A 288,358-nucleotide genomic window follows, 5' to 3' on the forward strand; every position below is an offset into this window, starting at 1 on the left:
CTATTCTTACCTCAGCTGTTCATCGCTCTTCCCTTCTCTTGCTCTTCAAGTCACTTACGAGTTACGATTCCTAATTCTTTTCTGTAACCATCACGTATCTGATTGTGACAATCACACTCTCCCCGGCCTTCATTCAGCTCGCATCCCCTCAACTCATTTTTCTCTCTCCCACTCCCACCATTTCCCTCCCACTCTCCTACCCTTTATTAACCCACTTCTCTTTGTGCCTTATTACTCCCGATCCCTCTCTTTCTCCCTCCCTCCTTCTCTCTCTCTCTGTGGGTGTGAGGGCGCTGTATGCATTAGGAGGGCTGTGATCATTTGAGAGGCTGATAATGGACTCTAGTTTAACTCACATAACAGTGCTCAACAGCAGAACACGGGATTTGAGCTATTTTCCTCCCTAGCAACCCTCCCTCTCTCCCTCTCTGTTTGTCACACACCAAATCGTGTAACCTAACTAAACGGATGTTTTAGAGTCAGTGTGCTGATTCACTGCACCTTTTATAGTCTCTGATTTTTTGCTTAATTTGGTTGTTACTATTCTGTAACTATTAATTCAGTATGTAAGTAAGTTTGGGAAAGTCAAGGCTTTAAATGTTATTTGTTACTGGACTTTTCATTGTAGTTTATAATAATTCCCTGAGTGACCTGTGAGAATATGTGTAGTGCTGGAGTAACCTTGTAGAGTCTGCACCTATAGGGTGCCATTTGGCTGTTTACTAAATATGTTTAATTAATGCAATTTAAGATGAGTTAATGCACACTCACACACTCATACCTCGACTTCTTTTACCTCACACCATTCTGTCACAGTGCATGGGGATTGGGTATGTAAAATATGATCCATAATTTTTTTCTTGATATGGGGGGACATGTTATTGATGTTAGAATGGACTGTTCACAAACCTTACCAGCTATATGTTATATAATATATTTATTCTTTCACTTTTTGTTGATTCCATTTTCCCCCCGCAAAACAATAGCCCTTACCTGCTTTCAGCATGTGACCTCACTGTAAATAATAAGAAATGAATATGTAGATTATTTGAAATGAATGAAACATTTAAGATAGGGTATGCAGTACCTACAGAGACCCTATCGTGACAGACTGTTTGCATCCCAAATGGTACCGTATTCCCTATATAGTGCACATGGGGTTCTGGTCAAAGGTAGTACACTACATAGGGAATATGGTGCCATTTGGGATGGACACACTATGTCAGTTCCAGTTTTCAGATCATCATCCCCTTCTTATTATTATCTTAACTTTTTGTTACCATTTTATTTGATTTAAAAAATGAAGTATTCAGCTAATAGATTATGCAATGATTTAAGTGCTCTTTTTGTTTTTGTAAACTGACATTGTTACTTAGCTGCTGTTTGTATTAAAAAAAATGAATATCTGAAAGTAGAAATTTAGAAATGGACTTCGTAAACAACAAATACACAAAAGATAACGTGAATAAAAGTCCAATTTACGTTTACAATGTTGCACTTCTAAAGTTTTGTAGTTGCTCAAGTGTTTTGTATAATTCGTTTTGACTGTAAAGATTTGACAGAAAACTGCTTATCCTCAAACATAAAAAAGTGGCCTGTTACATTTCTTAATTTATGTACAGAAAGTAAAATGTATTTTGACATATGTCAGAGATTTGCCATAAAAGTACAATGAGATTTGTTTATGAATTACAAATGATCTACAGTGGGGTCCGGAATTATTGGATCTTTTAATAAAGATGAGTTCCTTTAATAAAGTATGCTCATAAAGTATGCTTTAATAAAGTATGCTCCAATTTTGTTTTTAGCGATGAGGTATTTTCTGCATATGCATTGTTCTTTCGAATGCCAAACACACTGCTGGTGTGGGTGGCCAAAGATCTCTATTTTCGTGTCATATGACCATAGCACCGGTTCCAATCCAAGTGCCAATGCCGTTTAGCAAACTCCAGGCGGTGCTATGGTCAGATGACATGAAAACAGAGCTCTTTGGCCACACACACCAATGGTGGGTTTGGCCTTCGCAGAAAATACCTTGACCCTACTGTAAAATATAGTGATGGATCTTTGATGTTATCGGGCTATTTTGCTTCCACTGGTCCTGTGGCCCTTGTTAAGGTCAACGGCATCAGAACTTTACCAAGTACCAGGACATTTTAGCCAAAAATCTGGTTGCAAGTGGATCATCCAGCAAGACAATAACCCCAAGTACACATCAAAGTCCACGAAGAAATGATTAATTGGCCACAAAATTAACATTTTGCAATGGCCATCTCAGTCTCTGGACTTGAGAACCACATTGAAAACCTGTGGTTTGAATTGAAGAGGGCAGTCCATAAGCACAGACGAAGGATATCAAGGATCTGGAAAGATTCTGTATGGAGGAATTGTCTAAGGTCCCTCCCAATGTGTTCACCAATCTTATAAAATATTTTAGAAAAAGGCTCAGTGTCATTATCCTTGCAAGGGGAGGGTGCTGGAGTATTGAAAACAGGGGCTCCAATAATTTTGACCCCTTTCTTTTAGATATATTTTTTTTATTTGAGCATACACTATAGCTCAGTATTTGTACTATTTATTTTATACAGTCTTTTTTGTGCATCTTTATCAAGGGATTCAATCATTCCGGACCCCAGAATATATATTGTAAAATAGCTCTTGTTGTTTGTTTGAAGTATAGAGACTTAACCTTCTGAGTTCTGATTGGGAACTATATCTATAATTGTTAACTGTTTATATGATTATACAGTGCATTCGGAAAGTATTCAGACCCCTTGACTCTTTCCACATTTTGTTACATTACAGCCTTATTCTAAAATTGATTAAATGGCTTTTTTTCCTCATCAATCTCCACACATTACCCGATAATGACAAAGCGAAAACAGGTTTTTAGAAATTGTTGCAAATTAATTACAAATAAAAAACAGAAATACCTTATTGACATAAGTATTCAGACTATTTGTTATGAAACTCGAAATTGAGCTCAGTTACATCCTGTTTCCATTGGACATCCTTGAGATGTTTCTACAACTTAATTGGAGTCCACCTGTGGTAAATTCAATTGATTGGACATAATTTGGAAAGGCACACACAAGGTCCCACAGTTGACAGTGCATGTCAGAGCAAAAACCAAGCCATGAGGTCGAAGGAATTGTGCGTAGAGCTCCGAAACAGGATTGTGTCGAGGTACAGATCTGGGGAAGGGTACCAAAGAAATTCTGCAGCATTGAAGGTCCCCAAGAACACAGTAGCCTCCATTATTATTAAATGGAAGAAGTTTGTAACCACCAAGACTCTTCCTAGAGCTGGCCGCCCGGCCAAACTGAGCAATCAGGGGAGAAGGGCCTTGGTCAGGGATGGTCACTCTGACAGAGCACCGGAGTTCCTGGGAGAACCTTCCAGAAGGACAACCATCTCTGCAGCACTCCACCATTCAGCCTTTATGGTAGAATGGCCAGACGGAAGCCACTCCTCAGTAAAAGGCACATGACAGCCCGCTTGGAGTTTGCCAAAAGACACCTAAAGGACTCTCAGACCATGAGAAACAAGATTCTCTGGCCTGATGAAGCCAAGATTGAACTCATTGGCCTGATTGCCAGGAGTCACGTCTGGAGGAAACCTGGCACCATCCCTACGGTGAAGCATGGTGGTGGCAGCATCATGCTGTGAGGATATTTTTCAGCGGCTGGGACTGGGAGACTAGTCAGGATCGAGGGAAAGCTGAATGGAACAAAGTACAGAGAGATCCTTGAAATCGATTGAACATCTCCGGAGAGACCTGAAAATAGCTATAGAGGATTTGCAGAGAAGAATGGGAGAAACTCCCCAAATACAGGTGTGCCAAGCTTGTAGATTCATACCCAAGAAGACTCAAGGCTGTAATTGCTGCCAAAGGTGCTTCAACAAAGTACTGAGTAAAGGGTCTGAATACTTATATAAATGTGATATTTCCGTATAAAAAAAAAAGAAGAATAATTGCAACAAAAAAATTGACAACCTGTTTTTGCTTCGTCATTATTTGGTATTGTGTGTAGATTGATGAGGGGGGGGAAAAACAATTTAATCAATTTTAGAATAAGGCTGTAACGTAACAAAATGTGGAAAAGGTCAAGGGGTCTGAATACTTTCCGAATGCACTGTATTTTGACACAGGCAAATCTTAAAGTCAATGTTTATTGTGCAATGTTGATGCTGACCTTAAAATCAATGTTGATGAGTTAGTGTTGACTCTGTAGTTGTTTACTGGTGAGTGTTCATTACATGTTAATGTTATTGGTTAATGTTTATCCTGACATGTATGTAAATGTTGCCTGCTATTCATTTGCCTTGGTGTTAAAAAACATCCAACAACCCTCCCCTTTAATAAGTAGTCATGTCTTAAATGGGAGTAGTGACAACTCAAACCAGCCAACTACACCATGGTGCTTTCTTGGAACCTCGAGGAGCAAGTGCCTGACACTATTCTATTTGCGCCATATTTACAAAAAAAATGCAACAAGTTACATTTTGTGAAAAGTCTTTTTGCAGATGTTGGTTGAAGCCATATGTGTATATAAATGATCTCACTGAAAATATTTGTGGCTGTCTATTCATTGTGTAGTTAATTGGTGGACACTCTCGTTGTAACCCCTATAGCAAGCTGCTTTTTCCTACTCACTGTACTTTGCACCTTTTCACCAGACACCCAACCCCTTTTCCTCCCTAATCTACAGTACACTACATTCTTCTCCAGTTATTGGCACAATGTTATACACACATAATGTAGTTATAATGGTGCTAGATCCATTTAGATTCTACAGGCTCTTGTTGTGATTGGTTGTAAATCCATGGAGAATGTGTTTTCAGAACTAAACTTCAGCAGACCTGGGTTCAAATACTATTTGAAATCTTTCTATCTTTCAAATACTTTGAGCGTTTGCTTTAGCCTGCTGGAATGCAGACTACAGATGGGTTTTACACTTTTGGGACACTACAATTCTATTGGTTCCATTTTGCCAGGCAAGCTCAATCAAACACAGCTAAAGTATTTGAAATGATTTCAAATAGTATTTGAAACCAGGTCTGCACTGCAGTGACTTTCTCATGACTCTCTTCAGTCTTAGGTTCATCCTCAGATCAGGATGTGGACAGAAGATGTTTAAAACCCAAAGCCAAAGTAACACCCCAAATCTGACTATATGAAACTTTTTTGATACGCCCATATCAATCTCTGACCATCTTCAACCTTTATAAGACTACTTAATATATATTTTGGCAGTACGTACAACTAGCCTCACAACCGCAGACCACGTGTAACCACGCCAGCCCAGGACATCCACATGTGGCTTCTTCACCTGCGGGATCATCTGAGACCAGCCACCCAGACAGCTGATGAAACTGAGGAGTATTTATGTCTTTAATAAAGCCCTTTTGTGGGGAAAACTCATTCTGATTGGCTGGGCCTGGCTCCCAAGTGGATGGGCCTATGCCCTCCCAGGCCCAGCCATGGCTGTATCCTTGCCCAGTCATGTGGAATCCATAGATTTGGGCCTAATTAATTTATTTCAAATGACTGATTTCCTTATATGAACTGTAACTCAGACAGACAAACTGGCTCTAGAGGAATGTGGCCTGCTCATGCACGATAGACACGCATCACTACCAAGCACACATGCCGTCCATATGTTCTCCCCAGCGGGAGAGAAGAGGACAGGGCCAGAGGGCATGCGAGGACACAGCACAGGCGAGATGGGTTCACTAGCTGGGGCAGTGCATCTGGAGGACAACCCCACCACCCCTCCTTTTCTCTATACCTTCTTTTTCTTTCTTTCTTACTTAATTATTTTCTTTGCCTCTCTTCAAGTTAATTTCGGGGGAGTGTGTTAGGGCTGTTACAGGGAAAGTGTTTCAGTTTACACATTCCAGACCTGCATTGTGTGTTGAATGTATGGAATTATCACAATGGGTATCACGATCGTTGACGAACGATAAGGACCAAGGCGCAGCGTGATAAGCATTCATGTTTATTAACGAAATGAATAAACACAACGAACAAAGACAATAAACTAACGATACGTGACGTCCTAAGGTACACACAACAAACCTCGCACGGAACAAGATCCCACAACTAACATGTGCCAAAAGGCTGCCTAAGTATGGTCCCCAATCAGAGACAACGAGCAACAGCTGCCTCTGATTGGGAACCACACAGGCCAACATAGATCTACACATACTAGATCTAACCATAGACAATCAACATAGCACAACACGATACAGAAAATACACACCCTGACTCAACAAATACGAGTCCTAGAGTCAGGGTGTGACAGTACCCCCAAAGGTGCGGACTCCGACCGCGCCACATAAACATAACAGGGTAGGGGCCGGGTGGGCATTCCGCCTCGGAGGCGGATCCGGCTCCGGGCGTGACCACCACTTACTCTCCACCTCCCTGTTGCGCCCCTGGTCTGGTCTGGACCTCGGCGCGCTGCTTCCCCTCTCCTTCCTCCCACGACGTACCAAGCCCTGTCTGGACCCTGGTGTGGGAGATCCCGAACCTGGAGAGGGGCTGACGTCTGGGTCTGGACTGGAACCACTGACTGGAGCTGGACCCGACGACGGTGGATCGAACTGCTCTGGCTCCGGAGTGGAGCCGCTGACCGGAGCTGGATCAGGCACCGGTGGAGCGGATTGCTCTGGCTCCGGAGTGGAGCAGCTGACCGGTGCCGGACCAGGCACCGGTGGAACAGGCACGGGCCGTGCCGGACTGGACACATGCACCACTGGCTTGGTGCGGGGAGCAGGAACGGGCCGGACCGGGCTGACGACCCGCACCACTGGCTTGGTGCGAGGGACAGGAACAGGCCGGGCCGGGCTGGCGACGCGCACCACTGGCTTGGTGCGAAGGGCAGGATCAGGCCGGCCGGGCTGGCGACGCGCACCACTGGCTTGGTGCGAGGGGCAGGAACAGGCCGGGCCGGGCTGGCGACGTGCACCACTGGTTTGGTGCGAGGGACAGGAACAGGCCGGGCTGGCGACGCGCACCACTGGTTTGGTGCGAGGGGCAGGAACAGGCCGGGCCGGGCTGGCGACGCGCACCACAGGTTTGGTGCGAGGGGCAGGAACAGGCCGGGCCGAGCTGGCGATGCGCACCACTGGTTTGGTGCGAGGGGCAGGAACAGGCCGGGCCTGGCTGGCGACGCGCACCACAGGTTTGGTGCGAGGGGCAGGAACAGGCCGGACAGGGCTGGCGACGCGCACCACAGGCTTGATGCGAGGAACAGGAACGGGCCGAACCGTACTGGGAACACGCACCACTGGCTTAGTGCGGGGAGCAGGAACGGGCCGGACCGGACTGGCGACACGCACCACTTGATTGGTGCGAGGAGCGGGACTGGATTCCTTCATTAACCCCACTCCTTCTGCTGCCTAACCAGCTCCTCTCGCCGTGCCTCTACACTTTCCTTCTGCTCCCTCTGAACCAATGGCCCCCCTAATCTGGTGGCCTCCTCTGCTAACCGGCGGAACCGCTCTATCGCGGCCTCCTGCTGCCTCGTCGTCCACGCTCTCCCCCGTGATCATGGCCTCCATCCCTCTTGCCAGACTCTCGCTCATCTCCTCCCAAGTCCATCCTCTCTCCTCGGCACACTGCTTGGTCCAGGATTGGTGGGATCTTCTATCACGATCGTTGATAAACGAGAAGGACCAAGGCGCAGCGTGATAAGCATTCATGTTTATTAACGAAATGAATAAACACAATGAACAAAGACAATAAACTAACGATACGTGATGTCCTAAGGTACACACAACAAACCTCACACGGAACAAGATCCCACAACTAACAGGTGCCAAAAGGCTGCCTAAGTATTGTCCCCAATCAGAGACAACGAGCAACAGCTGCCTCTGATTGGGAACCACACAGGCCAACATAGATCTACACATACTAGATCTAACCATAGACAATCAACATAGCACAACATGACACAGAAAATACACACCCTGACTCAACAAATACGAGTCCTAGAGTCAGGGCGTGACAATAGGGAACCAACGGTAATGTTGTTATAAAATAATGCTGTATTTTAATTGATCAGTTCTTGCCAGGGGCGTTTCTAGGATTTGAAGACACTAGTGGCTTAGCCCAAAGGGAGTACACCAAAAAAAAGAAGGAATTTCAACAGCTAAATGCATGAATTTGTTGTACTTTGAGATGAACATTGAGAGATTAGAATATTGAGAGATTAGATATTTTTCAGGTAACTTGCGCCTTCCAACCTGCAACAGCAGACACTTCCAGTACTCAATTACAGTAGCTACTGTGGCTCTCTCTACACTGGAACACATACAGTGGGGAGAACAAGTATTTGATACACTGCCGATTTTGCAGGTTTTCCTACTTACAAAGCATGTAGAGGTCTGTAATTTTTATCATAGGTACACTTCAAATGTGAGAGACGGAATCTAAAACAAAAATCCAGAAAATCACATTGTATGATTTTTAAGTAATTAATTTGCATTTTATTGCATGACATAAGTATTTGATACATCAGAAAAGCAGAACTTAATATTTGGTACAGAAACCTTTGTTTGCAATTACAGAGATCATACGTTTCCTGTAGGTCTTGACCAGGTTTGCACACACTGCAGCAGGGATTTTGGCCCACTCCTCCATACAGATCCTTCAGGTTTCGGGGCTGTCGCTGGGCAATACGGACTTTCAGCTCCCTCCAAAGATTTTATTTTGGGTTCAGGTCTGGAGACTGGCTAGGCCACTCCAGGACCTTGAGATGCTTCTTACGGAGCCACTCCTTAGTTGCCCTGGCTGTTTGTTTCGGGTCGTTGTCATGCTGGAAGACCCAGCCACGACCCATCTTCAATGCTCTTACTGAGGGAAGGAGGTTGTTGGCCAAGATACATGGCCCCATCCATCCTCCCCTCAATACGGTGCAGTCGTCCTGTCCCCTTTGCAGAAAAGCATCCCCAAAGAATGATGTTTCCACCTCCATGCTTCACGGTTGGGATGGTGTTCTTGGGGTTGTACTCATCCTTCTCCACGGTGAGTGGAGTTTAGACCAAAAAGCTCTATTTCTGTCTCATCAGACCACATGACCTTCTCCCATTCCTCCTCTGGATCATCCAGATGGTCATTGGCAAACTTCAGACGGGCATGGACGTGCGCTGGCTTGAGCAGGGGGACCTTGCGTGTGCTGCAGGATTTTAATCCATGACGGCGTAGTGTGTTACTAATGGTTTTCTTTGAGACTGTGGTCCCAGCTCTCTTCAGGTCATTGACCAGGTCCTGCCGTGTAGTTCTGGGCTGATCCCTCACCTTCCTCATGATCATTGATGCCCCACGAGGTGAGATCTTGCATGGAGCCCCAGACCGAGGTTGATTGACCGTCATCTTGAACTTCTTCCATTTTCTAATAATTGCACCAACAGTTGTAGCCTTCTCACCAAGCTGCTTGCCTATTGTCCTGTAGCCCATCCCAGCCTTGTGCAGGTCTACAATTGTATCCCTGATGTCCTTACACAGCTCGCTGGTCTTGGCCATTGTGGAGAGGTTGGAGTCTGTTTGATTGAGTGTGTGGACAGGTGTATTTTATACAGGTAACGAGTTCAAACAGGTGCAGTTAATACAGGTATTGAGTGGAGAACAGGAGGGCTTCTTAAAGAAAAACTAACAGGTCTGTGAGAGCCGGAATTCTTACTGGTTGGTAGGTGATCAAATACTTATGTCATGCAATAAAATGCAAATTAATTACTTAAAAATCATACAATGTGATTTTCTGGATTTTTTTAGATTCCGTCTCTCACAGTTGAAGTGTACCTATGATAAAAATTACAGACCTCTACATGCTTTGTAAGTAGGAAAACCTGCAAAATCGGCAGTGTATCAAATACTTGTTTTCCCCACTGTACATCTACAGCCAGGGGTGCCACATAACCTGGTGGGGGGTCTTGGGGTCCTCTCACAGAATTTCTTGAGCATCTAAAGATTATTTCCTGCATTTTTACACAATCCAATATGTTGTCTCTATTTAGAACAAAAAGTAAGCAAAAATGCCCACAGTCATCAAGCTAGGTAAGAGATCAATATTGAATATATTTAAGGGATTAATAAGACTGAACTAGATCAAAGGTAATTCAATAATAAATATTATGTTGCACCTTTAACAAATAGTCTAACAAGTCTAACAACACAATAGTCTAACAACACAATATTTATTATTGAATTACCTTTGATCTAGTTCAGTCTGAAAGAATACACAGACTTTTGATTGTTTTTATTAAGACATCCTCTATATCAAATTTCAGCCAGACCGACCAGCCAGCCTGAGCCGCCTGCACGTCCGACCCCCACCAGTCTAGTCAATAACTCAACTCTCTCCCAATACAATTATCTTCCCAGTTCCCACCTTTCATTTTTTTTATTCCCAAGGGAAAGGTTTGGGAACAAAGAAAATAAAAACACATACACCTCAAATATACATTAACACACAGAAACAGCAAGTCCTCCATATAATTAATCTCATAGGCCTAATAGTATTGTATAGCTCTTTTTACTTGCACACAATATAGCTGGGTCTCCCCGTCCTGTCCTTAGAGGTCCACCACCCTGCAACCCCCAAACCCAACACACCCCACTCAGCTTTAGGATCTTAGTGAAACATTCATTATTAGTTTCAGGTGTGTTAGGCCAAGGCCAGAGTGACAACCCACAGGACGGCAGACCCCCAGGACCAGGACTGAGCAGCCCAGCAGCTAGGGATTGCCTAAATAGGTATCTCCCCTGACGTGGGCATGTTTTCAATACAGACACCTTTAGTCGTACTCTATTCCATGTAAGGCATCCAGACCTTATGAAAGTTTCCCAGTATACCCTTAATCTTGTAATAAATCAAATCTAGTGATACATGACTTTACATTGTGGGAGGATAACCAACCTTCCAATTAACGGCAATGCATTTCTTAGCCACTATAAATGCTAGGTTACACAGTTTCTTCTGATAACAGTCTCCAGTATCAACATTTCCAAGCAAACAAAAACAGGGAGAAGGGATAATCTGTAGACATGCTGAGATAAAAGTACATACTCTTTGCCAGAATTCAGCCAGCCTTCACAAGACCATAACATATGCAAATATGTCGCCTTTTGTGTTTTACACCTCCAGAAGAGGAATTACATTTCTGGCATGTACACTGTAATTCAATTTCACTGGCATATAGTACATTCTATGGATGGTCTTAAACTGCAGCAATTTATGTCTGAGATTATATGAAAATGACTGGGCATTCAAACATATCTGTATCCATTCATCATCATCAATAGCTTCTACCAGATCATCCTCACATTTTTGTTTTACATGTTTTGTGTCATCAGGAAAAGCCTATACAGTTGATACAGTTTGGAAATCAGTTTGGAAATCAACTTTGGAGGTTTGTCAGACTGCCTTAAAATAGCATCTGGCTTGTCCAGTGTTTGCTGCACAGAGAGAATAAAGTGTTGTATCTGGAAAAAATTCACCTCAGCTCTGTCACAGACTGGCCTTCCCTGGCTGCCTGACCCTGCTGAGACCCCTGTCACCGTCTGATGCTCCTAAGATTAGGCATGGCAAAGAATTATGTTGGTGAACATTATATTATCCTAGAAAATAATCAATGGTTCAACAATTGAAATGACCATTATTCCCAGATCCCAGACTGTAACTTTAAGCTTAAGCTGCTGTCCTGTAGCTACTGTAGGTCTACCCATCAATTCAATATGGAAAGTTGATTCATTCACTGATATTGTTAATATACTGCAAAATTCACCTGAGCTCCGTAGACTGGTCTTCCCTGACTGTCTGACCCTGCTGGGACTCCTATCACCATCTGATCCTGCTAAGAAATGATGAGCATAGTGTTTTGTACTGACTGTGCACTAGAGGGCTGCGGGTCCCACCAGGGATCATTGCGGCGCTTTCTGTATTTTTCATTCTGCGGTCGGGAGCGGGCGGTGAGACAGACGACTTTGGGATTCAAATATTTTTGTTATCCCACATTTTATTTGGAAACGGTCTTCTTTCTGATCTGTATGCGTTAGCCTACCTATTGTATTAAAAGCACATATTTTTTGCATTATTCACACACTCAGAATTCGCTGCTTCAACTTCAGTAGCCTACCTCTCCTAGTTGTAGGCTGCCTAAATGGGCGGAGAATCACATGGCAGTTAACTTAAATATGAAATTAACTTGAATATGATTAGACTGTAGTTTACTAGGGTCTGTAAATAAATATTGATAATGGAAAGAAGTGGAGGGCGCTCAACCAAGGTGAGTCGAAGTGCAATCAAAAAATTTAATCATCCTTGAAAAGGCACAACTACGCACGTAGGTTAGGCTACTATGGTGAGCGAGCGTTGCGGCTTTTCATTTTCAATAAGTATTGATTACCCATTTGTCTCTGCCTGCAAATCGTCCTCCTAAAAGGTAGGCTATATCCTATAGGCCTATGCAAAACCTAGCAAGTGTCGCTATCATCATTCTTGCTGCTTCAAGTTCAGTAGCCATACCTGCAAGATCAGGTGCACGTGTGGTCTCAATTAAATAGAGTAGGCTATAGCCTATGAATGGGCGGAGAAGCATGGTGCAGTTATCTTTCCAAGGAAATGTACTTCCTAAATAGGCCTAAGATTAGGCTATAGTTTACTACATTGCCTAGAAATAAATATTGATCACCTATATTTCTCCGAAAAGGTAGGCTATACAAATAGCTCAAGAGAAATCCCAAGTCTCTCCAACTCTGCTCTCTTCAAACTAGCATATTGGCTGACATAGCCCAATAATACAGATAGCCTTATATAAGGGCCATGTGAGAATCTCAGGTAATTTAACCTATTTCTTAAGTTATTTTTGCGCATTTGATATTGCCTATAGGACACAACATTGCTGGGATCCTGGTTGGTAGGTGAGCTGCGTCACATACACCTAAAATAACATTGCGGAACTGCGGTTTAGTTTGGGACCAGTTCTTGCGGTAGTGGGTGGGAGTCGGACAGAAACTGGCGGGGTGCGGTATGAAAAGCTGCAGGTGTGGGCAGGATAAGTATGAAGAAATCGGTCCCGCGCAGACCTCTACTGTGCACCATAACATACTGTAATGACCTGACTAGATCATAAAAGAACAACTGTCCAGACAGAGGATTGAGTTTACGAATGGACGGTTTATTAAACCAACTTTACACAGGCTACTGTTTGGCCGTAGCCCACGCCAAATAAATGAAAGATAACCCACAAGCCAATCGTGACCTTCTCTTGTGAAGCCCAGCCGTAAAGAGAGAGAACAAAGGCTAAACCTGGTCTTAACTTCCAATGCTCCATCCCCCTGCCCAACCCCCCTCCACGCCACTCCGCCAACCGCCAGGATGCCCGGCATCAGAACATTCCAGGCATTCCCGTGATTGGCAGATAGCAGGTTGATTGACATGTCGGACCCCGCGAACACTGGGTACTGGTAGGTACAACACAACCATCTACTAGCCTAACACATAACACACAGCTGTCTGTGCGGGTCGCTACAATACCGTGTCAGTGTAAAAATGTGGGAATTAGCTAGGGAAACTGACAGATCAATAACATTACATGCCATGCTGACTAATAAAAACTCACATTGCACTGAAAAAACTTCAGAATATCGGTCTTCAATCATTTGGCTGATGGTTTCATCTTTTGATTCAGGTCTAGTGTGATTGAGGCAAAAAGAACAGCTAACGTTTGTCAACTTTTGGCCAGCTCTCTCTCTAATGGTACATCAATTGGATAAAGCTAACTAAGTTCATTTACTTCTGTTGAAACTGGACAAAACAAAGGATACAAAACATTTCCATACAAACAACAGCTGTTAGATAGTAATAATAGCCACCTCATATCGCTATCTGAAAGATATCTAGCAAGAGGCTAGAGCTGACCTGGCTGTGGTAATAGCTAGCGTAGCTAATTAATTCACCTCAGTGGAGAGGGGATGAAACATTAGCTAATGTTACTGTACATGTCAGTTACAATACTAGCTCAGCACTGCGAATAAACACTAGTTTAGTTTTTTTCTGTTAAGTTAAACAGCAGTTACCTTGCCAGCTACATCAGTAAACTAAAGAGTAGCCAGTTTCTGCTCTGCCTTCATTTACAACTTGTTGAAAGCACGCAACACATACACACTGAACTATTCTCAACTCTCCTGTGCTGGTCCAGCCAACCTTTCAGAAGCGTTGCCTTCACACAGCCTGACAGCTCGCTCTGTGGTGTCCATGCAGTCCTAAATCAAGCTGACCGCTCTGCGGTGTCCGCATGGTCCTAAAGCACACCGTCGCCGCATTTTGTATCACGTTGCAATGATAAAACTGGGGGGGACAAAAATGCAATTTCAGAATGTGGGGGGGACATGACCCCCCATCCCCAGTGAAAGTTGTGCCTGTCTACAGCAGGGGTCTCCAAGCCTCTTCCTGGAGAGCTACCATCCTCTAGGTTTTCGCTCCAACCCCAGTTGTAACTAACCTGGTTCAGCTTATCAACCAGCTAATTATTAGAATCAGGTGTGCTAGATTAGGGCTGGAGTGAAAACCTACAGGACGGTAGCTCTCCAGGAACAGGGTTGGAGAGCCCTGATCTACAGCGTATTGCCAAAAACCTCCATACCACTCAACAACTTAAAAAATAGACTCTGACCTGTACAATGAGCCAAAATGATTAAAGAATCCAACAGTACCCAAACACCTCTCTCTCTCAAATACACGCACACACACACTGTGCAGTAATTCGAATCCATAGAGCAGCTTTAAGTGATACAGTCTACGGTGTGCTCAATACTGCTCTGCCTCTCTTCATCGTTTTCTCTGTGTCGTCTGTTGCTGTCTCTCTTGTCTGCCCTCTTCTGTTGCTGTCTCTCTTGTCTGCCCTCTTCTGTTGCTGTCTCTCTTGTCTGCCCTCTTCTGTTGCTGTCTCTCTTGTCTGCCCTCTTCTGTTGCTGTCTCTCTTGTCTGCCCTCTTCTGTTGCTGTCTCTCTTGTCTGCCCTCTTCTGTTGCTGTCTCTCTTGTCTGCCCTCTTCTGTTGCTGTCTCTCTTGTCTGCCCTCTTCTGTTGCTGTCTCTCTTGTCTGCCCTCTTCTGTTGCTGTCTCTTAGTCTTCTCTGTTGCTGTCTCTTGTCTACCCTCCTCTCTCATCATGTAAACAGTTGTTTAAATAGTAATTTCACAGGCCTTTTCACATCACCTGCAAATTCTTTGTAAACCATGTTTTACTTTTTCACTGTCTGTATTTCACCTGTATTTCACCTAATTTGTGCAAATAAATAAAACAAATGATCATTTATAGAGCAGTTTAAAGTGATACAGTCTACTGTGTGCTCATCTCACCTCTGTTCTCTCTCCATCTGCCCTCTTCTGTCACTTTCTCTGTGTCTTGTCTGTTGCTGTCTGTGTCTTGTCTGTTGCTGTCTGTGTCTTGTCTGTTGCTGTCTTAGGTTCTTGTTTGTTACTGTCTCCTTTGTCTATCCTCTTCTGTTATGGCCTGTTCTGTTCTTTTGGTGTCTCTCTCCATCATATCCTATTCTTCTGTTGCGGTCTCTGTGGCTTGTCTGGTGTGTCTTTTTAGTTTTGCAATCCAAAATGGTCAAGGGGATATGGGTGTAGCTTAACTTGTTTTGGGCCACCTAAATCAGCCTCTTCCCTATCATTTGCCCCTGGCTACTGCTGTTCTCATCTGTCCTCCTCCTTGGCTCATCTGCAAGGTAGCAAGGTAGAGGTACAACATGTCATTAGTTAGTTTTAAAGTTAGTTGCCCTGACACAACCAGGGCAACTCAACTGTAAAGAAGAATTCAAGTGTCCGCATAATAGAGCAACGCAACTCCAAACATGACAGATAAGAAGCTACATAGCCCCTAGGCTATATGAGTATAAAGAGGCATGAGCCAAAATAAATTACCTGTAGAATGGAATATGTTATAAGACCTTTATGATTCATTTAATTTAGTCAGTTCTACCAGCTAGTGTGATATTTTTAGATTACATAGCATTCGTCTGGAGGAAACCTGGCACCATCCATACCGTGAAACATGGTGATGGCAGCATCATGCTGTGGGGATGTTTTTCAGTGGCAGGGACTGGGAGACTAGTCAGGATCGAGGCAAATATGAACGGAGCAAAGCACAGAGAGATCCTTGATGAAAACCTGCTCCAGAGCACTCATGACCTCAGACTGGGGTGAAGGTTCACCTTCCAACAGGACAACGACCCTAATCACAGCCAATACAATGCAGGAGTGGCTTCGGGACATGTCTCTGAATGTCCTTGAGTGGCCCAGCCAGATGGAACGAGTCGGCTCTGGTCACCGTTTTCCGCAGCGGACTGCAGGAGGAGGTACAGATGGAGTTAGCCTGCCATGATGACAACCTGTCACTCGACCAGCTCATCAGCATGGCGATCTGGTTGGACAACCTCCTACGGTCCCGACGAAGACATGCGCAGAATCCGGAGCCCATGGCTACACCTGCTCCGTGACCAGAGCTGATGGAGGTGGGCTTTGCACGTTTGCCCGAGGCAGAGCATAGGAGGAATCTGGGTTGGTCGCAAGTGTGTCAGGTGAGGTGTCTTGCGGTGTCTGTCAACACCACTATGGTGGAAAGTCCGGACCACGCCACTCAAGTGGATTTACCGGAGGAATACCAGGATCTTTAAGACCCAGGCTACACGCCTGCCTCCTCATCGACGCTGGGACTGTGCCATTGACCTGCTGTCTGACGCAGTCCTCCCGAGAGGACACATCTATCCCCTCTCCTACGTGGAGACCGAGGCCATGGAGACCTACGTACAGGAGAGCCTCCAGCAGGGTTTTATCCGCCCCTCTACATCACCAGCCTCCTCAAGCTTCTTTTTTGTTAAGAAGAAAGATGGGGGACTGCGCCCCTGCATTGATTATCGAACACTGAACAAAGCCACCATTAAGTTCAGCTATCCTTTACCCCTCATCCCAACCATCATCAAACAAATGCACGGTGCGCAGTACTTCCGGGACGTCCGGGTTTACATCTCTTCCTGCTCCATCTGTGCCCAGTCTAAGACACTCAGACACCTCCCTTATGGAAAGTTCCTTCCCCTGCCGGTTCCACAACGACCCTGGTCTCACCTCTCGGTGGACTTTGTCACTGACCTTCCCTTCCCCCAGAAAAACAACACTGTTCTCGTCGTTGTGGACCGGTTTTCCAAAGCTTGTCGCGTCCTTCCTCTGCCTGGGCTTCTGTCGGCCATGCAAACCGCGGAGGCTCTTTTTACACACATCTTCTGGCACTACAGGATCCCAGAGGACATTGTGTCAGACCGTGGTCCTCAATTCACCTCACGCATATGGAAAGTGCTCATGGAACGCCTGGGGGTCACGGTCAGTCTCACCTCCGGGTACCGTCCTCAAGCTAATGGGCAGGTGGAGAGGGTCAATCAGGAAGTGGGCAGGTTCCTGAGGTGTTACTGTCAGGGCCGGCCGGGGGAGTGGGCAGATTCTCTACCTTGGGCTGAGTACGTGCAGAATTTCCTCCGCCACTCCTCCACCAACCTCACTCCTTTCCAGTGCGTGTTGGGGTATCAGCCCGCCCTGGCACCTTGGCATCCGAGCCAGACCGAGGCCCCTGCTCATTCCGTTCACCAGCTCCGGAGGTCTACGTCACCGGCCTTCTAGGCGTCACTGACCTGGTTCATTACCATCAACCCCAGACTGTCTTGTCTCATTACGCACACCTGGTTCCCATTCCCCCTGATAAGTATGTGTATATATGTGCCCTCTGTTCCCCATTGTCCTTGTCGATTATTGTCCCATGTCCGTTGGTCTCGTGAGTACTGTGTATTGTGCTCTTGTTATTACGGGTCTCGTCCCTTGTATTTTGTAGAGGTTACACCTCACTCTTTTGTTTGAGTTACATCCCTTTGTTATATATTTACGTGTTTGTTTTGGGCTTCGTCCCGGTCGTTTTCCATGACGTACCTTGTGTTGGGTGGAGTAATTAAAACTCCTAATACGTATTCCTGCGCCTGTCTTCTAATCATTATACAACGTGACAGGCTGCCAAAGATGCTTCCAGCAAGTGTTAACTCTGAGGTGTGAAGACATACACAATCAATACATCTTCATGTAAAAGATATATATACATTTGGAAATGTTTCTATAATTTTATTTTACTTTGAAAATGTGGAATAAGTTGTGTAGATCGGTAAGAAAAAATCCTATTTAATCCCTTTAAAAAAAACAGAAATACCTTATTTACATAAGTATTCAGACCCTTTGCTATGAGACTCGAAATTGCTCAGGTGCATCCTGTTTTCATTGATCATCCTTGAGATGTTTCTACAACTTGATTGGAGTCCACCTGTAGTAAATTCAATTGATTGGACATGATTTGGAAAGGTACACACCTGTCTATATAAGGTCCCACAGTTGACAGTGCATGTCAGGGCAAAAACCAAGCCATGAGGAAGAAGGAATTGTCCGTAGAGCTCCGAGACAGGATTGTGTCGAGGCATAGATCTGGGAAAGAGTACCAAAACATTTCTGCAGCATTGAAGGTCCCCAAGAAAACAGTGGCCTCCATCATTCTTAAATGGAAGAAGTTTGGAACCACCAAGACTCTTCCTAGAGCTGGCCGCCCGGCCAAACTGAGCAATCGGGGGAGAAGGGCCTTGGTCATAGAGGTGACCAAGAACCCGATGGTCACTCTGACAGAGCTCTAGAGTTCCTCTGTGGAGATGGGAGAACCTTCCAGAAGGACAGCCATCTCTGCAGCACTCCACCAATCAGGCCTTAATGGAGAGTGGCCAGGTGGAAGCCACTCCTCAGTAAAAGGCACATGACAGCCCGCTTGGAGTTTGCCAAAAGGCACCTAAAGACTCTCAGACCATGGTCCTCTGTAGCTCAATTGGTAGAGCATGGTGCTTGTAACGCCAGGGTAGTGGTTCGATCCCCGGTACCACCCATATGTAAAAATGTATGCGCACATGACTGTAAGTTGCTTTGGATGAAAGCGTCTGCTAAATGGCATATTATTATGAGAAACAAGATTATCTGGTCTGATGAAACCAAGATTGAACTCTTTGGCCTGAATGCCAAGCATCAAGTCTGGAGGAAACCTGGCACTATCCCTACGGTGAAGCATGGTGGTGGCAGCATCATGCTGTGTGAATGTTTTTCAGCGGCAGGGACTGGGAGACTACTCAGGATCGAGGGAAAAATTAACGGAGCAAAGTACAGAGAGATCCTTGATGAAAACCTGCTCAGGACCTCAGACTGGGGTGAAGGTTCACCTTCCAACAGGACAATGGCCCTAAGCACACAGACAAGACAACGCATTAGTGGCTTCGGGACAAGTCTCTGAATGTCCTTGAGTGGCCCAGCTACAGCCCAGACTTGAACCCGCTCATACATCTCTGGACAGACCTGAAAATAGCTCTGCAGCGATGTTCCCATCCAACCTGACAGAGCTTGAGAGGATCTGCAGAGAAGAATGGGAGAAACACAAATACATGTGTGCCATACCCAAGAAGACTCAAGGCTGCAATAGCTGCCAAAGGTGCTTCAACAAAGTACTGAGTAAAGGGTCTGAATACTTATGTAAATGTTATATTTTTTATTATATATATTTTTAAATAAATTTGCTAAAATTCTTAAACCTGTTTTTGCTTTGTCATTATGGGGTAGTATTTGTAGATTGATGAGGGGAAAAAATTATTTAATCAATTTCCGAAAAAGGCTGTTTACTTTCCGAATGCACTGTAGATGTCCTAGCCTACCTCTTTCAGGTAATACATTCAATGCAGTATTAGCCTTATATTTAGCTTCTGTAATTAATAATGGGTTATGCATAATACGCTTCTAACTTACAGCCTCTTGTCTCTTGTGCAATACACAAGCACCTGTGCCCAACTGGCCTCTCCTTTAAAAATGCTCCTTAGCTCTTGGAAAATGCAGGAAAAGCTAGACTAGAATATTTAGGACATTTGTATTTTTTTGCATTTCATATTCCAATAGACTACTCGAAGAGGGACGCAAATCTCATTTTTTGCTGAACGTTCAATACAACAGCCAAAGGAACTCACGGGTAGTTTGAAAGAAGAGAGAAGTAATTTACTAGCTCTTTGTTTTCCAGTCCAACAGAACTGACAGTCCATCCTTTAGACCATCCGAGGCATGGGCATCCTGTGCCAGTGTGATCTGAGCGCGAGCGTCCAGTTGTGGAGACTACAGCACATTGAGCCTGTGGACTGACAGGTCAGTAACTCATCAAATATGATACAATATTGTGTAAAACATTGCATATGCTGAGACATCAACATTTTGACTTTATGTCCCCTTTTCTCCATGTTTTAGACATGATGCATGACGTGCGGAACATCAGGCTCACCCCACTAGAAGCAGTGCATGATCAACGTCACCCTCAGCAAGGAGATCTGCTGGAAGTTATGTACTCTCTCACTCTGGGGGTAAGACATCATTTAAACATCACAGATATAAATTCCCACTGTGCCCATGATAAAATCCGAATTGTGTTGTACTACTAAATGAAACTGAGGAGCTGCACTCAGACCAGCCTTTTTTTATTGAACTTACGTTAACTACATTACATTAGTTGGCTGCTTTGAGCAAAACTTAAACGTAAAATAACCTATTCTAGGAGGCTATTGTTTGTGTATGATCTTTAATAAATTCCAGGTACGGGCAGGGATGATTGGGGCCTTCAGCAAGTAAGACAGGTGGTAAGAAATAATTTGAACATCTCCGATATAAATTCCCAATGTGCCCATGATAAAGTTAACTACATTACTTAGTTGGCTGCTTTAAGCAAAACCTGTATGTAATATAACCTATTCAGGTTCAAGGAGACACGCCATTCCACTGAACCTGCCCCGGAGATGGTTCCTTAGCCACTGAAGATCCTCCTCTGTCGGCTCTCGGGACAGAGGGTTGTAGTCTTCGGCCGGGTACAGGTCCTCCACTGACTGCACCTGGTTGGGCACGGCTGGCTTCCTACACTCACATTTCACATCCACACGGCCGACATTGTGAACCGCCAAAATAGGCGGTTCACAATGTAATTGATTAAGTGGCTCTTTCCTTGTAGAATGTTGACAGCTGTATAGAACACATTGTATTGCTAAGATTCTCAAACTTAACTTAATAGCTACGCTCACCAACACAGGATAAACTTTATCCCTCATGCTGGCCCTGACCAAACTGGTAAGTTGCCCCTCACTATATATATATATATATATATATAGCTGCACTTCTCCACATGGCCAGACTTCTAGTGGTCTTCTCCCCTTTTAATGCTCTTTTACTCATCCTTGAAAAATGCCATAAGGTCTAATATAGACACCAAAGTCGACATAATGTACAAACAATGATCTAGGCTAAGTAATACAAATTGATTTTTTGATCTACTGCTCTGCTAACTAGCTAGCTAAAGAGTAGTCAGTGGCTAGCTAAGACAGAAAAAGGGGACGGAAGAAGTTCAACACTTTATTCAATTCATTTCAATAAAACACATGGATTCATCATGGATTGGGCACAGGTCTCTGCCCGCGTTGGTGAATGGTAGCTGACAATGACAATGCTAGAGATGATGTGCAGGAGCTTCCTGCAGGAATTTGTAGTCTTGCTGAGATGTTTTCTGTTGCTAATTAGTATTTATATATTTTTTGAGTAAATTGAGGTGAATATATTGACAAAACTCACCTTGTCCGAGAGAGAATTACACGGTTAACAAAACGTCATGCCAAGGTAAGCCTACACCAAACACACACTTAAAGTGTTTGTTAAATTCACGATGTGAAAAATGAATGGCGGAAAAGCTATTGGAACCATTTCTGTGTTTTACTCCTAGGTTTTATGGGTATTATGACGCGTCCACAGTGGCGGCCTATTATATAAATATTTGTGCATCAAGGCATTTCCACCGCCATTTCCCGCATAATTATTTTACTGACACAAAAAGATGCCACCATGTCGAACAAACAAATTATCTCTCGGTATTTATAAAATTACACCGAAACATCCTGTTTCCATTCCAGCTGTCGTGATTTTTTTTTTTTTATACGGTATGACTTTACTCTGCATAAAAACTGTGGATGGAAAAGTAGTTTGTGAGACTCTTAAATGTGAAAAATGGGATTGGGGCCGAATACTTTTTCAAGGCACTGTATCATAAAAATGTAGCTTTATTTCAAACTATTTTGATGACTTATAATTACTTATTTGAAGAGCAGCATTGAAAGGACAGTATACAGGGTGCTTTTATTTCCATACAAGCTGTGCAATGTAAAGAGACATACTGTATCTCAGACCATTCATTTGACTAAACTGACCAAAGACAACATAAGGTTTCTTTAACACAACAGAGAAACCTTTCCTTCTAAGGTAGGATGCCTTTTACCATCGAATTACATACAGAATTTAATCTGCGCAATTTACTTTAAAACACTAATGGACTCAAGAGGTGAGCAAATAACAAGCAACATTGATCTATCCATCTCCAACAATGAAAGAAAAAGAAATGATCAAACAACAGATCATTTCAGTGTTTTAAAAGAGGAGTAAAAAGCCTTGGCATTAAAGTTACACTCTACTCATCCTTACTTCCCATCCTATCACCCCCCATCCTCCTCCCCTCCCCTTCCTTCACTCTCTATTTCTCTATCTCATTCTCTCTCTCTACCTCCCTCTCTCACTTCCCCACTCTCTTTCTCTCTCTATCTCCCACCCTCCCTCCCTCACTCTCTCTTTCTCTAATCGTCAGATTACCAGATGCTGCCCGTTTCACACTCAATTAATTCCGGTGAGATTGGTCAGTCAAGTGTACTGAGAGCCATTTAGCAGCGGGGAGGCGGATGACAATAAAACACCTTAATTGGTTGTTGTTCACAGAGACGGGGGCACCGCAGAGTGGTTCCAGACCTCTGATTGGTTGATGGGGGAGAGGTGGCCACCTGCGGTAGGGGAGAGTGTGTAGTGGGAGTGGGAGTAGAGGTTGGTCACACATGCAAGCACGGATGCACACAAGCATGGATGCACGTGCGCATGCACACACACACACACACACTCTCTCTCTCTCTCTCTCTCTCTCTCTCTCTCTCTCTCTCTCTCTCTCTCTCTCGCTCTCTCGCTCTCTCGCTCTCTCGCTCTCTCTCGCTCTCTCTCCCCACTGTGCACCACCACCACCACTTCAATGTGTTGTGTTGTTGAGGAGGGATGATTGGAGATGGAGGTGGTCACATTTACCATTCTCCCACATTTACCTGTGGGAGAAACAGACAGGTTTCTGTCTTACGCTAACCCTGCTACCAAACCATTAACTGGTGAGTGAGGGGGGAGACGGGTTGGGTGGGGCTGGGCCATTGTGTTAATGTTTAATGTACATCCAGCCAGTCACTCTGGTTACAGACCTTTTTCCTCCACATAGTGGAAGGAGGGAGTCCTGACTATGTTTTAGCTAAACTCTTCTATTAGTCTGTATTTGTGAAAGGCAGTGGCAAAAGCAGTCACAGCAGGAGACAGATCAGGGGAGCGTCATTGCTTGCTGCTCAGCCATTATCTCTTGTAAAGGTTAAATATGTTAGATGTTATTGACAGACAGACTGGACCCCCCGCTGTACTCCTCTCTCCCTACCTCCTCCTCTCTTCCATGTTATTTTTATACCCCCTCCTGCTCCTCCTATCCTCCTCCTGTGCCTCCTCTTCCCCTTGTGCCTCCTCTCTCTCCTCCTCTCTTCTCTTCTCTTCTCTTCTCTCCCTGTTCCTCCTACCCCCCTCCTGTGCCTCCTCTCCCCCCTGTGTCTCCTCTCCGTCCTCCTCTCTCCCCTGTGTCTCCTCTCCGTCCTCCTCTCCCCCCTGTGTCTCCTCTCCGTCCTCCTCTCTCCCCTGTGTCTCCTCTCCGTCCTCCTCTCCCCCCTGTGTCTCCTCTCCTTCCTCCTCTCCCCCCTGTGTCTCCTCTCCGTCCTCCTCTCTCCCCTGTGTCTCCTCTCCGTCCTCCTCTCTCCCCTGCTCCTCCTAATTGAGTGAAAGGGGTCATAACGAACCCTCTCTTCACATTTCCAGTCAGCTGACCAACCATCACCATGCAGGGCTCTGGTTAAAGCTACAATCTGGGATCTGGTCATCTGTGTAATGGTCAAGTGGCGATGCCGGGCTGCCGTCTTGTTGTATTTTGAATCCCAGAATTGAGCTTTAACGCACCCCAGTGTTGATTGTTGACGGAGATGGAGCTCCAGACCACCAGGTTTAGATCATAAGGACCCCCAACTAACTGTCTCTCCTCCCCAGGAGGAGGTGCCCCATGGGGCCTGGCAGCGGGCTACAGGGGGCTGGGGATGGAGTCTCACAGCGGGCTGGGAGCAACGGCTAATGTCCTTGTGTGGCCCCAGCACATGGCCAGGGAATTAGGCCAGGGCTGCTGGAGCTAGACTCTAATGGGGAGAGCATTGTGCACAGGCATGGCCACAGCCCGGACCCATCCTCAACCCACCACCAGCCTCCAGCTTCAGCTATGCTCTTAGGATGACCAGGATAATGTGGTTGATTTACATGCACATGTACACAGAAGATTGATAGATACAAATCAAATCAAATCAAATGTTATTTGCCACATGCGCCGAATACAACAGGTGTAGACCTTATAGTGAAATGCTTATTTACAAGCCCTTAACCAACAATGCAGAATATAAATATAAAGAAGAAAACAACTGGAAACACAATAATATATAATATTATATGACAGTGTATGGAGTCAGAATAACAATGCTGCAAGGGAGGAATAGTCTGCAACGTCAATCTTTTGTTTGAATTGTATACGATCTGTCATGATGTGGTTGTTTGAGTCAGGTTGTAAACATTTGGACTGCGGGCAGCATATGTCACCAACCCACTTTAAGGCGTCACTTGACTTGTGAATCAGCCAAAATATACTTAGTAAATCCTCTTGTGGAATCACATTCCAAACGGGAGCCAACCAATAAAAAATTGACAACAGAAAGAACGCTGTACTTGTTTTAGGAATGTCTGTTCCATTGTCACGGTAACCCGGCGCTGACAAAGGGAAGTTGATTTAAGGATGGGGTCGAGGAAACTCAATCAGTCAAGCAGACAGGATCCTTTTAAAGGAAATGACACACTTAAAAGACTTGAAAGACTGTATTGTTGCTCATCTGAGGATAAAGAGTACATAACTGGGTTACATTGTTGTATTGTTGTATATCAATCAAACCTGTACAAATGCAAGATATGTTGTAACTGGCTTTCCAGGTAACAATATGAGGGGTACAATGGGTGTTGTTATGGTGAAGCAGAATGTAGACTGGTCATTTAATTTATTTACAAGAGAACAGGAAAGACTGTGTTCAGTCGAAATTGAACTTTCAGCCCTCATGCAACAATTGGCATGAAAATGTAACATGGGGGATTACAGTACAGAATAATATATCAATATTACCCCATGACTATATTTGGCGTAGTCGGCATTATTAGCTATTATTATTAATCAGTAAATCCCCCCACATCACAAAAAATAAATAGGCATTTTACTTCTCCTCTCCTATGAGTGTGGGAATTTAAACCTAATGAAATGTGTGTTGGCAGTAAGAGTTGCAGTGGCTTCTTCCCTCCGAGCATCTGGTGCACCATTTACTGTTCAGTCGATATGCAACTTTTAACACTCATTTAAAAATTGCCATGATTTAAACAAAAAAGCCTCTACTGCTCTACTTCTTAAACAACCATGAAGTAAAATGTCTGTTGGCATTTGGCAGTAAGAGTTGCAGTCCCTCCCTCCCACCTGGCATTTGGTTACCTGGGGGTTTTATGTTTCTCTACACCAGAGGTACAGTGAGGGAAAAAAGTATTTGATCCCCTGCTGATTTTGTACGTTTGCCCACTGACAAAGACATGATCAGTCTATAATTTTAATGGTAGGTTTATTTGAACAGTGAGAGACAGAATAACAACAAAAAAATTCAGAAAAACGCATGTCAAAAATGTTAGAAATTGATTAGCATTTTAATGAGGGAAATAAGTATTTGACCCCTCTGCAAAACATGACTTAGTACTTGGTGGCAAAACCCTTGTTGGCAATCACAGAGGTTAGACTGTTCTTGTAGTTGGCCACCAGGTTTGCACACATCTTAGGAGGGATTTTGTCAAACTCCTCTTTGCAGATCTTCTCCAAGTCATTAAGGTTTCGAAGGCTGACGTTTGGCAACTCGAACCTTCAGCTCCCTCCACAGATTTTCTGTGGGATTAAGGTCAGGAAACTGGCTAGGCCACTCCAGGACCTTAATGTGCTTCTTCTTGAGCCACTCCTTTGTTGCCTTGGCCGTGTGTTTTGGGTCATTGTCATGCTGGAATACCCATCCACAACCCATTTTCAATGCCCTGGCTGAGGGAAGGAGGTTCTCACCCAAGATTTGATGGTACACGGCCCGTCCATCGTCCCTTTGATGTGGTGAAGTTGTCCTGTCCCCTTAGCAGAAAAACACGCCCAAAGCATAATGTTTCCACCTCCATGTTTGACGGTGGGGATGGTGTTCTTGGGGTCATAGGCAGCATTCCTCCTCCTCCAAACACGGCGAGTTGAGTTGATGCCAAAAAGCTCCATTTTGGTCTCATCTGACCACAACACTTTCACCCAGTTCTCCTCTGAATTATTCAGATGTTCATTGGCAAACTTCAGACGGGCCTGTATGTGTGCTTTCTTGAGCAGGGGGACCTTGCGGGCGTTACAGGATTTCAGTCCTTCACGGCGTAGTGTGATACCTATTGTTTTCTTGGTGACTATGGTCCCAGCTGCCTTGAGATCATTGACAAGATCCTCCCGTGTAGTTCTGGGCTGATTCCTCACCGTTCTCATGATCATTGCAACTCCACGAGGTGAGATCTTGCATGGAGCACCAGGCCGAGGGAGATTGACAGTTCTTTTGTGTTTCTTCCATTTGCGAATAATCGCACCAACTGTTGTCACTTTCTCACCAAGCTGCTTGGCGATGGTCTTGTAGCCCATTCCAGCCTTGTGTAGGTCTACAATCTTGTCCCTGACATCCTTGGAGAGGTCTTTGGTCTTGGCCATGGTGGAGAGTTTGGAATCTGATTGATTGATTGCTTCTGTGGACAGGTGTCTTTTATACAGGTAACAAGCTGAGATTAGGAGCACTCCCTTTAAGAGTGTGCTCCTAATCTCAGCTTGTTACCTGTATAAAAGACACCTGGGAGCCAGAAATCTTTCTGATTGAGAGGGGTCAAATACTTATTTCCCTCATTAAAATGCAAATCAATGTATAACATTTTTGACATGCGTTTTTCTGGATTTTGTTGTTGTTATTCTGTCTCTCAATGTTCAAATAAACCTACCATTAAAATTATAGACTGATCATGTCTTTGTCAGTGGGCAAACGTACAAAATCAGCAGAGGATCAAATACTTTTTCCCCTCACTGTATTTAAATCTTACCCTATGAGGTCCGGAGCCTGCTGGTTTTCTGTTCTACCAGAATATTAGTTGCACCCACCTGGTGTCCCAGGTCTAAATCAGTCACTGAATAGAGGGGAACAATGAAGAAACACAGTGGAACCGGCTTCGAGGTCCAGAGTTGAGTTTAAGGGCTCTACACTATTAAATATTCACCGCTCCTAAAACTTTGTGACAGCAATTAACCCTTAATTCAGAGCTCTGTTCATTTATTCATGATGGTCTGGGGATCTGGTGTAGGTCTGGCAGTGAGAGACAAACAGTACTGTTTCATAGCCAAGTTTCACACACAACGTCTAACAGTCCGACATTACAGTAGAGTAGCTCAGGGTACCTACCGTACATCCTTGCCCGTCCAAATAAAATATTTAAATATTGATCATTTATTTAACCAAGACACGTGCCGACAGAGGTGGTTCAAGGCATAGTGATAACACATTGGGAATTCAACAAACTTCTGGCTGTCTTTATGAGTGGGTGAATAAAGGTGAAATATCATCGATCAACATCTCAACCAAATATTACAAAAATGTCCACGTTGAAATGTTGTGGTGTGCCCAGTGGGTAGGGTTTCAAGCTCTGGTTGATTTAATGATACTTAGGTCTCGATTCAATCTGTATTGCTGAAGCGTTACAGATTGTGCAATTGAAATTTAAAGGTAATTTCAGATTGAGCCGACATACGCAGCGTTTACCGTGAATGCAGTCTCTGCTAATGCAGGAACATTGCCTTTAAATTTCAATCACTCTGAAATTCAGTGATACAGATTGAATTGAGCCCTTATATGATAATGAATTGTGTTTAGTTGTCAAAGCAACCACAAATAAGCATTTGAAGGAGATGTAACTTCTGCTTGGATAGTTCCATCTGTTCCACTGACTTAGTAGGCTTTAATTCCAATTTGTCTACAAATTAATCATTGACATGTTGGATTCACGTCCATCTCAACCAAAAATGTAAGTTAAAGAATAGTACTAAATCAAATCAAACATTATTTAAAGTGCATTTCATGTTTGATTTGATTTGATTCTTTAACCTCTTACACTCGTGGGAATTGGCCTATACACTCAGAAAAAAAGGTTCCAAAAGGGTTCTTGTGGAGGGATAGGGTTCTACCAAGAACCGTTTTAATCCTAAGAACCGTTTTTGGAAGAAAGAGTTATTTGGTGATTCTTTGAAAGGCTAGAAGGATTTTTTGGAAGGAAAGAAGGGTTCTACATAGAGCCATTTTCCCAGCATGCTCTATTGCAGGGTGATTTTCAGAATTGTTTGTTTTAATATCTGTGTTTTTGCATGTACATTGATTGGTTGATTTAATTTTATGCTACACAAAGATAAATAACATACATTATTCTAAAATAATCCAATCTGTTAGTAGTTATACAATTTATTGCATCTGTTACTGGGATGGTTGTTCCAGTTTAGATGATTGAGGTAGTCTCAGTGTTCAACTTTCCCTACAGTGGCAGTCATTCTGAATGCAGGTTGCTGGGGAAAAAAATGCCACTTGTTGGATATCCTAACTCTGGCTGGATTCCAATAGGAATTACACATCACTTTGCAAGCCAGCATAATGTGACTTGCAGGCCTGTAAACCAGGAGTTTCCTAACACCACTGTGTTAGGGTATTACATTTTAGTTATTTTGCAGACGCTCTTATCCAGAGCGACTTACAGTAGTGAGTGCATACATTTTCATTCATACTGGTCCCCCATGGGAATCGAACCCTCAACCTTGGCATTGCAAGTGTCATGCTCTACCAACTGAGCCCTCAAAGTAAGGCCTTATGACTTATGCAATTATTGTCATAAAGAATAACATTTTAAAGGCTGATAAGGCTGGTGGAACTGTTCATAGACGGTTCTATGAATGGTTCTCGGTAGAACCCTTCATAGAGTGTTCTAGCAATGACCTTCAATAGTGATGGGAAACCGAGGCTTTCTGAAGGCTTCGGCTCTTTGATCAAATTGTGCTGAAAAACGGTTCATTACTCTGAGCTTCAATATGTGTTCACAATGCACATAAGTGACATCTGCTGGTCAGCAATAAATAACAGCGTGTGATTATCAGATAAATGTTTTTTTTCTCTATTTTCATAACAAATCTGTGGCACAGCGGTAAGTCGTTGGCGTTAGTAATCTATAATCAATTGGAATACCAGGTTCACATCATGTTTGCCTTTAAGTTGAGTATTTCGGAATATATGGCATTATTTAGGATGCTTAAGACAAGCTGGTACTGTACTAAATAAAACAAATTATTTGAACAACAGTGCAGAAAGTGTGGTTTCACATAAAACAATCTTCAAAATAGTGTGTCTTCAACAGGATTCAACCTCATACCCTCACATCCCTGAATGTTCCATAGTTCCCTACTATACCTGCTAAGCTACCGGTCAGGTGAAACTATTTGTACAAAATCCTAACTATATTTGTAAGTACGGTGTCCAGTAGAGGTCGGTTTGTGAAAGCAGCTTGGAATCGAAGAAAGCACCTGAACCCCGGCAAAATCTGTGGGATCTCGCATTTTGCAACACAGGTTTTGAAAAAGCATGTGATCAAATGAAGCTTCGGACGTCATTGATGACGTACTTCTGATAAAGTGATACACGCATCGGAACACTGCTTTGAAGTTAGCTACTTAGCACGACAAAGCCTATTCCCTCTCGGGAGACTGAAAAGATTTGGCATGGGTCCTCAGATCCTCAAAAGGTTCTACAGCTGCACCATCGAGAGCATCCTGACTGGTTGCAGCACTGCCTGGTATGGCAACAGCTCGGCCTCCGACCGCAAGGCACTACAGAGGGTAGTGCGTACGACCCATTACAAGGTTCCTGCCATCCAGGACCTCTATACCAGGCGGTGTCAGAGGAAGGCCCTAAAAATTGTCAAAGACTCCAGCCACCCTAGTCATAGACTGTTCTCTCTGCTACCGCACGGCAAGCAGTACCGGAGCACCAAGTCTAGGTCCAAAAGACTTCTTAACAGCTTCTACCCCCAAGCCATAAGACTCATGAACAGTTAATCATGGCTACCCAGACTATTTGCATGTTTATTACAGAAGAAATATGGAAAGCATATGCGTAACCATGGTAGCAATTAAAAAGGAACAGTTTGGAGATTATGGGAAAATTATTATACTAAAGGTGAGGACACAACAGTTCACCTGACACAAGACTGAATCAAAACATTACACTGTTGATTTTAGTGCATTTTATATTGACTGTAATTTTGCCGCATTTGTTGATAATGAAATCTGAAAATACTCTGGATACATTCAGTAACATAATAAGAATATTATTGGAAAATTTGGGGGAGGTGGAACATAAGACAAAAAAAAGACAAGGGTTTGATTGAGAGGTCTAACTGGTGTTTCCAAGTGGCCAAACACCTCTCCAGAGTGTCCACAGTTCCTAAGTAATTTCAATCACTTGTATGACTCAAAGAAGAGTCTTCAACCAATAGGTGGTTGTTTGAGCTCTGCTAGCTGTGCCTTTGAGGAACTAGAGCATGCACACTTAGTTATTTTGTTTGGAACGCAGCCCTGCATCCCCGACTTTACACAATTACTGTTGTTGTTTACGCAATCCAAAAATGGTCCATTATAAATCACAATCTGGGGAAGGTGGCATAATTTGAAAGCTTGTTCTATTGTCAACATGACTAGCTAAATTATAAAATACGATCTTATAGTGTTAGGCTTTGACAATGCAATACAGAGAATCGGATCGTAATTTTGGTGCGCATAGAATGGAGTCATGAGTGCATTCAGATGCGTTGTCCGAGGCACATTTTCTTTACAATACAACAAACATAGGCTCATTCTGTTCAGGACAACCCAGGGTATAACGTCATGTCATCTTGTAACTGTACATGAAACATAGTGACCATAAACGTTGACAATGTATATTACATGAGTTACGAGTGTAACGGGGCTACCTTTTTTGATTGAGATGGAGACGTGAATCCAACATATCAATTATTATTTTGTAGACAAACTGGAATTAAAGCCAGACTAAGTCAGTGGCACAGATTGAACTATCCAAGTAGAAAATACATCTCCTTCAAATTATGATATTTGGTTGAGTTGGCAACCAAACACAATTCAATATCACTTTTTAAATACAACAAATAGCCAATTACTTTTTTCGACAAGTTAACAATTGATAAATTGCATTCACATCTCCAACTGAACCAAATATAAAAGTTAAAGAATGGGATTAAGCGAGTGGCTCAGATGGAACTATCCCAGCAGTAGATACATCTCCTTTAAAATGTTGATATTTGGTTGTGTTGTCAACCAAACACAATTCAACATCACTTTTGTAATACAGTAAATAGCCTAAAGTTATGGCTATTTTACATACTAATGTAACATTTAACCTAAATTATACAACGGGTGGGTCTAATCCTGAATGCTGGTTGGTTAAAAATGCATTCCTGCTGATGTCTATTTCACAAGTTACCACCGGCTATAAACTTGATCTCCACTATAAAAAGCATCTAGACATTAGATACAAGGGATAAGAACATTGCCAGCCAGTATGGCAATGGAACATTTAGAACAAACGACTTGGTCTCGTCCATAGATACAGAACAAAAAGACTGAACGACTGGGTCGCGTCTCTGGCAACCGAACCCTAGATTTGTGTCGGGACTATATCTTGTGGAAGGATGAAATAGTATGAATAAATTCATCAAAATAAAGTTTTTAATGAAAATATGTCAATCATTATTTGAATATGTTGGTAACCCGTTATATAAAAGTGATAATGCCTTCGAAGCCAGTGTTTGGAGGATATATTGGCACGGTTTCGGGCCTATCAACACCAGTGCCAATTTATCCTCCAAACAGCGGCTTCTTGGGCATTATCACTTAAATGAGTAACACATCCATGGCCACATTTTGAGGTTACTGTAACTATTAATTTATTCCTATGTAATCATATAGGTCGTCACAGGTCTGTGGAGATCTTCACAATTGCTGTAATAATCTGCACAGAATCTTAAATGGCATTAATCACTTGCACCATGTACTTTTAATGTAATCTTAACTGCAATCCAGGTCCTTTGGTTCTGATATTAGATGAAGCACAATGATAACCCCTTAATCTGTTGTATAAATAAACAAAATATCTGACATTCTATTCCCCTTTGAACTTTGCTGTGCTTTTAAATGGTTGAAAGCGCAGTGATAGGCATTTGGTTGACATCTAAACCAAAAATCTGACATTGTTTTTCCATTGGTATTTGGCAGTGCTTTTAGATGGTTAAAACCATAGTGATAACACATTGGAAATTGAATTAACTTTTGACTGTCTTTTTGAGTGGGAAATATAGGTTGTAATATCATTGTCTCAACCAAATATTACCCAATTATCCATGTTGAAATGGTGTGGTGTGCCAGGTGGTTATGATACAATGATATACAGTTGAAGTCGGAAGTTTACAAACACCTTAGTCAAATACATTTAAACTCAGTCTTTCACAATTCCTGACATTTAATCCTAGTAAAAATTCCCTGTCTTAGGTCAGTTAAGATCACCACTTCATTTTAAGAATGTGAAATGTCAGAATAATAGTGAGAGAATGATTTATTTCAGCTTTTATTTATTTCATCACATTCCCAGTGGTGTCAGAAGTTGACATACACTCAATTAGTATTTGGTAGCATTGCCTTTAAATTGTTTAACTTGGGTCAAACGTTTCGGGTAGCCTTCCACAAGCTTCCCACAATAAGTTGGGTGAATTTTGGCCCATTCCTCCTGACAGAGCTGGTGTAACTGAGTCAGGTTTGTAGGCCTCCTTGCTCGCACACGCTTTTTCAGTTCTGCCCACAAATGTTCTATAGGATTGAGGTCAGGGCTTTGTGATGGCCACTCCAATACCTTGACTTTGTTGTCCTTAAGCCATTTTGCCACAACTTTGGAAGTATGCTTGGGGTCATTGTCCACTTGGAAGACCCATTTGCAACCAAGCTTGAACTTCCTGACTGATGTCTTGAGATATTGCTTCAATATATCCACATACTTTTCCTTCCTCATGATGCCATCTATTTTGTGAAGTGCATCAGTCCCTCCTGCAGCAAAGCACCCCCACAGCATGATGCTGCCACCCCCGTGCTTCACGGTTAGGATGGTGTTCTTCGGCTTGCAAGCCACCACCTTTTTCCTCCAAACATAACGATGGTCATTATGGCCAAACAGTTCTATTTTTGTTTCATCAGACCAGAGGACATTTCTCCAAAAAGTACGATCTTTGTTTTTTATGGCGGTTTTGGAGCGGTGACTTCTTCCTTGCTGAGCGGCCTTTCAGGCTATGTCGATATAGGACTCGTTTTACTGTAGATTTAGATACTTTGTACCGGTTTCCTCCAGCATCTTCACAAGGTCATTTGTTGTTGTTCTGGGATTGATTTGCACTTTTCGCACCAAAGTACGTTCATCTCTAGGAGACAGAACGCGTCTCCTTCCTGAGCGGTATGACGGCTGCGTGGTCCCATGGTGTTTATACTTGCGTACTATTGTTTGTACAGATGAACGTGGTACCTTCAGGCATTTGGAAATTGCTCCCAAGGATGAACCAGACTTGTGGAGGTTTACAATTTTCTTTCTGAGGTCTTGGCTGATTTCTTTTGATTTTCCCATGATATCAAGCAAAGAGGCACTGAGTTTGAAGGTAGGCCTTGAAATACATCCACAGGTGCACCTCCAATTGACTCAAATTATGTCAATTAGCCTATCAGAAGCTTCTAAAGCCATGACATAATTTTCTGGAATTTTCCAAGCTGGTTAAAGGCACAGTCAACTTAGTGTATGTAAACTGAATTATAAGTGAAATAATCTGTCTGTAAACAATTGTTGGAAAAATTACTTGTGTCATACACAAAGTAGATGTCCTAACCGACTTGCCAAAACTATAGTTTGTTAATGAGAAATGTGTGGAGTGGTTGAAAAACAAGTTTTAATGACTCCAACCTAAGTGTATGTAAACCTCTGAATTCAACTGTATATTGTCTTTCAATTTTCTTTCTCCAGTCTCCGATTGGCTCATGAAGAATTTATCAAAGGAACATACATCTAAAACTCTTGATCATCATGGGGGGTAACCATGGAAATGGCCGACACAAACACACCCACAGCCAAGGATTTCCACTAGCTGGCACAGCCACAAAGTCAAAATTGGGTATATCATAAAAATGTATGAAATATTTATTTGGCTTTTTGGTCTTAATTTAAGGTTAGGGTTAGGGTTAGGCATAAGGTTAGAAGTGTGGTTAAGGTTAGATTTTAAGAAGATAAATTGTAGAAATAGGCGGGGTTTATGACTTTGATGTGCCAGCTAGTGACGACCATCGCCCAGGGCTTCATCTGGTAGAGAACACCAGAGCCCTGAGGCTGTAGCCTCGACAACAGAACCATTCAGATCTCTTTTTCTCTTGCTCGCATGCACGCACGCACGCACACACACAGACAGAGAGAGCTCAAAGAGACATGGAGGGTTTGTTTTAAAATCTCATGCACAGCTTAGTTGCCACTAGTTTTGGTGTTACAAAGCACTTTTGTCTTTCAAGTGTCTGTGTCTTTCTCGTGAGTGGCTTTTTACATTTCCCTGTCTTCCTCTTTATGGATCTGCCCGAAAACCACTAACAGCTTCAGGTCAGGTCACACAAAAACAAACAATCAATCAATCAGTACATACAGTATTTACCACTCAAATGACATACATGTAGACCTATATTCATAAAGTATTTAACATGTAGTTGTTGCAAGGTACTTTGTGTGCTTGTAAATGTTTTGTAAACAGTTAGTGTTTGAAAATAATCTGAAGAATGGAGTGGAGTGGAAAGTCACAAAAAAACGGAAAGACCAGCACCAGGGACGCATACCTACTCACACCTACAGCACAGTGGACAAAGATCCTGGCTGTGGCGGAGGGAAAAAAATAAGTTGCTGAATGCCTCGTGGAAAAACGTAGGAATTAATGCCACCAAAACCAACTAAATAATAGTTCACTGTTAAAATGAAGTGCTTTGTAACACCAACATTTGTGACAACTGAGCTGCCACCAACTTGAAAGAGACGAAACCTTAACTTTGCTGGAGTATTGAAACACTGAGATGAAACATTACATGGTGTGCTGTAACACCACTAAATCAAGTGTTGTGCAACACCTTGCCAGGGTCTGGGAGCACCAACAGAAAAGACTGAAAACACTATTTTGGTGTTTCGAGTCCTGTTTAGTGTAGAATTAGACACCTTCTCTTTTGGTGTTGTTTCCTCTCTATAAAAGCTTCTAAACACCATTCTGATGTTTTGAATGCCATTTAGTACAGAATTAGATCCCTTTCCTGGAGTGTCTCATTGTTTAACGTTGACTTTATGTATTTCATCATTTGTCACTTTATACCATTCGGCAGGCATTGTCAAGCAGTGGTCAAACCACTAGCACTTACTGGCAGTTGAACTGCAAGAACTGAGGATTCCACACTCACCTCTTCCTTTGGCAATCATGAACGTGGGAATGGGTGATGTCCTCGTTGAACGTCAATTTGTCTGACGGTTTTGATATCCATTCATCATCATCCATTACACGTCATGGCACAACAAGCTTAATACTACTATATAAATATAATTTTCTTTCTTCAAACATGCATACAACAATGTTTGAAATAATCATAAAGTCCCAAAAAAAAAAATGAATTACCAACAATCCTCTAAAAACAGAGTCATGTGGCAAGATAGGAAATGCATGGTGATTAAAATCACTACATTTTCTCTCTCAGTCTCTTTGGTTATCCTCATGAAAGATACTTACATTTTGAGCAACATATTAAGTTGGATTTGTTATTACATTATTTTGGTCAAATGAAATGAACTAATCATTGAAACAACTTGCATACATTTTTAAAAATATATTTGGTGGTATTTTGACACTTTATTGAGACAGTGATGAAATGACAGAGGCGATACAGATAGGTAGGAGAAACAGATTGAAAGGTTGGAGCAGGGAATTTAACCCCGGTCTTCGGTGGGGAGAGGGGTGACGTGTCCAAGCCGGGTGCGTTACCGCTAGACCACAGGCTCTGCATGACATACTTTCATTTTTATTAAGTAGGCATATATATATATATATATATATATATATATATATATATATATATATATATATATATATATATATATATATATATATATATATTTTTTTTTCCCATTTAAATTCACCCCAGAATAACCTTATCATCAATCAAAATTTACAGTGCCTTCAGAAAGTATTCACATCCCTTGACATTTTCCAAAAATTGTTGTGTTACAGCCTGCATTTTAAATGAATTAAATTATGTTTTTTTTTGTCACTGGCCTAAACACAATACCCCATAATGTCAAAGAGGAATTATGTTTTTCAAAATGTATTTAAAAGGAAAAGCTGAAATGTCTTGTGTCAATAAGTATTCAACCCCTTTGTTATGGCAAGCCTAAATAAATTCAGGAGTAAAAATGTATACTGAACAAAAATATAAACTCAACATGTAAAGTGTGTTTTGCATCATCATGATGATGTGGCAAGTTCAATTTGCTTTTTGAAAGTCCTATATCTTGAAAACATGATTGCTGACATGCAAAACATTTTGAGACTGTATCAACAGTGGACTAATTAAAAAAATACCAAATGATAATTTTTGAGTGGGTTATTCCTTTAGGACATTGAATGTAAACTCAGAAAAATATTGAATGTAAACTCAGAAAAATACCCATGTAGTGACCACAAAAGGCCACAGTATTGTATGTATTAGAAACGTAATATTTCCGATACTTTATGGATATAAATATTGTCATGTATACTATGGATAATATTCTATGTTGCTTTAAGCCCTGAATGAGCATGAATTACAGTTTTTCTCAATTGCGTACAAGCACTTTTTGGATCTGTGTTTAAACATGTTAGAACAGCAATGATGAAATGCTCAAATACATTTAGAGAACTTCTGATCATTTTCTTGCCTTGGTACCTGACTTACATATCTTAGGCCACCTTTGTGTACAATGGCGCCGGAGGGGATGGCTGCCGTGTTATGGGCTCTTAACCAACCGTGCTATTCTGTTTGTTTTTTCGCATTGTTTGTAACTTATTTTGTACATAATGTTGCTGCTACCGTCTCTTATGACCGATAAGAGCTTCTGGACATCAGAACAGCGATTACTCACCTTGAACTGGACGAATCATTTTTCTTTAATGAATCGGAAGACAGGGATTTGCTCCAGACAACCGACAGGGCCCTCATCCCTGTCATTTGCAGTAGAAAGAGACAAAGATATCACGGAAGGAGATCGGGGTGTCTGGTAAGGAGCTGGCGATGAGTGGCTAATCTGCCTTTGCCATCCGTATTGGCCAACGTACAATCGCTTGATAATAAAGTGGACGAACTACAAGCACGTTTAATCTACCAACGGGACATTAAAAACTGTAATATCTTATGTTTCAGCGAGTCGTGGCTGAACGATGACATGAATAACATACAGCTGGTGGGTTATACACTGTATCGGCAGGATAGAACAGCAGCCTCTGGTAAGACAAGGGGTTGCGGTCTATGTATATTTATAAACAACAGCTGGTGCACGATATCTAAGGAAGTCTCGAGGTTTTGCTCGCCTGATGTAGATAAGCTGTAGACCACACTATCTACCAAGAGAGTCTATCTATATTCTTCATAGCTGTCTATTTACCAGCACAAACCGCCGCTGGTACTAAGACCGCACTCAATGAGCTGTATACGGCCATAATCAAACAGGAAAACGCTCATCCAGAGGCGGCACTCCTAGTGGCCGGGAACTTAAATCAGTTTTACCTCATTTCTACCAGCATGTTAAATGTGCAACCAGAGGGAAAAAAACTCTAGACCACCTTTACTCCACACACAGAGACGCGTACAAAGCTCTCCCTCGCCCTCCATTTGGCAAATCTGACCATAATCCTCCTGATTCCTGCTTACTCGGTCAATAAAAAAGTGGTCAGATGAAGCAGATGTTAAGCTACAGGACTGTTTTGCTAGCACAGACTGGAATATGTTCTGGGATTCTTCCAATGGCATTGAGGAGTACACCACATAAGTCACTGGCTTCATCAATAAATGCATCGATGACGTTGTCCCCACAGTGACTGTACGTACATACCCCAACCAGAAGACATGGATTACAGGCAACATCCGCACTGAGCTAAAGGGTAGAGCTGCCGCTTTCAAGGAGCGGGACTCTATCCCAGTAGCTTATAAGAAATCCCGCTATGCCCTCCGACGAACCATCAAACAGGCAAAGCGTCAATACAGGATTAAGATCGAATCGTAGTACACCGGCTCCGACGCTCGTCGGATGTGGCAGGGCTTGCAAACAATTACAGACTACAAAGGGAAGCACAGCCGCGAGCTGCCCAGTGACACGAGCCTACCAGACGAGCAAAATTACTTCTATGCTTGCTTCGAGGCAAGTAACACTGAAACATGCAAGAGAGATCAGCTGTTCTGTATGATCACGCTCTCCGTAGCCGATGTGAGTAAGACCTTTAAACAGGTCAACATTCACAAGGCCGCAGGGCCAGACGGATTACCAGGACGTGTACTCCAAGCATGTGCTGACCAACTGGCAAGTGTCTTCACTGACATTTTCAACCTCTCCCTGTCTGAGTCTGTAATACCAACATGTTTCAAGCAGACCACCATAGTCCCTGTGCCCAAGAACACTAAGGTAACCTGCCTTAAATGACCACCGACCCGTAGCACTCACATCTGTAGCCATGAAGTTCTTTGAAAGGCTGGTCTTGGCTCACATCAACACCACTATCCCAGAAACCCTAGACCCACTCCAATTTGCATACCACCCCAACAGATCCACAGATGATGCAATATCTGCTGCGCTCCACACTGCCCTTTCACACCTGGACAAAAGGAACACCTATGTGAGAATGCTATTCATTGACTACAGCTCAGCGTTCAACACCATAGTGCCCTCAAAGCTCATCACTAAACTAAGGACCCTGGGACTAAACACCGCCGACTGCAACTGGATCCTGGACTTCCTGATGGGCCGCCCCCAGGTGGTAAGTGTAGGTAACAACACATCCGCCACGCTGATCCTCAACACGGGAAACCCTCAGGGGTGCGTGCTCAGTCCCCTCCTGTACTCCCTGTTCACTCATGACTGCATGGCCAGGCATGACTCCAACGCCATCATTAAGTTTGCCAATGGCAAAACAGTGGTAGGCCTGATCACCGACAACGATGAGACAGCCTATAGGGAGGAGGTCAGAGACCTGGCCGTGTAGTGCCAGGACAACAACCTCTCCCTCAACATGATCAAGACAAAGGAGATGATTGTGGACTACAGGAAAAAGAAGAGGACCGAGTATGCCCCCATTCTCATCGACGGGGCTGTAGTGGAGCAGGTTGAGAGCTTCAAGTTCCTTGGTGTCCACATCACCAACAAACTAACATGGTCCAAGCACACCAAAACAGTCGTGAAGAGGGCACGACAAAACCTATTCCCCCTAAGGAGACCAAAAAGATTTGGCATGGGTCCTCAGATCCTCAAAAGGTTCTACAACCCCCCCCCCCACCCCACCTCTTTTACGCTGCTGCTACTCTCTGTTTATTATCTATGCATAGTCACTTTAATAACTCTACCTACATGTACATATTACCTCAATTACCTCGACTAACCGGTGCCCCTGCACATTGACTCGGTACCGGCACCCTCTGTATATAGCCTCGCTGTTGTTATTTTACTGCTGCTCTTTATTTATTTTTATTTAAATAATTTTTTTGGTATTCTTTCTTAAAACTGCATTGTTGGTTAAGGGCTTGTAAGTTAGCATTTCACTGTAAGGTCTACACCTGTTGTATTCGGCGCATGTGACAAATAAAATTTGGTTTTATTTGATTTTACAAAACTTTAAATACAAATGGCATCAGTGTATACAAAATTCACTTTTAAGTGTTTTATTTACAGAATATTAAAACATTGTTTGCATCAGAAGAGAAATTGTGTTCACTGTTTTCTGGCAATCAGATCTAGGCAATGGGTACTGTCTAATTGTTATGATTTTTTACAATATTGCGGACATGCAGTTGGGTTGCTTCTAAGTAACTTCTGGTTATTTCTAAATCATCATCTTCGACATTGTGACCTTCCATTATAGAGCTTTGCTTTGGTGTAGTTGAGGCCTATACGTTCATGTCAGTTGTGCTCCTTCATTGTATTCACCTTTCCTTATTTCTATTGCGTTTTTGTGCACCAATGGAAAGTCTACAAAACTATGAGCAAACCAGCCTTTGTATTGAATACATGGAATTAAATTGTGATGATACCATTGTATGAATCCTGCACAAAATGTGCATGTTTTTTTATTGTATTTTGTATCAGGAATAATATTTAATTTGATGTGTATGAAATTGTTTGCTGAAATATGCATAAAAGGAGAGTAATTGTCCATAATTCTGCACCTTTGGATAGTAGTATTTCCAATGTTGATAATCATGATTTAGTGACTGCAAAGAAAATGTATTGATCTACTTGAACTCAAGAGATAAATATGGTTGTTAATCTTTTTGCAGGCAGTCGTGCTCTTTTGATGAATGTATTTGCAATTTTGACGGTATAGTTTTGATGAATGTATTTGTTTTGTGAAGGCAAATTCATTTTGAAAACACATGTACTGTTTTACAAAAGGCCACAGAGATCTGTCTTACATTTTTACATTTACATTTTAGTCATTTGGCAGATGCTCTTATCCAGAGCGACTTACAGTAAGTGCATTCATCCTAAGAGAGCTAGGTGGGACATATCTCAGCCATAGTAAGCATATTTTTCCTCAGTGAAGTAGCTATCAGCAAATTCAGTGCTAGTAGGTGGGGAAAAAGTAAAGTGTTAATTCAATAAATTACATTAATATATATTTTTTTTTTGGGGGGGGCGGGGGGGTTGGGGTTGAGGGGGGTGCTGTGGGATAAGACAGGTAGGGTTTCAGATGTTTTTGGAAGATGGGCAGGGACTCTGCTGCCCTTGCTTCAGGGGACCAGGAAAGACAAGAGCTTTGACTGTGCTTAGCGGGAGCTGCCCTCTAGTAGGGGTGGGAGGGCCAAGGGACCAGAGGTGGCAGAACAGAGTACTCGGGTTGGGGTGTAGGGTTTGACCATAGCCTGAAGGTAGGGAGGGGCACTGTTTCAAAAAAATGCTTTTACACAATTGAGAAAAACTGTAATGGAGCATGTATTAGTAGCCTGCTGATGTAAAGAAAAGCTAGATGAAGGAGAACAGAGCAGACAAAGATTTTGGTTAAATTATCAATTTTCAAGCCGTGAGCATCAGTGATGACTCCCATGGTATCTAGCAAAGTGTGCTGGGAGCGTCAGAGCACCTGTGGGGTTCTTAAAAGGTAAGTAAATAAGAATAACAACATAATGATAATATTGATAACAATTATAATTGGGGGAGAGAGGGTCAGTCAGTTAGTATGACACTGCAGAAGTTGGCTACAGTACCTACATAGACACACTATGCAAGGCACACACAAGCTGCGTCCCAAATGGCACCCTATTCCATATATAGTGCGCTACTTTTGACCAGAGCCCTATGGGTCCTGGTCAAAAGAAGTACACTACAAAGGGAATAGGGTTCGATTTGGGAAGCACAACCAGACTGGGGAGTTGGGGCTCTGGCACCAGCTGTGTCTTCAGTAAAGGTGTTTAAAGATGCTGTTCAAGTGCGGGTTGAAAAGCCCAGAGGAAGGTCTTTCGTCACTGTTAAGGGGATCCATCCTCATCCAGACAAGCCCAAACAGGCTTGGTGCTGCTACTGCAAAGGCCATGGGACAGGGAGCTGACAGCCTCACACACCCATATATCCCATGAGGGTGCTTGCAGTTGGCAGGGAAGGGGAGAGGCTGGAAGCTGGTTCGGCAGGTCCCTGTATACCATGCACAGTATGATGAAAAGAGATCACTGATCCATGGATAAAGTGTAAAGTGTACTGAACAAAAATATAAACGCAACATGTAAAGTGTTGGTCCCATTTTTCATGAGCTGAAATAAAAGATCCCAGAAATTTCCCAAACGCAAAAAAAAAGAGCACAAATGTTTTGCACTAATTGGTTTACATCCCTGTTAGTGAGCATGTCTCCTTTGCGAAGATAATCCTTCCACCTGACAGGTGTGGCATATCAAGAAGCTGATTAAACAGCATGATCATTACACAGGTGCACCTTGTGCTGGGGACAATAAAAGCCCACTCTAAAATGTGCAGTTTTGTCACAAAACACAATGCCACAGATGTCTCAAGTTTTGAGGGAGCGGGCAATTGGCATGCTGACTGAAGGAATGTTCAACAGAGCTGTTGCAAGATAATTGAATGTTCATTTCTCTACCATAAGCCGCCTCCAACGTCGTTTTAGAGAATTTGGCAGTACATCCAACAGACCTCACAACCGCAGACCACATGTAACCACGCCAGCCCAAGACCTCCACATCTGGCCTCTCAACCTGCGGCATTGTCTGAGGGGGAGGGGGGTGGGGCTGAGGAGTATTTCTGTCTTTAATAAATCCCTTTTGTGGGTAAAAACTCATTCTGATTGGCTGGGCCCACTCATGGCTGCACCTCTGCCCAGTCATGTGAAATCCATAGATTAGGGCCTATTGAATTTATTTTAATTGACTGATTTTCTTCTATGAACTGTAACTCAGTAAAATCTTTGAAATTGTTGCATGTTGCATTTATATTTTTGTTCAGTATAGTTTATGATGTGTGATATTCTTAGAATGGCTTTATTATTCATTCTTGATTGGTAATATATGTGCCACTTCAAATCAAATCAAATCCAATTTATTGGTCACATACCCATGGTTAGCAGATGTTATTGCGAGTGTAGCGAAATGCTTGTGCTTCTAGTTCCGACAGTGCAGCAATATCTAGCAAGTAACATCTAACAGTTCCACAACAAATACCTAATACACACAAATCTAAGTAAAGGAATGGAATAACAATTTATATATATATGGATGAGCAATGTCATTATCAGAGTGGCATAGGCTAAGATGCAATAGATCATATAGAATACAGTATATACATATGAGATGGGTAATGCAAGATATGTAAACATTATTAAAGTGGCATTATTAAAGTGACTAGTGTTCCATTTATTAAAGTGGCCTGTATGTGGCCCATTTATTAAAGTCTGTATGTAGGCAGCAGCCTCTCTGTGCTAGTGATGGCTGTTTAACAGTCTGATGGCCTTGAGATTGAAGCTGTTTTTCAGTCTCTCGGGCCCAGCTTTGATGCACCTGTACTGACCTCGCCTTCTGGATGATAGCGGGGTGAACAGGCAGTGGCTCGGGTGGTTGATGTGCTTAATTATCTTTTTGGCCTTCCTGTGACACTGGGTGCTGTAAGTGTCCTGGAGGGCAGGTAGTTTGCCCCCGGTGATGCGTTGTGCAGACCGCACCACACTCTGGAGAGCCCTGCGGTTGTGGGCGGTGCAGTTGCCGTACCAGGCAGTGATACAGCCTGACAGGATGCTCTCAATTGTGCATCTGTAAAAGTTTGTGAGGGTTTTAGGTGACAGGCCAAATTTCTTCAGCCTCCTGAGGTTGAAGAGACGCTGTTGTGCCTTCTTCACCACACTGTCTATGTGGGTGGACCATTTCAGTTTGTCACTTAACGATATACCAGCTATTACCAACTAAGATGCACATAACCCCCCCAGCCTATGAATCAATAGACAGTCAGGACTGTGTCATAAGATCTTATCAGATCCCTCCTGAACATGTGACAGGAGAGCTGATGGAGTGTCTGGTAATTGGTGCTGGCTATTAAAGGCTCCATGATGAGAAATGGAGGGGGGAAACGAAGAGGCCATTGTTGAGAGCAGAGAGGAGAAGAAAGGGAGTAATCACTGCTCTTTTTTAATATAACAAAAGAGCTCTCATAGCTCTCAATTAGCTACCATTTTGGCGGACTGGCCAGTACTGTAGGGGTGTGTCCCAAATGGTACCCTATTCCCTAAGTAGTGACCAGAACCCCATAGGGCTCTGGTCAAAAGTAGTGCACTATGTAGGAAATAAATGTATGGCATGTGGGATGTAGCCAAGGCCTAAGTATTTTCCTGATAGCTCAGAATGTGATTGTGTCTTTTCATATACAGTCAGATCCATAATTATTGGCACCCTTGAGCAAAAAGCAAAAAATACTGTATAAAATAAATTATACAAAATACTGAGCTATATTGTCTGATAAAAAAAATCAGGAAATTATATTATTTTATACTAATACAATTGCTCAGAGAAAGATATTTTGTTGAACAAGTAATTTTAAAAAAGCTCAGAAAGATAGGGATCAATATTATTGGCACCCCATTTTTCAATACTCTAGCACCCTCCCCTTGCGAGGATAATGACACTGAGCCTTAAAACATATTGTTTTTATGAGATTGGAGAACACTTTGGGAGAGATTTTAGACCATTCCTCCATACATAGTCTTTCCAGATCCTTGATATCCTTTGTCTGCTCTTATGGACTGCCCTCTTCAATTCAAACCACAGGTTTTCAATGGGGTTCAAGTCCGGTGACTGAGATGACTATTGCAAAATGTTGATTTTGTGGTCAATTAACTATTTCTTTGTTGATTTTGGTTAGTGCTTGGGGTTATTGTCTTGCAGGAAGATCCACTTGCGGCCAAGTGTCTACCTCCTGGCAGAGGCAACCAGGTTTTTGGCTAAAATGTCCTGGTACTTGGTAAAGTTCACCTTGTTGAACCTTAACATGGGCTCCAGGAACAGTGGAAGCAAAATAGCCCCATCACATCAAAGATCCACCACCATATTTGACCATAGGTATGAGGTACTTTTCTGCATACTGTATGCTTCTGTTTTTCAACGCCAAACCCACCAGTGGTGTTGAGGCCAAAGAGCTCTATTTTTATGTAATCTGACAATAGCACCGGTTCCAATCCAAGTGCCAATGCAATTTATCAAACTCCAGGCGGAGCTATGGTCAGATGGCATGAAAATAGAGCTCTTTGGCCACGCACACCACTTGTGGGTTTGGCATTGGAAAACGGATTTGACTACAAACCTTGTGTCTTATGACATTTCATGGTACGTCTTTGGATATTTCAGGGTACGTCTTTGGATATTTCAGGGTACGTCTTTGGATATTTCAGGGTACGTCTTTGGATATTTCAGGGTACGTCTTTGGATATTTCAGGGTATGTCTTTGGATATTTCAGGGTATGTCTTGAGACACTAATGTAAACAACGCTATGCCTTGGTCGGAAGACAATGTAGTGGCTTGACATGAACAAAACACATCAGTAAATTAAGTGAAATTCAAATGTTCTCTTTGCACTGTGTATTTAACTCACCATTTGAAAATAATAATTCCATGCCTAATTCTATTTAACATCAATAGTTATTAAGGCCTGTCTATAGACATCTTCCTTTTGATACCTCAAGACAGTTGGTAGAGCATGGCGCTTGCAACGTTAGAATTGTGGGTTCGATTCCCGGCGCCACTCATATGAACAAAATGATGCATGCATTACTGTAAGTCACTTTGGATATAAGCGTCTGCTTATTGACATATATTATTATTATGTTATGACTTTGTTTAGGAAGACATCTTCACAGTGATGGCTAGGTATGTATGGTTCGGTATCCTGTCCTGTACATATTAATAGTATTCTATTTCTTATAGAAAGGAAGTTATAATTTCCAGGTACAGTAGTATTCAGTCTTTAACCTCAGGCTCATCAGGCTACTCTCTATGCTTGTACTCGTAAGATATGCGGGTGGGTTCTGTCTAGGTCTTACCAGGACATGGAGACAAGTCCATGACGCACCGGCAAATCCTTACACAATCCTCTTTATTTCATTACTGACCCGCCTAATCACATTTGGTCCAATGATTCTCCCTATCAAATCTCACTTATCAGATAATTTATCTCTCTCTACAGTCAGATCTGTCTCCAAGGGGTCATTGTGTGAGCAAGAAAAAACATCAGAATAGATTTACCCTTTCTAGCCACAAATCACATGCCAAATATAGCACACACACAACAACAAAGTACATACAGTACCAATCCAAAGTTTGGACACACCTACTCATTCAAGTTTTTTTTTTTTTTTTTTTAACTATTTTCTACATTGTAGAATAATAGTGAAGACATCAAAACTATGAAATAACACATATGGAATCATGCAGTAACCAAAAAAGTGTTTAACATATCAACATATATTTTATATTTGAGATTCTTCAAATAGCCATCCTTTGCCTTGATGACAAGGAAAGAAATTCCACAAATTAACTTTTAAAACGGCACACCTGTTAATTGAAATGCATTCCAGGTGACTACCTCATGAAGCTGGTTGAGAGAATGCCAAGAGTGTGCAAAGCTATTATCAAGGCAAAGGGTGGCTATTTGAAGAATCTCAAATATAAAATATATTTTGATTTGTTTAACACTTTTTTGGTTACTACATGATTCCATATGTGTTATTTCATAGTTTTGATGTCTTCACTATTATTCTACAATGTAAAAAATAGTGAAAATAAAGAAAAACCCTTGAATGAGTAGGTGTGTCCAAACTTTTGACTGGTACTGTAGATGTGATATACGCAGACTCTAGAATGAATTAATGAGAGCAAATCAGTTCTAGTTTAGCTCTTTACAAGGATGAAATATAATAACTGATTTATAATACCTGTTATAAATATGCATTAACTATTAACCTATTTATTTGTTTTCCATTAAACCAAACATATAATTCAAACTGAAAAGCAGCACAACAGGATTGGAGATAGATACTGTAAATAGGTTTACGACATACCACATTCATACCTGTAATTTTCCCTCTTACTTTCGCTCACTTTTTTGTTGATCTGCTTTTGAAGGTGATCAGATTATTAAGTGGCACACTGGCACCATTAACTGACATGATCTGTCTGCCAAAAATATATTCTGAAAATCAACACCACTAAAGTTGAATGGCAGGAAATAGCCCAGAGGGGAAAAATTGAGACACAGTACATACTGACATAGAACAGCATAACTCAAAAACAGTCCCTCTCATTCTCCAACTGTTACTGTTGTTAATGAATTACCATGAAACCAATGACAACACTTCATGACTTCATCTTCTCCCTCTAAGAGTAAAAGCATAGCACTTTCTGTGATATGATCTACAGGCAGATGGAGTGCTCTGATTCTTGCAATGCTGAAGTAACAATAATAATAATAATAAATGATATACCATTTAGCAGACACTTTTATCCAAAGCGATTTATAGTCATGCGTGCATAAAACCACAGTGGCAATCAAACCCATTACGCTTCGCATTGTAAGCACTACGCTCTACCAACTGAGCCACATGAGACCACTGTAGGTAAGGGCCGGCACCAAAATGAATCAATTGGATGGGCATTTGATTTCTATAGGTTGGCCCGTTTATTTCACATCTTTTTGTCACACATTTTGTTAATGGGTGTTATAGTAAAGACCATAGGCAGCTCATGACCAGGTCTCTCTTGAAAAATTGATTTTATCTCAATGAGAAAAACCTGTATAAATAAAGGTTTAAAAAAATAAAAATAAAATGTTTGGGAAGCTTACAATTTATCCTACCATTTCTACCTATCTCCGTGCCAGTTATGATTATTTTTAAATGCACATTTTTGTTTTCGTTTCTCAAAATTATTGTCACGTGGTTAAAATGATACAAATCTAAAAGTTAAAATGTAACTAATGCAAGAGCACCAGCCTTTTCCATATGGACACATTGATACACCATTGGCGGCTAAAGACATTAGCGCAAGGAACTCAGAGATAGCCTATAGGCCAATGCAGCAGTATGCCTATAACTTCTATCATCAACTAAGTAAAATACCTAGGCCTAAAGCCGACAAATAAAAACAATATAAAATATCTTGATGAAATTTCAAGTTCTTTCAATCGCATGAATCTCTCTACTCTGCCTGTCTGTCTCCCTTTCTATCTGTCTTGACTTGAGCTACTGCACAGGTCGGCGTGCTCAGGCGCATGCACTCCCTCAACATTATCAGGACAGAGAAACCACACACATGCTCATTGCTCACATGGAGCACTCCAAACAAAAAAAGACAAGGAAAACATTTACAAAACTCCTAAATTAGGGTTATGAATAATGTTCCCTCTAAGCTGCGAGCGTGCCCGGGCGCTCAGCTCCCCCGGACTGCCACGCAGAAGAAATATCAGCCTGCACAGAGAAGCACAAGATTTAACTTCTTGTTTTCCCCTTTAGTTAACACTATCACCGTTTCCCTCTACTGTGGGAATTGCCAATATTAGCCACTTTCAATGCAACATACTGAAACAAAACGAACTATGCAAGACTTAGTATGCAAAACTAACTATGCAAGAGATTTTCTTGTAGGCTTCTATTGCATTGACAGACTCATTGACAGGCTCAGCCTGTACTCTACAAAACCAATCAGAGTTGTAGTATCCCTATATGCAAATAGACCATTGCCGTATGTGGATCTGTGCCATTCCTTTGAACTGAACTGTGTTTACAGCAGAGTGGTTGGGAGTAGATGTGCTTGTTTTGAGATCAAGGCGAGAGCTGCAAGTAGCCACGTGTGCACGTGTTCATATTCTTTGCTAGTAAGTGAGTTATTAGCCCAGTTATAGCAAATTTCTAGTCAGCAATGGGGGAGTGGTTGCTTCCTACAAGAGCACAAAACGTGTGCATTTCTAGCCATCTTTGAAAAGCGAGTCAGGTAAAGAGCTTTTTATCTGTCTTAAAGGGGCAGCGTTGTATATTGAAGCAGGCTTGAATAAGCGAAATAGCCAATAGGCAAAGGGTAGCATTATTTGTCTGATTCTCTGTAATAATGGTATGGGAATAATAATGAACTTTATTTTGTAAAGTGGTTTCTTGCATCAAACAACACATTTTCAGTCACCTTGTCTGAAGTACAATTGGATAAACAGGTTAATGTCAAGTCTTACGGAATGTAGGCCTACATTGAACACCACACATTGGCTGCTACTGTAGGCTGAATGATAGAACAGCTATTTCCATGTAAAAATGTTATGGGATGCATTTTCTCCATTGTTTTTGATGGTAGGCCACTCTGATAGGCCTACATTATGATCAAATAGCCACAGTAGCCTACACTGTTATAACTGTAACTTAAAGCAGGTACAGCCTCAGTGTTCACAGTAAACGTGTGCTAGAAGTTAAACAGAATTTTCACAACGTTCAAGTTTGCATTCAGCAGACCTGAAATTTGCTCAGTACCAAAAACAAAATGAGAGAACACTGGTTATGAAATAAACCAAAACATATTTCTCACAAGTGTAGCAGGTTGTGAACTCCGCAAACAACATTTCCACTCCGAGAACGGTAAATTACTGTAATACATGCATTAATAGAAATGTATGTAACCAAATGAATGGGATTAATGGTACATTTACTAGGCCTACTGGTTACATAATGGGGAATTTAGCAAAATAAACAATCAAAGGGCAAACAATTCACACAATGACACAATGAATGTGCAAGAATTGGCAGGAGACAGCTGAGCACATTCTGGAGAGCTGAGTGCATGGATTCAGGAGAGAGATGCCCATATCTTTGCCACACACCCCTCCCCTTCTTTTTGTCTCAACATTTTAAATTATACTCAAGACACATTATCTTCACACATTTTAGATGCGTTTCACTGACAGTCGCAACTCAATAATCAGCTAGGCATACTGCCATGCTCGCTGCCCAAATGACTGGCTTCCCAAATAGGCATAGGCATATGCACTTGTGATTTGAAACAATCCACAGCTATTTAAAAAATAAAATAAGTTAATGATCCTCTGTGGCTAAGTCAAGCTCTCTGGTAAAGTATTTGGAATAATTTTATTTAGAAAGGAGTAATTGTATAATTTTGAGAAAATATCCATTTACTTTAGGGGAAGCCAGCATCCGAACCGTGCACCGTGCACCCGTCAACATTCCTTTCTAATTCGCAAGTGGCTGAAAACAAAGATCTGTATATAATGACGAGATGCTCAACTGTTGTCACCTTCTCACCAAGCTGCTTGGCGATGGTCTTGTAGCCCATTCCAGCCTTGTGTAGGTCTACAATCTTGTCCCTGACATCCTTGGAGAGCTCTCTTTGGTCTTGGCCATGGTGGAGAGTTTGTAATCTGATTGATTGATTGCTTCTGTGGCCTTAACATTGCGAGTCATTGTCCCAAAGGCGGGAATGCAGGCGACAAGCTTACAGTGAGGGAAAAAAGTATTTGATCCCCTGCTGATTTTGTACGTTTTCCCACTGACAAAGACATGATCAGTCTATAATTTTAATGGTAGGTTTATTTGAACAGTGAGAGACAGAATAACAACAAAAAAATCCAGAAAAACGCATGTCAAAAATGTTATAAATTGATTTGCATTTTAAATCAAATCAAATCAAATCAAATTTTATTGGTCACATGCGCCGAATACAACAGGTGCAGACATTACAGTGAAATGCTTACTTACAGCCCTTAACCAACAGTGCATTTATTTTTAACAAAAAAGTAAAATAAAACAACAACAAAAAAAAGTGTTGAGGAAAAAGAGCAGAAGTAAAATAAAGTAACAGTAGGGAGGCTATATATACAGGGGGGTACCGTTGCAGAGTCAATGTGCGGGGGCACCGGCTAGTTGAGGTAGTTGAGGTAATATGTACATGTGGGTAGAGTTAAAGTGACTATGCATAAATAATTAACAGAGTAGCAGCAGCGTAAAAAGGATGGGGTGGGGGGCAGTGCAAATAGTCCGGGTAGCCATGATTAGCTGTTCAGGAGTCTTATGGCTTGGGGGTAGAAGCTGTTGAGAAGTCTTTTGGACCTAGACTTGGCACTCCGTACCGCTTGCCGTGCGGTAGCAGAGAGAACAGTCTATGACTAGGGTGGCTGGAGTCTTTGACAATTTTGAGGGCCTTCCTCTGACACCGCCTGGTATAGAGGTCCTGGATGGCAGGAAGCTTGGCCCCCAGTGATGTACTGGGCTGTACGCACTACCCTCTGTAGTGCCTTGCGGGTCGGAGGCCAAGCAGTTGCCATACCAGGCGGTGATGCAACCAGTCAGGATGCTCTCGATGGTGCAGCTGTAGAATTTTTTGAGGATCTGAGGACCCATGCCAAATCTTTTCCAGTCTCCTGAGGGGAATAGGCTTTGTCGTGCCCTCTTCACGACTGTCTTGGTGTGTTTGGACCATGATAGTTCGTTGGTGATGTGGACACCAAGGAACTTGAAGCTCTCAACCTGTTCCACTACAGCCCCGTCGATGAGAATGGGGCGTGCTCAGTCCTCTTTTTTTTTCCTGTAGTCCACAATCATCTCCTTTGTCTTGGTCATGTTGAGGGAGAGGTTGTTGTCCTGGCACCACACGGCCAGGTCTCTGACCTCCTCCCTATAGGCTGTCTCATCGTTGTCGCTGATCAGGCCTACCACTGTTGTGTCGTCGGCAAACTTAATGATGGTGTTGGAGTCGTGCCTGGCCATGCAGTCATGGGTGAACAGAGAGTACAGGAGGGGACTGAGCACGCACCCCTGAGGGGCCCCGTGTTGAGGATCAGTGTGGCAGATGTGTTGTTACCTACCCTTACCACCTGGGGGCGGCCCGTCAGGAAGTCCAGGATCCAGTTGCAGAGGGAGGTGTTTAGTCCCAGGATCCTTAGCTTAGTGATGAGCTTAGAGGGCACTATGGTGTTGAATGCTGAGCTGTAGTCAATGAATAGCATTCTCACGTAGGTGTTCCTCTTGTCCAGGTGGGAAAGGGCAGTGTGGAGTGCAATAGAGATTGCATCATCTGTGGATCTGTTGGGGCGGTATGCAAATTGGAGTGGGTCTAGGGTTTCTGGGATAATGCTGTTGATGTAAGCCATGACCAGCCTTTCAAAGCACTTCATGGCTACAGACGTCAGTGCTACGGGTCGGTAGTCATTTAGGCAGGTTATCTTAGAGTCCTTGGGCACGGGGACTATGGTGGTCTGCTTGAAACATGTTGGTATTACAGACTCAGTCAGGGACATGTTGAAAATGTCAGTGAAGACACTTGCCAGTTGGTCAGCACATGCTCGGAGTACACGTCCTGGTAATCCGTCTGGCCCTGCGGCCTTGTGAATGTTGACCTGCTTAAAAGTCTTACTCACATCGGCTACGGAGAGCGTGATCACATAGTCATCCGGAACAGCTGGTGCTGTTGAGGGAAATAAGTATTTGACCCCTCTGCAAAACATTACTTAGTACTTGGTGGCAAAACCCTTGTTGGCAATCACAGAGGTCAGACGTTTCTTGTAGTTGGCCACCAGGTTTGCACACATCTCAGGAGGGATTTTGTTCCACTCCTCTTTGCAGATCTTCTCCAAGTCATTAAGGTTTCGAGGCTGACGTTTGGCAACTCGAACTTTCAGCTCCCTCCACAGATTTTCTATGAGATTAAGGTCTGGAGACTGGCTAGGCCACTCCAGGACCTTAATGTGCTTCTTCTTGAGCCACTCCTTTGTTGCCTTGGCCATGTGTTTTGGGTCATTGTCATGCTGGAATACCCATCCACAACCCATTTTCAATGCCCTGGCTGAGGGAAGGAGGTTCTCAACCAAGATTTGACGGTACATGGCCCCGTCCATCGTCCCTTTGATGCGGTGAAGTTGTCCTGTCCCCTTAGCAGAAAAACACCCCCAAAGCGTAATGTTTCCACCTCCATATTTGACAGTGGGGATGGTGTTCCTGGGGTCATAGGCAGCATTCCTCCTCCTCCAAACACGGCGACTTGAGTTGATGCCAAAGAGCTCCATTTTGGTCTCATCTGACCACAACACTTTCACCCAGTTCTCCTCTGAATCATTCAGATGTTCATTGACAAACTTCAGACGGCCCTGTATATGTGCTTTCTTGAGCAGGGGGACCTTGCGGGCGCTGCAGGATTTCAGTCCTTCACGGCGTAGTGTGTTACCAATTGTTTTCTTGGTGACTATGGTCCCAGCTGCCTTGAGATCATTGACAATATCCTCCTGTGTAGTTCCGGGCTGATTCCTCACCGTTCTCATGATCATTGCAACTCCACAAGGTGAGATCTTGCATGGAGCCCCAGGCCGAGGGAGATTGACAGTTCTTTTGTGTTTCTTCCATTTGCGAATAATCGAACCAACTGTTGTCACCTTCTCACCAAGCTGCTTGGCGATGGTCTTGTAGCCCATTCCAGCCTTGTGTAGGTCTACAATCTTGTCCCTGACATCCTTGGAGAGCTCTCTTTGGTCTTGGCCATGGTGGAGAGTTTGGAATCTGATTGATTGATTGCTTCTGTGGACAGGTGTCTTTTATACAGGTAACAAGCTGAGATTAGGAACACTCCCTTTAAGAGTGTGCTCCTAATCTCAGCTCGTTACCTGTATAAAAGACACCTGGGAGCCAGAAATCTTTCTGATTGAGAGGGGGTCAAATACTTATTTCCCTCATTAAAATGCAAATCAATTTATAACATTTTTGACATGCGTTTTTCTGGATTTTTTTGTTGTTATTCTGTCTCTCACTGTTCAAATAAACCTACCATTAAAATTATAGACTGATCATTTCTTTGTCAGTGGGCAAACGTACAAAATCAGCAGAGGATCAAATACTTTTTTCCCTCACTGTTTTTCCCTCACCGCATATTATGTGGTCCTCTGTAGCTCAATTGGTAGAGCATGGCGCTTGTAACGCCAGGGTAGTGGGTTCGATCCCCGGGACCACCCATACATAAAAAGGTATGCACACATGACTGTAAGTCGCTTTGGATAAAAGCGTCTGCTAAATGGCATATTATTATATTATATTATAGACACGCATTGGGTTTACGGCTCGTGTACATTATTACCCGGTAAATTGCCGCGTGCTGCTCTGGCCGCCCAGAGTGGCTCGCTTTTGGGTGTGCTAGCAGCGTATTGCAGCACCTTCGATTGTGCGTCAATAATTCAGCATAGCAAGTTTGTATGAAGGTCTGGTTATTAAATGTATAAATAGTTTAATCCATTCCCCGTTTAATTAATTTATTCACAGGTAAATAGTAATACGCTCTAAACCGCTCTGGTGACAAACAAACTTTGTTGCCCTGTCTCCAATCATCCACATGGCTGGGAGAACCTATTCAAGTAAGTAAACACATTTTGGAAATGTAAAAAAAATATATATGTATTATTAGCTAGCTAGCTACAGTGCAGGCTAGCTCAAATTAGCTGCTAACATAGCTAGCTAGCCAACTTTACATACTGTATAGATAGCTAGCTAAGTTAAGTAAATATCACCAGCTACCTAACTTCATATTAGCTAGCTATCTTGAAGTATTTATCATTGTAAATTAAAAACACAAACTCCAAATCCATATGTAGGTTGCTAGCTAACAGCCATGGAAGAGGGTGAAAGGATAGCAGCTCCATCTGTCAAAGAATGGAGAGAGTAGGCTATTTTGGATAGTGCAGGTACTTTTTTGTAGTTCCAGTCCCTAGAAAGAAAAACTGAGGACAGAGATAATAGCAACATAATATTCAGTGCTGTCTAATATGAGTATAATGAAGCCTGTTTCTTGTGATGTTTTCTGTCCTCAGATCCAGAGAGCTGTGAAAGCCTGTCTGCAGATGAACAGGTCCCAATGAAGAGCAGGGGTTCTCAGTCCTGGTCCTGGGTCTCAAAGGGGTGCACATTTTTGGTTTTGCCTTAGCACTACACAGCTGATTCAAATGATCAACTCATCATCAAGCTTCAACTGGTATTTATGTATAAATTTTTGATGCTATCCTTGATATGATCCTGCTGTTGTCACATGCTACACATGCACGTGTTCACATGCATCAATCTGTCCAATGTTATCATGATTTGTTATAAGAGATATTATACTTTAGCCATCCACAATGACCTGGTGATGTTTGCTAGCTACAGTTTGCAACGGCAGGGTTGTGGGTTCGATTCCCACGGGGGGCCAGTATGAACATTTTTAAAGAAAATGTATGCACTCACTAACTGGTAAGTCGCTCTGGATAAGAGTGTCTGCTAAATGACTAAAATGTAATGTAAATGATGTAAAAGTCTAATAATTACATTATCTTCCATATTCCTACAGATACTTTGCAACTGGAGATTCTTTCAAAAACGATTGCCTACAGTTACCATGTAGGACACTGCACAGTTGGGTGCATTGTCGCGAGTGTGACCAGGGCCATCTGGGACTGCCTCATGGGGGAATTCAGGCGTGTGTGAAGGCTACCTGTGCCCTGCATAACTTAAAGAGGATGGACACAAGGACCAGGAGGGGACCTGCAGTTCTCCGCCATGTGCCAGAGGAGAGGTCTGCTGCTCTGCAGGATGTTGCACGGATGGAGGCCAACAACGCTGCATGGGAGGAAATCTGTGTGCGGGAGATCTTCTTTACCTCCTACTTCTTCGAAGAGGGGGCTATTCCCTGGCAACACCTTGTGCCATAGACTACACTATGCACAACCAAAGGCTATTTTAAGAGCCACCCGAGTGGCGCAGCGGTCTAAGACACTGCATCTCAGTGCTTGAGGCGTCACTACAGACCCCCTGGTTTGATTCCAGGCTGTATCACAACCGGCCGTGATTGGGAGTCCCATAGGGCGGCGCACAATTGGCCCAGCGTCGTCCGGGTTTGGCCGGTGTAGGCTGTCATTGTAAATAAGAATTTGTTCTTAACTGACTTGCCTAGTTAAATAAAGGGAAAATAAAATAAGAGAATTCTTCCATTTACTTAGCTATGTCAAATGCAGTTATTCAATTCCCAGTTTCTCTCCCTTTGATTTCTACTTTTCAGGTGAGGGTGCTGTTTAGGTAAGGGTGATGTCTGTACAAAAACAAAACAGGCTCTTTTATGAGTCACCCATATAGAAAAAATGTAGAACAATTAGACACCTTATAACCCACACCTACACACTCATGTATCAATCTGATTGATGGATTGTGTTATGCAGTAAGCAGGCTCAGGTGTATAACTGTGGCTCCTTCCACCTTCAAAGAATAGGCAAGAGGACCAACCATAGAGAATAGTAAGACACTTCATTATTTCTATTTATATAACCACCTCCTCTTTCTTCCTGTTTTTATAATGCACACCAGATGTGCATTGAAGTACAGACTGAACTTGTATTTATAATATAATATTACAATTATAATATTTATAATGCATGTATTATGTATTTATAACACTTGGATAATGAACTTCTTTCAATAAAGCGTTTCACATTCTCTACTGGTTGAAATTAAGTCTCTCATTTGATGAAATACTACACCTATCCTGTGTCCTCAGATCAGTGCAGATGAAGGAAATTAGATATTGAGATGAATCTGTTTGAGTAATTACATGATGCATAGGAAGTGTAGTGTACTGTTTTTTAAATTATGTTTCTGTATTTATGAATTACAAATCAGCCTTTAACTAGTTAAATCATGTTTCTAGTCTATTGCATAGTTACAATGTGTAACCATTGATGTCCCAGGACCAGGATTGGTAAACACTGTTGAAGTGTCTAATTGTAATACATACATGCAGACAAAGCATCATTCAAAGACTGAAGTTTGATACTCCTGGTATTGGATATGACTGAAAAAGAATGTCTCACAGACATTCATACCTGAACCGCACCTTTATTTGTACATGATCAGTGGATATATTCAATGTACAGGCTACAATGTGGGGTTCTCATTCTTGGTAATAACTACATACATATACGACTTGCATCCTTGGCACAATCCATAGCCTTCATTGATGCTATTCAGAAGGTTTTGATGTCGATACAACATTTTACATTTTAGTCATTTAGCAGACGCTATTATCCAGAGCGACTTACAGTTAGTGAGTGCATACATTTTTCATACAACCGGCTATGATACCTGAGATTCATAACTAGATTAATAACTAATATTTACACCAAACGTTTTAGGGTCCATACATAGCTAGCTACACATCCATAGGCATACAGGTATTTTTTTTCCCTCCACTACATAATAAACAATAAAATAGTTAGCTTCATTGCATGGCAAATATCAGCAAGACAAGCTTACAAAATTGTACATTCAATTTGCAGTAAATGCTTTAGCTAGCAAGATTCTTTAAATCCACTGTTTTACAAGACGTCAGCCTGGTTTGAGAGTTTTCTCAGGAGTCCCTAAAACATTAAACAACACGAATTACAACGTCATACGCCCATAAATCATGTCACAACGCCCATAAAGCTAACTAGCTAGCTGGCTGGCTAATTTTCCTAAATTAACTTTATGACCAAAACATATGCATAATCGTTTGTCTCTACATTAACTAACATATTCCTCTCAACTGTAAAAATGTTGCATTATTCATTATGACGTTATAATTACTTACATTTGCTTCCATCCTAGTATGTTTGTCAGCCATCTTTGCTGAGTCTCCAGCGTTGGGTCGCATAGCGTCAAAATCGTCATGGGAACCACTCGATATGATTGGTTATCGCCCAGCGGTCGCCGCTGGTGATTTGTGTAAAGTTGGGAAACGCTGAACTTTTTCACCGTCTCCCACGCCACGTTCGCGCCGCCCAATGGTCCCCCACCCACTCCGCGTTTCACCCCTTTCCTTCCATTGAAAATGAACGGGAAGCGGTGCTTCACCGCGCGGCACCGCATGCTAGTGTACACGAGGGACAGATGTTCGTGAGAGTTAGCCTCTTCCTCTCTGCTGAAACTAGCGAGCAAAACAGCACCCCTCTGTCTTACTATATGTAGCCAATGTATTTGATGCTGTCTGGTCAGAAAAAGTATGACATGCCATACTCCGTTTGTCCAGACAGTATCAGAAACATGGTCTACACATACAGAGGCAGAGGGGCGCTGTTTCGCTCGTTCGGATGCTTCATCTGAGATTTCTGTCGGCGTGCGTCTCGGTCAAATAAATGATCAATATTTCAATATTTTCTTTGGACGGGCAAGGAGGTACGGTAGGACGGGCCCATAACGTAGGCCCTGCCATAGTTCATGTTGCATTGCCATGTGACTTTTACTGTTCTCTCTTCCTCTCTTGTTCTGTCTGCTATGATGATATCTACAGTCAAATGGATTTATCATTTTTTTGTGTTTTCATCCTTTTGCCTGCCCTGCAGTGTCTATTGATTTTCATCTATGTCTTTGAATCAGTGAAAACTGGATAGACTGTAGACAGTACATCCCCATACTTAAACCAGGCCTGCCTAACTGTCACAGATTCAAATACGAGGATTCTAGACAATGAGCCTGAGAGACAAAGCATAACATTACATTTTTTAGACGCTCTTATCCAGAGCGACTTACAGTTAGTGAGTGCATACATTTTTCGTACTGGCCCCCCGTGGGAATCGAACCCACAACCCTGGTGTTGCAAGCGCCATGCTCTACCAACTGAGCTACAGTTCTCTTCTCTCAGTCACTGTCTGTGCCCCATTTGAGCAATAGATTGAGACATCTTCAAATGTGATTATGGAGGAGCTAAATATGATCTCAGACCAAGGTCTTGACGCAAATTGAGCCTCTTTTTCAGAATCTCCTGCTGCTAAACAGATTGTAGATCTCATTAATCCTGATAATAATGTTTTTTTTTATTCAGTTTTGCAGCATTTTACATTTAGTCATTTAGCAGACGCTCTTATCCAGAGTGACTTACAGTTAGTGAGTGCATACATTCTTTTTTTATACTGGCCCCCTGTGGGAATTGAACCCACAACCCTGGCGTTGCAAACGCCATGCTCTACCAACTGAGCTACATCCCTGCCGGCCATTCCCTCCCCTACCCTGGGCCAATTGTGTGCCGCCCCATGGGTCTCCCGGTGACAGCCTGCTACGACAGAGCCTGGATTCGAACCAGGATCTCTAGTGGCACAGCTAGCACTGCGATGCAGTGCCTCAGACCACTGCACCACTCGGGAGATTAACATTCATTTTAACATTATTAACGAACTAAGAACAATTTTGACATTTTGGTAATACGTACTCAGCATTGTTCTCAATTTGCTCTTGTTTGACAAAAAACTCCAGTGTCTACACACTATTTTAATAAGATTTTTATTTGTGTTGTGTTATGACTTTTCACATAAGATATTTTTCAGAGCTGATCTGAATGGGCAAAAGAACAATTTGTGAAAAAAATATCAGAATTGGGCTGCCTGTGTAAATGCAGCCTTATACATGGCAGACAAGGTATGAACTGTGGCTCATTGCTCATGTCTTGTCAAAAAGTATTATTGTGTATTTTAATGCAAATCAAAAGTAGGTCTTCTCATGCATGATCTAAAAATAACACCCAGCCCGTGGCAGCTAGACAAGCCTGTTCTCTACATTTTCTCTGGCAGTGCTTTTTGACCAATGTGAGCTTTCTTTCGTGTGATCATACATGTGAGTGTGCCAGCTCCCAATGTCTCTTTGTTGCTTCAAATAAAATAAAATCAAAACACATTTTATTTTTCACATGCGCCGAATACAACAGGTGAAATGCTTACTTACAAGCCCTTAACCAACAATGCAGTTTTAAGAAGAATATGTGTTATGTAAAAAATTGATAACTAGAAAATAAAAATAACAAATAATTAAAGAGCAGCAGTAAAATAACAGTAGCGAGGCTATATACAGAGGGTACAGAGTCAATGTGCGTGGGCACAGGTTAGTCAAGGTAATTTAGGTAAAATGTACACTACCAGTCAAAAGTTTGGACACACCTACTCATTCAAGGGGTTTCCTTTATTTTTACTATTTTTTATATTGTAGAATAATAGTGAAGACATCAAAACTATGAAATAACACATATGGAATCATGAGCTACAGTTCTCTTCTCTCAGTCACTGTCTGTCTGTCTGTCTGTGCCCCATTTGAGCAATAGATCAAATGGCTAATCAGACTATTTGAAGCTGTTAAGAAGCCTTTTGGACCTAGACTTGGCGCTCCGGTATCGCTTGCCGTGCGGTAGCAGAGAGAACAGTGTATGACTAGGGTGGCTGGAGTCCATTTTTAGGGCCTTCCTCTGACACCGCCTGGTATAGAGGTCCTGGATGGCAGGAAGCTTGGCCCCAGTGATGTACTGGGCTGTACGCATTACCCTCTGTATTGCCTTGCAGTCGGAGGCCGAGCAGTTGCCATACCAGGCAGTGATGCAACCAGTCAGGATGCTCTCGATGGTGCAACTGTATAACTTTTTGTGATTTACATCCATAAAACACCCAAAGGATAATGTGGCTATCATGTTTCAGGAGAAGACCCAGATGCAGACAGTGTTGAAGTAACAAAAGTTTATTACAAAAACAGGGGGCAGGCAAATGGCTGTGAGAAATGGATTTGTTCCAAGACACTTGAAAAGTGGGATGTATTTGGAGGGTCGCAACAGAAGACGAACAGCAGGGGGGCTAATGATCTTGGAGATGGTGAAAGGGCCGATAAACCGGGGGGAATGTTTGCGGGACTCCACCCGGAGGGGCAGATCTCAGCTGGACAGCCATACCTTCTGCCCGGGGTGCCGGGGTCTGGTGGCAGTCCTCTTGTCGTCGATACCTGGAGGTGGTCTTGAGAAGAGCCTACTGGGCTCTCCTCCAGGTACGACAACAGCAGCGGACAAACATCTGGGCCAAGGGTATGCCGAACTCTTCCTCTTGCTCCGGGAAGAGGGGGGGCTGATAACCCAGGGAACACTCAAAGGGCGAAAGACACGCGGCAGAACAGGGAAGGGTGTTGTGGGCGTATTCGACCCACACTAGTTGCTGGCTCCAGGTGGTGGGGTTGGCAGAGACCAGGCAGCGCAGAGTCGTCTCCAGGTCTTGGTTAGCTTGCTCCAACTGGCTGTTGGACTGAGGGTAGAAACCGGAGGACAGGCTGGCTGACGACCCAATGAGTGTGCAGAACGCCTTCCAGAACCGGGACGAGAACTGAGAACCCCGGTCGGAGACCATGTCCACTGTGAGTCCATGGATCCGGAAGACGTGCTGCACCATGAGCTGGCCGTCTCTTTGGCGGAGGGTAGCTTGGGGAGAGGAATGAAGTGGGCGGCTTTGGAAAACCGGTCCACAACTGTAAGGATGGCGGTGTTGCCATCAGACGGGGGAAGACCCGTGACAAAGTCCAGGGATATGTGAGACCAAAGATGGTGAGGAACAGGCAGAGGTTCAAGGAGACCAGCCGGAGCTTGCCGAGAAGTATTTTTCTGCGCATAGATCGTGCAGGTGGCGATGAACACGGAGACGTCAGGAACCATGGTAGGCCACCAAAAGCATTGTCGCACAAAGGCCAGGGTCCGACGGGGCAAGGGTGGCAGGCAAGCCCACTCCAGGACCGAGAATCGGACAGCGTCAGGAACAAACATCCGGTTATCTGGACAAACCCCCACCCCACCCCCCCGGGGTTCGGCTGGGAATGCTGCACCTCCCGGACCTGCTTCCCTATTCCCCAACTGAGTGTCGTCGCCAAGCATGAGGTGGGAAGGATGGTCTCGGATTCCGGGGGTGTAGCCGCGGGGCTATAGCGGCGTGACAGCACATCTGGCTTGACATTCTTGTATCCCGGTCGATATGAGAGGGATAAGTTGAACCGGTTGAAAAGCAGGGCCCACCTAGCTTGCCTGGAATTAAGAGATATTACAAGTTCTTGTGGTCTGTCCACACAATGAACAGATGTTCCACCCTCTCCAGCCAGTGCCTCCACTCCTCCAACACCATCTTCACCGCGAGAAGCTCACGATTCTCCACATCGTAATTCCTATCCGTGGTGTTGAGGCGATGGGAGAAAAAAGCGCAGGGATGTAACTTGAGGTCCAGGGCCGAATGCTGGAACAGGACCGTCGCAACTCCGACATCCGAAGCATCGGCCTCCACCACGAACTGGCGGGACGGGTCAGGAGGAACCAAGATGGGAGCAGTGGTAAAACGGTGTTTGAGGTCCCGGATCAACCGGTCAGCATGTGAATGGAACCTTGGGAGAGGTGAGTGCAGACAGGGGGGGAAGCCAGGGTATTGTAACCCTGGATAAAGTGGTCGATAAAAGTTGGTGAATCCCAGGAAACGTTGCAGCTGCATTCTGGATGTAGGCTGGGGCCAATCCACCACCACTCTCACCTTCCCGGGATCCATCTGTACACTCCCTGCAGCGATGATGTAGCCCAGGAAGGGGATGGTGGAGCGATGGAATTCACATTTCTCTGCTTTCACAAAAAGCTGGTTCACCAGGAGGCGTTGGTTGATCTGTCGGACATGGAGCACTAGTTCTTGGGCGAAGCGGGAGAAGAAGAAGATGTCATCGAGGTAGACGAAGATGAACTGGTTCAACATGTCGTGGAGAACATCATTAACCAGGGCCTGGAACACATTGATAAGGCCAAATGGCATGACCAGATACTCTTAGTGACCGCTGGTCATGTTGAACGCAGTCTTCCACTTGTCCCCCTCCCGTATCCGCACCAGGTGGTAGGAATTCGGTAGGTCCAGCTTGGAGAACATGTTGGCCCCCTGGGGCGGCTCGAAGGCTGAGGAGATGAGTGGTAGCGGATAGTGGTTCTTCACTGTGATGTCGTTGAGGCCCCGGTAGTTGATGCACAGGCGCAGGGTTTTGTCCTTCTTCTCTTTGTCCAAAGAAGAACCCTGCGCCGGCGGGGGAGGCAGAAGGACGGATGAACCCGGCAGCTAGGGAGTCCTCAATGTAGGTCTCCATAGCCTTGGTCTCCGGACCCGACAGCAAGAACAGTTGTCCCCGGGCGGAGTGGTGCCTGGGAGAAGGTCAATTCCGCAGTTGTAGGGTCGGTGCGGCAGAAGTGAAGTGGCCCGGGCCTTACTGAACACCTCCCGGAGGTGCTGGTACTCCGTGGGAATGGTGGAGAGGTCCGAGGCAACTTCCAAACCCCCAGGAAGATGTCCCAGGGCAGGCTGCGCTGACTTCAGGCAATGACCGTGGCAGAATGGGATCCAGCCCATGATGGCACCAGTAGACCAGTCAATAAAGGGGTTGAGAAACCCAATACCACAGGACCCTGAGGAGACTTAATTAGCAGGAATTGGATCATCTCATTGTGGTTCCCTGATACTCGTAGGTTGATGGGGGTGGTATTGTGGGTGACCCGGCCTATAGAGCGCCTGTCCAGCACTCTAACATCCATGGGAATGGAGAGGGGCTGAGGGGGGATGCCCAGCTCAGATGCCAGGGTAGCGTCCATAAAGCTCTCATCGGCCCCAGAGTCGATGAGTAACCCGGAGAGATTTCGACTGGTTCCCCCACAGCAAGATGGCATGAAAGGGGGTGCGAGTAAGGGGAGAGGAAAAGTTATCCGTATGGCCCACCAGAGTACTCGCTCCTACTGGTGAGCCTGGTCTTTTAGTGGACAGGTGGACACAAAATGACCAGTAGTCCCACAATAGAGGCAACTCTTCGTGTGAAGCCTGTATTGCCGTTAGGCTGGAGGCAGCCTAGCTCTGCCTTATTGCATCGGCTCGGGAAGAGTTGAATCGGCAGACTTCGGAGACTCTCGGGGGAACTCGGGTAGCCTCGGGTTCTCTCGGCAATGGAGCCGTCGGGGACATCCGGGATGCCTTGGAGGCGAGGTGGAGGGCACAATCAGCTACCAACGTGCGGAAATCCACTAAATAGTCTTCCACACTGCAGGATTCTTGCCGAAGCTGGAGTAACTTCCGGGCAGCCTCTCTCCCGGACAATGGAGCATCGAAAACCTTCCTTACCTCAGCGTGATGAGGTACACTATCTTAGAAAGGTCCAAGGGGAAAGAGGAGGGCTGCAGCTCGATGATGAACGAACACTGAGCGAGAAAATACCCGACAGGTTCCCGACTCTCCAGCGAAGCGTTCCGAGGGAGGTAAGCGGGGTTCTCGGGAAACCGGGGTGGCCGGGGAGGCCGCTCTGCTAACAGTCGGGTTACTGAGGGGCTGGATGTTACCGTCGTGGTAGGCTGCCTAACAGACAACCCGCGGAATTGCTCCATCAATGTGTTAAACGCTTGGTCATGGTGTTCGGCCAAGGTCTGGAACCCTTCCATGAGACCATGAAGCAACTCCTTGTGCCTTCCAATGGTGGCTCATTGGGAGGAGATGGCGTTGCGGAGCTGGTCCGAGTCTGCTGGGTCAGTCACGGCCAGTTCGTACTATCACATTTCAGGAGAAGACCCAGATGCAGACAGTGTCGAAGTAACAAATGTTTATTGCAAAAACAGGGGGCAGGCAAACGACAGGTCAAGGGCATGCGGAGGTCAATAATCCAGGGTGGTGTGACAAGGTACAGAAGGGTAGGCAGGCTCAGGGTCAGGGCAGGCAGAATGGTCAAAACCGGGAAAACTAGAAAACAGGAACTTGAAAAAGACAGGAACAAAGGGAAAAATGCTGGTAGGCTTGACGAAACATTTACATTTACATTTACATTTTAGTCATTTAGCAGACGCTCTTATCCAGAGCGACTTACAGGAGCAATTAGGGTTACGTCCCTTGCTCAAGGGCACATCGACAGATTTTTCACCTAGTCGAAACAAAACGAACTTGCAACAGACAAACAGAGAACACAGGTATAAATACACTGGGGATAATGAGGAAGATGGGCGACACCTGGAGGGGGGTGGAGACAATCACAAAGGCAGGTGAAACAGATCAGGGTGTGACAGTGGCAGTGACATGCGTCACCAATCTGATTCAATGTGCTAAAATGCATATAAAGTGAGAAGTTGTACTGAAGGGGGTGATCGAAACCTCCTCCTCTCAAAGTTCTTGACTGGCCCTTTAATAAAGTACCTGACAGGTCACAGACCAAAACTCCCAAAAGAGGGGACAACATGCAGCTCAAAGCCACAGTGATGTTTGTCTCCCATCACAATGGCAGTCCCCTCCTATCCCTCTCCCATCTAGAGAGAATTAAAAATAGGATTTCATTTAGCCTACAGTAACTCCTAAAGTGAATATTTTATTTTCATAGAAGACTGTGTAAAATATTACATTTACAGACTTTCTTTTCATAATAATAATAATCATCATTGTATTTGTATAGTTCTTTCAATACAAGTAACAAAGTGCTTCACATCATAAAATAATAAAATCAAATAGAAGTGCTAACAAAGAAACAAAGACAGGAGGAAAGAGAATGAATAAAGATAGCAAATTAAAATCATACATTGAAATCATACTGTATATTAAAAGCATCTTTATAAAAGTGTGTCTTCAGCAGGCATTTAAAAAGAGGCACTGAATCTGCAAACCTGATCTCCTCTGGCAGACCATTCCAAAGTCTTTGGGCCCTAATGGCACATTTTCGTCTTATATTTCCTATTGTTTTCAACCAAGACTTTGGAATAGTCAACAGTGCCCTGCCAGAGGATCTCAGGCTCGTAGGGAGAAATAAGATCCGAGATATAGGATGGGGCTAAACCAATCCTAGCCTTAAATGTGATTAATACAATGTTAAAATATATTATAGAAGTGACTGGTAGCCAGTGTGGAGAAGCTAAAATAGGTGTGATATGGTTACATTTTCTGGTGCCTTTTAAAAGCTGAAATGCAGTGTTTTAAACTAACTGTAGGCGATGGAGTGATTTCTGACTGAGACATGTATACAAAGCAGTGGAGGCTGCTGAGGGGAGGACGGCTCATAATAATGGCTGGAATGGAGTCAATGGAATGGTATCAACTACATGGAAACCACATCTTGAATGTGTTTGATACCATTCCATTGACTCCATTCCAGCCATTATTATGAGCCGTCCTCTCCTCAACAGCTTCCACTGATACAAAGGGTTACCGTAATCTAGGCCTGAGTAAATAAAAATAAGTATACATTTCTCCAGATCAGTGACTGAAATAAAATTATTGACTTTAGCTATATTTCTTAGATGATAAAAGCAGGATTGGACAACCTTCTTTACATGTAGCTCAAGGTTTAGGTCAGGGTCAAAGAAGACACCAAGGTTTCTGGCTGTAGGCTTTACATTGGTGGACAAATGACCAAGATTATTTACAATCTGGATTCTAGCCAGGTGGGGGCCAAATTAAACAACCTCTGATTTGTTATCATTGAGCTGGAGAAAATTGTCAGACATCCAACATTTGATGTCAACAAGACACTTGTGAAGGTAGCTACGCTAGCTTGGTCACTGGGTCTGATTAAAATCAAATCAAATTTAAAAAAATTGGCCACATGCGCCGAATACAACAGGTGTAGACATTACAGTGAAATGCTTACTTACAGCCCTTAACCAACAATGCATTTATTTTTTAATAAAAAAAGTAAAATAAAACAACAACAAAAAAGTGTTGAGAAAAAAAGAGCAGAAGTAAAATAAAATAACAGTAGGGAGGCTATATATACAGGGGGGTACCGGTGCAGAGTCAATGTGCGGGGGCACCGGCTAGTTGAGGTAGTTGAGGTAATATGTACATGTGGGTAGAGTTCAAGTGACTATGCATAAATAATTAACAGAGTAGCAGCAGCGTAAAAAGATGGGGTGGGGGGGCAGTGCAAATAGTTCGGGGTAGCCATGATTAGCTGTTCAGGAGTCTTATGGCTTGGGGGTAGAAGCTGTTGAGAAGTCTTTTGGACCTAGACTTGGCACTCCGGTACCGCTTGCCGTGTGGTAGCAGAGAGAACAGTCTATGACTAGGGTGGCTGGAGTCTTTGACAATTTTGAGGGCCTTCCTCTGACACCGCCTGGTATAGAGGTCCTGGATGGCAGGAAGCTTGGCCCCAGTGATGTACTGGGCTGTACGCACTACCCTCTGTAGTGCCTTGCAGTCAGAGGCCGAGCAGTTGCCATACCAGGCGGTGATGCAACCAGTCAGGATGCTCTCGATGGTGCAGCTGTAGAATTTGTTGAGGATCTGAGGACCCATGGCAAATCTTTTCAGTCTCCTGAGGGGCAATAGGCATTGTCGTGCCCGCTTCACGACTGTCTTGGTGTGTTTGAACCATGATAGTTTATTGGTGATGTGGACACCAAGGAACTTGAAGCTCTCAACCTGTTCCACTACAGCCCCGTCGATGAGAATGGGGGCATGCTCAGTCCTCTTTTTTTTTCCTGTAGTCCACAATCATCTCCTTTGTCTTGGTCACGTTGAAGGAGAGGTTGTTATCCTGGCACCACACGGCCAGGTCTCTGACCTCCTCCCTATAAGCTGTCTCATCGTTGTCGGTGTGTCGTCGGCAAACTTAATGATGGTGTTGGAATCGTGCCTGGCCATGCAGTCATGGGTGAACAGGGAGTACAGGAGGGGACTGAGCATGCACCCCTGAGGGGCCCCCGTGTAGAGGATCAGTGTGGCAGATGTGTTGTTACCTACCCTTACCACCTGGGGGCGGCCCGTCAGGAAGTCCAGGATCCAGTTGCAGAGGGAGGTGTTTAGTCCCAGGATCCTTAGCTTAGTGAAGAGCTTTGAGGGCACTATGGTGTTGAATGCTGAGCTGTAGTCAATGAATAGCATTCTCACGTAGGTGTTCCTCTTGTCCAGGTGTGAAAGGGCAGTGTGGAGTGCAATAGAGATTGCATCATCTGTGGATCTGTTGGGGCGGTATGCAAATTGGAGTGGGTCTAGGGTTTCTGGGATAATGCTGTTGATGTGAGCCATGACCAGCCTTTCAAAGCACTTCATGCCTACAGACGTCAGTGCTACGGGTCGGTAGTAATTTAGGCAGGTTTTCTTAGTGTCCTTGGGCACGGGGACTATGGTGGTCTGCTTGAAACATGTTGGTATTACAGACTCAGTCAGGGACATGTTGAAAATGTCAGTGAAGACACTTGCCAGTTGGTCAGTACATGCTCAGAGTACACGTCCTGGTAATCCGTCTGGCCCTAAGGCCTTGTGAATGTTGACCTGCTTACTCACATTGGCTACGGAGAGGGTGATCACATAGTCATCCGGAACAGCTGGTGCTCTCATGCATGCGTCAGAGTTGCTTGCCTCGAAGCGAGCATAGAAGTGGTTTAGCTCGTCTGGAAGTCTTGTGTCACTGGGCAGCTCGCGGCTGTGCTTCCCTTTGTAGTCTGTAATAGTTTTCAAGTCCTGCCACATCCGACGAGCATCAGAGCCGGTGTGGTACGATTCAATCTTAGTCCTGTACTGACTCTTTGCCTGTTTGATAGTTCATCGGAGGGCATAGCAGGATTTCTTATAAGCGTCCGGGTTAGAGTCCTGCTCCTTGAATGCGGCAGCTCTACCCTTTAGCTCAGTGCGGATGTTGCCTGTAATCCATGGCTTCTGGTTGGGGTATGTACGTACGGTCACTGTGGGGATGATGTCATCGATGCACTTATTGATGAAGCCAGTGACTGATGTGGTGTACTCCTCAATGCTATCTGAATAATCCTGGAACTTGTTCCAGTCTGTGCTAGCAAAACAGTCCTGTAGCTTAGCATCTGCGTCATCTGACCACTTTTTTATTAACCGAGTCACTGGTGCTTCCTGCTTTCGTTTTTGCTTATAAGCAGGAATCAGGAGGATAGAGTTATGGTCAGATTTGCCAAATGGAGGGCGAGGGAGAGCTTTGTATGCATCTCTGTGTGTGGAGTAAAGGTGGTCTAGAGTTTTTTTTCTTCTGGTTGCACATTTAACATGCTGGTAGAAATTAGGTAGAACTGATTTAAGTTTCCCTGCATTAAAGTCCCCGGCCACTAGGAGCGCTGCCTCTGGATGAGCGTTTTCCTGTTCACTTATGGCCTTATACAGCTCATTCAGTGCAATCTTAATGCCAGCATTGGTTTGTGGTGGTAAATAGACAGCTATGAAAAATATAGATGAAAACTCTCTTGGTAAATAGTGTGGTCTACAGCTTATCATAAGATACTCTACCTCAGGCGAGCAAAACCTCGAGACTTCCTTAGTATTTGATTTTGTGCACCAGCTGTTGTTTACAAATATACACAGACCGCCCCCCCCCCTTGTCTTACCGGAGTCAGCCGTTCTATCCTGCCGATGTAGCGTATAGCCCACTAGCTGTATGTTGTCGTTCAGCCACGACTCAGTGAAACATAATATATTACATTTACATTTTAGTCATTTAGCAGACGCTCTTATCCAGAGCGACTTACAGTTAGTGAATACATATATATTTTTTATACTGGCCCCCCGTGGGAATCGAACCCACAACCCTGGCGTTGCAAACGCCATGCTCTATCAACTGAGCTACATCCCTGCCGGCCATTCCCTCCCCTACCCTGGACGACGCTGGGCCAATTGTGCGCCGCCCATGAGTCTCCCGGTCGCAGCCGGCTGCGACAGAGCCTGGATTCGAACCAGGATCTAGTGGCACAGTTAGCACTGCGATGCAGTGCCTTAGACCACTGCGGCACTAGTTTTTAATGTCCCGTTGGTAGGATAACCGTAATCTTAGGTCATCTAATTTATTTTCAAATGATTGAACATTGGCTAATAGGATTGATGGAAGAGGCAGTTTACTCGCTCGCCGTCGGATCCTTACAAGGCACCCCGACCTACATCCACGATTTCTCCGTCTCTTTCTTATGCGAATGACAGGGATTTGGGCCTTGTTGGGTGTCTGTAGGATATCCTTCGTATCCGACTTGTTGAAGAAAAAATCTTCGTCCAATACGAGGTGAGTAATCGCTGTCCTGACATCCAGAAGCTCTTTTTGGTTATAAGAGACGATGGCAGAAACATTATGTACAGAATAAATTACAAATAACGCGGAAAAACACACATAATAGTACAATTGGTTAGAGGGCTGTAAATCGGCAGCCATCTTCTCCGGCGCCATTCTAAAGTTGATTAGTAAATAAAGCTGCGTGTCACCCGCATAGCAGTGAAACTGAACGTTATGATTGCGGATGATGTCACCCAGGGGAAGCATATATAGGGAAAATAGGATGGGGCCCATAATTGACCCCTGAGGGACACCATAGTGAATATGTGCTGGGGTCGATACTGAATCACCCACACTCTAAACAATGCTGGGTTAAAAGCAACCCAATTTGGTTAAATATTGGACAGTACACGTTGTGCTATTTTTACCTAGCCAGTTGGTTTACAAACAACCCATTGTTTTCTTTAAGTTGGGTTTTTGATGCTGGGTTATTGAGCTATGATCCACCGGGTCAGATCAGAAGACTGGAGGCTTGGCTTAGTAGGAAAGTGGCTTTCAGATAGTTAGGAACTCAACATTAGTAAGCATCATTAAGCTACAAAGTGTCAATGCTCAATCTTAACATGTGTTGACAATACAACAGAACAGTTGAACCGGAATGACATTTACTCTCACAGGTGGCCAAAAATAACTATCTGAAAGCCACCCCTCCTACTAAGCCATGCCTCCAGTCTTCTGATCTGACCCGGTGGATCATAGCTCAATAAGCCAACTAAGTGAACCAACTTGCTGGGTCAAAAATAACCGAATGTGTCTTCTGTCCACTATTTACACAGCTCTAAATATGACCTGAACCAGTCGAGGGCAACGCTGGAGATTCCCACCCAACTCTCCAGCCGGTCAACAAGGATGTTAAGATCAATAGTACCAAACGCGGGGAGCTGGCAGGCTTCTCTTTGCTAATTAAAGACCATGGCATGACTGGGAGATTCAGCCAACAGACATGAAAGCACCATTGTCTGTCTGAGGGAGAGAACCAGAGATGGAATGAACGTTCTCAGTCAGCCACCTCACCAAATAGGCCTCACGGCCGCAACAACATCCCTCTCACAAAAGAGCGGAGAAGTCCCAATGTTATTAGACAAAAAGGGAACGGAGGAGTGAAGGAGATGTCATGAAGAGAAGGAAAGGAAATATCTGGTCTCAATTGAAAGAAGAGAAGGGTAGAAGGGACTCTTGGGAGTCTGATGGCAGAAAGAGCAGGAGAGGGGGAGAGACAGAAGAGAGGAAAAAGAGGAGGATGGATAGTCATCTGTTTCCCATTTCCAGCCCAGATATCATATTCCAGTGTCTCCTTCTCTAGGGCCTTTCATCAAACAGAATTTCAAGATTTGTATTGATTAAATATTGTCCTTTACTTTAAGGGGTGAAATAATGAATAATGTAATTTAGGGCAACAACAACAACCTGTGAAAGAGTTGCAGTCGAGAGTGGGATGGTGTGACCACAGTACAGTATGACCATGGATAAAATGGGTGACTTTGCATCCTTACATTGAACTACATCAGTCATCTTTCCATTCTGCCTAAACTCTTTCAGCGAAATATTATTTCACCAATTGACAGGCCAGAAGTCAAGTTTCACATCATGCAATTGATCTTTCTCCACTCTCAAATCTTTCCTCTCTAGCTGTTTCTGCTGTCCAGCTCAATGTAAGACAACAACCCACATGTTGAATCCAAATCACTACAATGCACCTACTATAGTTCGGTTTAAAAAAGTCATTTTAAACAAACTACAACTTACAGATGGTCAGTTATTTTAGGACAGTCTTTGCTCAGAACCAGACACAGTGCAGATTTCCAGATTGCTTGTATATGGCCAGTCTGCTGTATGGGTGGTCAGAGAGAAGGAGAGTCAGTCATAATGTTTTACACTAAACAAAAATATAAAGACAACATGTGTTGGTCCCATGTTTCTTGACCTGAAATAAAATATCCCAGAAAAATGTCTTTACATCCCTGTTAGTGAGCATTTCTCCTTTGCCAAGATAATCCATCCACCTGACAGGTGTGGCATATCAAGAAGCTGATTAAACAGCATGATCCTTACACAGGTGCATCTTGTGCTGGGGACAATAAAAGGCTACTCTAAAATTGACAGTTTTGTCACACAACACAATGCCACAGATGTCTCAAGTTTTGAGGGAGCGTGCAATTGGCATGCTGACTGCAGGAATGTCCACCAGAGCAGTTGCCAGATAATTTAATGTTAATTTCTCTACCATAAGCTGACTCCAATGTCGTTTTAGAGAATTTGGCAGTACGTCCAACTGCCCACACAACCGCAGACCACGTGTAACCACGCCAGTCCAGGACCGGCTTCTACACCTGCGGGATCGTCTGCGACCAGCCACCCGGACAGCTGATGACACTGAGGGTTTGTACAACCGAAGAACTTCTGCACAAATTGTGTGTTCGTTGTCCTCACCAGGGTCTTGACCTGACTGCAGTTGGGCATTGTAACCGACTTCTGTGGCCAAATGCTCACATTCAATGGCTACTGGCACACTGGAGAAGTGTGCTCTGTTCGGATGAATCCCAGTTTCAACTGTCGTGTGGGTGAACGGTTTTCAACGTTGTGAACAGAGTGCCCCATGGTGGCGGTGAGGTTATGGTATGTGCAGGCAATGAACACAATTGCAAGTAAAATCCATAGATTAGGGCCTAATACATTTATTTCAATTGACTGATTTCGTTATATGAACTGTAACTCAGTAAAATCTTTCACATTTATATTTTTGTTCAGTGTAATAATATGAAGAGATTGGCGTGTTGACAGTTTCAGAATGACATGATGTGTGTGTGTCTGTGTGTATGTACAGTCGTGGTCAAAAGTTTTGAGAATGACACAAGTATTGGTCTTCACAAAGTTTGCTGCTTCAGTGTTTTTAGATATTTTTGTCAGATGTTACTATGGTATACTGAAGTATAATTACAAGCATTCCATAAGTGTCAAAGGCTTTTATTGACAATTACATTAAGTTTATGCAAAGAGTCAATATTTGCAGTGTTGACCCTTCTTTTTCAAGACCTCTACAATCCGCCCTGGCATGCTGTCAATTAACTTCTGGGCCACATCCTGACTGATGGCAGCCCATTCTTGCATTATCACTGCTTGGAGTTTGTCAGAATTTGTGGGTTTTTATTTGTCCACCCGCCTCTTGAGGATTGACCACAAGTTCTCAACGGGATTAAGGTCTGGGGAGTTTCCTGGCCATGGACCCAAAATGTCGATGTTTTGTTCCCCGAGCCACTTAGTTATCACTTTTGCATTATGGCAAGCTGCTCCATCATGCTGGAAAAGGCATTGTTCGTCACAAAACTGTTCTTGGATGGTTGGAAGAAGTTGCTCTCGGAGGATGTGTTGGTACCATTCTTTATTCATGGCTGTGTTCTTAGGCAAAATTGTGAGTGAGCCCACTCCCTTGGCTGAGAAGCAACCCCACACATGAATGGTCTCAGGATGCTTTACTGTTGGCATGACACAGGACTGATGGTAGCGCTCACCTTGTCTTCTCCGGACAAGCTTTTTTTCCGGATGCCTCAAACAATCGGAAAGGGGATTTATCAGAGAAAATGACTTTACCCCAGTCCTCAGCAGTCCAATCCCATTTTGCAGAATATCAGTCTGTCCCTGATGTTTTTCCTGGAGAGAAGTGGCTTCTTTGCTGCCCTTCTTGACACCAGGCCATCCTCCAAAAGTATTCGCCTCACTGTGCGTGCAGATGCACTCACACCTGCCTGCTGCCATTCCTGAGCAAGCTCTGCACTGGTGATGCCCCGATCCCGCAGCTGAATCAACTTTAGGAGACGGTCCTGGCGCTTGCTGGACTTTCCCTGAAGCATTTTTCACAACAATTGAACCTCTCTCCTTGAAGATCTTGATGATCCAATAAGTGGTTGATTTAGGTGCAATCTTACTAGCAGCAATATCCTTGCCTGTGAATCCCTTATTGTGCAAAGCAATGATGACGGCACGTGTTTCCTTGCAGGTAACCATGGTTAACAGAGGAAGAACAATGATTTCAAGCACCACCCTCCTTTTAAAACTTCCAGTCTGTTATTCTAACTCAATCAGCATGACAGAGTGATCTCCAGCCTTGTCCTCGTCAACACTCTCACCTGTGTTAACGAGAGAATCACTGACATGATGTCAGCTGGTCCTTTTGTGTCAGGGCTGAAATGCAGGGGAAATGTTTTTTGGGGATTAAGTTCATTTTCATGGCAAAGAGGGACTTTGCAATTAATTGCAATTCATCTGATCACTCTTCATAACATTCTGGAGTATATGCAAATTGCCATCATAAAAACTGAGGCAGCAGACTTTGTGAAAATGTATATTTGTGTCATTCTCAAAACTTTTGACCACGACTGTATGTTTAAGGAAGAGTGAACTCCTCTGACTTCTTGGGACTTAACAGTTCTTCATTTCTTCTTGGGTAAGGAAACACAGAGGCCTTCTCTCTCACTCACCGAGATGCGCGCTGACAGAAAGACGCATCAATGTATGTATCTGATGCTGTCTGGACAAACGGAGTATGGCATGTCATACTTTTTCTGGCTAGACAGCATCAGCTACATGGGCTACATGTAGTAAGACAGAGGGACACTAGTTTCAGCAGAGAGGAAGAGGCGAACTCTAGCAGAAATCTGTCCTGATTAAGCCCAATGGGTTTCTATGGGAATAATATGTAGACCTAAACTTGTCGCCTGCATTCCTGCCTTTGGGACGACTCGCATTGTTAGGGTGAAGACATGAGCATCTCGTCATTATATACAGATCTCTGTTTCAGCCACTTGTGAATTAGAAAGGAAAGTTGAGGGGTGCACAGTGCACGGTTCGGAAGTAAATTGATGTTTTGACAAAATTATATAATTACTATGTCTAAATAAAATCATTCAAAATACTTTACCAGAGAGCTTGACTTAGCCACAGAGGATCATTAGCTTCTTTTTTTTTAAATAGCTGTGGATTGTTTTAAATCACAAGTGCATAGGCCTATGCCTATTTGGGAAGACAGTCATTTGGGCAGCGAGCATGGCAGTATGCCTAGCTGATTATTGAGTTGCGGCTGTCAGTGAAAAGCATTTAAAATGTGTAAAGATAATTTGTCTTGAGTATAATTAAAAATGTTGAGACAAGAAGAAGGGGAGGGGTGTGTGGCGAAGATATGGGCGTCACTCTTCAGAACTCAGCTCTCCAGAATGTGCTCAGCTGTCTCCCGCCAATTCTTGCACATTCATTGTGTCATTGTGTGAATTGTTTGCCCTTTGATTGTTTATTTTTATCAGTTCCCCATTATGTAACCAGTAGGCCTAGTAAATGTACCATTAATCCCATTCATTTGGTTACATACATTTCTCTTAATGCATGTATTACAGTAATATACCGTTCTCGGAGTGGAAACGTTGTTTGCAGAGTTCACAACCTGCCACACTTGTGAGAAATAAGTTTGGGACAATTTCATAACCACCATTTAGGAGTTTTGTAAATCTTTTCAGTCTTTAGTATGGAGTGCTCCATGTGAGCAATGAGCATGTGTGTGGTTTCTCTGTCCTGATAACGTTGAGGGAGTGCGCGCGCCTGAGCACGCCAACCTGCTGAGTTGATACAATGTTGCACTTCACTAGAGATAGCTTAAGTCAAGACAGATAGAAAGGGAGACAGACAGGCGGAGTAGAGAGATTAATGCGATTGTAAGAACCTGCATTTTCATCAGGATATTTTCTACTGTTTTTATTTGGTGGCTTTAGACCGATGTATTTTAATTAGTTGATGATGGAAGTTATAGGCATACTGCTACATTGGCCTGTAGGCTATCTCTGAGTTCCATGCGCTAATTTCTTTAGCCGCCAATGGATCATGGTGCATCAATGTGTCATTTTAATTCAGGTTTTTATGATTAACCACGTGACAATAAGTTTGAGAAACGCAAACGGTATTATTGAAATTAAACTGTGTACTAAACAGCCTGTTGACATACAGTATATTATACATAATACAGTATAAGATTAGAAAGGGAGAGATACAATCTAATGATTGTGTACACTAAGCATTCAATGGACAATACTGGCTAATTTCCCAGGACCAGATTAAACCTTCTCCTGGACTAGAAAGCATGGTCAGTGGAGAATCCTCATTGAAATTGCTTTTTAGTCCAGTAATAGGCTTAATCTGGGTCCAGGAAACGTTCTCAAAATAAATCTAATTGATGGTACACATACTGTGTATATTCATGGAGGGGTTAATATAACTTGCTATTCCTTCTTACCCTAAGCCTCCCCAACTATCCATCTATCTCCTGTGTAGCTGTCCACACCACAGTGACAGCAGTGAACTTATATCGTTACAGCACGACAGTAATTCAGTCAGTGGGTTGTCATGACAATCGTGGTAACACTGAAGAGGCCATGCACACAAAAGATGTTGCTTACTAACAAAAGTGTAAAAATGGGCCACTTATTTTCAGAGGGAATGTTCAGTGAGGAAAAACCCTTGTGTCTTGTAGAGACCACTGATCTAAAAACACATATATGTGTCATATACTTAAGCAATAAGGCCCTAGGGGGTGTGGTATATGGCCAATATACCATGGCTAAGGGCTGTTCTTAATCATAACGCAACGCTGAGTGCCTGGACACAGCCCTTAGCAGTGGTATATTGGCTATATATCACAAACACCCGAGGTTCCTTATTGCTATTATAAACTGGTTACCAACGTAATTAGAGCAGTAAAAATATATACGGTGGTAAATGGTATACGGTCTGATATACCATAGCTTTCAGCTAATCAGCATTCAGGTCTCGAACCACCCAGTTTATAAAGTAGAACACAGTATATGTCTATGGTAGACACTTAGAAGACACACAGTGAATTCATAGAGCCTTAGCTTAGTGTGACTCACCTTATTGAGCCTAAAGGCTAAGAATTTGATCGATAGATCTAGAGCTATACTAGGAATAGAAGACAACCAAATGTATAGCCAATGTGTTCTACACACTGTGTTCCAATGGTATTCCCCAAGACAGAACATGATCTTTATCAGGACTGGGGTAGATGAATCGTCTCTCAAATTTACTCAAGTGGTATTAGGAGATCTGTGTCAAGCATGGGTAAAAGACAGGCGGATCCAAACCCAACCCCTCACCGGTGTCTGGTGTTACAAGATGTCGCCTACTCAGTACAGTAGGTGGCGCTGCTGTTATGTGTAGCTTGGTATGGGACTCTGTTGTATGAGTGAGCCAAGTGAGGGGTTCGAGTGGATCATTTGCCTTTCAAAGTGTGTTGCATTATGGTTATAGATATTATCAGATTTGCGACTAAATGTTGACTGCGTGAACTTTACAAAAATCATGTGATCAAAGGTCATGCAGTTTTTGATGAAGTCGCCTTCAAGTCGCTGCAGTTGCTTCTCACTAACTGCACCATGCAGCCATCACCTGCATTGTGGGAGGCACAATTTGTCAACCAATCATTATGGTGTTTTTGTTTGACCGTCGCGGACATGGCCAAAGACGTGACTGAAACAGGAACCAACTTTGCCACTATTCAAAAGCTACAGGGGACACAAATGAAAGTGATATTTGAGACCTATCTCTGACCAATTCATTGTACACACATTATGTTTTCAGTTTGTGAGTGTGTGATATGGGGGTATAGAAAAGTGTAGTTCGACATTTATACAGAAAAACTTTTATAAACAATAGCAGCTACAGTGAGGGACAAAAGTATTTGATTCTCTGCTGATTTTGTAACTTTGCCCACTGACAAAGACATGATCAGTCTATAATTTTAATGGTAGGTTTATTTGAACAGTGAGAGACAGAATAACAAAAAAAAATCCAGAAAAACGCATGTCAAAAATGTTAGAAATTGATTTGCATTTTAATGAGGGAAATAAGTATTTGACCCCCTCTCAATCAGAAAGATTTCTGGCTCCCAGGTGTCTTTTATACAGGTAACGAGCTGAGATTAGGAGCACACTCTTAAAGGGAGTGCTCATAATCTCAGTTTGTTACCTGTATAAAAGACACCTGTCCACAGAAGCAATCAATCAATCAGATTCCAAACTCTCCACCATGGCCAAGACCAAAGAGCTCTCCAAGGATATCAGGGACAAGATTGTAGACCTACACAAGGCTGGAATGGGCTACAAGACCATCGCCAAGCAGCTTGGTGAGAAGGTGACAACAGTTGGTGCGATTATTCGCAAATGGAAGAAACACAAAAGAACTGTCAATCTCCCTCGGCCTGGGGCTCCATGCAAGATCTCACCTCGTGGAGTTGCAATGATCATGAGAACAATGAGGACAATACTTCAATAGACAAGGTTAGGGGCTATTAGCATGTGTAAAGATACATGATCTTCCAGTGCCGACTGATCAAGACTGGTTAAGATTTGTTTTTTTTCTGACTTACATGTACACACTCGGAAAGAGGCCATTTTACGGAGTGGAAAGAATCAGAGATGACAGAGACAACTTTACCGATGTCATCTCGATGGAAGTATTCATTCTATAGATTTATGACATTATTCTGGTGAGCAAGGGTTTAGGGCAAGAAATAGCCTAATGACAGAAGAGAAGCAGCATGTATCTAATTATAGACAAGTTGACTAACAAATAGCCTACCAAAATGTCTGAAATTATAAGCAGAAACATAGCATATCTAAATTAGTCAAAAATCATTCTGCCATCTCTGACTAGCCTACAGCACATGTTCTATATTTGCAGGTTAGGGTCGGGTGCAGGCCTCAGATTTTCACTTCATCACATACTGTATAGTGGGGCGGTTGCGGATGGGTTATTAGCAATTGCAGGCGGGTGCGGGTGAACAAACAGCTGACCCGCGCATCACTAGTGTGTGTCTCTTCACAGTCTGTGTTGTGCCATGAGGTGTTGTTTTATCTGTTTTTTAAAATCAGATTTTACTGCTAGCTTGAGTTACCTGATGTGGAAGAGAGTTCCATGAAGTCATGACTCTATGTACAGTGCATTCGGAAAGTATTCAGACCCCTTGACTTTTTCCACATTTTGTTACGTTGCAGCCTTATTCTAAAATTGATTAAATTGTAAATTGTCCCTTTACTCAGTACTTTGTTGAAGCACCTTTGGCAGCAATTACTGCCTTGAGTATGACGCTACAAGCTTGGCACACCTGTATTTGGGGAGTTTCTTTTTTTTTAGTCAGTTAGCAGACGCTCTTATCCAGAGCGACTTACAGGAGCAATTAGGGTTAAGTGCCTTGCTCAAGGGCACATCGACAGATTTTTCACCTAATCGGCTCGGGGATTAGAACCAGCGACCTTTCGTTTACTGGCACAACGCTCTTAACCACTAAGCTACCTGATTCTTCTCTGCAGATCCTCTCAAGTTCTTTCAGGTTAGATGGGGAGCGTCGCTGCACAGCTATTTTCAGGTCTCTCCAGAGATGTTAGATGGGGTTCAAGTCCGGGCTCTGGCTGGGCCGCTCAAGGACATTCAGAGACTTGTACCAAAGCCACTCCTGCGTTGTCTTGGCTGTGTGCTTAGGGTTGTTGTCCTGTTGGAAGGTGAGCCTTTGCCCCAGTCTGAGGTCCTGAGTGCTCTGAAGCAGGTTTTCATCAAGGATCTCTCGGTACTTTGCTCCGTTCATCTTCCCCACAATCCTGACTAGTCTCCCAGTCCCTGCCGCTGAAAAACATTGATGCTGCCACAACCATGCTTCACCGTAGGGATGGTGGCAGGTTTCCTCCAGACGTGACGCTTGGCATTCAGGCCAAAGAGCTTAATCTTGTTCTTTAGGTGCTTTTTGGCAAACTCCAAGCGGGATGTCATGTGCATTTTACTGAGGAGTGGCTTCCGTCTGGCCACTCTACAATAAAGGCCTGATTGACTCCCTGCCGACCTGTCATCTTTTCACGCCCTACATTTTCTTCCTCGGTTTCTGCTGCTAAAGCCACTTTCTACCACTCTACATTTCAAGCCTCTGCCTCTAACCCTAGGAAGCTCTTTGCCACCTTCTCCTCCCTGTTGAATCCTCCTCCTCCTCCTCCCCCTCCCTCCTCCCTCTCTGTGGATGACTTCGTCAACCATTTTGAAAAGAAGGTTGACGACATCCGATCCTCATTTATTAAGTCAAATGACACCGCTGGTCCTGCTCACACTGCCCTACCCTATGCTTTGACTTCTTTCTCCCCTCTCTCTCCAGATGAAATCTTGCGACCTGTGACGGCCGCCCAACAACCTGCCCGCTTGACCCTATCCCCTCCTCTCTTCTCCAGACCATTTCCGGAGACCTTCTCCCTTACCTCACCTCGCTCATCAACTCATCCTTGACCACTGGCTATGTCCCTTCCATCTTCAAGAGAGCGAGAGTTGCACCCCTTCTCAAAAAACCTACACTCGATCGATCCCTCCGATGTCAACAACTACAGACCAGTATCCCTTCTTTCTTTTCTCTCCAAAACTCTTGAGCGTGCTGTCTTTAGCCAACTCTCTTGTTATCTCTCTCAGAATGACCTTCTTGATCCAAACCAGACTGCACTTCTCTGTGTCACGGAGGCTCTCCACACTGTTAAAGCTAACTCTCTCTCCTCTGCTCTCATCCTTCTAGACCTATCTGCTGCCTTTGATACTGTGAACCATCAGATCCTCCTCTCCACCCTCTCCGAGTTGGGCATCGCCGGCGCGGCTCACTCTTGGATTGCGTCCTACCTCACAGGTCGCTCCTACCAGGTGGTGTGGCGAGAATCTGTCTCCGCACCATGTGCTCTCACCACTGGTGTCCCCCAGGGCTCAGTTCTAGGCCCTCTCATATTCTCTCTATACACCAAGTCACTTGGCTCTGTCATATCCTCACATGGTCTCTCCTATCATTGCTACACAGACGACACGCAATTCATCTTCTCCTTTCCCCCTTCTGATAACCCGGTGGCGAATCACATCTCTGCATGTCTGGCAGACATATCAGTGTGGATGACGGATCACCACCTCAAGCTGAACCTCAGCAAGACGGAGCTGCTCTTCCTCCCGGGGAAGGACTGCCTGCTCCATGATCTCGCTATCATGGTTGACAACTCCATTGTGTCCTCCTCCCAGAGTGCAAAGAACCTTGGCGTGACGCTGGACAACACCCTGTCGTTCTCCGCTAACATCAAAGTGGTGACCCAATCCTGTAGGTTCATGCTCTACAACATTCGCAGAGTACGACCCTACCTTACACAGGAAGCGGCACAGGTCCTAATCCAGGCACTTGTCATCTCCCGTCTGGATTACTGCAACTCGCTGTTGGCTGGGCTCTCTGCCTGTGCCATTAAACCCCTACAACTCATCCAGAACGCTGCAGCCCGTCTGGTGTTCAACCTTCCCAAGTTCTTTCACGTCACCCTGCTCCTCCACACACTCCACTGGCTTCCAGTTGAAGCCCGCATCTGCTACAAGACCATGGTGCTTGCCTACGGAGCTGTGAGGGGAACGGCACCTCCTTACCTTCAGGCTCTGATCAGTCCCTACACCCAAACGAGGGCATTGCGTTCATCCACCTCTGGCCTGCTGGCCCCCCTACTTCTGCAGAAGCACAGTTCCCGCTCAGCCCAGTCAAAACTGTTCGCTGCTCTGGCACCCAAATGTTGGAACAAGCTTCCTCATGACACCAGGCCAGCGGAGTCACTCACCACCTTCCGGAGACACTTGAAACCCCACCTCTTTATGGAATACCTGGGATAGGATAAAAGTAATCCTTCTACCCCCCAAAAAAAAGAAAGACAAATAAATTGATATATTGTAAAGTGGTTCTCCCACTGGCTATCATAAGGTGAATGCACCAATTTGTAAGTCGCTCTGGATAAGAGTGTCTGCTAAATGAAGAAAATGTAAATGTACAATTGGTGCAGTGCTGCAGAGATATTTGTCCTACTGTGCTTTTTTGTTTTTGTTTGTTTGTTATTTTGATCCCCATTAGTTTTTGCAGAAGAAGCAGCTACTCTTCCTGGGGTCCACAAAAAGTACAAAACATGACAAGTAACAAAACACTGATACACTGATAGATAAAGACAGTCACACACATTTAAAATACAACGATATACAAACAATACAGGACAAAAATAATATAAATAGTACAATTAAAAAATAATGTGTGTTTGAGTGTGTGTGTGCGTGTGTTTGTGTGTGTGTCCCCTCACAGACACCGCCATTCCATGAGTAGTTTTAATCAATTTTTTAAAGGTCATTTTGCTGTTTGCTTGATTAAATGGAGATCGAAAGGAGTTCCTTGCGATCATGGCTCTGTATAAAAATGTGCATTGCTGTGAATTCGTTTTGGACTTGGGGACTGTAAAGAGACACCTGGTGCCATGGCTTGTGGGGTATGTATTGTTGTCTGAGCTGAATGTTATTTGATTATTCAGACAATCTGGAATTTTCGTCACAGTAATATTTCTCATAAAAACTAGAAGAGAAGCAGTTAATCTCTTTTTAACCCTCAACCAGGAAAGACTGGCATGCATGTTGTTGATTTTAGTTCTGTATGTGCAGTTAAGGGCAAGGCGTGCTGCTCTGTTTTGAGCCAGTTGCAGCTTCCTACGTCTTTCTTTGCTGCACTTGACCATATTGCAGCACAGTAATCAAGATGGGACAAGACCAGAGCCTTAACAACTAGTTGTCCCTGCCGATGAAAAACATCCCCACAGCATGATGCTGCCACCACCATGCTTCACTGTGGGGATGGTGTTCTCGAGGCGATGAGAGGTGTTGGGTTTGCGCCGGACATAGCGTTTTCCTTGATGGCCAAAAAGCTCAATTTTAGTCTCATCTGACCAGAGTACCTTCTTCCATACGTTTGGGGAGTCTCCCACATGGCTTTTGGCGAACACCAAACGTGTTTGCTTATTTTTTTCTTTAAGCAATGGCTTTTTTATGGCCACTCTTCCGTAAAGCCCAGCTCTGTGGAGTGTATGGCTTAAAGTGGTCGTAAGGACGAATACTCCAATCTCCGCTGTGGAGCTTTGCAGTTCCTTCAGGGTCATCTTTGGTCTCGTTGTTGCCTCTCTGATTAATGCCCTCCTTGCCTGGTCTGTGAGTTTTGGTGGACGGCCCTCTCTTGGCAGGTTTGTTGTGGTGCCATATTCTTTCCATTTTTTAATAATGGATTTAATGGTTCTCCATGGGATGTTCAAAGTTGCGCATATTTTTTTATAACCCAACCCTGATCTGTACTTCTCCACTTCTTTGTCCCTGACCTGTTTGGAGAGCTCCTTGGTCTTCATGTTGCTGCTTGCTTGGTGGTGCCCCTTGCTTAGTGGTGTTGCAGACGCTGGGGCCTTTCAGAACAGGTGTGTATATACTGAGATCATGTGACACTTAGATTGCACACAGGTGGACTTTATTTAAGTAATTGTGTGACTTCTGAAGGAAATTGGTTGCACCAGATCTTATCTAGGGGCTTCATAGCAAAGGGGGTGAATACATATGCACGCACCACTTTTCGGTTATTTATTTTTTAGAATGATTTGAAATAAGTAATTTTTTTCATTTCACTTCACCAATTTGTACTATTTTGTGTATGTCCATTACATGAAATCCAAATAAAAATCCATTTAAATTACAGGTTGTAATGCAACAAAATAGGAAAAACGCCAAGGGGGATGAATACTTTTGCAAGGAACTGTAGATGTATTTAAGACCAGTTTATTATTAATCACCCATTCTGATTATGACTGTAACTCCTTATTTAGAATTTAATTGAGCTCACTGGCTTTGGGTGCTGACATTAGCTGTTAATTACATATTTCTTTCATATGGTTAGGGTCGCGAGAATAATCCACATACGTAGTTATTCTAGCTTCGTGTAAGACCAGTGGCAAATCATTTGTAAAAATAGACCAGATTAACGGCCCAAGGCAACTGCCTTGAGGGACACCGCACTGTACATATCTAATGTTAGAGAAGCTTCCATTGAAGAACATTCTCTGGGTTCTATTGAATAAATAACTCTCCAACCATGTGATGGCAAGTGATGTAAAGCCATAGCAAGTGAGGTTTTTTTCAATAACAATTTATTATCAATAACATCAAAGGCTGCACGGAAATCTAACAATACAGCTCCAACTATCATCCATTTATTTTAACCAATCACAGTCATCTGAGTCGGCCGGCCGTTGGGGTTGGGCTTCGTCACCCGGCGCACTGTCCCCGTGCGTGTCCGGGTGGCAGGGGGGCTATGGGAGGATATCCAGTTTTTCATTGTGGACTCTCTGGAGTGTCCCCTCGTCCTCGGGCACCCCTGGCTGGTCGCCCACAAACCCCGGATAGACTGGTCCACGGGGCGGCTCATCCTGGAGGGAGGCTCCGCCCCTTCCTGTTCCGGTCTCCAACGACCACTCATCAGCCCAAACCACCATCCCAGACCACCTACCAGTCCTCACCTCTTCCCCAGGTCCCGCACTCCGAACCGCCTACCGCCCTAGCGGCAGTTGCCACCGGGAGGACGGCGGCTACAGACTCCATCACCGGCCCAGACCTGGCAGGCGTTCCCCGGGAGTATTGGGATCAAGGGGAGGTGTTTAGTAAGAGGTGTGCCAAGGGCCTACCTCCTCACAGGCCAATACGACTGCGCTATCGATCTCCTGCCGGACGCCATGCCCACACGAGAGAGATTGTTTTCCTTGTCCCGGCTGGAGAAGCTGGCCATGAGGCACTCGTCGAGGGTCACATCCATCCCTCTACCTCACCCGCGGGCGTGGGCTTCTTCTTTGTGGGGAAAAAGGACGGTAGGCAGCGGCCATACATTGATTACCGTGCGCTCAACGATATCACGGTTAAGAACTGCTATCCACACCCCCTGATGATGACGGCATTCGAGTCGTTGCAGGGAGCCCGGGTCTTCACTAAGCTGGACTTACGCAATGCCTACAACTTGGTGAGGATTCGGGAAGGGGACGAGTGGAAGACGGCTTTTAACACACCAAGTGGGCATTACGAGTACCAAGTCATGCCGTTTGGTCTAGCCAACGCGCCTGCGGTGTTACAGGCATTGGTCAATGATGTGTTCAATGATGTCAATGAACAATTCACACACTTATCAAGAGAACATCCCTGGTCATCTCTACTGCCTCTGATCTGGCGGACTCACTTAACACAAATGCTTAGTTTGTAAATTATGTCTGAGTGTTGGAGTATGCCCCTGGCTATCCGTAAATTTAAAAAAAATTACAAATGGTGCTGTCTGGTTTTTTTAACATAAGGAATTTCAAATAATTAATACTTAAGCAAATTTTAGCAATTACATTTACTTTCGATACTTAAGTATATTTAAAACCAAATACTTTTAGACTTTTACTCAAGTAGTATTTTACTGGGTGACTTCCACTTTTACTTTAATCATTTTCTATTAAGGTATCTTTACTTTTACTCAAGTATGACAATTGCACACTTTTTCCACCACTGTCCTATTCTCACGTTAGTTTGTGTCCTCATTTGCCACAATCAAAGCTTATCAATAGTAAGGTGCAAATTACACATGCAACAGACTCTGTATATGCAGTCTTAATAAGGGACTGGCACGGGAAGAGTACCCTAAGAATAAGTATTCCACCTTGTAAGTGCTTAATAATGGTCTTTATTCTTATGTAATTCAACAGTGAACTGTAGGCCTTAAAAGTGCCAAAATATCTCCATAATGGTTCCCCATTCTAGAGTGTGGTCATGATCATAGCCAATGCTTGTACAATACACTTGTTTGCAGACATAGGTTCCCTATTCTGAAGTGTACACACATTTCTCCTTAATAAAGCCCAACATGTCTATGAATTTGCGAGTGGTTACAATTAACCAACCTTATCCCTCAGTTTAAGTGGCACAAATCCCAAACAATCCCAGATGTAAAAGTAATCTTACCAATAGATCCAAGACTGCTGGTACTCGAAAAAGGCCAGCTATCTTTTCCTTTCACAGGACTGCTGGGACCTGTAACACATCACATGCACACAATGGATCATAGAAAATGTCAATACTTCACCAGTGTCTAATGTTAACTAGCTAGCTACAGTTCTTGTTGGCTTGCAAACTAGCTAGCTAGCTCGCTAGTATTTGATAACAGTTCAAATGAGCTGTAGCTAGGGTTGGCCTGAGAAAAATGCGCTACTTGACATATTAGCTAGCTAGCTAAGTAACTTTATCGACGTTAGCTAGCTAGCAACACAGAGTTTTCACGGTTAGTTAGCTAGCTAGCTAGTTAGATCAGCTTCAGCTTTGGCTGTGTACCTAGCACTGACATTTTAGATTTTTTTTTTGATGGATCAACTTCCGATTCTGGGAAACACATCTATATGACGATATAGATAGCTTTTCAGAATCCCTACTTGCACGTGAATGCGTTCAACTGTACTGGGCAGATGGAAGACGTTGTGTAGGTGAGCAGTTTGGTGATGTCAACGTTGTGAACAGAGTGCCCCATGGGGGCGGTGGGGTTATGGTATGGGCAGGCCTAAGCTATGGACAACGAACACAATTGCATTTTATTGATGGCAAATTGAATGCACAGAGATACCGTGACGAGATCATGAGGCCCATTGTCGTGCCATTCATCCGCTGCCATCACCTCATGTTTCATTATGACAATGCACGGCCACATGTTGCAAGGATCTGTACACAATTCCAGGAAGCTGAAAATGTCCCAGTTCTTCTATGGCCTGCATACTCACCAGACATGTCACCCATTGAGCATGTTTGGGATGCTCTGGATCGACATGTACGACAGCGTGTTCCAGTTCCCGCCAATATCCAGCAACTTCGCACAGCCATTGTAGAGGAGTGGGACAACATTTCACAGGCCACAATCAACAGCCTGATCAACTCCATACGAAGGAGATGTGTCACACTGCATGAGGCAAATGGTGGTTTCACCAGATACTGACAGGTTTTCTGATCAATGCCCCTACCTTTTTTTTAAGGTATCTGTGACCAACAGATGCATATCTGTATTCCCAGTTATGTGAAATCCATAGATTAGGGCCTAATGAATTTATTTCAATTGACTGATTTCCTTATATGAGCTGTAACTCAGTAAAATCTTTGAAATTGTTGCATGTTGCGTTTCTATTTTTGTTCAGTGTATTTCAATCCCACTTTCTAACACAACAAAATGTGATAAGGCACAGTGTGATAAGGCACCTGGCAACCTGGTCTCTAGCATCCGATTGGTTTGGAAAGTTCCCGAGTTTGTCTCTGAGAGAGGGCTGTGAGATGGTGTGCTAAGAGTCACTGACTGGTAATTCTGTAACACCATTTGAACAGCCGAAACTTGTATGGGGGTGATGGCTTGCGTCATTTCCATTGAAAACAAAGAGAGTCGCACACTCCATATATATAAACTCCCAGTAATTTATTGGGTAAAACATCAACAAACAGTGCAATTAGTGCAACCAATGACAATAGTGAGGGGTGTGTCATAATTATTAGGTTGATTAGAGTGAATTGAATGAAACTGTTAAAAGACAATAGTTTACAGCATGTAATCTTTTGGTTCAACCTTAATGCATAATAAGCATCATCAACAGGGGGAACATATTGGGTGTACGCTGATAAGCTGTAGAAATAATATATTCATTCAAAAGACTTGTTCATAGAAAATATAATTGTTCATAAGAAGGGCCTGATATTCAGACCACTAGGGGTCAGTGTTTTTAAATAGGATATCCAGTAGGCCTCCCTCTGTAGTAGTAGGATCTCTATGTTACCTCCTCTCCTTGTTAGAGCAACACGCTCAATGGCTGTGTATTGGTTGAGAATCTCCCATCTTATGTCAAAGACACTAGTCACATGATCTCGTTGATGGAGGGCTTAGGAAGGATACCAAAGGGAACCCTGCTGGCCACTTTTGATGTGGAGAGCTTTGATGTGGAGAGCTAACATCCCACACACTGGAGGCTTGCAGGCGCTGCAACGCTTCCTTCAGCAGAGAGACCCTAACCTTGCTCCATCCAATGACTGCATCTTGCAACTCACTGAACTGGTATTATCCAATAACTACTTCATCTTTGAGTCAGTACTTGAGTCAGAGTACTTCCTCAAATTCGGGGTGTAGCCATGGGCTCCCCCTTTGCCCCCAACTATGCGAACCTGTATGTGGGACAATTTGAGGAAGTACTCATTTACAAAACAGAGAAACACCCCCAACTTTCTAAAATCCTCCTATGGAAGAGATACATAGATGATGTCTTTGTGTTCTGGGAAGGAACGAGAGCTCTGAAAATCTCAAATTCACCATGCAGACTGATGAGAGAAAAATAAATGACCTGGACTTATGGATCATCAAAGAGAATGATGCATTACATATAGACTTATACACAAAGCCCACAGACCGCAATACCCTACTAAGTGTGGATAGTATGCATCCCCTTCCCCTCAAGAATGGTCTACCATATGGCCAGTTATGCAGGGTTAACCAAATCTGTGGCCACCAGTCAGAATTTGACAGCAATGCTAAGAAAATGGCAGATAAATTCCAAATGAGAGGCTACAAGGACAAAACTCTTGATGCTGCAATGATGAAAATATCTCAAAAACCAAAAGAGGAATTGCTAAAAACTAAACCAAAGAAGAAAAACAATGCAACAGTCTTTTGCACTAAGTACACCAAGTGTTCTGAGAAAATGAAAGCAATCCTGAAAAAGCACTGGCATATTCTGCAATCAGACAAAATAATTGCACACCTCTTCAAGGAACCCCCACTGGTTGTCTATAAGCATGGTCGCAATATTGGGGATAGCTTAGTGAGATCTGACCTGCCCCCTGAGCCCACTCAGATACTCTTGACAAATATTCCAAATGGGAACTACAAATGTGGCTCATGCGCACAGTATAATAGCACTGTCGACCAAATACAAATACACAGGCATTGAGCATGTTGCTCTACCAAGGAGAGGAGGTAACATCGAGATCCTACTACTACAGAGGTAGGCCTATTGGATATCATATTTAAAAACATTGACCCCTAGTGGTCTGAATATTGACTTTGATCTCAGGCCCTTCTTATGAACAATTATATTTTCTATGAACAAGTCTTACATATGGATACATTCTTTCTACAGCTTATCAGCGTACACCCAATATGTTCCCCCTGTTGATGATGCTTATTATGCATTAAGGTTGAACCAAAAGATTACATGTAACAAAAATAGTCATAGTGTCTACATAACCTGGTTCAAGCATTCATGACATTACCCTGAAGAAGGCACAGTGATAGCGAAACGTTGGTGTTTTACCCAATAAATTACTGGGAGGTTAAATATATGAGGTGTGCGACACTCTTTGTTTTCATAGCTTACAGTTTATTCGCCTTTAGTCAATACCTCTACACTAAATAATTTTCTCTGGGTGTGTGCCAGCTCATGCTTTTCATATGACAATCCATGAAAAAGTGGATAAGAGATTTAAATGCAATTTTATATGATTGGATTATTTCTACCACATTACTTTTTATCCAAATCAAAAGGTTTTATAAGTAGGCCAGGCTTTTTTTGAATAATTTGAATTTTATTTAAAGTTTTTGTAACAATTCATAAAAAGTTGTTGCTGTTAAAAGTTTACAACATTTTTTAAATTAAAAAAAGTATAATAAATTGGTGGAATTAACCACATCACAGAGACACTCAAGGGCCCTTATAGCGATTGCAATTTCACCCCATTCATAAAAAATGAATAATAATCTGCCCGGTCCATAACAAAAACATTCACTCCTGAAAGATCCTTTGTAGTAATCAGAGAGGAATGGAAATTGATTGTTGTCAACGTTTAAAATAGGTTAACGGAAAATGTCTGTTGAATGTCTGTTGAATGTCTGTTGAATGTCTGTTGAATGTCTGTTGAATGTCTGTTGAATGTCTGTTGAATGTCTGTTGAATGTCTGATATAAAACCTACTTTACCTTGTTTTTTTCCCTCAGAGTTTGTTGCTGTTCTCTGATTGGATGAAAATGTGCTAACAGGCAGAACAAGAAGTTTATAAAATGGTTGATGAAACAAAGCCTACTTCGAAAATTCATGAAATCCCCATTCTGCCATCACTTCATGAACTTCAAAATACCTTATGGTGAGCAGGAGGCTGCATGGTAACTTTGTTTATGCTAGCTGGCACCTACATTTTACTGTCCAGGCAGTAACTTGTGTTAATTAGCTGATGTTAGCTAGCTGCATTTCTATCTGCAATGTTCCATAATGCTTTCATACTGAACATGCAAATTAACTGATTTAACTAGCTCACACTCTTGCTCTTTGCTCATCAGGGTGTGCCTAGATGCTTGCCATAACAGGAGATATGTTAGCAGGTCCATCCACAAGAGCTCAACAATTGCTAATTCCCATGTCAGTCTGACATGGATGCATTTCATTTACAGGTGAGAGGTTTAACAACAGTAGTATTTTATCTTGATAAGTTGAAGATTACTTAATTTTCCATTTACCACATGAGCAAAGGAAATGTGTATTTTTCATATCCAATTCTCCCCAGTAGACATACACATACAGTACATACATGTACACAGAGAGAGGTTGGGGTCAGAGCCAGGGTCAGCCACAGTGTAGGACCCCTGGAGAATTTTGGGGGTAAAGTGCCTTGCTCAAGGTCACAACGGCAGTACATCACTAGAGACTCTGATGCCCATGCCAGCAACCCTCCAGTTGTCACTCACTCCTTCCCAATTTTTCCTGAATGGCTTCTGCTGCTCTTGTTATTGTAATAACAAAATGTGCAGATTTTCCAAATGCCTCCGATTGCATCAAGTGGACACGGTGTAGGAAAGCATCACTGGGAGCTCTGCTACTCTGTCGAAACTTACACATAGGATGTGTACGGTGTGCAAGTCTGCAAAGATAGAATGAGGAAAGCTCTTGGGTATTTGGTATGCTGGGTGTCAAACAGGAGAAAAGTCGACCAGTTCTGAGAATTGTGAAGTGCTGCCCTACCAGACACCTCGTGCCCATCGTTCAAAAGTACATCTGACGAGGGAGCGCCGTGATTTCTGATGGATGGAGACCTTACCACCGTCTCAGGAATTAAGGTTACAACCACCTTACCGTCAACCATCGAGATAATTTTGTTGACCGTATCACAGGTGCGCATACCCAAAACGTAGAGAGGCTCTGGGGTGTATGTAAGTCAACTGTCTGGAAACCATGCTGAGGCAACTGCACAGAGAACTTGCTCAAGGATCACTTGGACGTGATTGAGTGGACATACTGGCGAGGTCATAATCATAGAGACGGGCCACTTGGTATGCTATTGCAGGACATCAGTAAGAAATACCCTGTATGAAGAAGGTACAGGAGGTGTGACATGGTGGCAGGAAGTGAGACTCCCAAGGCATTTTTCTGTTGGCAGAACATGCTGTAAAGTTCACCCGAACTTTAGTCCAAACCCAGGGTACCACACATGTATGTGTGTGTGTAGGTGTGTGTGTGTGAGTGAGTGAGTGACTAACCAGTGTGTGTGGTTGAGGGGGGTACAATTTAAATGTATTATGTGAGAAATGGCAGTGGAAACGCCTTTATGCGCAGATATTGATATAATAACCATCATATCGAAGTAAACTTGGAGTCACGTGATGACATGGTGTGTGGTCCTCCCACTACAGGCTACAGATTAAATAAGTTATGAGGAACTTCACAGGGTGTTGAAAGTGCACGGAATGATGGTTTTATTCTGGTGACATGATGATGGATGCTTGACTGCCGTTTGACAAATAAAAATATTCTATATTATCCATAATAATTTCATCATGTAGACTAACCTACCTGCTGAGGCTAACCGCACTGTATCTGCGAGCTGTTGGCTAGAGCGCACGTGCCAAGACCAGAGTTGGCACATTTGCTATTTAACACAACAGTTTGTGACAAAACTATCAATAGAGTTTAAAATGCAGTGGAAACACATTGAACATTTTTATTCGGTATATGAAAACTGGAGCGAAAAAGTACATTTTACGTCATCACGTACTGATTTTTATCCGCAACAAGTCTGTTTGGTGGAAACACACCGCTGGTGGGAAAATGTGCATATTTTCTTTATGTGGATTTTAGAATATTCGCATGAAAATCTGTCACCAATTCAATGGAAACCTAGCTACTGTAATGCACTTTTCTATTTCTCTGTCTTTTCTACGGTATTAGCCAGGCTGAAACATTACATGTTCTTAAAATAAACAATTTTGTACAGAAATAAAAAAACGTGTACACGGGAGATATTTACTCTGTCTCTGTTTGTTTTCACTAACCGTGATCCTTCACTTCAGAATAGGGAACCTAATTTGGAGTAATAATGATTTATTATACATTGAATGTGTTTACACATCAGAACAGGGAACCTATGTCTGCAAACAAGCATGCGTTGGCTATGAGCAAGACCACACTTTAGAATAGGGAACCTTTATTTGAGCATTCTTAGGGTACTCTACCCCTATCAGTCCCTTATTAAGACTGCATATACAGTCTGTTGATTGTGTAACTTGCACATTACTATTGATAAGCTTTGACTGTGGCAAATAAGGATGTAACTAATGAAAAACTAGTAATACATGACTTATAGTGTGAGATTAGACTAATAACATAAATGGCTAATTATACCTAAAAAAGGCTTTATAAGCTACTTACACACTCATTTATAAACTACAAATTGGTGTACCGTAAAATAAAGTGCTACCGTCATTTATCTTTGTTTGGTAATATAATTAGGGCTTCAGCAAGTATAGGCTGCTGAAGCCCTATTGTTATTCTTTTCGTTATTATTATATTCCTTCTGCCAATTTGGTACAGAAAGAGGATATGGCCTAGGAGGGTACAACCTTGCATGACGGTAAAGGGCCAAAGGCCACACCCTCCCATGCAATCCCATGTCAATTGGCCAGATGGTGCCGCTATAACAAGCAATTGAACATGCACATTTTGAAAGCTCACGCCCCTCTCAGCATGTAACCTAGAGTCGTGAAATGTGTTACATAGGCCCCTCTCCTCACAAGGAAGAAATGTGCCTAAAATTTATAAAGTCTGCCATGATAGATTTTCTGCCATTTTGAATTCTGTGAAAAACACTTAAAACGATATGTCCCTGGCACCAAATGACTGATTAGCATGAAACTTGATACATATAATGTATTGACCAAGGTCTCTCAATGCTAAATTGTGCAGGCTAGTATCTCAAACAACATAGTGACTAATAAACAGTCATGTGGGTGTGGTCTAGCATATAAATGCATATAAATCAGACACAGGTGTTCATATTGTAAAACAACTTGGTACACATCTTCCAAACACTGTCAAGACTGAACATGTGCAAACACATTCAGATTGACCACACTTTGGTGCTACAAAGGGCTCATGTTTATCCAGTATCTCTTGATCTGATTGACTCAGAGTGATGAAATCTGGCACACATCCTCAGGGATATGAGTCTAGCTAAGTTGTAAAGTATGGTTCAGTTTGGCCACATGGTGACGCTTTTGGACAGAAAAAAACATTCATGCAAGCTCATTGGCTCATAGCGGCCATATTGTTTGCGCTAGAGTGCTGCAAAATGTTGTGTTTGGAGACGTGTGTATATACACGAAGAACACTTTTAAAGTAGTCAACATCATTGAAAATGGTTCAACATACAGTACCAGTCAAAAGTTTGGATACACCTACTCATTCAAGGGTGTTTCTTTATTTATACTTTATTTATACTATTGTTTGAGTCACTGACTCAAACAATAGTATAATAATAATAATAATTTTAAAAAAAACACACTTAAAAAATAAAATAAAAAATAAACTATATATATATAAAACAAATGAAAATTAAAAACATACTATATAAAATAAAAAAAATCTACCAAATAAAACTATAAAAAATTAATTTAAAAAAAATATATATATATATATATCTTGTAAAGTGGTTGTCCCACTGGCTATCATAAGGTGAATGCACCAATTTGTAAGTCGCTCTGGATAAGAGCGTCTGATAAATGTAAATGTAATGTAAATGTTTACATTGTAGAATAGTGTAATAGTGAAGACATCAAAACTATGAAATAACACATATGGAATCATGTAGTAACCAAAAAATGTTAAACAAATCTAAATATATTTTATATTTGAGATTCTTCAAATAGCCACCCTTTTCCTTGATGACAGCTTTGCACACTCTTGGCATTCTCTCAACCAGCTTCATGAGGTAGTCACCTGGAATGCATTTCAATTAACAGGTGTGCCTTCTGAAAAGTTAATTTGTTGAATTTCTTTCCTTTTTAATCAGTTTGAGCCAATCAGTTGTGTTGTGACAAGGTAGGGGGGGGGTATACAGAATATAGCCCTATTTGGTAAAATATCAAGACCATATTATGGCAAGAACAGCTCAAATAAGCAAAGATAAATTACTTTAAGACATTTTTTAAATAATTTTTCATGACAGGGCTTGATTGATTGCACCACCATTGTTTCCAAACTGAATAGGAGAAGTCAGATTTCTCCACTATCATAAAATTAAGGAGGTGGGCTGAGTGGTCAAGAGGGGGAAACTGGAGACAGTGGTGGGGGAACCCAAGAAGGAGAGGTTATGCTAAAATGTATGTGAAATGACTATATAAACGGAGAACTGAGAGGTGGAGGGGAGATGCTTTGCAAACCACCTCGGCTCTATTGCTGATGTAATAAAGTCTATCTTAATTCAACAAAAACTCTGAAATACTTTGGTTCTTTGATCAGTATAAGGGCAAATTTGCTACATCAGGCCACGGAGAACGAGAGCCGACAGTCCTTGGGAGCGGGCTGCGTCGGTGGCACATATCCCGAGAGAGCCATGATTCTTGAAAAAGAGTATGTTACAGTCCCTGATGTCTCTCTGGAAGGAGATCCTTGCCCTGAGCTCGTCTACTTTATTGTCCAGAGACTGAACATTAGCAAGTAATATACTCGGAAGCGGTGGATGGTGTGCACGCCTCCTGAGTTGGACTAGAAGTCCACTCCAAATACCTCTTCTCCACCGGCGGCGTCTTGGAGCAGCCTCTGGGATAAGTTCAATTGCCCTGGGGGGTACGAACAAAGGATCCAATTCAGGAAAATCTTATTCCTGGTCGTAATGCTGGTGAGTTACCGCCACTCTGATATCCCAAAGTTATTTCCGACTGTATGTAATAACACAAAAAACGTTCTGGGCTAATAATGTAAGAAATAACACAAAAACATTTAAATACTGCTAAGTTGCTTAGGAGCTAGAAGCAGAGCTGCCATGTCTGTCGGCGCCATCTGACATGACAGCCCACTTGGAGTTTGCCAAAAGGCACCTAAACAACATTCTCTGGTCTGATGAAACCAAGATTGAACTCTTTGGACTGAATGCCAAGCGTCACGTCTGGAGGACACCTGCCACCATCCCTATGGTGAAGCATGGTGGAGGCAGCATCATGCTGTGGGGATGTTTTTCAGCAGCAGGGACTGGGAAACTAGTCAGGATCGAGGCAAAGATGAACGGAGCAAAGTACAGAGAGATCCTTGATGAAAACCTGCTCCAGAGCGCTCAGGACCTCAGACTGGGGCGAAGGTTCACATTCCAACTTGACAATGACCCTAAGTACACAGCCAAGTCAACGCAGGAGTGGCTTCGGAACTAGTCTTTGAATGTCTTTGCGTGGCCCAGCCAGATCCCGGACTTGAACCCAATTGAACATCTCTGGAGAGACCTGAAAATAGCTGTGCAGCGACGCTCCCCATCCAACCTGACAGAGTTTGAGAGGATCTGCAGAGAAGAATGAGAGAAACTCCCCAAATACAGGTGTGCCAAGCTTCTAGCGTCATGCCCAAGAAGACTCGATGCTGTCATCGCTGCCAAAGGTGCTTCAACAAAGTACTGAGTAAATGGTCTGAATACTTATTGATATGACGTGTTTTATACAGGATTTGTTAATGTGACTGATATTGTGTGTTGCATAGGATTTTGAAAATGAGGACATTCCATTTATTTATATCACTGGTGGGTGCCAGAAGGTCTGCGTGCCAAGAAGGCTGGAGGTCCACTGATGTTAATTTTAGAATGAGTATGTGATGGAATGTCCTGACTAAGGTGCAAGATGATACCATCTAGGGTGATGCTATTGTAGTTGGGAGTGACACCCAATAATGGTTGGCAACTGTTGGATAGAATTAGCTTGCAAAGCAGTATATAAACTGAGACTTTATATGCCTATATTTCACATAGCAAGGGGCAACGTGCGTGCGTTTTGTTATGTTGAATCCGGTACCATATGTATTTAATACATGTATCAATTTTCCATCTAAGTGTTAAATATCTTGTTGCATATTGAATTCCTTGATACCAGAGAAACTCATCATAACAGATTAGCGTATACGAACAGGATACAGTTTATGGTCAAACTAACAGGTAAGCAGACTTTCATTTTTTTGATTATGTAAAAATCTGCTTATCTGTGGTAAGGCTGAGCTGTAAAGATTGTTTAAAATTCAATATTTTAAAGGGGGAAGTTGAGTGTTATTCAAGTATGTGAAACTATGTGAGGAGGAATATCGAATTTGACAATGACATGGTGCTATGATTCAAATCAGGATGTGTTCAGATTAATGAGTAAAAAATCAACAGAGGATAAAGAGGGTGGGTGCAGGCATCCCTTAATGTGTAATGGCATTATAAAGAGAGTGGGTTTTAGTCCCTTAATGTTTCAATGCATTATAAAAAGATTTGGCGCAGGATCCCTTAATGTGTAAGGCATAAAAAATAGAATGGTGGGTTTGAGTCCCTTAGTAAAAGTGTTAGGTTTGAGTCCTTTGGTGTGTTGAATCATCATAAAGTGTTGATAAAGTGTTAGGTTTGAGTCCTTTGGCGTGTAGAATCATCATAAAGTTGTTGAGGTTTGAGTACCTTGGTGAAGAGAGAATTAGTCCTTTGTGAATTACTCAAAACGGTCAGGAAAGAGAGAATGCAATAATTGAATCATGGCACCAATGACAAAATAGACAAACTACATTCTAATAAATATAAGATGGAGATTCGATTCAAATATTGAATTACTAATATTACACGAACTATTAAAAACAATGGAAAATAACTCGGTATCTGGCAAGACAATCACAATTGAGAATAAATCAGAGCCTGATTTACCTCGAAGAGAGAGAAAGGTAATGACTCAATTATTGCAGACAAATTAAAAGTATTGAAAATCAGACACCGCGTGAATGGATGTTGAGTTAATTAGGGGTTTTCTATGTGGAACCATATCTCAGCCATTTATCAGCATGGACTGATAATGAGTATCCTCAAGATGGTAGTTTTAAAAGGGATAAATTACAGGTAGCTCGAAAATATATCATTGATAATACAGCCGTAAGCAACCCGAAATGGGATTTAGATTATATGAAAGAGGCGTATAAAGCAGGGGATTTAATAAACACAATGGCCGGGAAATATAATTAGGAAGGGGAAAAAAATCAGCTAAGAAATTGAGTAATTTGGCTTTGGCACAAACTAGTTAACCATGTGTAAAGAATGAGCTCACAGAGTGTATAAAAGGATCTGACAATATGAAAGGGATTTATCCACAGTTAGTGAACTCTATTCAGCCTCCAGATTATAGCACGGAGGACAACTGTGACGATGATAGCGACATATATGATTGGTTATTTATAGAATCTTATGGAAGTCAGGCTATTAAAATATGTAATCCTAAAATTAGTTATAGTAAAATGTTAATGTGATGGAATTTACATTCCAAGTTTGGCCCCTTTTATAGAATAAGATATTTCTGCAGGTTATAAAAATATTGATTAAGTGTGTTTGAAAATCGTATTGTGTGAATATGGAAATATGTCTTAATCTGATGGTTGGATAAGAAAAGATAGAAATAGGTATGATAAGATTGTTGAGATTTTGATAATAAGCTTTGATATAACGTTATCTTGTAGGTCCGTACATCAATGCCCATCATAGTATATCACGGAGTGGTATTGAGAGTGGGATGTAGTTTAGAAAGGAGCGACAAGTCTATATTTTCTGGGAGGCTTGACTTTGCTGGGGTTTCCTGAAGGTTAGAGAACCGTTGAGGATCCCATGACAGGAAGGTCAGTGTCCGGGACACTAAAGTCTGTTTTTTGGTTCCGCTGGGAGTATGTTTGAAGAAGCTGATTTGTGTCGATTGAGAATCGTTACAAACACGAATGGATTGGGTGATGTGAGTACCTAAGAATTTCTAAAGTTCTATATGGATTGTGTGAATATATGAAAATATGATGCATTTTATGTGTGTGTAATCGATTACTAGGGATTTGATAAAGTAATAATAGGAATAATATTCATATGCTAACTTAAACACATTTCCGAATCAATAAATGTGGATTTGGCTCGTTGACTGCATTTGTGAGAATCAGGAGAAGAGGGCGTAACCAGGGAGAAAAGATAATAGTTAAACCACAGTTATTTAAACAGTTGGGAGATACAGGAAATAGTAATAACAGAAATCTGGCTCTGAGAATTTGAGATATGGACTAGCCATTCAGGTATAAACATATTTATAAAGAAGTCAAAGAAAAAAACTAAAAAGGAAACATTAGGGAATAAATGCTGAGATGAAGATTAGAAAGAGAACCACAGGAAAGTAGATATGATATAAGGGGATGTTACATAGGGGAATATACAATGGCAGCAAACATAAAAATAATAACATATGAGGTAAACATATGGAAGGAAAGAGAGAACAGATATAAAACATTTAGATAAGGGAAACATAGAGTAAGTCAATACAAATGGAGGACTATTGGAAAGTAACGCAACGTGTATATTAATAGGGGAAGAGAGGGTGCTGACTCTGACCAAGAGTCACAGCAAGGAGCTACGGGAGGCGAATTAAAAAGAGAATTGAGAAACAGAAAGACCATAAATAAAGCAGATGTTAAGACTACAAACCATTGTAATTGGGCTATTTGCAGGATTCCTTTGTCATTTCAATAGCATTGGGTCAATGGGATAGACTAAAATCGGGGTTTCTGATTGTAATTCAACTGTTGGTATGTGTTGCTTGGACAGATACTGCAGCCAGTGTTTATTTTAAGATGTAAACTGGACGATTTAGCAGCTTGCTTGGTTCAAATTGAAAGACTCACTTATGCCACAGGAATAGCGAGACGATTTCGGGGTAGTCATTTTTTGCGTTGCCCAAGAATTTGCTAGCTTAAACTACTGAAACTACTTAAACTAATTTCAATCACTAAATTGAATATTAATACTATGGATATAAATTGAATGTATGCTCGTCCAAAAAAACGGTAGATGTTTGTTTTACCACTTGTAGCCTAATTAGTAGGGACAGTTACCTAAATACGCTGACTTCTAATAACAGCAGATGTGGCCATGATCTTACTTGATATCATGAATTTCAAAGCATAGCCAGCTCCGCTAGGGTGAGTGGAGTGGTATGTTTGGAAGTAGATAGCAAGCTAGCCACCTTTAGCCAGTTAGATTGGGAGCTAGATTGCCTTTGTGAGAATAAAGGAGAGGGGATATTGGTGGTATGTAGGGGCGAGGGCACGAATGATGTTTATGAATAGTCCAATTTTGTGTCGAGCCGCATTTCAATGATCGCTACATGGTGTAAAATGTAGGGTTCTATTAATACAATATGTTAAAGTGAATTGCAGTTCGTTTAGACTGTTACGCTGGTAGGGAAGCACCAACTTTTTGAAGGTTCTAGATTTGTTAATCAACAGGTTTATATTTTTACTAAATCAATGCAACAGGTTGGGATGATTAGATTACCGGAAAGGGGTTATAGGTTTATATTAGAAGGTGTCAAGTCAACTTAATTGAACAAGGTATTATTTGAGGTGTCTTGAGTAGGATTCTTTCTTCCAGGACTGGTGGAAGTACCCTACAGTATGTATATTAAGGAAGACGCAGGAAACAACGTCTCAAACAATTGTTAAAATAGATGCCTGGGATCAAATATCACTGATTCTTTATGCGGAGTAATTGATTATATTGGCGACTGAATACAATATGACATTTAGAGTGGTGACAGGAACAATCTAAGGCGAAACAACTATTACCTATGTCGTTGGACAGTGATCCAGTAAAGATACAACGATAATTTGACATGGGAGCAAATGGAGCCGATTCTGGGGTTGAATAATCCTTGCGAGAATTACAGACAGTGAAGTATAAAGGGTAATGAGTTAAAAATACTAATTGCAAACTCAGAGAGCCTTGAGTGGTTTTCATCTTGTAAGAGATTTTATGTCATCTTATTCTGGAGTAGTAACGAGGGTCAGTGCCTAGGTATCTGAAAGGGACACACACATGGCATTTTGTGAAGTTTTTATTTTCTGATTGAGTTTTAAGTAAACGTGATTTCTTTCGAAAATAACTGTACTAAAGATTTACTGTACACTTGGGATACGAAATGTATGAAATGTTTTGACTATTGTTAATGATTAGTCTACTATAGAGTGAAACACTTCTTTAAAGCATTTGAATGACCTCTTACCTCTGTCCTGACTTTCTAGTGTGATTTCATCACCCACACGGGAAAGCCGAGAGACATTGGATGATGAATTTAAGGTCAGTTATTATACAGAGTTGAGGGTAATTTGTAATACTGATAATTATGAAGAAGTTTATAGTTCATAGTCATATATATGATTCAGACCATTACAAGGACAGAGAGAGAGCGCTAGCCCTGAATGAGGGACACGTGTCGCTAGTCAATTTTACTATTCCTTGAATTACATTATGGGATACTATTAAGTTAAGATGTTATCGGGGGCGTCATTCTAATTTCATTTGTTATTTTGATTTAACAGGCAATGATGTTTTGTTTTTTGGGGGGCATGTGAGTCATGTGTACAAAGGGGGAATTACTGGTCGCCTGGGGCCTTTTGGTAAATAGGCAAATTGTATTAAGAATATGAGCAGTAGTAATTAATTTGTTATGGGTTAGATGGAATGTTTTATGTGGAAGTGTATGTGTGGCAGGAGGTAGGATGTAGAGGAGGCCTGTCTCTGAAACTAGTGGACTACAACAAGCTGCAAGCAGGTGTACTCCCTAATCTCAGCGCTTCTCCTGATTGATGAGAAGACATGGTACAGTAGCATACTGTGTCTCACTTAACAATGTTCTTAAGACTCTCTTCCCATGGGGGAAGACTTCTCTGCCCAACCTAGCAGGAGTATCTGGACATTGTCTGCGCCCTGGAGGCTTTGTGGCGGTAAAATATTACAGAAGTAAGAGCTGGACAGGCCCTAGGTGGAGAGGCCTGTGCCAGGTGTTGCTGACTACCTCATTGGCGGTTAAATTAGCAGAGAGAGATACCTGGATCTGTGTGTCACACTGTAGGAGAATTCCAACCCCAGAGGGGGAAGATGGCCCCACCACTGCGGAGCATTGTTTTCTTTTGTGGCTGTGTCTGTGTGTCTTTGCAGCAGTGGTTCTCAGCTTCCCTATTGGTACGTTGCAAGAAGGGCACACTCCACAGACAAATGTTGATAAATTGAGAAAGATTCTGCCTAAGCCCGAGACCCTAGTAACGGAAGAAGGTCAAGAGCTAAAGGGACCATACATCGTCACCCAGGCTACACCAACGGCTGTACGGATAGAGGGGAGATCGACCTGGTATCATCTAAACCACTGTACCAGAGTACCACGAGGTAACCGACTACATAGAGGTGAGGGAGCTGAGGATGATGGAGCTGGCCAGAATCATGAGATGGGAGACATTGGCAATTGGAATGCTACTGATGAGCTACGTGCTCTGGCGGATTCCCTTGGCGGAGGGCCAGACCTCCAAGAACATCCAAAAACGTCAAGATCTTCCAGAATTTCAAGAATCACCTGACTTCCACACCATACATTTCTCTGTCTGTGGAGGGTTTCCCTAACAGAAATTGAGGTCTAACTTCCCGATCCTGTGATTCTACGGTGTAGTTGATAGTGTGATAAGGGGAGTATATTAGAAATTGGTATTAAGAATAATTGGTCGAACATAATAATTTGTCATATAGTCAATGCTTATATGGATTTTGTGGATTAGAAATGAACTCAACTAAACTGTTATGTTCTGTCCTATCTCGAGGTAACTACAGATGGTGTAGTAATGCATAGCAGGGATAATTTGGTCAAGAATGGTGTGAACCTCAAAGCCCCTCTAACCGGCTGAAGAAAAGCAACCAAGGCGTTGAATATGGTCCTGTCCAGCACCACTTCTACCTGCAAACGGTGTACAGCAGCCAATCGAAGATATCAACTGTCTTTTCTGTTATGCCTTTTCTTGCGGGAGTGTGACAGGAGTCCAGGTGGAGTGGGCATGGAGAGAGATCCGTTCAAATACAACATTTCTCATGTTGATGGTATACTGGTTGGCAAATGGACGAGACAGAATGGGGGGTAGAGATGGTAGCTGCTCGGATGAGACATTGAAATTGGGACATTTGCATGGGCAATCCAAGTTGAACTAGGAAGCTGTCTGAAGAACATGATGAAGAGACGCCAGAAAATTGAGTCCCGTGGAAGGAAGGGGTTGGTCAGCTGTGTCCATAATTAATTGGGACTTCTCTAAATTTGGTAATTTAGGTATGAGGTTGATGTACGAGGTATATACACTGCTACATTTATAGTAATTTGGATTAAGAATACATTGTGATAATGATCTGTATTTATTCTCAAGATGAAGAAGGTAATACAAGAATTCTGGATTGTTATACTGAATGTTAATATAAGTGTACATTCTGACAGTGGTAATGTGTGCTAAATTGAGGGTTAACTTTGATTGATAAGACCCTGTCACGGATTCTGCCGAGGCTGCTCCTCCTCCTTGCTCGGGCAGGCTTCGGCGTTCGTCGTCCCCGGAGTACTAGCTGCCACCGCTGGATGTTTCGATAGTTGTTTGGTCTAGTCTTGTGTGTGCACCTGTTTCGTATTGAGTTTTGATTAAGTCACCTATAAGGTTCCCTTTTGGTTTGTTTGCAGTTGTGTGTAATTGTCCGCTTGTCCGTTCGGTGTCTCGTGTATGTTTAGTGTTTACGCGTGTGTGCGTAATCGTTCGCCTCCTTTGTTTTTGAGGCCTTTGTTTTCCCTGTGCTTTATTTAGTAAAGACATTTTGGATTGAACCTCCTTGTCCTGCGCTTGACTCCACCACTGCATCCACATCCGAACTCTGACAGACCCATTTGAGTCACTAAGCATTGTCATTCTAAATTTGGGTTGGATAATTAATTTGGATGTTGATGATTTTTCAGACTTAGTGGACTAAACGTAGATAATCAACGAACACGGAGCTAGGGTTACATCTATGTTGCTACGCAATAACTTAATTGGTTTCTATCATGGAGTTCGGTGTGTGTGACATTGGAATGTTTATGCTATTTTCATCGGCTCTGACCTTGGGGTCGAATTCCTCACTCCTACATAATCCGAGGGTTTCCTGATTTATCAGTGACTGAGAACAGAGTGTTATCCTTGGCCTCTATCCTAAGGCATATTACTGGAATGGAGTCAGGGTTGAACAGAGTTCAGACTAAACATGGTACCTACTAACAGTCATGGGTTTTCAAGCAAATGGGACTGAAATGGCACTCATTAGACAATATGAAATTGATAATCGCATAGTATTGGATGCTATTTCAGCAGCTAAAGGGGGAGTGTATGTGATTATAGGGGAGATGCATGTTGTACACACTTGCCATCTAATTAGGAAAGTCTTGGGAATTTAACTAAAGCTATGGGACATATTAGAGAAGGAAAGGATGGGATTAGAAACACTAATCGAGAAGCAAGGGCAGTCATATAGCTCTTTTATAGTCTACATGTAACTTAGAAATTGTCATGAATCAATGTATTTTCTTGGATGATGTCATGATGTTAAACATTCATTTCTATGTATGTTTTTCTTGTTAGCATGTCTAAGAGGATGGGTATATTGGAAAAGTAGGTATATAAGTGTGTCATTTAAAAAATATGGATGGTATATGTGGGATATTTCCTTTATATCAGTGAGGTTTTCACTACATAGATATCTAGCGTGAATATATATATTAGTTAGTCATGTAATGATATTTTACTCAGGCCGAATCCATGTAGGATTGAGATGTTTGATAAGGCATGATCCAGATGACTGAGAATATATACCTCTGTTGATTAAATATATTGCGAATCTGGGTGGATTCAAATATAGAGAATGTAGAGGAGGGATGAATTCTCAGTCATATGTAATAGTTAGACTCCAATCATATATACAGTGAGGGGAAAAAGTATTTGATCCCCTGCTGATTTTGTACACTTGCACAATGACACAGAAATGATCAGTCTATAATTTTAATGGTAGGTTTATTTGAACAGTGAGACAGAATAACAACAAAAAAATCCAGAAAAACGCATGTCAAAAATGTTATAAATTGATTTGCATTTTAATGAGGGAAATAAGTATTTGACCCCCTCTCAATCAGAAAGATTTCTGGCTCCCAGGTGTCTTTTATACAGGTAACGAGCTGAGATTAGGAGCACAATCTTAAAGGGAGTGCTCCTAATCTCAGCTTGTTACCTGTATAAAAGACACCTGTCCCCAAAAGCAATCAATCAATCAGATTCCAAACTCTCCACCATGGCCAAGACGAAAGAGCTCTCCAAGGATGTCAGGGACAAGATTGTAGACCTACACAAGGCTGGAAGCTTGGTGAGAGGGTGACAACAGTTGGTGCGATTATTCGCAAATGGAAGAAACACAAAATAACTGTCAATCTCCCTCGGCCTGGGGCTCCATGCAAGATCTCACCTCGTGGAGTTGCAATGATCATGAGAACGGTGAGGAATCAGCCCAGAACTACACGGGAGGATCTTGTCAATGATCTCAAGGCAGCTGGGACCATAGTCACCAAGAAAACAATTGGTAACACACTACGCCGTGAAGGACTGAAATCCTGCAGCGCCCGCAAGGTCCCCCTGCTCAAGAAAGCACACATACAGGGCCGTCTGAAGTTTGCCAATGAACATCTGAATGATTCAGAGGAGAACTGGGTGAAAGTGTTGTGGTCAGATGAGACCAAAATCGAGCTCTTTGGCGTCAACTCAACTCGGCGTGTTTGGAGGAGGAGGAATGCTGCCTATGACCCCAAGAACACCATCCCCACCGTGGAAACATTATGCTTTGGGGGTGTTTTTCTGCTAAGGGAACAGGACAACTTCACCGCATCAAAGGGACGATGGACGGGGCCATGTACCGTCAAATCTTGGGTGAGAACCTCCTTCCCTCAGCCAGGGCATTGAAAATGGGTCGTGGATGGGTATTCCAGCATGACAATGACCCAAAACACACGGCCAAGGCAACAAAGGAGTGGCTCAAGATGAAGCACATTAAGGTCCTGGAGTGGCCTAGCCAGTCTCCAGACCTTAACCCCATAGAAAAGCTGTGGAGGGAGCTGAAGGTTCGAGTTGCCAAATCAGCCTCGAAACCTTAATGACTTGGAGAAGATCTGCAAAGAGGAGTGGGACAAAATCCCTCCTGAGATGTGTGCAAACCTGGTGGCCAACTACAAGAAACGTCTGACCTCTGTGATTGCCAACAAGGGTTTTTCCACCAAGTACTAAGTCCTCTGTAGCTCAGCTGGTAGAGCACGGCGCTTGTAACGCCAAGGTAGTGGGTTCGATCCCCGGGACCACCCGTACACACACAAAAAAAAAATATGCACGCATGACTGTAAGTCGCTTTGGATAAAAGAGTCTGCTAAATGGCTTATTATTATTATGTTTTGCAGAGGGGTCAAATACTTATTTCCCTCATTAAAATGCAAATCAATTTATAACATTTTTGACATGTGTTTTTCTTGATTTTTTTGTTGTTATTCTGTCTCTCACTGTTCAAATAAACCTACCATTAAAATTATAGACTGATCATGTCTTTGTCAGTGGGCAAACGTACAAAATCAGCTGGGGATCAAATACTTTTTTCCCTCACTGTATATACCACTATTGGAGAATATATTATTGTGGAAGTGGAGTGTGGTGTGAATTGTTTGGTTTAAGTAATGTTATATCTGTGGAATTGTATTTACAACAGAAAAAGAAAGAAAATGGGGGATTGATATGACGTGTTTTATACAGGATTTGTTAATGTGACTGATATTGTGTGTTGCATAGGATTTTGAGGATGAGGACATTCCATTTATTTATGTCACTGGTGGGTGCCAGAAGGTCTGTGTGCCAAGAAGGCTGGGGGGCCACTGATGTTAATTTTAGAATGAGTATGTGATGGAATGTCCTGACTAGGGTGCAAGATGATACCATCTAGGGTGATGCTATTGTAGTTGGGAGTGACACCCAATAATGGTTGGCAACTGTTGGATAGAATTAACTTGCAAAGCAGTATATAAACTGAGAGATTTTATATGCCTATCATTCAAATAGCCAGGGGCAGCGTGCATGCGTCTTATGTTGAATCCTGTACCGTATCTATTAAATACATGTATTAACTCTCCATCTAAGTGTTAAATATCTTCTTGCATATTGAATTCCTTGATACCAGAGAAACTCATCATAACACTTATGTAAATGTAACATTTCAGTTTTTTATAATGGGCCTCTGTACGTCTATGTAGATATTCCATCAAAAATCAGCCGTTTCCAGCTACAATAGCCATTTACAACAAGTGACCCCAAACCTTTGAACTGTAGTGTACATTTTTTCAGCAGAAGATTATGATCGATAATGTCAAAAGCTGCACTGAAATCTAACAAAACAGCTCCCACAATCTTCTTATTTTCAATTTCTTTTGGGGCTTGGTTTGTGCACAGTTAATCTTGTGCAACCGTGAGTGAGAGTATCATTCCAGTTTATCTAATCTGTTTTGTTATACTTGTTCATGTCACATTACTATGGGCAGTGATGGTGTCTTGTGAAAAACTCATGTATGTCCTTGTGTCAATTGAAAATGGTTGACTAAGTCAGTAGTTTTCAATTCTCTCCTAAGGGATGCCCAGCTGTTCCAGAGATAGCACACCTGATTCAACTTGTTATTAAACACAATATTACAACCTAAGGAATTTTAACAATATGGCTATTAAACCAGAATAAGAAACCCTGTATGGTTCTATAAAGACCCGTTGAGATTGAGAAAGGTACTTTCTAGAACCATTCTCCATAAAGGTTCAATAAAGAAACATAAAAAAGGGTTCTATATAGTCCAAAAAACGGTTGTAACCATAGCAGAACCCTTTTTTTTGGGTGCTACATATAACTTTTTTAATGGTTTATTATAGAACCTTAGGAAATGATTATTTATCAAATCAAATCCATTTCTATTTGTCACATGCGCTGAATACAACAGGTGTAGACCTTACCGTGAAATGCTTACTTACAAGCCCTTAACCAACAATGCAGTTTTAAGAAAATAGAGTTAAGAAAATATTTACTAAATAAACAAAAGTAAAAAAAAAAAAAACTCACACAATAGAACAACAATAATGAGGCTATATACAAGGGGTACCGGTACCGAGTCAATGTGCGGGGGTACAGGTTAGTCAAGGTAATTTGTAGGTAGGGGTAAAGTGACTATGCATAGCTAATAAACAGCGAGTAGCAGCAGTGTAAAAACAAAGGGGGGGGGGGGGTCAATGCAAATAGTCCGGGTGGCCATTTGATTAATTGTTCAGCAGTCTTATGGCTTGGGGACCTAGAGTTAGCGCTCCGGTACCGCTTGCCATGCGGTAGCAGAGAGAACAGTCTATGACTTGGGCGACTGGAGTCATAGACAATTCTTTGGGCCTTCCTCTGACACCGCCTGGTATATAGGTCCTGGATGGCAGGAAGCTTGACCCCAGTGATGTACTGGGCCGTACGCACTACCCTCTGTAGTGCCTTGCAGTCAGATGCTGAGCAGTTGCCATACCAGGCGGTGATGTAACCGGTCAGGATGCTCTCGATGGTGCAGCTGTATAACTTTTTGAGGATCTGGGGACCCATGCCAAATCTTTTTAGTCTCCTGAGAGGGGAAAGGCGTTGTCGTGCCCTCTTCACGACTTTCTTGTTGTGTTTGGACCATTATAGTTTGTTGGTGATGTGGACACCAAGGAACTTGAAACTCTTGACCCGCTCCACTACAGCCCGTCGATGTGAATGGGGACGTGTTCAGCCCTCATTTTCCTGTAGTCCACGATCATCTCCTTTGTGTTGCTCACGTTGAGGGAGAGGTTGTTGTCCTGGCACCACACTGCTAGGTCTCTGACCTACTCCGTATAGGCTGTCTCATCGTTGTCAGTGATCAGGCCTACCACTGTTGTGTCGTCAAAAAACATAATGATGGTGTTGGAGTCGTGCTTGGCCACGCAGTCGTGGGTGAACAGGGAGTACAGGAGGGGACTAAACATGCACCCCTGAGAGGCCCCTGTGTTGAGGATCAGCGTGGCAGATGTGTTGTTGCCTACCCTTACCACCAGGGGGCAGCCCATCAGGAAGTCCAGGATCCAGTTGCAGAGGGAAGTCCTTAGCTTAGAGATGAGCTTTTTGAGCATATGGTGTTGAATTCTGAGCTGTAGTCAGTTCCTTTTGTCCAGGTGGGAAAGGGCAGTGTGGAGTGCGATTGAGGATGTTTCGTAGTACAGTTTCATCTGTGGATCTGTTGGAGCGGTATGCTATTTGGAGTGGGTCTATGGTTTCCGGGATTATGGTATTGATGTGAGCCATGACCATCCTTTCAAAGCACTTCATGGCTACTGATGTGAGTGCTAAAGGGCGGTAGTCATTTAGGCTGGTTACCTTCTCTTTCTTGGGCACAGGGACTTTGGTTGTCTGCTTGAAACATGTACAGTGAGGGAAATAAGTATTTGACCCCTCTGCAAAATATGACGTAGTACTTGGTGGCAAAACCCTTGTTGGCAATCACAAAGGACAGACGTTTCTTGTAGTTGGCCACCAGGTTTGCACACATCTCAGGAGGGATTTTGTCCCTCTCCTCTTTGCAGATCTTCTCCAAGTCATTAAACTCCAGACGTGCATGTATATGTGCTTTCTTGAGCAGGGGGACCTTGCGGGCGCTGCAGGATTTCAGTTCTTCACGGCATAGTGTGTTACCAATTGTTTTCTTGGTGACTATGGTCCCAGCTGCCTTGAGATCATTGACAAGATCCTCCCGTGTAGTTCTGGGCTGATTCCTCACCGTTCTCATGATCATTGCAACTCCACGAGGTGAGATCTTGCATGGAGCCCCAGGCCGAGGGAGATTGACAGTTATTTTGTGTTTCTTCTATTTGTGAATAATCGCACCAACTGTTGTCACCTTCTCACCAAGCTGCTTGGCGATGGTCTTGTAGCCCATTCCAGCCTTTTGTAGGTCTACAATCTTGTCCCTGACATCCTTGGAGAGCTCTTTGGTCTTGGCCATGGTGGAGAGTTTGGAATCTGATTGATTGATTGCTTCTGTGGACAGGTGTCTTTTATACAGGTAACAAACTGAGCTTAGGAGCACTCCCTTTAAGAGTGTGCTCCTAATCTCAGCTCGTTATCTGTATAATAGACACCTGGGAGCCATACATCTTTCTGATTGAGAGGGGGTCAAATTCTTATTTCCCTCATTAAAATGCAAATCAATTCATAACATTTTTGACATGCGTTTTTCTGGATTTTTGTGTTGTTATTCTGTCTCTCACTGTTCAAATAAACCTACCATTAAAATTATAGACTGATCATTTATTTGTCTGTGGGCAAACGTACAAAATCAGCAGGGGATCAAATACTTTTTTCCCTCACTGTAGGTATTACAGACTCAGTCAGGGAGAGATTGAAAATGTCAGTGAAGACACTTGCCAGTTGGTCCGTGCATGCTCTGAGTACATGTCCTGGTAATCCATCTGGCCCCGCGGCCTTGTGAATGTTGACCTGTTTAAAGGTCTTGCTCACATTGGCTATGGAGAGTGTGATAACACAGTCGTCTGGAACAGCTGGTGCTCTCATGCATGCTTCAGTGTTGCTTGCCTCGATGCGAGCATAAAAGGCATTTAGCCCGTCTGGTAGGCTCGCGTCACTGGGCAGCTTGTGGCTGGGTTTCCCCTTGTAGTCAGTAATAATTTACAAGCCCTGCCGCATCCTACGAGCGTCAGAGCCGGTGTAGTAGGATTCAATCTTAGTCCTGTATTGACGCTTTGCCTGTTTGATGGTTCGTCTGAGGGCATAGCGGGATTTCTTATAAGCGTCTGGATTAGTGTCCCGCTCCTTGAATGCGGCAGCTCTAGCCTTTAGCTCAGTGCTTTATAGCACCTTACAGGTTCCATTTAGAACCTTATGAGCACATTTCTTCATAGAACCTTCAAAAAAAGGTTTGATATAGCACCAGAAAGGGTTCCGCTATTGTTACAAACCAAAGAACCCTTATTTTGCACTGTAGAACATTTTGTTTTTAGTGTGTAGCAGAACGACTTTCGCTTCCTTCCAGGCCTTAGTGCATACACTTTCCTGTAGGCTTAGATTGAAGACATGGCAAATGTGAGTGGCAATATAGTCCGCTACCATCCTCAGTAATATTCCATCCAAGTTGTCAGTACCAGGTGGTTTGTCATTATTGATAGCAGTATCTGTTTCACCTCTTCCACACTCAATTTACAGAGTTCAAAATTACATTGCTTGTCTTTCATTATTTGGTCAGTTATGCTGGATATGAAGTTTCACAGTTTGTTGTTGGCATGACATGTTTAAATGTGCTAATCTTGCAAATGAAAAAACAATTAAAGTAGTTGGCAATATCAAAGGGTTTTGTGATGAATGAGCCATCTGATTAAATGAAGGATGGAGCTGAGGTTGCCTTTTTGCCCAAAATTTAATTTAAAGTACTCCAAAGATTTTTACTATCATCCTTTATATAATTTATCTTTGTTTCGTAGTACAGTTTCTTATTTTTCTTTAGTTTAGTTACATGATTTCTCAATTTACAGTACGTTTGCCAATCGGCTGTGCAGCCAGACTTATTTGCCATTCCTTTTGCCTCGTCCCTCTCAACCATACAGTTTTTAAATTCCTCATCAATCCACAGGGATTTAGCAGTTTTAACAGTCCATTTCTTAAATGGGTGCATGCTTATCAGTAACTGGAAGAAGCAACTTCATAAATGTGTCAAGTGTGGCGTCTGGTTGCTCCTCATTACACACAACAGACCAGTAAATATTGTTTACATCTTTAACATAGATATCCAAAACCTCTTATACGCTATTTTTAGATACGGCCACTATATTAATGATTAGTAAAGACGTGGATGATTTCATTCCTGTGCTGTTTGTGATATACCCTGGTAGGTTGACTGATAACCTCAACTAGATTGCAAGCACTGGTTACAGTTTGAAGCTTCTTCTTGACTGGACAGCTTGATGAAAACCAGTCAATATTTAGGTCACATAGAAAATATACATTTGTTGATATCACATAAACAATCAAGCATTTCATATATATACTGTAATCCAGATACTGACTGCTAGCACTCAGTGGTCTTTAGCTTCCCACAATAATAGGCTTTAGGTGTGGCAGGTGAACCTGTAGCTATATTACTTCAACAGCATTTGACATGAGATACTCTCATTATCTAAGTGAGTTTCAGAGATATAGCCAGTATATGAATGTTATCTGATGACTCCCGAGTGCATCGCAGTGCTAGCTGTGCCACTAGAGATCCTGGTTTGAATCCAGGCTCTGTCATAGCTGGCCGCGACCGGGAGACCCATGGGGCGGCGCACAATTGGCCCAGCATCGTCCAGGGTACGGGAGGGAATGGCCGGCAGGGATGTAGCTCAGTTGGTAGAGCATGGCATTTTCAACTCCAGGGTTGTGGGTTCGATTCCAACGGGGGGCCAGTATAAAAAAAACACAAAAAAATAAAATGTATGCACTCACTAACTGTAAGTCGCTCTGGATAAGAGCATCTGCTAAATGACTAAAATGTAAATGTTATCGATTTCATTAACCTTGTTTCTCAGGCTACATACAGTGCATTAGGTATTCAGACCCCTTAACTTTTTCCACATTTTGTTACGTTACAGCCTTATTCTAAAATTTATAAAATATTTTTTCCCCCTTATCAATCTACACACAAAACCCCATAATGACAAAGTGAAAACAGGTTTTTAGAAATTTTAGCAAATGTATTAAAAATAAAAAACAGAAATATCTTATTTGGTATTTTTTGTATTTTATTAGGATCCCCATTAGCTGTTGCAAAAGCAGCAGCTACTCTTCCTGGGGTCCACACAAAACATGAAACATGGCAAAATACAGAACATTAATAGACAAGAACAGCTCAAGGACAGAACTACAAACATTATATTTAAAGGCACACGTAGCCTACATATCAATACATACACAAAAACTATCTAGGTCAAATAGGGGAGAGGCATTGTGTCGTGAGGTGTTGCTTTATCTGTTTTTTTAAACCAGGTTTCTGTTTATTTGAGCAATATGAGATGGAACGGAGTTCCATGCAATAATGGCTCTATATAATACTGTACGCTTTCTTGAATTTGTTCTGGATTTGGGGACTGTGAAAAAAAACCTGGTGGCATGTCTGGTGGGGTAAGTGTGTGTGTCAGAGCTGTGTGTAAGTTGACTATGCAAACAAGTTGGGATTTTCTACACATTAATGTTTCTTATAAAAAGAAGAAGTGATGCAGTCAGTCTCTCCTCAACTCTTAGCCAAGAGAGACTGGCATGCATAGTATTTATATCAGCCCTCTGATTACAATGAAGAGCAAGACGTGTTGCTCTGTTTTGGGCAAGCTGCAACTTAACAAGGTCTTTCCTTGCAGCACTGGACCACACGACTGGACAATAATCAAGATTAGACAAAACTAGAGCCTGCAGAACTTGCTTTTTGGAGTGTGGAGAGCATCTCTTTATTATGGACAGACCTCTCCCCATATTTACAACCATTGAACCTATATGTTTTGACCATGATAGTTTACAATCTAAGGTAATGCCAAGTAATTGAGTCTCCTCAACTTGTTCAACAGCCACACCATTCGTTACCAGATTCAGCTGAGGTCTAGAACTCAGGGAATGATTTGTACCAAATACAATGCTCTTAGTTTTAGAGATGTTCAGGACCAGTTTATTACTGGCCACCCATTCCAAAACAGACTGCAACTCTTTGTTAAAGGTTTCAGTGACTTCATTAGCTGTGGTTGCTGATGTGTATATGGTTGAATCATCAGCATACATGGACACACATGCTTTGTTTAATGCCAGTGGCAGGTCAATGGTAAAAATAGAAAAGAGTAGAGGGCCTAGAGAGCTGCCCTACGGTACACCACACTTTACATGTTTGACATTAGAGAAGCTTCCATTAAAGAAAACCCTTTGAGTTATATTAGATAGATACAGTTGAGGTCGGAAGTTTACATACACCTTAGACAAATACATTTAAACTCAGTTTTTCACAATTCCTGACATTTAATCCTAGTAAAAATACCCTGTATTTGGTCAGTTAGGATCACCACTTTATTTTAAGAATGTGAAATGTCAGAATAATAGTATAGAGAACGATTTATTTCAGCTTTTATTTATTTCATCACATTCCCAGTGGGTCAGAAGCAGAGGTGGGTAGTAACGAGTTACATTTACTCCGTTACATTTACTTGAGTAAGTTTTTGAAAAAATTATACTTCTAGGAGTAGTTTTAAATCACCATACTTTTTACTTTTACTTGAGTAGATTTGTGAAGAAGAAACTGTACTCTTACTCCGCTACATTAGGCTACAATGAGGTCGTTACTTTTCTTTTTACCTCTTTGGTATTCTACGCGTCATTGTCTTTATCCCCCCGCATACACCTTATTTTAATGTTTTATTTTGACAGAGTGAGAGAGACTTCCGCTAAGGCTCTACCACGTGACTGTGTTTCACCAATCAAACTTAGTTGTGCAGTCTCGTCACGTTACCATACTCAATCTCAGCGGCGGGACAGGTTAGCTTTACAGTCGTAGCAACACAAAAATGTCAGAATTAGCCATTGGCAATGCAGACACAGATGAGGAGGAACACCCGCACCCCTGGCCTCATATTGAAAGCATGTTTACCTTAGTAAAAGTGCGAAAGAGCAGCTACATTATGCGGTGTCTTCTGTGTCTACCAAAACAAACAGACATTTCAGCATTCAAGAACTCAACATCTAACTTGAGGAAACATGTAGCGGTAAGTTTCCTAAATTCGTTTTTTTTTGCTTTGGATAGGCGAATGTTTGTCTTTTAGGTTACATATGTTTTAAACATTTTCTATATATATATATATATATATATATATATATATATATATATATTATCCAAATTTGATGTGATAATAAGTCTCTTTTAATGTCTTGATCTCCCTGTAGCCTCACAGATTTTTTTTTATCCACAGAGGGTTCACCCCAACAAACTGGCAAAGTACACAGACTTACTAGAGAACCACAGAAAGCGTAAGTCCTCCTCTTCCAGTGATACTCTTGTGAAAAATGCAAAAATCACAGCCTTCGCTGCCCCAGGCCGGGTAACACAAGCAACGCTTGACAAGCTGGTGCTACATTTTGTATGTGAGGCCAACCAACCATTTTCTGTGGTTGAGACGCCATCCTTCAAGACTTTGATAGAAACATTGCAACCTCATACAGTAATGACAAGGAAAACGTTATGCACAAGAATACAAGAAGCTGCAAAACACAAGAAGAGCATAATCATCAAAAAGCTGAGTGCTGTGAACTATGTTGCTACCACAACAGACTGCTGGTCTGCCAGACAACGTAGCTACTTAGGTGTCACCTGTCACTGGATAGACAACACCTCACTGGAGAGGCACTCCGCTGCATTGGCTTGTAGACCTGTCAAAGGCTTGCACGTTTGATGTCCTTGCTGCTGCATTAGAGGAAATACATTCTGAGTACCACATCAGGGAAAAAGTGACCAGGACGACAACAGACAGTGGCTCAAACATCCTGAAGGCCTTTTGATTATATGGTGAGGAGAAAGAGGAGGAAGCCATCAATGTACAAGAGGAGAGTGACTCCACCCTTGATGATGCAACAGAAGATCAGAGTGAGTCAGAGGTGGAGTATCAAGATGTGTCTGCTATTCTGGATGACAACACAGGCCTTGAGTACCAACTTCCAAGGCACCAAAAGTGTGCATGCCATCTCCTCAATCTTATATCCACAGTTGATGCCACTGCTGCAGGAGGAGCTGCAAACGAAACCCACAAGAGGCTGTCTCGGTGATAGATTAATATGTATTTAGTTCTGACGTAATCTCTGAGATTAATCATGCTTGTAAATACATTTATCCTGAATGTGAAAACATTTAGTCAAAGGGGTGGATTGATAGATTAATTTGTATTTTAAGAATAATGACTAAAGGATTTCACCCCAAATACAGTATAAATGTGTGAACGGTGTTAGAGTTATAATGTAGTGTCAACCCACTAACAGAGGGGGGAAGTTAGAAAATGTTGAGAAAGCATTCCAGGGTGAAGGGGACTAAGAAACGGTTTAAAGGTGGGCGGAGCAAAGTGCCTTTGTGTGTCAAGGGATATAAAAGCTGTATGTATGTTTTTTGGTGCCAGAGCTCTCCATGATTAAAACATACAGATCATTCTTGTTGGTTGCGGACCTTCATTTAATTCATGATTAAACCAGAGCCTTACAACCTCTGGGAATTATTCAAAGCATTAAGTTTGATTAATTAGAGATAGAAATTCTCGTGACACTCGGTCTGCTTTTTCAAAATGTCATGCTCTTTGGAATAAAACCAGCAGGTCAACCATGGCTCATGAAACAGTGGAACGTGAATGCAAGCTGCAGTTTCTCCAACCCAATCAGACACGCTGGAGCTCCCTGTTCCTCGCTGTAGAAAGGATTGTGCGCATTCACTGAGAGCAAGGAGAACAAGCAATTCGCAATGTCTGCGCAGCATTAAAGATAAAGATGTAAGTTGACAAAATTTATATTTTGTTTTTAAAGAATAATACTTTTTTTTGCTGACTTTTCTTGTTAGATATTGGAACTGGAAGTAAACATAATGCCCCATCTACAACTACATCACTCTGCTCTGATGCCTTTTAGAGAACATGCATTCAGCTTAATTTGTGTTCTGGGTTACTAGGCCTGCAATATTGTTTTATTTGGCCATCTATCATGGACTGGTGCTTTTTCAGTTGATGTGTACTGCTGCTCTTTTCCTCTGCTCAGTGAGATGTGCAGTGTGGCCTAATCACAGATCAGACTATTAATTTCTAGGCACACAGAAAAAGGCTTGCCATGCAATACAAAGGTACTGAGTAGGCCTAATCAACACCTATTGATTATTTTATGTTGACCACTTCCTTCTGGTGTGCAGTTTTCTGTTCAGCATGCCTGGTATGAAATGTTTGTGTGTTTCCTTCTGTTGTTCTGTCACTGTGGAGACACTGTGGAGACACACACACACACAGTTTATCAGAGTTTATGGGCTGCCTCGTTCTAGTTCTGCCTGGTAAAAAAAGTATAAAGGTTTGGAAATGTGTGTTACTTGTGCTTATTTATTTTTTATTTTTTATTATTTTATTTATTTTATTTTTTAAGTACTTGAATTTACCTGAATTATTTTAATTTAAGCTATTTTGTAATTTATTTTAAATTATTTTATTGATTGGATGAACTATAATTTGCCTAAAGATGATTATTTTGTATTTTTGTCTGTCTGATTGTTGTCTTGTGTTAAAAAATAAATCAGACGTTACTCAACAGTTACTCAGGACTTGAGTAGTTTTTTCACCAAGTACTTTTTTACTCTTACTCAAGTAATTATTTGGATGACTACTTTTTACTTTTACTTGAGTCATATTATTCTGAAGTAACAGTACTTTTACTTGAGTACAATTTTTGGCTACTCTACCCACCTCTGGTCAGAAGTTTACATACACTCAATTAGTATTTGGTAGCATTGCCTTTAAATTGTTTAACTTGGGTCAAACGTTTCGGGTAGCCTTCCACAAGCTTCCCACAATAAGTTGGGTGAATTTTGGACCATTCCTCCTGACAGAGCTGGTGTAACTGAGTCAGGTTTGTAGGCCACCTTGCTCGCACACGCATTTTCAGTTCTTCCCACAAATGTTCTATAGGATTGAGGTCAGGGCTTTGTGATGGCCACTACAATACCTTGACTTTGTTGTCCTTAAGCCATTTTCCCTTTTTCCTCCAAACATAACAATGGTCATTATGGCCAAACAGTTATATTTTTGTTTCATCAGAACAGAGGACATTTCTCCAAAAACTATGATCTTTGTCCCCATGTGCAGTTGCAAACCGTAGTCTGGCTTTTTTATGGCGGTTTTGGAGCATTGGCTTCTTCCTTGCTGAGCGGCCTTTCAGGTTATGTCGATATAGGACTTGTTTTACTGTGGATATAGATACTTTTGTACCTGTTTCCTCCAGCATCTTCACAAGGTCCTTTGCTGTTGTTCTGGGATTGATTTGCACTTTTCACACCAAAGTACGTTCATCTCTAGGAGACAGAACGCGTCTCCTTCCTGAGCGGTATGACGGCTGCATGGTCCCATGGTGTTTATACTTGCGTACTATTGTTTGTACAGACGAACGTGGTACCTTCAGGCGTTTGGAAATTGCTCCCAAGGATGAACCAGGCTTGTGGAGGTCTACAAATGTTTTTCTGAGGTCTTGGCTGATTTCTTTTGATTTTCCCATGATGTCAAGCAAAGAGGCACTGAGTTTGAAGGTAGGCCTTGAAATACATCCACAGGTACACCTCCAATTTACTCAAATGATGTCAATTAGCCTATCAGAAGCTTCTAAAGCCATGACATCATTTTCTGGAATTTTCCAAGCTGTTTAAAGGCACAGTCAACTTAGTGTATGTAAACTTCTGACCCACTGGAGTTGTGATACAGTGAATTATAAGTGAAATAATCTGTCTGTAAACAATTGTTGGAAAAATTATTTGTTTTATGCACAAAGTAGATGTCCTAACCGACTTGCCAAAACTATAGTTTGTTAACAAGACATTTGTGGAATGGTTGAAAAACAGGTTTTAATGATTGCAACCTAAGTGTATGTAAACTTCCAACTTCAACTGTAGCTCTGAATCCACGATATGGCAGAGGTTGAAAAGCCATAACAGACATGTTTATTCAACAACAGGTTATGGTCAATAATATAAAAGTCTGCTCTGAAATCTAACAGTACAACTCCCACAATCTTCTTATTATCAATTTCTTTCAACCAATAATCAGTCATTTGTGTCAGTGCAGTACATGTTGAGTGCCCTTCCCTTTAAGCATGCTGAAAGTCTGTTGTTAATTTGTTTACAGAGAAATAGAATTGTATTTGGTCAAACACAATTTTTTCCAACAGTTTGCTAAGAGCTGGCAGCAAGCTTATAGGTCTGCTGTTAGAACCAGTAAAGACTGCCTTACCATTCTTGGGTAGCGGAATTACTTTGGCTTCCCTCCAGCCCTGAGGACAAAGACTTTCCCATAGGCTCAGATTAAATATATGACAGATAGGAGTGGCTATAGAGTCAGCTACCATCCTCAGTAGCTTTCCCTCTAAGTTGTCAATGCCAGGAGGTTTGTCATTATTGATCGATAACAATATTTTTTCTACCTCTCCCACACTAACTTTACAAAATTCAAACTTGCAATGCTTTTCTTTCATTATTATTATATTTTTGCATGAATACGATGGCTCGCTGTTCATTGTTGGCATTTCCTGCCTAAATTTGCCCACTTTGCCAATGAAGTAGTCATTAAAATAATTGGCAACATCAAATGGTTTTGTGATGAATAAGCCATCTGATTCGATGAAAGATGGAGTCGAATTTGTCTTTCTGCCCATAATTTCATTGAAAGCACTCCAATGTTTTTTTTCATAATTCTTTATATCATTGATCTTGGCTTCATAATACAGTTTCTTCTTCTTTTTGTTGAGTTTAGTCATATAATTTCTCAATTTGCAGTAAGTCAGCCAGTCAGATGTGCAGCCAGACTTATTAGCCACTCCTTTTGCCCCATCTCTTTCAACCACACAGTTTTTCAATTCCTCATCAATCCATGGAGCCTTAACAGTTCTAACAGTCAGTTTCCTAACAGGTGCATGTTTATCAATAATTGGAAGTAACAATTTCATAAATTCATCAAGTGCAGCGTCTGGATGCTCCTTATTAATCACATCAGACTAACAAAAATATTTTTTTACATCATCCATATTTTGTATGATCTCTTATGCACTATTTTAGGCCCAGCTGTTGGAACTTCGGCTTTCCGGGATAAAGCCACTATATTGTGATCACTGCATCCAGTGGGTACAGATACAGCTTTAGAACAAAGTTCTACAGTATTTATAAAAATGTGATCGATACATTTGGATTATCTTGTTCCTGTAGTGTTTGTAAACACCCTGGTATGTTGATTAATAACCTGAACCAGATTACAGGCACTGGTTGCAGTCAGAAGCTTCCTCTTGAGCGGACAGCTTGATGAAAACCAATCAATATTCAGGTCCCCAAGAAAGTAGACCTCTGTTTACATCACATACACTATCAAGCATTTCACACATATTATTTAAATACTGACTGTTCGCACTTGGTGGGCTATAGCAACACCCCAAAAGAAAAGGCTTTAGATGTGGCAAGTGAACCTGCAACCACTGTCACACCCTGGCTCTGGGACTCTATATGTTGAGCCAGGGTGTGTTCATTCTATGTGTTTATTTCTATGTTGGTAGTTCTGTTGTGTTTATTTCTAGGTTGGCCAGAGTGACTCCCAATCAGAGGCAACGAGTGTCAGCTGTCGTTGGTTGTCTCTGATTGGGAGCCATATTTAAACTGTCTGTTTTCCCTTTGTGTTTGTGGGTTCTTGTTCCAGTTGGTCATTGTTACCGTTGGACGTTACGAGTCGTTTATTGTTTTGTTGGTTGTGTATGTTATCACTGAAGATAATAAATACCATGTTCGTTCAACACGCTGCGCATTGGTCTCTCCCTGACGATCGTGACAGAAGAACCCACCATACGGTGTGCGTCGCCAGCCCAGCCCGGCCTGTCCCTGCTCCACGCACCAAGCCTACGGTGTGCGTCGCCAGCCCAGTCCGGCCTGTCCCTGCTCCACGCACCAAGCCTACGGTGTGCGTCGCCAGCCCGGTCCGGCCTGTCCCTGCTCCACGCACCAAGCCTATGGTGCGCATCGTCAGCCCGGCCCGGCCTGTTCCTGCCACTCGCACCAAGTCTACGGTGCGCGTCGCCAGCCCGGCCCGGCCTGTCCCTGCTCCACGCACCAAGCCTATGGTGCGCATCGTCAGCCCAGCCCGGCCTGCCACTCGCACCAAGTCTACGGTGCGCGTCGCCAGCCCGGCCCGGCCTGTCCCTGCTCCACGCACCAAGCCTACGGTGTGCGTCGCCAGCCCGGTCCGGCCTGTCCCTGCTCCACGCACCAAGCCTATGGTGCGCATCGTCAGCCCGGCCCGGCCTGTTCCTGCCACTCGCACCAAGTCTACGGTGCGCGTCGCCAGCCCGGCCCGGCCTGTCCCTGCTCCACGCACCAAGCCTATGGTGCGCATCGTCAGCCCGGCCCGGCCTGTTCCTGCCACTCGCACCAAGTCTACGGTGCGCGTCGCCAGCCCGGCCCGGCCTGTCCCTGCTCCACGCACCAAGCCTACGGTGCGCGTCGCCAGCCTGGCCCGGCCTGTTCCTGCCACTCGCACCAAGCCAGGGGTGCGAGTCGTCAGCCTGGTCCGGCCCGTTCCTACTCCACGCACCAAGCCAGGGGTGCGAGTCGTCAGCCTGGTTCGGCCCGTTCCTACTCCACGCACCAAGCCAGGGGTGCGCGTCGTCAGCCTGGTAAGGCCCGTTCCTCCTCCACGCACCAAGCCAGGGGTGCGCGTCGTCAGTCCAGCACAACCCGTGCCTGGGTCACCGGTGCCTGGTAAGGTACCGGTCAACTGCTCCACTACGGAGCTGAAGCTAACCGCTCCTGCTAAGTCCAGTTCAGCTCCAGCCAGCGGGGCCAGACTGGACCAGGGGCGCTATGGGGGGTTTATTGGAGGGTGGTGGGCAAGGCCGGAGCCAGAACCGCCGCCGAGGTATGCCCACCCAGCCCTCCCTGTTTTGTTCAAGTTGAGGCGCGGTCGCAGTCCGCGCCTTTAGGGGGGGGTACTGTCACACCCTGGCTCTGGGACTCTATATGTTGAGCCAGGGTGTGTTCATTCTATGTGTTTATTTATATGTTGGTAGTTCTGTTGTGTTTATTTCTAGGTTGGCCAGAGTGACTCCCAATCAGAGGCAACGAGTGTCAGCTGTCGTTGGTTGTCTCTGATTGGGAGCCATATTTAAACTGTCTGTTTTCCCTTTGTGTTTGTGGGTTCTTGTTCCAGTTGGTCATTGTTACCGTTGGACGTTACGAGTCGTTTTATTGTTTTGTTGGTTGTGTATGTTATCACTGAAGATAATAAATACCATGTTCGTTCAACACGCTGCGCATTGGTCTCTCCCTGACGATCGTGACAACCACAACACTTCAATAACACTTGACATAAGCTCTTCTCTAAGCATTACAGGGATATGGCTCTGAATATATACAGCAACACCTCCCCCATAAGCATTTCTGTCTCTTCTATAGATGTTATATTCTTGTATTGCTACTGCTGTATCATCAAATGAACAAATCAAAATATTTGTATGTTTGAGATTCTTGAAAGTAGCCACCCTTTGCCTTGATGACAGCTTTGCATACTCTTGGCATTCTCTCATGAGGTAGTCCAGACCACGTAGACTTTTCTATCATTACATCCTATGCATCTTCAACGGTTCTTTTGCCGCGACTTCCTATACATATATAATAACACCTCGTGCTAGTAGTCCCAGACTACAATGGGCGGTGGTGGACGGAACCCCTAGATAATGTTATAGATCGAAAAATTCAGCTCACACAGAACTGGAAAACCCAGCTCACACAGAACTGGTTGGGGTATTCATTCACCTCTTTCACACGTGAGCTAGTCCCCTGACAGCTCTCGTTCACTCAGTACTTAATAGCTCAATTTAAATCCTCTTATTATCCAAATTTCTATCAATTTATCACCCAAATTGCAATCAATAAGCTTATTATCCAAATTCCAACCCTCTTATTATACACATTTCATTCAGCTTATTATCCACATTTCAATCAATCAGCTTATTATCAAAATTTCAATCAGCTTGACACATCCTTTACACACGTACACAACTTTCACATCTCCCTTATTACCCCTTCTGCATCTATGCACCATATATATATTTCACATACATATATAATAACACCATGTGCTATTAGTAGTGGCTGCAGACCACGTAGAGACTTCTCTTATAAATGCCTGACAGCTGTCAGTGGGGCTTTCCATGGTACCGTTATGCCCTCGCTCTAGTCATCTCATAAGACTAGTGTATAGCCTTATCTCTATAAGACTATGGGTACCTTTTAATGCATTAATCTCCTTAATTTTATTGGTTTGATCATTTATTTTTATTTTTATACACATTTATTTAAATTGACTTACTAAAATTCAGAAGACATGTCCCTCAATTGTTCGCGGATTATGTGTCTCCTACTGGGCAGCTTACAGTAAGGGTCTGGTCTGGGCGGGTCTTGTCCTCTTTTAGTCAGACGGGAATTTCCCTCACACTTCATAAAATGCGCCACATGTTTTCTTCGCAGACCCCCACTGGAAAGCTCCGCAGGCAGAATCAATCATCCTTTTCGTTGACGCCAAATTGTCGTGGAAATTCTACACAGGGACACTCGAAGTCAATCTTAAATGAATCATTGTTTATTAACAGTTAACTGGAGAGGTTCCAACAAACTTGATGCAGCATAGTACACGTCTGTCAGGAGCTCTATCGGGGAAGTCCCGTTATATCTCCTATATACATAGGCATGATTTAGCTTATTCATCATTCATAATTAATTAATCATTCATGTTTTGGTTCATGCATGTGACCAACCAATACTGGTTCATGCATGTGACAGACCAATACCTCACGAGGCTACTTCTCTCCAAGCTGAGACGTTGAAACTGAGATATCGTTCTCAAAACAAAGTTCTGGGCGTACTGCCAAATTGTAAATACTGATAGTGAGGATTCGTTCAATCAGTCACTTGCATAAACACAGAAATTGGTATTAGAAAAGCACAAACATAACATTTTCCATCACACTATATAAGGTCCCACAGTTGACAGTGAATGTCAGAGCAAAAGCCAAGCCATGAGGTCAAAAGGAATTGTCCGTAGAGCTCAGAGACAGGATTGTGTTGAGGCACAGATCTGGGGAAGGGAACCAAAAACTTTCTGCAGCATTGAAGGTCACCAAGAACAGTGGCCTCCATCATTCTTAAATGGAAGAAGTTTGGAACCACCAAGACTCTTCCTAGAGCTGGACACCCAGCCAAATTGAGAAATCAGGGGGGGAAGTGCCTTGTCAGGGAGTTGACCAAGAACCCCATGGTCACTCTGACAGAGCTCCAGAGTTCCTCTGTGGAGATGGGAGAACCATCCAGAAGGACAACCATCTCTGCAGCACTCCACCAATCAGGCCTTTATGGTAGAGTAGCCATATGGAAGCCACTCCTCAGTAAAAGGCACATGACAGCTTGCTTGGAGTTTGCCAAACAAGATTCTCTGGTCTTATGAAACCAAGATTGAACTCTTTGGCCTGAATGCCAAGCGTCACGTCTGGAGGAAACCTGGCACCATGCCTACAGTGAAGTATTGTGGTGGCAGCATCATGCTGTGGGGAAGGTTTTCAGTGGCAGAGACTGGGAGACTAGTCAGCATCGAGGGAAAGATGAAGTACAGAGAGATCCTTGATGAAAACCTGCTCCAGAGCGCTCAGGACCTCAGACTGTTGTGAAGGTTCACCTTCCAACAGGACAACGACCCTAAGAACACAGCCAAGACAACGCAGAAGTGGCTTTGGGACAAGTTTCTGAATGTCCTTGAGGGGCCCAGCCAGAGCCCGGACTTGAACCCGATCAAACATCTCTGGAGAGACCTGAACATAGCTGTGCAGCAACGCTCTTCATCCAACCTGAAAGAGCTTGAGAGGATCTGCAGAGAAGAATGGGAGAAACTCCCCAAATAAAGGTCTGCCAAGCTTGTAGTGTCATACCCAAGAAGACTCGAGGCTGTAATCGCTGCCAAAGGTGCATTAACAACGTAAAGGGTCTGAATACTTATGTAAATGTAATATTTTGTAAATTTGCACATTTGTATATTTATTTTGTCATAATGGGGTACTGTGTGTAGATTGATGAGGGGGAAAAACGATTTAATCCATTTTAGAATAAGGCTGTAACGTAACAAAATGTGGAAACAGTGAAGGGGTCTGAATACTTTCCGAATGCACTGTATGTTCATGTGGGCTATGTTTAGCCCCTTTCTGAGAAAGTATTATATCTGAAGAAGTATTTCTGAAGTTTGACAATGGGCACGAAAGCTAGCATAAATTTGTGCAACATTAGCTTGCTAGCTGAGCCAGTCAGTGAAAGGATGCTAACCAACCAGCTGCCTAGCTACTTAGATAGTGCTGCACACACACAATGTTGAATACTTCCAACAATTGCTAGCTAGTAAGCTACTGTAGTAGTGCTAATGCTAATATTATTATGAGTTTTCATGAAGCAGCTGTTCTGCTGTGAGTCATTGCAGTAGCCTCCCAAGTCATCTGCTGTACTCAGCTGACCCAACAATACAAAGTTACATGTTAGCGATAGAGGAGAAAAATACTGACGGACTGATTTCTGATAACAGCCCCTCCTAATTTTGGGGCTACATGTCTACAACTTCACGGTAATTCAAAACAGGCTAAGCAATCTTTTTATATCATTAACTTTTAAAGATAGAGCTAGCTATGTCAATAAACCAGCAACAAAAGTTAGCTAAGCAGCTGATCAAGACACTGCATTGGTGACCGACGTCCTTGCACAGAATTTGTGCAGGTGATAGCACTGCTTCTGTTTTTTATTTTCTCACAATTGCAAACTATTAAATCACTGTCACAACATTTTTCATAATTTAGCTAGTTATTCTGCCTATTTTATGGAGAGTCATATGAGGGTGCAGTGATGTAAAAAAAATCAGGCCCTATGTTTTCATTGGTAAATAGCGGAAGCTCTGAAATATTCAACAAGACATATCGGTTGAGGGACGAGCATCGCGTAGGAGTGACACCATCTGATGTAAACCGTCTATCATAGTCCAAAACGTATACTTGGCTTTCATACTTTTCGAATTCTCAGCGCAGCTCAAGCAATTTCTTCAACTGTCAACACATTCAAATGAATAGAGCCACTGTTCTGTTTTAGTTGTAATACTTATCTTGAATTTGGCTCCCCCTATTGTTGATCTGGAGTCATTTCCTTTAGCTAGAAAATGACCCATCATGTGACTTGTTAGGAGGAAGTTGGTCATTGTTGCCTCATGTAGAGCTCAGAGTGCTCTGTTTCAGTTGTCTGCTCACAATCTTCATCCATCCTTTACGTTGTATGCCTTAGGAAGCTTTGTCAGTGGGTAATTTCATTCCTTTTGCATATATCTTTCATTTCAGATAATTATTTGTGGAATTTGGATGTGTATGTTTACTTTGTGGAATAGATGGACAGCACTAGCTTAATTTTTATTTATTTATTTATTTCACCTTTATTTAACCAGGTAAGCCAGTTGAGAACAAGTTATCATTTACAACTGTGACCTGGCCAAGATAAAGCAGTGCGATAAAAACAACAACACAGAGTTACATATGGGGTAAAACAAAACATAAAGTCAAAAATACAACAGAAAATATAAAATATATATACAGTGTGTGCAAATGTAGCAAGTTATGTAGGTAAGGCAATACATAGGCCATAGTGCAAAATAATTACAATTAGTATTAACACTGGAATGATAGATGTGCAAGAGATGATGTGCAAATAGAGAGATTGGGGTGCAAATGAGCAAAATAAATAACAATATGGGGATGCGGTAGTTGGGTGGGCTAATTTCAGATGGGCTGTGTACAGGTGCAGTGATCGGTAAGGTGCTCTGACAACTGATGCTTAAAGTTAGTGAGGGAGATAAGAGTCTCCAGCTTCAGAGATTTTTGCAGTTCGTTCCAGTCATTGGCAGCAGAGAACTGGAAGGAATGGCGGCCAAAGGAGGTGTTGGCTTTGGGGATGACCAGTGAGATATACCTGCTGGAGCGCATACTACGGGTGGGTGTTGCTATGGTGACCAATGAGCTAAGATAAGGCGGGGATTTGCCTAGCAGTGATTTATAGATGGAATATGTAGTGAGGACCAGCCAACAAGAGCGTACAGGTCACAGTGGTGGGTAGTATATGGGTCTTTGGTGACAAAACGGATGGCACTGTGATAGACTACATCCAATTTGCTGAGTAGAGTGTTGGAGGCTATTTTGTAAATGAGATCACCGAAGTCAAGGATCGGTAGGATAGTCCGTTTTACGAGGGCATGTTTGGCAGCATGAGTGAAGGAGGCTTTGTTGCGAAATAGGAAGCCGATTCTGGATTTAACTTTGGATTGGAGATGCTAAATGTGAGTCTGGAAGGAGAGTTTACAGTCTAACCAGACACCTAGGTATTTGTAGTTGTCCACATACTCTAGGTCAGACCCGTCGAGAGTAGTGATTCTAGTCGGGTGGGCGGGTGCCAGCAGCGTTCAATTGAAGAGCATGCATTTAGTTTTACTTGTGTTTAAGAGCAGTTGGAGGCTACGGAAGGAGTGTTGTATGGCATTGAAGCTCGTTTGGAGGTTTGTTAACACAGTGTCCAATGAAGGGCCAGATGTGTACAAAATGGTGTCGTCTGCGTAGAGGTGGATCTGAGAATCATCAGCAGCAAGAGCGACATCATTGATATGCACAGAGAAAAGAGTCGGCCCAAGATTTTAACCCTGTGGCACCCCCATAGAGACTGCCATAGGTCCAGACAACAGGCCCTCCGATTTGACACATTGAACTCTATCTGAGAAGTAGTTGGTGAACCAGGCGAGGCAGTCATTTGAGAAACCAAGGCTATTTAGTCTGTCAATAATCATGCGGTGGTTGACAGAGTCGAAAGCCTTGGCCAGGTCGATGAAGACAGCTGCACAGTACTGTCTATTATCGATCATGGTTATAATATCGTTTAGGACCTTGAGCGTGGCTGAGGTGCACCCATGACCAGTTCGGAAACCGGATTGCATAGCGGAGAAGGTACGGTGTGATTCGAAATGGTCGGTGATCTGTTTGTTAACTTGGCTTTCAAAAACTTCCGAAGGGCAGGATGGATATAGGTCTGTAACAGTTTGTACCTAGAGTGTCTGAATTTGTGTGAAGGAGAAGCGGGGGGGGCATGGGCAAGTTGCAGCGGAGGGTGCAGAGCTGGTGACCGGGGTAGTGGTAGCCAGGTGGAAAGCATGGCCAGCTGTAGCAAAATGCTTGTTGAAATTCTCGATTATTGTAGATTTATCGGTGGTGATAGTGTTTCCTAGCCTCAGTGCAGTGGGCAGCTGGGAGGAGGTGCTCTTATTCTCCATGGACTTTACAGTGTCCCAAAACTTTTTGGAGTTAGTGCTACAGGATGCACATTTCTGTTTGAAAAAGCTAGCCTTTGCTTTCCTAACTGCTTGTGTATATTGGTTCCTAACTTCCCTGAAAAGTTGCATATCGCGGGGGGCTATTCGATGCTAATGCAGTACGCCACAGGATGTTTTTGTGCTGGTCAAGGGCAGTCAAGTCTGAGGAGAACCAGGGGCTATATCTGTTCTTAGTTCTGAATTTTTTGAATGGGGCATGCTTATTTAAGATGGAGAGGAAAGCACTTTTAAAGAACATCCAGGCATCCTCTACTGACGGAATGAGATCGATATCCATCCAGGATACCTGGGCCAGGTCAATTAGGAAGGTCTGCTTGCTAAAGTGTTTTAGGGAGCGTTTGACAGTGATGAGGGGTGGTCGTTTGACCGCGGACCCGTTACGGACGCAGGCAATAAGGCAGTGATCGCTGAGATCCTGGTTGAAGACAGCAGAGGTGTATTTAGAGGGTAAGTTAGTCAGGATGATATCTATAAGGGTGCCCATGTTTACGGATTTAGGGTTGTACCTGGTAGGTTCCTTGATAATTTGTGTGAGATTGAGGGCATCTAGTTTGGATTGTAGGATGGCCGGGGTGTTAAGCATATCCCAGTTTAGGTCACCAAGCAGTACGAACTCTGAGGATAGATGGTGGGCAATCAATTCACATATGGTGTCCAGGGCACAGCTGGGGGCTGAGGGGGGTCTGTAGCAAGCGGCAACAGTGAGAGACTTATTTCTGGAAAGGTGGATATTTAGAAGTAGGAGCTCAAACTGTTTGGGCACAGACCTGGATAGTATGATAGCCTGCAGAGCTCTATCTCTAAAGTAGATTGCAACTCCACCCCCTTTGGCAGTTCTATCTAGATGGAAAATGTTGCTACAGTATGTTAGCCTAGCTTTTACTAGTTGTGAGCAAAATATCAGGTTACGTTCATATCTAGTTTGTATTTTAGGACAGATTACATTGTTGTCTTTGTGTTTCAGTTTCACGCTGTTTCAACTCAATAAATATTGTGAACTTGGAGATCATGATTTGAGGGATATCGATGTGGAGGTGTTTATCTTGCTGTCAAAATATGCACAGTAACGCATACGGAGGACAGCACAGTGAAATGACAGCTCTCTAGTGGGCAGGACCACAAGTTGTAACAAGCAACAGACACTGCTAATCCGTCACAACGCCAAGAGAGGCCTACGACAATTACGACAGTGTAAAGACAATCTCCAACACAATATGGCCGAGGAGCAGGCGTCCACCTTCAGTATCAGGTCTCGTGCCTCATCCTCATCACACCATTCAAACAGCTCATTTACAGGAGCCTTAGCCGCCATAGCAAGGGCAAAAGCAGAAGCTGCGAAAGCTCGCCTCTCCTTTGCGGAGAAAGAAAGGAGAATGAAAATAGAAAAAGCACAATTAGAAGCATCTATGGACGTTATGAAAGAGGAAAAGGAAGTGGCTGCAGCAGTGGCTGAAGCTGAGGCTCTAGAGGCCGCTGCTGAATTAAGCAGTCAGAAAAGTAGCTGCAGACTCAAGCTTGACTCCAACCCACTCGACCCCACACAGCGAACTAGGGAGTATCTCATGGAGCAAGCTAAATCCTACGACACTCCCAAGCCAACGACAGGAGTAGAGCCGTCCTCTGATCACGAGACAAGATAGGGATATACCAGGCCAGAGACTGCACGTAACACCCTATTACAATGTCTCAAGGCTGAGATTTGTTCCTCTCCTGTTGACATCACTACCGCTGTAGACCGCCGCCTCCCTAATCCGGAGTCAAGGCTAGCCCAGCAGTTTCACCTCACCCCTAGCGTACATGGTTCCTTTCGAGAAGGCCAGAACAACAGCTGGACCCAAAGAGGTATGCACAATGACGGAAGTCATCAACCTGCTCCACATTACAAGCGCACATGGGAAGACCCCCAAAGTGGGAACCCAAATGTTACCGACTTCATGAGGTACTTCGTTCGTCGCGAGCTCATCACCATGGGTCTACTCCAATTTGATGACCAACCGGAGAGCTACAAGGCTTGACGGCACTCCTTTCACAACGCCATCAGAGGTTTAGACTTAACCTACAGTGAAGGAATGGATCTTCTAGTTAAGTGGCTTGGAAGAGAGTCTACTGAAAATATAAAACGAATCCGATCCGTTCACGTAAACCATCCAGAACAAGGTTTGAGTATGGTTTGGGATAGACTCGAGGAATGCTACAGTTCGCCAGAGGTGATAGAGAGTGCGCTCACCAAACGTATCGACAGTTTCCCCAAGTTCTCCAACAAGGATTACCCAAAGCTGAGGGAGTTGGGCGACCTGCTTATGGAGCTTCAGTCAGCCAAGGCCGAAGGAGACCTCCCTGGACTAGCGTTTCTCGATACAGCTCAAGGTGTTAACCCTATAGTCCACCTCCCGAGTGGTGCAGTGGTCTAAGGCACTGCATCGCAGTGCTAGCTGTGCCACTAGAGATCCTGGTTCGAATCCAGGCTCTGTCGTAGCTGGCCGCGACCGGGAGACCCATGGGGAGGTGCACAATTGGCCCAGCGTCGTCCAGGGTAGGGGAGGGAATGGCCGGCAGGGATGTAGCTCAGTTGGTAGAGCATGGTGTTTGCAACGCCAGGGTTGTGGGTTCGATTCCCACGGGGGGACAGTATTATTATTAAAATAATGTATGCACTCACTAACTGTAAGTCGCTCTGGATAAGAGCGTCTGCTAAATGACTAAAATGTAAAATGTAAAAATAAACTGCCCTTTGGGTTACAAGAGAAATGGATCTCCATTGGTTCCAACTAAAAGCAACAATATCATGTTCCGTTCCCTCCTCACGCAAACGACCTCAAAGATCTCGACATAGGGTCAAACACTCTGCCTATGCAGCGCAGCTTGGGTCTCAACTGGGACCTCAGGACCAACACTTTCACCTTCAAGGTAGACGAAGATGAGAAGCCCTTCACACGCCGAGGAGTGCTATCAACTGTGAACAGTCTGTACGACCCACTGGGATTCGTGGCCCCTGACACCATTCAAGGCAAGTCTATTCTCAGGGAGCTCACAATGGCCAACAACGAATGGGACTCTCCCTTGCCTCCAGAAATTGAGGAGCCATGGGTTGCATGGAGAGAGTCTTTGAAAGGGCTATGCAACCTCCATATCCTTAGGGCTTACACTAAGGTCTCACCCCCAGAAGCGAGACGAAGAGATCTATGCATATTCTCGGATGCATCCACGAAGGCAATAGCCGCAGTTGCCTACCTCAAAGTGACAGACGTCAAAGGAGACAGTCACATGGGCTTTGTTATGGGTAAAGCTAAACTGGCGCCACGCCCAGAATACATGATTTGAACTCTGCGCAGCAGTCTTGGCAGTCAAGTTGGCTGAGCTCATCACCTCAAGAATAGACATTGAGCTTGATGATACAACCTTCCACACAGACAGCAACAATGAGGTTACATCAACAACGAGACCCGGCGCTTCTACGTCTATGTCAGCAATCGAGTCCATTGGATAAGGAGATCTACTCGACCAGAACAGTGGCACTATGCACATATAGATCAGATCCCTGCAGATCATGCGACGAGATTCATCCCTGCAGCTTACCTCTGACACAACCTGGCTCTCTGGCCCAGCGTTTCTGACACGCCAGTCTCTGTCTTGAAAGGGACGCTTTTGAGCTCATCAATCCCTCCTCAGATGCCAACGTTCGCCCCCAAGTGTCCACACTGAAGACAACAACTTCACCCAAGCAGCTTGGATCCTTATGCTTTTCAAGGTTCTCCACGTGGAAGTCGCTGACTCGTGCCATCACTCACATCATTCACATCGCTCGTCTCTTCAACAACACTACAGCGGCAAAAGACAGCAACCGTACGGGCTGGCACTACTGTCAGACAGCATGCACACCAGACAGATTTTCTCAGTCAAAGGATATCATCATACGGACAGTCCAAGAGGAAACCTACAGTTGAAGTCGGAAGTTTACATACACTTAGGATGGAGTCATTAAAACTCGTTTTTTAACCACTCCACAAATGTCTTGTTAACAAACTATGGTTTTGGCATGACACAAGTAATTTTTCCAATAATTGTTTATAGACAGATTATTTCACTTATAATTCACTGTATCACAATTCCAGTGGGTCAGAAGTTTACATACACTAAGTTGACTGTGCCTTTAAACAGCTTGGAAAATTCCAGAAAATGATGTCATGGCTTTAGAAGCTTCTGATAGGCTAATTGACATCATTTGAGTCAATTGGAGGTTTACCTGTGGATGTATTTCAAGGCCTACCTTCAATCTCAGTGCCTCTTTGCTTGACATCATGGGAAAATCAAAAGAAATCAGCCAAAAATTGTAGACCTCCACAAGTCTGGTTCATCCTTGGGAGCAATTTCCAAACGCCTGAAGGTACCACGTTCATCTGTACAAACAATAGTATGCAAGTATAAACACCATGGGACTATGCAGCCGTCATACCGCTCAGGAAGGAGACGCGTTCTGTCTCCTAGAGATGAACGTACTTTGGTGCGAAAAGTGCAAATCAATCCCAGAACAACAGCAAAGGACCTTGTGAAGATGCTGGAGGAAACCGGTACAAAAATATCTATATCCACAGTAAAACGAGTCCTATATCCAAATAACCTGAAAGGCCGCTCAGCAAGGAAGAAGCCACTGCTCCAAAACCGCCATAAAAAAGCCAGAGTACGGTTTGCAACTGCACATGGGGACAAAGATTGTACTTTTTGGAGAAATGTCCTCTGTTCTGATTAAACAAAAATAGAACTGTTTGGCCATAATGACCATCGTTATGTTTGGAGGAAAAAGGGGAACACTTGTAAGCCGAAGAACACCATCCCAACCGTGAAGCACAGGGGTGGCAGCATCATGCTGTGGGGGTGCTTTGCTGCAGGAGGGACTGGTGCACTTCACAAAATAGATGGCATCATGAGGAACGTAAATTATGTGGATATATTGAAGCAACATCTCAAGACATCAGTCAGGAAGTTAAAGCTTGGTCGCAAATGGGTCTTCCAAATGGACAATGACCCCAAGCATACTTCCAAAGTTGTGGCAAAATGGCTTAAGGACAACAAAGTCAAGGTATTGGAGTGGCCATCACAAAGCCCTGACCTCAATCCTATAGGAAATGTGTGGGCAGAACTGAAAAAGCGTGTGCGAGCAAGGAGGCCTACAAACCTGACTCAGTTACACCAGCCCTGTCAGGAGGAATGGGCCAAAATTCACCCAATTTATTGTGGGAAGCTTGTGGAAGGCTATCCGAAACGTTTGACCCAAGTTAAACAATTTAAAGGCAATGCTACCAAAAACGAATTGAGTGTATGTAAACTTCTGACCCACTGGGAATGTGATTGAAGGAAATAAAAGCTGTAATAAATCATTCTCTCTACTATTATTCTGACATTTCACATTCTTAAAATAAAGTGGTGATCCTAACTGACCTAAAACAGGGAATTTTTACTAGGATTAAATGTCAGAAATTGTGAAAAACAGAGTTTAAATGTATTTGGCTTAGGTGTATGTAAAAGTGTATTTTCAAGTTGTTTTACAAGATCTGTAAGGTGTTCCTGTGAGAGGATAACAGATCATGGTGAAATTAAGAGCGTGTTAGATAATCAAATGTGAGATATAAAGCAGCAACAGAGTAGTAAGGAAGAGTATTGTGGCCAATTATTATTTTTTTTTAAGTAATGGGTGGTGGTACTTCGATTTATTACTTTTTTTGCATGGATAGTACTTAAAGTGGCAATATTTCGAGAAAAAGTCAAATTTGTTTTAATAAAGTTGACATTTTGACAATAAAGTCGCAGTTATGTTTCAAGATTAAAGTAGGGGATTTTGTTAACTGCATCACTCCCTGGCTCCCTGTTGATGTGTGCGCCACCGTTGAAATGCCTGCAGTTAGATGACCTGGTGAAACTATACTTTAGAGTTAATTGGATTTAGTAACAAGGAAATTCTTTCTCTTTTAGCACATCATAACCATATTTTTTATAAATAGGGCTATTAGGACCTGGAAGAGGTTGTGCCACAGATTCTTTTCAGGAGGAAGCTCATGGACTCCGATGAGGTATTTCATCCAAGTCTGTGTGGTTACATGAAACAATCTCAGACTCAATTCGTGCAAATATGTACAAAACGTATTACAGCAGATTTCGTGTGTGTTTGTCCGTTTTTGTGTGGCATAACTCGTGCGAAAATACACCTTTTTGTGTGACTTCATTATACATTTTTGGGAGGCAAACTTCGGAAAACTCTTTTGAAAGTTATTAGAGGAATGCATGATGGGCAATGGTGTTCTACACTGCCTTTTTTTTGTGTCCCACATTTATTTATATAAAAATACCAGAGGTGGGTAGAGTAGCCAAAAATTGTACTCAAGTAAAAGTACTGTTACTTCAGAATAATATGACTCAAGTAAAAGTAAAAAGTAGTCATCCAAATAATTACTTGAGTAAGAGTAAAAAAGTACTTGGTGAAAAAACTACTCAAGTACTGAGTAACTGTTGAGTAACGTCTGATTTATTTTTTAACACAAGACAACAATCAGACAGACAAAAATACAAAATAATCATCTTTAATGAATTACAAAATAGCTTAAATTAAAATAATTCAGGTAAATTCAAGTATTAAAAAATAAAATAAGAATAAATAAAAAATAAATAAGCACAAGTAACACAATTTTCCAAACCTTTATACTTTTTTTACCAGGCAGAACTAGAACGAGGCAGCCCATAAACTCTCATAAACTGTGTGTGTGTCTCCACAGTGACAGAACAACAGAAGGAAACACACAAACATTTCATACCAGGCATGCTGAACAGAAAACTGCACACCAGAAGGAAGCGGTCAACGTAAAATAATCAATAGGTGTTGATTAGGCCTACTCAGTACCTTTGTATTGCATGGCAAGCAACAGCCCTTTTTCTGTGTGCCTAGAAATGAATACTCTGATCTGTGATTAGGCCACACTGCACATCTCACTGAGCAGAGGAAAAGAGCAGCAGTACACATCAACTGAAAAAGCACCAGTCCATGATAGATGGCCAAATAAAACAATATTGCAGGCCTAGTATCCCAGAACACAAATTAAGCTGAATGCATGTTCTCTAAAAGGCATTAGAGGAGGGTGATGTAGTTGTAGATCGGGCATTATGTTTACTTCCAGTTCCAATATCTAACAAGAAAAGTCAGCAAAAAAAAGTCACACTAACTATATTGCCACCCTGTGGTTTGTCACTGACACACTATAATCCTAAATGACAGTGACATTATACAGAGTTATATAGGTCAATGTCTACTGGTTCACATTTGAATTGATAAACAAGTATATTTACCAGCATTTAAGATGTTCTCCTCTGTGGTCCAGGATGTTCTGAATCTTGGTAGGAGTATTGCTGCTGCAATCAGCTCAGGCTCTTTCATGACGTCTCCAAAACGTTTCTGGATCCCTTGCTGCAGGGCGTGAACAAGAGGTGTACACATTTTGCAAGTTGACTCCAACTTCTTCAGCTTGTCCCGCAACTGGTAAAGTGTTGGCAGCAGGAGGCCCATATGCACAGATGATTCCCCTTGGAGGATATTAAGGGCCATGGCAACAGGCTTCATCACAGCAGCATACTCAACCAAAAACCCATTTTCAGCTGGATTGAACCTATAAAAGATGTAACGATAAAACAATTACTTATAGCTATTTCTGGTACAATGTCTTTATTATGCATTGTACATGTTAAATACAAAATATATATATATATTTCATTCAAGTCATCCACAATTGTCACACCACCATGCAAAGAAAACTTAGTTACTTGAGACAAGCGGATTCACCCATTAATCAGCAAGGCTTATTTACTTTTATTATTCTTTAAAAACAAAATATAAATTTTGTCAACTTACATCTTTATCTTTAATGCTGTGCAGACATTGCGAATTGCTTGTTCTCCTTGCTCTCGGTGAATGCGCACAATCCTTTCTACAGCGAGGAACAGGGAGCTCCAGCGTGTCTGATTGGGTCGGAGAAACTGCAGCTTGCATTCACGTTCCACTGTTTCATGAGCCATGGTTGACCTGCTGGTTTTATTCCAAAGAGCATGACATTTTGCAAAAGCAGACCGAGACAGCCTCTTGTAGGTTTCGTTTGCAGCTCCTCCTGCAGCAGTGGCATCAACTGTGGATATAAGATTGAGGAGATGGCATGCACACTTTTGGTGCCCTGGAAGTTGGTACTCAAGGCCTGTGTTGTCATCCAGAATTGCAGACATCTTGATACTCCACCTCTGACTCACTCTGATCTTCTGTTGCATCATCAAGGGTGGAGTCACTCTCCTCTTGTACATTGATGGATTCCTCCTCTTTCTCCTCACCATATAATCGAAAGGAAGTTTGAGCCACTGTCTGTTGTCGTCCTGGTCACTTTTTCCCTGATGTGGTACTCAGAATGTATTTCCTCTAATGCAGCAGCAAGGACATCAAACGTGTGCGAGCCTTTGACAGGTCTACAAGCCAATGTGGAGTGCAACTCCAGTGAGGTGTTGTCTATCCAGTGACAGGTGACACCTAAGTAGCTACGTTAGCAACATAGTTCACAGCACTCAGCTTTTTGATGATTATGCTCTTCTTGTGTTTTGCAGCTTCTTGTATTCTTGTGCATAACGTTTTCCTTGTCATTACTGTATGAGGTTGCAAGGTTTCTATCAAAGTATTGAAGGATGGCATCTCAACCACAGAAAATGGTTGGTTGGCCTCACATACAAAATTTAGCATCAGCTTGTCAAGCGTTGCTTGTGTTACCCGCCCTGGGGCAGCAAAGGCTGTGATTTTTGCATTTTTCACAAGAGTATCACTGGAAGAGGAGGACTTACGCTTTCTGTGGTTCTCTAGTAAGTCTGTGTACTTTGCCAGTTTGTTGGGGTGAATCCTCTGTGGACAAAAAAAAAATCTGTGAGGCTACAGGGAGATCAAGACATTAAAAGAGACTTATTATCACATCAAATGTGGATATATATATATATATATATAGAAAATGTTTAAAACATATGTAACCTAAAAGACAAACATTCGCCTATCCACAGCAAAAAAAAAAACGAATTTAGGAAACTTACCGCTACATGTTTCCTCCAGTTAGATGTTGAGTTCTTGAATGCTGAAATGTCCGTTTGTTTTGGTAGACACAGAAGACACCGCATAATGTAGCTGTTCTTTCGCACTTTTACTAAGGTAAACATGCTTTCAATATGAGGCCAGGGGTGCGGGTGTTCCTCCTCGTCTGTGTCTGCATTGCCGACGGCTAATTCTGACATTTTTGTGTTGCTATGACTGTAAAGCCAACCGGTCCCGCCACTGAGATTGAGTATGGTAAAGTGACGAGACTGCACAACTACGTTTGATTGGTGAAACACAGTCACGTGGTAGAGCCTTAGCGGAAGTCTCTCTCTCTCTGTCAAAATAAAACATTAAAATAAGGCATATGCTGGGGGATAAAGACAATGACGCGTAGAATACCAAAGAGGTAAAAAGAAAAGTAACGACCTCATTGTAGCCTAATGTAGCGGAGTAAGAGTACAGTTTCTTCTTCACAAATCTACTCAAGTAAAAGTAAAAAGTATAGTGATTTAAAACTACTCCTAGAAGTATAATTTTTTCAAAAACTTACTCAAGTAAATGTAACGGAGTAAATGTAACTCGTTACTACCCACCTCTGAAAAATACAAATGCGTTAACAACCCAATATTGTTAATGAACCAGGTTGTCACCTAAATAATTATAATATAATAGTAGCCTTACGTTGTTTTTTTATTTTTTATTAATGCCAATACTGTTTTCTATGCTTGTTTTCGCTTAATACTTTGGGATACTGGTGCGCTTGTAGTCAGAAAGGCCCTTTTTTCGTGTAGACAACAGTAGGCCTACACGATTTTCTTCATAAGGCATTTCATATTTCGTGGAGTCTACATTACAAAAATTTATTCATAATGCATTTAATACAAGGCTCCACTTTTTCGTGTACATTACACCATTTCTTTCATAATGCATTTTATACAAGGCCATGTCAAATGTTATGAGGGTTGCCAGATTGGGTATCGATGAAGGTATTTGATTGGGGAATGGGGATACATTTTTATGATGGGAAGTTATAATACACACCATAATACATGCACACAAACAATTAAACACATATACACACACTCACTCATGTTATAGCCAACTCTTGACTTTTGTATGAATTATTTTTAATAAAATATTTGTATGTAGTTGTCATGTATTCATTATCGTATTAATGCCATGTTTCTAGCTAAACAGGTGGGGCTCTGCACCCGCCACTGGTCATGGACCTTGCATAGCCACGGGGCAGGGGGCAGGGGTTTGGGTAAAGCCACTTCTGAGACAGTAATTTTACGTTCCATTTTTATAACCTAACAGCCAACAGGTCTAGCCACTAGCCTCTACAAGGTGAACAAGTGGTAGCCTAAATTAGCGTAACCTATAATGGAGACGATGCATCTTTTGGGATAACCTATGCATCCTTCATTCCCATCCTTGAAGACATCACCATGTGAAAGGATTTTTATGGTAGGCTACCAACCAAGTCATGTTAGATCAGTGATTATTTATTTATAACCTACAGTGGGGAGAACAAGTATTTGATACACTGCCGATTTTGCAGGTTTTCCTACTTACAAAGCATGTAGAGGTCTGTAATTTTTATCATAGGTACACTTCAACTGAGAGACGGAATCTAAAACAAAAATCCAGAAAATCACATTGTATGATTTTTAAGTAATTAATTTGCATTTTATTGCATGACATAAGTATTTGATCACCTACCAACCAGTAAGAATTCCGGCTCTCACAGACCTATTAGTTTTTCTTTAAGAAGCCTTCCTGTTCTCCACTCATTACCTGTATTAACTGCACCTGTTTGAACTCGTTACCTGTATAAAAGACACCTGTCCACACACTCAATCAAACAGACTCCAACCTCTCCACAATGGCCAAGACTAGAGAGCTGTGTAAGGACATCAGGGATAAAATTGTAGACCTGCACAAGGCTGGGATGGGCTACAGGACAATAGGCAAGCAGCTTGGTGAGAAGGCAACAACTGTTGGTACAATTATTAGAAAATGGAAGAAGTTCAAGATGACGGTCAATCACCCTCGGTCTGGGGCTCCATGTAAGATCTCACCTCGTGGGGCATCAATGATCATGAGGAAGGTGAGGGATCAGCCCAGAACTACACGGCAGGACCTGGTCAATGACCTGAAGAGAGCTGGGACCACAGTCTCAAAGAGAACCATTAGTAACACACTACGCCGTCATGGATTAAAATCCTGCAGCGCACACAAGGTCCCCCTGCTCAAGCCAGCGCATGTCCAGGCCCGTCTGAAGTTTGCCAATGACCATCTGGATGATTCAGAGGAGGAATGGGAGAAGGTCATGTGGTCTGATGAGACAAAAATAGAGCTTTTTGGTCTAAACTCCACTCGCCGTGTTAGGAGAAAGAAGAAGGATGAGTACAACCCCAAGAACACCATCCCAACCATGAAGCATGGAGGTGGATACATCATTCTTTGGTGATGCTTTTCTGCAAAGGGGACAGGACGACTGCACCGTATTGAGGGGAGGATGGATGGGGCCATGTATTGCGAGATCTTGGCCAACAACCTCCTTCCCTCAGTAAGAGCATTGAAGAGGCTGGGTCTTCCAGCATGACAACGACCCGAAACACACAGCCAGGGCAACTAAGGAGTGGCTCCGTAAGAAGCATCTCAAGGTACTGGAGTGGCCTAGCCAGTCTCCAGACCTGAACCCAATAGAAAATCTTTGGAGGGAGCTGAAAGTCCGTATTGCCCAGCGACAGCCCCGAAACCTGAAGGATCTGGAGAAGGTCTGTATGGAGGAGTGGGCCAAAATCCCTGCTGCAGTGTGTGCAAACCTGGTCAAGACCTACAGGAAATGTATGATCTCTATAATTGCAAACAAAGGTTTCTGTACCAAATATTAAGTTCTGATTTTCTGATGTATCAAATACTTATGTCATGCAATAAAATGCAAATTAATTACTTAAAAATCATACAATGTGATTTTCTGGATTTTTGTTTTAGATTCCGTCTCTCACAGTTGAAGTGTACCTATGATAAAAATTACAGACCTCTACATGCTTTGTAAGTAGGAAAACTTGCAAAATCGGCAGTGTATCAAATACTTGTTCTCCCCACTGTATATAGCCTATCTTAATTTATCTACTAGGCCTATATTTAGATCAATGATTATTTCAAGAGAGGGAGAATCCACCCATGAATATATTCAAACAGCGCCTCATATTAGCTGCTTTGCGCATGCAGGAGTGGTCCTCAGTTGCCTCTCCTCCCACAGACACTTTTGCGTAAAACCCCTGCTTCATTGTTTATTCCTACGCAGACGTTGGATAGGCCTATAATTTACTTTCACTTGCTTACGGTGCAATGTACGATTAGCCTACAGGTTAGGGTACTCAATCTAGTGGGCCGCTATAGGTTTATAATGGGCTGCAAAATAGCGGTGTTGTAGCGAATTTGGAGAGCAGTTTGACATGCGACACATGCACACGCATAGCCCTCTGTCTCCACCAGGATGCCAAGATAATTCGCTTTATTGGGTGTGCTCACGCAGCCTACTAGCCTATAGTCGTTAGAAAGATAGTTGCAATAAGGGGGAAATACTACTGTTAGTAAAGCCCAATGGATAAAGATAGTTGCAATAAGGGGGAAATACTACTGTTAGTAAAGCCCAATGGATAAGTTCTTTAATAGTTGCCATTATGCACAGATTAATTACAAAGTGTTCGCATAGGCTATGCAGAAGAAGGTTGTATAGCGAATTCGGAGGCAGACTGACAGGGACTCAACCCTAGTTATTTTCGCTTTCAGTGACCGTCCCAAAAAAGTGTTTTGTTTGTGCTCATAACCAACCATGGCAGTTAGACGAGTGTATGCCTATAGTCTGACATTAAGAGTGGGAAACTTGGTGTGTGCGTGCGAGTTACTGGATCATTAGATTGATACGCGTGAGTGCGCAGTGATGCCTGTTTGAACGAGCGTATTAGATCTTTAGATTGATGGCCATTAGTTTTTTTTTGCCCCTACTTTCAGCCTTGGCTCATAGACTAGACGTAACATAGTAAAAGTTAAGGCGAGAACTAAAATAAACATAATGTGCTATGTTTGGTATGGTTACATAACACAGATGGTTACTTAAGGCAAAACGAAAGTAGAGTGGTTGGTCGGGCGTATAACGTGAACATCAAACAACCCAAAGGTTTGCGAGTTCGAATCTCGTCACGGACAACTTTAGCATTTTTCTAATTAGCAACTTTTCAACTACTTACTACTTTTTTAGATACTTTGCAACTACTTAGCATGTTAGTTAACCCTTCCCCTAACCCTAACCTAACCCTAACCTTAACTTTTTAACCTAACTCCTAAACTTAACCATGACTCCTAATCCCTAGCCTAGCTAATGTTAGCCAGCTAGCTAGAATATCATATCATACGTTTTGCAAATTAGGAAGATATTGTACATCTTGCAAATTGGTAACATATAATACGAATTGTAATTCGTAACAAATACAAAAATATCATACAAATGGGTGATAGACAGCCACATTAATACATATCATACGAAATGTAATAAATCATACTAAATTAAGTGTCTCGGATTTACATACAGAATAATAAGAAATGCTCTGGGACCAGATTGCGACCAACCACCCTCCTTTCGTTTTTGCCTTAACTAACCTTCTGTCTTATGTAACCATACCAAACGTAACATATTATATTAATTTGATTGTCCCGGATTTACTTTACTATGCTACGTCTAGTGTATGAGACCAGGCTGTTCGTTTTTGCCTTAAGTAACCTTCTGTCTTATGTAACCATACCAAATCTAGCATATCATACTAATTTGATTGTTCCAGATTTCGTTTCTATGTTATGTCTAGTCTATGAGACCAAGCTGCAACCGCGGTAGGCAAACAGGAACCAACCCACATTCTGCTGCTCACAGAATAATTTTATTCAAGCCAACGCCGTCATCGCTCACTTCGAAGCCAAGGAATGTTGCTCTGGTCGCTGCGTTGGGACAGAGGTGTTTTCCCGTTATAGGTCTTCTTCCAGATGGACCGTGTTGCCTACAGTAACTGAGCGAGTTTGACATATTGGATATTTTTTTCGATAAACGAGTGTTGTACCGACAGCGGGCACTTTATTGAGGTCTTGTTGCTCTGCTTTCTCAATTACATTGAACTTTGAAATCCAGCTATCACCTACAGGTTCGGGATCACGTTGAGGAATGTAAACGTAAGATTTCTGAAAACTTTCCCTTGCATTACTAGAATAGAATAGAATAGAATGCTCGACACAATGTCTATTTGCTTCGAAATGAAGCACCTATGGTGCCGAGATGAAAGGAAATAGGAACTATCTATGAACACTCGGACATCTATGCATGAGAGTTAATTATTTTTTACTTTTGATATGGAAACAAACTGCAGACTTGTCAGGCCACTACATTCTAAAAATAGCCTTGATCGCCTTGGGTTATTATTAGTAGGCTAAGGCTTAGCACATGTGAATTTTATAGCTCATATGCAGTATTATAATTATATAGGAAGCTATTATAATTATTACCTATGTAAATAATTACATTTATGTATTGTTCAAATTAATCACCAGTTGAAATGAAGGGCCACTTGCATTATTTAATAGCACTGTAAGTCTTAGCCCAAATGGTAAAGATGTTTCACAATTGTGTGGTCCATAGTTTATGATCCCTTAATCTGATGTTATCCCCCATGCGGTACTAACTTTCATGTATCCAGTGACAGTACAGTTGTTTTTCCTGTCTGTACCTCATAAATCCAACTCTCTCACTTTTGCATTTCTCTCTCTCTCTCTCTCTCTCTCTCTCTCTCTCTCTCTCTCTCTCTCTCTCTCTCTCTCTCTCTCTCTCTCTCTCTCTCTCTCTCTCTCTCTCTCTCTCTCTCTCTCTCTCTCTCTCTCTCTCTCTCTCTCTCTCTCTCTCTCTCTCTCACCAGGGGTCACTGAACAGAGAAGAGGCAGGACGAGGAACACTGCTGGTGCTAACCTGGACATTATTCATCAACAACAGAGCTGCTGATAAAAAGCTAAGAACTTCCGTGGGATACCATTTTGGGGGGTCATCATTGTGGCTGGTCACTGATATACTGAGATATGGGTTCTAGCCTGACATGTGCGGGCGTGGTGTGGGCTCTGCTCTCCTTCCTGTGTGCGGCGGCCTCCTGTGTGGGTTTCTTTATGCCATACTGGCTCCTAGGGTCCCAGATGGGTAAACCGGTCTCCTTCGGGACCTTCCGGCGGTGCTCGTACCCGGTGCGTGATGAGGTTCGCCAGGCCACGGTGATGCTGGAGCAGTGTGGGCGTTACGCCTCCTTTCAGGGTATCCCCAGTTTGGAGTGGAGGATCTGTACGGTGGTGACGGGGGTGGGCTGTGGCCTGCTGCTCCTGGTGTCCCTCACGGCCCTAATGGGCTGCTGTGTGTCTGACCTCATCTCCAGGACCATCGGACGCGTGGCCGGGGGCATCCAGTTTGTAGGGGGTAAGTTAAAATCATTAAGTGCTGTTGGTATTTAAGTGATTTGAAGATTGGATTGTGATAGATGGGTGGAAGGATAGATGGATGGTTTGATGGATAAAATAAGGAGTAGACTGACTCCTCCACCAATGGGTGTAGAATTGAATCATTGAATGATTAATAGAATGAAGCTGGGCTGAACAGCAACTCCACAACGTTATATTTGGTTTCACTCTTTGTCTTATTTATCTGACCTTTGGGGTCTGAGGAGAGAGAGAAATTAGGTGGTGATGGTGGGGGCTTCCTTATCCAGATGCTTCCTGGTGTAACACACTCAACGTGTGGTGTGTAGTCCTAGTTGTGTGTGTCCTCTAAAGAAAAATGCCTCTTATAGAGGGAGGGCCTCAGCCTTCTCTTTCCACTCATGCACTCATCCCCCTCTCCTCTCCTCCCTCTGTATAAAGACTTTGACCGCTCTTTTCATTCAGCCAGTGTGGGGGACTAGGGTTGATTAAGTGTGACCTCTTCATGCTTGCACAGCAGGGCCTCTGAGTCTTCTCTCTCGCTCTCTCTCTCCCTCAAATTCTAATTCAATATGCTTTAATGGCATGAATGACGAGGTCAATGTCGCCAAAGCGAAGTGATACACATAAAAAGTATGAAAATAACAGGGAGAACAATAGGAATAGTAGCTATAATACTAAATATACAGGTAACTGCCAAAATAAAGGAAACACCAACATGAAGTGTCTTAATAGGGTGTTGGGCCACCACGAGCCAGAACAGCTTCAATGCGCCTTGGCATAGATTCTACAAGTGTCTGGAACTCTTCCACAATAAATTCCATCATTTGGTGTTTTTTTATGGTGGTGGAAAATGCTGTCCAGAATCTCCCATAAGTGTTCAATTGGGTTAAGACAGAGAGGAAGAGGCCAAGCGAGAGGTTTTACTCCACCCAAAATCTGTCCACAAAAATAAGCCCACAAAGTGAGGAATTTTTGTATGGAGGTCAATGAGAAAGTGTTGAATTTGGTCAACAAAGAAACGTTAAAAACAAAATATTTTTATCTGGGAGTTATGCCTGTTGTCATAGAGATAGATAGAGGACTCATCATGGATAGAACCCTTTTTAGCATGGACATTGCCATTGAGGGCTTCCACCATTTTAAAGTAGTCAACTGGGTGGGGATTCCTATGAGTTGGGAGCAGTCAGCCAATGAAGAAGAAGAAGATAGTATGGGCAGCGCCATTGAGGCTGTCGCAGATGCTATAATGGCACAGATACAAATATGGCCTGTTGTTCACACGTGTATCTGTCCTTTCATTGGCTAGAATGGTCCCACCTGATCTCGCCTCCTCCTGCCTGCCTTCCATCTTTGAGGACATGTATTTCCATTTTTAGAACTGTCACTTGACTATCTTGTCAATATAATAGACAATCATTGGTTGAGATCTGGTGACTGAGATGGCAATGGCATATGGTTTACATGGTTTTCATGCTCATCAAACCATTCGTGACCACTTGTGCCCTGTGGATGGGGCATTGCCATCCTATTTTCTAAACAGTTTACCCAATATGGATGGAAATACCCTCAAATTAAAGCTGATAGTTTAACCTTATAATCATTGTATCATCTCAAATCCAAAGTGCTGGAGTACAGAGCCAAAACAACAACAAATGTGTCACTGTCTAAATACATTTGGACCTCACTGTTTACATAGACACATCTGAAATCAGGCTACCTGATGGGACTTAAATAAATGCAGAAAATTGCCAATCAAAATAAACATTCTACCAAAGCAACCATGTTATTTTTGCAAAGCCTATTTGATTCTGAGTTCGGACATATAAAGTTTGTTTGTGAAAACTATTTCTAAGATGCATACTTTCAGTTTTTCCGAACTCACTTCACTCGTGCAAAAGAAGGAGGCTTGCACCACTGGTGCTGGCACATGCACAGATCAAATACACTGCTGGAACTCTGATTAAGCTGTTTACATGTCCTAATAATTAGAAAGATTGCTCAGAAAACCAGGTGTTTTAATCGGCATATGCTTACTTTGATTTTGACCTCACGCCAATCAAGATAGTCATGTAAACACTTTACTCTGCTTATTGCCATACTCGGCTTAATGCCATAATCAGTTTAATATTGAATTATTAGTGTGCATGTAAACATACTGTATCTCTCCCCTCTCTCAGGAGACCACTGGCCATTTCATGCACGATAAATATCTCCTGACATTTTTCTCTCTGAGATGACACAGTGTCCGTTTATTAATGAAAGAGGAGGGAGACTGTTTATCCTCCTACATTCTATGGTCTGTTCTAAATTCTGGTTCTATGGTCCATGCAGTGGTTCTTACACGCTCAGAAATACACTTCCATTAGGTAATGGCTATAATGCCAGCAGGGGGGATTTTTTGAGATCCTCACTTATGATATCATACAATATTTTATCTCAATTTTTATGGAAATTGTATTGCAATTTTCATGCAAATTCACTTGTTAAGTAACTAATACAGAGTTGCTCTGTATTCAGTTCCTATCAACAAAGTACTGAGTAAAGGGTCTGAATACTTACACTACCGTTCAAAAGTTTGGGGTCACTTAGAAATGTCCTTGTTTTTGAAAGAAAAGCAATTTTTTTGTCCATTAAAATAACATCACATTTATCAGAAATACAATGTAGACATTGTTAATGTTGTAAATGGCTATTGTAGCTGGAAACTGCTGATTTTTAATGGAATATCTACATAGGCATACAGAGGCCCATTATCAGCAACCATCAGTCCTGTGTTCCAATGGCACGTTGTGTTTGCTAATCCAAGTTTATCATTTTAAAAGGCTAATTGATCATTAGAAAACCCTTTTGCAATTATGTTAGCACAGCTGAAAACTGTTGTGCTGATGAGGAAGCAATAAAACTGGCCTTGAGACAAGTTGAGTATCTGGAGCATCAGCAATTGTGTGTTCGAATACAGGCTCAAAATGGCCAGAAACAAATAACTTTCTTCTGAAACTCGTCAGTCTATTCTTGTTCTGAGAAATGAAGGCTATTCCATGCGGGAAATTGCCAAGAAACTGAAGATCTCATACAACGCTGTGTACTACTCCCTTCACATAACAGCACAAACTGGCTCTAACCAGAATAGAAAGAGGAGAGGGAGGCCCCGGTGCACAACTGAGCAAGAGGACAAATACATTAGTGTCTAGTTTGAGAAACAGATGCTTCACAGGTCCTCAACTGGCAGCTTCATTAAATAGTACCCACAAAACACCAGTCTCAACGTCAACAGTGAAGAGTCGACTCCAGGATGCTGACCTTCTAGGCAGAGTTGCATAGAAAAAGCCATATCTCAGACTGGCCAATAAAAATAAAAGATTAAGATGGGCAAAAGAACACAGACACTGGACAGAGGAAGATTGGAAAAAAGTGTTATGGACAGACAAATCGAAGTTTGAGGTGTTCGGATCACAAAGAAGAACATTTGTGAGATGCAGACCAAATGAAAAGATGCTGAAGGAGTGCTTGATGCCATCTGTCAAGCATGGTGGAGGCAATGTGATGGTCTGGGGGTGCTTTGGTTGTGGTAAAGTGGGAGATTTCTACAGGGTAAAAGGGATCTTGAAGAAGGAAGGCTATCACTCCATTTTGCAACGCCATGCCATACCCTGTGGATGGCGCTTGATTGGAGCCAATTTCCTACTACAACAGGACAATGACCCAAAGCACAGCTCCAAACTATGCAATAACTATTTAGGGAAGAAGCAGTCAGCTGGTATTCTGTCTATAATGGAGTGGCCAGCACAGTCACCAGATCTCAACCCTATTGAGCTGTTGTGGGAGCAGCTTGACCGTATGGTATGTAAGAAGTGCCCATCAAGCCAATCCAATTTATGGGAGGTGCTTCAGGAAGCATGGGGTGAAATCTCTTCAGATTACCTCAACAAATTGACAACTAGAATGCCAAAGGTCTGCAAGGCTGTAATTGCTGTAAATGGAGGATTCTTTGACGAAAGCAAAGTTTGAAGGACACAATTAGTATTTCAATTAAAAATCATTATTTCTAACCTTGTCAATGACTACATTTCCTATGCATTTTGCTATATTTCCTATTCAAACTCATTTCATGTATGTTTTCATGGAAAACAAGGACATTTCTAAGTGACCCCAAACTTTTGAACGGTAGTGTATGTAAATGTGATATTTTAAATTTTAAATAAATGTGCAAACATGCATGCATTTGTAGTCTACCTGTGTGCTGCTACTATAGCCCCTTGCTTTAGCTACTGTCATGGCGTTCGCTAAATATTTTCATAAAGAAACTGATAAAACACACAGGTGCAAAATCAAGGTGACTTACATAGATGAGGACCAAGAGCAAGAGAGGGAGTGCGGTGATGCAGTGTCCACAACTACAGAATCATTGTGGAATCTGAAAAGACACGTATCCCGAAAGCGTGATGGTGTACTTACTACACGCACATGCTAAAAGAAAGGAACAAGGTGGGTAGATAAGTGTGTCGTTGTAGCAAAGTATTTATAAACAACAAAAACTGATCTCTTAAACGTTTCGTTCATTTTTGTAGGCCATAATTGATTTTGGCCCAGTAGGCATGGTATATTCCCATGTTCAAGAAGCTTTCCGTTTTGATTGTTTTTTTTTTGCCTAAAAACCTTTAGGCCTACCTATAAAAAAATAAAATAATAATCTGCATCTGCAAGTGTGGAGAGGATATTCTCCACTGCTGGCCTGCTCTCCAGGCACCATCGCATGAGCCTGAAGCCACAGATTGTCCAAAATGGTGTTTCTAAAAAGGAATTCAAAAATGAATTCAAAGGCACTAATAAGTCATCTTTAGTTTAATTTGTATTTAATTATAAGTAAGCCACAGCCTAAATGTATAGACTATAATGATTTAATACAACAAAATGTTGTTTAAATGCTGCACGCTTTATGTCCCTACCAGACTATTGTGTCGCACTCGCAAATTCTTCACAATGTATTTCTTTGTAGGCTATACCCTTGAAATAATATAGCCTAAATAATTCATTTTCATTCCTTCTTAGGCTCCCTGTCTGGCTCTTGACTTATTTAAAGTGTTTATATGCTGTTTAATATGACATGTAGCCTATTTGAAATGATGTGCGCTTCTTACATTAACCTTTTCATGTTTATTAGAATACTTTTCATTCAAATCATATGGTTTGGTTTCAATACTTCAAAACCAAGTAGCTAACATATTCATGCTTCGCCTATTCCTCTCTGATTTAGAAGATACCGTTGCACAAACAACATGCTGGCCTACACCAGTACTGTTCTGAGGCTGTATTAGCTAGCTATGTTTGCTCTGACTCAGTACATTTATTAGCTAGCTAGCCAGCTAACTAGCGATTAACATAAGCGGCTAACACAATTTATTTTAGCAACTTGCTAAGACAAACTAGCTGTTTGCAGACAGTAAGATACACAAACTAATAGTGTAATTATGGAACACTTGTGGATTTATATTAGCAAGCAAAGTGGAAAGTTGCATCGTTGTCATCAACATATTGTTGCATCTGCTGCATTCATGCAGACTAAAGAGCGAGCGGTCGGCAAATGATCTCATGGTCGAGCAACATCAACTGCAATCATTGAGTGACAGGGGGCGGGGCTTGGTGAGAGAAGGAGAGAGCCGACGCAAGTAGTACAGTCAAATACCGTCAAAAATTTGAAAAATATATTTTGGCCATATCGCACAGCACAGCACAGCACAGCACAGCACAGCACAGCACAGCACAGCACAGCACAGCACAGCACAACACAACACAACACAACACAACACAACACAACACAACACAACACAACACAACACAACACAACACAACACAACACAACACAACACAACACAACACAACACAACACAACACAACACAACACAACACAACACAACACAACACAACACAACACAACACAACACAACACAACACAACACAACACAACACAACACAACACAACACAACACAACACAACACAACACAGTCTGGACAGGTTAGGGCTATATGTTCTGTTCTGTTCTGCATGGTTTAACTCCTAGTATGAAGGATGAGGTTCAGATGGAGCCTTGCATAGGTAACATTCACTGTTTCAGACGATTTACGAGTTATCCAAATATCCAGAATCCAACAGCAAAAGCTAAACCAAAGCTGTGAAATTGATCCTATTCGCTTGAGAGGCTATATCATTGTATGGTAAAGCACAAAATGTGTGCTCTTGGAAGTATTTCTGCTCTTGGAAGTGAGAGAGAGAACAAATAATAATATTCTTCTGTTTATTTTCATTTCACTGTTTATTGACAGTCTCTCTGTTAGTCTGTTCTTCTATCAATCTATTGCATCATACATATCTACAGGTGCCAGGTGGTACTTGACTGTGCATCTCACACCCAATCCCTCTTGTTCCTTCTCCTCTAAACTCTGGTCTTTTGAAGTATAATACTGTTCTCTCTGCAATCAATCTCCCATTCATTTCCCACACAGGGCCCCATACCTCCAGTCTCCCTAATGTAGTTCATCAAAAGAGCGAGAGATAGGTAGGGGAGGAGAGAGGGAGGGAGGGAGTAGAGAGAGGGAGGGGGGAGTAGAGAGAGGAGGGGAGTAGAGAGAGGAGGAAAGAGACAGGAGGACAGAGAGGGGGAAGGAGCGAGGGAGGTAGAGGGAGAAAGAGAAAAGAATGAGAGAGAGAGCATGGAGGAATAGCAGTAGAGGGAATCCGTGACCTGAAGACAGGATGGACTGGATTGGGTCAAAGTTTGGTTCCACTAATAGAGGCTGAACGTGCTGCTGTGGAAATTATACCCTTCTCAACTGGAGACTCACTCATGTAAATATGTCAATTATCCTCCAAGAGAGGTCCTCCTGTCAAAACAATGGGAGATTTGAAAGAAAACAGCAATTTTCACATTCATTGCTAAAACAACAAACACAAGTTTCTTTCCCAGTAACCAGATCTGTGCCTTGTTTTGGTGAGAGCTGGCCTGAGACCAAACTGATCGGGCAAAAGCCACAGTACAGTCATGGTCAAAAGTTTTGAGAATGACACAAGTATTGGTCTCAACAAAGTTTGCTGCCTCAGTGTTGATGATGGCAATTTGCATATACCGTAATTTTCGGACTATAAGCCGCGCCTTTTTTCAAATTTTTCGACCCTGCGGCTTATATAACGGTGCGGCTAATCTATGGATTTTTACAGCTAATGGCCACTAGAAGACCTCCTAAATCTATGGATTTTACAGGTTACAGTCCACCAACTTTAACTCTATGGGCTCTATGACCGGTCCGAGCCCCCTAACCTTTAAGGGCGAGCTCCAGCAGGAAAAGCTGGAGGCCGGAAAAGAGTGAGACAGGTAGCGCGCAAAAGTAAAAGTGGAACCGAGAGTGGTACGAGAGACAGAACGAGAGACAGAACGAGAGCAAGACAGACAGACATTACGAGAGTGAGACAGTTTGTGCAAAGGAAGTTTTCATGCACAAACCCTCATTATGGAAAACAAACGTAGAAATGCATATGATGCAGCTTTTAAGTTAAAGGCAGTCAATCTGGCTGTAAAAGAAGGAAATAGAGCTGCTGCACGTAGCCTTGGCATCAATGAGTCAATGGTGAGACGTTGGAGACGCCAGCGGGAAGAACTGTCTCAATGCAAAAGGTCAAAAAAAGCTCTCAGAGGTAATAAAAGCAGATGGCCCGAACTTGAAGACTTTCTTGAAGATTAGGTGAACACACAGAGAGCAGACGGCCGAGGTGTTTCCACCGTGCAGATCCGACTGAAAGCTGAAACAGTCGCCACCGAAATGAAAATATAAAATTTTAGAGGTGGACCATCCTGGTGTTTCCGATTTATGAGACGAAAGGGACTGTCCATCAGGGTGCGGACGACTGTGTGTCAGCAACTCCCTCCCGACTACCAGGAAAAAATTACAAACTTCGGCGAATTCACACAAAGAAAGATAGAGGAATATTCCATCGGACCGGAACAGATCATAAATATGGATGAAGTGCCTTTGACGTTTGACCTGCCTCTCACTAGGACTGTTAACAAGAAAGGTGAATCGTCCATCACGTTGAGAACCACTGGCCACGAGAGAACGAATTTCACTTGTGTTCTTGGCTGCACAGCATCTGGATTAAAGCTTCCGCCAATGGTGATTTTTAAGCGGATTACAATGCCAAAAGAAAAGATCCTGAACGGCATCTCCTTTAAAGTCAACAAGAAAGGGTGGATGATGGAAAGCGGAATGAATGAGTGGCTGAATGAGTGCTACGTCAAGCGCCCTGGAGGATTCTTTCGCCAAAAAAAGCTTTGCTCGTTTTGGACAGCATGAGGGCCCATATAACGGATTATGTGAAAGCAGCCATCAAGAGCACAAACTCGATTCCAGCTGTGATTCCTGGGGGCACAACGAAGCATCTGCAGCCACTCGACATCAGTGTCAATCGTGCGTTCAAAGTGGCACTACGCGTTCAGTGGGAGGCGTGGATGACTAGCGGCGATAAATCATTCACCAAAACTGGTCGCATGCGAAAAGCAACTTTCGCTCAAGTTTGCAAGTGGATCCTGATAGCGTGGAGGAGTGTCAAAACATCCACGATCATTAACGGGTTCCGAAAGGCTGGACTGCTGCGTAATGAAGAGGAGGACGTCGCCACAGTTGAGGCCCTTCAGAGGCTGTTCGATTCCGACAGTGACGAAGAGGAGTTTGTTGGTTTTGAGAGCGACAACGAAGGAGAGAGGAGAGTGGCTGACGAAGCCACCCTGAGCCTGTTCGTTTCCGACACTGAAGATGAGGACTTTGGTGGTTTTAGTACGCAGGAAGAAGACGGAGATGAGGATTAATGACTTGACTTTTCTGGTTACAGCCGTGTACTGCACCTTAGCCTAAAAGATGAAGACGAGGATTAATGACTTTTCTGGTAGGCTGATTACCGTATATTTTAAGCAGCCGTGTTGCTGGAACTTTAGGCTTACGCGCTTACTGTCGTGTTACAGGCACTTTATTTTGCACTTAAAAAAAATAACATTTAATTTAGCCATTGATATTGCCTTGTCAAGCGCTGTAAGCTTTGTTTTTTGTTATGGTACTACTGTAGGCTATAATGTAGATAAATATTCAAAGATGTGCACACTTTTTCAAGGTTTTTCAAAAATAACCAAAGTTAAGTGGTTAAATGATTGTGACGCTATTAACTAATTTTGCTGGGGAACCCCTAGCACTCCCTCAAGGACCACTGGTTGAAAACCACTGCTGTAGATCACTGCCGGTATGTGCGCTGGGAGCGCACCGTTTAAGTTTGAAAGTTGAAAAGTTTTTGTGTCTGAAACGCTATGTGATACAGTACAGTTTACACAGCACAGTATATGTTCTGTAGCTACTATTGCACTAAATGGTAACACTTGAATACGTTATGCAAATATGCAACTTGTTTGTTGAAATGTCAATAAATGGGAGCTTCCTCAAGCAGCCATCTCTTTCCCGACAATCCCCTCTGTGCACGAACCCTTACATATGGTAATTAAACATTAAAACACCTGCGGCTTATTGTCCAGTGCGGCTTATATATGTACACATCATTCAATTTAGCTGCTGCGGCTTATACTCCGGTGCGCCTTATAGTGCGGAAAATACGGTACTCCAGAATGTCATGAAGAGTGATCAGAAGAATTGCAATTAATTGCAAAGTCCCTCTTTGCCATGAAAATGAACTTAATCCCAAAATAACATTTCCACTGTATTTCAGCCCTGCCACAAAAGGACCAGCTGCCATCATGTCAGTGATTGTCTCGTTAACACAGGTGAGAGTGTTGACGAGGACAAGGCTGGAGATCACTCTGCCATGCTGATTGAGTCAGAATAACAGACTGGAAGCTTTAAAAGGAGGGTGGTGCTTGAAATCAATGTTCTTCCTCTGTTAACCATGGTTACCTGCAAGGAAACACGTGCCATCATCATTGCTTTGCACAAAAAGGGCTTCACAGGCAAGGATATTGCTGCTAGTAAGATTGCACCTAAATCAACCATTTATCGGATCATCAAGAACTTCAAGGAGAGATTCAATTGTTGTGAAGAAGGCGTCAGGGCGCCCTAGAAAGTCCAGCAAGCGCCAGGACTGTCTCCTAAAGTTGATTCAGCTGCGGGATCGGGGCACCACCAGTACACAGCTTGCTCAGGAATGGCAGCAGGCAGGTGTGAGTGCATCTGCACGCACAGTGAGGCAAAGACTTTTGGAGGATGGCCTGGTGTCAAGAAGGGCAGCGAGGAAGCCACTTCTCTCCAGGAAAAACATCAGGGACAGACTGATATTCTGCAAAAGGTACAGGGATTGGACTGCTGATGACTGGGGTAGAGTCATTTTCTCTGCTGAATCCCCTTTCTGATTGTTTGGGCCATCCGGAAAACACCTTGTCCGGAGAAGACAAGGTGAGCGCTACCATCAGTCCTGTGTCATGCCAACAGTAAAGCATTCTGAGACCATTCATGTGTGGGGTTGCTTCTCAGGCAAGGGCGTGGGCTCACTCACAATTTTGCCTAAGAACACAGCCATGAATAAAGAATGGTACCAACACATCCTCCGAGAGCAACTTCTCCCAACCATCCAAGAACAGTTTGGTGACGACCAATGCCTTTTCCAGCATGATGGAGCACCTTGCCATAAGGCAAAAGTGATAACTAAGTGGCTCGGGGAACAAAACATCATGGCCAGGAAACTCCCCAGACCTTAATCCCATTGAGAACTTGTGGTCAATCCTCAAGAGGCGGGTGGACAAACAAAAACCCACAACTTCTAACAAACTCCAAGCAGTGATAATGCAAGAATGGGCTGCCATCAGTCAGGATGTGGCCCAGAAGTTAATTGACAGCATGCCAGGGTGGATTGCAGAGGTCTTGAAAATGAAGGGTCAACACTGCAAATATTGACTCTTTGCATAAACTGAATGTCATTGTCAATGAAAGCCTTTGACACTTATGGAATACTTGTAATTATACTTCAGTGTACCATAGTAACTATTGACATAAAGATCTAAGAACACTGAAGCAGCAAACGTTGTGAAGACCAATACTTGTGTCATTCTCAAAACTTTTGACCACGACTATATATATTAAAGGAGCAGTGCAGTGCGTGATTTTCATGTATATTTTTTGTAAATATATTTCCACACTGAGGTCGAAATAACACAGAAATTGTGAAAATGATGATTTTGGCCTTTTAGTGTAAGAGCTTTTTGAAAGAAAGTAAAAAAGGCCTGGAATTTCAGCCTGTTCAGGTGGGATGTTGTTTTTGGCCCACAGCATGACATCACAATCTGATCTGGTTATTCTGACTAATGACCAGTAATCTTTCATTTGTATATGTATCCTCCTACTTTGAATGGGTAAGCGGGGTAGGTCTAGTCTAGACGATCCTATCCGCCAATCATGGCTTTTTATGTAAATATATACATATTTCTATCAACACGCCCACACGATCAGACTGAGCATTTCAATGGCAAAAGGAGGCTCAGTGAAGTAAATTATATATATTTTTTCATGAAATAAACACACACAGTGATTTATTAGACATACATTGATTATTTAAAAAATAATTACTGCATGGGGCTTTAAACATCCAGGGCAGTCAAAAACGTGATTTTCCTCTGATTGTTTTCCATTAAAATGCTCAAAAAGAAACAAAAATGGCTACTTAGCAAAGAGCAGTTTCTCAAGCAAGAATTTTGCCAGGACTGTCTGGGAGTGGTCTGAGTGGGGAGGGGAAAACTGAAAACGAGCTGTTATTGGCAGAGAGGTTTGGAATGTTATTTTGGAACGTTCTTTCTTATTGGTCTGTTAACTAATTTAAGTTCTTAAAGAGCCTTACAATGTAAATATTGTAGATTTCTTTAGGGTGTGTTTTTTTTAAGGCCCAGTGCAGTCAAAAACTTGATTTTCCTGTATTTTATATATCCACACTATGAGGTTGGAATAATACTGTGAAATTGTGAAAATGACCATTTCACAGTATAAATGTAAGAGCTGTTTGAAAAGACCGCCTGACATTTAAGCCTGTTTTGGTGGGATGGAGTTTTGGCCTGCCTGGTGACATCACCAGCCGGTAAATTAGTTAACAGACCAATAAGAAAGAGCGTTGTAGATGCAAAAGGAGACTTGGTGTTACCAGATTGAAGAGCTGGCAGTTTACTGTACACATGTTTGAAGGATTGTATATACTGTAGTAAATGGTATACAGTGCCTTGCAAAAGTATTCATCCCCCTTGGCGTTTTTCCTATTTTGTTGCAGTACAACCTGTAATTTAAATGGATTTTTATTTGGATTTCATGTAATGGACATACACAAAATAGTCCAAATTGGTGAAGTGGAATGAAATAAATAACTTATTAAAAATATTCTAAAAAGTAAATAACGAAAAAGTGGTGCATGCATATGTATTCACCCCCTTTGCTATGAAGCCCCTAAATAAGATCTGATGCAACCAATTACCTTCAGAAGTCACATAATTAGTTAAATAAAGTCCACCTGTGTGCAATCTAAGTGTCACATGATCTGTCACATGATCTCAGTATATATATACACCTGTTCTGAAAGGCCCCAGAGTCTGCAACACCACTAAGCAAGAGGCACCACCAAGCAAGCGCCACCATGAAGACCAAGGAGCTCTCCAAATAGGTCAGGGACAAAGTTGTGGAGAAGTACTGATCCGGTTTGGGTTATAAAACAATACCCAAAACTTTGAACATCCCATGGAGCACCATTTAAATCCATTATAGAATATGGCACCATAAGAATATGGCACCACAACAAACCTGCCAAGAGAGGGCCGCCCACCAAAACTCACGGACCAGGCAAGGAGGGCATTAATCAGAGAGGCAACAAAGAGACCAAAGATAACCCTGAAGGAGCTGCAAAGCTCCACAGCAGAGATTGGAGTATCTGTCCATAGGACCACTTTAAGCCGTACACTCCACAGAGCTGGGCTTTACGGAAGAGTGGCCAGAAAATAGCCATTGCTTAATGAAAAAAATAAGCAAACACGTTTGGTGTTCGCCAAAAGGCATGTGGGAGACTCCCCAAACATATGGAAGAAGGTACTCTGGTCAGATGAGAGTAAAATTGAGCTTTTTGGCCATCAAGGAAAACGCTATGTCTGGCGTAAACCCAACACCTCTCATCACCCCGAGAACACCATCCCCACAGTGAAGGATGGTGGTGGCAGCATCATGCTGTGGGGATGTTTTTCATCGGCAGGGACTGGTAAAATGGTTTTGAAGGAATGATGGATGACACTAAATACAGGGAAATTCTTGAGGGAAACCTGTTTCAGTCTTCCAGAGATTTGCGACTGGGACGGAGGTTCACCTTCCAGCAGGGCAATGACCCTAAGCATACTGCTAAAGCAACACTCGAGTAGTTTAACATTTACATTTACATTTTAGTCATTTAGCAGACGCTCTTATCCAGAGCGACTTACAGTTAGTGAATACATATGTATTTTTTTTATTTTTTTTGTTTATACTGGCCCCCTGTGGAAATCGAACCCACAACCCTGGCGTTGCAAACGCCATGCTCTATCAACTGAGCTACATCCCTGCCGGCCATTCCCTCCCCTACCCTGGACGACGCTGGGCCAATTGTGCGCCGCCCATGAGTCTCCCGGTCGCGGCCGGCTGTGACAGAGCCTGGATTCGAACCCGGATCTCTAGTGGCACAGCTAGCACTGCGATGCAGTGCCTTAGACCACTGCGCCACTCAGGAGACAAAAGGGGAAACATTTAAATGTCTTGGAATGGCCTAGACAAAGCCAAGACCTCCATCCAATTGAGAATATGTGGGATGACTTAAGGATTGCTGTACACCAGTGGAACCCATCCAACTTGAAGGAGCTGGAGCAGTTTTGCCTTGAAGAATGGGCAAAAATCCCAGTTGCTAGATGTGCCAAGCTTATAGAGACATACCCCAAGATACTTGCAGCTGTAATTGCTGCAAAAGGTGGCTCTACAAAGTATTGACTTTGGGGGCGGGGGTGAATAGTTATGCACCCTCAAGTTTTCTGTTTTTTTTGTCTTATTTCTTTTTTGTTTCACAATAAAAAATATTTTGCGTCTTCAAAGTGGTAGGCATGTTGTGTAAATCAAGTGATACAAACCCCCCAAAAAATCAATTTTAATTCCAGGTTGTAAGGCAACATAATAGGAAAAATGCCAAGGGGGGTGAATACTTTCGCAAGCCACTGTATATCTAGGAGATATAAGACATCTCAGGAAATAAAACAAATATATATATATATATTTTTTTTTTTTACACATTTAACCCTTTTTTGGGGTGGGCACAAAACTACCTTCACACTTACATTCATTTTTTAAATGAATTTTACTTTTTTTTTTGCACGGGATTGTATATACTGTAGTAAATGGTGTGCCAGGGGATGTAGCTCAGTTGGTAGAGCATGGCGTTTGCAACGCCAGTGTTGTGGGTTCGATAAAATAATGTATGCGCTAAATGTAAGTCGCTCTGGATAAGAGCGTCTGCTAAATGACTAAAATGTAAATGTAAAATATACACAGTATCTGTATGCTTGCTCATATCTCCATGTGTCATGTATTTAATAGTTCATACATGTCACTATCTCGTGGGTGGCTGAAACGTATGTCCATTAACGTATAATCTATCTGAGAGTGTAACTTTTCCTGTTGGAGGCGGCTTGGTTGAGTGGGTCTAAGTGTGTGTATAAGTATGTGTATAATAGGCTTGGCCAGTAAACCGTATATACTGTATACTGGGGTATTTGGAAAAAAACACAGGATGGTTTTTCAATACCGTTTAAACTATTTCTTAGAATATCTTTCATAAATGTGACAATTTGTATCTACTTTTTAAGTAAATACCTGCAGTCAACTTGTGCAATACGTTAGGAGATCAAGAACACTGCGTTCTTCATTTCACCTGTCACATTATTATGTAGCTTACGGTAGTCCCCAGTCACGTGTCACGTGGCGTTTGTTTACAAGCACACAACGACTCACTGTCGTGCAGCGTGCACCAGGTGATCTAATGACAGTATAGAATTCACAAGTAAATGTTTGCCAACTAGATATCTTATAACTATTAAGTTAACTGTCTAGAATTTGCTAAATGCTCTGCAGTTGTGCATTTGGTTAGCTAATTTAGTAGCTATTTAGCTATCTAGCTAAGTGGTTAGCTTCTTCCAAAATCAAGCAATCACTTGGTAACAGCAGAGAATCCCGTCTTGGATCAAGAGCCTTGCTGGCTAATATTTGTTTTGTGCGTGCAGCAGTAGCATTTTGAGTGCATTTTTATGGTGAAAATTATCTTAGCCTATAGGCAAGTCGGAAAGAAAAAAGGCATTGTTTCTTATGCTGGGCATCATTCACAAGTGATAATATATAATTCACAAGTGATAGGCTAATATTGTCACCCATCAGACTATTCTTGATTGAATCTTGTCTTTACATATACTAAATAATATGTGTGACTTTTGATTTAGAATGGACCATTATCATGCAGGAAAAAATACATGTAATCTATGCACTTAAATAGCGAATGGAGGACACTTTTTACCGTGGTTTATTTTCATGCCAGCCAGGTAGGCTATACTCCTGTTGTAAATATAAGCAATGTGCTTAATATTAGGAAAGTGGAGAAATAAATATAGTAGACCTAGCCTATAGAAAGACGATGTTATCCTCCTCTTTTAATTAGCGACCATCACTCTGTTTTCTCCCGCAATTGCATAGCTTATAGAAATGTTGCGCAACATGAGCTCATGGGCTCTCGTGAAGTGTTTGATTAGATTTTCGAAGACATTTGCATTGACGTCAGAGTGATTAGAGGGACAATAGAGTGCTGAGTACCAGGCAGTTAGCAAGTTTGGTAGGCTACTAATGACCAGCAGCAGCATCAGAGCTTGGAGAAGCCTAATTACCATGACTAAACGGTCATGTGGAATTTGACTGCCTTCATGACTCGTGACCGCCGGTGTGGCGGTAATACGGTCACCGCAATAGCCCTACAACCATCTCTGCAGCATTCCACCAATCATGCCTTTATGGTAGAGTGGTCAGACGGAAGCCACTCCTCAGTAAAAGGCACATGACAGCCTGCTTAGAGTTGCCAAAAGGCACCTAAAGGACTCTCAGACCATGAGAAACAAGATTCTCTGGTCTGATGAAACCAAGATTGAACTCTTTGGCCTGAATGCCAAGCGTCACGTCTGGAGGAAACCTGGCACCATCTCTACGGTGAAGCATGGTGGTGGCAGCATCATGCTGTGGGGATGTTTTTCAGTGGCAGGGACTGGGAAACTAGTCAGGATTGAGGAAAAGATGAACAGCGCAAAGTACAGAGAGATCATTGATGAAAACCTGCTCAGGAACTCAGACTGGGGCGAAGGTTCACCTTCCAACAGGACAACAACCCTAAGCACACAGCCAACGCATGAGTGGCTTCGGGACAAGTCTCTGAATGCCCTTGAGTGGCCCAGCCAGAGCCCGGACTTGAACCCAATCGAACATCTCTGGAGAGACCTGAAAATAGCTGTGCAGCAACGCTCCCCATCCAACCTGACAGAGCTTGAGAGGATCTGCAGAGAAGAATGGGAGAAACTCCCCAAATACAGGTGTGCCAATCTTGTAGCGTCTACCCAAGAAGACTCAAGGCTGTAATTGCTGCCAAAGGTGCTTCAACAAAGTACTGAGTAAAGGGTCTGAATACTTATGTAAATGTAATATTTCAGTTTTTTCTTTTAAATAAAACAACTGTTTTTGCTTCGTCATAATGGGGTATTGTGTGTAGATTGATGTGGAAAAATATATATTTAATCAATTTTAGAATAAGGCTGTAATGTAACAAAATATGGAAAACGTTAAGGGGTCTGAATACTTTCCGAATGCACTGTATGCATGTGTGTCATGGTGTCACTCTCCGTTCCATTCTTGTGGGTTTTGGAGAGCGTGTCAGGAGCCTCTGAGTCTGCCTACAGAATGTTTGGAATGCTTTGGAATTCACTTAGAATGTCAGAGTGCAGGACATTCTAAACCCTCCCCGCTTCCCCCACCACCTCATCACTCCAGAATATAAAGCCACCTACAGCTGCCACTTTCTATGGCAACATAATAGGTTCTGCTCCCTTGCTGTGTGGCTGTGAGGGCAGGCCATGCTCCAGTGCTTAGGGTGGGCTTCAGTATACTGGTCTGGTTGGCTGCTGCCTGCCACCGCTCTCATTTTCACTATCAGACATGAGATCTTGTCAATTCATTCATGTGTGCAGGGAAAGCTGATGTATCTATGGGTACACTCACAATACCGCATCCGCAAAAGATTTAGCTTTGCAGTTTTTAGCGTTCAGTTGGCAAGAAGAAACGGATCTGCTGTGCTGATAAGATCTTCCATTATAGGTTTTTATATCCCTGTGATTTTGCCGTGTTTTTCACTCTTGAGTGTTTCCCTGCCTCATTCTGGTTCTGTTTAATCTGAACATATCCCCCAGACAACATCTTGCGTTTGCTAATACCCTCATTCCTGAGCTGAATTACTGTAGCAGCAGGCAGACTGTGTGAAAGTCTGAAGATAGAAGATATAATCGATACACAAACAAACACCCAAGGTTTAGACAAAGATTCCAATCCACCCTTTTATCAACAGTCTATATAGGAATACATCAGCAATGAGGCCAACTTGTAGCAATCATGGAAATGTGAGATTCTGAGATGTTCTTATATTCCATCATCACCCTTTGCTTAAATCCCAGTTACTTGCCGATAATTAAACAAACATCACACATTTGGACATTTAGAACCATCTTAACAAGTAAAAGACACAGTAAAAGGGAGAATGGCAAATGTATTGGGACCAGTCTGTTTAGTCCACGGGCACAGTAGGGTTACAGGCAGGCTGGACACAGCCCAGAGGGAGACCTTTGAAAGCTACACAGTCTCCTTTGTTCTCCAGCCTCACGGACGTGCCAGTGGCATTATGCCTCCTCTGAACAAACAACTTCTATGAAAAATCTATTGGCTTTCATTATATTATAGCCAATAAATACAGACAAAACTTTACTTCACTTGATCCCTTTCTCTCTATAACTGTCAAGGTTAGTCTCAGACAAGGAGGTAAGTCTCAGACATCGTTCAGAGCCCTAACCCCGTACACACGCACGCAAGCGAAACGGACAAACACACACCCGCATGCACACGCACACGAAGGCACGCACGCACACACACCACAGTACAGTCATTTAGACATCCAATCCAATATGGAGTAAATCACTGCCTCTCAGGCAGGTTGTTAAATATGCAGAGCGGGTGCGTTGCATAATTAACAGCTGTAAATTGCCTCGTGACCAGCTTTCTCATTTCCCCTCATTTGAAAACCATGCTGCCTGGCGGACTCTGTCTGTCTGCCTGTCTGTCTGCCTGTCTGTCAACACTGCTACTGCACACACTGTCCTGCTTTTAGAAGTCAACCACAGTAGATGTTTTATTATCCTTGGTTATAACAGCTTGGTTGGTGACTGGCTGAAGTTCTTTACTCTGTGGTCAGGGTTCTGTAGGTGTAAGGGTTCTAGAAGGCCAAATGGAATGGTGCTGGGTTGGTTGACTGCTATTCTTACTGTGTGGTAATGGACAGAGTAGGTGTAGGGGTGGGTTGGTTGACTTCTGTGCTGTTCTGACTGTGTGGCCATTGGTCAGGGTGGGTGTAGGTGGGTCGTTCAACTAATACATTTTGTACACTTTGCGTCCCTTTGATATTTTAAGTGGAAATTGTGCACCAATATTGCGTGTTAAAAGCCTGTTATATTAGATGAAGTGCCCTTTAATATAGGCCACATGGAAAATTCAATAAATCAGATTGAAGGCTTCCTAAAGTGCCAAGAATCTGCATTTTGACATGTTCCTTGTCATGTTTTTACGACTTCTAGGAAGGTTTTAATCCACTTAACCCACACATTTCTAAACTTTACAGTGATGGTGAAAACGTGATGTTCTTGCTTTGACAAGTCATTTCTGAAGATTATTTTTTATTTCATGTGATTAGTGATGAATTTACATCTGTCCCTCAACCCTGTTACGTGAACTGAACTCTCGTTTTAATACGGTGAAATGATTCCTTTTTAAAGAATAGCCAAATCATAGTGTAGGCAGGTGAGCTAGTTCTACTCTTTTTGTACATTTTCTGTTGTTTTGTGGTGGAAAACGAACTGAGTACTTTGAGAATAACACGTCAACCCTGTTGAGCATAGATAGATAGGTAGAAATGTTTAAACAATTTAAATAAAGTGAAGCTTGCATTTAATTGCCCCTCCCTGTTGCACACAAGAAGCTTCCGTTACCCCTGTCACAAGGGCATTTATGGCTGATTTAAGATGAAAACCTCATCCCTTTTACATTAATGGCACTTTATTGGCACTTGCTATAGGCATTTTTTTTATTTAACCCCTTGAGATGGGAAATCATGTTTTTTTATTAAGTTGAACATGTGCTCTTTCTGAAAATGTATATATATATATTTTTTATTTACAAAGTTACACTACGCAAAATGTACTCTTCGTGGAATGACCCAGGTGTTCTAGAAGGCCAAATGTACTGGTGCCACCATGACAACCTGGCTCTGAACATACACAGTCACCACAGACAACACAGACATTAAAGGTATCCGCATACATAGGTTCGGTTTGCGCCTAGCAGAACTTGGCTAGGAGAAGCGACCGTATGTGCTCGCATACTCCCTAAAGATCTTTGCTTGAAAAACTTGAAAAAATAAACGGCAATATTACTGTTGTTTATCTCTCTTGAGCCACCGTGCAACATCATAGCCAGTAATACTTCCTCAAAATAATCAGAATTCATCAATTATAAATCAAGAAATCTGTAGTAAATGTTGACATTTTTGCAGAGGATGTCTTAGTTGCACAATTTTACATCTAGCTAAGATATTTGGTGCAGTATTTCATGAAAACTAGTAGCGCACTGCAGTCAGTAGGGCCTAGCTGCTGCTGTGCTCTCTCGTTAAATGACAACAAATACGTAATTGAAGAATCCCGTCCATAGTTCCCACCCCTACTGTTGACCAATCACAGATGAAGGGGCGTAGACTTCGGCTACAGAACGTAGACTTTCCTCAAGTAAAAATGTTGTGTGCGCGAATAGCCGAAAAAAAAAACATGCCTAACACCAAAACGAACTAAAATGTCATCATAATTTAAATGCTCAAACAGTTTCGACTGGGATGCATGCGACAGGCTTTACACAAATGTAGCACACGTTTGCTGTTTTTCTTCCTATGGTTTCTCCTCCCACTTCTGATTTCTCTAAAGCTCATCTTTTGCAGTCTTTTTAATCCCACATAATGTACATCCCTCACTCACTCTTAAACCCACAACCATAAGTCTATATTGCTCACTTTTTCTTACTCTCTGCTCCTTAAAGACCCAGTGGAGTCAAAAACATGATTTTCCTGTGTTTTATATACAGTGTGTATACCAAACATTAGGAACACCTTCCTAATACAGCCTCAATTCGTCGGGGCATGGACTCTACAAGGTGTTGAAAGCATTCCACTGTGATGCTGGCCCATGTTCACTCCAATGATGGCTGGGTGTCCTTTGGGTGGTGGACCATTCTTGATACACACGGGAAACTGTTGAGCGTGAGAAACCCAGCAGCGTTGCAGTTCTTGAAACAAACCGGTGCGCCTGGCACCTACTACCATACCTCGTTCAAAGGCACTTACAGTAAATCTTTTGAATCTTCTGAATGGCAAACATACACAATCCATGTCTCAATTGTTTCAAGGCTTAAAAATACTTATTTAACCGGTCTCCTCCCCTTCATCTATACTGATTGAAGTGGATTTAACAAATTACATCAATAAGGGATCATAGCTTTCACCTGGATTCACCTGGTCAGTCTATGTCATGGAAAGAGCAGGTGTCCTAAATGTTTTGTACACTTAGTGTATATTTGGAATAACACTGTAAAATTTGAAAAAATTATGACGGTGCCCTTTTAGTTAAGAGCTGTTTGAAAAGACCACCTGAAATGTCAGTCTTTTATGGTGGGATGGAGTTTTGGCCTGCCTGGTGACATCACCATGCAGTAAATTAGTTAATATACCAATAAGAATGAGAGTTCCAAACTTCTCTGCCAATAGCAGCTAGTTTTCCCCTCCCCAATCAGACTAGTTCCAGACAGTCCTAGCAAAATTATTTCTTAAGAAATGGCTCTTTACTAAGAAGCTATTTTTGTTTTTTTTTAAGAATGTTTTATTGAAAACAATCACAGTAAGGTACTTAATTGTTACCCAGAAATGATTTTATATTGAGATAAAAATGGCTGCTTTGAACCTTTTTAAAGTGTGCCATGCTTGTGCAGCTCAAGACTTTCTATTCCAAGCTAAATGATGATGAGCTGAAAGCTGATCTTACACTGACTAAGGTACAGTGAATAAATCAACATATGAAGCTGTAACTTAGCTCATTCCTGCCTGCCTAAATGCCCAATGTAGCCATTTTTATATCGATATAAAATAATTTCTGGGTAGTACCTTACTGTAGGGGAGAGTGGGGTAAGTTGAGCCAAAGGGGTAAGTTGAGCACCCTTGTTTCTAGGAAACCATACACAAAATTAGTCATTTGACCAAATATTTAAGAAGTGGCCATCATTTCATGGAGTTTGTGAAGGAAGAAACCACAGGTGCAAAGTGGTAAGCAGGTTAGGTCCAAAAAACGTATTTTTACCAAGTCAAATCAATGTGTGTTAGAGGTTTGATGATGCTTGTATCTAAACCAAAGTAGATAATTAAATATGGTTCTATACATCAGTTGATGTATGAGGTCCTCTATGAGGTCCTAAACCTAGCATGAAAGTGCATCCTTGTAGCTGTGTCAGCTAATATAGTCAGAATGTTTGCCTTGGGTTGAGTTGAGCCAATGGTTGAGCAAGTGGCAAGTTGAGAAAATGTAATTGTTTTCTTCCCAGGCATAATGCAAGGCATTACTGCTGGAATATGATGCAACAACAGGGCTTGGCCTATGTTAAAATTGTTTTAAAAAGTACAAAGTGTTTGTTAGGTGTTAAGCCTGTGTTAAAAGATGCGTAGAATGATTAAAAGATAAAAAAAGCGATTGTAATTGTGTTTATATTGATTTTAGGAAATAAATGTAGACATGGTTTTAAAAAGGTAGTGGTAATATTTAATTCAGTATATACATTTGTAGGTGGCTTAACTTACCCTGTCCCGTGGCTCAATTTAAGCCTACCCCATACCCGAGAGCACTTTCTTTGGACAAGCTATGTTTTCAAACTGTAATGTTTACATGAATTCTGATTATTTCCAGGGATACACAACATCCTGAAATATATGTAGATATCTTTGTTAGAAAGAATACTATATTTCCCTTGACGGATTGATGCTGAATGTAAAAAAATGGCTCAACTTACCCTACCCTGCCCTACTGCTTTTTGTCTAAACTTTAAGTCCCGGCCTCCACCCAAAGTGTTTAAGGAAATGTGATGTCTAGTTCACTTGACTGCCAATGAGCTGTGCAACATACCAGGAAAACCTCTGCTTCAAGCCCACACTTGGAATTAACTAAACATCCCAATCAGACACAGTGTTTGTAATTGTATTATCTACAAGTGCAGTAACTCCAATACGTTCTGTTTTGAACAACAGTTGTGCAATGTGCTGGAATGTCCAAAGCATTTGATACATCTAGGATCACAAGAATGCTGAATATTATTTGGTTTATGTAAGTTGTATATACAATATGTTCCTATGTTCCAAATCAGAACAGTCCAGACATTGTTTACTTGATGGATATCCTGTGTTGTAGCAACACTATCTAACGTTGTAAATATGTTGAATCATCCTCCACGGTATGATATGAGATAGTCTTTCTCATACAATCATCTAGTATTGTTATTCCCATGAAGCCCTTTATTAAGAATTTTGCAGCTTTGAAATGAATTCATTAACATGCTTGAACACACACGTGCGCTCTCGCATTCACTCACACATCCCATTGTCTCAATCTGAGCTCAGTGGAGTGATTGAGAAGACTATCCTGCAGTGCCTCTGTCTCTCTCAGACTGGCCTTATTGGGGCCTGCTGACAACTGTGATGCTCCTAATCACCTAACATGGACAGATCGATACCAAGGAGCTGAACGCTCCAGTCTAACACAGACGAGTCAATCATAGTCACAACCATACTGCATGATGCTGTAGTCATGGTGCCTGGATTTTGCTTTCTGCATGCAGGCAGTTAAGCCTTACACCAAAGATGTGGTCATATCCCAAAAGCAGACCCCCATCCACACTCAAAAATGTCCCTTTATTATAATTGATCATGCTGAGAAAAAGGGACATGTGATCGCAGAATCCAGGGAATCAGCAGTGTGTTGCATCTCCAAGGCATAGGAGAGGAGGTGGGGGAGAGAGGAAATGTAAGGTGAGCTAAGACTGGGAGTAGGAGGAGGTTTTTTACATATCATTCATATCAAGTCTTTGGTAGGATTTTAAACCACAACTAGAACAGCAGACTTAATACTCAGTGGAGACAGTATCAATGTCAAATGAGCATAGGGATTGCTGCAAAGGAGGAGAGAGATACTGCAATGGAGGAGAGAGACACTGCAATGGAGGAGAGAGACACTGCAATGGAGGAGAGAGACACTGCAATGGGGGAGAGAGACACTGCAATGGGGGAGAGAGGCACCACCATGGGGGAGAGAGGCACCACCATGGGGGAGAGAGGCACCACCATTGGGGAGAGAGGCACCACCATGGTGGAGAGAGGCACGGCCATGGGGGAGAGAGGCACCGCAAAGGGGGAGAAAGGTACTACAATGGGGGAGAGCAGCCTGGTCTCATAGACTAGACGTAACATAGTAAATGTAAATCCGGGACACGAAAATTAGTATGATATGTTACTTTTGGTATGGTTACATAAGACAGATGGTTACTTAAGTCAAAAACGAAAGTAGGGTGGTTGGTTGGGCATATAACGCGAACGTCTAGCTACCCAAAGGTTGCGAGTTAGAATCTCATCACGGACAACTTTAGCATTTTAGATCATTTGCAACTTTTCAACTACTTACTAATTATTTGCTACTTAGCATCTTAGCTAACCTTTCCCCTAACCTTAACCCTAACTTTAACCCTTTTAGATAATTCTAACCCTAACCTTAACCCTTTAACCTAACTCCTGAACTTAACCCTAACCCCTAGCCTAGCTAACATTAGCCAGCTAGCTAACATTAGCCACTAGTTAGAATTCGTAACATACCATACATTTTGCAAATTCGTAACATATAGTACGTTTCGCAAATTCGTAACATAATGTACATTTTGCAAATTCGTAACATACAGTATATAATTATAAACGCAACATGCAACAATTTCAACTATTTTTACTGAGTTACAGTTCATATAAGGAAATCAGTCAATTGAAATGCATTCAATAGGCCCTAATCTATGGATTTCACATGACTGAGCAGGGGCGCAGCCATGGGTGGGCCTGGGAGGGCATAGGCCCAGCTACTTGGAGCCAGGCCCACCCAATGGGGAGCCAGGCCCAGCCAATCAGAATGAGTATTTCCCCACAAAAGGGCTTTATTATAGACAGAAATACTCCTCAGTTTCATCAGCTGTCCAGGTGGCCATGGTTAAACGTGGTCTGCGGTTGTGAGGCTGGTTGGACGTACTGCCAAGTTATCTAAAACAATGTTGGAGGTGGCTTATGGTACAGAAATGAACATTGAATTCTCTGGCAACAGCTCTGGTGGACATTCCTGAGACATCTGTGGCATTGTGTTGTGTGACAAAACTGCACATTTTAGAGTGGCCTTTTATTGTCCCCAGCACAAGGTGCACCTGTGTAATGATCATTCTGTTTAATCAGCTCTGAGACCAGATTGGCGAGAGAGGCACTGCAAAGGAGGAGATGTCAATTCAGACCAGGAGGAAGAAACCCAATTACACACTAAGGGCATGGTTTGAAGATTAAAGATGCTCTATCCAAATCACCCTCCCTATGTGGCTTAGAAACCTATCTGTTCTTCCAATGCTTTTAGGGTTTTGTTGTTCAACCAACATCAGACTGGAGTTGATACCAGTTGAAGCAGTCTCCCTCTTCTTCTTCCTCTTCTCCATGTAAAGAGCTGAGCTTTACAATACAACAACAACCTCTGACAAACAAACAGGTAAAAGCAAGACGCCTCCCTACTTTCATCTGAGCAGCAGACTGACAATTTCAGAATACAACTTCAAAGACTCGCCGAAGGGTGTGAGAAAGAAAGAAAGAATAATGAATATGTATGAGTCATGGTGTTGAGACCTCTAGAGGCACAATAATTAAGAATCCTCGCAGGGGGTGTCCTAATTAAAACAGAACTGTGCGGACTAGATGAGAGTACCTCAACATTGTTTTGACAGACGAGAGGAGTTATGGCTACCTGACTGACTGAAGGACATCTCTTATTATACTCCACTCAGTATTAAACCTGCAACTACATGTTATTCAGTGTTTAGTATTTATGTCGGGATACAATCCCATCGTGCCGTGTTGCGCGCTGGACATTGGATTGAATCCTTCTCTTAGTGTTAGGTTAGTGTTGTGTATACAGTACCCATAACTGGAGTGAGACGAGATAAAGAGAGAATGCTTTAGTAAAAAGGATACCATCCCCATATGATAGTGTAAGAAGTCTTATACAGTGCCGGATGTAAACACAGAATTTTCTCCTGGCACTTATTTTGCTGTTGTGTTGTGGCCTATGGCACGTCAGAGGTTTGTAAAATATAAGACATCAACACATGCTGTGCTCTGTAGTGCTGCTGCTCAGTTCAGTCAGTCAGTCTTGACCTAATTCTCCCACTCACACGTATCTAATCCCAGCCTCTATTACCATAGACTCACTGTATACATCACACTACATTTCCTTTCAGCATAATTACTCTCTCTCTCTCCCTCTCCCATACCTCCTAATCTATGAATACCTCATTATCAGTACAAACTCCCACTCAACACAATCTCCTCCTCACTGCTCTCTCTGGCACGTTGTTTTGATCTTTTCCAGTAGGACAAGGACACAGTCAAACACCTTCCCAGTAAGTTTTTAAACCAAAATATCTCAATTTTGGTTTGGAAGTTAAACTGTTTACGTACGTCTGATTTCATTATAACTGAAACAGGATACAAGTGGAAAATATAAAGATCCAGTCCATTAAATAAATTGGAGGCCCCTTACACTTCAGTGTTGTGATGCAAAAACTTTAGCAAAATGTATAGCGAATAGAATGAAAAACGTATTGTTGGACATTATTAATTCTAATCAGACAGGTTTTTTACATGGACGATACATTGGAGATAATATAAGGCAAGTACTGGAAACAATAGAACACTATGAAAAATCTGGGAAACCAGGCCTGCTATTCATAGCTGACTCCGAAAAGGCATTTGATAAAGTACGACTGGGGTTTATATATAAATGCCTGGAGCATTTCAATTTAGGAGAATCTCTTATAAATTGGGTTAAAATCATGTATAGTAACCCTAGGTGTAAAATAGTAACTTTCTCAGAAAGTTTTAAACTGTCGTGGAATGAAACAAGGTTGTCCACTATCGGCATATTACATTTACATTTTAGTCATTTAGCAGACGCTCTTATCCAGAGCGACTTACAGTTAGTGAGTGCATACATTTTTCATACTGGCCCCCGTGGGAATCGAACCCACAACCCTGGCATTGCAAGCGCCATGCTCTACCAACTGAGCTACAGGAGGCCTACATATCTATTTATTATGGCCATCGAGATGTTAGCTATTAAAATCAAATCCAACAATAATATCAAGGGATTAGAAATCCAGGGCTTAAAAACAAAGGTGTCATTGTACGCTGATGATTCATGTTTTCTTTTAAATCCACAACTTTAATCCCTCCACAGCCTCATAGAGGATCTAGATACATTTTCTAACCTCTCTGGATTACAACCAAATTATGATAAATGTACTATATTACTTATTGGATCACAAAAAAATAAAAAAATTACATTACCATGTAGTTTACCAATAAAATGGTCTGATGGTGATGTGGATATACTCGGAATACGTATCCCAAATGAAATAAATGATCTCACTCCAATACATTTTAATAGAAAGTTAACAAAAATAGATAAGATCTTGCTACCATGGAAAGGTAAATACCTGTCTATTTGTGGAAAAATCACCCTGATGAACTCTTTAGTATTATCCCAGTTTACCTATTTGCTTATGGTCTTGCCTACGCCTAGTGAACAGTTTTCTAAATTATATGAGAAAAAAAGATTCCATTTTATTTGGAACGGCAAGCCAGACAAAATTAAACTATTTATATAATGAATATGAATTCGGAGGACAGAAATTATTAAATATTAAAGCCTTAGACCTATCACTAAAAGCTTCAGTCATACAAAAGTTAAACTTAAATCTGAACTGGTTCTCTAGCAAATTAGTAAGATTGTCTCACCCAATGTTCAAGAATGGCCTTTTTCCCTTTATTCAGATTACAACCTCTCACTTTCAGGTATTTGAAAAGGAAATAATCTCCCAAATATAATTATTTCTAAAACAAGCCATAAAAAGTTGGTTGCAATTTCAATTTAATCCTCCAGAAACGACATAACAAATAATGCAACAAATATTGTGGTTAAACTCAAATATAGGAATTGATAAAAAAAAACATTTTTTACTTATTTACTTATTTCCCTCATTAAAATGCAAATCAATTCATAACATTTTTGACATGTGTTTTTCTGGATTTTGTTGTTGTTATTCTGTCTCTCACTGTTCAAATAAACCTACCATTAAAATTATAGACTGATCATGTCTTTGTCAGTGGGCAAATGTACAAAATCAGCAGGGGATCAAATACTTTTTTCCCTCACTGTATGTATGTATTAATATGTGTGTGTGTGTATATATATATATACACACACACAGTGCTATGAAAAAGTATTTGCCCCCTTTCTAATTTTCTCTACTTTTACATATTTGTGATACTGAATGTTAATAGATCTTCAACCAAAACCTAATATTAAATAAAGGGAACATAAGTGAACAAATAACACAACAATTACATATTTATTTCATAAACAAAGTTATGCAACACCCAGTTCCTCTGTGTGAAAAAGTAATTGCCCCCTTACACTCAATAACTGGTTGTGCCACCTTTAGCTGCAATGACTCCAACCAAATGCTTCCTGTAGTTGTTGATCAGTCTCTCACGTCGCTGTGGAGGAATTTTGGCCCACTCTTCCATGCAGAACTGCTTTAACTCAGTGACGTGTGGGTTTTCAAGCATGAACTGCTTGTTTCAAGTCCTGCCACAACATCTCAATTGGGATTAGGTCTGGACTTTGACTAGGCCATTCCAAAACTTCCAATTTGTTGCTTTTTAGCAATTTTCATGTAGACTTGATTGTGTGTTTTGGATCATTATCTTGCTGCGCTTCAGCTTCAGCTCACAGACGGATGGTCTGACATTCTCCTGTAGAATTCTCTGATACAGAGCAGAATTCATGGTTCCTTCTATTAAGGCAAGTCATCCAGGTCCTGAGGCAGCAAAGCATCCCCAAACCATCACACCACCACCACCATGCTTGACCTTTGGTATGATGTTCTTACTGTGGAATGCAGAGTTTGGTTTTCGCCAGGCATCACTGGAACCATGTCGTACAAAAAGTTATACTTTTGAATCATCTGTCCATAGAACGTTCTTCCAAGAGTCTTGATGATCATCCAGGTGCTTTTTGGCAAACTTGAGTCAACTTTTTGGACGAGATTATACCTGGCGAAAACCAAACACTGCATTCCACAACAAATTGGAAGTTTTGGAATAATAATAATATAATAATATGCCATTTAGCAGACACTTTTATCGAAAGCGACTTACAGTCATGTGTGCATACATTTTTTTTTACATATGGGTGGTCCCGAGGTTCGAACCCACTACCCTGGCGTTACAAGCGCCATGCTCTACCAGCTGAGCTACAGAGGACCATTTGGACTAGGAATGGCCTAGTCAAAGTCCAGACCTAATCCCAATTGAGATGTTGTGGCAGGACTTTAAATGAGCAGTTCATGCTTGAAAACCCACAACGTCACTGAGTTAAAGCAGTTCTGCATGGAAGAGTGGGCCAAAATTCCTCCACAGCGACGTGAGAGACTGATCAACAACTACAGGAAGCATTTGGTTGGAGTCATTGCAGCTAAAGGTGGCACAACCAGTTATTGAGTGTAAGGGGGCAATTACTTTTTCACACAGGGGAATTGGGTGTTGCATAACTTAGTTTATGAAATAAATTAAATAAATATGTAATTGTTGTGTTATTCGTTCACTTATGTTCCCTTTATCTAATATTAGGTTTTGGTTGAAGATCTGATAACATTCAGTATCACAAACATGCAAAAGTAGATACAATTAGAAAGGGGGCAATTACTTTTTCATAGCACTGTATATATACAGTGGGGAGAACAAGTATTTGATACACTGCCGATTTTGCAGGTTTTCCTACTTACAAAGCATGTAGAGGTCTGTAATTTTTATCATAGGTACACTTCAACTGTGAGAGACGGAATCTAAAACAAAAATCCAGAAAATTACATTGTATGATTTTTAAGTAATTAATTTGCATTTTATTGCATGACATAAGTATTTGATACATCATAAAATCAGAACTTAATATTTGGTACAGAAACCTTTGTTTGCAATTACAGAGATCATACGTTTCCTGTAGGTCTTGACCAGGTTTGCACACACTGCAGCAGGGATTTTGGCCCACTCCTCCATACAGACCTTCTCCAGATCCTCCAGGTTTCGGGGCTGTCGGTGGGCAATACGGACTTTCAGCTCCCTCCAAAGATTTTCTATTGGGTTCAGGTCTGGAGACTGGCTAGGCCACTCCAGGACCTTGAGATGCTTCTTACGGAGCCACTCCTTAGTTGCCCTGGCTGTGTGTTTCGGGTCGTTGTCATGCTGGAAGACCGGCCACGACCCATCTTCAATGCTCTTACTGAGGGAAGGAGGTTGTTGGCCAAGATCACGCGATACATGGCCCCATCCATCCTCCCCTCAATACGGTGCAGTCGTCCTGTCCCCTTTGCAGAAAAGCATCCCCAAAGAATGATGTTTCCACCTCCATGCTTCACGGTTGGGATGGTGTTCTTGGGGTTGTACTCATCCTTCTACTTCCTCCAAACACGGCGAGTGGAGTTTAGACCAAAAAGCTCTATTTTTGTCTCATCAGACCTCTGGATCATCCAGATGGTCATTGGCAAACTTCAGACGGGCCTGGAAATGCGCTGGCTTGAGCAGGGGGACCTTGCGTGCGCTGCAGGATTTTAATCCATGACGGCGTAGTGTGTTACTAATGGTTTTCTTTGAGACTGTGGTCCTAGCTCTCTTCAGGTCATTGACCAGGTCCTGCCGTGTAGTTCTGGGCTGATCCCTCACCTTCCTCATGATCATTGATGCCCCACGAGGTGAGATCTTGCATGGAGCCCCAGACCGAGGGTCTTGAACTTCTTCCATTTTCTTATAATTGCGCCAACAGTTGTTGCCTTCTCACCAAGCTGCTTGCCTGTTGTCCTGTAGCCCATCCCAGCCTTGTGCAGGTCTACAATTTTATCCCTGATGTCCTTACACAGCTCTCTGGTCTTGGCCATTGTGGAGAGGTTGGAGTCTGTTTGATTGAGTGTGTGGACAGGTGTCTTTTATACAGGTAACGAGTTCAAACAGGTGCAGTTAATACAGGTAATGAGTGGAGAACAGGAGGGCTTCTTAAAGAAAAACTAACAGGTCTGTGAGAGCCGGAATTCCTACTGGTTGGTAGGTGATCAAATACTTATGTCATGCAATAAAATGCAAATTAATTACTTTAAAATCATACAATGTGATTTTCTGGATTTTTGTTTTAGATTCCGTCTCTCACAGTTTAAGTGTACCTATGATAAAAATTACAGAACTCTACAAGCTTTGTAAGGAGGAACACCTGCCAAATCAGCAGTGTATCAAATACTTGTTCTCCCCACTATATATATATATATATATATATATATATATATATAGTGAGGGAAAAAAGTATTTGATCCCCTGCTGATTTTGTACGTTTGCCCACTGACAAAGACATGATCAGTCTATAATTGTAATGGTAGGTTTATTTGAACAGTGAGAGACAGAATAACAACAAAAAAATCCAGAAAGACGCATGTCAAAATTGTTAGAAATTGATTTGCATTATAATGAGGGAAATAAGTATTTGACCCCTCTGCAAAATGACTTAATACTTGGTGGCAAAACCCTTGTTGGCAATCACAGAGGTCAGATGTTTCTTGTAGTTGGCCACCAGGTTTGCACACATCTCAGGAGGGATTTTGTCCCACTACTCTTTGCAGATCTTCTCCAAGTCATTAAGGTTTCGAGCCTGACGTTTGGCAACTCGAACCTTCAGCTCCCTCCACAGATTTTCTATGGGATTAAGGTCTGGAGACTGGCTAGGCCACTCCAGGACCTTAATGTGCCTCTTCTAGAGCAACTCCTTTGTTGCCTTGGCCGTGTGTTTTGGGTCATTGTCATGCTGGAATACCCATCCACGACCCATTTTCAATGCCCTGGCTGAGGGAAGGTTCTCACCCAAGATTTGACGGTACATTGCCCCGTCCATCGTCCCTTTGATGCGGTGAAGTTGTCCTGTCCCCTTAGCAGAAAAAAACCCCAAAGCATAATGTTTCCACCTCCATGTTTGACAGTGGGGATGGTGTTCTTGGGGTCATAGGCAGCATTCTTCCTCCTCCAAACACGGCGAGTTGAGTTGATGCCAAAGAGCTTGATTTTGGTCTCATCTGACCACAACACTTTCACCCAGTTCTCCTCTGAATCATTCAGATGTTCATTGGCAAACTTCAGACGGCCCTGTATATGTGCTTTCTTGAGCAGGGGGACCTTGCGGGCGCTGCAGGATTTCAGTCCTTCACGGCGTAGTATGTTACCAATTGTTTTCTTGGTGACTATGGTCCCAGCTGCCTTGAGATCATTGACAAGATCCTCCCGTGTAGTTCTGGGCTGATTCCTCACTGTTCTCATGATCATTGCAACTCCACAAGGTGAGATCTTGCATGGAGCCCCAGACCGAGGGAGATTGACAGTTCTTTTGTGTTTGTTCCATTTGCGAATTATCGCACCAACTGTTGTCACCTTCTCAATAAACTGCTTGGCGATGGTCTTGTAGCCCATTCCAGCCTTGTGTAGGTCTACAATCTTGTCCCTGACATCCTTGGAGAGCTCTTTGGTCTTGGCCATGGTGGAGAGTTTGGAATATGATTGATTGATTGCTTCTGTGGACAGGTGTCTTTTATACAGGTAACAAGCTGAGATTAGGAGCACTCCCTTTAAGAGTGTGCTCCTAATCTCAGCTCGTTACCTGTATAAAAGACACCTGGGAGCCAGAAATCTTTATGCTTGAGAGGGGGTCAAATACTTATTTCCCTCATTAAAATGCAAATCAATTCATAACATTTTTGACATGCGTTTTTCTGGATTTTGTTGTTGTTATTCTGTCTCTCACTGTTCAAATAAACCTACCATTAAAATTATAGACTGATAATTTCTTTGTCAGTGGGCAAACGTACAAAATCAGCAGGGGATCAAATACTTTTTTCCCTCACTGTATAGGTAGGGATAAAGTGACTAGGCAACAGGATAGATAATAAACAGTAGCAAGAGTTAGTGCAAAAAAGGTCAATGCAGATAGTCCGTGCTGTAGAACCTTTTGAGGATTTGAAGGACCATGCCAAATCTTTTCAGCCTCCTGACGGGGAAGAGGTGTTGTCGTGCCTTCTTCATGACTGTGTTGGTGTGTGTGGACCATAATAATTCCTTAGTGATGTGGACACCAAGGAACTTGAAGCTCTCGCATTTTTCTATTAATTCTATAAAACAATGCAAATGCTAATGGCGTCAAATAAGTATTACCTTGTGCTGTATCCTGAAGCTGCTCAGGCTGGCCTTATCATTACCATTGCATTGGCCTGTATTTGGCCTGCATAGCTCTGGCCTGCCCAAAGGTGGCTTTGCACTCCAGACTAGGACTCATCAAAGCCAACTGCAGGGCCAGGAGAGGTGAAATGGCTGGAGGCCTTCCAGCTACCGCAGACCTACTGTACTTCACCCACTGTTGTTCTGCCTACATCATTTGAGGAGCCCCACCGACACTGTCAGAATCAGATTCCTTACGTTTTTACTCAGAATCATTGTCAGAATTTTAAAAAATCTCTAGAATTTCTGAATTTGTGAGTTGTCTCCTTTTGAAATACATTGCTATTGCTACAGCTTAGCCCACTAGCACATACATAAACAACAACACTGAATGGCTCCAAGTGAGTGTCAGGGGTGACGTGATTGGCTGCTGGTGTGGTGATACTGATGATTTGTCTCCACAGATGGCAGGTTAGGATAATTAACGTGACAGGTTAGGAGAACGAACACAGCAGGTTAGGTGAATTAACGTAGGAGGTTAAGAGAATGAGGTTATGGTTAGGAAAAGGGTTAGACTTAGCTACAACGCTACAGTTGTCAACAATTGTTGTCCCCGACATGACCACTAGTAGGAGCTGTTGTAGGCCTAAGTCATCAGTTATCATAACACCTGGACGTGCCACTTGTATCAATAAATAACTATCAGAAAATGGTTTGTGTGGTAATCATTTATTTATTTACTGTTTTATTCACATTTTCAAGTACTCTTGACAAATCATGCATTTAGATTTTTGCATAGATTGTAAAGGATAGGAATGGACACTTTTTTGAATGTTGTACTGATTATGATGAGCTAATGCTAAGCTATTTTCCAGCTATGTGTGAAGCCATGTTTGTTGACATCATTCAATGCATTCTGGCTGACACGTAAATGTCTGTCAGACCAAAGACATTATAGCAAAACGAGGTGAAGGGATGGTTCACTCGTCTTTCAAGTAAACTTCCAGAAAGTAATGAGGGGAAGTGAATGAAGGTAGACAACACACACCCTTCGCCTTCAACATGCATACTGCAAACAAACCCAACTCATCTTGTCACCTCTTCTCATCTTTGATTGACGAAGAAAAACAAACATGGTGGTGTGCATAAACTACCCACCGCACTTTAAACTTTTAGCAAGTGTTTTATTCAAAAATGTTGATCACTGGTGAGCTCACCCGTGATGTGATGAATTGTAAATAGTAATTGCTATAAGCTAATTCATATTATGGTTTCTATCAGCCGAGAGTTGGCTAAATATGACCGCTTGTGTTAGCGCACTTTTTACTCGGTTTGGACTAATGTAGCCTACATTTATTTCAGATTTGGATGAGACTTGTGTTTTGCTGTTGCTACTTCTGTGAATGTCTGAACATTGCATCCAAAAATAAACTGTTCACATTGAGGACATAACGTTATGTGTAAAAACAGTGTGGCCAGCTCAGACGCTGACTGTTGCGTCAATCGTAACTAGACGTTTTAATGAAGTGTTCTAATCACACCGGTTTGAGCGTACGCTACAGGGACCACTGTAGAATGATCACACCTGTGTGTTCGTACGTGTCAACGGGTTAAAGGTCTTACTCACATCGGAGGTCGTAGCTGGATTTCTTATAAGCGTCCAGATTAGTGTCCCACTCCTTGAAAACGGCAACTCTAGCCTTTAGCTCAGTGCGGATGTTGCCTGTAATCCATGGCTTCTGGTTGTTATATGTACGTACAGTCACTGTGGGGACGTCGTCGTCGATGCACTTATTAATGAAGGCGGTGACTGATGTGGTAAAATCCTCAATGTTATCGGATGAATCCCGGAACATATTCCAGTCTGTGCTAGCAAAACAGTCCTGTAGCTTAGCATCCACTTCATCGGACCACTTCCGTATTGAGCGCGTCACTGGTAATTCCTGTTTTGAGTTTTTGCTTGTAAGCAGGAGTTAGGAGGGTATAGTTATGGTCAGATTTGCCAAATGGAGGGCGAGGGAGAGCTTTGTATGCATTTCTGTGTGTGGAGTAAAGGTGATCTAGTTTTTTGGAAGCATTTGGGACGCATCCTCGACAGGCTCTGGCTGACTGGCTGCTCTTCTGTGAACGAATGGCCTCCCAGCTTCATGCCTCAATATTGATGAGGCGAGGGAAGGGGGGATGAATATTACCTTATCTGAGCCTGTCTCTTTCCCCTGGTCCTCTGCTTCCACTGCTCAGTCAGGCCAGCAGGGTTAGGATGTGGGGGCTGCAGCCACAGAGTCATTGCATGTCACTTCAGCAAGTCATTACACCCAAGATCTCAGAATGTTCCGAAATTATTTCTGTAGTTAGGAACAGGTAAGATTGGCATTCCTGAAACACTATTTTGTTGAAATTGATTGCACCCAAATTGGCCATTTTCATTTATAGGATTCAGATCATATTCAATAACTATAGCACCGAACATCCAATTTGGATCCAACTTCTTCCTACCAATGAGTAAGACATGAGGAATCCCCCACATCCCATGCCAATCCCAACCCAACAACCAGTATACAGTATCAGTTCTCTGTGTTTGACAAGTTGTATGTCATTCCTGTTCATTATTTTAAGTTTAGATACTGCATTTAATTTAGCAGAGTTTTTATTTTGCACATTCTTCTAGAATATTCAGAATATTTATTACATATTATAATAATTTATACAACCATATGGCATAATAAGGTATACCACCTTATTGCATCCCAACAATGGGATTTACATAGGCTTTTAGGGAACTCAAACACTTCTGTAAACGTCATTGAAGCTCAACCTTAGTTCAAACTTAACATGTGATAACTATACAACAGAACAGGAATGATATTTACTCTCACAGGTGGCTAAAAATAACTATCTGAAAGCCACACCCCTACTAAACTATGCCTTCAGTCTTCTGATCTGACCCACTGAGTCATATCTCAAAAACCTGGCACCAATAACCCAGCATCAATAACCCAAGCGTGCTCTTTTTAAAGAAAACAACCCAACTAAAGGCTTTCACATGCGACACATCAGATTGAGTCTTTTACAATTATTACATGTCACAATGTGCGACGTTACCAAATAAAAATCTTGATATCAACCTGTCCAGATTGTACGATTTGCTTCAGTTCTGTCATCACATTCTGCGATTGGCTTGGGAGGCTACGTCAGCCGACGTACGCTATATAAACTGCAGCAGTGTATTTGATCTGCGCATGTGTCAGCACCAGCAGTGCAAGCCTCCTTCTATGCTTATGCACGAGTGAAGTGAGTTTGGAAAAACTGAAAGCATGCATCTTAGAAACAGTTTTCACTTACAAACTTCATATTTCCGAACCAAATAGGCTTCCCAAAAATAACATGGTTGCTGTGGTAGAATGTTTATTTTGATTGGCGATTTTGTGGTAGGAATGCTGGTGTGGTTAGCTTGCTTTCCAGCAAGCTAGCCACCGTCAGCTAGCTAGTTAGAAGCCACGCAGCTAATGCTAGCTAGGGTTAGCACAGTGTAAACACTACTGCCATGAAGCTATTATTGTGGGCAAGGTATGCTGTAGCTAGCATAGTGCTAGCCAAAGGGAACTGCGTGGGGACAGTATTCGTAAGGCTAACCAGTCGGTCTAGTTAACATGAATGAGTCAACGTAGGTTTAAACTAGATGCGAGAAGGGAGCTAGCAATAGTACCACAAAGATATTTATAACTAACCCAAGATAGTTCATCTGTGTCGTTTTCAATGGGAGAAAATTAAGCATAGTGGGCAAAACAAGCAAGGAGGTAGGCAGAGCCAAACACGAGCTAGCGAGATCCTATTGGCGCATTCTAGCATGTATTTGCATATTTCCGTTAGGGAACGCCTTGTCTTTGAAGTGCACGTATTCAATAACTCAATTCGCCCTTGCACACCTTCTAAACAACACAATTCTTTTGAAACTTTGACAAAGGGTCACGTCTACAAAAGTTATTGCACTCTGTTCGTATGTTTTGGGAACAGACAAATGTATTGAGATGTGGCTTTTCTTCAATGAGAAAATCAGCAGAATGTTGGCCCAGTTCCATCTTGGTCCATACTCTCCCACAGCTGGCCACTGGGCTTCCTCTCCTCACCATATTTGGTGGGAAGTGGAAATTCCAACCAGATGCTTCAGATTTCTACATGCGGTGAAACATCTGGCTCCTTGTTCTATCTGTGAGTACCATGTTGAATGTAGTAATGCTGGTGTGGTTAGCTTGCTATGCAGCCAGCTAGCCAGGTTACCTTAAGGCTAGGATATTTTTTTCCCTTAACTATATAAAAAGCAACTTTTACCAGTTTTCTGTAGACACAAATAAAACACTTTTGTATAAAAATGTATTTTAGAAATATTGTATACAAATACGCACATGAGGCCATCTCTCATTAAATATGTGCAAATTTGCACATTGCGCAAATCAATTTTGCTGAACAATGGATGAATTCAGCCTAAATATTTAGGTTTCATTTTGTTAAGACACTCCAAGACCGGACTTGTCCAGAGAAGCTTGTGGATAAATACTTTTTTCATCTTTCTATCTGTAAAATAATAAAGACATTTTTGGCCCATATTTCCAAATAAAATGTTATTTAGAATAGAAAATTGACAACATATCAACAATTCCCTCTGGGCAAGTCTGGAGAATATATCTAAGAATAACCACACAATTTGGTGAAAGTGAATGCAGATGCTTCTGAAACTGAGAAAAATTTGTTGGCGTGTGTGAAGAGTTTGACTTTCTGGAAATGGCAGTTAAAGACAAGTACATGGAATTTAGACTACAAAATTACAAATGCCAATTTAGACCCAATCACAATCTCTTCAAAGTAAGTTACTAAATATAGTCCAGTTAGTAACATTCTCTATGAAATGAGCCTTTAAATTATGTGTAATTCAATGTAATGAGCTTTAAATTGATTGATGTACTGTATGTCCATTTTAAGGGGTTAAAATTAATTAATTAACATTTGGATAATGGTAGTATGATAAACTAAAGAAAATATACATTTTCATAAAGGTTTTGACAGTTTTATGTTTACTTTATGAAAATACCAACAAATCTCAAAATTGATAGGTAGATGCAAAAATGTAATTTCAGTCTGTGGTGCCTGGTCTTAATCCTTGCAGCCGGAGCTATCCCTTTGTTAGTGTGTTTAGCGATCTTTGCAGTTATTTAGCCAAGTTAGCCAAAGCCTTATGGCGTGGGCTAACCTAGTTAGCTAATGCCTTGCAGCGAAGGCTAACCGAGTCATCCCTGGATTGGGTATGTTTTCTGAGGAATATCTTGCGCCAGCTCTGCAGTATCTTAATCTACACAAGAAGTCTGTCCGATCCTAGTGCAGCTGTAAGCAAGCGGGGTCAGATCTGCTGGCTACACTTCCTGTATCTGTGAAATGGCTGGGCCTGGCAGGAAAGTCTATGTTGGCACGGGACGCTGCGTTGTTCTTGTATCCAACGTTTCCATTTGAGCAGGACGGAGTGGGCAATTGCGCGCGCCCGTGTGTGTAGATTGGGAAAATACTGGCATCCTGTTTACACACAGTTCGAATCAAAACAACTTCCTCAGTTTCCATTTGTAATCACGTTGTTATGTGTAAAAAGATAAACAGTGGCGTGTCAAAGTCAGAGCCAGTTATTGAAGATAAGCTTCAATTCTCTCTTTTCAAAGACACTGATTTTTTATTTGTGATGCAGAGTTCAGATGATGGAAAACAACTGCCAGGCCCTGGCCCCCAGAGCAGAGCTTGCTCTCTGGTTGCAGATGGAGTTATCCATGGTTTACTGACTCTTGTATGTGAGTTTCAAACAGGATATTTGCTCAAAAAGTTCAGCAGAGGACCAACAGAGTGAACAGAGAGGGGATCCAGGCTCTGTCATAGCCGGCCGCGACCGGGAGACCCATGGGGCGGCGCACAATTGGCCCAGCGTCGTCCAGGGTAGGGGAGGGAATGGCCGGCAGGGATGTAGCTCAGTTGGTAGAGCATGCCGTTTGCAACGCCAGGTTTGTGGGTTCGATTCCCACGGGGGGCCAGTATGAAAAAAATAAAAATAATGTATGCACTCACTAACTGTAAGTCGCTCTGGATAAGAGCGTCTGCTAAATGACTAAAATGTAAATGTAATGAAGTCACAAACAAATAAACATAAAAACTGTCTGACTCACTGCTTACTGGGCCATGAATGACAGCAGGGGTTCCCAAACACACACACACACACACACACACATACTGTTTTGCTGAGCCAAACAAGTCTGAGAGGAGGACTAGGTAATGAGTGTAAATAGGAACAGGTGGTAGGAAGACGGCAACCATGTGTACATATGCAGTACAAAGACCTGTTTGCAGTGTGTGTGTGAGTGTGTGATTGGAGGGACATGAGATGACATTATGAGTCTTAAACTATAAGGTGCTTTTTTTTAGCTCCCCTAGCTGTGCCGTTGAGGAACTAGAGCAAGCACATTTGTAGTTGTTTTGTTTGGAAGACAACCCTTCATCCCCGCCATCACACAATTCTGTTGTTGTTCACGCGATCCAAAAACAGTCCATTATAAATCACAATCTGGGTCAGGTGAGCATCATTTGAAAGCTTGTTCTATAGCCAACATGACTAGCTAAGTAATAAAATGCGATCTTAGTGTTAGGCTTTCACAAGGCAATTCAGAGAAACATATTGTAATTTTGTTTTGCATAGAAAGGAGTCATGAGTGCAGCAAGTGCGTGTTCCGCGGCAAATGTTCTTCACAATAGACAAACAAGCTCATTCTGTTCAGAACAACCCAGGGTATGACGCCATGTCATCTTGTAACTGTACATCAAACATAATGATCATAAACGTTGACACTGTATATGAAATTAGTTTTATAATATGGAAATGTGAAGTGCACATTTGGACTCACAGGTGTTTGGCTTGTTTGTTTGACATCAAAGCGGTATTTATTATAATCCTCAACGTCTCATCTTTCAAAATACAAGAGTTTTCTTAAATTACAGCATTTCCCTCTCTCGGACAACAAAAAATGTTGCCCAATTAGCGGGAGGGATGGGGGCAACTTCTTGTCATGTGCGGTCCTGAAGTTTAGAACGGCTGTCAGTCAAAACCCAAACAGTGGTGTGAAGCGCAGAGCCTAAGCTCTGACATAATTCATAGCATGTTATTGTACAGCCACTGAGTTCCAATTTAGGCGGTAATCAGTGCCCAAATCTGCCATTTTCAACCCGTATACGGCTACAAGTGTAAAGCATTAAATAAACATTTACCAGAATTGAATAGGCTATAGGCTGCAAAAATTGCTTATGTTTATTCAGTAGGCTATTGGCTACTCAAACTTTTACCAGCAGCATAGGTTTAAACTTTGTCTCGATTGCAACGAAAAGGCAGAACTTAACCTAATCTTGCAGGTTACCACTGGATATCTTAAAACACTACTAACGGGAGATTACATGCACCTGCGGGCTAAACTAAACTAAACTTGATTACAATGAAAAAACTGCGGAATAAAACTAGTAGACCAACTGATCTGACGCTGTTACGGTGTCAAGTCGGCTTCATACTAGACAGCGGAAATGGCATGGGAAATCGTCATTCTATGCGTTCAATACTCCCGCCCTAATGAAATAACATCCTACCAGGAACACGAAATCCAAAAAGATAACTGGAAGAATATGACATTTACTATTACAACTGAAATAAAATGATTGGACTGGAAATGTAGCCTATGTCAATTATGATGATTTAGTCAACACCTATTTATTGCAGACTTATTACTTAGCCAAATGATGCCTACATCGAGGCTACTCTTCTGCGAAAATAAAGTTATTGAAGACCAACTTTTAATTAATTAACGCATTGTAAATTAAAGGGATCTGGAATGCAGCAACATGTGTGATAGACAATTTAAATATACTATAAAACGAAGCACTTTGCATATGTTTCTTTGGTTAAGATAACTTCCAAATAATAAGAAGGTACTCTCCCTACCACATTTCTTTCCAATTCAGACATGTTTCTTCAATAATGTACAATGTGCCACAGTAGGCCTCCTGGCCTTGTAGTCCTGTAAGAAAATATAAAGGTTCACTATTGAGTGTTATTCTACAAATATATAAATAATCTCCGCTACCCACACAACATAGGAAATCTTAGACTACTCTTATACCAGGCTAACCACGAACGCGATAAAAAAACATAATTATAATATAATTTGTGCAACTATAAATAACTTTATCAGAATACAATATAATTTGATTCAAAATACAACACAATCACTATTTAATTTCAAATGTCAAATGTGAAGCCTACAGTTCAGCAATATTTCATTTTCCCCTCTTGATAAGAAATGGCCATATTCGATTCAGAAAAAAAATTCATGAATGGATTAGGCTTACATAAATTGGAAATTATTCCTACACCATGATTTTTCCATTCATGCAATGTGTTGGTTAGGCTGGTAAACGAGGAAATGAAATACTTTATTTCAGTTGTACAGAAAGATTGTTAAATAGATGAATCGCCCTTAGTCAGGTAAAATTGCTGGATCAAATTGTTCCAATGAAAATACCAACCAAAGGGCGACATTTTATTGAACAATTTGGTTGCAATAGCTAGGTTTCTGACAACAGATTTTAATGCAAATATTCTAGAATCTGCATAAAGAAAAGATGTGCATTTTCCCACCAGTGGTATGTTTTCACCAAATGGAAGTAGTGCACACAATGTACTTTTTCATGTACAAATAAAAGTCTAAAGTTGAATATGTTTCCATCGCATTTTCACCTCTACCGATAGTTTTGTCACAACAACTGTTGCGTTAAATAGAAAATCTGCCTACCCTGGTCTTGGCACCTGCGCTCTAGCCAACAGCTGGCAGATACAGTGTGGGTAGGCTCTTCGGGGTTGTCTAGTCTACATTAAGAGATTATTATGAATAAGAGCGAGGAATATTTTCGTTTGTCAAATGGTAGTCAAGCATCGATCATCATGTCACCAGAATAAGACCTTAGATATTTATTGGAAAGCAGCATCAAGCTCATCACCGTGCACCTTCACCACCCTGTCAAGTTCATAAATTATTTAATCTGTTGCCTAATAAACTGCATGGTTTCCCGAGTCATAGTGGGAGTTTCACACACCATATCATCGCGTGACTCCAAATGTACTTAGATATAATAATAATAATATGCCATTTAGCAGACGCTTTTATCCAAAGCGACTTACAGTCATGTGTGCATTTTATAAATGTCGACAGATAATTTGTTCATTCGACATGGCGGGATCTTTTTGTCAGTAAAATGTAACATACAGGAAATGGCGGTGGAAACGCCTTCATGCGTAAGTATTGATATAATAACCTTCATATCATGAAGCGCGTAGTGCGTAAAAATCACGCTTCACGATCTGGCAGTCTGACGGACGAATCTGGGTTTGGTGGATGCCAGGAGAACGCGATCTGCCGGAATGCATAGTGCCAACCGTAAAGTTTGGTGGAGGACGAATAATGGTCTGGTGCTGTTTTTCATGGTTGGGGCTAGGCCCTTTAGTTCCAGTGAAGGGAAATCTTAACGCTACTGCATACAATTACATTCTAAACGATTCTGTGCTTCCAACTTTGTGGCAACAGTTTGGAGGAGCCCCTTTCCTGTTTCAACATAACAATGCCCCCCTGCACAAAGCGAGGTCCGTACAGAAATGGTTTGTCGATATCGGTGTGGAAGAACTTGACTGGCCTCCACAGAACCCTACCTAAACCCCATCGAACACATTTGAGATGAATTGGAACACCAACTGCGAGCCAGGCCTAATCTCCCAACATCAGTGCCCGACCTCACTAATGCTCTTGTGGCTGAATGGAAGCAAGTCCACGCAGCAATGTTCCAACATCTAGTGGAAAGCCTTCCCAAAAGAGTGGAGGCTGTTATAGCAGCAAAGGGGGGACCAAATCCATATTAATGCCCATGATTTTTGAATGAGATGTTCGACCAACAGGTGTCCACATACCTTTGTTCATGTAGTGTATGTCAGCATCTGTTTTCATTGAGTCCGACAATCAGTGAGACTCTTCTTACAACTGCAGGCTTCCCCACTCTTCTCCTTCTATCAATGTGTTTCTAGTTGTGGTGCTTTTGGCTGCACTATCTATATTGTGCGATGTTAGAGCTTGAGTGTGTCCAGATTTTCAGATGGCTTTTTTTTAAAGAGAAGGAGGCATTGTCCCCCATACAGAGAAGGCCAAGCTACTTTCTAGGTGTGGTGCTTTTGGCTGCACCCCCACGTGTGTTGAAGCTCAAGTATGTCCAGTTGTGGGTTTCTATAGGTACTGGTGGTAAATTAAAGCATTGTACCCCATCATCAAATCAAATCAAATCAAATTGTATTTGTCACATACACGTGTTTAGCAGATGTTATAGCGGGTGTAGCGAAATGCTTGTGCTTCTAGCTCCGACAGTGCAGTAATTCCTAACAAGTAATATCTAACAAAACTAGTAAGAAATGGGATTTAAGAATATATACATATATGGACAAGCAATGACAGAGCGGCATGGACTAAGATACAGTAGAATATTATAGAACACAGTATATACATATGAGATGAGTAGTACAAGATGCTAGTGTTCCATTTCTTAAAGTGGCCAGTGATTTCAATAGGCAGCAGCAGCCTCTAATGTGTTAGTGATGGCTATTTAACAGTCTGATGGCCTTGAGATAGAAGCTGTTTTTCATTCTCTCGGTCCCAGCTTTGATGCACCTGTACTGACCTCGCCTTGTGGATGATAGCGGGGTGAACAGGCAGTGGCTCGGGTGGTTGATGTCCTTGATGATATTTTTGGCCTTCCTGTGACATTGGGTGCTGTAGGTGTCCTGGAGGGCAGGTAGTTTGCCCCCGGTAATGCGTTCGGCAAACCGCACCACCCTCTGGAGAGCCCTGCGGTTGTGGGTGGTGCAGTTTCCGTACCAGGCGGTGATACAGCCCGACAGGATGCTCTCAATTGTGCATCTGTAAAAGTTATCCCAGTACCAGAGAGCCTGGCTGTGAGGATCCTTCATGTCTAGTATGGGTAACTCTACCTTCTGCTCAGTGCTCACTGGAGACATACTGTACACTGAGTTAAGAACACCTTCCTAATATTGAGTTGCACCCCCATTTTTGTCCTCAGAACATCCTCAATTCGTCGGGGCATGGACTCTACAAGGTGTCGAAAGCGTTCCACATGAATGCTGGCCCATGTTGACTCCAATGCTTCCCATAGTTTTGTCAAGTTGGCTGGATGTCTTTTGTGTGGTGGATCATTCCTGATACACACAGGAAACTGTTGAGAGTTAAAAGCAGTGTTGAAATTCTTGACCCAAACCGGTGCACATGGCACCTAATACCATACCTCGTTCAAAGGGTACTTACATTTTTTGTCTGGCCCATTCACCCTCTGAATGGCACACATACACAATCCATTACTTAATTGTCTCAAGGCTTAGAAATCCTTCTTTAACCTGTCTCCTCCCCTTCATTTACACTGACTGAAGTGGATTTAATAAGTGACATCAATAAGGGATCATAGCGTTCACCTGGATTCACCTGGTCAGTCTATGTCATGGAAAGAGCAGATGTTCATAATGTTTTGTACACTCAGTGTATACAGACTTCACAGAGAGACATACACAGACGTCAGAAATACTGTTCTGTTCACAGAGGCCATCAACATCTGTCTGGGGAGTCTCTTGAAGGCTCAAGTCTACTTTACAGCTGAGTTCTATTTGTGTCATATTCCGTTTCTGAGGGGAAAGCTTTATTTCTGTGGTATTCTAAGGGAGAGAGTGAGTGGTCTTTTGCGAAATTATTTTAATCACAATATTTTTGTGGTAGACTACTTTATGCTTCAATCTCACACACTCTAGTAACACCTCATTATGTAGAAATAGCTACAGTACTGTCTATATTTACAGAAATATACACAGAAAGTGCTTACACTCAATTTCAGGGGGAGGCAGTTTGTGGATGATGTAAAATCCCAACTTGGTTTCAAACTGGAATGCAGCAGTGAATTTATCACAATCTTTTCCCTCACTATCCTTACTTTACATGGCAACAATGTCGGGATTTGTAAGACAGACACAGGGAAGATTGTGATATCCAAGTCATGACAAACAAATGCACTTTCACTACGTTTTATTATCAAGACTGTTCTTTAAAGGGATAGTGGGCCGTTTTTGGCAATCAAGCCCTTTTTCTATTTACCCAGAGTAAGATGAACTTATGGATACCATTTTTATGCCTCTGCTTGCAGTTTAAAGGAAGTTGAAGGTAGTTTCTGAAGCCATTACTAACTATCATTAGAGCAATGCCTGGAAGTCTACAGGAACAGCTAGCCTGCTATCCCTTTAATAATGCAGTCTTGTAACTTGAGAAGCATTCCAGGATAGAGGTATTCTACCGCTTAATTTGATGGTTTGAATTCACCACATTTTAAAGCAATCGATGGCCCTCTGTGAAATGAGATAGCTTGCATTCTATTTCAGTTCTAACTGTCTGAACAATCTATTGATAGGTACTTGTATGGAGTCAAATCTGATTAAAAAGTTGAATGTGCACGAGATGGCACACACAAGCAAGATGAAACATTGCTTGAGCAGACACTGCGTCGGAAGAGAATTGGTCGAGCGAACGGAGGACGGGTCCCACGAGTGCACAGGCGGGTCGAGAGCGCAAATTAAACATCAGAGCTTGGAAGTGTGACTTTGAGCAAGCAGAACATAATTGTCATAGATCAAAAATAAACATTTCTTAAACAGAACATATAGAACTGTAAGCAAAAAACGTGATTGAAACGTGTAAAAAATGTATTTGAACGCATTCAATTGTCCACCAACAATGGTCACTTGTCATTGTCAAGTTTTCGCTCTAAATTTCTTAAATTGCTCTCTCTCTCTCAAGTCTTGGCACCTTAGGGTTTGGATTTCAGGCTGAAACCTGAAAACCTAGAAACCTTAGATTGGTCACATTCACTGGAGTGTTGGACGAGCTAACAAATTCCCACCCTTGTCCAGTGTTATGATTGGCTATTACAAGCCTTCTGTTTACGATGCACTGTAGAGCCGTCTGTTTAGGTAGCTAGCCGGCTTGAGCATAGTGCAGAGTGCAAAGTCTATGGATGAGAGGATCATCGTGGACAAAGTGGCCAGTTGGTGAGGGCCACGGCGCGGGGGAAGAAACCGTTCAGGTTGTGGGAGGTTTTTGTTGTGATTGACCTGAACCGTTTGCCAGAGGGGAGTCTTTGGAAGAGGGGGTGGAAGGGGTTGGCGATGGAGGGCAGGTTGCAGTCAAGGAGGACCTCAATGGAGGGCAGGTGGCAGTCAAGGACCCTCTCAGCAGACCGGACAATCTGTTGCTGTGATCAAGGAGGTGAGGATGGACACAGCATTCAAGGAGGTATGAGGACAAAACAATACCATGCACTTACTAAACATTGCACTGAGGAAAACATATTTGTTTTATAGTAATTGTCTGATTGGGATCTACCATTTTCTATCAATTACAGAATCCCAAATTATTTCAATTTGGCATTGGAAGTTTTATTGAATACAGTCAATAATACAAGAGTCAAATCACATAGGGAGTCTCATCAGATTAGATATCAGCAAGCCAGAGGCATCTATGGAAAGAGCACAAGTAGAACAAATATATACATACGTTTCCACCTAAAACAATGACATAACCTCTGTCCCAATTAATCTCTGCTCAACTCCTCACATCCTCTCTACTCGCATCCTTCTCAAAACCTATTGGAGGAGGTCAGAGGCGAGGAACCTTGGGTCGTCTCCTCCAATGGGGTTTTAGAAGGAGGCGTGATGGTCAGTCCTTGCATCCATAGCGCTGTCTATGAATTTGAGAATGTTTACATTTCTCCAGCACCATCCCTCAGCTTTTACCAAAACAGGGGTGAGGTTTGGCTTTGTTTTTGTTTCAACTGCTGATTTCCGCTTTAAGAAACACATAAATGAGCATACAAGTATGTTTAAGTATACATGACTGTTGGGAGTGCGGTGTCATACCTTTAGCTCCCAGGTGCAGCGGAGCTGACACACTAAAGATGAAGTTGTGGCAGATGTCTTGATCACCCTCTGGCTGTTCTCTAGACAGCGGTAGTGCTGGAAGGTGTCCCAGGCACTGTTTGTGGCCACGTCACCTCCCTCACAACCAGTGAAGATCTCCATGTTCTTACGGTGGAGCATCAGCATAATCTATAGAGAGGGCAGAACAATACAGGAGATGGAATTAGATTTAGCATGGAGTCGAAGTCCCAATTTAAAATCCTTGTACAATCCATAGACATTGGTAAAAAGGTAAACAAAAGTAGGGCACTGGAGTTTGAGGAAGGTGGAGCGATGCATATTTGCTGAGTTGTTTAAGGCATAAGATGAGTTGGTGACTCACTGGTCCAAACTTGAGGTCCTCTGCCTCATTTTACATTTTTACATTTTTAGTCATTTTGCAGACGCTCTTATCCAGAGCGACTTACAGTTAGTGAGTGCATACATTTTTCATACTGGTGTAGTGGTCCAGGGCGATGAAGTAGAAGCCTGACTCCACCTGGTCAAAAGTGTTCTCTACACACACTGACCTGTCTCCTGAGAACAACTGGAGTGAAAGAGAGGAAAATAAGAGGTCAGGAAATGGCACAGACAGAGTTCAATTGGAGTTAAAATGTTTTAACATCTTAATGTTGCATTCAAGGTAACAGTCCATTTTAAGAATGCTGTGGCTGTATCAAAAGAGGCAACTATAGATAATAGTTTAGCCAAATAAGTGATAAAACACGATGTGGAACTGAGCTGTAGGGCAATTCCACAATAACAGAGTGATAATGAATTTTACTTTAAAATGTATGCCAAACAAAAACCAATGATTGAAACAAACCATACAAGGACTACTGTTAACAATTTGCAATCATTGGTTTGTTTGACATACATTTTAAAGTGAAAAATCTGAGTCTCAGCATCACTCTATTTCCATGGAATTGCCCTGTACCAATCTACGCCACTTGTCAGTCAACAAGGCTCAGTATTAAACAGCCTGCTGTAATTTTATGCCCAACCCACCTTGTGGAGAGCTATCCTCCTATAGATTTTCTCTTCATCCCTTACCTACACTACACATATTGTTTAGCAATGACTATCACATACATTCAGTATAGAACCATCCTCTGTATAGAACCATCTTTCTAACCAATAGACAGCAGCTGGTCATCATCATCTCTACATGATAAATGTCCTATACACAATACCTTCATAAAGATTGTGGGGGCTGTTTTGTTAGACTTCAGTGCGGCTTTTTACATTTTGGATCATAGTCTGCTGCTGGAAAAACGTATGTGTTATGGCTTTACACCCCCTGCTATATTATGGATAAAGAGTTACATGTCTAACAGAACACAGAGGGTGTTCTTTAATGGAAGCCTCTCCAACATAATCCAGGTAGAATCAGGAATTCCCCAGGGCAGCTGTCTAGGCCCCTTACTTTTTTCAATCTTTACTAACGACATGCCACTGGCTTTGAGTAAAGCCAGTGTGTCTATGTATGCGAATGACTCAACACTATACAAGTCAGCTACTACAGCGACTGAAATGACAACTACACTTAACAAAGAGCTGCAGTTAGTTTCAGAATGGGTGGCAAGGAATAAGTTAGCCCTAAATATTTAAAAAACTAAAAGCATTGTATTTGGGACAAATCATTAACAAAACCCTAAACCTCAACTAAATATTGTAGTAAATAATGTGGAAATTGAGCAAGTTAGGTGACTAAACTGCTTGGAGTAAACCTGGATTGTGAACTGTCAGGGTCAAAACATATTGTTACAACAGTAGCTAAGATGGGGAGAAGTCTGTCCATAATAAATCACTGCTCTACCTTCTTAACAGCACTATCAACAAGGCAGGTCCTACAGGCTCTAGTTTTGTCACACCTGGACTACTGTTCAGTCGTATGGTCAGGTGCCACAAAGAGGGAATGCAATTGGCTCAGAACAGGGCAGCACGGCTGGCCCTTGGATGTACACAGAGAGCAAACATTAATAATATGCATGTCAATCTCTCCTGGCTCAATGTGGAGGAGAGATTGACTTCATCACTACTTGTATTTGTGAGAGGTATTGACATGTTGAAAGCACCGAGCTGTCTGTTTAAACAATTAGCACACAGCTCAGACACCCATGTATACCCAACAAGACATTCTACCAGAGGTCTCTTCACAGTCCCCAAGTCCAGAACAGACAATGGGAGGCGCACAGTACTACATAGAGCCATGACTACATGGAACTCTATTCCACATCAGGTAACTGATGCAAGCAGTTGAATCAGATTTAAAAAACAGATAAAAATACACCTTATGGAACAGCGGGGACTGTGAAGCAACACAAACATAGGCACAGACACATGCATACACACACATGATAACGCATGGATTTTGTGTTGTAGATATGTGGTAGTGGAGTAGGGCCCTGGGGGCACACACTTAGTGTGTTGTGAAATCTGCTGTGAATGTATTGTAATGTTTTAAAAATTGTATAACTTCCTTAATTTTGTCAGACCCCTGGAAGAGTAGCTGCTGCCTTGGCAGAAGCTAATGGGGATCCATAATAAATACAAATACAGCGTCAAAGAAATGAGAGGAACTCTCAGTACCACTAATGATAAAGTTACAAGGATGATTGGTGGGTGGCATGGTTACCTGCAGGAAGTCCCCAGAGTGCTGTGCATAGAGGAGGGCCAATGTAACCTACTTGGAACAGAATGGACTCCTGTAGCTCCTGTCTCTGTCAGCTGAGCAGAGAAAAAAGTAACCACCACATATTAGTGACAGTGGACCTGCATGGAAAGACGGATGGAGAGAGAGAAATGATTTGAGGTCATTTTCATTTATTGTAACTGCACAAAAACTGACAGAGTAAAAGTTATCAAATCTTTATTTGGTTCGGAGCTTGACCTCTCTTGGCTCCCCCTCCTCAATCACTGACCTCTTCCCCAGTGAGGGTCTTCACTGTCTGTTCTCACCCTGCCTCTCCCCCCTCATCTGCCACCCAGTCATGCTGGTCTTCCAAGTCCTCCTCCTCTACTAAACCTCTCCTCGACTTAGCTACAATGCTTTTAGTTAAACCAGAGAAGGAATAGAAACGAAACCACCGTGGCTTTGGTTAAACCAGATAGTTAAACCTTAGCTAGTTAGCCAATGTTAGTTAGCTTCCTAGCTAGCTGACGTTAACCTAGCTTGCCTCATCAATAGCTTGCTTTAAGAACAGAAGACCAAATCGCTACCTACGTAAATTTCAGTATTGAAATCCTAGTTGGTTAACTAGCTAGTTCGTTGTTTAGCTAGTTTCTCTACTGAAAACGATCAAACTTACTTACTTTATTGTCAGCCATCATTCACCTTTCACCGTCCCCTTTCATCTGTGGTGAAACAAAATCTGGTTAGAGAGCAGTCAAGCCGTGATTGGTCCAAAAACCTGACCAATAGTGTTTCAGTAGACTGCTACAGGCTATGTTCGTTGGCTAGAATTTTCCCGTTCTAAAATTATAGTAAGCAGTTGCGAGGGAAAAATTGATTTTGGAGAACAAATTGGAAAATTGGTGTGATAGGGAGAGGAGACATTGTGTGGGGACGTGGTGTATTTGTGAGAGTTCAGTAATTTCTGAGTCTTGACTTTTTTTACTTTTTCAGGGGAACAAAAATCTCTGCTCTCAAATTAATTTACTGCATGCAGCAATGCAGTTCTGCTCATTCAAAGTCACACTTGCGAGGTCTGAAGTTTAATTTGCTTGCTCTAACACATTTATTTTCTCTCGACTCAAGTGTTTGCTCTGGCAATTATGTTTAATCTTGCTCGCACGCGCCATCTCGCGTCCGTTCGACTTTTTAAATGACTCCATACACTTGTACTACTCTTACTGTATTTGGAAAACAGTATACCTATGCCCTTGCTCTTTAAGGAATGACTTAGCATTTTTTTTTTCTCGTTGTTGAGGACGTGGACCTGTCCTATTTATTGAAGAATCCGGAAACTTTAGAAACTTTTTGAAGCGCATCGGGTTTAAAAAAAAGTACTTTTGACAACCCTAAAGGTGTCGCCTCTCCCTTAATAGTCTTTGTTTTAATGCAGCTATCTGCAGCTGCTTGGGTACGTGAGCCAGTGTTTCACAGGTGTCTGGTAATGAATAATGAGAAGGGTAGCAGGACACAAGACTCCCTAGCCTGTTGAAAGGAGTCATATTCAAAAGTTCCCGAAAACTAAATACATTTACATTACATTTACATTTACATCATTTAGCAGACGCTTTTATCCAGAGCGACTTACAAATTGGTGCATAGCCAGTGGGATAACCACTTTACAATATGTATTTTTTATTTTTTATTTGGGGTGGGGTAAGGGGGGGGGTAGACGGATTACTTTATCCTATCCCAGGTATTCTTTAAAGAGGTGGGGTTTCAAGTGTCTCCGGAAGGTGGTGAGTGACTCCGCTGTCCTTGCGTCGTGAGGGAGCTTGTTCCACCATTGGGGTGCCAGAGCAGCGAACAGTTTTGACTAGGCTGAGAGGGAACTATGTTTCCGCAGAAGTAGGGGGGCCAGCAGGCCAGAGGTGGATGAACGCAATGCCCTCGTTTGGGTGTAGGGACTGATCAGAGCCTGAAGTTACGGAGGTGCCGTTCCCCTCACAGCTCCGTAGGCAAGCACCATGGTCTTGTAGCAGATGCGAGCTTCAACTGGAAGCCAGTGGAGTGTGCGGAGGAGCGGGGTGACGTGAGAGAACTTGGGAAGGTTGAACACCAGACGGGCTGCGGCATTCTGGATGAGTTGTAGGGGTTTAATGGCACAGGCAGGGAGCCCAGCCAACAGCGAGTTGCAGTAATCCAGACGGGAGTTGACAAGTGCCTGGATTAGGACCTGTGCCGCTTCCTGTGTAAGGCAGGGTCATACTCTCCGAATGTTGTAGAGCATGAACCTACAGGATCGGGTCACCGCCTTGATGTTAGCGGAGAACGACAGGCTGCTGTCCAGGGTCACGCCAAGGCTCTTCGCACTCTGGGAGGAGGACACAACGGAGTTGTCAACCGTGATGGCGAGATCATGGAACGGGCAGTCCTTCCCCGGGAGGAAGAGCAGCTCCGTCTTGCCGAGGTTCAGCTTGAGGTGGTGATCCGAAAGGGATTGGAGCCAGTATGACTGATACTACTACAACTTTTTTTGGGCCCTTTGTGTTTGTCTTTGGCTGATTGAGTGGTATTCAAAAAAAGCCTCAGTCGTTGACTGCTGTTGTAGTGTTTTAGAGGCTTTGTCATGGAAAATTCAGTTGATGGATGATCTTTGTGTATTGCCTAAGAAGGGAAAGGCTCTGAAAAGGGTAGACAAAGAGAGATACTTTGGTGTTACCGCTTTGACCTGAGGCTCTACATTCACTCCTATATAGAAATGGGTAAAACAATCACTTCAACATAACAAAGACAAGGAATTGTAGGTCAGTGGCACTAGAATTCCACACTTGATCTTTTGAGCAGAAAGACATTTCTGTTGTGACGTGAGCAAGCAGGTGTGGAGTTGAGGCCTCACCTATCTAATCTAAAGGGTGTGTGCTCTGCTCTGTGACCGGAACAATTTATGTTTTTGCGGCTGGCAATATACCTCCCTCCCTCATCCCCCCTCCCTCACTCCAATGGGGTGAGATCACCAGGTTCTGAGACAATAGCAAGGTAGGAAGTGAGCTGTTTCGACTGTTCCAGGTCAGCTTGAGGTTAAGGTTGGGCAACAGTAAAGGGTTGCTGCAGCTCCTCTGTGCCCTCCGAATTGTAATGACTTCATGCTTTGTTGGGGGCAGTTCAGTTAGCACGCACAAACACTAAGGTTATCGTAGGTGAGGGTTTGTCAAGTTCAATGTGTCCGAGAAGCACTGTCCTCAGGCCTGTTTTAAAGTAAAACGTCTTTGTAGTCTTTGTTTTAATGCAGCCATCTGAAGTGAGCTGCATTAACAATATGTTGTTATTGTGAATTAGGAGAGAACACAACTGTGCTGTTATTGTGAAACTTACCTCAGTTCTGCTGAATGTATAGAATGTCGCTAATCAAAACAGGCTGGAATTGGAATCCGCAAAGGGAGTTGCTAAGCAGTTAAAATACACATAAGAGCAAGTTAAAAGACTAAGAATGTCACTGGGTATCTTATTCCATTAAGACAAGGTCCTCTTCCTGGAGCCAAAAATAGCATTTGGCAGCTTCAAAAAGGTGCAGCATCAGAACAGCTATGACGGCGTATCAGTTCTTTATTTAAGCTGATTCATACAGTAAGCAGATGGCTGTCAGAGAAATGTTATAGCGGGACTAAAGTACTGCCGTTAGGTGCCTTCGGGGTTCTGTGTGAGCAATATTGTGCACTTTTTCTGTAATCATCTTGTCAAGTTTCGCTTAAGAAGCTGCATGATCTATTTCAGGGAAGCAAAATCTTCAAAGTGTTTCACATTGGCACTGGCATACCTGACAGACCTTGTCTGTTATGGCCTGATAAATTGCCAGTAAAGTTTAGTATTTTGTATGCATTTAGCATATTCTTATCAGGTCGAGGAAATAATTAAAAATGTTCTCCTTTGAAGATTTCTTCCTACCAAATTTGGAGCACTATACTTTTCCATCCATTTATAGAATCCATATTGCTTTTGATGTTCAGCTAAACTCTTTTTTCCAGACAGAATTGTGGGGGTTGTGTTTTCCTTCCCTACTTTCCAGCCCTTGGCCCAACCTCATTCCATGTCTCTCCATGGTCTCTCCTCCTAGAGTGAAAAGAAGGTAGTGGGAAACAGTATAATAGACTCGTTGCTGCAGGCAATACCAATAGACAATGCCAATTGACCTTTGATTAGTATTTTAGAAAATCACAGTTTGCACATGAGTCTTCAAAGATGAATCAGCCAACGAGAGATTGGTTGTGGGAAATTACTTTTGCAGCGATGTAGCAAAGCTGAAATGTGTCAGACACTGAGGATGGGAAAAGTCTTACCATAATCACAGAAAGTTAGCCCATCTATTATAATCCTTATCCCTCTAGCTAATTTTCTCATTGTTCTCCACCACATGCTCTCAAAGGCATATCCTTGGTTTGTTATTATCATTCACATAGCTGTGCTTAATACAAACACACTGTATCATTCCCTTATCTTTGAGAGGGCAAAGGAAGAATGTAGAAAGTTTAGTCAGAGTTCATGCTGGATGAAGATATGATCTTGTTATATGGTGAAAAAGTTAGCTTGTGTCAAGTTATTAATAATTCAAGTTGTACAGCTGTATTGAGTAAAAATAATGATCTTTCTCCACCCTGTATTGCTCACTGCATACTATGCATACTATTAGTATTGTGAGTAGAGTAGGCCTGTTTGGGTTAGTTTTATGAGAGGAGGGTGTTGTGAAAGTACATAGTTGTAGCATTCTCTGAGAAATGGCCTGCATGTGTTCTTTAAAGCATCGACAGACGGGATTCTCTAGGGATGACCTGAAGGTCTTGTGCTGAACAGTCTGTGGCCGCCCCTGTCTGACTGTTTGGGAGTACAAGGTGGAGTCGGTGGTCTATGGTAGTGTTTTAAACGACACACAGTTGTCATTCCAGCTGTCTCTGTGGTGTTTGGGGCTCTTGTGTTGAGTGAACAGTTTTAAGGTCCTGTCAAGCTAGTCTTCGACAGCGGAGCCTCTTGACGGTGCGGTGCGCCACCTGTTTCTGTAGAGACGTCAAGTTTAGTGAACAGTTTTAAGGTTTGGTTGTCCTGTCGAGCGACTCCGACAGTGGGCTGCCGACAGCATGCCACCTGTTCTGTAGTGAGATCAGAGAGCTGTCGGTAGGAACTCTCTCTGGGACCCAACAACGGCTCGACATTTTGAACACACTCACTGCAGAGAGGGCAGCTGTTCTAGTGGGTGATCAGGCAGTTCTCCTTCCAAGACTATTCTAAGGGGTGCACAGATAACGACTTAACTAGAAGGAATGAACTTGCAAGTCGTGAAAACTGTGATGATTGGAAGGAATGTGGTGAAAATCTGGTCAACGTTTCTTCTAAGAGCGAACATAGAAATCTTATAGATTATAGAAGTCTTATCTAGAAGTCTGAGAGCCAAAATGTAGAAGTCTTCTGTTACTCCGTGTGGTGTGTGTGCGTGATCTCCTACAGAGCGGTAGAGCTCAGGACTCCGGTTTATGTGAGAGTCTCTGGCTGGAGTTCTATGTATTTCACCATCCTGATTAGTAGGGAGCTGTAGATAACAATGTTTGCCAAATCACTCAAGAGTCAGTATAATGTTAATTAGGCCTGACTCTCTTTTCCCTAAACGTTCACATTATGCAGAAACCATTTAAAGGGACGCCACCACTTTTTAACTTCCTATCATCTCAAGCACCATACCAGTGGCTACATAAGTAAAAACGTAGTTTTCTACCTTTTGTAGTCCAAAAGATAAGAAAAGGTCCTAAGAAAATGATTGATTAATTAAAATAGTGAAGTGTCCCTTTAATATTCTGTGATTGTTATCACGTGCTAGACGTCTTTCCGTTCCCCCTCTTTCTTCTTCCCACTTTGGTTTTGTTATCTGTATTATCTGGGGACGTTCACAGACGGACCCTATCTCTCTATTGTATCTCCTTGTTCCTTTATGCATCCCTCAGGGCATGATGACCTATAGGTCATGTTCAGGGTGTGGTTTATTCCCAGACAGGCATTTCTCTCCTACTACTCTCTCCTCCTGCTGTCATACACTGCAGTCATTCTGTGGACATTTCACAAAGCCTTTTAACCCAGATGAAAATGCCTTGAATTATTTGGGATTCGATTGTAAAGTGTCTAAAATGACACATAATGGATTTTCTGGGATCGTATTCATAAGAAATGGAGGGAGACACTTAGGCATGTGTGGAATGTCTATAGAAAAGGATTCGATGCATACAGACAAAAGGGGCTTAGAGAAAGACACGATGATATAGTGGGCCTGGGCCGGCATCAAACTAAGAGGATGATTTGAATACAAGATATAAGACATTGCAATGTAGCTATCTATGTATGTGAGTGGTTTCTACTTGTGTCAGCTGGCTGATTTATATTCGGAAAGTTCTTCAGAAGACTCAAATAAAATACCTATGCATGTACCGCTCCATAAGCTCCCAATGAATTTGCTTTTCAATGGGAGTAAAACATAAATTCTTCTTCTAAGGTCAGGGTTTCAGAATATTCAGAATAAAAGCCATTCCCATAACTATATACTTTGTTAGATACAGTTGAAGTCGGAAGTTTAACACATTTCTTGTTAATAAACTATAGTTTTGGCAAGTCGATTAGGACATCTACTTTGTGCATGACCAAGTAATTTTTCCAACAATTGTTTACAGACAGATTATTTCACTTATAATTCACTGTATCACAATTCCAGTGGGTCAGAAGTTTACATACACTAAGTTGACAGTGCCTTTAAACAGCTTGGAAAATTCCAGAAAATGATGTCATGGCTTTAGAAGCTTCTGATAGGCTAATTGACATCATTTGAGTCAATTGGAGGTGTACCTGTGGATGTATTTCAAGGCATACCTTCAAACTCAGTGCCTCTTTGCTTTACATCATGGGAAAATCAAAAGAACAGCCAAGACCTCAGAAAATAAATTGTAGACCTCCACATGTCTGGTTCATCCTTGGGAGCAATTTCCAAATGCCTGAAGGTACCACGTTCATCTGTACAAACAATAGTATGCAAGTATAAACACCATGGGACCATGCAGCCGTCATACCGCTCAGGAAGGAGACGCATTCTGTCTCCTAGAGATGAACATACTTTGGTCTGAAAAGTGCAAATCAATCCCAGAACAACAGCAAAGGACCTTGTGAAGATGCTGGAGGAAACAGGTACAAAAATATCTATATCCACAGTAAAACGAGTCCTATATCGACATAACCTGAAAGGCCGCTCAGCAAGGAAGAAGCCACTGCTCCAAAACCGCCATAAAAAAACCAGACTACGGTTTGCAACTGCACATGGGGACAAAGATTGTATTTTTTGGAGAAATGTCCTCTGATCTGATTAACCAAAAATAGAACTGTTTGGCCATAATGACCATCGTTATGTTTGGAGGAAAAAGGGGGAGGCTTGCAAGCTGAAGAACACCATCCCAACCGTGAAGCACGGGGGTGGCAGCATCATGCTGTGGGGGTGCTTTGATGCAAGAGGGACTGGTGCACTTCACAAAATAGATGGCATCATGAGGAAGGAAAATTATGTGGATATATTGAAGCAACATATCAAGACATCAGTCAGGAAGTTAAAGCTTGGTCGCAAATGGGTCTTCCAAATGGACAATAACCCCAAGCATACTTCCAAAGTTGTGGCAAAATGGCTTAAGGACAACAAAGTCAAGGTATTGGGTGGCCATTACAAAGCCCTGACCTCAATCCTATAGGAAATGTGTGGGTAGAACTGAAAAAGCGTGTGCGAGCAAGGAGGCCTACAAACCTGATTCAGTTACACCAGCTCTGTCAGGAGGAATGGGCCTAAATTCACCCAACATATTGTGGGAAGCTTGTGGAAGGCTACCCAAAACGTTTGACCCAAGTTAAACAATTTAAAGGCAATGCTACCAAACACTAATTGAGTGTATGTAAACTTCTGACCCACTGGGAATGTGATGAAAGAAATAAAAGCTGAAATAAATCATTCTCTCTACTATTATTCTGACATTTCACATTCTGAAAATAAAGTGGTGATCCTAACTGACCTAAAACAGGGAATTTTTACTAGGATTAAATGTCAGGAATTGTGAAAAACTGAGTTTAAATGTATTTGGCTTAGGTGTATGTAAACTTCTGACTTCAACTATATAGCTACTGTTGGTGGCACTGCATTCATTCTTTCATCTGGAACTTCTTACAACCTCCCGAACGTAACAGACAGACAGTCAAAGACAAACAGCATATCACCATGCAGACTATCTGTGGAGTTTCTATATTTGACTCCAGGTTATAAACCCAAACCACAGTGCCTGTGTGCGTCCCAAATGGCACCCTATTCTGTATAGAGTGCAATACTTTTAAACCAGAGCCCTGATTAAAAGTAGTGCACTATATAAGGAATAAGGTGCTATTTTGGACATAGCCCCACGTCTTCCTGCCACATGCTCCAGTTGCTTGGACCTCCACTATAATCTCACCCACATCCTCACAACATCACACCTCCAAATCAAAACTTTCAGTCTGGTTTAGCTACTACCATCACCGTGGAAATATACACAGTTAGTTAGTGGGACATTTACTGCACATAAAGTGAGATACAGTGGTGTCCAACTTTTCACGTGTTTTGAAAAGGAAGGAGTTATAGCATTTCACAAAAACAATCCTGACACCTTTCATGTGGTAAAGCAATAAGCTGCAGCTGGCAGGATCATGCACAATGGGGGAGAAGTACAGTGCCTTCAGAAAGCATTCACACCCCTTGATTTATTTCCACATTTTGTTATGTTACAGCCTGAATTTAAAATTGATTAAATTGAGATTTCTTTGTCACTGGCCTACATACCCCAGAATGTCAAAGTGGAATTATGATTTTAAAGTTTATTTTACAAATTAATAAAAAATGGAAAGCTCTAAGTCAATAAGTATTCAACCCCTTTGTTATGGCAAGCCTAAATATGTTCAGGAGTAACAATTTGCCTAACAAGTCACATAATAAGGTGCATAGACTCACTCTGTGTGCAATAATATTGTTTAACATGATTTTTGAATGACTACCTCATCTCTGTACCCCAGACATTCAATTATCTGTAAGGTCCCACAGTCGAGCAGTGAATTTCAAACATAGATTCTACCACAAAGACCAGGGAGGTTTTCCAATGCCTCGCAAAGAAGGGCACCTATTGGTAAAAACAAAAATCAGACATTGAATATCCATTTGAGCATGGTGAAATTATTAATTACACTCATGATGGTGTATCAATAAATCCAGTTACTACAAAGATACAGGCGTCCTTCCTAACTCAGTTGCCGGAGGGGAAGGAAACCGCTCATGAATGGTGACTTTAAAACAGTTACAGAGTTTAATGGCTGTGATAGGAGAAAACTGAGGATGGATCAGCAAGATTGTTGTTACTCCACAATACTAACCTAATTGACAGTGTGAAAAGAAGGAAGCTTGTATGGAACAAACATATTCCAAAACATGCATCTGGTTTGCAACAAGGCACTAAAGTAATACTGCAAAGAATGTGGCAAATAATTAGCATTTTGTCCTGAATAAAAAGTGTTATGTTTAGAGCAAAACCTAATACAACACATTACTGAGTACAACACTTGCAATTTTCAAGCATAGGGTTGCCTACATCATGTTATGGGAATGCTTGTAATCGTTAAGGACTGGGTAGTTTTTCAGGATAAAAAAAAAATGGAATGGAGCTAAGCACAGGCAAAATCCTAGAGGAAAACTTGTTTCAGTCTGCTTTCCACTAGACATTGGGAGATGAATTCAGCTTTCAACAGGACAATAACCTAAAACACAAAGCCAAATCTAAACTGGAGTTGCTTACCAAGAAGACCGTGAATGACTTAAATCTGCTTGAAAATCTATGGCAATACTTGAAAATGGCTGTCTAGCAATGATCAACAAACAATTTGACAGATATTGTACAATCCAGGTGTGCAAAGCTCTTAGAGATTTACCCAGAAAGACTCACAGCTGTAAATCGCTACCAAAGGTGATTCTAACATGTATTAACTCAGGGGGTTGAATACTTATGTAATCAAGATATTAGTGTTTTATTTTTCATTAATGTTTTACAAATGTTAGAATTTCTCTTCCACTTTGACATTACTTTTTTGTGTGTAGGTTGTTGACAAAAAATTACAATTAAATCAATTTTAATCCCACCTTGTAACACAACAACATGTTGAAAAAGTCAAGGGCTGTGAATACTTTCTGAAGGCACTGTATGTGTATTTCACACTATGTTGAGTATAATGCTTGTATGGATGTCAACCCCAATACATGTTCATGTCATCATCACCAATCAACTGCATTACAGTTCAAAACTACTATAAGTACCACCACCGATTTCTCTATGCTACCAGTTTATACGAACGGGAGTTAGCATTTAGCAGTCAGTTCTTCTAAACCTGAAAAGGGACACTTCTAAATGTTATTCAGCGAAAACAGCCAAATATATCAAAATCTGACTTTAGTAACCACATGAGGGATTTCACGATTATCCACTTTGTTAGATCAGATTTGTTGAATGTGTGTTGATCTGGCATCCTGCTTCTATCCCTAATCGTCTGCGTTCCCTTGACCTCTTTACCGCATCTATGCTGGCTTCACTTTCGTCAGCATGTTGGTTATGCCAGAGATACTGTCTATAATGACGTGATGGTCTTGTCTCCGCCCTAACAATGGGAGTTATTGTCTCAAAGGCGAGAAGGCAGCCGGTCTGCTTATCAATTTGCTTATCGGACTGCTTATCGTGGACACATTTTGATGGGAGTAAACCCTCTTGCTTCGTCTCTTCCTCTCTGGTTATGCTGTCCAGTGGGAGAGCGTGTGCGGGGACACTCGCAGTCGCTAGCTAGTAAGTTAGTAGTCTTTTGAGGCTAGTGGATACTGTACTGGACATCGTCACACCGGAGAGGTAAGATGGAGAAGTAAGATGCATTTACGGTACGAAGTAGTTTCTTTGTCTGTTGAAACTGTGTCGGTGCGCAAAAGGTTTAATAATGTTAGTCAGCTAGCTAGTGAGCCAGGTAACGTTAGCAACTAACTTAGTTAGCTACAGTGGCTTGCGAAAGTATTCACCCCCCTTGGCATTTTTCCTATTTTGTTGCCTTACAACCTGGAATTAAAATTGATTTTTGGGGGGTTTGTATCATTTGATTTACACAACATGCCAACCACTTTGAAGATGCAAAATATTTTTTATTGTGAAGCAAATAAGACAAAAAAACAGAACTTGAGCGTGCACAACTATTCACCCCCCCAAAGTTTATACTTTGTAGAGCCACCTTTTGCAGCAATTACAGCTGCAAGTCTCTTGGGGTATGTCTCTATAAGCCCATTCTTCAAGGCAAAACTGCTCCAGCTCCTTCAAGTTGGATGGGTTCCGCTGGTGTACAGCAATCTTTAAGTCATACCACAGATTCTCAATTGGATTGAGGTCTGGGCTTTGACTAGGCCATTCCAAGACATTTAAATGTTTCCCCTTAAACCACTCGAGTGTTGCTTTAGCAGTATGCTTAGGGTCATTGTCCTACTGGAAGGTGAACCTCCGTCCCAGTCTCAAATCTCTGGAAGATTGAAATAGGTTTCCCTCAAGAAGAAACAGGTTTCCCTCAAGAATTTCTCTGTATTTAGCGGCATCCATCATTCCTTCAATTCTGACCAGTTTCCCAGTCCCTGCCGATGAAAAACATACCCACAGCATGATGCTGCCACCACCATGCTTCACTGTGGAGATGGTGTTCTCGGGGTGATGAGAGGTGTTGTGTTTGCGCCAGACATAGCGTTTTCCTTGATGGCCAAAAAGCTCAATTTTCGTCTCATCTGACCAGAGTACCTTCTTCCATATGTTTGGGGAGACTCCCACATGCCTTTTGGCGAACACCAAACGTGTTTGCTTATTTTTTTCTTTAAGCAATGGCTTTTTTCTGGCCACTCTTCCGTAAAGCCCAGCTCTGTGGAGTGTACGGCTTAAATTGGTCCTATAGACAGATACTCCAATCTCTGCTGTGGAGCTTTGCAGCGCCTTCATGGTTATCTTTGGTCTCTTTGTTGCCTCTCTGATTAATGCCCTCCTTGCCTGGTCTGTGAGTTTTGGTGGGCGGCCCTCTCTTGGCAAGTTTGTTGTGGTGCCATATTCTTTCACTTTTTTAATAATGGATTTAAATGGTGCTATGTGGGATGTTCAAAGTTTCTGATATTTTTTTATAACCCAACCCTGATCTGTACTTCTCTACAACTTTGTCCCTGACCTGTTTGGAAAGCTCCTTGGTCTTAATGGTGCCGCTTGCTTGGTGGTGCCCCTTGCTTAGTGGTGTTGCAGACTCTGGGGCCTTTCAGAACAGGTGTGTATATATACTGAGATCATGTGACAGATCATTTGATTATTATGTGACTTCTGAAGGTAATTGGTTGCACCAGATCTTATTTAGGGGCTTCAGAGCAAATGGGGTGAATACATATGCACGCAGCACTTTTCCGTTATTTATTTTTTTAGAAGTCATTTTTTTCATTTCACTTCACCAATTTGGACTATTAATCAATTTAAATTACAGGTTGTAATGCAACAAAATAGGAAAAACGTCAAGGAGATGAATACTTTTGCAAGGCACTGTCTTTTGATTTATTCAAGTAGGACACCATTTTAATCACGATAATCTCCTGTTTCTAATTATGTAAGGCTGGGCAGCGTACTCCGTTGTCATCGATCGCTAGAGCAGAAATAGTCAGAAGTTGCCATTTTTTCCTACTTCCTCGTTATGCAGACATAAGCACAGTAACACCATCGATATGTGGATGTTTACTTTCTACACAAGTTGTTATTTTTCAGTTTCTTCCTAAGAACAGATTTTAGTGGTAATATGACAAGGTATAAATGTTTTGGTGCCATTTAGGCGAAATGAAATTCTAAGCATCAATGTAGGCTCTGCGAACGTTCGATTCAATTCATTTGCTATGGGCTCGCACTAGTGTTCCAGCTTAGCCCACGTTCTGTTGCCGTTTCTCAGCCTTGGGTGAATTTTGACTCGTTCTATGGTCCAGCTTAGTTCAATACTTTCAACTTGTGCGTTGCTTTGCTTTACAATGCGGTGGTAAAACGGAAGTACACACACTCCCAACTAGCTAGTTTTTAGCTAGTTAAAAAGCGAAGCACGTGCGTCACGTTCGGAAAATGTGGGCTAGACATCCGGCAAAAAACCCTGCATATGCATCTGGTGGACACGGACAGTGTCATTGCGTTTTGGTTCACCAGAAGTATACGTTACGCTTGTTTACACTGAACTGCACTGGGGTCAGAACGCCATCATAGTTAGATTAAGACACTGCGAGATATGGCTTAGAAAACCAGGGACTCCAACATCGTCCCATTATACCAACTGTTATACCGGGAAGATTGAACAACTGATAGTTTTCCCGGAAATCTCCCCTTTTCGTCGTCATGCTAGCTAGCAGTAGCCACAGCAGCCATTATGGAATGACACGTTACGTTTATCAAAAAAGGGTCTGATTGGCTGACACTGTCATTCCAACATGGCGGCGGTGGCTACTGCTAAACAAAAAGGGTAGTTTTCCGGAGAAACGTGCAATATTTCTATCTTCTCTATCTATTAGTTTGGATATAGGTAACATTTGGAGTACAGTGGCACATCCCATCCCTGCAGTGAAGTACGTTTTCTGACCCATATTGCGCGCCGGCTCCGCTGTGTCTTAATCTAACCATGATTGCGTTCCGACCCCAGTGAGGCTCAGTGTAAACACGCATAACGGTACAGTCAGAATCTGCTGGCTAGCTAGCTAACTAGCCCAAACAATGTGGACATTGATAGCTAGCTAGCTAACTATTTAATAAGATATAAAATTCACGTTATAACATTAGCTAGCTAGCCAACACAAAACAGACATCGTTAACAACTGTAGGCTTGCTAGTTAGCCTCACGTCTTTCTGCTAGCTAGCTTGTCAGTGAACGTTAACTAACTTAGCATTAAAGTTAACATTAGCTAGCTAGCTAGCTAGCTATACATTGCTTTGACCTTGCTAGCCAATGTTATCAACTAGAGAGACATTCAGCTCGTAAAAATCCTAGCTAGCTTGTCTTAGCTGTAACCTGGGGTGTATTCATTATGCGATTCTGTTGCATTTTGCAACAGAAAACGTTTACTCCAAATTGAAAACGTTTTGCAATGAAAACAATATTTTTTATTGGACAAACTCAGGCGTGTATTCATTATGACTTGCAATGAAATACTTTTACAGTTTAAGAACCAAACAGAAGCAAACTGAACAAATGGAAATAAACGGGGAGAGACCTACCTGAATTTGTCCAATACAAACTCTCGTTTACGTTGCAAAACATTTTCCGTTTGGAGTAAATGGTTTCTGTTGCAAAAGATGGGCATTTTGTAGGTCCAGGCCCCAGATCACTCTGTCCGGTTCAAATAACACCAATTTATAATTGAAGGGGGCCTCTCTTGGCATACAGGGACGAATCCATTTTGTTTGTCCACCTGGAATGACAATGTCACGTCTGCCTGCTGTAAGCAAGCATTCCTTAGTGTACTCTGAGTGGTAAATCAGATTGAGTAGTCTTTGCCTTGCCCTGTCCTATTTCTTGTTACTTTTTGTTTTTACTATTTCTTAAATTGCATTAAACCCAATGATTGGTTTCTCCAGTGGACTAATTTGTGTGTGTGGCAAATGCCGTCTTCTCCATTCCTCACTTATGATGGATACCTGAGCCCCTGTGTCCCATAGTGCTTGCGTCTTTACGCCCTGCATATAACACCACACTTGACATTATTTTCCAATGAGCTGTGCTACGAAACCATGTCATGGGGTAGCTGGAGTAGTTGGCCCCCACTCTCTCTTTGTCATGGGACCAGATGAGTTGTGGTCTTTCATTTTGCGGTCAGTCTTACATGTACTGTAGGTCGGTCCTGTTTCCAATGATCCTGTTGGCACACTTTGGAACTATGGGCAGTTTTATGGCACAATTAACACAATTTAAACTCTGAGGTTTTCTCTACCTTTGCACTGCAGCCGCTGCAACACTGGATGGAACTAGATGTAGCTGAGGTCACTCCCCGTTCCATGGTTGTGACCCCCAGGCATTTCCCGATGGCTGTGCGTTGCCCCTGATTCTACATGCTACTGCCCAATGGATATCACTGCTTCATTTGTAGAAATGCTGGCAAGTCTGTTGACCAGTCTCATAACTTTTGCATTTTATTTTCTCTCTGTTGGTTGTACTTGGTTTTCTGAACTGTCACCCTGGCCCTGCACTCTACTAATGATTCTACCTGACAGGTCAGTTCTTTGATTGCTTCATTGCTCGCATCAATTTTACTCAGGAGGGGATTGTATTTATTTTGTTTTCGGACTGTGGACTGTGGGGGCTCTGACAGTGCACATTCCTCTCCACTATCCGCATTATCCTCACTCTGTACTGCGTTCACTCATGTGGGTGTGAACTTACATGAAATCCTGGCCTTTTCAATGCGTTCGCTGTCACGATCGTTGAGAGACGGGTCAGACCAAGGTGCAGCGTGAAAAGCGTACATGGTTTTTAACCCAATAAACATAACACAAAAACAAGAAACGAAGTAATAGATATACATACACGCCTAACAGGAACAAGATCCCACAACTAAGGTAGGCAACGAGGCTACCTAAGTATGATCCCAAATCAGAGACAACGAGCGACAGCTGCCTCTGATTGGGAATCATACCCGGCCAGACATAGAAATAGAACCTAGCACTGCAACATAGAAATAGACTAACTAGATCATAAACATAGAATATATAACATAGAAACTCACGCCCTGACCAAACCAACTAAAGACAACAGGCCTCTCAAGGCCAGGGCGTGACAGTACCCCCCCCAAAGGTGCGTACTCCGGCCGCACCAACTTGACTCATTAGGGGAGGGTCCGGGTGGGCTTTCAGCCTCGGAGGTGGATCAGGCTCCGGGCGTGACGACCTCTTCCTCTCTGCCTCCCCGTTGCGCCCCTGGTCTGGTCTGGACCTCGGCGCGATGCTTCCCCTCTCCTTCCTTCCACCATTTACCAAGCCCTGTCTGGACCCTGGTGTGGGAGACCCCGAACCTGGAGAGGGGCTGACGTCTGGGCCTGGATCGGCAATCCCCCCACGATGCACCAAGCCCTGTCTGAACCCTGGTGTGGGAGACCCTGAACCTGGAGAGGGGCTGACGTCTGGGCCTGGATCGGCAATCCCCCCACGATGCACCAAGCCCTGTCTGGACCCTGGTGTGGGAGACCCCGGACCTGGAGAGGGGCTGACGTTTGGGCCTGGATCGGCAATCCTCCCGCGATGCACCAAGCCCTGTCTGGACCCTGGTGAGGGAGGCCCCGAACCTGGAGAGGGGCTGACTTCTGGGTCTGAAGTGGAGTCGCTGACCGGAGCTGAACTGGACCCCGGTGGAGCGGACTGCTCTGGCTCCGGAGTGGAACCGCTGACCGGAGCTGGACTGGAAACCGGTGGAGTGGACTTCTCTGTCTCCCAAATGGATCCGCTGACCGGAGCTGGACTGGGCACCGGTGGAGCCGACTGCTCTGGCTCCGGAGTGGAGCCGCTGACCGGAGCAGAACTGGACCCTGGTGGAGCGGACTGCTCTGACTCCGGAGTGGAGCCACTGACCGGAGCTGGACTGGACCCCGGTGGAGCGGACTGCTCTGACTCCGGAGTGGAGCCACTGACCGGAGCTAGACTGGGCACCGGTGGAACAGGCCGGACTGGGGACATGCACCACTGGTCTGGTGCGATGAGCAGGAACGGGCCCGGCCGGACTGGAGACACGCACCACAGGTCTGGTGCGAGGAGCAGGTACGGGGCGTACCAGGCTGGCGACACGCACCACTGGTTTGGTGCGAGGAGCAGGAACGGGCCGGGCCGGACTGGGAAAACGCCATTTTTTTAATGGGGCTGTCTCTCGGGCTTCCTCCTCGGCCTGCGTCGTCGGTGTCGCCGTTGCTCCTCTCTAACCCAGGCTTCCTCTGTCTGTTCCCAAGGACGGCGATCCATCCCAGCCTGGATCTCCTCCCATGTCCAAGATCCCTTACCATCCAGGATATCCTCCCATGTCCAGGATGTCTGCTCCTGGCCACGCTGCTTGGTCCTCGTTTGATGGGATCTTTTGTCACGATCGCTGAGAGACGGGTCAGACCAAGGTGCAGCGTGAAAAGCGTACATGTTTTTTAACTAAATAAACATAACACAAAAACAAGAAACAAAGTAACGTGAAGTCTTCAGGCTATACACATACACGCCTAACAGGAACAAGATCCCACAACTAAGGTAGGCAACGAGGCTACCTAAGTATGATCCCCAATCAGAGACAACGAGTGACAGCTGCCTCTGATTGGGAATCATACCCGGCCAGACATAGAAATAGAACCTAGCACTGCAACATAGAAATAGACTAACTAGATCAAAACTCCTGAGTGGCGCAGTGGTCTAAGGCACTGCATCGCAATGCTAGCTGTGCCACTAGAGATCCTGGTTCGAGTCCAGGCTCTGTCGCAGCCGGCCGCGACCGTGAGACCCATGGGCGGCGCACAATTGGTCCAGCGTCGTCCAAGGTAGGGGAGGGTTTGGCCGGCAGGGATGTGGGTTCGTTTCCCATGGGGGGCCAGTATGAAAAAAAACAAAACAAAAAAACATGTATGCATTCACTAACTGTAAGTCGCTCTGGATAAGAGCGTCTGCTAAATGACTAAAATGTAAATGTAAATCATAAACATAGAATATATAACATAGCAACTCACACCCTGACCAAACCAACTAAAGACAACAAGCCTCTCAAGGCCAGGGCGTGACATTCGCTTGCATTGCCCTGGGCAATTTGCATTTTCTCAAGCAACAGTTAATCACTGGTGTTAATATTCTGGAGATGCACTCTCATCTCTGCCATGACGTTATCATTTGTTAATCCCGTTACAATGGCCTGCAGGCATTGGCTCTTCACTAACTCTGTTTCATATTTCAGTCCTGGTTGGGCACGAGCTGAGGCTGATAACACTTTCTGTCTCGGGTCGAAAACTCAGACTAGGAAGTCAAGGCGGACTCTCCCGGCTCTTGTGGTGCCTTAGTCAACTTGTGATACAGTTCAGTGGCGTCTTTCTCTGCATAATGTGCCCTCGAGATTTGCCTGTGTGTATAGTCGTGGTCAAAAGTTTTGAGAATGACACAAGTTTGCTGCTTCAATGTTTTTAGATATTTTTGTCAGATGTTACTATGGTATACTGAAGTATAATTACAAGCATTTCATGAGTGTCAAAGGATTTTATTGACAATTACATAAAGTTTATGCAAAGAGTCAATATTTGCAGCATTGACCCTTCTTTTTCAAGACCTCTGCAATCCGCTCTGGCATGCTGTCAATTAACTTCTGGGCCCATTCTTGCATAATCAATGCTTGGAGTTTGTCAGAATTTGTGGGTTTTTGTTTTTCCACCTGCCTCTTGAGGATTGACCCCAGTCCTCAGCAGTCCAATCCCTGTACCTTTTGCACAATATCAGTCTGTCCCTGATATTTTTCTTGGAGAGAAGTGGCTTCCTCGCTGCCCTTCTTGACACCAGGCCATCCTCCAAAAGTCTTCGCCTCACTGTGCGTGCAGATGCACTCACACCTGACTGCTGCCGTTCCTGAGCAAGCTCTGCACTGGTGGTGCCCTGATCCCACAGCTGAATCAACTTTAGGAGACAGTCCTGGCACTTGCTGGACTTTCTTGGGCACCCTGAAGCCTTCTTCACAACAATTGAACCTCTCTCCTTGAAGTTCTTGATGATCCGATAAATGGTTGATTTAGGTGCAATCTTACTAACAGCAATATCCTTGCTTGTGAAGCCAGGTAACCATGGTTAATAGAGGAAGAACAATGATTTCAAGCACCACCGTCCTTTTAAAGCTTCCTGTCTGTTATTTGTTGTGGAAAATAATCACTATACTTTATTAAAAATTAAAGTTCTTGCAGAGTTTTTGTAGAATCGAGATTGACTTTATTTACAATTTCAACAAAGCCAGGCTAGTCTGCAGATTACCCCCCCTCTCTCTTTCTGGCCCCCATCTATATAGTCCCATTCACACACAACCTAACTTAAAATCCCTCCCTCTAAAGTTTCCCGCTCTTTATGGCCCCGCCCACTTCCTTTGTCTATGATGGCGGCTAAATTCGACTTTCATTCAGTTCAGAATCAATAGTAATACAATCAATCAATCCCTTATCTTGCAAAAACACTCATGTTTAGTTTAAACTCTGTTCAACCCCGGCTCTCCCTCCACTTTGTTTGAGGAGAGAGGCAAAAGGCCACAGTCTGGTTTCAGTCTGATAAGGTAGGACAGCCATGGATTTAAGTAAGAGCGAGCAATTCGACCCTAGGTCAGATTCCCACTTCACCCACACACACACAGTGAAATGACCCAATGAAGTTCTTGCCTAGCAACAGAGAATTCTAACTATATGTTTGTGATTAACTCATTTTTATCTCATAGTCCACTAAAAAATCTCCCTCATATTCTAACTCAATCAGCATGACAGAGTGATCTCCAGCCTTGTCCTCGTCAACACTCTCACCTGTGTTAACGAGAGAATCACTGACATGATGTCAGCTGGTCCTTTTGTGGCAGGGCTGAAATGCAGTGGATATGTTTTTTGGGGATTAAGTTAATTTTCATGGCAAAGAGGAACTTTTCAATTAATTGCAATTCATCTGATCACTCTTCATAACATTCTGGAGTATATGCAAATTGCCATCATAAAAACTGAGGAAACAGACTTTGTGAAATTAATATTTGTGTCATTCTCAAAACTTTTGACCACGACTGTAGAGTGTCATGTCTGTTTTTCTGTTTTTTCTTTCAGCTCTGATTACGTCTTCTATGATTTCTAATTCACTGCATCCTTTTCTCATTCCATTTTCAATATGATGTTCTAGGCTGCTGAAGCTGGGCTTATCTTTCTTATTCTGATCTACTATCTGTCCATGAATGTTAAAGTCTTTATGACTGGGCATACTCCCTCCACTCTCTCTCTGTGGTGTGTGCCTTTCTGCAGCTGGGCCGACCTCTCTGCTGGGCTGAGGGGAGCCCCTCCCTCCTCTTTTCATCCTGCCGCCACTCCTGCCCCTCCGCTGGGTTCACTGTCCACTTGCGTCGTTGACGCCGACTGGCTGGGACTTGTAGGCAGACTTTTCGCAGCATCCTCTGAGTCCGATATTCATTTGATTTCGTCTTTCAGTTGAAGTAGCAAAGACATTCCCTCAATCTCTGATTCCATTCAATCCTCCTTCTTACAGTAATTATCAATCAGTTTGCACCGCAATGTGCGATGGCTCGTTCCTTTTCCTTCAGTCATTTACAGCAAAGTCCATAAACGTCTGATGAAACCAAGATTGAAGTCTTTGGCCTGAATGTCAAGTGTCACGTCTGGAGGAAACCTGGCACCATCCCTACGGTGAGGCATGGTGGTGGCAGCATCATGCTGTGGGGATATTTTTCAGCGGCAGGGACTGGGAGACTAGTCAGGATCGACGGAAAGATGAACGGAGCAAAGTACAGAGAGATCTTGATGAAAACCTGCTCCAGAGCGCTCAGGACCTCAGACTGAGGCGAAGGTTCACCTTCCAACAGGACAACGACCCTAAGCACACAGCCAAGACAACGCTGGAGTGGCTTCGGGATAAGTCTCTGAATGTCCTTGAGTGGCTCAGCCAGAGGCCGGACTTGAACCCGATCGAACATCTCTGGAGAGACTTGAAAATAGCTGTGCAACGACGCTCCGCAACCAACCTGACAGAGCTTGAGAGGATCTGCAGAGAAGAATGGGAGAAACTCCCCAAATACAGTTGTGCCAAGCTTGTAGAGTCATACCCAAGAAGACTCGAGGCTGTAATCTCTGCCAAAGGTGCTTCAACAAAGTACTGAGTAAAAGGTCTGAATACTTAAGTAAATGTAATATAAGTTTTTATTTTTAATAAATTGGGAAAAAATAATAATAAAAATGATTTTGCTTTGTCAGTATGGGGTATCGTGTGTAGATTGATGAGGGAAATAAACCATTTAATACATTTTAGAATAAGGCTGTAATGTAACAAAATGTGGAAAAATTCAAGGGGTCTGAATGGACTGTATGTACCTGTTTGAGTACCTGTTAGACAGATTCGACTTGGTCTGCTGATTTCATGCCATTACGACTCCTACAAGGTCCCTATTTTACAATTACATAATCAAAATGTGTTGAAGCCAAAATAATGGAAAGGGCTGTCTGGTAGCCTCAATAAATAGACACATTTTTTGTGGTTGAACAAGTTATTGCACTACTATATGTACATATCTACTTCTGCACATCGACTCGGTACTGGTACCCCATGTATATAGTCAAGCTATCATTGCTCATTGTGTATTTTTTCCTCGTGTTACATTTTCTTTCTATATGTATATTTTTGTAAGTATTGTGTTCTGCATTGATGGGAAGGGCCCGTAAGTAAGAATGTCACTGTTAGTCCACACCTGTTGTTTACGAAGCATGTGGCAATCAAAATTTGATTAGCATGTATAGATTTTTTTTTTTACTTGACTTGAGACTTGACTTGAAAAACGTGTGTCTTGACTTGCTCTTAGAATGCACAACTTGGACTTGACTCAACCCATTCTACTTGGGACTCAACTTGAGACTCGGAGCTTGTGACTTGAGACTTGCTTGTTACTCGAATAATAGTGACTTGGTCCCACCTCTGCTACAGACCATCAGTAACATTTCAACTAACTATCTAACAAAGGAGCTTGTGAACAAAGTAATGAATTTAATTAAATAACAAACCTGATGGACATCTGTCCTCCCGCTCCCTCTGGTCTGGGCTGCTTACTACAGTTCCTCTTCAGCATGTGGAAGGTGGAAAGTATACCTCTGTCAGTGTGGGGTCCAATGCTGGGGTGGGCGAGGAGGCATGCACCCTCCTCAATCTCTGCTAGCAGTCCCTGCCCCTGTACACACTCCTGACAGCAGAGGCATTCCTCCTCTGTGGCCATCACCGTTTAGAGAGGTAGCTATGGCTATAATGTTACTAGCTAGTTGTTGGTCGCTGGGAAGGGACATTCAACTCTGGAGCCTGCTAGCTAACAGCATTTAGCTAGCTAGCTAGCTACCTAGCTACAACATAAGCTAACATAAACATATTCAATTAAAGCATTCTGATTTGAATTCAATTGTGAATATTGCTAAGAATTGAACAAAATATATTGAGTGCCAATTAGTGTAGACAGGAGAACGACGTCACAGCCCTCAACATAGATCAAATAGATTTCTAATCAAGACATTCTACATTCTCACGTTGGCTGATCTATAAACCTATTTATGTCTATCTTTTCTGTTTCTCCTCCAACAAAAATTAATTATTAGCTTTTAGCATTTGCGTTTCCCCATGTAATTATATTTTTTAAATGGAAAAGATAGCAGAGAAAATATTTGTTTTAATTACATAAACTTTCTTGGATATTCAAACAGAAGGCACTTCTGATATTTAATCTTTCTCTGTGATTTTTAATATAATTTCTTAAATGTCTCCTGAGATCTCGCCTATTGGATAATGCTAATATTTCAACCCCCCTTTTTGAAAGAAAACTAGCAAACGGACGTGGCACCATCGGCTGACCATTTAGGGAATGGAGTTCTCAGCTGAGGTGCCAAAGTTTGTTCAGGAATATGGAGTATTGATGGAAAAAAGAGGAAGTGAAAAACTCACTTTAATTAAGATGCATTGTCAATCAAAACATATCGTCACATCTATAGTAAAAGTGATTCCAAAATCACACTACATTATTTACCATTAATTTCTATTGGGCACAACATAATCCGAAAAACAACCAAAACAAACTGCAAATGTATCCAACAAGTTTGTAGTCACAAGCTTGATGTAGTCATTGTGTGCTTGGAATATGGGACCAAATGCTAAACTTTTGACTAAATGTAATACACTAATAAGTGAATTAGTCCATATCCTTATGAGACCTTCAAATGGGGGGACTAGATAAATAAAGTGCATTCATTTGTAAATGGTAAAACAGATATGTATGAAAATACCCTCATATAAAAGGTGACATTCTGTACTGGGTCCTCATATAAAATATTTGATCTCAAATCCAAAATGCTGGAGTATAGAGCCAAATTAAAAGTTTTGCCTTCACTGCCCAAATAAATACGTAGGGAAGTGTACGTAAGCTCTTGATGAAAGTACCATTTCAGGAAATCATGTGACATAGTAGAATGTGTTATCTTGTGGTCCTCTGTAGCTCAGCTGGTAGAGCACGGCGCTTGTAACGCCAGGGTAGTGGGTTCGATCCCCGGGACCACCCATACACAAAAAAAAATAATGTATGCACGCATGACTGTAAGTCGCTTTGGATAAAAGCGTCTGCTAAATGGCATATTATTTATTATTATTATCTTTTTAGCTTAAGTACATTGAATGTGGTTTTGAACAATGCAAGCTCCACTATTCACTGTATGATGGGTTTGTTATGACATAGCTTAGCACACGCATGCTGTAAATCATTTCTAATGAGTCTCTCTCTCTCTCTGTACAGCATTGCTGATTGGGTCGGGGTGTGCACTCTACCCTCTAGGTTGGGACAGTGAGGAAGTCCGACAGACGTGCAGCAACAGATCCAACCAGTTTGAGCTTGGTACGGGTCAAACATCTACACACAGTCGCATCCACATGATAATCAACAAGACATTCAATTTGGTCACAACTCATATTATGCTATGTTAGCTCTGATTCTAATTCACTGTGTGTGTCTGTGTATCTATGTGTCTGTGTGTGTGTGTGTGTGTGTGTGTGTGTGTGTGTGTGTGTGTGTGTGTGTGTGTATCCAGGTTCTTGTGAGATTGGCTGGGCGTTCTACTGCACGGGAGCAGGGGCAGCAGCAGCCATGATGTTATGTACCTGGATGGCCTGCTTCGCTGGGAAGAGACAGAAGCAGTACCCGTACTGATGGCATCAAGGCAGGACGGCCATGATGACCACCTGAAACAACACTTGTCATCACCAAACATTTGAGACTCAGAGCAAGGGAGAATATCAGGGGGACAGAGTCTGTAGGCTAGCTATGCACTCTGTCATAACGAAAAGTAAACGAGGGGACCACCTTGTGCTGTATTTGATGCTGCAGTAGAAAGCAATACACAACACACGTAATGAGACACTCCATCGTTCTGCAGTGCACTTCAAAGAGTGGAGTCTACATACTTGGTCGTCATTGACAACAAGAGCAAAAACATGTGTTTCCATCTCTCTTCTCTATTTTCCATGTGTTGGTTGCTCCTCTATTCCCCCTCTAGTCTGTCATGTTCCAGACCCTGTACTATAACTCTTCATGGTAACTGAAGTAATGGCACAACCTGTGGTAAAGAGAAATGACTCTACTTTTGATGTTACTTTGTTATTGTGAGTATTTGATATCCTGTATTTAATTAATATGTTATGTACCCCCAAGTTGGCTTAGTGTTGCCTTAAATATATAAACCTTTACTGGTAACTTGCTATAATTTTGAACTGTTATGTCTATTTACAGTATATCTATAAACAGGGATTATTGAAGTCCCTAACCATGTACATCTGTCAAATATGAATGATGTTTTTGTGTATTATGTTTATTGTATTATAATAACATATTCGCACCTTTTGTGTGAAACACTGTCTTATTTGACCTGGTTTTGTAAATACATTGTAAATAAATATTGTTACTTTAAAGTCATAATTAATTAATAAAACGTTCAGCAGTGGAGAAGTTGTAGTTCCACTGTAGCGCCACTTTATCTGAATTGAAGCACTTGGCATGAGCCTATTACTCTTTCTTAAAACTGAAACAGCAATTTTGGTGATTATGGTGATTCAGATGCTTAGTTAATCTTGGTTAGAATCATCTGTCGTGTTTATCTTTATTGATTCAGTGGCTGTTATGAGCTCTGTTGGAGTTTAAAATCAGGCTTTACTATGAACAGCAGGGCAGGAGGGGAATTAACCATTCAACAGATGCTTCTGGATGTAAATCATTAGTAAGGGTTAACACACACCACTTCACTAGTCCCACAAACCGCTGCTCATGCTCTTTGCAATACGCCTGGCTATTTAGTGAAAAAGTCAACAGTAAATTGGGGGTTAAGGGATTTTCACAGATGGCTTTAAAATTGTTCTATATCACCAAACTGTCTAGAGAGTGTGATGTCATTGGTCCACTGCCAGACCTTTAGTAAACACACGGTTTCATTGAAGGACACAGCCTGCAGCTAAAAGCAATAGAAAATCAATACAACACATGGTCAGTTCAATAAGTCTCTCAATGTCTTATTTTTCACTTCAAATGGTAATTTGGTTAATTGGTACTGTGTTATTTGACTTTCCCTCAGCCTTTTGATGGACAGTGATTACTTTCAGAGCTCACTTTTAGAAAGAGAGAGTAGGGGTTGATAAAGAAAGGGAGGGCACATGTGCTCTCGACAAGGATGGCTGTGTAGTTGAGGACCTTTGACGAACTCGACAGTAAATTGATTTTGACAACGATATTTAGCCATTTTTGGCGCATAATTATACTCATACAAGTGAAAGGCAGCTTTGTTACAAAAAATAACACATTTATATCCGGGATAGCCGTAAATCAAAGCGCGCAAAGGATTCACTGCTGACACAACCACCCAAGTTTAGCAAGAAAATGGACGCTCCTCACAGGCCAGATAGGCCAGCCAAGCCAGATACTGCCACTGGCAAGCCCACACTGAGCATTCTTGCCTCAGAAATTGGAGCAATTTGTGTGTCCCTGCAAAATATTGAACACGAATTGTCTAAAATTAAGACCACAATGGAGAAAATAGAGGGGAAAATGTATACGCTGAGCAACCGCGTTCGTAAAGCAAAGGACCGTATAGCAACATTGGAAAATGTCGCCATCACAACGAAAGAACAGATAGAAGAAATCCAGACGCAAATGCAAAAATTACAGGACCATATGGATAATTTGGATATTAAAATCTTGGGCGGTCCTTAGATGGCAGAAAACAAGGACAGGATACAGTTCCTACAGGAGATTCCGACCATGCTGGAACACCATGGTCAACATGCTGCGTTAGGTGAAGAAGGAGATAACAGATTATTTGAAGGTAGATAAATAACATGTTTCAACAACATTGCTAGCTTAGTTTAACTGTTTTGAACACCAAGCACAGGTAGGACACATGGAAATTAATTTCCTTAGGCATTAATCATGCAACAAAACAAAAGTAATAATATTGTGGTACAGCATCAGTGAGATTTGAACCTATTATCTTCTGTTCTCTATCGATGGAATTAGTCCACTGCGTCACCAGGATGGAGCTAATGTGCTATGTTTTATAACTCATACAAAGTTGATCATTTTAGTCTATTCAAACAGAACCCATTTCAAAGGAAATAAGCACTCATTAAGACCAATTAGTAGGAGCGGCCAACACACTTGAACACACTTAACAAGATAGAGGATAGAGAGAGTTTTGTTGATGCCGAGATCGGAATGTATATGTTTTTTAGTTTTTGGGGGGTGGGGGGTGGAGTGAAAGACAGTCTAGGCATACTTTTCCCCTTTCATTTCCTCTGAGTTGTTTATACATATCTGAAGACTAAGTGTATAGTGACATATAAATCAATGCAAATGCCATTGTTCACCAGTAGGCTGTGACAAAGCAGCTATACAATGCTATTTATAGCCTTCTAGTAGGGCCCTGTGTTTTGGTTGATCATTACATGACATGGATTTCAGCGTTTATTTTAAGCCTTTTCCAGAAATGAGAATTAGACCAAAAATGAAAGCAATTGTCTGAGGATGGTGCAGGGCCATCTGTCATATAAAGAAAAGGGGCAAATTTGATGAAAAAGCTTTAAATAAAGTTTAAAATACAGGTCATGTGACATGATCAACCAAAATACAGGGCTACTTATAGGTGACAGAAAGCCTTCAAAAAGCCTACTATAACTCAAATGAATATTACAGTTGCATAGTGTTGGGTTGTCGGAGAGTCAAATTCAGGTGACTCTCTTAAATGTATCAATTCCATTTACATAGCATTCAGAAAGTATTCAGACCCCTTTCCTTTTTTCACATTTTGTTACGTAAAAAAAAATAATCTCATCAATCTACACACAATACCCCATAATGACAAAGCAACATTTTTTTTTACATATGTACATTAAAAAAAAATTACATTTGAAATGCTTCATGGTGCCAGGTGTCCTCCAGACGTGACGCTTGGCATTCAGGACAAAGTGTTCAATCTTGGTTTCATCAGACCAGAGAATCTTGTTTCTCATGGTCTGAGAGTCTTTAGGTGCCTTTTGGCAAACTCCAAGCGGGCTTTCATGTGCCTTTTACTGAGGAGTGGCTTCCGTCTGGCCACTGTACCATAAAGGCCGGATTGGTGGAGTGCTGCAGAGATGGTTGTCCTTCTGGAAGGTTCTCCCATCTCCACAGAAGCACTCTGGAGCTCTGTCAGAGTGACCATCGGGTTCTTGGTCACCTTCCTGACCAAGGCCCTTCTCCCCCAATTGCTAAGTTTGGCCGGGCGGCCAGCTTCTTCCATTTAAGAATGATGGAGGCCACTATGTTCTTGGGGACCTTCAATGTTGAAGACATTTTTTGGTACCTTTCTCCAGATCTGTGCCTCGACAAAATCCTGTCTCGGAGCTCTATGGGCAATTCCTTCGACCTCATGGCTTGGTTTTTGCTCTGACATGCACTGTCAACTTTGGGACCTTATATAGACAGGTGTGTGCCTTTCCAAATCATGTCCAATCAATTGAATTGATCACATTTGGACTCCAATCAAGTTGTAGAAACATCTCAAGTATAATCAATGGAAACAGGATGCATTTGAGCTCAATTTCTAGTCTCATAGCAAAGGGTGTGAATATTAATGTAAATATGGTATTTCTGTTTTTTATGTGTAATACATTTCAGAGAATAAAATTACAAACCTGTTTTCGCTTTGTCATTATGGGGAATTGTGTGTAGATTGACGAGGAAAACAATGTATTTAATCCATTTTAGAATAAGGCTGTAACATAACAAAATGTGGAAAAAGTCAAGGGGTCTGAATACTTTCTGAATGCACTGGATGGCTTGGTTTGTGTTGTTTCTCCCCAGCTCCTTAGGTTTGGCTGGGACTTTACTTAGTTTTACTGCTGGATATGTGTACGTTATTATAAGTATTTTCTTATATTTTCTGAAGTACTCGTATCCTGTACAGATAGAACAAATGATTAAAATGACCTCTTTATAACTCAATAATCAGGTTTCCATCCAACCTTTTTATGCGAGTAAAGGGCATGTCGGATAAAAAATGTCATGACAGGGTTGATGGAAACATAGCATTTTTAGGTAAACTGTACAAACGTCGACAAAACAAAATACTTTAAACAAGCTGGGATCTTTTGTGTCTGTAAAATTAATGATGTGCAAAATGTCGGTGGAAATGCTTTTATGCGCAAATATTGATATAATAACCATAATATGGAAGTAAACTTGGAGTCACGCGATGACATGTTGTGTGGTCCTCCACTACGACTCATCGGGAAAGCATGTTTATTAGGCTTAGGTGGTGATTTATTAGGTTTACATGGTGGTGAAACTGCAAGGTGATGAGCTTGATGCTCCTTTCCAGTCAATATCGAGGGTCTTATTCTTATTCTGGTGACAAATGCCGTTTGACAAATAAAAAAATCTTGCTCTTTTGTCCATAATAAACTCATCATGTAGGCTATACGTGCGCTGCAGCCAACAGCATGCAGACACATTACTGTATCTGCGCCCTGCGGGCTGTTGGCACACTCGCTATATAACGCAACATTTGTAGTGAGAAAACCATCAGTAGAGTTGAAAATGCGATGGAAACACATTTAACTTGTATTCTGTATTCGGTAAATGGGAATTTAACCGCAACATACATTTTTATCTGCACTACGTCATCACGCACAGCTTCTTATCTGCAACAAGTCAATTTGATGGAAATACATCTCTGTTGGGAAAATGTGCATGTTGTTTTTATGCAGATGTTTAAATATTTGCAGGAAAATTTGTTGCCATTTGGATAGAAACCTAGCTATTGACAGACAGCTGAATAAAAAAATAGCCAGCTGGAATCTTAAAAAGGGTTAACCATATAATCAAGAAATAGAAAACGTTAGCATATCTCAATTAATCTAAAGCGGATATAGCTTTTGTCCAGGAGACACATTTGAATAAAAGGGAATCGGAAAAACTAAAATGTTCCTGTGTGGGAAAGGCTTTCTCTAGCCCAGGTACAGGTAAAAGCAGGTGGTATCTGTTCTCATACACAAGACTGTCAACTTTACCGAAACTAATGTGTTAACTGAGACGGTCTCTATATAGTAGTGTGTGGGCTCTAGATGGGAACATCAGTTGTTCTATGAAACATACAATACCAGTCAAAAGTTTGAACACACCTACTCATTCAAGGGTTTTTCTTCATTTTTACTGTTTTCTACATTGTAGAATAATAATGAATACATCAAAACGATGAAATAACACATGGAATCATGTAGTAACCAAAAAAGTGTTAAACAAATCAAAATATATTTTATATTTGAGATTCTTCAAATAGCCACCCTTTGCCCTGATGACAGCTTTGCACACTCTTGGCATTCTCTCAACCAGCTTCATGAGATAGTCACCTGGAATGCATTTTAATTAACAGGTGTGCCTTCTTAAAAGTTCATCTTTGGAATTTCTTTCTTTCTTAATGCATTTGAGCCAATCAGTTGTGTTGTGACAAAGTAGGGGTGGTATACAGAAGATTGCCCTATTTGGTAAAAGACCAAGTCCATATTATGGCAAGAACAGCTCAAATAAGCAAACAGAAACGACAGTCCATCATTACTTTAAGACATGAAGGTCAGTCAATTCGGAAAATGTCAAGAACTTTGAAAGTTTCGTCAAGAGCAGTCGCAAAAACCATAAAGCGCTATGATGAAACTGGCTCTCATGAGGACCGCCACAGGAAAGGAAGACCCAGAGTTACCTCTGCTGCAGAGGATAAGTTCATTAGAGTTACCAGCCTCAGATTTCAGCCCAAATAAATGCTTCACAGAGTTCAAGTTACAGACACATCTCAACATCAACTGTTCAGAGGGGACTGTGTGAGTCAGGCCTTCATGGTCGAATTGCTGCAAAGAAAACACTACTAAAGGACACCTATAAGAAGAAGAGACCTGCTTGGGCCAAGAAACACGAGCAATGGACATTAGACCGGTGGAAATGTGTCCTTTGGTCTGGAGTCCAAATTGGAGATTTTTGGTTCCAACCTCCGTCTCTTTGTGAGACATGGTGTGGGTGAACGGATGATCTCCGCATGTGTAGTTCCCACCGTAAAGCATGGAGGAGGAGGTGTTATGGTGTGGGGGTGCTTTGCTTGTGACTGTCTGTGACACTGTTATTTATAATTCATGGCGTATCACTGCATTCTGCAGTGATATGCCATCCCATCTGGTTTGGGCTTAGTGGGACTATCATTTGTTTTTCAACAGGACAATGACACAAAACACACCTCCAGGCTGTGTAAGGGCTATTTTACCAAGAAGGAGAGTGATGGAGTGCTGCATCAGATGACCTGGCCTCCACAATCCCCCGACCGCAACCCAATTGAGATGGTTTGGGATGAGTCGGATGGCAGAGTGAAGGAAAAGCAGCCAACAAGTGCTCAGCATATGTGGGAACTCCTTCAAGACTGTCAGATGCCGAGCAGTTGCCATACCAGGCGGTGATGCAACCGGTCAGGATGCTCTCGATGGTGCAACTGTATAACCTTTTGAGGATCTGGGGACCCATGCCAAATCTTTTCAGTCTCCTGAGGGGGAGAAGGTGTTGTCGTGCCCTCTTCAAAACTGTCTTGGTGTGTTTGGACCATGATAGTTAGTTGGTGTTGTGGACACCAAGGAACTTGAAACTCTCGACCCGCTCCACTTCAGCCCCATCGATGCCTGTTTGGCCCTCCTTTTCCTGTAGTCCACGATCAGCTCCTTTTTCTTGCTCACATTGAGGGAGAGGTTGTTGTCCTGGCACCACACTGCCAGGTCTCTGACCTCCTCCCTATAGGCTGTCTCATCGTTGTCAGTGATCAGGCCTACCACCGTTGTGTCGTCAGCAAACTTAATGATGGTGTTGGAGTCGAACTTGCCCACGCAGTTGTGGGTGAACAGGGAGTACAGGAGGGGACTAAGCACGCACCCCTGAGGGGCCCCCATGTTGAGGATCAGCATGGCAGATGTGTTGTTGCCTGCCCTTCCCACTATGGTGTTGAACGCTGAGCTGTAGTCAATGAACAGCATTCTCACATAGGTGTTCCTTTTGTCCAGGTGGGAAAGCGCAGTGTGGAGCGCAATTGAGATTGTGTCATCTGTGGATCTGTTGGGGTGGTATGCGAATTGGAGTGGGTCTAGGTTTTCCAGCATGATGGTGTTGATGTGAGCCATAACCAGCCTTTCAAAGCACTTCATGGCTACCGACATGAGGGCTCAGCGCGGTAATCATTTAGGCAGGTTACCTTCGCTTTCTTGGGCACATGGACTATGGTGGTCTGTTTGAAACAGGTAGGTATTACAGACTCGGTAAGGGAGAGGTTGAAAATGTCAGTGAAGACACTTGCCAGTAGGTCAGCGCATGCTTTGAGTACACGTCCTGGTAATCCATCTGGCCCCGCGGCATTGTGAATGTTGACCTGTTTAAAGGTCCGGAACAGCTGGTGCTCTCATGCATGCTTCAGTGTTGCTTGCCTCGAAGTGAGCATAAAAGGCATTTAGCTTGTCTGGTAGGCTCGCGTCACTGGGCAGCTCGCGGCTGGTTTTCCCTTTGTAGTCTGTGATATTTTTCAAGCCTTGCCACATCCGACGAGTATCAGAGCCAGTGTATTAGGATTCAATCTTAGTCCTGTATTGACGCTTTGCCTGTTTGATGGTTCGTCTGAGGGCATAGCGGGATTTCTTATAAGCATCCGGATTAGTGTCCCGCTCCTTGAAAGCGGCAGGTCTAGCCTTTAGCTAGGTGCGGATGTTGCCTGTAATCCATGACTTCTGGTTGGGAAAAGTACGTACGGTCACTGTGGGGACTTCGGCGTTGATGCACTTATTGATGAAGCCGGTGACTGAGGTGGTTTACTCCACAATGCCATTGGATGAATCCCGGAACATATTCCAGTCTGTGCTAGCAAATTAGTCCTGTAGCATCTGACCACTTCCGTATTGAGTGAGTCACTGGTACTTCCTGCTTTAGTTTTTTCTTGTAAGCAGGAATCAGGAGGATATAATTATGGTCAGATTTGCCAAATGGAGGGTGAGGGAGAGCTTTGTATACGTTTCTGTGTGTGGAGTAAAGGTGGTCTAGAGTTTTTTTTCCTCTGGTTGCACATGTGACATGCTGGTAGAAATGAGTTAAAACTGATTTAAATTTGCCTGTATTAAAGTCCCCGGCCAATAGGAGCGCCGCTTCTGGATGAGCATTTTCTTGTTTGCTTATGGCCTTATACAGCTCGTTCAGTGCGCTCTTAGTGCCAGCATCGGTTTGTGGTGGTAAATAGATAGCTACGAATAATATAGAAGAGAACTTCTTTAATATTAGACATTGCGCACCAGCAGTTATTGAAAAATAGACACACACCCCCGCCCCTCGTCTTACCAGACGTAGCTGCTCTGTCCTGCCGATACACGGAGAAGCCAGCCAGCTCTATATTATCCGTCGTTCAGCCACGTCTCGTTGAAACACAAGATATTACCGTTTTTATGTCCCATTGGTAGGAATGTCTTAGTCGTAGATCGTCCAGTTTGTTTTCCAATGATTGCATGTTGGCCAATAATACGGAGGGAAGTGGTGGTTTACCTACTCGTCGGCTAATTCTTACAAGGCACCCCGCCCTCCTCCCCCTTTTCCTCTGTCTTTTCTTCACGGATTTGGGCCTTGTCTTGACAGAGCAGTATATCCTTTGCGTCAGACTCGTTAAAGAATCTTCGTCCAGTTCGAGGTGAGTAATCGCTGTTCTGATGTCCAGAAGCTATTTTCGGTCATAAGAGACGGTAGCAGCAACATTATGTACAAAATGAGTTACAAAAATTGCGAAAAAACTAACAAAATAGCACAGTAAAACGGCACCCATCCCCTCCGGCGCCATTACCACAAAGCTTGAATGACTATGTATGCGGATGATTCCCCACACTACGTCAGCACCCAAAACCAGTGAGCTTACAGACATTCTAAATACGACGTTTCAGTTAGTATCAGAATGTGTGATTAATAATAAACTGGTCTTATATACATCTAAAACTAAAAGCATTGTATTTGGTTGAAAACATTCTCTAAACCTCAACTGCAGTTGTGCATAAAAGGTGTGACCATTGAGCAAGTTGAGGAAGCTAAACTCCTAGGTACAGTATAACATTGGATGGTCAATTATCATGGTCAAGTCATAATGACAAAGTTGTTGTTAAGATGGGGAGGGGTATGTCTGCCTCTCTTCTAGTTTTCATGAGAAATATATATGAACATTCCAGATTGTCTGCATAATCAAAAAACTTTCTGCTCAGACACCCATACATACCCCACAAGATATGCCACCAGGGGTCTCTTCACAGTCCCCAAGTCCAAAACGAATTCACGGCAATACACAGTATTATACAGAGCCATGATTGCATGGAACTCCCTTCCATCTCCAATTATTCAAGCGAACAGCAAAATTACCTTTAAAAAACGGATTAAACAACATCTCAATGAACGGCGAGGGGACACACACAAACACACGCACACAGACACACTCTAACACACACATCATTTTTGTTGTTGTATTGTTTGTGTTCTTTTTTGTTGTTGTATTTTTTGTATATCGTTGTATTTTACATTTGTATATCAGTGTTTTGTTACTTGTCATGTTTTGTATTCTGCAAAATCTAATAGAGATCCAAATAAACAAATTACCTGTCCCATAGTCAGCCCGATTGAAGAATTACTAACCAAGCCATTAAAACCCCCTTGAGTCGATTCACACATAATAAAAAAAATCCCCATCAAAATCTCAGTTTAAGCTAGAGATATCAGTTTTTTGCAATGGATGTGTCTCAATCCATCACATCCGCCTATGTCGCACTTCCACATCTGTGGTGAAAGGTGGCAGAGCTAGAGCGGTTTTGTCAGACCATGAGACATCCCGAAAAATTGGGTTTCTCACCAAAACGTCTGTAGCATCAGAATGGTTTGACCTACAAACTATTATGACCACTCTATGGAAAGGGGAGACTCTCACGAACACAATGGTGCATTTTGCTCTACGACCCCAACAAGTGTCAGGAGACTCGTCTGAAGTCAGTATCGTTGATGTGCCAACTTCTGTTTGTAGCGTCCAAACCGTTTGGGCTACAAACTAATGTGACCCCACTGTGGAAAGGGGAGATTCTCACAAACACAATGGTGTTCTCCGTTTTGCTCTACAACTGTCAGGGGACTCGTCTGAAGGTAACAGGTTTAACATTTTTTATTGAAGTACGAAGATAGTTTTGTGCCTACCCAAAAAAGGGTTAAATATGTGTAAAAAAAAACAAGATGTTTACATACACTAGGTTGACTGTGCCTTTAAACAGCTTGGAAAATTCCAGAAAATGATGTCATGGCTTTAGAAGCTTCTGATAGGCTAATTGACATCATTTGAGTCAATTGGAGGTGTACCTGTGGATGTATTTCAAGGCCTACCTTCAAACTCTTTGCTTGATATCATGGGAAAATCAAAGAAATCAGCCAAGACCTCAGAAAAATAATTGTAGACCTCCACAAGTCTGGTTCATCCTTGGGAACAATTTCCAAACGCCTGAAGGTACCACGTTAATCTGTACACACAATAGTATGCAAGTATAAACACCATGGGACATCGCAGCCTTCATACCGCTCAGGAAGGAGACGCGTTCTGTCTCCTAGAGATTAATGTACTTTGGTGCGAAAAGTGAAACTCAATCCCAGAACAACAGCAATTTTCCAACAGCCAGCTCTAGGAAGAGTCTTGGTGGTTCCAAACTTCTTCCACTTAAGAATGATGGAGGCCACTGTGTTCTTGGGGACCTTCAATGCTGCAGAAATATTTTTGGTACCTTTCCCCAGATCTGTGCCTTGACACAATCCTGTCTCAGATCTCTACGGACAATTCCTTCGACCTCATGACTTGGTTTTTGCTCTGGCATGTACTGTCAACTATGGGACCTTATATAGACAGGTGCGTGCCTTTCCAAATCATGTCCAATTAATTGAATTTAGGTGGACTCCAATCAAGTTGTAGAAACATCTCAAGGATGATCAATGGAAACAGGATGCACCTGAGCTCAATTTCGAGTCTCATAGCAAAGGGTCTGAATACTTATGTAAATAAGGTATTTCAGTTATTTATTTATTATTCATTTGCAAAAAAATCTAAAAACCAGTTTTCGCTTTGTCATTATGTGTGTAGATTGATGATGACAAAAATGTATTTAATCCATTTTAGAATAAGTCTGTAATGTAACAGAATTTCGAAAAAGGGAAGGGGTCTGCATACTTTCCGAATGCACATAGGGTCTACAGTCGTGGCCAAAAGTTTTGAGAATGACACAAATATTAATTTTCACAAAGTCTGCTGCCTCAGTTTTTATGATGGCAATTTGCATATACTCCAGAATGTTATGAAGAGTGATCAGATGAATTGCAATTAATTGTAAAGTCCCTCTTTGCCATGAAAATGAACTTAATCCCAAAACAACATTTCCACTGCATTTCAGCCCTGCCACAAAAGGACCAGCTGACATCATGTCAGTGATTCTCTCGTTAACACAGGTGACAGTGTTGACGAGGACAAGGCTGGAGATCACTCTGTCATGCTGATTGAGTTAGAATAACAGACTGGAAGCTTTAAAAGGAGGGTGGTGCTTGAAATCATTGTTCTTCCTCTGTTAAACATGGTTACCTGCAAGGAAACAGGTGCCGTCATCATTGATTTGCACAAAAAGGGCTTCACAGGCAAGGATATTGCTGCTAGTAAGATTGCACCTAAATCAACCATTTATAGGCTCATCAAGAACTTCAAGGAGAGAGGTTCAATTGTTGTGAAGAAGGCTTCAGGGCGCCCAAGAAAGTCCAGCAAGCGCCAGGACCGTCTCCTAAAGTTGATTCAGCTGCGGGATCGGGGCACCACCAGTGCAGAGCTTGCTCAGGAATGGCAGCAGGCAGGTGTGAGTGCATCTGCACGCACAGTGAGGCAAAGACTTTTGGAGGTTGGCCTGGTGTCAAGAAGGGCAGCGAGGAAGCCACTTCTCTCCAGGAAAAACATCAGGGACAGACTGATATTCTGCAAAAGGTACAGGGATTGGACTGCTGAGGACTGGGGTAAAGTCATTTTCTCTGATGAATCCCCTTTCCGATTGTTTGGGGCATCCGGAAAAAAGCTTGTCCGGAGAAGACAAGGTGAGCGCTACCATCAGTCCTGTGTCATGCCAACAGTAAAGCATCCTGAGACCATTCCTGTGTGGGGTTGCTTCTCAGCCAAGGGAGTGGGCTCACTCACAATTTTGCCTAAGAACACAGCCATGAATAAAGAATGGTACCAACACATCCTCCGAGAGCAACTTCTCCCAACCATCCAAGAACAGTTTTGTGACGAACAATGCCTTTTCCAGCATGATGGAGCACCTTGCCATAAGGCAAAAGTGATAACTAAGTGGCTCGGGGAACAAAACATCGACATTTTGGGTCCATGGCCAGGAAACTCCCCAGACCTTAATCCCATTGAGAACTTGTGGTCAATCCTCAAGAGGCGGGTGGACAAATAAAAACCCACAACTTCTGACAAACTCCCAGCATTGATTATGCAAGAATGGGCTGCCATCAGTCAGGATGTGGCCCAGAAGTTAATTGACAGCATGCCAGGGCGGATTGCAGAGGTCTTGAAAAAGAAGGGTCAACACTGCAAATATTGACTCTTTGCATAAACTTAATGTAATTGTCAATAAAAGCCTTTGACACTTATGGAATGCTTGTAATTATACTTCAGTATACCATAGTAACATCTGACAAAAATATCTAAAAACACTGAAGCAGCAAACTTTGTGAAGACCAATATTTGTGTCATTCTCAAAACTTTTGACCACGACTGTACAATGGCACTATTCTCAATACTATTCTCAACCATGTTTATTCTCATGATATTGGACCGCCATCTAGTGGCATAAGGTCTGCTCCAACTCTTCTACCGAGACACAGGCAGTAACCTCAGCTCCCTAAGCTGATACAGAAACATATTGTTTTGGCCCACAGCAAAGATGCTCTCCTCTTCTCTAGTGTCAGACTGCACTGTCACAGTACTGGAGCCCTGAGGCATGGGCCCCAGGGACGAGAACAAACATGATGATGTTCCAAAGAGAGATTAATGATTCTATAATAACTTCCTCCAAAATCTGATATGAATGTATATCAACACCAAACTTACCAATAGCATATATACAGTAGATTGTCTGTGAACGTCATGGAAATAAAGTGAAGATGCTGAAATGTGAACAAGACAAAAATACAATTTTTACTGTCATACCTTTATTTCTTGCTATTGCATTTTGTACACATTCAGTGGCAAGAAAGAATGGAGAGAAAGCACTGGTTTGGCAAATGGATGTGTACTAATCACATTCACAAAGTCCACTTTGCAAAGCAGTCAAACTACAATGAGATTTCAGTGCATGGAAGACTAGACTATTATTACAGTGATAAAAACAAAAAGGCACAGCACATAGGATAATGCTAAGTAAGGTGTGCCGTATAAGAGAACCAGAATTGTCAGCAAGGACACAGCATCTGATATGAACAATAATAACGCAGCATTCAAAAAGCCTAGGCACTTAAAGCATGTGCAAATAGCTAGTGCAGTGCCAGTGTGAGCTGTGCGTGGGAGCATTGAGAGCATTAGAATGAAAAATAAAGAGACTAGAAGCAGCTAATGACATCTTCAACTAGACATATTTAACCCATCTTTCATTCTGCACATACTATAAACTAACATCAACAAACTATCAACTTAGTAACTACTATCAGGACACGTGGTGGTAGTGTGTTTCAGAGACCCTGGTCCATTTCAAGTGCTAATTTCAGTCAGTCATTCTTTGTCCAGAAACATTTAGTTAGTTATGGTAGTAAATCAAATTAACTATCTCATTCATTCACCATCTGATCTGATTATCTAAATAGCTTTTCTGTAATTTGGGCTTGTCTTAAAACAGCCTCAATTTCAGCGTGGTCATTCTAGACTCTGATCTCATTCACAGTAATTGGAGGTTTTTGAGGACAAAGATCTAGAATGACCTCCATGATGAGTCCCCCCAAAAATTGCTACAATAATTATTACATCTGCAAAGCATATGAAAGACTTTTACTTATAATAACCTATATAATTATTTCCTAAATAATGCTATGGTGCAGTGAAAGTACAATTTGGCAAGAGATTAAGATACATCTGTAAGCAATTCCACTTAATCATTTTCTAAAAAATAACATTACCAAATGTTGAATATAATTGTTGCCTATGGATTTAATGCATTATTACAATAACTAATAATGTGCCATGTGAAGCTGAGTATCAAAACATTTAACACAGTAATGGCATGTCTTGAACTCTCAATGGCTAATCAGCAATCGGTAATTATGCAATACAGGGGACATCACTAAGTGTAATGTTTCCTTTGATATACAATTTAGCTAAGCTCAAACTTCTACTGTATGAAACGTATAAGAACATGTGGGGATGACAAAATGTAAACAAAACTTTCAAACTAGAGAGAGCATCAGATTTCTTTGCATCTATGAAAGGTTTCTTAATACTTTGAGATTGGTCCTCTGTAGCTCAATTGGTAGAGCACGGCGCTTGTAACGCCAGGGTAGTGGGTTCGATCCCAGGGACCACCCATACGTAAAAATGTATGCACACATGACTGTAAGTCGCTTTGGATAAAAGTGTCTGCTAAATGGCATATTATTATTATTAAATAATAGGCTCCTGAGAGTTGATCATTAACCAATTATTGAATAGTTACAACATACCACCAGACTTGTAAATATCTTAAGCCAATCAATAGCCTGGGATTGTCAACTTCCAGCTTTCATTTCCATTTAATCCATTATCTTAATGGTAATTCAGAGGAATCTCTAAAGGTGCAATAGGCAGAAATCGCTCCGCCATTTCCTGGTTGCAAAAATTCTAATAGTTCACCTAATTTCAGTTTATGTGCCAAAACAAGCAGTGTTGAGAATCATTGTACCATCTAAAACGCGGTGAAATATGTTTTCAATAATAACAAATATTGTATAATCAGCTGTTTATAGCTGGTGTACAAAACCGAAAATAAAAGATACAAAAAGAAACGTAAGCACGGGAAGCATAGAAATAGTGCACATAGAACAGATCCACAGTTTCTTAGACTTGCTTTTAATGAGAATGGCAGATCTATAACTCACATTTCTATGTGAATGTGGTTGGGTCACCCAAAACGTTACATACAGTTTTGCAGCTTTAAGTGCCTCTGAATCAGGGACTGTGAGCCAAATACAGGGGCTTTGGCCTTACTATTCACCCCCCACTATCTCCTCAATGCTACAGGGTTGCTAATATGGGAATGGGTGGTCATGTCCTAAAGAGATTCACAAAGGCTGCGTTTGCGAACTTGTCTGTCGCCCCTTCATTAAAGACCAAAATTGGTTATTGAAAATTGTGACAAATAAAAAAGTATACCAGTTTCATTTACAGACCCAAAAAATGTACAGCTGTGCCATATACACTGAACAAATATATAAACACAACATGTAAAGTGTTGGTCCCATGTTTCATTAGCTGAAATAAAAGATCCCATAAATGTTCCATATGCACAAAAAGCTTATTTCTCTCAAATGTTGTGCACAAATTTGTTTACATTTCTATTAGTGAGCATTTCTCCTTTGCAAAGATAATCCATCCACCTGACAGGTGTGGCATATCAAGAAGCTGATTAAACAGCATGATCATTACACAGGTGCACCTTGTGCTGGGGACAATAAAAGGCCACTCTAAAATGTGCAGTTTTGTCACACAACAGAATGCCACAGATGTCTCAAGTTTTGAAGGAGCGTGCAATTGGCATGCTGACTGCAGGAATGTCCACCAGAGCTGTTGCCAGAGAATTGAACGTTAATTGAACATAAACCGCCTAAAACGTCACTTTAGAGAATTTGGCAGTACGTCCAACAGACCAGTCTCACAAACGCACACCACGTGTAACCATGCCAGCAGGGACCTCCACATCCGGCTTCTTCACCTGTGCAATCATCTGAGACCAGCCACCCGGACAGCTGATGAAACTGAGGAGTATTTCTGTCTGTAATAAAGCCCTTTTGTTGGGCCTGGCTCCCCAGTGGGTGGGCCTGGCTCCCAAGTGGGTGGGCCTATGTCCTCCCATGGCTGTGCACCTGCCTAAACATGTGAATTCCATAGTAGAAGGCATAATGAATGTATTTCAATTGACTGATTTCCTTATATGAACTGTAACAGTAAAATCTTTGAAATTGTTGCATGTTGCATTTATATTTTTGTTCAGTATATTTTGGGAAGAGATTTTCGATGTACCGATTCCATGGTTTATGAACTGATACATAAAATTACGCTGGATTCAAAACTTAGTTTAAAATTGAAATGATTATACAACCATCCCAGCTCTGCAGATTTTGCTGTGAAGAGTCAGAATCATTAGATCATTTGTTTTGGTACTGTCCATATGTAGCTTGTTTTCGGTCGCAGGTTCAGGAATGGCTGAAGAATTGCAACATTTACCTGGAGTTAACTCTGCAAATAACACTGCTGGGTGATTTGAAAAGTCATAGTCAATCGATCAATAATATAATAATACTCTTAGCAAAAACGTTTATCTTTAATTTACAATCTTTAAAACTATGATAATAGAAAGGTTCAGAACTTTTGTGAAACATCACAGCTGAAATAACTATGGCAAAACGTTATCAAAACCTGAGGGTGTTCAGAGATAGATGGGGTGGGTTGAATGGAGCTGAAGGGTGGTACTAAAAACAACATAACTAATGTAAAATATACTGTGTCCGTAAAATGTATATAGGTTCAGAAAAATAAAGGAAAATATATACAAAAATATATATATATGGGGGATTGGAAATGATGCAGACAATTACATTGACGGAAGCCACAATCTATCAGCAATATTAAGGCTGTGTTTACACAGGGAGCCCAATTCTGAAATGTTGCCCAATTATTGACAAAATAGCTAATCTGATTGTTTAAAAAAACAGATTAGTGGAAAAATATCAAAATTGGTCTGCTTGTGTAAACAGCCTTTGTGAATCTCTTTAGGACATGACCACCCATTCCCGTACTAGCATCCCTGTAGCCAAAGGGCTGATAATAGCCTGAAAGTCTGGAAATTCTGAAAGTTAGACTGATATAAATAAGTTGTTTTCATAGGATTCTTACCTGATACTCCAAAAGCAAAGCCTAAATTATAGAGAATAGATAATACAAAATAAGATCTAGTCTGATGGATCAGTTTTTAAGTGATCATTGAAGTGGTCAGAAAACAGTGAATATGGAGCCACAGCCCTCCAATGTACCACTGTTGTGTTTCACACTCATTACACTTGTGAACATGCATACCGTACAATCTTAGTAAATTGTAGTTATTATTGTGTACTATAATAATGATATGAAAATCTGTCTAAAAACATGTAATTACATCTAGCTATCTGTACACTGAAAGGAGGTCAGGGAGAGAGGAGCCCTGTAGTTACAGGAAGTGACATCACAAGGGACAGAAGAAATAGCCCGGTATGGAACATCACGCTGAGGGCTGAGCAGATTGGAAGAATTCCTAGACAGACAAAAACAGACCATCAGATTTAAACACTTGTACACAAACACAACAAATGAACCCTTGCAACAAAGAAAATTGCATTTAGAAAAATGTGAATATTGTCAAATATGTATCTTTTTTTATGTGTATAGGTCTACCAAATCAAGAGTGTCATTATTGAAAGATCATGTCATCACACTTCTCTTTCAATTATACTTACCTATTAGTTTTTGATTTCATACTTATTTTCCATACTTTTTATAATTATTCAAAATTCTTTCAAAACACACATATGGTTCTTCATCTGTATGGATGTGCAATAACACAAGAACAAATAGGTCTTCATGTATACAAAGAGATAATGGTATAATAAATAATTTCATAATTCCATTCTATCCTACTACATATTTGATAGAGTATATTCATATCTTAGGGCAACCCACTGAACAACTCCAATGCTGTATATATGTTTGCATTGATAACTATCAACTACATTGACTCCCCTTCCCACTCCTATCTCAGTTGTCCCTCCTCCTGCTCATCCCTGTACCCATGATGACTCACGCTGGTGTACAGCCATGCTGTTCTCCTTCCAGGTAGACCCCTGGTACACCCTGCAGGTGTAGGTGTAGGGCTTCTCGTCCGCCATCGGAGCCCAGGTGAGGCGACACACGGTGGGGTTGACCAAGCTCACGTTGGCCCTCCTTCGGTTGTCTGTCGACACCAGGGACACAGCGTTGGGGTAGGTGCTGCCCACCTATTGTAAATTAGATTTTTTTCTTAATTTACTTGCTTCAGTGTTCCACTAGGATTCTTTTCAACAGCGGTGGCAATGTTAGCATGGTAGTGGGCATTTTAAATCAAATTTCTTGCAATTCTACACATTTTGCCATGGGGCGTAGAGAACATTTTATAGTTTCAAAGCTAATTTCCTGTAATTCTACAAATTTTGCCATGGGGCAGAGAGAACATTTTACAGTTTCAAAGCTAATTTCCTGCAATTTTACAAAATTTGCCATGGATAATGCCATGTTCTTATGCTATCTGAGTGACTCAAACATTATAACAAAATCAATGGGGAATGAAACTGTTGAACGTGAAAAACCCAGCAGCGTTGCAGTTCTTGACACACTCAAACCAGTACGTGCGCCTGGCACCTACTAACATACCCCGTTCAAAGGCACTTCAATATTTTGTCTTGCTCATTCACCCTCTGAATGGCACACATACACAATCCATGTCTCAATTGTCTAAAAAATCCTTCTTTAACCTGTCTCCTCCCCTTCATCTACACTGATTTAAAGTGGATTTAACTAGTGACATGTATAAGGGAGCATAACTTTCACCTAGATTCACCTGGTCAGTCTATGTCATGGAAAGAGCAGGTGTTCCTCATGTTTTTACACTCAGTGTATACATAAGTAAAGAAAGAAAGAAAGAGAAAATAGCAAAGACTGAAAATCTGTCAAAAACAATCAAACCCCACCAGTCGGCTGTCCTGCTTGTACTCGCAGTAGGGGCCTAGGTGTGCAGGGTTGTCTTCCACAGGGAACTCACAGTCCACCCGCAGGTTGTGCTCCATGTAGGTGAGGCAGGGGTACATCTGAGGCCCCCGGGGAGTCCAGAAGAACCCAGATGTTGTAGAGACCAATGCTAGGACACACAGAATAAGAGGCAATAAGAGACATCCTTGAGAATCATGTCACAGGATGTAATGATAAGAAACGTAAACAATAATACAGAGGAAATAGTTCATAGCCAAAGGGAGATTAAAAAGCAGGAAATTGGCAACCTCTCTCTGTATGGTGGTGTGAATCACTTTACACAACAATTCCATCTGCCTAATAGTAGCACATGCCAATATGAAATACTGTAAATGCCAAAATGCAATGAATATTGATCCTAAGAACAATACCTGTAGATCCCCCATCATGCATAAAAGAAAACGAGTGGTTTCCTCCTAAAAGGTTTTGTAGACAACAAACCCATGTCCTTCAGAGATATAAAACATTTTTAAAGTATTGATAATGACTCCTCTTGAATAATATTTATTACATTAATTAGTCTATTCACCGTCTGTTGGTTGCCATGCAGAGTGAGTGCATTACCTAGGAGGAGATATGCGGTGGTGGAGAGATGCGACTCCATGGCGCCTGCTGGCTCGTGCGTGCTCGGCCCGGTAAACTTAAGAACGTTCAGATGCTCTGCGTGACAAATTTCAACAAAGACCACTCTGAATAGTGCTATATACTACATCCCTACTAAGAACCAGAAGTGCCATAAAAATACCTAAACATTGCATGCCTTATCAAGAGCACACTTCTTCCATGATGATCCAAAGAGGAGAAAAACTCCGCATTGTAGCCATAAGGACAGTGGACATATATTTTGTAGAGTAGGCTAAAGAGCCCAAACAGCCAGCCCAATCCACATAATATTTTCACCTAAACGGGACCCACATAAATCCAAAGAGGCTGCAGGGAGACAAGCCTACGCCCATGCGGTCTAACCTTAAATTACACTGCACCAAACCGGCTTCTATGAAACCGCACGTTTACAGCATAGCTTAATATAGTTTAGCTAGAGGACAGCTTGGAAGCGTCTCGAAAAGAGCGATTTGCTAGAGCCTACTATTTTCGATGGTGCATTACACCCAATTGCAGAATGACAGCATATAACATTATCAAATAGTCTATCAAATAAATCCGTCGCATTTACCTGATGGAACTGGGTAACTCGTGCTCCTTTGCCCTAGGTCAAAACCGTGACGTCCTGTCCTGATACAGCATAGGCTACCCGGCAAGGAGATGCGAAATAGCCTAGCGTGCTGATACCTTCATATATACAGGCATTGGCTGATACAGTCTCAGAGTAGAGAGGGCGTGGGCGATTTCATGGCTGCTGCGCCTTGTCTCATAGATTAGAGGTAACAAAGTAATAATACATACAAGACACTCAAATTAGGGGGGGCAAATATACTTCTCCCATAGGCAAAGAACCTCAAAAGGGGTGATGATATTAATTAACAGTAATTTCGATCCAAATGTGCAAATTGTCCAAACAGATCCGCAAGGTAGATGGATGATTTTTAAATATGTTATTGGACCATAAACAGATATGGCTCATTAACCTCTATGGACCAAATAATGATGATCCACACTTCTCTGACAATATATATAATAAAGTATCAACCCTGCAAGCAATACAATACTTTATTATTATGGTTGGAGATTATAATAGTGTTTTAAATAGCTCAATGGACCGTAAAGGAAATCACACTACAAACTATCACCCTCATGCTCTTAAGGAAATCGAAATCATGAATGTCATGGATACATTGGAATTAGTAGATATATGGAGGCTTAAATATCCTGACCTAGTGAAATATACATGGTGGAGACTCAGTCAAGCTAGTCGTCTTGAATTCTTTCTTATGTCATTCTCGTTGGCACCAAAAGTTTAACAAGTGTTGATAGGGGAAAGAATGCGGTCAGACCATCATAGAAGTAGCATATACAGTTGTAGCATATACAGTTGAAGTCGGAAGTTTACATTTACTTAGGTTGGAGTCATTAAAACTCGTTTTTCAACCACTACACAATTTTCTTGTTAACAAACTATAGTTTTGTCAAGTCGGTTAGGAAATCTACTTTGTGCATTACACAAGTAATTTTTCCAACAATTGTTTACAGACAGATTATTTAACTTATAATTCACTGTATCACAATTCCAGTGGGTCAGAAGTTTACATACACTAAGTTGACTGTGCCTTTAAACAGCTTGGAAAATTCCAGCAAATGATGTCATGGCTTTAGAAGCTTCTGATAGGCTAATTGACATAATTTGAGTCAATTGGAGGTGTACCTGTGGATGTATTTCAAGGCCTACCTTCAAACTCAGTGCCTCTTTGCTTGACATCATGGGAAAATCAAAAGAAATCAGCCAAGACCTCAGAAAAAAAATGGTAGACCTCCACAAGTCTGGTTCACCCTTGGGAGCAATTTCCAAATGCCTGAAGGTACCACGTTCATCTGTACAAACAATAGTACGGAAGTATAAACACCATGGGACCACGCAGCCATCATACCGCTCTGGAAGGAGACGCATTCTGTCTCCTAGAGATGAACATACTTTGGTGCGAAAAGTGCAAATCAATTCCAGAACAACAGCAAAGGACCTTGTGAAGATGCTGGAGGAAACAGGTACAAAAATATCTATATCCACAGTAAAACGAGTCCTATATCGACATAACCTGAAAGGCTGCCCAGCAAGGAAGAAGCCACTGCTCCAAAACCACCATAAAATAGCCAGACTACAGTTTGCAACTGCACATGGGGACAAAGATCGTACTTTTTGGAGAAATGTCCTCTGGTCTGATGAAACAAAAATAGAACTGTTTGGCCATAATGACCATCGTTATGTTTGGAGGAAAAAGGGGGTAGCTTGCAAGCCGAAGAACACCATCCCAACCTTGAAGCACGGGGGTGGCAGCATCATGCTGTGGGGGTGCTTTGCTGCAGGAGGGACTGGTGCACTTCACAAAATAGATGGTATCATGAGGAAGGGAAATTACGTGGATATATTGAAGCAACATCTCAAGAAATCAGTCAGGAAGTTAAAGCTTGGTTGCAAATGGGTCTTCCAAATGGACAATGACCCCAAGCATACTCCCAAAGTTGTGGCAAAATGGCTTAAGGACAACAAAGTCAAGATATTGTAGTGGCCATCACAAAGCCCTGACCTCAATCCTATAGAAAATGTGTGGGCAGAGCTGAAAAAGCGTGTGCGAGCAAGGAGGCCTACAAACCTGATTCAGTTACACCAGCTCTGTCAGGAGGAATGGGCCAAATTTCACCCAACTTATTGTGGGAAGCTTTTGGAAGGCTACCCGAAATGTTTAACCCAAGTTAAACAATTTAAAGGCAATGCTACCAAATACTAATTGAGTGTATGTAAACTTCTGACCCACTGGGAATGTTATGAAAGAAATAAAAGCTGAAAGAAATCATTCTCTCTACTATTATTCTGACATTTCACATTCTTAAAATAAAGTGGTGATCTAACTGACCTAAAACAGGGAATTTTTACTAGGATTAAATGTCAGAAATTGTGAAAACTGAGTTCAAATATATTTGGCTAAGGGGTATGTAAACTTCCGACTTCAACTGTACATTACTTTTACTGAATTTCCACGTGGGCGAGGATATTAGAAATGTAATCAAAGCCTATTGGATGATAACTTGTTTTTAACTAGGGCAGAGGAATTCATAACTGATTTCTTCTGACATAACATAGGTACAGCAAATCCCCTTATTGTATGGGACACTTTTAAATGTGCCTTTAGAGGCCATGCAATTCAGTACTCATCTCGAAAACAAAAGCAATTTAGGTAAAAAGAGTCCATACTAACAAAGGAAATAGAAGGTCTAACTTAACAGATAGATAGCAATAGAAACTGTAACATAGAGGCTCAGAATAAATTAGAGGAAAAAAAAAAAATGGAGAAACTTATTCAAGAAAGATCAAGTGTAAATATTATAAAAATAAAGCAAACTGGATGGAATATGGGGAAAAATGAACAAAATTCTTTTTTAATCTTCAACATAAAAATGCTACCAAAAATATTTTACTGAAACTGGTTACAAATGATGGAGTCACCCATGATTCACCAAATTATATTTTGAAGGAGGAAGCAAAGTACTTTAAGCATACGTTTTCGTTTCAGTCGCCCCCATCTCCTCTAAATGAAGCTAATTGTAGGGATTGTTTTTCTATTGATAATGTAAAATTAAAATTAACAGCCATACAGAAATACTCATGTGAAGGTGAAATTACAGAGGAGGAACTTCTGGATGCAATTAAAGACTTTAAGTCAGAAAACTCCAGGGTTGGATGGCATACCAGTCAAGGTATACCAAACCTTTTTTGATATACTAAGAGGACGGTTATTAGCATGTTTTAACCACTCCTATGTAAATGGTAGATTATCAGACACTCAAGAAGAAGGTCTGATTTCATTATTACAGAAACAGGATACAAGTGGGAAATATAAAGATCCAGTCCATTAAAAAAATTGGAGGCCCCTTACACTTCAAATCAAATCAAATCAAATTTTTATTTGCCACATGCGCCGAATACAACAGGTGTAGACATTACCGTGAAATGCTTACTTACAGCCTTTAACCAACAATGCATTAATTTTTTTATAAAAAAGTAAAATATAACAACAAAAAATTGTTGAGAAAAAAAGAGCAGAAGTAAAATAAAATAACAGTAGGGAGGCTATATACAGGGGAGTACTGGTGCAGAGTCAATGTGCGGGGGCACCAGCTAGTTGAGGTAGTTGAGGAAATATGTACATGTGGGTAGAGTTAAACTGACTATGCATAAATAATTAACAGAGTAGCAGCAGCGTAAAAATATGGGGTGGAGGTGGGGGGGGCAGTGTAATTAGTCCAGGTAGCCATGATTAGCTGTTCAGGAGTCTTATGGCTTGGGGGTAGAAGCTGTTGAGAAGCCTTTTGGACCTAGACTTGGCACTCCGGTACTGCTTGCCGTGCGGTAGCAGAGAGAACAGTCTATAACTAGGGTGGCTGGAGTCTTTGACAATTTTGAGGGCCTTCCTCTGACACTGCCTGGTATAGAGGTCCTGGATGGCAGAAAGCTTGGCCCCAGTGATATACTGGGCCGTACACACTACCCTCTGTAGTGCCTTGCGGTCGGAGGCTGAGCAGTTGCCATACCAGGCGGTGTTGCAACCAGTCAGGATGCTCTCGATGGTGCAGCTGTAGAACTTTTTGAGGATCTGAGGACCCATGCCAAATCTTTTCAGTCTCCTGAGGGGGAATAGGCTTTGTCGTGCCCTCATCACGACTGTCTTGGTGTGTTTGGACCATGATAGTTCGTTGGTGATGTGGAAACCAAGGAACTTGAAGCTCTCAACCTGTTCCACTACAGCCCCATTGATGAGAATGGGGGCGTGCTCAGTCCTCTTTTTTTTCCTGTAGTCCACAATCATCTCCTTTGTCTTGGTCACGTTCAGTGTTGTGATGCAAAAATTCTAGCAAAATGTATAGCGCATAGAATAAAAAAGGTATTGTCGGACATTATTCATTCTAATCAGACAGGTTTTTTACATGGATGATACATTGGAGATAATATAAGGCAAGTACTGGAAACAATAGAACATTATGAAAAATCTGGGAAACCAGGCCTGCTATTCATAGCAGACTTTGAAAAGGCATTTGATAAAGTGTGACTGCAGTTTATATATAGCTGCCTGGAGCATTTCAATTTTGGAGAATCTCTTATAAAATGGGTTAAAATCATGTATAGTAACTGTTCGGATTTTTCGTTATTTAGCCCTCCGAAAAGGCTCACCAGGAAGCACACAATGTCATGACTTGTGTTTTGTCCTTAATTTTATTTTAAATCAAATGACCACAGGTCATAAACCTGAATTACAACAAACAAATAATGACAATATATTATTCAAATATATAATGTAAATAATATTCAAATAATATAATATAATAATAATGTAAATAATGAAAATCAAATAAGCCTACAACACCATCAAAAATGTGGCAAATCTGGCTTAAAACAGCATTGACTACATCACCCAGAATGCCTAGCGCCAGAGGAGCATGCGCACAGCGACTCTGCCGTTGCCACGGATGCTGCCACAGGACACAGAACCCATGCCACCCCATGCCTCGTCCAAAGGACCCACACACGCACAAACGCAACACAACGCGGCGCTCCACCATGGATCACCGAACCAAACCACCGCTATCAACACCGCCACCAGAAACCAGCAGAGTGCTCCGAACAATCAGCACAATGCAAATGGCTGATAATGATAGCCTAATGCTATACAGCATCTGGGTCGCTGAGCTACCGCACCCAGCGAGCTACAAGTTACTCTCGGCCAACTAACACCGACACAGTGAGGTAAACGTTCAGTGCTCAAACATATAAGTGACTTAAACATTACTGCTAGACTGTGAGTAGTTCGCAGTTACATACCAATGGGCTGTGTGCTCCTGATGATTGTCTGCCATGAAATGATTACCAGGTGCCATAATTTAAGTCTCTAGTGAAGCTGCGCATGCGCACATAACGTAACATATCCGAGCATCTAAGAAACTTAAAGAAATCACTCGTTCCCCATTTAATTGAACACATCAGACCCATTTGCTTCTCTTTTATCTATTTATATATATATTTATATTTTTATTTTCCTGAGTGAGCTAGAAGTCTCAACACCTCCCACTTGGCCGACTGATCGAAGATCCAAGGAGGGCACAGTCTCTTGAGTCTCTCAGTGAGAATTTCAAACTAAAGTCCAGTCTTTGTAGGCATTTACAAACAAATATGTATTAACTAAGGAGGTAGGCTCCAACACCTTTCCTCCTACTGAGTGTAGGTTTGCCCTTGAAGCACTCAGTTGCCTCCCAGGGTTACCCGCTAGCTAAACAAAGAACACAGAGTCACAGTCTTTGGGTACCCATGGCGAGGACTTATCTTACCTCCTCTTGGTCTTCAGCAGGAATCAAGATCACCAACATCCGCACATCCCTGCGAAAGACAATTGTCGTGTGCATGGTAGAGTCCTTTCTCCGGGCCCTGGGAACCATGGGAGCAGGAAGACCCATGCTGGTTGTTATGTCCGCATCCCGGACAACCCCCTTCTCGTCTGGATATGTTGTTGCAACCCGGCCGAGCCGGAACTGCCCCCTTAGAGCGTTCTGGTCCGCAATCCAGACTACGTCTCCAACCTTGATACTTCTCTCTGCTCGGTGCCACTTGTGTCGTATGAACAAGTTTGGTCCTGCCAGTTCACTCCATTTCTTCCAGAACCTGTCGACTCCAGCCTGGACAGCCCTCAGTCTGCGCCAAGAGCGGGTTTCCATGTCGATTCCGTGTATGTCTCCTCCCTGTCCGGTGTGCCCCAGGATAAGTGAGTTGGGGGTCAAGTACTCCACTGAGTCCTCTTGTTCCTGTGCCCTGGCGTTGATGGGTCGCTCATTAGTCAAGTTGGCTGCAGAGTAGAGAAGGGTCTGGAACTCCCCCCAGGTGTAGCAGCCAGTTGTTCCGCCAAGACTGTTAAGAGCTCTTTTAAGGAGCTTGACAGCTGTCTCTGCTGCTCCATTCCTGTGTGGCGAGTCTGCAGGATGAAAGTCCCATTGCCACTCTGTGCTATTTCTGGCAGCCTTGTCTTCAACGGATGCCTTCTGCAAACAGGCCAGGTGCTTGTGTAGCTCTCTCAGAGCAGGCCTGGCGCCCACGAAGTTTGTGCCTCTGTCTGACCATAGCTTTTTGGGATGCCCCCTCAGAGCAGTGAACCGGGAGTAGGCCTGAAGAAAGCTCTTAGAAGACTGGTCGTCGAGATCAGCATGGACGGCTCTGGAAGTCATGCAGCAATACACGACTCCCCAGACCATTTTCTTGGTTCTTTTCTTAACAGTGTCCCTCACTTCAAAGGGTCCAAAGAGTTCTAGTGTAGTATACTCGAATGGGTTCGCTCTACTGGTACGTTCCTGAGGAAGAGCGCTCATCACTTGCTGGCACAGCCGGGGTCTTTGCTTCTTGCAAGTGATGCACCTGTTGACCACCTTCTTCACTGTCCTCCGACCTTGCACAACCCAGGCCTTTCTTTTTAGTGTGCAGCAGTGTGGCAGCCACCCCTTCATGATTCGCTTCGTGAGCTTCTCTGCAAGCAAGGCCCCCCAGCCACGACCGGACGGGATTAAAGGTACAGCGGTTCCGTCTTCATTCCAAGACTGGACTCTACCACCACAAAGTAAGAGTCCATTGTTGTCATCTTTAATCACAACAAGGCGGTTTAAGGTCGTATCCTGAAAGTTCACGCCGTCTTGGGCCACAAGGGCTAGGTCTTGGAAAGCCTCCGTTCTCTCTCCCACAGAGCTCGAGGCTTGGTAGCTTGTCCTCAGCCAGGATTCTGCAGCTCTTCGAACCCAGGCGATTGTTCCACACAATTTAGACAAGCTACTGAATCGTTCGGGCCCAACAAGGCGCACTAGAGCTACACCCCAGGGCTTCCTCTTTGGCCTCTCTACTGCTGGAGTTGGACCTTGGTCTTTCATCTGCGGTTGCGGTGTGGAGTCTTGCAAGTCTGCCCCAACATCAGTATTGCTGGGGCCTGAGAATGTATCTGCCTGAGACCTGGTGACTGCAGCTGAGAACGCTCTTCTCTGCAACCTTTTAACGTCATCAGCCACGCTGGTCACTATCTCACTGGCCGTTTTCACAGGCCACTCAGCCTCAGGCCAACTCAGGAACTCTGGGCCTTGTTGCCACTCTGACCCTTCATCGAGTTCCTCAGGAGTTGCTCCACTTGTGATGATGTCTGCTATGTTCAGGTTGCCCTCAATCCACCTCCAGTCTTCCACTGGTCCAGCCTTCTGGATCTCTCCGATGCGGTTAGCGAAGAAAGTTTGGTAGCCATAGCTATCCCTGTGAATTGCTCCCAGGATTGTTTGGCTATCCACGAAGTGGACCCAGCGTGCGACCTTGATGCGGCAGTGCTTTACAAGGTATTTTCTCAGGCGGATCGAAAAGACAGCACCACATACCTCTGCCTTAATCAAGTCTCCTTTCTGGTTGAGAGGGGTAAGCTTTGCTTTTGACTCAACCAGCCTCACTACGACCCCATTCTGCGTCTCCCAACGGAGATAGAGCACCACGCCGTAGGAAGCCTCACTCCCATCTGAAAACGTGACTCCCATTGGATGGCCTATGGTTCCAGTTGGTGTGAGGCTTCTTTCGAACCTGATCTGGGCAAGTCTCACATATTCTTAGAGGAGTCTTATAATAATAATAATAATAATATGCCATTTAGCAGACGCTTTTATCCAAAGCGACTTACAGTCATGCGTGCATACATTTTTGTGAATGGGTGGTCCCGGGGATCGAACCCACTACCTTGGCGTTACAAGCGCCGTGCTCTACCAGCTGAGCTACAGAGGACCACATATGGAAGCCCCCCGTAGTTTTGGTGAGAGTGGGTCATCCCAAGTGTCCTTAACTGGACTGCTTATACTCGCTTCTTGGTAAGCTTCTCTCACAAGCATCACCCCTTTCTGCTTTGCGGGTGTGGCAAGACCAATGGGGTCGTAGAATCCAGCGATCTGGCTTAGCAGCATCCGACAGGTCAATGGGTTTGGAGTTTTACGTCTGACTTCCTCTTCGCGCAAATCGACTCCTGTCCTCATCTTTCCTCTCTTCTTTGAGAAATTTACGGAGGTCATCACACGAAGTTTGTCAGTCTCTGGTTCATAGCCGACTCCAAGTGCTTTGCTTTCTTCGTCCCACATCTGGTTGGGTAACACCAGTGTTTTGGGTACACTCACAGTTGTCTTACTGATACTGGGATCAGTTGTGGTTACGGACCTCCCACTTTGGCCTGATAAGACCCATGGCTTAAGGGAGAAGCCTCCAGCCTTTAAGATCTTTTCCACTCCTTTGGTGATTTTCTCCAGTATCCGCAAGTCATTGTGGGACGTCAAGATGTCATCCACATAACTATCTTCTACCACAACTCTGCGCTCCTCAACCATGGCTGCAAACTGGGGCAGGTTGGCTGTTTCTCTCATTGCCACCTGGGCAATACAACCAGCAGGTTTATCGCCAATGTTGACCCTGACGACAGCAAAGACTTCGATCACCTCCTCAGGATTGTCTCTCTAGAGGAATCGATGGAGGTGTACTTCTTTGTCTTCTAGCCAGACAGAGTTGTAAAAAATGTTCACATCGCCCAGGGCGGCGTACAACCTAGTCCTGAATCTCAGAAGCACGCCCCTTATCTGATTTAGGACATCAGGACCCTTGTACAGTAGGTCATTTAAACTTATTCCCATGAATTATTGGCTACTGTTCCAGACAATTCTTACAGGGGTAGTGGTTGAGTGAGGATTAGGAGCAACTAAATGACTGATATACCACTTAGGTCCCTTCCAGCTATCGATTTCCTCTTGGGTGACTTTAACGGCAGCCCCTCTTGAGACCATATCGTGGATTTGCTCTCTGTACGCAGCCTTCCATTCCGGCTCCCTCTCCAGTCGTTTCTCAGTGTTTAAAAAGGTCGCTTCCACTGCACGTCGATTGTCAGGCAGCGTTGCGGGGTCTCCTTTCCACGGGTAAGCTGCGTCCTAGTGAGGGGATTCGCTGTGCTTGTCAGCTTGCACGTAGGTGAGACATTCCTTTATTTTCTCCAATCTCTTTCCTCTCCTAGGGTCATTTCCTTGCCTCCAGGGGGGCACCTACCGCATCTGCAGCCACCACACTGAGGGTCACAGGCGGCGCCAATACTGTCCCACTTGAACCATTCAAAAACTTATTTGTTGGTAGTTGCAGTGTTTCAGAGGATTGTGTCTTCTTCGACCACCGAAACTCCACTGGGTCCTTCCGTCTTCACGAGAATCTCTTTGTATGCCCTTGAAGCTGTACTCATTTACCTAGCAAAATGTGTTTCAGACCTGTGCACTGCTAGGTCTATCACTTCAAAGAGGTCAGGATGCGTTCCACCAACAGTCTTCCCAAGGGGGCCATCCCAGAGGACGAGGTCTCCAACTACTCTGACTGGCTGTGGGACCAGGCGACCCTCCCTGTGGCTAATCAACAGGTTGATCTTTTCGGGCCGGACCAAGTCCTTGAGTGGAACATTTGGAAAGAACGTCTGCAGTTGCTGTGGCGTGACAGCCTGGTTCACCTTTGCAACATCTTCCAAGCCGTAACAAAGGAGTTTGTGCTCTGCTATTGTACCTTTGGGAGTTTTTACTCTCAGCCTCAGGGTAAACTTCTTGGTAGTAATGGTTTTCTCCATCCCTCCAACACCTTGGACAATCAACTTAATGTTCTCACCATTTAGCTTGAGACGCTCTGCTGCTTTATTAGAGATATAATTAGTATCTGAAGTGAGATCAATCAACATACCGACTAGCTGGCCAGAGGCTTCTTTGAACTCTGCTCGCAGCTCCGGAGAAAGTTTGGCAAGGAGCTCCTCCTGTTTGTTGGTTAGTCCAAGCCCCCTTTTCCCCAATTTTGCCTCGCTCTGCTCTCCACTCTTTTCCTCTTTCTTCTTGATCTGTGGCTTTGGACAGAGCAAGTAATTGTGGTCTGAAGAGCCCTCTTTCTGACAGTCATCCTTTGAGCCTACTAGATACTTTTGTGTGCAGCCGCTATCGTCACCATGAAGGCGCAAGCCCTTAAATCATGCTCCTGCTCTCCTAAGCTGAGCCTGCTTGCCTGTCAGATTGAGCTTCTTGAAGACCTTGCAGGCGAACAGCCTACCTCCGTGCTCGTTTTCTCCACATGTGATGCATGAGCTTGGTTGAGAGCCCTTTAGGGTGTTTCCTGATGTGGCTCTGGTGAATGCCCTCCTTTCTTTTTTCTTTTCGCTTGACCCTACAGCCGGGCTAGGCTGTAGCTGGTCTAGCTCCTCGAGAATGTCCTCCTGCTTTTTCAAGTATTGCAGTAGACAGTCGAAGTGGTTGCGTGGTGAAAACCCGCTTCCAGGGTCATTTTTGTGTGTTAACCACTTTTCTTTCAGGGAGTCAGGAAGCTTACTTTCAATCGACTGCACAACCACTCGGTTCTTTACAGCATCTTCCTCCCCTAAGACTTGTAGGTCACGAAGAGCTCTCTCCACGGCTTGAATCAGTTCGATTGTCTTCCTTCGGATGGTTTCCTTTGATGGTGAAAAGTCCTTGCACTTCTTGTGCAATCAGCAGCACTATTTTCAGCTTATTTCTGTACTTGTTGTCCAGGAGCCTGAACACGTCGTTGGCGGATCCACAGCTGGACAATACGAGGGCCCTCTTGACTTTTTCATCTAGGCTTCCCAAGAGATGGAATTTCCTCACATTTTCCAATCCATGAGGGTTTCCCAGACGTTGCAAGTCCTCCCATTCAGCTTTCCAGCGGTAGTAATCCCTCATATTACCAGCAAACATGGGCAAGCGTGCACGTTCTAGGCTGATCTGGGGCCTGTAGTTGTAAGCCCCAACTGGCTCCTCCTGCTCCACAATTTTCACTCTTCCCAGTTTCTCTTCGTCGTCGGATTGAGAACCGCCTTTCCATGCCCACTCATCCCACAGTTTTTCACGCCTTTTCTTCAACTTCCGGATCTGGTCCTTTGACTCTGTTGCCTTGGACGAGGGATCAAATCTTTCCACTCATCCAATCCTTGTTCGAAGTTGTAGACCTCCCGTTCCAGGTTCCTATAAATCAATTCACATTCCCTCCTGGTCATATGGTGGTGATCTGTTGCCTCGGCCTGGTCCATGGCTGATCCAGCCTCTTCAGTGAGGGTGGTAATTTCCGCCTCAGCGAACCTTGTCCAGAAGCTGATCAGGATGATTTGTTCAGTTTCATCAAACTTACAGTCACATTCTGCTGTTTTTCCGTCAATGTTTTCCGCCTTCTTTTTGACTTCATCGTCGTCCACTTCTCTCAGGGCCGTGGCATACTCAAACCCTGCATCTCTGACTCTGGAGTGATCCACTTTAAAGTTCCTCCACTCACTTCTCTTTTCACTTTCCCCCAGTGCACTAGCTCTGGAGGCGAGGTAATTGGCTCTTCTAGTGAATGCAGTCTGGGCTGCTGACCGCTTCTGTTTTAGCCTCTCCAGCTCCTCCTCTGATGCTGCCATCTTGCCAACTTTTCTAGCGTTTAACTCAAGTTCAAGTGTTTTCCGCCAACTGGGTTTTAAGTAGTCCTTTAACTGTAGACTCTATCCTCTTCTTGGCTTTCACTCATTAATGATTTGCCTAGTAAGTCAGCAGATGAGCAGACAGCTTTATGGGTGGACTGTTAGCTTATCAGAAGTTAGTCTCATGACGAATGTTCTAGTCCTTGCATTATCCATGTAAAAGGAGAACCATGGTTTATGACTGTTCGGATTTTTCGTTATTTAGCTGTCACGGTTTCGGCCGAGGCTGCCTCTCTCCCTTGTTCGGGCGGGCTTCGGCGTTCGTTGTCTCCGGAATACTAGCTGCCACCGTTGTATGTTTCATGTTCGTTTGCTTTTGTCTGTTTGTTGTCACACCTGTTCTCGTTTAGCCTAATTAGTGTTCTATAAGTTTCTCGTTGTGTTTGTCTAGTGTTGTGTGTTATTGATTTTGGTCAGTCGTGTGTAGGGTTTCATTCTTGTATTTCGCTCGGTTGAGCTTCCCTCCACTGCGTTGGAGTATTTACGCACCTGTTTTGTGCGCTTTTGTTTTGTTCGCCTTCGTGCGTATTTCGCCTTCGGGCAAGAGTTGTCCTATTGCCGTGTTTGGCGATTACTAAAGTCTGTTGGACTATCCGTCGGTGTCCTGCGTTTGATTCCACCACTGCACCCACCTACAGCACGCGTTGACAGAATAACACACCTACAATGGAATCAGCAGGAGCCGCAGCAGCCCAGGCGACGCTGGAGGACAGGGTCCGGGAACAAGGGGACCAGATCCTGCAGATGGGGACCGCACTGCAGGAGGTGATCACCACCATCCGAGGCTGGGGGACGCCTCCACCGCCACCCTCCCTGCCAGCACCATCGGCCAGTCAGCCTATTCCCGCACCGGAACCCCGAGAGTCCGACTCTCGCTCCCGAGGGCTTACGATGGGACCGCGGCCGGGTGCCAGGGTTTCCTTCTCCAGGTGGAGCTGTACCTGGCCACCGTGCACCCGGCGCCCTCGGGACATGAGAGCGTGTCCGCCCTGATCTCCTGCCTGTCCGGGAAGGCGTTGGAATGGGCCAACGCGGAGTGGAGGAGGATCGACGCGGACACCATAACTTACGACGAGTTCTCCCGCCGCTTCAAGGCGGTGTTTGACCATCCCCCGGAGGGGAAAGCGGCGGGGGAGCGTCTGGTCTTCCTCCGGCAGGGGAGGAGGAGTGCTCAGGAGTTCGCCCTCGAATTCCGTACTCTAGCGGCAGATGCAGGGTGGAATGATCGGGCCCTCGTCGATCACTACAGATGTAGTCTACGAGAGGACGTCCGTCGGGAGCTGGCCTGTAGGGACACCAGCCTCACGTTCGACCAGTTGGTCGACATGTCCATCAGGCTGGATAACCTGCTAGCTACCCGCGGACGTCCCGAGGGGGTCCGTCCATTTCACCCTCCAGCGCCTCCGAGCCGTGCCCCATGGAGCTCGGGGCGCTGGCGCTAGAGAGAGGAGGGGTCGGCTTACTAGGGGGTCCATCCCCTGCACCAACTGTGGTCGGGGAGGACACACCGCGGCTAGGTGCTGGGGATGGCCTCCTAGGGGAGAGGACGACAGGTCCCGCACTGGGGATTCCTTCCAGGTGAGTAGGCGCCCCACTCACCCAGAGCTCTCTGTTGCACATTTCTGCATACCTGTGCGTTTTCCACAGGTAGCACCTCATTCCCAGCATAAGGCGCTGGTAGATTCAGGCGCGGCTGGGAATTTTATTGATAAGAAGTTTTGTTTAGCTTTAGGGATTCCCCTTCTTCCTGTTGATGTCCCTTTCCCCGTTCATGCCCTAGATAGCCGTCCGTTGGGTGCGGGCTTGATCAGGGGAGGTCACTGCGCCACTTAGGATGCGTGCGCAGGGGTCATCAGGAGATGATTCAGCTGTTTCTGATTGACTCTCCTGCGTATCCGGTGGTGCTGGGCATGCCCTGGTTGAGTACCCATAACCCATCCATTTCGTGGCAGGAGAGGGCTCTGATGGAGTGGTCTGCCCAGTGTGTGGGTAGATGTTTAGGCGTTTCCGTAGGGGCTACCTCGGTGGAGAGTCCAAACCAGGTGCCCGCATTGCACGTTCCCCCTGAGTATGGAGATTTGGCTATTGCGTTTAGTAAGTCGAGGGCGACGCAGTTGCCGCCCCATAGGCAGGGAGATTGTGCGATAGACCTCCAGGCAGGAGCTGCGCTCCCACGGAGCCATGTGTATCCTCTGTCTCAAGAGGAAAGAAAGCTATGGAGACTTACATAGACGAATCTCTGAGACAAGGATACATACGGCCTTCCACTTCCCCTGCGTCCTCGAGTTTCTTTTTTGTGAAGAAGAAGGATGGTGGTTTGCGCCCGTGCATCGATTACCGTGGTCTCAATCAGATTACGGTGAAGTACAGTTATCCACTCCCGCTGATTGCGACCATGACTGAGTCATTGCATGGGGCGCGTTTCTTCACTAAATTAGGTCTCAGGAGCGCGTACAACTTGGTGCGCATCAGGGAGGGCGATGAATGGAAGACAGCCTTTAGTACCACCTCGGGCCATTACGAGTATCTGGTCATGCCATACGGGTTGATGAACGCTCCGTCAGTTTTCCAATCATTCGTGGATGAGATCTTCAGGGACATGCAGGGGCAGGGGGTGGTTGTGTACATAGATGACATTCTCGTGTACTCGCCTACCCGTGTCGAGCATGTGGCCCTGGTGCGCAGAGTGTTGCGGAGGCTGGTGGAGCACGACCTGTATGTTAAGGCAGAGAAGTGTCTGTTTTTCCAGGAGTCGGTCTCCTTTTTTGGGGTATCAGTTGTCTGCGTCAGGGGTGAAGATGGAGGTAGACCGGGTGTCGGCCGTGCGTAATTGGCAAACACCAACCACTGTGAAGGAGGTGCAGCAGTTTTTGGGGTTTGCGAATTACTACCGGAGGTTTATCCGGGGTTTTGGACAGGTGGCAGCTCCCATCACGTCTCTTTTGAAGGGGGGTCCGGTGCGTCTTCAGTGGTCGGCCGAGGCGGACAGGGCGTTTGGGAGGCTGAAGGACCTGTTTACCTCGGCTCCGGTGCTGGCGCATCCGGATCCCTCTTTGCCGTTCCAGGTAGAGGTGGACGCGTCAGAGGCCGGTCTAGGAGCCGTGCTTTCACAACGGTCTGGCGCGCCACCTAAACTCCGCCCCTGTGCTTTTTTATTCTAAGAAGCTCAGTCCGGGCGGAGCGGAACTATGACGTAGGGGACAGGGAGCTGTTAGCCGTGGTACAGGCCCTAAAGGTGTGGAGGCACTGGCTTGAGGGGGCTCAACACCCTTTCCTCATTTTGACGGACCACCGTAACCTGGAGTACATCCGGGCAGCGAGGAGGCTGAACCCTCGCCAGGCAAGATGGAATATGTTCTTGACCAGGTTTACATTTAAGATCTCGTACATCCCTGGGTCACAGAACGGTAAGGCAGATGCGCTGTCTCGGCGGTATGACACGGAGGAGAGGTCCGTGGAGCCCACTCCCATACTGCCGGAGTCGTGTCTGGTGGCACCGGTAGTGTGGGAGGTCGATGCTGAACTCGAGCGGGCGTTACGCACCGACCCTAGTCCACCGCAATGCCCTGAGGGTCGGAAGTACATTCCGCTCGAGGTTCGGGATCGATTGATCTATTGGGCTCACACGTCACCCTCCTCTGGACATCCTGGTATCGGCCGGACAGTGCACTGTCTTAGTGCCAAGTACTGGTGGCCCACGTTGGCGAAGGATGTGAGGGTTTATGTTTCCTCCTGCTCGGTGTGCGCCCAGTGTAAGGCGCCTAGACATCTGCCTAGGGGTAAGTTACTACCCCTGCCCGTTCCACACGACCATGGTCTCACCTCTCGGTGGATTTCCTTACTGACCTTCCTCCTTCACAGGGGAACACCACTATACTGGTCGTTGTGGACCGGTTTTCTAAGGCCTGTCGTTTGCTCCCCATGCCGGGCCTTCCTACTGCCCTGCAAACCGCCGAAGCACTATTCACCCATGTGTTCCGGCACTACGGGGTACCCGAGGATATTGTGTCTGATCGGGGTCCCCAATTTACCTCCAGGGTCTGGAGAGCCTTTATGGAGCGGTTGGGGGTCTCGGTGAGCCTCACCTCGGGTTACCACCCGGAGAGTAATGGGCAGGTGGAACGTGTGAACCAGGATGTGGGTAGGTTTCTGAGAACATACTGCCAGGACCGGCCGGAGGAGTGGGCAGAGTCGTTCCCTGGGCCGAAATGGCCCAGAATTCCCTACGCCATTCCTCCACTAACCTAACCCCTTTCCAATGTGTGTTAGGTTACCAGCCGGTTCTGGCACCTTGGCAGCAGAGCCAGATCGAGGCTCCTGCGGTGGATGAGTGGGCGCGGCGCTCGGAGGAGACATGGAACGCTGCACACGTCCACCTGCAGCGGGCCCTCCGACATCATAAGGCGAGCGCCGATCTTCACCGCAGTGAGGGACCGGTGTACGCACCTGGTGATCGAGTCTGGCTCTCTACCAGAAACCTGCCCCTCCGCCTGCCCTGTCGGAAACTGGGTCGGCGGTTTGTAGGGCCCTTTAAAGTCCTGGGAAGGTTGAACGAGGTGTGTTACAAAATACAACTGCCTGTTGAATATAAAAGTATTAACCCCTCGTTCCATGTGTCCCTTCTCAGGCCGGTGGTAGCTGGCCCACTCCAAGAAAGTGAGATCAGGGAGACTCCTCCGCCCCCATTGGACATCGAGGGGCACCGGCGTACACTGTGAGGTCCATCTTGGATTCGAGACGTCGGATGGGGGTCTCCAGTATCTAGTGGAGTGGGAGGGGTACGGTCCGGAGGAGCGGTGCTGGGTGCCGAGGAGAGACATTTTGGACCCGTCTCTCCTGACGGAATTCCATCGTGGGCACCCGACGCACCCTGCTCCGCGTCCTCCGGGTCGTCCCCGAGGCCGGAGTCGGCGCACGTCTGGAGCCGCGCGTCAAGGGGGGGGTACTGTCACGGTTTCGGCCGAGGCTGCCTCTCTCCCTTGTTCGGGCGGGCTTCGGCGTTCGTTGTCTCCGGAATACTAGCTGCCACCGTTGTATGTTTCATGTTCATTTGCTTTTGTCTGTTTGTTGTCACACCTGTTCTCGTTTAGCCTAATTAGTGTTCTATAAGTTTCTCGTTGTGTTTGTCTAGTGTTGTGTGTTATTGATTTTGGTCAGTCGTGTGTAGGGTTTCATTCTTGTATTTCGCTCGGTTGAGCTTCCCTCCACTGCGTTGGAGTATTTACGCACCTGTTTTGTGCGCTTTTGTTTTGTTCGCCTTCGTGCGTATTTCGCCTTCGGGCAAGAGTTGTCCTATTGCCGTGTTTGGCGATTACTAAAGTCTGTTGGACTATCCGTCGGTGTCCTGCGTTTGATTCCACCACTGCACCCACCTACAGCACGCGTTGACATTAGCCCTCCGAAAATGCTCACCAGGAAGCACACAATGTCATGACTCGTGTTTTGTCCTTAATTTTATTTTAAATCAAATGACCACAGGTCATAAACCTGAATTACAACAAACAAATAATGACAATATATTATTCAAATATATAGTAAATATTATTCAAATAATATAATATAATAATAATGTAAATAATGAAAATCAAATAAGCCTACAACACCATCAAAAATGTGGCAAATCTGGCTTAAAACAGCATTGACTACATTTCCCAGAATGCCTAGCGCCAGAGGAGCATGCGCACAGTGACTCCGCCGTTGCCACGGATGCTGCCACAGGACACAGAACCCACGCCACCACATGCCTCGTCCAAAGGACCCACACACGCACAAACGCAACCATGGATCACTGAACCAAACCACCGCTATCACCACCGCCACCAGAAAAAAAAATTCAATTTTATTTGGAACGGCAAGCCAGAAAAACTTAAACGGGCCTATTTATATAATGAATATGAATTCGGGAGGACAGAAATTATTAAATATTAAAGCATTAGACCTATCACTAAAAGCTTCAGTCATACAAAAGTTATACTTAAATCCGAAAACTGGTTCTCTAGCAAATTAGTAAGATTGTCTCACCCCATGTTCAAGAATGGCCTTTTCCCCTTAATTCAGATTACAACCTCTCACTTTCAGTTATCTGAAAAGGAAATCATCACCCAAATATCACTATTTCTAAAACAAGCCATAGAAAGTTTATTGCAATTTCAATTTAATCCTCCAGAAACGACAGAACAAATAATGCAACAAATATTGTGGTTAAACTCCAATATACTAATTGATAAAAAGCCAGTATTTTTTTATAAAAAAATAAAAAACGTATAATCTTCGTAAATGATATCATAGGTAGGACTGGTGGAGTTATGTCGTACAGGCAGCTAACAAAAACATATAGAAATGTCTGCTCTACCCAAAATTACAACCAAATAATTTCAGCATTACCGCAAAAAATGGAAGAGGAGAGTGGAAGGGGGAAAAAGTAAGGAACTTGTCTGTCGGCCGCATCAAAGAACATAATTGGTTAAAAGAAAATTGTGATACATAAAAAAGCATACCGGTTTCATTTAAGAACCAAAGGATTGACAGCTGTCCCATATAGATTGCAAAATAGTTGGGAAGAGATTTTTGACGTACTGAATCCATGGCATAGTGTTTATGAACTGATACGCAAAACGACGCCGGATTCAAAAGTTAGAATTTTTCAATTTAAATTATTTTTCAAAATTCTTGCTATCAATGGAATGTTATTTATATGGGGGATACAATCTTCCCAACTCTGCAGATTTTGCTGCGAAGAGACAGAATCATTAGATCATTTGTTTTGGTACTGTCCATTTGTGGCTTGTTTTTGGACACATGTCCAGGAATGGCTGAAGGATTGCAATTTTTGCCTGGAGCTAACCCTACAGATAGCACTATTGGGTGATCTGAAAAGTCATAGTCAATCGATCAATAATATAATAATACTTTTAGCAAAAATGTTTATTTTCAATTTACAATCTTTAGAAACAACTTGAGTGTTGCTTTAGCAGTATGCTTAGGGGCACTGTCCTGGTGGAAGGTGAACATCCGTCCCAGTCTCAAATCTCTGGAAGACTGAAACAGGTTTCCCTCAAGAATTTCCCTGTATTTAGCGCCATCCATCACTCCTTCAATTCTGACCAGTTTCCCAGTCCCTGCCGATGAAAAACATCCACCACCATGCTTCACTGTGGGGATGGTGTTCTCGGGGTGATAAGAGGTGTTGGGTTTGCACCAGACATAGCATTTTCCTTGATCGACAAAAATCTAAATTTTAGTCTCACCTGACCAGAATACCTTCTTCCATATGTTTAGGGAGTCTCCCACATGTCTTTTGGCCAACACCAAACGTGTTTGCTTATTTTCTTTAAGCAATGCCTTTTTTCTGGCCACTATTCCGTAAAGCCCAGCTCTGTGGAGCTTTGCAGCTCCTTCAGGGTTATCTTTGGTCACTTTGTTGCCTCTCTGATTAATGCCCTCTTTGCCTGGTCCATGAGTTTTGGTGGGCGGCCCTCTCTTGGCAGGTTTGTTGTGGTGCCATATTCTTTAAACATTTTTATAATGGATTTAAATGGTGCTCCGTGGGATGTACAAAGTTTCAGATATTTTTTTTATAACCAACCCTGATCTGTACTTTTCCACAATTTTGTCCCTGACCTATTTGGAGAGCTCCTTGGTCTTCATGGTGCCGCTTTCTTAGTGGTGCCCCTTGCTTAGTGGTTTTGCAGACTCTGGGGCCTTTCAGAACAGGTGTATATATACTGAGATCATGTGACAGATCATGTGACACTTAGATTGCACACAGGTGGACTTTATTTAACTAATTATGTGACTTCTGAAGGTGATTGGTTACACCAGATCTTATTTAGGGGCTTCATAGCAAAGGGGTTGAATACATATGCAGGCACCACTTTTCCGTTATTTATTTTTTTGAATTTTTTGAAACAAGTAATTTTTTTCATTTCACTTCACCAATTTGGACTATTTTGTGTATGTCCATTACATGAAATCCAAATAAAAATCCATTTAAATTACAGGTTGTAATGCATCAATATAGGAAAACGCCGAGGGGGATGAATACTTTTGCAAGGCACTGTACACACAATACCTCATAATGACAAAGCAAAAACAGGTTTTTAGAAATTTCTGCAAATGTATAAAAAAAAGAACTGAAATATCACATTTACATAAGTATTCAGACCCTTTACTCAGTATTTTGTTGATGCACCTTTGGCAGAGATTACAGCCTTGAATCTTCATGGGTATGACGCTACAAGCTTGGTACACCTGTATTTGGGGAGTTTCTCCCATTCTTCTCTGCAGATCCTCTGAAGGTCTGTCAGGTTGGATTGGTAGCGTCGCTGCACAGCTATTTTGAGGTCTCTCCAGAGATGTTCGATCGGGTTCAAGTCCGGGCTCTGGCTGGGCCACTCAAGGACTTGTCCCGAAGCCACTCCTGCGTTGTCTTGGCTGTGTGCTTAGCGTCGTTGTCCTGTTGGAAGGTGAACTTTCGCCCCAGTCTGAGGTCCTGAGCGCTCTGGAGCAGGTTTTCATCAAGGATCTCTCTGTACTTTGCTCCGTTCATCTTTCTCTCGGTCCTGACTAGTCTCACAGTCCCTGCTGCTAAAAGACCTCCCCACAGCATGATGCTGCCACCACCATGCTTCACCTTAGGGATGGTGCCAGGTTTCTTCCAGACATGACGCTTGGCATTCAGGCCAAAGGTTTCATCAGACTAGAGAATGTTGTTTCTCATGGTCTGAGAGTCCTGTAGGTGCCTTTTGGCAAACTCCAAGCGGGCTGTCGTGCCTTTTACTAAGGAGTGGCTTCCGTCTGGCCACTCTACCATAAAGGCCTGATTGGTGGTGCTGCAACGATGGTTGTCCTTCTGGAAGGTTCTCCCATCTCCACAGAGGAACTCTGGAGCTCTGTCAGAGTAACCATTTGGTTCTTGGTCACCTCCCTGACCAAGGCCCTTCTCCCCCGATTGCTCAGTTTGGCCGGGCTGCCAGCTCTAGGAAGAGTCTTGGTGGTTCCAAACTTATTCCTTTTAAGAATTATGGAGGCCACTGTGTTCTTGGGGACCTTCAATGCCACATAAATGTTTTGGTACTCTTCCCCAGATCTGTGGCTCTACACAATCCTGTCTCTGAGCTCTACGGACAATTCCTTCGATCTCATGTCTTGGTTTTTGCTCTGACATGCACTGTCAACTGTGGGACCTTATATAGACAGGTGTGTGCCTTTCCAAATCATGTCCTAGCTTGGTGATGAGCTTCAATTGAATTTACCACAGGTGGACTCCAATCAAGTTGTAGAAAAATCTGAAGGATGATCAATGGAAACAGGATGCACCTGAGCTCAATTTCGAGTCTCATAGGAAAGGATCTGAATACTTATGTAAATAAGGTATTTCTGTTTTTTATTTTTTTACACATTTCCAAAAATGTCTAAAAACCTTGTTTTCACTTTATCATTATGGAGAATTGTGTGTAGATTGATGAGAAAAATAAATTTTACAATAAGGCTGTAACGTATCAAAATTTGGAAAATGTCCAGGGGTCTGAATACATTCCGAATGCACTGTATGTACATGAAGGCAGGGTAAAGTGACTAGGCATCAGGATACATAATAATAAGAGTAAAATAAAGAACAGAGTAGCAGCAACAAATGATGAGTGTCAAAGTGTGTGCGAGTCTGCGTGTGTGTGTAATGTGTACTTACTGTATGTGTGTTTGTGTGTGTGTTGTGTGTGTATGTGCGTATGTAGTGTATGTAAATGTCTGTTGGTTTTGTGTGGGAGTGTCAATGTAGTGTGTGTGAGTGTGTGTGTATATGGTGTATAGCTTTTAACCACCTGAGGAACATTGCCAAGGTTTTAAGGTCTCTACGCTGGCTGCCTGTGAGTTTTACAGTATATGTTAAGATTATTCTATTGGTTTTTAAATCAATACACGATTGGGCACCCCAATACATGTACCCAGTAGGTTCCTCAGGTCCTCTGGCACTGGCCTTTTAACAATCCCAAAGCCTAGGACTAAGAGGCATGGAGAGGCCACCTTAAGTTACTATGTCCCCAGCGTCTGGAATAGCCTGCCAGAGAACCTGAGGGGGGTTGAAACTGTGGACATTTTTTAAAGAGATCTTAAAACACACCTTTTTAGCTTTGCTTTTCCTTAGGGTGCTTTTTAGTCATTCAGTTTTTATTATTATTCTTTAGTTTTTTCTCCTCTTATGTTTGTTGTGTAGTAAATATTTGTTATTATAATTTTTTTTTTTGTGTTTTTTTTTTCTGCAAAGCACATTGTGTTGCATTTCATGTCTGAAATGTGCTGTATAAATAAAGATTGATTTGATTTGATTTATATAGTCTAGTAGTGAGTGTGTGTAGGGTCAGTGCAAGATAGCGTGTGCAGATAGTTCAGGTACCATTAGTTGACTATTTAGCAGTCTGGCTATTTAGCAGTCTTATTGCTTGGGGGTAGAAGCTGTCTCGGAGCCTGTTGGTCCGAGAGCCGATGCTCCGGGACTGTTTGCCGGACGGTATCAGAGTGAACAGCCTATGGCTTGGGTGTCTGGAGTCGGGCCTTCCTCTGACACCGCCTAAATGAAGGAGGTCCTGGATGGCAGGGAGCTCGACCCCATTGATGTACTGGTCTGTCCGCACGACCCTCTGTTGCGCTTTGTGGTCAAGGGCGGTGCATTTGCCATACAAAGTGGTGATGGAGCCAGTCAAGATGCTCTCGATGGTGCGGCTGTAGAATATTCGGAGGATCCGAGGGCCCATGCCAAATCTTTTCAGCCTCCTAAGGGAGAAAAGGAACTGCTGTGCTCTCTTCACGACTGTGCAGGTGTGTGTGGACCTTGTTATGTCCTTAGTGATGTGGACACCAAGGAATTTAACGCTCTTGACCCGGTCCACAACCGGCCCGTCGATGTGGATGGGGGCGTGCTCTCCCCTCTTTCTCCTATAGTCCACGATCAGCTCCTTGGTCTTACTGACATTGAGGGAGTGGTTGTTGTCCTGGCACCCCACTGCTAAATCTCTGACCTCCCTGTAGGCTGTCTCATCGCCATCTGGAATCAGGCCTACCACCGTCGTGTTGTCAGCAAACTTGATGATGGTGTTGGAGTTGTGCGTGGTCAGGCAGTCGTGGGTGAACAGGGAGTACATGAGGGGACTAAGCACACACCAGGATCCAGATGCAGAAGGAGGGGTTCAGTCCCAGGGTCCCTAGCTTGGTGATGAGCTTTGAAGGGTCCATGGTGTTGAACGCTGAGCTGTAGTCTATGAACAGCATTCTCACATAGTAATTTCCCCTCTTGTCCAGGTGGGAGAGGGCAGTGTGAAGTGCGTCATCCGTGGATCTGTTGGGGCGGTATGCGAATTGCAGTGGATCTAGGGTATCTGGGATGATGGTGTAGATATGTGTCATGACCAGCCTTTCAAAGCACTTCATAATTACAGATGTGAGTGCTACAGGGCGATAGTCATTTAGACTCTTGGGAACAGGGACAATGGTGGTCAGCTTGAAACATGTTGGGATTACAGACTGAGACAAGGAAAGATTAAAAATGTCCATTAAGACACTTGCCAGCTGGTCTGTGCATGCTTAGAGAATGGGCCATGGCATTGCGTCTGGCCCGGCTTTCACACAAGGCACACTGTTATATTCCTTTAAGGGAGCATAAAAGGTATTGTCACGGTCGTCTATGTCGTCCAAGTATGACCAAGGCGCAACGTGTCCAAGAAACATGACTTTATTTAGCAAAGTAACCAAAATCCAAAACAAAAGACGACTCAATGAAGTCCACGGTACACAGACCGAAAACGGAACAAAAACCCACAATCCCCACAGGAAAACATTCAGATTAAATATGGCTCCCAATCAGAGATAACGAGCCGACAGCTGTCACTCGTTACCTCCGATTGGGAGTCACATATATACAAACAAGGAACACAACCACCTAGACACCCCAACCAAACAGCACACAACAAAACGAACACACCCTATCCCCAACCTAACCCACACAACACCCAACAATACAAACACACCCTGGTTCAATAACAACGTCCCGGAACCAGAGCGTGACAGTACCCCCCTAAAGGTGCGAACCCGGGCGCACCAACATAAGGACTAGGGAGGGTCTGGGTGGGCGTCTGTCCACGGTGGCGGCTCTGGCCCCGGTCGTGATCCCCACCCCACCACAGTCACAACCTGCTTCAGTAGCCTCCTCCCAATGACCACCCTCCAACTAACCCCACCTGGACTAAGGGGCAACACCGGACTAAGGGGCAGCACCGGACTAAGGGGCAGCACCGGGATAAGGGGCAGCACCGGGATAAGGGGCAGCACCGGGCTAAGGGGCAGCACCGGACTAAGGGGCAGCACCGGGCTAAGGGACAGTACCTGACTAAGGGGCAGCACCGGACTGAGGGGCAGCTCCGGACTGAATGGCGGATCCTGGCTGGCTGGCTCTGGCGGATCCTGGCTGGCTGGCGGATCCGGGCTGGACGGCTCTGGCGGATCCTGGCTGGACGGCTCTGGCGGATCCTGGCTGGACGGCTCTGGCGGATCCTGGCTGGACGGCTCATGGCTGGCTGACGGATCTGGCTGCTCATGGCTGGCTGACGGATCTGGCTGCTCATGGCTGGCTGACGGATCTGGCTGCTCATGGCTGGCTGACGGATCTGGCTGCTCATGGCTGGCGGAAGGCTCAGGCTGATCCTGTCTGGCGGACGGCTCTGGCTGATCCTGTCTGGCGGAAGGCTCTGGCTGATCCTGTCTGGCAGAAGGCTCTGGCTGATCCTGTCTGGCGGACGGCTCTGGCTGATCCTGTCTGGCGGAAGGCTCTGGCTGATCCTGTCTGGCGGAAGGCTCTGGCTGCTCCTGTCTGGCGAAAGGCTCTAGCGGCTCCTGTCTGGCGGAAGGCTCTAGCGGCTCCGGTCTGGCGGACGGCTCTGAAGGCTCATGGCAGACGGGCGGCTTTGCAGGCTCAGTACAGACGGGCGGCTTATGCAACGCTTGGCAGACGGGCAGTTCAGGCGCCATAGGGCAGACGGGCAGTTCAGGCGCCGTTGGGCAGACGGGCAGTTCAGGCGGCGTTGGGCAGACGGACAGTTCAGGCCCCGTTGGGCAGACGGCAGACTCTGGCCGTCTGAGGCGCACCGTAGGCCTGGTGCGTGGTGCCGGAACTGGAGGTACCGGGCTGAGGACACGCATCTCAGGGCTAGTGCGGGGAGAAGCAACAGGGCATGCTTGGCCCTGGGGACGCACCGTAGGCCTGATGCGTGGTGCCAGAACTGGAGGTACCGGACTGAGGACACGCATCTCAGGGCTAGTGCGGGGAGAAGCAACAGGGCATGCTTGGCCCTGGGGACGCACCGTAGGCCTGATGCGTGGTGCCGGAACTGGAGGTACCGGGCTGAGGACACGCCTCTCAGGGCTAGTGCGGGAAGCAGGAACAGGACGCACAGGACTCGGGGAACACACAGGAGGCTTAGTGCGTGGTGGTAGGCACTGGTGGTACTGGACTGGAGACAGGAGGTGGTGCCGGAAATACCGGACCGTGCAGGCGTACTGGCTCCCTTGAGCACTGAGCCTGACCAACCTTACCTGGTTGTATGCTCCCCGTCGCCTGACCAGTACAGGGAGGTGGAATAACCCGCACCGGGCTATGTAGGCGAACCGGGGACACCATGCGTAAGGCTGGTGCCATGTAAGCCGGCCCGAGGAGACGCACTGGTGACCGGATGCGTGGGGCCGGCCTCATGACATCTTGCTCAATGCTCAGTCTAGCCCGGCCGATACGTGGAGCCGGAATGTACCGAACCGGGCTATGCCTGCGTACAGGAGACACCATGCGCTCTACTGCGTAACACGGTGTCTGCCCGTACTCTCGCTCTCCACGGTCAGTCCAGGGAGTAGGCGCAGGTCTCCTACCTGACTTCGCCACACTCCCTTCTAGCCCCCCCCCAAGAAATTTTTGGGTAGTACTCTCGGGCTTCCAGCCTTGCCTCCGTGCTGCCTCCTCATATCGCCGCCTCTCGGCTTTAGCTGCCTCCCGCTCTTCACGAGGACGGCGATATTCTCCCGGTTGATCCCAAGGCCCCTCACCATCCAGAATCTCCTCCCATGTCCATGAATCCTTTATGGGAGTCCATAAATCCTGTGTAGGTAGGTCCTGTTGCCGCTTGACACGCTGCTTGGTCTTTTTGTGGTGGGTTTTTCTGTCACGGTCGTCTATGTCGTCCAAGTATGACCAAGGCGCAACGTGTCCAAGAAACATGACTTTATTTAGCAAAGTAACCAAAATCCAAAACAAAAGACGACTCAATGAAGTCCACGGTACACAGACCGAAACGGAACAAAACCCACAATCCCCACAGGAAAACATTCAGATTAAATATGGCTCCCAATCAGAGATAACGAGCCGACAGCTGTCACTCGTTACCTCCGATTGGGAGTCACATATATACAAACAAGGAACACAACCACCTAGACACCCCAACCAAACAGCACACAACAAAACGAACACACCCTATCCCCAACCTAACCCACACAACACCCAACAATACAAACACACCCTGGTTCAATAACAACGTCCCGGAACCAGAGCGTGACAGGTATTTCGCTCTGCATCGCAACGGATGGCTGGGTTTCCCTTTGTAATCCGTTATCGTCTGCAAGCACTGCCACATACGACTAGCTTTGGAGCTGGGGTAATAGGATTCCACCTTCCTCATATATTGTTATTTTGCATGTATGATATATTGTCAGAGGTCGTAGCGGGCTTTATTGTATGCGTCCATGTCCGTGTCCCGTTCCTTGTAAACGGTAGCTCTAGCCTTTAGCCCAGCGTGGATATTGCCATGATTTTTGGTTTGGATAAATTCTTATAGTCACTGTGGGGACGGCATCATCTATGCACTTATTGATGAAGCCTGTGACTGTTGTGGTAAACTCCTCAATGCTATCGGATGTACCCCGGAACATATTCCAGTCTGTACTAGCAAAACAATCTTGTAGCCTCGCGTCAGCTTCATCCGACCACTTCCGTATTGAGCGCATCACTGGTACTTCCTGTTTGAGCTTTTGTTTGTAAACAGGAAGCAGAAGAATGGAGTCATGGTCAGATTCGCCGAAGGGAGGACAAGGGAGGGCCTTGTACAGTGGGGAAAAAAAGTATTTAGTCAGCCACCAATTGTGCAAGTTCTCCCACTTAAAAAGATGAGAGAGGCCTGTAATTTTCATCATAGATACACGTCAACTATGACAGACAAATTGAGAAAGAAAAATCCAGAAAATCACATTGTAGGATTTTTAATGAATTTATTTGCTAATTATGGTGGAAAATAAGTATTTGGTCAATAACAAAAGTTTCTCAATACTTTGTTATATACCCTTTGTTGGCAATGACACAGATCAAATGTTTTCTGTAAGTCTTCACAAGGTTTTCACACACTGTTGCTGGTATTTTGGCCCATTCCTCCATGCAGATCTCCTCTAGAGCAGTGATGTTTTGGGGTTGTCGCTGGGCAACACAGACTTTCAACTCCCTCCAAAGATTTTCTTTTTTTATGGGGTTGAGATCTGGAGACTGGCTAGGCCACTCCAGGACGTTGAAATGCTTATTACGAAGCCACTCCTTCATTGCCCGGGCAGTGTGTTTGGGATCATTGTCATGCTGAAAGACCCAGCCACGTTTCATTCATCATAGGATTTTTTATGAATTTATTTGCAAATTATGGTGGAAAATAAGTATTTGGTCACCTACAAACAAGCAAGATTTCTGGCTCTCACAGACCTGTAACTTCTTCTTTAAGAGGCTCCTCTGTCCTCCACTCGTTACCTGTATTAAGGGCACCTGTTTGAACTTGTTATCAGTATAAAAGACACCTGTCCACAACCTCAAACAGTCACACTCCAAACTCCACTATGGCCAAGACCAAAGAGCTGTCAAAGGACACCAGAAATAAAAATTGTAGACCTGCACCAGGCTGGGAAGACTGAATCTGCAATAGGTAAGCAGCTTGGTTTGAAGAAATCAACTGCGGGAGCAATTATTAGGAAATGGAAGACATACAATACCACTGATAATCTCCCTCGATCTGGGGCTCCACGCAAGATCTCACCCCGTGGGGTCAAAATGATCACAAGAACGGTGAACAAAAATCCCAGAACCACACGGGGGACCTAGTGAATGACCTGCAGAGAGCTGGGACCAAAGTAACAAAGCCTACCATCAGTAACACACTACACCGCCAGGGACTCAAATCCTGCAATGCCAGACGTGTCCCCCTGCTTAAGCCAGTACATGTCCAGGCCCGTCTGAAGTTTGCTAGAGTGCATTTGGTTGATCCAGAAGAGGATTGAGAGAATGTCATATGGTCAGATGAAACCAAAATATAACTTTTTGGTAAAATCTCAACTCGTCGTGTTTGGAGGACAAAGAATGCTGAGTTGCATCCAAAGAACACCATACCTACTGTGAAGCATGTGGGTGGAAACATCATGCTTTGGGGCTGTTTTTCTGCAAAGGGACCAGGACGACTGATCCGTGTAAAGGAAAGAATGAATGGGCCATGTATCGTGAGATTTTGAGTGAAAACCTCCTTCCATCAGCAAGGGCATTGAAGATGAAACGTGGCTGGGTCTTTCAGCATGACACTGATCCCAAACACACCGCCCGGGCAGCGAAGGAGTGGCTTCGTAAGAAGCATTTCAAGGTCCTGGAGTGGCCTAGCCAGTCTCCAGATCTCAACCCCATAGAAAATCTTTGGAGGGAGTTGAAAGTCTGTGTTGCCCAGCGACAGCCCCAAAACATCACTGCTCTAGAGGAGATCTGCATGGAGGAATGGGCCAAAATACCAGCAACAGTGTGTGAAAACCTTGTGAAGACTTAGAGAAAACGTTTGACCTGTGTCATTGCCAACAAATGGTATATAACAAAGTATTGAGAAACTTTTGTTATTGACCAAATACTTATTTTCCACCATAATTTGCAAATAAATTCATTAAAAATCCTACAATGTGATTTTCTGGATTTTTTTTTCTCATTTTGTCTGTCATAGTTGACGTGTACCTTTGATGATCATTACAGGCCTCTCTCATCTTTTTAAGTGGGAGAACTTGCACAATTGGTGGCTGACTAAATACTTTTTTCCCCCACTGTATGCGTTTCTGTGGGTAGAATAAAAGTGATTTAGCGCCCCTAGTGGCGCAGGAGACGTGTGGGTAGAAGTGAGGTAGGACGGTTTTAAGCCTACCCGCGTTAAAGTCTCCGTCCACCAGAAACGCTGCCTCTGGGTGAGCGGTTTCTTGTTTTCTTATGGCCCTATACAGTTTGTTGAGTGCCAGAGTGGTGTTGGCTTGTGGAGGGATGTAGACAGCCATGATAATTATGGATGAGAACTCTCTTGGTAGATAAAAGGGTCTGCAGCTTACCATGAGGTATTCTATATCAGGTGAGCAAAAGCTTGAGATTTCCTTCACTTGAAGCAGCACACAAGTTTTTATTTAGGAAAAAACACACTCCTCCTCCTTTCTACTTCCTCGAAGCCGCCGTCCGATCCTGCCGCTGCATGGTGAATCCACTGAGTACTACGTGCATAGCATTATGATCCAGCCACGTTTCAGTAAAGCATACAGTGCCTTAAGAAAGTATTCACACCCCTTGACTTTTTCCACATTTGTTGTGTTACAGCCTGAATTTGAAATTGATAAAATTGAGATTTTATGTCACTGGCCTACACACAATACTCCATAAAGTCAAAGAGGAATTCTTTGGAAAAGGAAAAGCTGAAATGTCTTGAGTCAATAAGTATTCAACACCTTTGTTATGGCCAACCTAAATCAGTTCAGGAGAAAAAATTTGCTTAACAAGACACATAATAAATTGCATGGACTCAGTCTGTGTGCAATAATAGGGTTTAACATGATTTATGAACGAGTACCTCACTCTGTACCCCACACAAACAATTATCTGTGAGGTCCCTCAGCCGAGTTACAGTTTCACTCCTGAGTGGCCGACTTACAGTTTTGACTTAAATCTGCTTGAAAATCTATGGCAAGACTTTAAAATGGTTAGGCCAGTAGGCCAGTGCCAAAAAATATAAATGTAATCCATTTTAAATTCAGGCTGTAACACAACAAAATGTGGAAAAAGTCAATGGGTGTGAATACTTTCTGAAGGCACTGTATATTACGCTACCATCACGATGACACAAGATCGATTGCTTAAAACAGATCAATATCTTTGTTTTTCTGCCTTTGATTTTGTCATATGCGCTGGGGGTCATAGGACTAACGGCCCAGATACACCACGCGTGTCCGTGAGACTTGTGAAATCCATGTCCATGAGACTTGCGTGATACGGAGTTGATAGAGGCCTACTGTAGTCAATGTTACCTGCTACATCAGCTCATGTGTAAAGCGTATACGTTGCTCAGCTGCTGTAAAATTAGGAATATCTTTCTCGGATCCATGCACGTACACACCATACAAAGTTCCTGAAATAATTTTTGGACACTTAAAAACATATTCACTCAGCTTCATAGTGAAAATGTAATAGAAACATAGTAGGCTACAATACAAAGCAAGTCCTACAGGCTCTAGTTTGATCTTATATTGATTATTGCCCAGTCATGTGATGGGTGATTTGAAGGAGTCAGGCGCAGGAGGGTAAATCACAGAATAACATAATTTATTCCGGAATACAGAGTTACGCAGTAATGCGTCAAAACAGTCCAGTGCACAAAACAGGCGCACTGGAACCAATAAGGCACACGGAAAATAACCTGCCGATACAAAATACAAGGAGCTCAACCGAGCTTCACTATCCTCACAATAAACAATCACACACAAAGACAAGGGGACAGAGGGAACACTTATGCATGTACTGATGAAGGGATATGAACGAGGTGTGTGTAGTAAACAAGACAAAACAAATGGAATGATGAGATGAGGAGCGGCAGTGGCTAGAAGGCCGGTGACGACGAATGCCGAAGCCTGCCCGAACCAGGAGAGGAGGCAGCTTCGGAGGAAGTCGTGACAGACCCGATCACCCGGTACAAAGACCGGGGCCTCACTGCAGTGGCGGTCAGCGTTGGCCTTCTGGCGACGCACGGTGCGTTGGAGGTGGACGTGAGCAGCGTTCCACGTCTCCTCCGCACGCCGAAACCAGTCATCCACCGCAGGAGCTTCGATCTGGCTCTGATGCCACTGTGCCAGAACCGGTTGATAACCTAAAACACATTTAAATGGCGATAGGTTAGTGGAGGAGTGACAGAGAGAGTTCTGGGCATATTCGGCCCATGGCAAGAAATAATAATAATAATAATATGCCATTTAGCAGACGCTTTTATCCAAAGCGACTTACAGTCATGCGTGCATACATTTTTGTGTATGGGTGGTCCCGGGCATCGAACCCACTACCTTGGCGTTACAAGCGCCGTGCTCTACCAGTTGAGCTACAGAGGACCACCCAGAACACCGACCACTCCCCCGGCCGGTCCTGGCAGTAGGACCGCAGGAACCTACCCACATCCTGATTCACCCATTCCACCTGCCCATTAGACTCGGGGTGAAAACCAGAGGTCAGGCTGACCGAGACCCCCAGACGTTCCATGAACGCCTTCCAGATCTTGGATGTGAACTGGGGACCCCAGTCAGACACTATGTCCTCTGGTACCCCGTAGTGCCGGAAGACGTGTGTAAACAGGGTCTCCGCAGTCTGCAGGGCCGTGGGGAGACCGGACAGAGGAAGGTGGCGGCAGGCTTTGGAAAAGCGGTCCACAACAACCAGGATGGTGGTGTTACCTTGAGAGAGGGGAAGATCAGTAAGGAAATCAATACTCAAGTGGGACCATGGCCATTGTGGAACTGGTAAGGGCTGTAACTTACCCGCTGGGAGGTGCCTAGGTGCCTTACTCTGGGCGCACACCGAGCAGGAGGAGACATACACCCTCACGTCCTTAGCCAAGGTAGGCCACCAGTACTTTCCGGTCAAGCAGCGCACTATACGACCGATACCTGGGTGACCAGAGGAGGGGGACGTGTGTGCCCAATAGATCAGACGGTCACGGACAAGAGCAGGCACGTACTGCAACCCAGCTGGACACTGAGGTGGAGATGGCTCTGTGCGTAACGCCTGCTCTATATCCGTGTCCATCGCCATAATACTACAGGCGCCACAATGCAGGAGGCCGGGAGTATGGGGGTGTTGTCCCTGGGTCTCTCCTCTGTGTCGTACAGCCGTGACATTGCGTCTGCCTTCACGTTCTTCGTACCCGGGATGTATGATAGTGTAAAATCAAACCGGGTGAAGAATAGGGCCCACATGGCCTGGCAAGGGTTCAGCCCCCTCGCTGCCCAGATGTACTCCAGGTTACGGTGGTCCGTCCAGACGAGGAAAGGGTGTTTCACCCCCTCGAGCCAGTGCCTCCACACGGTCAGGGCTCGAACAACAGCCAACAGCTCCCGATCACCAACGTCGTAGTTCTGCTTCGCCGGGCTGAGCACAGGGGTGGAGCTTGGGTGGCGTGCCCGAGCGTTGAGATAGGACCGTGCCTATCCCTACCTCGGACGCATCCACCTCCACTACGAACGGTAGTGATGGATCGGGGTGGACCAGTACCAGGGCTGAGGTGAACAGACTCCTCATGTTACTGAAGGCCCTGTCAGCCTCAGCAGATCAACGAAGCCGGGACGGCCCACCCTTTAACAGAGATGTGATGGGAGATGCGACCTTGCCAAAGCACCGGATAAACCTCCGATAGTAGTTGGTAAAGCCAATAAAGCGCTGCCCCTCCTTTACCGTGGTTGGAGTTGGCCAATTACGCACGGCTGAAATGCCATCTCCCTCCATCGCCACACCTGAGGTGGTAATGCGGTATCCGAGGAAGGAGACGGACTGTTGAAAAAACAGACACTTTTCTGCATTGGCATAAAGGTCATGTTCCAACAGTCGGGCCATTACTTTGCGAATCAGGGACACATGCTCGGCGCGCGTAGTGGAATACACCAGAATGTCATCGATGTAGACCACTACACCGCAACCAAGCATGTCCCGAAACACCTCGTTCACAAAGGACTGGAAGACGGATGGAGCATTCATCAAACCGTAAGGCATCACCAGGTATTTGTAATGCCCCGTGGTTGTGCTGAATGCTGTCTTCCACTCGTCCCCCTCTCGGACACGCACCAGGTTGTACGCACTCCGGAGATCTAATTTTGTGAAGAAGCGCGCCCCATGCATTGACTCGATCACAGATGGAATGAGGGGTAGAGAATAACTAAATCGTATCGTCCCCTTGTTCAGTGATCGGTAATCAATGCAAGGGCGCAGACCTCCGTCTTTCTTCTTCACAAAAAAGAAACTCGAGGAGGCTGGCGAAGTGGAGGGACGTATAAACCCCTGGCGCAGGGACTCGGAGACATATGTCTCCATAGCCTCTGTTTCAGCCTGCGACAGGGGATACACATGACTCCTGGGAGGCACAGCGTCTACCCGGAGGTTTATCGCACAATCCCCCGCCCTATAGGTGGTAATTTGGTCGCCTGTGTTTTGGAAAACGCGTGTGCCAAATTGAGGTATTTGGGGGGAATGCACACGGTGGCGGTACTGTCTGGACTTTCCACCATGGTTGCACCAACGGAAACACCTAGACACCTACCCTGACACTCTCGCAACCACCCTGTGACAACCCTCTGCGGCCAAGAGAAGGTGGGGTTGTGGAGTGCTAACCAGGGAAGACCTAACACAACAGGGAAATCAGGAGACTCAATAATAAAAAAGTGACTTGCTCTCGATGAGTCTCGTGCGTAACCATAGTGACTGGTGCTCTAACCTCCCTAATGAACCCGGACCCTAATGGTCGACTGTCAAGTGCTCTTATGGGGAGTAAATGGATAGGGGAACCAATGTAATGCCTAGACTATGTGAAAATGACCTGTCCATAAAGTTCCCAGCTGCGCCTGAATCGACCAGCACCTAACACTGGGGAACTACAATGTAATCAGGAAAGTGGATGATTAGGGAACAGTGCGCAGCTGGGAACTCTGAACAAGTGTGGGTGTTCGATTCCTGGGGTGACGCGAGAGTGCTCTGCCTGCCGCCTCCAGACCCAAAAGAATGCTGATGACAGCGTGCAGTGAAATGTCCTCTCGTGCCACCAGAGTGACACTGCCTCTGTCATCCTCTGCACTCCCAGATCGCCGCTCCACCCAGCTCCGTCAGCTTGTGATCCGGGTTGGGGGAGGAACGGGCAGGCCCCCTCCAGGACGTCCTCTGGCCGCCAGCAGATTGTCCAACCGGATGGCCATGTCCACCAGTTGAGTGAAGGACAACATGGTGTCCCGGCATGCTTGCTCCCTTCGGATGTCCTCCCGTAGATGGCACCGGAAGTGGTCGTTGAGGGCCCGCTCGTTCCACCTGGACCCAGCTGCTAGAGTCCGGATCTCCAGGGCGAAGTCCTGCGCGGTCCTCGTCCCCTGCCTCAGGTGGACCAGCCGCTCGCCCGCCTCTCTACCCTCGGGCGGGTGATCGAAGACAGCCCGAAAGAGGCAAGCGAACTCCCCGTAGTTGTCCGTGGCTCCTCCTTCACTCCAGACCGCGTTGGCCCACTCCAGGGCTTTTCCCGAGAGGCAGGAGACGAGGGCGGACACCTTCTCCCGCTCCGATGGGGCCGGGCTGATGTTTGAATAGTATAGCTCCAGTTGGAGGAGGAATCCCTGGCAGAGAGCAGCTGTCCCGTCGAATTCCCGTGGTCAGGATATATGGATCCCTCTGGGTGCTGGGGAGTGGGTGGCTGGATCCGGTTGCCCAGCTGGTCCTGACAGATCGGGTCCTCTCCTCTCCAGGCATTGGACGACCTGGAGAACCCGATCCATCACTTCTCCCAAGCTGGCTAGCATTGTCGAATGCTCCCGGAGCCATGCCATGACTCCAGGCATGTGCTCCTCTCCTGCTGACTCCATGGCGGGTGTGTGATTCTGTGATGGGTGATTTGAAGGAGTCAGGTGCAGGAGGGTAAATCACAGAATAACATAATTTATTCCGGAATACAGAGTTACGCAGTAATGCATCAAAACAGTCCAGTGTGCAAAACAGGCGCACTGGAACCAATAAGGCACACGGGGAAAATAACCCGGCAATACAAAATACTAGGAGCTCAACCGAGCTTCACTATCCTCACAATAAACAATCACACACAAAGACAAGGGGGGCAGAGGGAACACTTATACAGGTACTGATGAGGGGATATGAACCAGGTCTGTGTAATAAACAAGACAAAACAAATGGAATGATGAGATGAGGAGCGGCAGTGGCTAGAAGACCGGTGACGATGAACGCCGAAGCCTGCCCGAACCAGGAGAGGAGGCAGCTTTGGAGGAAGTTGTGACAAGTCATATGGTCAGGTGCTGCAAAGAAGGACCTAGAAAAACTGCAGTTGGCCCAGAACAGAGCGGCACCTCTTGCTCTTCACTGTAATCAGACTGCTAATATCAATACTATGCATGCCAGTCTCTCTTGGTAAAAAGTAGAGGAGTGACTGACTGCATCACTTCTTGTTCATATAAGAAACATTAATGTGTTGAAAATTCCAAATTGCATGGGACTCCCTTCCATCAAAGATGTGTGACATTTTAAATGTATGTAGTTCTACGCTTGAGCTGTTCTTGTCTATTAATCTTCTGTATTATTTAATGTTTTGTGTGGACCCCAGGGGGTGTCATAGGAAGGCCAATAAGATCATCAAGGCCTGTTTCACCCCACTACCACCTTGAAGGCGGAGACAGTACAAGTGCATCAAAGCTGGGACCGAGAGACTGATAAGCAGTTTCTATCTCAAGGCCATCAGACTGTTAAACAGTCATCTCTAGCCGGCCTCCGCCCAGTAGCCTGCCCAGAACCTTAGACACTGTCACTAACAGGCTACAACCCGATACTCTACCCTGCACCTTAGAAACTGGTGTCCTATGTACATAGAGTCGTTGAACACTGGTCACTTTAATAATGTTTACATACAATTCTACCCACTTTTTATGTAAAGTATACTCAAGCAATGTTTGTGCAATGTCCACATATGGCCTACACCTGTACGGATATTAGTAGTTCTGGGATTTGTCCCCTGGGAAAGATCTAACTGCGGACATAAGAGGAGATGAGACAAAACTAGCCAGTTATAGAACATTGTGTTTTAGGACAGCTGAGCTGACTTAAGACCGGGCATTCAACTCGCAGTTGATACCATTTCCACATTAACATGTCTTTATATGACATGATGGAACTTTGAAACAAAGCTGCAAGGTACTTTCGTAGCAAGGTGTGTCTTACGAAACACATTCCAGACACTGACTCTGGCCATAACTGATTTGACATCCCCAAGCTATGCTAGCTCGCTTCTGTCAGCTTGGCTAAACACATGGTCGGCGCAGGCTTTAGCCTACACATAGAACTGAATTAGCTGACCATCTTGAAATGGTGAATCAGTCAGGAGGGGAGAAGTCCTCAACTTCAAAACTGAATTCTCTCCATAGCAAAGCTAGCTTAGCTTACCTCGCTGTACTCACTACTGCCCTTGTCTGTTGTGATTGAATGGCAAAGACACACCCAAGAATTACCCACATCAAACCACAACCCCAAGACAATGCTTGTCATGGCCGCTAGCATTTCTTAATGACCAAGCTTCAAAACAAGGCCAAATCAGGAAATTCAGTCCATCTTTAACTTTTTTCCCAAAATAACTGCCAGGTGTGTGTTTGAAGAGAGTGATGGGTTGTCTGTGTTTACATTTGTGTCTATACTACTGGCTTTCTTGATCGGATTGTCGGTATTTTAGCTCAATGTGCTCCCCTAAACTAATGCACAGCCAGGGATTATTGTCTCTTTGGCCTGTGAGGTAAAGCAACAGCAGTGGTAGAATGGAGGGTAGGGGAAGTCAGGATTTGCCATTGAATTTGATTTGTCTAATGAAAGGCCATGTAAGGTTGGTGTTGACCAGTTGACTAATGGCATTATGCTGCAGATACACAGCCGGGCACGGGTGACTGTCCCACGGTTAGACTCTAGAAATAAGTGGATGTTAGATGCAGCACAACTTTGATCTTGGGGCTTACAATAATGATGACAGCAACTTTCTGTGGTCAATCAGTAGATGTCTACATAGAATGAAAGCAAACAGATGTTTAGCTAGACTGAAACAGGAGGATTTTGATAATAGGGAGTTTCATCTTCCTAAAAGATGCGAGATTGTGATGAAGATGACAGTGGTGAAGATGACAGTTGCTTCGTTGGAATTGATATAATCAAAGGTTTTTGGTATCCATTACTGGACGTTACAGGTTTGCCTATACAAAATTCCGTCATAGATTATTCAGCTAACCTGGTATTGGCGATACTCTCTTCCTTCTCGATTCTGGAAAACAGTTATCTTATAAATGTTTGTGTCCAGTTGCAGTTGGTTCTACAAACACCAGAGAAGACTCAGAAAGATAGTAAATCCATGTTTTGTACCGTGCAAGGAGGTTCCTTGCCATCTTAGCTGCCGCATACCTAGAATTTCCCAGCACCTTTGCTGGAACTAGTTGTTTCTACTATATGTGACGCAGCCACGTGTAGAAGTAGATGACAGCGCGTCACACAGTGCGACCAAAACACACATGCAAGAGGCATAGGCTATCTCACTCGATACAAAACATGGATTTACCATCTTTCTGCATTTTCTCTGGTGTATGAATCGTTAGTTCATAAACCATGTGCCATGGAATCGGTACATCATAAATCTCTTCCCAACTATTTTGCAATCTATATGGCACAGCTGTCAATTTCTTGGTCCTTAAATGAAACTGGTATACTTTTTTATTGATCGTAATTTTCTTTGACCAATTTTGGTCTTTAATGCAGGGCCAACAGACAAATTCCTTACTTTTTCCCCCTTCCACTTGCCTCTTCCATAATTTTGGGTAGAGCAGACATTTCCATATTTTTTGATAGCTGCATGTGTGACATAACTCCACCAGTCCTATTTATGATATCATTTACAAAGATTATACTTTTTTTGTGTCTGTGAAAAATAATGGTTTTTATCAATTAGTATATTTGAGTTTAACCATAATATTTGTTGAATTATTTATTCTGTCTTTTCGGTTGGATTAAACTGAAATTGCAACCAACTTTCTATGGCTTGTTAAAAAAATTGCAATATTTTGGAGATTATTTCATTTTCAAATAACCGAAAGTGAGAGGTTATAATCTGAATAAAGAGAAAATGGCCATTCTTGAACATGGGGTGAGACATTTTTACTAATCTGCTAGAGAACCAGTTCTGATTTAAGTATAACTTTTGTATCACTGATGCCTTTAGTGAGAGGTCTAACGCTAATATTGAATCATTTCTGCCCTCTGAATTCATATTCATTATATAAATAGGCCCGTTTAATTTTGTCTGGTTCTCATAAGTTTCCCAATCACAAACAATTAGTTATTCTTTGAATTGCTTGGCCTGGCTATAGCAATAAGTAAGATGGCGAACACGACCGAAACTACTAAGGCTAACAAGGCGGGTTCGGGTTCACAACCATGCCCCAATTAATTAAAATATAGTCATGTTGGTTGTCTTGTATGTCTCGGCGAATGCTCAGGCTGCCCTCGCTCAAATCAGTTTGTGTGTGACAGTAGGGGACAGCTGGCACTGTTCCCCTACTAGTCAGCGGCGCAGGTTCTCGTGGACCATTCTATAGGGAGCTTTGCGTTTCCGATAGTGACTTCCTCTCCTGGGTGCCTGTACCTCGGCTGTGTTTGAGTGGCGGGACGCAGAGATGGTTTGTGTTGTTGGTCGGGTTGAATGTCTCCCAGCTCCTGTGCACTCTGCCGCCGGTTACGGGAGGCTACTCGAAAAGAGAGGGCAACCAGGTTCTGTGGGTATCCCCCGCTGCCTGCGTCTGCCTTGGTTAAGCACTGCTTGCTTCTCTTTCCAGAAGGGTCCGGGTCCCACCTCGGTGATCCGGTCCTACGTAGACTTTCGAGACCAGACGAGCTAACAAGTGCTGCATAGCGTGCTAGCCAGGTTAGCTATCTCGCCGAGATGACGGAACCTCACCGGGGCCCACCCCCTGGTTGTGCGGTTCCTGAAAGGTATACGTCGTCTCAGACCGCTCACATGGTTTTGGAGGCACTGTTGTGCGGCCCCCTTTGAGCCTCTGGAGTCAGTGGATCTGAAGATCCTCTCCTACAAAACCTCCCTGCTCATGGCTTTGGCCTCTGCTAAACGTGTTGGGGACCTCTACGCGTTTTCTGGTACTCAGTTCGTCCTGGGTGACTCCAAGGTGACATTGGCTATGTCCTACAGGTCCTTAAGCTTTTGAGCTATTTCCCTTTTCGCCTTCTCCTTTTGCTTCTGAAGAGTAACAGCAGTTACATGCCCTGTGTCCGGTGCGAGTTTTATGCATTGAACGGACCAGCTTTTTGACTGTTTTGTAATCCTCCCTAAGCAGCATCTCTCCCACAGGATCTCCCTGTTATATAGCAGCAAAGGGAAAGGGCTATCTAGCCTTGTACACACCCAGTCCACCAGGGGTCTGGCAGCATCCTGGGCGTTGTTTAATGGATTGACTATAGGAGATACAGTGCCTTGCAAAAGTATTCATCCTCCTTGGCGTTTTTCCTATTTTGTTACATTACAACCTGCAATTCAAATGGATTTTTATTTGGATTTCATGTAATGGGCAAACACAAAATAGTCCAAATTGGTGAAGTGAAATGAAAAATATAACTAAACTATAAAGTGGTGCGTGCATATATATTCACCCCCTTTGCTATGAAGCCCCTAAATAAGACCTGGTGCAACCAATTACCTTCAGAAATCACATAATTAGTTAAATAAAGTCCACCTGTGTGCAATCTAAGTGTCACATGATCTGTCACGTGATCTCAGTATATTTCCACCTGTTCTGAAAGGCCCCAGAGTCGCAATACCACTAAGCAAGGGGCACCACCAAGCAAGCGGCACCATGAAGACCAAGGAGCTCTCCAAACAGGTCAGGGACAAAGTTGTGGAGAAGTACAGGTCAGGGTTGGGTTATAAAAAAATATCAGAAACTTTGAAAATCCCTGGAATGCAAACTTAATTTACATTAACTTTTATGTTGCACTTTTCAACATGTTAAATAGAACAATCTGATCTAGTGATGGAGCTTTCAGATATGAAAAGGAAAGGAGTCTATTAACATTGCATCTTGTTTAAAACTTATCAGTAAAGCCTACCATATCTATGCACAAAAGGAACATTTTGGATGGCAAATGAAAACGTCTATGTTGGTTGTCACTAAGCTATACACTTGAACTACCCCATTAGATTCAGGATATTGATTCCAGGAACTATGTGGTGTCTGATAACTAGAGTTGAGTCCCTGTGGGCATACATCATTTCAGGAATGGCCTCTGCAACCACATTATGGAAAAGTAGAAGGCCTTGGTTATAATGACAGTTTACTTCAATAATTTGCTGCACACTCAGGCCAAGTGAGGAAGTTCAGAGAGCTGAAGAGATGGTCAGGGAATTAACATACAATAAGAAAAAATATATATAACAATTGTATTACACAATTCAGGGTATACAGCACAGTCATGTGCTGAATATTTATCACCATGCATGTTGTGGCCAACTGGACATCTAAAATAGATAAATAGACCTCGGTAGACCTGCAGCCTACCAGTGTTCTCCCACAATCCCTCTAGTGTCTAGTCTAAACTCTGCAATGTCATTTTGATAAACGCAGCTGACACACCCCCTGTCCCTCCCTTTTTCTCTGTCTCTCCCACCCCTCTCTCTGCGTCGCATTGAGAGCCGACCTTATCCCCCCCTAACATCACACGACCGAGCAGAGATTCAACTCCTTCAGCTTTAAGGTAAGAGCCATTACTTGTATTATCATCGATTAATAACATCATTAACTCACGTCGGCTAAACCATAATCTGTTTTGTTATATGCTCGAGCACATTGTTGATGTCTGCATTGTATCAAGCAATATTTAACTGAATTAACAATAATAAATTGTTTTCTTTAAAAAACATTTATGAAATGAACAATGCAACTTGGCATAAAAGAAGAATGTAGAAACATTTTGCGTTTTATTCACCTATTACAGTTACTGTAGGTACGAAGTTATGACTTTATACAAGGTTAGAGATGTAATCGAGACCGGGGACAGGCAGAGACTAGTCCATTTTATGGATGGGGAGAAGATGTCATTGGTTGGCTTTTCCCCAAGAATGAAAAATGTATAAAGTTGCACATTGAGATCTACTACACAATATATCTACTACACATATATGTCAACATATTTCTAAAATGGCACATTTGCTCATGGGTGTAATAAAAATATATTGGAACATGTAGGTACCTCTTTTTTGTTTTTATCTATCCTGACCCCACCCTTTGAGGCTTGTGCTACATTTCCACAAACTTTGCTCATAAAGACACACACAGATCTCATTTTATCATAACTTGTCGACATAGAGTAGTGAATAGTAGTAGTGAATGAACCTATTGTACATTTACATATTAGTCATTTAGCAGACGCTCTTATCCAGAGCGACTTACAGTAAGTGATTACATATTTTTTTTTATACTGGCCCCCCGTGGGAATCGAACCCACAACCCTGGCGTTGCAAACGCCATGCTCTATCAACTGAGCTATATCCCTGCCGGCCATTCCCTCCCCTACCCTGGACGACGCTGGGCCAATTGTGCGCCGCCCATGAGTCTCCCGGTCGCGACAGAGCCTGGATTCGAACCAGGATCTCTAGTGGCACAGTTAGCACTGCGATGCAGTGCCATAGACCACTGCGCCACTCAGGAGTACCTTGTAATAGGGGAAGTTGTGCATTTAGATGAACATTTGACTAAACTGAACATCTTTTGAGCTTCGATATTCTGCTTTGTATTTATAGTCTTTCTGCTTTAGAGAAGTTGAGAAGATCATGTACATCCTAGCCACAGCTGTCTGCCTGTTGGGTAAGATAACTTTTGATGTTTTCGTCATGAGACTGCAATGCTTTGTCACATGAGATAATAGTTTCCCCTTAATGTCACACTGGTGATATTGAGTCATCATGGATATGATCAATGCTAATATAGGTTATAGCTTTTCTATGCAGTTCTGAGGAAGGTAATCTATGGAAAACAATAGTCCAATTAATATGTTGTTGACATATGATCGAGGGAGAGTTGGAGTGGGAAAGTACAGTATCTGTATGCCATCTCTGTGATTTATGGTTTGCCTTGTCCCAGAAGGTGACTGAGCTGACAAAATAGCCTAAAAGTCAAATGAACATATTGTTGATGATACATTTGAGATAGTTAAAAAACAAGAGTAAAATCTAGGTGCATTGTTGTGCACAGGGTTTCTCTTTATTTATTTTATACATTTGAAAGAGTGTTGGAGTGGTGAAGCATCTTTGTAACATCCTTGTGTTGTAGGTTTTGCCTCAGCCCAGAAGGTGACTTTGCTGAACTCCTGCCTGTCGAAGGAGAACAACCTGAGGATGGACTGTAAATACGAGCTGACAACTGCGTCACCAGTTCCTACTTGCACATACACCCAGGAGAACAATGTGGTGGGAAGCACAGACCCTGCTACGAGTCAGGACCCCACCTTCAAGAACCGTGCTGATGTCGCCATCATGGAAGGCAGCACCACCTGCCGTCTCATCCTCACTGGCTTTTCCGACGACAAGCCCAAGAACTTCACCTGCACCATCAAGCAGAAAGAGATGGTGTCAAAAACCTCCGCTGTGGAAAAAAGTAAGTCTTTTTTCAAAAAAATTTCCCTTTCTGCATTCATGAAACGGTGCGTCTACATTGCTATTTGAGAGTAACTGTAAGTTCAGTTTCCTAGTTCCCCTGATATGAAAACAGAAGGGATGATCTATGATGTCATTAGAATGAATGTTTGTGTGGATCATTTGCTTTTCAGAGGAAATAGTGAAGTGATAGGGAAGTAAAAAGGGGCTTTTGATCTAATAGACCAAATATTTGTGTGAGAAAGGCTGCCCCTGTCGAGTCCTCCACTTCAACTTGTGTTTGCTTCTCTCTCTTAGAGCTACTCCAGAAGTGTTCAGCGTGGAGTGTGCATGGCAGCGTGTTGATGTTGACTATGACGTCAATTGTTTTGTTGCTGTGAAGAACCATTATAGAACCATTATAGCTGCTGTTTCCTTTTCCAAAGCTGTTCAACATAATCATGAATAATATATATTATCATTATCTCATTAATGTAGCCTAATTGTACTCACACAGAATTGTGCCTTTTAAATCTATATCATTAAGAATGCTTAGAATCTGGTCTTGGAATATGGTCTGCTAGTATAGAAGTAAAGAGGTCAATGGAACTCGACCGAAACAATGGCAATGGCAATGGCATGGAAACATGTTAGGGAAACATGCCGTGGGGGAAAGATCCCGAATCTCCTCATTGCCCTCGCCTCTTTACCGCATCTATGGTCTGCAGATATAGGCTAGACGCTTAGAAAAAAGGGTTCCAAAATGGTTCTTAGGTGGTCCCCATGAGAACCCAACAACAGAACTACTAGCATGATGGACCGAGCCTGGACCCTTAGCTCAGTGGTTCTCTCAATTTGTTTTGGTTACTGTACCCCCTATCACATGAATGTACCATTGGGGATTAATAAAGTACTGCCTTACGTTCATTTTATCATTAGACCTATGTTCTTATATTTAGTTTTTTACCCAATACACAATTGTATCTTCTATTTTCAATCAATGTTTGTTGTTTAAGTAAGCATGTTTAATATGTTTAATGCTCTAAAATGTACATTATTTTCATTGTTTAACAGAAGGCTAAATTCAATTAACAGTAATTGAAAGCCACATTCATAATGCTTTTGGTGTAGAGAAAATGTAAGTAAATAAAACAATTGAACGAAGTATAGTTTGTTTCTCAAATCAACATTCTTTCAACGTCAATGAACAGTATTAAAGTGTCAATAGTATAGAAAGATAAATAGTATAAAAAACTGCCCATAAGTGTTTAACAGTAGGCTAAATTCAATTAACAGTAAGTGAAAGCCACATTAACAATGCTTTTGGTGTAGTGCAAACTTAAGTCTTTAAGTACATAGAACTTCAGCTAGTTTAGTCTAGTGACATGGCTGCTGCTGGTGTCTGATGTCCTTTTATGGCCTGGACAAACTGTCCAAATACAGCTTTGAAGCTGATAACCGAGGCGGTCTGGGCCATCTCAGTTGCCCTGGCTGCTGCCTCATGTTTACACTGCTGATTGAAGTGCTGATCCTGCTGCAGAAGCTGGGCCTCACAGTAGGTGGCGGTAATGCGCCATAACGTTGGATGCCGCCGATAAACCCCACCAAAGAAGAAGAAGAAGACGACGCTGGGCCTCAAGTGTCTCCAGGTATGAGGCTTTCGGTCACCCTCATGCAGTTCAGGTATTCGCTGGTTGTGCTCTGAGTGTGTTTTCTCTTCCCTGGGAAAAATATAGGCAGATGTAATGAGATGTACAGTACAGTAATTATAAGGTACAGACTCCATAGCAAACCTGAGTGCAGTTTTGTTCGCCAACCATGGATTGCCTCAGCAAATGTATTAAATGTTATTCAGCAAAGGCCAGTGTGGGACCAACCTGATACACCAATGATGCAAATAATACAGGTCTTGGCTCAGAATATGATTAATTGAATCAGTGTGACAGTTTTATATAAACATTCCTAGATTTTCCTTAAATAATGTTTAGGAACATAACCCTGCCGTGACAAAAGCCCTCTGTTGATAAGATTGCCCAGCCCTGATGAAGACAGGTAAATTGTGTGATTAAGGCTAAACAAGTGAACATGACAATCAATTGACATTAAACTATTTACCAACTGAGAATGGACCCTTGGCTTCACCATTCGGGCACACAGCTTCTTCTGAGTCCGTAAGTACAGGAATGACCTCTGAAAGTATAAGTATGTTTGTTTTTTATATAACGTAAATCGGATACTCTGGCAAACGTCAAACATGTGGCTAAGTCCACGGTGTTGGCCTTCCATGTATGTTTGTATGACAAGTTATTGACCCTGGTTCACGTCGCATCTCAGTGCTCACTCTCACACGCTACAGCTAGCTAGCTACACTAAAGACATTGCTAGATAGTAATTTGGCTAAAAACAATGGATTACCGTGCTGATCATCGCTGCTTGGCGACATCATGGCTTTAAATATTGCTGTTGGTTGTGTCGAATCCAGCATCCACAGAATAGACCACTGGTTTGCATCTGTCCTTGTATATTTTGTGACTTTGATTTCAGAGTCAAAACGGAGAATGGAAAAATGGAAAAAGGCTAGTTTTTTGTTTCTGAATTAGAAAAATGTATAGTGTCAAAATTGGACATGTAATAATGGAAAACAAATAACATTTATCAAACAACTGAACAAAGTTGGCTTGCAAGCTAGCACTAGCTGGCTGGCTATTGAATAGCTAGCACTAGCTGGCTGACTATTGAATAGGTAGCACTAGCTGGCTGGCTGTTGACTAGCTAGCACTAGCTGGCTGGCTATTGACTAGCTAGCACTAGCTGGCTGGCTATTGACTAGCTAGCACTAGCTGGCTGGCAATTGACTAGCTTGCAGGCTGGCTAGCCCTACCTGGTTACTGGCTATAGTCATGTTAGCTAGTAGTAGCTAGTGGAAGTAAGTTAGTCCCTCAACCTGCTACAAGATGAAGCTGCCCGGCCATAGCTACCTCCTGCAGAAAGGTTGATTTCTCCATTATTTTCTGTAGCTAACTTTGCTCGATCTTCTGTCGGCTGATGGTGTTTATGACTGAGAAATAATGAACATCAGTTACTATAAATGGTTCCCTATCTGGCACTTTGCATAGCTAAATTAGTGATTGCTTACACATACAACAATATGTGATCGACCGGCTCGATTCGGTCTTATGTAGCAAAATTTGAAATTGTGTTTTTTACATTGGATAAAAGTAAAGACTCAGAGCTAGAAAATTGTATATCATACACTACAGTTGAGGAACAATGGAACAGTAATTCTGCTTTGAAAGTTGCTGAACTTGTAACCTCACTTTTGAGAAATGGCCCTTGAATGTTTTGGTACACCTACTGGAGAGCTCTTCTTTGTCTACACCCATTCAACATTGTTCACACCCTCTTAAGCCTTAGCCCCACCCATCTCTTTAAGGATTCACGTGAGGCCATATGCTATACAGAGTGAGTACGGTAGTGTACTAAACAACCAAAGATTTCAAGACTAAAAGCTGGTTTATACTACGTCTATCAACATGTCTGTAGACAGTTGTCACAGTGACATCATGAACATTCTATTGTCGTCCGACATCAAACAGCCTGGTGGTCCAAAATAGCATAAGTGGTGTATTTTAACACCAATAAACCCATCAGTTTAAAAACGAATACAGTATATGTCAATCTAGCAAACCAGGCAACTAAAAGCAACTTTCTAAACAATGTTTTGGTTTGTTTCTAGCTTGTTAGCTGGCTAGCCAGTTCAAATAATGAACAAATCAAATCTTCTACGCATGTACATCAAAGCCAGGGGCATTACTGTTACCCAGAGCATGGAGTTAATTCAATGAAATCTATCGTTATGTGTTCAAAAGGTCCTTCAGGCCTTGGGTGGGCTGACATAGACATTGGAATGCCTCTGCCTGCATTGTTAGTCACAAAATTACACACTTTCCACAAAATTAAAATTGCTCCGCAAAAGCAAAAAATCCAGGAGCAAACCTGTATTCTTACTACCATTACTATTTCCTTTTTTGAAAACCAGGATTCATTTACATCAAGAACACCTTCTCAAATGTTGTACACAGGCCTTCTCTACACAAGGCTCAAAGCATTAACTTTTAAAACGTAGAAGTCTTCACCAGTAGTGCTGTGAAAGCAAAGGTTAGCGGTTACAACACTGCTACAACTAGCAGGCAGACAGAAAATGGTAGTGTTGGAAATCAGCCATATCTCCTTCAGTCAGTACCTTAGTAACAATGCTGTAAAACTACAGTCTACAGCAATTGTAGATCTTATCAAATTTAGGAAGGTCCAAAGGAGTCCACTGAGTTACAACAGTACTTTTATTCATTCCAATACCAAATTAATTCCCCTTAAACAAATGTAATGTACTTCATCAGTCTTAAATAAAACAACAACAGTAAATGTTTTTCAAACAGTGCATTCCCCTTACGAAACAATCATCAAAAGAAATCGCATCATACAAAATAATAATCCAGAGTCGTCAACCGGGCAAACTCTACAGCAACTTTAAACAACTATAACTCTCTAATTTAACCCACAAATTATTGTCCAATTGCAGTCATTACTGCACAACATTGTTAATGCAAATTTTCTGTATAATATATTCAACAAAATCCAATTTGTATCATAATACCTTTGCCATTTATATTATGTCAGGAACTTGGGGAAGGATGGTCACAACGCCCACACGCTTTTTGCGTTTCCTAAACTTTACTTAATCAAGCCAATTCAGTCTGTCATCTTATAATTATAAATGGAAGTCCACACACCCGCCTAGTTAGTGAGATGTCCGTGTTCAGCTTCCAGGCTTATGTACTTGTCTCGTTAATAATTTAAAGTCTATCTTTCTCTCGGCAACTTCCACTGCTGGCGACCCGGTAAATTTTTATTTTATTTATTTATTTTTTTTATTTTTTTGGGGGGGGGATGGATCAGCTTAATATTGCAGATAGATTGTATCTTCTATCAATGTAATTGTCTGCATCACTTCCAATCCCCCATGTTTTTTTTTATTTTTTATATATATATTCCCCTTTATTACTTTTCAACCCCACCATCCTTTCCCTACTTGGAGTAAATTAGTGAACAACAACGCCCAGGCCTCTACTTCCGGTCTATACTTACTATCTACACCTTATGGACAGAGTTAATTTTACAATAATTCTATATCTACAGTGGGGAAAAAAAGTATTTAGTCAGCCACCAATTGTGCAAGTTCTCCCACTTAAAAAGATGAGAGGCCTGTCATTTTCATCATAGGTACACGTCAACTATAACAGACAAAATGAGGAAAAAAATTCCAGAAAATCACATTGTAGGATTTTTTATGAATTTATTTGCAAATTATGGTGGAAAATAAGTATTTGGTCAATAACAAACGTTTCTCAATACTTTGTTATATACCCTTTGTTGGCAATGACACAGGTCAAACGTTTTCTGTAAGTCTTCACAAGGTTTTCACACACTGTTGCTGGTGTTTTGGCCCATTCCTCCATGCAGATCTCCTCTAGAGCAGTGATGTTTTGGGGCTGTCGCTGGGCAACACAGACTTTCAACTCCCTCCAAAGTTTTCTATGGGGGTTGAGATCTGGAGACTGGCTAGGCCACTCCAGGACCTTGAAATGCTTCTTACGAAGCCACTCCTTCGTTGCCCGGGCGGTGTGTTTGGGATCATTGTCATGCTGAAAGACCCAGCCACGTTTCATCTTCAATGCCCTTGCTGATGGAAGGAGGTTTTCACTCAAAATCTCACGATACATGGCCCCATTCATTCTTTCCTTTACACGGATCAGTCGTCCTGGTCCCTTTGCAGAAAAACAGCCCCAAAGCATGATGTTTCCACCCCCATGCTCCACAGTAGGTATGGTGTTCTTTGGATGCAACTCAGCATTCTTTGTCCTCCAAACACGACAAGTTGAGTTTTTACCAAAAAGTTCTATTTTGGTTTCATCTGACCATATGACATTCTCCCAATCCTCTTCTGGATAATCCAAATGCACTCTAGCAAACTTCAGAAGGGCCTGGACATGTACTGGCTTAAGCAGGGGGACACGTCTTGCACTGCAGGATTTGAGTCCCTGGCGGCATAGTGTGTTACTGATGGTAGGCTTTGTTACTTTGGTCCCAGCTCTCTGCAGGACATTCACTAGGTCCCCCCGTGTTGTTCTGGGATTTTTGCTCACCGTTCTTGTGATCATTTTGACCCCACAGGGTGAGATCTTTCGTGGAGCCCCAGATCGAGGGAGATTATCAGTGGTCTTGTATGTCTTCCATTTCCTAATAATTGCTCCCACAGTTGATTTCTTCAAAGCAAGCTGCTTACCTATTGCAGATTCAGTCTTCCCAGCCTGGTGCAGGTCTACAATTTTGTTTATGGTGTCCTTTGACAGTTCTTTGGTCTTGGCCATAGTGGAGTTTGGAGTGTGACTGTTTGAGGTTGTGGACAGGTGTCTTTTATACTGATAACAAGTTCAAACAGGTGCCATTAATACAGGTAACGTGTGGGGGACAGAGGAGCCTCTTAAACAAGAAGTTACAGGTTTGTGAGAGCCAGAAATCTTGGTTGTTTGTAGGTGACCAAATACTTATTTTCCACCATAATTTGCAAATAAATTCATTAAAAATCCTACAATGTGATTTTCTGGATTTTTTTTTCTCAATTTGTCTGTCATAGTTGACGTGTACCTATGATGAAAATTACAGGCCTCTCTCATCTTTTTAAGTGGGAGAACTTGCACAATTGGTGGCTGACTAAATACTTTCTTTCCCCACTGTATATATATATATATATATACAGTGGGGAAAAAAAGTATTTAGTCAGCCACCAATTGTGCAAGTTCTCCCACTTAAAAAGATGAGAGAGGCCTGTAATTTTCATCATAGGTACACGTCAACTATGACAGACAAATTGAGGAAAGAAATTCCAGAAAATCACATTGTAGGATTTTTAATGAATTTATTTGCAAATTATGGTGGAAAATAAGTATTTGGTCACCTACAAACAAGCAAGATTTCTGGCTCTCACAGACCTGTAACTTCTTCTTTAAGAGGCTCCTCTGTCCTCCACTCGTTACCTGTATTAATGGCACCTGTTTGAACTTGTTATCAGTATAAAAGACACCTGTCCACAACCTCAAACAGTCACACTCCAAACTCCACTATGGCCAAGACCAAAGAGCTGTCAAAGGACACCAGAAACAAAATTGTAGACCTGCACCAGGCTGGAAAGACTGAATCTGCAATAGGTAAGCAGCTTGGTTTGAAGAAATCAACTGTGGGAGCAATTATTAGGAAATGGAAGACATACAAGACCACTGATAATCTCCCTCGATCTGGGGCTCCATGCAAGATCTCACCTCGTGGGGTCAAAATGATCACAAGAACGGTGAGCAAAAATCCCAGAACCATATGGGGGAACCTAGTGAATGACCTGCAGAGAGCTGGGACCAAAGTAACAAAGCCTACCATCAGTAACACACTACGCCGCCAGGGACTCAAATCCTGCAGTACAAGACGTGTCCCCCTGCTTAAGCCAGTACATGTCCAGGCCCATCTGAAGTTTGCTAGAGTGCATTTGGATGATCCAGAAGAGGATTGGGAGAATGTCATATGGTCAGATGAAAACAAAATATAACTTTTTGTAAAAACTCAACTCGTCGTGTTTGGAGGACAAAGAATGCTTAGTTGCATCCAAAGAACACCATACCTACTGTGAAGCATGG

General features: G+C 43.0%; 3 protein-coding genes across 4 annotated transcripts in view; 2 read left to right on the top strand and 1 right to left on the bottom strand.

The window, feature by feature from the left end:
* The window catches only part of LOC121579692 (forkhead box protein O1-A-like), an 85,568-nt gene extending 84,701 nt beyond the window's left edge, over nt 1-867 (top strand). Inside the window, exon 4 of the mRNA XM_041894495.2 lies at nt 1-867. This exon is cut by the window's left edge and continues 921 nt beyond it. The gene's annotated coding sequence lies outside the window, so the exon portion shown is untranslated.
* A 97,404-nt stretch (nt 868-98,271) lies between these two features.
* On the top strand, nt 98,272-218,002 carry LOC121579693 (LHFPL tetraspan subfamily member 6 protein). 2 transcript variants are annotated; one of them, XM_041894498.2, is made up of 4 exons: nt 98,272-98,350; nt 142,821-143,362; nt 216,787-216,885; nt 217,079-218,002. In XM_041894498.2, the coding sequence occupies exons 2-4, from the start codon at nt 142,978-142,980 to the stop codon at nt 217,195-217,197; spliced, it is 603 nt and encodes a 200-aa protein (XP_041750432.1). In that variant the 5' UTR covers nt 98,272-98,350; nt 142,821-142,977; the 3' UTR covers nt 217,198-218,002. The 2 variants fall into 2 exon arrangements, with proteins under 2 accessions (XP_041750432.1, XP_041750431.1); XM_041894497.2 differs by lacking the exon at nt 98,272-98,350 and adding an exon at nt 141,765-142,083.
* A 16,431-nt stretch (nt 218,003-234,433) lies between these two features.
* Nucleotides 234,434-237,962, bottom strand: si:ch211-215c18.3. Its single transcript, XM_041894499.1, has 5 exons — nt 237,849-237,962; nt 237,239-237,334; nt 236,617-236,783; nt 235,695-235,887; nt 234,434-235,148 (listed from the first exon to the last, which is right to left on the bottom strand). Exons 2-5 carry the CDS (start codon nt 237,276-237,278, stop codon nt 235,042-235,044), a joined length of 507 nt encoding a protein of 168 aa, XP_041750433.1. The 5' UTR covers nt 237,279-237,334; nt 237,849-237,962; the 3' UTR covers nt 234,434-235,041.
* Between the last annotated feature and the right edge of the window lie 50,396 nt (nt 237,963-288,358).

Source organism: Coregonus clupeaformis, chromosome 13, assembly GCF_020615455.1.
Source record: "Coregonus clupeaformis isolate EN_2021a chromosome 13, ASM2061545v1, whole genome shotgun sequence".
NCBI classification, from domain to species: Eukaryota; Metazoa; Chordata; class Actinopteri; order Salmoniformes; family Salmonidae; genus Coregonus; species Coregonus clupeaformis.

What these genes read in the sequence shown, in the direction of transcription:
- LOC121579693 (XM_041894498.2), top strand. Translation starts at nt 142,978, where the DNA reads ATGGGTTCTAGCCTGACATGTGCGGGCGTGGTGTGGGCTCTGCTCTCC. An exon ending in GGGCATCCAGTTTGTAGGGG is followed by an intron (nt 143,363 to 216,786) that starts GTAAGTTAAAAT and finishes CTCTCTGTACAG; the next exon opens with CATTGCTGATTGGGTCGGGG. An exon ending in ATCCAACCAGTTTGAGCTTG is followed by an intron (nt 216,886 to 217,078) that starts GTACGGGTCAAA and finishes GTGTGTATCCAG; the next exon opens with GTTCTTGTGAGATTGGCTGG.
- si:ch211-215c18.3 (XM_041894499.1), bottom strand. Translation starts at nt 237,278, where the DNA reads ATGGAGTCGCATCTCTCCACCACCGCATATCTCCTCCTAG. An exon ending in CACCGCATATCTCCTCCTAG is followed by an intron (nt 236,784 to 237,238) that starts GTAATGCACTCA and finishes TGTGTGTCCTAG; the next exon opens with CATTGGTCTCTACAACATCT. An exon ending in CAGCATGGCTGTACACCAGC is followed by an intron (nt 235,149 to 235,694) that starts GTGAGTCATCAT and finishes TTGTCTGTCTAG; the next exon opens with GAATTCTTCCAATCTGCTCA.